The sequence below is a fragment of the Saccostrea cucullata genome, unplaced genomic scaffold, assembly GCF_032062105.1.
Source record: "Saccostrea cucullata isolate Sc308-1 unplaced genomic scaffold, CSIRO_AGI_Scuc_v1 ctg307, whole genome shotgun sequence".
Classification (NCBI taxonomy): domain Eukaryota; kingdom Metazoa; phylum Mollusca; class Bivalvia; order Ostreida; family Ostreidae; genus Saccostrea; species Saccostrea cuccullata.
In genome coordinates, this window is record NW_026931525.1 from 37123 (window position 1) to 325480 (window position 288358).

Below are 288358 nucleotides of genomic sequence, written 5' to 3' on the forward strand. Positions count from 1 at the left end.
ACTCAAGTCAACTGAATTTTTGCTACATAAGTGTGGACAGCGGAAAGAAATTCGCAGACGCTCAGGCCTATTGTGAGACGCTGGGATGTCGATTAGCCGTCCCTCGAACTATGGACCATATAATGTATTTAAATTCAGGTATATTTACCAAAACAAAGAGATTTCTCTCAGTGATTTAACGACCATGAATTCATAATTAGTTCAATGTTTTGTAAAGATTTAATCATTAGAAAGTTACACTGAAGTTTGTCATTTGTTTCATATTGCATCCGATATTACTTAAAAAAAGAAAATAAAATCAATCGTTTCGTGGATCAGACCCTTTGTATTTCCCAAGAAATGCATTGATTAATTATTAATTATTCATAGTTTACTTAGAAGATGCTTGGCAAATTATTATTAATTTAACCACGATTCTGGCAGGCTTTTGACTTACAGAATCTTTATTATTCTATTCTATGCACGTTTTCAAAAATATCTATATTTTAACAGAACATGTATGATGTCATATATTTTTTATGCGAGGGAAACAAAGAAGATGGTCATTATATTTCAGAATTCATAATTTAATATTGACAAAGGCGTTGAATATTTCTGTCTGTAAACTGAAGTACAGCAGTTTTGAATCAAACATAAGCGATGATCTATGTTTTCATATAATTTTGTTTATATATTGACGATGTCTAGGCGCCAATCCAGGCAAACAATGACGTTCATTTTAAATCCTATTTTTGCTCAACTTAAAAAGACCTTATATTTGTAAAAAGACAAAGAAATATAATTATCTCCATAAAGTAAAACTTAATTATCCTGTTGTTTTACATAAAGCACATATTATTGCATTTAAAAAACAAAATTATTTAAAGACAGACCAAAATTAGATTGAAATGAAATATATACTAGTACATGTAAATGAACGAGTATATATAAGAATATTAAAGAATTAGTATATTGACGTTTTTTTGTATAATTATTGTTATTAATTGAATATTTACGTACTTTTACTGCTTTTCAGAGTTTTCTAATGGTTACTTGAACAACAATAAATACAGAATAGGAGGACAGTGGAGCACTGAAGCCGGAGAATGGAGGTGGATTAATGGAAACACCGTATTTGATTCTGTAAATCTTAATTTAACAGACTTCGACATTTCTTCTAATAGTGGAGATTTGATGTGGGACAGTGACTCAAATCTACGCCAGATAAACACAGGAAATGGTGAAAAATACTTGTGTGAGAAAGTTCTATAATATTCTATAGTTTTTTTAAGAGAGAAAAGTAAATTCCTTAAAATTGCTATGTATTACAAATGACTTTCAAGGCGATAAGAAACAAGATTAAAAAAATAAAAATAAAGAAATGTCATACATTTGAACGTGTACTTTGTTTATTCAAGAAATAAATCAGTACGGCATTGTCAAACTGTAGGCAAAGAATCGTTACAAAATATAGAAAGAAAAGTTTTTTTTTCTTTGTGAAAGTAGACAACATTGAAAAATTGTGTTTGTTAAACTAACAACTTTTCTTAAATTCTTAATGTCGACACAAAACCATTTTTGCAATATTTTGTTGCATTTCCTTTCTTCCTTTTCTTTCTTCATTTTTAAAAATTTTAAGCGGAATCCCTGATTTGGATGATCTTGACAATAATTGATCGAATGACATGGCATGCTCTCACATTTAATACACCTGATCCCACCCGATGTGTCTTTTTGTTGGTGATTTTGGCCTGTTCACGGTTCGTTTTGTTTACAGGATTTACAACATTGTTCTATTTCTCTGACCTTCACCATTTATACATTTATTTATTTTTTCTATACATTTTTTCGTATTCAGAAATTGTTTTTGACAAAGAATATTGACATAAAAATAAGAATTTATTGTGCCAAATATTAAGATGGAGCTAATAATGGAAACAAATATGCAAATTTTACTGGTAAATCAATTAACACAACTTATTTGTTCAAACTCCATCCATATTCAATTATTAAAAATATTGATTTAATGCCATGTGAACAGAAAAAGTTTAAGCAAGACAATTAAAGGGGACAAAAGAATGCACATTTATATATTAATTATTAGTTATTCTGTTATTTAATTGAAATACTAGTACTTGTTTTCATTATGGTATTCTTAGATTATCTAGAGACAGGTCATAAACATAGTTAGAATGCTTCATATTCACCCACAATGAAGCAGAAAAATTTAGGATCGGCACGAAACGATTTAGGAGAAAATAAACCTACAATGAATAAATACATTACAAATAAACTAAACACATTCTTTTGTTAAAATGGGTCCTTAAGACACTATTTTAGTAATAGAACATTGTTTTTAAGCATAGGTAAATTCTGATACTAGAAACAACTTAAGATAATTTTTTACTTTAGTAATGAAAATAGTCAGTAACTTAGATCTGCCAAACTAACCCATTCAGAATGTAGAAATATCCCCTTTACCGTATAATTATCGCTGGGAATATAAGACATTGGGCCTTTTTAGTTCTGAAATTATCCTTTCCAACAACATAACAATCACACACATATGAAAGAGAGAGAGAGAGAGAGAGAGAGAGAGAGATTAACAAAAAAACAAAGGGCATTTTAGTTACTCGTTAATATCCACACAAAAGTACTGCTACAATACAAAAAGTAAAAGATGTTTATGTGTGATAATTTTCAAACATTAACACCAATTACAGTCAAATTACAGAAAAGTGCATCGTAAAAGTAATAAATTATCCAATTAAAATCTAGAGCTCATTTACTGTTAGGGTTTTGGTACAGACAGCAGTACATCCTCATTGATCTTAGAGATTCATTCAGGGTAAACTTTCAAGTTTCTCTGTAAGGCGTGTATCGAATATCGAGTCATAAAAATTACCAACAATAGTGGCCATAATGAGATGTTTTACAACCACATTTTCAAACGATGAGTTTTGTCCATTAAAAAACAAAGTTGCGGCAATGCGGAAAATGGCTTCCTTTTTTCCCGTGGCCATTCCTAAACTTAAACCAATATCGTTACTGTTTTTAATATTTGACGAAAGTTATTTCGTAAATCGGTGAAGAGTATCGTATATATATAACCATATGTTAAGTTTTTTATGCATGAATACTACAAATTAAAATCCGCCACTAGTACGGAAGAGTAATAAGCATTCTGATTTTTCCAAGAAGCGTAAGTCTTGATTGCTAATTTTATTGAAGAATATATTTATCCATTTTACTTTTCTATTTCAAATTCAAATTTTTTAGATATAAACGTACTTAAAGAACTGAAATCAAAAGCATTTCATCGTGCACATTGAAATATATATTGAAAAATAAAAGGATCAACTATAATAACTTAAAATTTTACAGTTTGAATTTCCAGTACATGTATTTCACAATTTGATTTGGTTTTTAGGCGCAAGACAGTTGTTTCAACTTCAATATCTATAAACAATGAATTTGATGATGATATATCTATATACTTTTAACTTCCTCATCATCTACAACCATTACTTGACTAGCGGAGAAGAATTTGTGAAAAAACTGAGTAGTGTTTTGGAAAAAAGTCTCCAATTTTACAAATTACAGGTACAATGATTTCTCTCTCTCTCTCTCTCTCTCTCTCTCTCTCTCTCTCTCTCTCTCTCGAGATCGAGCACGCACACATATCTAACATGTAAAACATACATATACATAAATATTGTATTAATTATAAATTAATTCAAAATTAAAATTATATTTTTTAATTGCAAGACATAAAGGAAATTACATTTTAAAAAAGTTAATAAGTGAAAAACAAAGCAGTAAGATCTGGCTTAGAAAGGCATTTGTTATTCTTTTTTTAATTTTATTTATTTATAGCTTTTTGGTACTTACATCCGAAAAATGTAAAATTCACGTTTTTTTTCAATCAAGTTCAACTAACATCCTTGATATCCCAAAAGGTTTTATTACATTTACTTTGATTTAGGAATACTTCAAAGATCTCCAATATTTGTATCGCCCACCTGACGGGGATAAAGTCACTAAAGAGGTAGGATGTAAACATTAATTCATAATTACATTAATTTCATTTATCATATCTTTTGTATCAAACCTTTCCGAGACAATGCTATATAGAAATCGGACAAAGAAGCATTCTAAAGTAGAAAAAAAAAGATTAAAGATAATACTGGGATACCACGATATATACAAAATGTGTTTTTACATTTCTCAATGTTTTATCTGTAATCACTCTTTGAAAGTTAGGTGAATTAATTTCTATATAATTTAACTGGAGTATAAATTTCGCCAAGTGGAAGGTCAGGAGCCTAGTATGCTCCCTTTGAGTCTGTCGTCATTGAGCGGGAGCCATTGAAATTGACATTGGAGGCCTTTTGCATTTATAATCTATTTAACAACATTTAAAAATTATATTATAATTTAATTTCCGGATTAAATGTAAATATAAAGTATATCACTATCTAGCTTGTAGATATGACAGGAACATATATGATATTGCGAAACATGGGATAATTTATGCAAAACGGGTTTACCTTTTAAGAAATTTATTCCACGCTTCCAACTATATGTCGTTAATGTTTTTGGCATTCCCAACAAAATGGACAATGATTCTTGAAATTTACACCAAGAAATATAAAAAGTTAAGGTATGAAAAGCTAAAACAAACCATTCAAAAAAGGCAAGAGTACAGATTTATTGCTTGAGTTCTAGAGTCTTTTTAATCTCCAGAACCTAAACCTCAAGAAAAGAGTGTGATTCCAGGGTGTAGATAAAACACACATTGTACGAGAGCAATAGTCGATAAATATAATTATTTGTGTAGAGTTCCATGTTTGTTCAAACTGATAAGATTAACTGATATTCCCTACGATGTGACGTAAATTACGTCATAAAGGGCCGATATCTCATCACAAGATCAAGTGGTGCATTATTGTTATTTTTTAAAAGTGCTTACAAGAAATAAAATATTGATTAAATAAAAAAATAACAATTTTTAAAGATAAAGAAACTTCAGAATTTTTTCATCATATTTTAGATTCTGTCATATTGTAAAATGTGAACTGACAACATGGCAATTCCTTGTACAAAATTAGGTTCATTTTATTATATTTCTGATTTTGGTGTCTTCTTTCTTTATTTAGATAACTTTATCTATAAATCAAAGGATTTTAAAAAGCATATCTGCACTACAACTCATCAAAGAAGCTGCTGAAAGTGTAAAAACTGAATCTGTTTCTTGCAAAGACCTGGAGAAATGTGAAACAACTAATATCCAGGAAACTGTCGTACGCTACTGGGTAGGATAACATATCAAAAAAGTGACGTCACAGTGGTTGATATTTCTAGAACTTTCTTAGATGTACTACTAGTATCTGCATGTGCTCTAATTTGAAAAACGCAACAATTTGTCTTTCCATGGTATAACAAAACATAGTAGAAACTAGCCAAATACTAGTAAACAACAGTCAATCAAAATGAACTTTAAAAATGTGTTTATTGTTTTTATTTTATTAAATTGTGTTTTAATGAATTATGAATTGTTTTATGCTTTTCATAGAATGTGACATATCCTCCCACTGGTTTACTTGATATCATGGAAAGTACTGCTCAGATCCAACACGTAAACAGACAGATTTTAGCAATGGAGGATAGAACTATGATGATTTACCCCTCCCCTCCGAGTGGAATTTCCTCAGAAGTTGTTAAACATTACAGGTAATTTGACATCATAAGCGTTTAGCTGAAAAAGGTAACATGCTTTTTAATAGTTAATTTATATTGTTAAATCCTGCTCAAACTTCATCAAAAGATTCAATCAAAAAACTGGAAAAAAAGATAAACAATGCAGAAAGGTTTGTTTTGTTGTGAAAGTTAAATTCATTTATGTTAATATTGTTAATATAACGCGTCTGTTACATACATTCAGACATATTTCGGACGAACCGTCACCAGAATCAAAATATTAATGCTTGAAAAGAGAAGTGGATTTGGTGAAAGCCCCTGTCCACTTCTCTGAAGCGAAAAAAGGTAAAGCTCAAACTTCACCAACAGAACAACTTTGCTTAGAGGGTTTGTAGCGTTTGAAACAATTTACAGTTAAAAGTCTCGTAGGGAGGTACATAAAAAGGGTGTATTGAGTGATATCTATCATTTTACAGTAAAACATTGAACTTTTCCCTCTTATTTCATTTCAGCCAACTCTTCGCATCGACACTCAGTCCAGTAGAGAAAGACCTGGTTATTGTGATAGACAGATCGGGATCCATGGCCGCGGTTCACGGAACCAAAACTCTGTTACAGATAACCATTGAAGCTGTTACCTTTGTACTGGAAACTCTCACTGCTAACGACAGGGTATTGTCCTAAAAAATCTTAAGTTGATTGATTTTTGGATAATAACATTTTTTTTAAAAAAATCCTTTTTAAAAAAATCAGTAAGAATTTAAAAAGCATTTATTTTTTACAATGAATTCAAGGATTAGTGGAAAATTGAAGGAATTCCAAAAAACAAAAAAAAAATTCCTCCAATTTTGTATCTTTTATGAACTTTTGATCTTGATATTGAAAGTCAGTCCAATATATATCAAGTCCTTCATCAAACTTCTTATTTAAGCAATGAATCCTAAAAAGAACCGTTATTTTCCAAAGGATAAGGAAGACAATTTAGTCACTGAAATGATTTCCAATAGTTTTAAATTCTTGAAATAAATTTGGATCAAAATTTTAATGTGCACTTTTCTCCCCAAGATCGAAATGCTTTAATCCGTAATTTAATTAGGCGTATACCATTATGTATGTTGTATTTTTAAAAATTTATTTCTGTTACATTAGATAGGGATCGTAGTGTTTGATACAGGAACCGTTGTTCCGGGCGCTGCTTCTAGGAAATGCGTGGGATCCAAACTAGCTAAAGCGACGCCAGAAAATGTTAAGTTTTACCAGAGCATACTTCAAAACATCCAAATAGGAGCGAGAACAAACTATGAACTGGCTCTGCGAGAAGCATTTAAGTTCTTCAAACATTCTAATTACACAACAGAAAGCGAACAAAGAGGTGACAGAGATCTTAATCACTGACATTTTAATTTTTCTTTTTTTAAGGCTAAAATGTATTTAACAAAATAGATACTCATCACCGCGAAGGTTTTGTAAAAATGATATAAGAAAAAGAATGAATTAAAAATATACATCAAAATTATGGTATATACGTCTTTAATTATTGTACTTTTGAATTCTTTAGAAAAAATCATCCTTTTTTTGACGGATGGATTGCCGACTGTTGGGAAAGATCCTGTCAAAACCATTGCAGAGGAGAACAAAATTTTGAACAATAGTGTTGCTATTTTCACCTATGGCATCGGACAACGTAAGTTCAGTCCCTCTCGACATTTACCCGGTTATTTATCCTTGCAGTGTCAGATTCACATTGAGAACAGCTAATTTACGATGAACTTCTAAGAACTGTATTACTCTAGCCTCTCTTCGGCATATAACATTATTATGACACTTGTGTTAACCCTTTGGGTACTGTAACTTATTTTTTTTCTTTTCTGTCAATAGTATTGAACGATACAATTGTTGATGTTCTACAAAAAATGTCTGGCCAGGTAGAAAGTGACCCCAAATACGGAATAGTTCGTGTAAGTGCTATATGTTGCTTTCTTAAATATTGAATTTTTTCATAGATACTAAATATTTATTGATGTTTATTATATTTACTCTTTTAAAGAAAGGCGAATTTAAAAAGATCGCCAATCCTTCGAAATTGCAAGACATTCTTGCCTCATACTGGAAACCATTTAGAAAATCAGAAAATCGTATAAGAGTGTCCCTTCCTTACGATGACAAGTCTAATTTAGGTATTAGTATATCAAATTGTAAAATAACTATATTATGATTTCAAGAATATCGATAATAATAGAAAAAAACATAAATATATATTTAGAGAATTGTAAATATTTTCGTTTTGGTTTAGGTTTTATTACATCTCTTTGCAAACAACTTCATAAAAAAGACAAGAAAATATTCGGAATGGTGTGCATTGACGTGAGACTATCCAGTCTTTTCCGAGAAGTTTTCCTTTTGGAAAACGTTAAAAATTCCTATGCTTTTGTAATTGATGGCATGGGACGAACATATATACACTCTTCTTTAAAACCGATCGCTTTGAATTCTGATGCTGTGATTGTGGATATTGAATCACTTGAAAGAGACGAAGCTGTTGCTTCTATTCTTGAGTCTATGAAAAGGTAAGATACTTACCTTTTTTCCTGGTCTAAAATTTATCAAAAAGAAATCTACAAACAAATCAAATCTGTTAAAAGAATACAACACGAACGTCCCTAAACTCCACATTATTTTTCAATTCGACTATCAATTCATAGGCTTCAAGGTACGTACATATGTGACAAATTGGACGCCTTATTCCACGCAATGGATATTTGAGTTTTAATATTTACATGTTATATACTCTGTATATAAATTTGTATAGGCTGTGCGTTTTTTTTTTTTTTTTTAGATCGACCAATGTTGGTTTTGTTCACTTTTTTATTATAGTAGGAAAAAAATTATATTCATTTTTTTCATACTATAATAAATAATTAATGTAAGGGCGGTTGACGATAGAAAAATAAAACCAGCTTTCGTTTCCTAAACTAAAGTTTTGAATTAAGTATCAGTGTATAATATTTTCCTAGATAGTCAAATTTGAAATATTTGTGAGACTTTGTGGTGTTTTTTTTTTAATCAAAATCAGTTGGGGTATATCGAATCAACATATCATTGAACATGAATATTTGTGAATGCATGAATATCTATGCAATAATGTAGGTCACAACCAAAAACGTATTCAACTGTTGTAGAAGCTTTTATATTACATCGATCCATATACGAATACAAAAAATGCAGTTTGGCTATGTAAGGAAACAATTATTACCCATCGCAATTCCAATAAGGTTTTTAGAAGCCGTGAGTACGAATACCCGCCGCAACTGTCCAAAGCCGATAAAAAATAGGTAGCAACTTTTTCTTTGCCAAACGCCTGACTTTGAAGTGAAAGCTCCGGGTATCAGTTGAGATCTAAAAACCTGAGGCTCCATGTCACCAGAGGCGTTGTTTAAAAAGAGACCTGTCAATGGCCTAAAAGGCCAAGTTAATTTCTTAATTTGAGACATTTCTCCATGGCTCATGGTAACGTCTCTATACAAGTGGAAAAAAAACCCGAATAGGACTTAAAACAACATACATTCAATCAAGCAAAGTACCGCAACATCTGGTCTCTGATGATATTGCTAATTTCGTAAATTGTATTTGATAATTCACAAAACAATTTAGAAGAATTTATAGCAAACCTTTAAAACCGGGAGAAAAAACTCTCTTACTTGTAGAGGAGAGACAGGAAGCCAAAGAATTCTCTCAACCAGGGTTTCCTCTCGTGGAAACACTTTTATAGACGGGGTGCAGGAAAGAAAAATGTGGTCAACCTATTATTGGAATCCCGTGAGTACCTTAAAAGTTTATATTAGTCGTAAATAAGATATTTTGGCATGTATTTTAAATTCGACAGTATAAATTATGAAATATACTATACATAAGGAATTAGATTATTTATGAATGGAAATTGTTCTATTCATATATTCCAGATAAGCATGGTTTGTGTTCACAGAAACTTGCTTAGATATAACAATATAATTAAACTGATGTTTATTTAAAAGTTTCAAGATAAATTCTCTGATTTTAGCTAAAGGGAACAAACCTCTCTTTGTGTGTCGTAATAACTGAAGGCGGTGGGGAGGTTTTGTACAATGCCTCTTCTCCTTCACCAGAGAAGTTCAACTATCATCGCCTTGACCTCCTGACTTCGACTGGCGGAGCTTGTAATCACTTCAACCGGTATGCATCTAAAGGTAGTCTAAATACACTTACATTGAAAATGTGAACGTGGTCCTCATTTCTTGTTTATCAACAGTTGTAATTTTAAAATTTGGATTATACATTCAAAATAATTGTTTGCAAAAAATAAATTTAGGAATCATGATATGAAAATTCTTATACATATATATTTTGCCTTCACTCAGAAAAAAAAAAATATTTTTACAATAAAATAACTACCAGAGAACAAAATATTTTGCTAAAGAGAAATAATTTTAACATGTAGTTTTAATGTTTCAGAATATTCGACAGTTCTATTGACTCCCAAAGCTTTCGTGGATCCTGATTTTAATCTAGAAAACGAAGATATTAATGATGTCTTGTCCTATACAAATTTTCTGTCCGGGAAATCGTCAACCGATCCCGGTTTCAAAGTATGTATTTTTAAAGTTCCTCTTTTATTTGTATTTGATACGTCAAGGAAAATTTACACTGACATTGATTTGTGACGATGAAAGATCAAGTGTAAAAACATTACCATTGGGGCAAATTTATTGTTTTCATTTTTTTTTTTCTAGAATTGAGTAAAATGCATGGTTTGTTTTAATTTTTAATAATAAAATCAAATAATATTGATGCTAATAAACAAAAAGACTACTTAGAACCACGAAGTACGTTTCTTCTTTAGTGAAGGTTTTTTTGTCGAGGGGGGGGGGCTTAATTGCAAAACATCTTATTCATAACACTCTGGTCAGAAACACATATCTAAAGGACTATGGAGTAAGGTGTGAGACATAATCTTCATTTGTTGATAAAAATTGATAAAATCAACAGCATTTAAACTTGTTTTTTAACTTTAAATACAACCATTCAACCTGAAAAAATTAAAGTCCAGACTTTTTGATAATATTGACAGCTGCTTTTCCAATACTAATGGAACTCCTTATTTTACTCACCTTGTCATTGGTAGTTTGCAAAATTATTTTGTTATAAATTATTCTGATTGTACTCACAAGTACTCTTAAGTTGGTATCAAAAATATTGAGTTTCTGTAAGACAATATCTATGTGGTTTTTAGAAACCAGATTTTCTAAGAGTCTGTTAGAATTTCATGGGTACAATTACTCCTCGTTATTATCCGACCTATTTTTGTATTCATATGATGTAGAATTTTTCCAAAAATCGTATACGTGAAAAAAAATACTTGCTGTGGCCTTTACTTATATCAACGACTTATTGTCAATTAATATTGTTTTTTTTTTAAATTCTTTTGTCAATACGATATATCCCGGTGAGCTTTAAATAAAAGGTGCCACAGAGACCGATACATCTATTTCATATTAAGATATTTCACTTGAAAAAGGCGTTAATGGTAATCTAACAACCAAGCTCTATGATAAACGTGATGACTTTAACTTTTCTATCGTCAACTTCCCTTACTTATGCAGCAATATGCATGTACTTACATCACTTGCATATTTTTTTATATCTCAGTATTCGAATAGCAATTCGAAACAAGTTTTATGACAAACGAGATGATACTTTTCAATGGTCAACTTGTTGTGAAGGAAAAACTGCAAGAGTACTGTGCAACAATATATTCGAGTAGTGGTGTGAATCAGATATTAAAAATTCCAAGGAATTTCAATTTGAAAAATTTGAAATCAAAAGATTTTACCAAAATCAACAGCTTAAAAACTTACGACTTTTCAACTTTTCAATCGTCAACTTCCCTTGTATTAGTTATGCAACAATATACCTTCATTACCTGCTCTACGTATAGTGCAATTTCTAAAACGGGGTTAATAATGGAGAAGCAAGTTAATGAAACAAGAATACCAGCCTTCTCGATTAAAATCAACGTTTCGTAGTTTCTATGGTCGATACAAAGACGTTGTCAGCAAATGCAATTTATCATTCAGTCAAATGATGACTGACGTTTTTCATTGGTAGTCCATTATTTACACACTGAATTGACGAAGGATTTTTCTGGTAAATCCCGATCATGACAAGGAGCACACGACGGGTGTGACCGGTCGGGCCCTCTCCTCCAAGGCACATAATCCCATATCCGATGTTTTGGAGGTCAGTGTTTGCCCGCTACTATTTTGTAATTTTTAATTTAATTTTTTTTCTTAATTTTTCGTTTTTTAATAGACTTTTAAGCTTGAATATTGTTCGTTATCTCCTTTTAAGTCATAATGATATAACGAAAACAATATGAAAGCTCAAACGTCCATTCAACAAAACTAAATTCGAGCAGAGCAAATACGGACCTCTACAAAATCATGGGTGGGGTCAGGTACCATGGAGGAGTGAAGAGATGTAGAGAAATATTACTATACAAATAAAGAAAGATTGCGTTGGGAAAAGTGTCATTTCGTTAAATTCGTCGTGCAGGTTGGTTTTTGGTTCGCCCCATAGTCCCTAGTCAGTAAAATATCTGAATATTAATGGAAGACGGCCATGTGGTGACTTTTATTCCAGATTTACTTGTATGTATTGAGACGGTATTCGAATGGACGTAGAAATTGTTAATTGGTAAAACGAAAGCGATTTTATATCTGAATTTCGAGTTCAAAATTTGATTTACACCACAATTAGAATATGCCATGGTACATTATCAAGTCTCTCTTTTACAGTAGTTAATATTTATGTGAGGAGCAGTTAATGGGGCTTGGTTAAAAATTCATTGTTCTTTATTCAACTGCTAGTATATTAAAACACCAGTAAGTACGTTTTCAGCACCAATATAGTAAAAAGAAGAGGAAGGGCGATAACCCTTTCGGGGATTTTCATTTAGATGTTCAGTACATCAACGAAGTCTATTATTTTTATTCTTTATATTTCAGACATCCATACTTCAAAGTGTAATTGCAACCTATTATGCAGAGCAGCTTTGGTTACAGTTTCATCACAATCCCTCAATTTGGAAATACATTGGAACAGAAGACGGGGTCTTTAGAATATATCCGGGAACTCAGCTTCCACAAAATTACGACCACACTCAGAGACCCTGGTAAAGTGTCTTTGTTTCCGAATAGCTGTAAGCTCGCCTGAGACTTTGTTGACCTTTCTGTCTGTTGCTTTTAAACTTTGCAAAGTGTCGAATTTCAGCATAAAAAATGACAAACTTGCAACGAGGGATCCTCAGATAAAGGGGTTCAATTTGTTACCATGAATAGGAATCCCTCTTCTTGGAACACAGTTAAGGAATTTATTTAATGACATCTTTAAAATTTCCTTTTTTTTAAGAAACCTTTCGAAAAAAAATTCATTTGACAGTGCAGCAAATTTCTCAAATTATGATAAGGAGAGCCACACTTGAAGAATAAACTTTAAGAGAGGAATATAATGTAAGTGTACTTAAAAAGCGTGCTTCATATTTTAGGGTTTTGTTGCGTACAACGGTGCTCTTGTTCATGAATATATTATTATAACAGTTACTTAATTGATCCGAAGGGTCGTATCACGTCGAGTTGGCAGGCGCGGATCATCAGATCTAACGAGACGCGAAGCGTCGAGTTTGATCTGATGATCTGGAGTCTACAATACCCGAGAATGCTTCTGTTTCCACTGACTTGTAAACTATCAATATGAGTTGTATTTTACTTCGTTTCATACCAGTTGATCTGCCTTTTCTTGGAAGGACTTTACCGGTCCCCAGAAAAACGCGCTAAAATGTAGTGTCGCCGAAGTATATATGAGATTGCGTGAGCGATCGAAAAAAAAATTAATACTTTTTTTTTTTTTTTTTTTTTTTTTGCTTTTTGACCCCAAAATCTAATTCTACTGTTAAAGTTTACTTTAAAACTTCGTTTTTAAACTAAGTGTTTAACTTCGTTCTATGAAAAAAATAATAAATATTGTTTATCCTTGGAAAAAATCGACAAAGGATAAATCTGAAGGAAGCGAGTTCGGAGCATGCTTAGTGTCATTTCTTTCGGACTTAGCCATCCTTCCTTGTAAACAAACAAACAAAATGCCGTTGAAGCTGATTTATGACCTTAGAAAAATTACAAAAACAACTGAATTTCTTAACTAATTTAAAAGAACAAGTCACTAACCCTAATCTATCGGAGAGTATGCAAGGACGAAGACGTTAAGACGAAATCTCCCAGGCAGATGCTAGACTAACCCTAATTATATAGTCGAATAATGTGCGAGGACTAACCCTAATCTCTCGGATGAATGCGAGACTAACCCTAATCAGTCGAATACTAGTGCAAGGACTAACCCTAATCAGTCGAATAGTATGCAAATTTAACCCTTATTAGTTGAGTGACGTAAATCATAGTCCAATGAGCTCGAGGATTTTGCGGATCTGGGGACCGGTAAAGTAAAGTCTACCCGATTAATATTATATATTGTTGAGACATATATTTCTAATAGCTCGAGTTATTTGTTATTTTACAATTTTATCTAGCATCAAGCTCTGGCCAAATTACACGAGGTCAGTATTTCTGAACTGCTCAATTCTAAGCATGAAGGATATGAAGATAACGAACAGTATTCAATATCAAAGTCCATAAAACAAGACAATATAGGAACAGAGCAAACACGGACCACAGAGGTGGGATCAGTTGCACTGGAGGAATGAGCATCCCCTGCCGGCCGGTCACATCTGTCGTGTGCTTTTTGTCGTGATCGGGAAATAACGGAAAAATCCGTCGTCAATTCAGTGTATAAATAATGGCCTCACAACATTTGACTCAATGATCAATCATATTTGCTGACAAGGTCATTGAATCGACCATAGAACTTACGAAATGTTAAATAAACAGATGCTATGTTAATTAATCAGTAGTTTCTTTATCTTGTTATATGTATTTTACTTATGAGATCTACATTGAAAGCTTTCATCGGTTCTCGGATGCATTTTTACACAAGTATGTTTCATACTGTACATAAATTTTCAATACATCATTTTTAAGAACCGAACCCAATTTAATTCATTTCAAAGTATTTTAAGAATAAGGATCATGCTAAAATAACGATTCATTTCTTTTTAGGTATAAAAGATCGATTGCAAGGCGAGGTCAAATTGTGATAACTGGGCCATATCCTGATTTATTGGGAAGTGGACATGTTATTACTGTCTCAAAAACTATAGAAACCAGGTAAATGAAGGTAGTGATAACGAGCGATATATCATGTAAACAATAATACCAGCAAATATATTTTTTGTGCGAAAAGCAAATATTTTATCCAAAAATGTGGAAAAAATCAAATGACAACCATTTACATGTACATTCTTCAAGTCACTTAAAACCTTGGATGAAGCCCATTTTAGAAATCTAATAACACATCTACAAAATATGATCATTGGAATTCAAAACAGGAAAAAAAGATTGAATAAAAAATTACTTTACCTCAACTTTGAAGGGATCTCTGACCCATAGACTTAGAGTTGAAATCCCAACTCCTTCAGAATTACACAATAAAAAAATGTCCATGGATTGATTTGCATTTTTGGATTGTTTTTGAGTAGAAAAAACATAATAAATTCCTAGAGTATGAAAAATTCCAATATACATATTTTTTGTGATCAAGTGAGGGACTTTGTTCTAACTATATACAAATTTAGATTTTTGATTTTTTGATTTGTAAAATAATTTAAAGACAATTTCGAAATCTTACAAATTTCCGCAAAATTATTACTCTTGGAAACAATTTATTTATATAAAGATATAAATGTATCCTTAAAAATAAAAGTACTCGTGCATTAAATGATTCATTATTTTAGCTACCATCGCAACCAGCAAGTGTTTTTAAGATAAAGTCAAAATCGATATCAAAGTGAATGAAATGAAAGGAGAATATGACCGGTAGTAGAAAAAACAACAACATTCTTTATATTTATCTTACCCCTTGTATAGAAGTATTTACATAGAAAAAAAAATACTTAATTAGATATGTAAAACCTCATGTATGCATACAAAATAAGATCTATAATAATTATAAAAAATAGGATGATATCATATTGTGATTACCTGTTGTCTACTCACACACAACTTTCGTTATATATCTTTTTTTTTTTAGGATGTTGATGAATAATACGTTTCTAATCGGTGTTGCTGCCACGGACATTTCAATAACGTATTTCTACCAGTTCATGAGTGAATCTTCACTTTGTCAAGAATCTCCAACAAGGCGAGACATATTATTTAATGCATAAGGATTTTATTTTCCCAATAGTTCAATAGTTTGTATCGTAAAAATAAATATTCAGGGCAGACATACATATTTGATATTTCAGATAATGAAAAATTTAATTTATACCCAATATTTAAGCAATTGATATATTCCATACTTTTGAACTTGAATGTTGTTCGCTGTCTCCATATATACTTCATCATGTTTATTGAATTTCTCTTTTAAAAAAGTGTAGGTTATAACATCTGACCACCGACTTGCTGCATATGACTTTAATTGAGCTCTTTGAATTCGAACTTGCGTACAGATATTGTATAAGAATTTGCTTTGCATTCAAACGGAGTTATAAATGTGATGTCATGCACGAATTAAAAAAAAACGTGCATGAGATCTACGTATTAAAGAGGTTTAGATCAAATGTTTAGGTTTTTTTGTAATTTCTTTACTGACTAAATTTTGCTTCTCTTTGAAGATGTTCCGTGATAGACGACAGCGGAATTCTTGTCTTGCATGATGATTTTGTAGACATTTCAACAAAATCTCTTGATATTGAAGATATCCATATCACGCAAAAGGTGAGTCAATCAGTGTAACTTAAAAGGAGAATTTCAAATTATCATCTCATTTGGATATACTTCATCCGTGAACAAATGCAATAAGTTTTCACTGTGCTTTACAGATTAAGAATAGAAAATGATATACAGTTTAATTACCAAAACAGAAGTTTTTGGCTGATTACATGTACATGTATATGAAGAAAAAAAAAGTTTCATATGTGTTAAAATAATCTAGTTTACCTTAAACGATCTAAACAATTTTATATAACTTTTCGTAGGAGCCTATAATTGCAAAAAACATGCTGGAAAACGGTGTTCTGAGCCGAAAGTCGTATTTAGATGTGTACAAACGGAGATTACAGTATACGTTTAGGGTAAGTTTTGGATAAAAGAATTTAGACTCAAAGATACGCCAGTGTTTTTATCTACGACTTGTTTAATATGAGGAACTCTTTTGGTTTTAGGAGATCGTTTTGTGTATGTCTGTTCGTTTTATGTTTTGGAGCCAAAAACTTGTGTTTTATAAAAACTCTCATCCTGTTAGTTTTTCCTTTATTATTGGCGTGGTGGCAGCGGTGGGATTATACTCGAACCCAACATCCAAGGTAAAGGAATTCCCGGCAAACGACGCATAACAGGGACAGTTTTCACGTTAGCTGTTTACAGTTTATGAGTTTACTCTTACGGTCAAACACATCATGGCCGGCAATCGCGCTCCAAAACAATGATCCTTGATCAAAAATGAAACAATTACAACATTTGAGGCGTGGAAGCAAAACCTACAGTATACACTTTCTCTCGATCTGAACTTCGCAATTATCTTAGTGGACGGAGCAACATGGGCTAAGAAAACCCCAGCAAATCCTAGACGTGGCCTTGCCAATGACGGACAAAACGTGACCGAAGAAGCACGGTGGACAGCTGCACAAAAGGTAGCCTACTTGGAACTCATGCTCGGACAAATCGCTAATTATTGCCCAATCATCTCAAGGAAGACAATTGTTAAGAATTCCACATCTGTGAAGTCGATATGGCAAGCTATTCGAACACATTTTGGATTCCAATCTACAGGGGCTCATTTTTTAGACTTTGATAACATTCGCCTGGAACCAGGGGAACGACCTGAAGAGCTGTTTCAGAAATTAACCAGCTTCATTGAAGACAATCTACTCCAACATGGAGGAGGCATAATTTACCTTGGTGAGCCCCCTGAGGCTGATGAGGAGTTATCACCATCCCTCGAGAACCTCATCACATTGACCTGGATCCGTCTACTGCACAAGGATCTACCACACCCCTACTAATGTGTTCGGAACCTTTTATTTTTCGGTGTTCTGCAAATCATAAAACCCGATGAGTTCAGAGTAGCTCTGACAATTGCTCTGGCGAGAATTAGCGAGATTTCAGCGAGATAGGGTAAATTATTCACGGAAATGTGGCTAGGAAGTGACTACCATGTTGAGACATGTTAAACAAAAAAGTTATGTTGCGTTTTTTGGTTTTCACCACCCTATAATATCATTCTGTAGAAATGTACTTCAATCGATCTTTCTTGAATTCTTTCAAGTTTAAATTATTCTTAAGTATTCTCTATGATACAATTTTCTGCTGTCATGAATTAAAATTTCTTTTTGGACAAATATTTTGCATGGGAACCGGGACTATATTTTTTGGCGTCAGATTAGCAAATGAGGCACCAATGTGACTTTAACTGACAAATCAGCTGAATGGGAATTGCATTACGGGTTACTACGAATACTACAGGAATTTTACGCTTGATAAATTCCTTTATCGTTCTATCGGTGAATGCAATTGTCAGGTAGATTCCCTGGCCAACACACATGATCACGAGTATAGTTATGTAAAAAATGTTTTGTCCATTTAAATGCATACGAGAATCTGTTCGTTTTCCTTACCCTTGAAGTGCTGGTGCTCTGAATTTGACACTAACTACGTATACATTTTATCAAATATATTTTTCTCTGGTTAACAACAAATTAAAAACGCCCGTGATATTCTTCATAGTTTCTAATGTTTGCATTTTGTTCATAAGAACATTTTTTTTTAAATTTTGCACTCCATTGACATGATCATAGATTGACCTGAACCACGTGTTCAAAGTAACATTTAAACATGTATTTGGCGTAAACGTATTCAATCAACAATTGGTCATTTGCTCGTGGTAAGATCCTCTGTGCGCATTAACAGCAACAGCCATATAAGGCAAACAAAGGTTTGTCAGTGTAGATGATATTACACTTTTTTTAACAGCGTATCGGTCGCTAGTGAGCTGTAATTTCTGCAGTTAACTATAAGATGTATTAATTGGTATTTAACCCCCCCCCTTAAGCCACCCATTTCTGTTGAAATTCATGAAAGTCTTTCAGAATGGCGTGGAAACACATTTTTCACAGGACATATTTTCAGAACAAACAGGCTATAGCAATTTCCGGTTTACTGCCAATTTTATTTATAAAACCGGATCTACCCTATAACCTTTGAATAGGTAAACCTAACCCACGTGTCTTGAATTTAAGTCACAATAACATTAGTAAGGGTGTACCAGCCTTGGTTAAACAACGTTATGACCCAGAGTTAAGATCAAAGACACTAGCTAGCCTTAAACCAGAAATATCTCAAGCCTTGGACAGCCTTCTCGATGAAATGCGTTTGAACAATGATGCCAAAGTCATTCGCGCAGCCTTTAAAAGCTACAATCCACCTCCGTCCACAATGCAACGGACTCAACATATTCGCACGAAGACCAACAAGGTATGCCCATTATGCAAACAAGCAGGAAAACCTCGCTCTGATCATTTTCTAAGCACCTGCAAATTCTTACCTCAAGATGACGAGCCAGACACCTATGCGCTAGCAATAATTTCCCCGACGATGCTGATGAGGAAAATAGTGCCAGTAACCCACTCCATGACGATCAACTCTATGACCTGGAAGAAGTCCCTACTTCTAGACGAGTCAGCACAAAACAATCTCCACAAATGAAAGCTTACTACAATCAACATGTCATCCACATAACATTAGACAGTGGAGCAGAAATCAGTATGAATAGAGCGTGCGTTGCTGAGCTCCTAGGACTTGAAGTCAAAAAGTCCACACAACATGCGTTACAGGCTGAAGGCACCACTCCGCTAGAAATAGTAGGTGATACACACTTTGATGGACCCGAGAAAACATAACGCTACATGTTGAGGCCCTAGTAGTGAAAGATCTTGATGTGGACTTCCTAGCAGGAATCCCATTTATGTGTGCTAATGATATAAGTATCCGTCCAGCACTTCATGAAATTATGATTGGTGACCTCCGTGTTATCCATTACCATACTCGGGAAGGAAACCAAAAGCACCACTTTATGCGAACTCATGCATATGTTATGAAGTCCTCATCTACCACAGTATGGCCTGGATCACACCTTGAGCTTGACGTACCAGAACACATCCCAGCTGCGGGTACAGTGGCTGTTGAACCCCGCGGTGAATCTCGATGTGCACAACACATGTGGCCTAGATCAGAAATTGTTGAGGTAGTAGCAGGAAAAATTCGCATAGTCAATAATACAGATGAACCCAAGCAACTGAAGAGAAATGAACATTTCTGTCAAGTCCTTCCTACTATACCGGCATCAAACAACACTAATGAGACAGTGTGCAGTTCCTTGCCAACCCCTGAGACTTCACTACATGGCACTGTCCCCCACTCAGGTACTGTCAAGGTCAATCCTGACCATATACTCAAGTGACGTGGCTCTCATGCGAAATCGAGGCTTTGTGGATATCTGCAGCCATAAAACATTTCAACCCTTACATCATCCAGTCAGCCCACAAAACATGCGTCCTTACAGACAGCAAACCGTGCGTACAGGCTATACAAAAGCTTTGCCGTGGTGAGTTCTCTTCAAGCTCTCGAGTGACATCCTTCCTCTCTACAGCTAGCCGTTACCAGGTTGACCTACAACATCTTGCAGGTTCCGCAAATATTCCGTCTAACTTCGCCAGCAGAAATGCAGCAGAATGCGAAAATCCTTCATGCCAAATATGCAACTTCATTATACAAATGGAGGACTCAGTCGTGCGTGTTGCAAAAGTCAAAGACCAAAATACCATTAAAATGGAAACCTTGCCTTTACCCTTTACAACTAGGTCAGTGTGGATCAGTATCCAAGCCGAGTGCCCGGACCTAAGACGAACTCATACACACTTAAAACAGGGTACCGGATCCTCCCAAAAACTCACAAATATCCGAGATGTCAAGCGATATTTAAACATAGCTACAATTGCAAGAGATGGCTTACTTGTGGCACGCAGGTCTAATCCACTACAGCCACCAACTGAGCTCATCATAGTCCCACGCAGTGTCCTTGATGGCCTTGTAAATGCCCTTCACATTCGTTTGGATCACCCTACAAAACACCAAATGTTGTTGGTCATAAAGCGCAACTTCTATGCATTGGGTTTGCCTCAAGCAGTCGACCGTGTATGTGACTCTTGCCATACCTGCGCTTCACTCAAAAAAATTCCAAATAGCTACATTGAACAGTCATCAGAACCTCCCCTTGATGTCATTGGGATTAACTTTGCTGCTGTTGCATAAAGCAGAACCACCAACTAATCCTGGTCTTAAGAGAAACGGTAACCACCGACATAGCTGCCTGTCTAGTTGCCGATGAAAAAGCTCATACCTTAAGAGAAGCACTGCTCCTGCTGTGCATGGATCTCCACCCACTTGATGGGCCAAGAGCTATTATCCGTGTTGACCCTGCTCCAGGTTTTGTGGCCTTGCGCGAGGATGACCTCTTGGATCACTATAGCATCAATCTTGAAATCGGTCGAGTTAAAAACCCTGATAAGAACCCAGTAGCCGAAAAAGCCGTTGCAGAACTTGAGGAGGAAATACTTCGGCAAGAGCCTGGAGGAGGCCCAGTCTCGCAGCATAGCCTTTCCACTGCCGTAGCAAGACTCAATTCCCGTATCCGTAGTGAGGGCCTGTCGGCACGAGAAATGTATACCCAACACAATCAGTTCACACACGAACAACTTCCCATGGTCGACCGGGAGATTATCGCCCAAAAACAAGCTCAAAGGGACTCTAACCACATCAGCAGTGCATGGTCCAAGTCGAACTCAAAAGGGCCACGTCCTCGTTCCATCCCATCTGTCGGTATTCTAGTGTATTTGTATTCGGACAGACATAAGACCAAAGCCCATCCCAGATATATTGTAGTCTCGGTGAATGATGAGTGGTGCTATGTGAAAAAAATTTCCGGTCAACCATTACGATCTAACTCGTACAAGATCAAAGCAAGTGAGTGTTACCGTGTTCCCACAGAAGTAACCTCTAAGCCCCAACGACAATGCATCCCTGAAGACGAAGACCTGGAAGATATTCCTATCTCCTTACTCGACACTTCTGAGAAGCTTCTCCCCCCAAAGCCTGCAGGAACCATCCCACAAAATGAGGTCTCTACCTATGAACCACCTCCGATTCCAGAAGTGCTATGTACACCCCCACACACAACCGCAAAGGCACAGGAAGAAGAGAAGAGCGGGATCCGGATACAGAGGACGAGGTCCGAGATGCCTCAAATCGCCCTCAGAGAGCAAGAAACCCTCCGTCTTACTTAAAGGACTATGTTGTATCCCTGTGAACAGTTATTCCCTTAATTAATAAGAACAATCTGTTTTGTGAGCATTTCTTAAAGTTTGACTTTAATTTGTACACTTCATTTTCTCAACTAGTTTGCATCTGCCCCAGAGATGTGTGTTTATAATTGATTTGTATAACCAAAACAAAAAAGAGGGAAATAAAATGAGAAAAGAGGTTGCGCCAGTGTTTTTATGTACGACTTGTTTAATATGAGGAACTCTTTTGGTTTTAGGAGATCGTTTTGTGTATGTCTGTTCGTTTTATGTTCTGGAGCCAAAAACTTGTGTTTTATAAAAACTCTCATCCTGTTTGTTTTTTCTTTATTATTGGCGATAAGATTTTTTCCCTGCAAGCATGGCCTATGTTTAAATCTATTTCTTTTGTTGGCAGGTGTCTCCAGTTAATTTTACGAACTCTCATTACCAACTGCTTCCTTTACCGAACAGCAATCTATTTATTTTGGTGGAACGTCAACAATTCTTCAACACACAGATTCAATGTTGTGGTGTAAGTAAATCTCAAAGATCTAACCATTTATTTCATTTTTTACATTGCTGAATATAATTTTACGGTATTTATTTTAATTTCTACTATATTGAATATATCTTTTTTAAAAAATGCATATTTGTCAGATAGATTTGGAGATTTTATTGCCTTACAGATAATTGATGAATTAATTTATTGGCACAATATATTGTGAATGATTATATCTTTCAGGGCGGGGGGATGTAATATGGATGTTGTCTTAAAGAGCTTGTGCGTAAAGAAAGCATTTCACCCAAATTTGACTTTCTGAACTCTTTTGCAAATTTTATCTCTGGACATGATTTTTGAATGGTTAGACCTGGAGCGTTTGAATTGTTCACATATTATGAAATGTGACAAGACCTTACCTTAGGTGCCACCAAGTTTTACTGTTTATTCTTTGAGATTGACCTTCGTTAAACATTGGCCACGCTTTTTGAACGGATGATAAAATGACTGTCTATTATCATTAGTACATTCCTTGTGACAAATCCTTTCCATTGATACCAACAATTCGACCCAGACTCTGGAGTTTGACTTACTTTTGAAAAACTCACACTTTTGTCATATGTTTTGAATAGTTGTTTTTTCATATTTCACATTTTGTATTCCCTGTGATGGGAACTTCACTTCGAAAGCAACCAACGATGTTGAGTATTTGACCTTCTGTGGAAAAATTCTAACCTTGGACTTGATATATGAATTATTCGTGCAAGAGCTTTTATATTTCATGGATCTTTTCCTTGTGACAAAATTTTATTTTAGACTCCATTACTTTTTACTTTTTGACTTTGGAGTTTGGCCTACTTTTGAAAACTTGGCCAAATGTATATTTTATGACAAGGCCTTTCATAAGTAACCAATATTTTAAACTCTTGACTTTGACCTTGGAGTTTGCATTTAAGAAACACCAAGGTCCTCTATGGAATGTCACCAAGGCATAAAATGTATCAGCGTTTGCAGAACACATCTTCTTAAAAAATACTTTTTAAACTAATTTTATGCATATGAATATTCCAATTCCAGAATTTTAATGAATTTCCTGCTGGCCAACAATGTGTGAATAAAGCTGAATGCGAATGCTTATGTTACAAGACAGCAGCATATGATTACTGCAACAATAATTTTAAGTGGGAGAGGTCTGTAGGTTCTGTTTTATTGATTTTGTTCATAAGATGATTTATTTTTGTCATCCGCTTTCGCGAAAGCGAGGGGGCATTAAATCTCATTCGTCTGTCCGCCTGTCCGTCCGTCACAAAAAATTTAACCTTGATAATATCATTTGATTGAGAAAAGATAAGGCATTCATATTAAACATGTATATTACCTGTGACAAGACCTTTCTAGATACACTATGATTTTTGTCCCCATGACCTTGATCTTCAAGTTTGACCTACTTTAAATAATTAAAAATTACATTGAATTGGCCATTACTTTCGAATGAGAAAAGATAGGGCTTAATATTAAAAATGCGTATTACCTGTGACAAGACATTTCTTAATACACTATGATTTTTGACCTCGTGACCTTGAAGTTGAAATTTGACTTACTTTTCAAAAACTTAAACTTGGTCATAACTTTTGAATGAGAAGAGAATTGGCTTTCATATGACACATGTATACATGTATTTCCTGTGACATGACCTTTCTAAGTATGCTATAACTGTTGATGCCGCGACGTTGACCCTAAAAATGGCCCTTCTTTTTAAAAATTTAAACATTACTTTGAATTGGCCATAACTATTGAATGAGAAGAGACAGGGCATTCATATTATACATGTACGCTATATACTAGTATTACCTATGACAATATCGTTCTAAATATACTTTTCACCTCGTGACCTTGACGTTGAAGTTTTGGCCTACTTTTCAAAAATGTTATTTTTCCATAACTTTTGATTCACAAGAGATAGGGCTTTCTTATTTAACATGTGCATTACCTGTGACAAGATATGTCTGAGATGATATGATTTCTGACCCCTTGACCTTCAAGACTGACCTAATTAAAAAAATCAACTTCGGTGATAACTTTTAAATTACATATGGTAGGACATTTTATTTGACACAATATGTCATAAAAAGACATCTCACTCACAAAGACACCGAAAGCGGGGGACCACAATTCTTTGAATTTGCTTGTATTATTAATATCACACTCCAAAATGGGCCAAATCATATTTTGTTCTATTAATAGAAGAAAATTTTAGTTTACTTTCCAGTGATTTTGTAGGGAAACCCTTCATTCTCCCATCTGCACTGGTGGACCATCAATAGCCAATGCAGAACCACTTCGAGGAATTCACAGACCCCACAATGTACAAAGGTGTTTTGACACGAAATGTTCAGACAAAATATCAAAAAGGTAAAGCTACTGAATCTTTAATGATACTTTGAGTATGAAAGAAATTAATAGCCATTCTCTGTAAGGATTTAAACTCTTATATAGGGAGTGTGGGACGCAAGGTCTTGCATTTTTATTAATCTTGACACACCTTCCTATATTGATATACGAAACTTTAACTCATAATTAAATAATTGCTATGGTCTATGGTTACCATGACAACTAATATAAATTTTTCATGGCCTAAAAATCGCTAAATGATAAAAAAAAATGACCCTTTTTGTCTTGTTAAAAGTCTTTAATATTGTATATTTATTGACTGAGTTCGAGAGCAACATGCGTTTTATCGGTGCCAAAGAACCAAACTGTGTGCCTGAGGCCGTTAGGCAGACAGTTTGGTTCGAAGGTCGCCAAAACGCATGTTACTCGAGAACATAGTCATTAAATAATTTGTTATACCTTTAATTTTTTTGTTTTTTTTTTTGGACATACATGTATTTTATATTATTACCTAACCTACTATATAAAATGTTATTAGGCATTTTGAACTGTTTCACGATTCATTTATGTTTTTGTGTGATCATGAAACAGTCGAACTGCTGACCGGGTCACAGAATGAACTGTTGCCTGTTTAAAGCATCATCGTGATATTCAAGCGTTTTGATGATCACGACATCACTATTTACCTGCTATATTATAAACTAAATTGGAATAAAACACACAAACAATCAATTTATTAGGTATTAATTAAAATTATTCAAAATTAATTTAATCTTTACATTCTGTGTTCAGCTAATTAATAGACTTGTATGTGGATAAACAGTTGATAAAACTCTTTATTGATTGTATGTGTGTTTTTATTCCAATTTAGTTAATTATTCAAAATTAATTTAATCTTTACATTCTGTGTTCAGCTAATTAATAGACTTGTATGTGGATAAACAGTTGATAAAACTCTTTATTGATTGTATGTGTGTTTTTATTCCAATTTAGTTAATTATATAGTAGGTTAGTTAATAAAACACTTATTTAATGATTACTCGGTAAAACAGTCAAACTATTGTCCCTCGGTAGTGGAAAGACCTGGGAAACTGTTGCCCTCGGCCTTTTGAAAAGCCTGGTATAATTTTTTTGCGGGCAGTTGGGAAAAAATAATTACTCGTAGTTCTAAAATAAAGTACAAAGAAACACTTGGCAGGTTACAAACTGTAAGCCAATGATAAGAAAATAGTCTTTTTCATAGAGTTTATTTTAAGTACTGAGAGTGAGAGATAGTACAGATGCTGATAATATAGTGAACCCCGATAGTGGACGTGATCGTTAAGTGGCTCCTGGTCCTATAATGTCTCTATATGGAACGCCATAGCTGCCTTATGTGGCTATTTCATGCGAAGATGTTGCTTTTTTATGTTATACTGTGGTTATTTAATGTGAAGGTGGTGATTTTTATGTTATCTTGTGTTATTTCATGTGTAGATGTTGCTTTCTTATGTTATGCTGTTGTTATTTCATGTGAAAATGGTGCTTTATTTCATTATGCTGTGGTTATTTTACATGAATATGGTACTTTATTATATTATGTTGTGGTAATTTCATATGAAGGTGGTGCTTTATTATATTATGCTGTTGTTATTTCATATGAAGGTGGTGCTTTTTTATACTATGCCATGCTTTTTTATGTGAAGGTGTTTTTTTTATATGATGGTGCTTTTTTATGTGAAGGCGGTTTTTCATGTGATGGGGTTTTTAATGTGAGGTGTTTTTTATATTTAAAGGTGTACAGGTACAGATTTGAAGTTAATATTTCTCAAATTTTCTGTATAATACTACGTCTTATACATTGCAATAGTATTTCACAGGAAAATATAATAGAAAAATCTTATTTCATTTCTAGGTTATTGAAACTTCGGATTTCTGTTCGGGTCTGATCGACACGTCTTTGCACTTTCACAAATTATAATTTTATTCTTAATACTTAAGAAAAGTGGCAGCTTTGTTGTGCATTAATGAAAAATATTAAAACTATAATATAGAAAATTCAGAGTTAAAATGTTCGAATGGAAAACGCTCTCACACTATATTGTCAGTCCGTGCTCTACAGTGTGTGCAGACTTAAACAAATGAACACACCCGGTGAATCGTAAAAATAAAAAAAAAATAATAGAGCTCGTGCGCTGTTTACAAAACCAGTTTATGTTTCACGAGTGTATTCAATTCGTTAAATTCCGTACAGAACACTGCGCACGGACTGACGATACTAATAAGGAGGTTTTACATTAACATGTAAATCTTTCATTAATTTTAATTAACATTTTTTCATTGTTTTCATTGTTGACTGGTACGGGGCTCACTAATTACAGTTTTTCCATTGTTGCAGTGTTTGTTTTATTTATTGCACTTCGTTTTCGACCATTCAGTGACTGCTTCTACAAACCTGGTAGCTGAGTAAGTTAATTATTTTTAGGGATTGTTATAACACGGCTGGATGTAGCTGGTGCTCTAAGTCCAGTGAGTTAGCACGACTAGAGTTAGAATTCTGTACTGAGTGGGACTCCTGCTATTTTGGAATACGAGGAAACTCTCCAACGAAGTATTATAGACAAGGTAGAATATCGCAATAATTCCATTATGTGTTCAGGAAGAGATTATTTGAAAATTTGATTGTGTAATTATGGTATTCAAATATGATTATTATATATACGTAGCTCTGGCATCAACTCTTGATTTTTTTTTCTTATTCAATGTGGAGACTTTTATATTCGTACATAATATTGCATCAGGTTTATTCTTTTAACAAAACCGAAATATAAGCTGATTATTTCTGCATGTCTTCATTATATCCATGCGTATATCATGTTTAATGATAGTATTCTATCCTTTGCGATAAGTGCATAAACATACAACAGATAGAATTTCGAAATACTCCGAAGAAGCTAAAAAGGATAACATTGCTGGTGACCTAATGTATTTCATCGTTAATTAACTTTATCAAAATACTTAAATCCAATAAAATTTACTTTCTCTGATAGATAATGGAAAATCAAAGGGACACCATCCAGAATCTAAGTTTGGGATTTCTATATTTCTCATCATCGGCCCAGTGGTGATTTTTCTCAGCTTGATTTCCAGCGTGAGTGTCCTAATTTTATGGCTGAAAAGAAGAAAAATATACTTGAAGTCGAAAAGGATTCCCTCCACCCTTCCAGCGAGAGCGGACGGTGTTCCACCGACGGAGAATGGGTACACACATGTCGTCACCAGGGTGTTCCCAGATACCCCTTACGTCTCACGTACACCGTTTGGAGAAGTCGCTTACCATCATAACTTTGTGTTTGACCACTCAACTTGACAAACAATTTCCAAATTCAGTATGGCCTTCATACATGTTAAACATATTTAAATTACATTTCATCGATTTTTTTCTATTTATTTTGTTGTATTTGCTTCATTTCTACTTCAATCGCCAACTTCCCTTACTGATGAAGCAATCACTTCATCACTTGCATTCGGATGTTTTATCTCTCAGTTGGTTTAATACGCAAGAGCATGCTCTATATGAACAATTTCTAAAACAAGTAAATTATTGACAAAATTTGATGAAACAAAAACATAAGCAGTCTAGTTTAAAGTCCTTATCACCTGTATACGGAGTTTGTAGCTCCCATTTAATTAGATACGCAAGACCAGCATGATCTAAATACGCACAATTTCTAAAACGAGGCAAGATGCTGACAAACAATTGGATGAAAGCAGAACATCACCAATCTCGATTAAAGTCATCATTTTGCAAGTTTTATGGTCGATGTAATGCCTCTGTCAGGAATCACAAACAAGGAAGCTATATATCCAACACTACAAAAATTGCATATACTTGTATAACGGTTAGATTATAAAATCTCCTGTCATGTCAAAATATAATCCAAAGTTCTTGATATAATAAATAACATGGAACATATGATTTAATATGTTAAAACAATAATTTGAAGAAATAAAGTCGTTAGATTCATTTACCACTCAGGCAGCATTACAACTGTCCCTTTATGACATATAGTGTCACCTTCTATAGGAGTACAGATTATGTTTATCATGTTTATGTTAAATAAATCAATTCACTGTATTATGCCGTGTCCTTTAATTGTTGTGTAATGTATAAATTACATATATCAAGCCGATACGATATATGTCCAATAAACGACACATAGTCAATCATAACATCTAGAGCTATACTACAATTTCTGTAATTGTGGTACTTTTCCAATCACCGGTAAAGGTCAGCAACAATAGGACAATGTAAGACAAAGCCGCTTGTGCAAAGTTAAAAGTCAAGTCTATACAACTCATACAAACACAAAACACAGTTAAACTGTCCTGCTCTTTTGTCCTTTTTGAAAGACGGTAAAGAATAGCTGCACTCAGTGTTGAAGTCGCTTTAAAATACGCCAACAGTACCAGGAAATGGGAATCCGAACTTAATTCACTGGGAATAATTATCGTAAAGAATGTCAGTGACAATGAAACATACATATAAAATCCAATGATATATTTCTCTAAAGTCACATGATTTCTGAACTTTAAAATAAATACAGTAGCAGAGTCGACCGAATATCCAATCCACATTCTCAGAACAAACATATGGCCCGTGTTGTATTCAAAACTAGATCCAAAAATCAACGTCATGAAGTACATAAGTATATCCAAATAAACAAAATCTTTTAAAATCATGTCGATAAAAATAACTGCTGTTTATAGATATATGAGGATTAAAGAAGGAAACTTTGTCAAGTTTAGTAACTTCCTTTTCTTTGTGATAATGTTTACATTCCAGTGTCGTCACACAAGGAAAATTTTACAAGTGAATGAATGTTCAATTTTTTAAATACGAATAGTTGATCAACTGCTCATTCAAATCTTTACAACGATCAGACTGCTTATTAAAGTTCTTTCTGAAATACTACCATTGCATTATTGATCTAGGTTATTTAAACGGATATACCCATTCATCGTCACCGGACCACATTCAACCGTGTCAGACGTACACGATTATACATGTAAAACATTTAACTTATGAATTACAATTTAGTGAGCTTTTTATTATAATACAAGCAAGAATTTTACAAAAGTAACTTTATAAGACACAACTGATCAAATCTTTCCATTATCGCCCTTGAAAATTTTTTTAGTGAAAGAAAATATTAAATGATTATAAGCAATTCTGTATCTGAAATTTCTGTAACAATTAAAAGACTTATACGTTCAGAGATAGAATTATCTCAATTTACATAGTTTAAAGGAACTGAATATTAATGTTTTAGGTGAACTCTTATAAATAATTAAAAAAAAATGTTTGCAATAGAAACTACTAATCTATATCTGTAAAATTTAACAGACTTGTTTGAGTTGACTATGAAGGATATATAGATAATGACCAGTGTTCAATCCTCATATCCTCATTTATAAATTCTGTAAATTCTGACAAAGACAACCCATTGCATTTCATGGTAAAATGTCATCCTAAAGTTATCTCTCTTATCAGTGGGATATTACACCTTAAGAGCCATCTCTGTAATGACGTAAAATTTTATATAGGAAGTATGGCACGCTTAGTTTCAAACTCCAAACTATCTATGATAAAAGTCTTTGAAACCCTTAATTAAAATCAAACAACCTTTAGTTGATATGTGTTACAGTTAATGTGGAAACATGTCTTAAAGTTTGAAAATTGACATTTTTTACGTAGAACCTACGTCGTATGACATCATAACTAGTGAATGTGTTTAGCCTGTGTTAGATCCTTATTGACGTCATAATTAATTCAATGTCACCTTTCCCCGTACTTTACAGTTTCAACAGAAATGGTAGAAAATAATGCATTTTTAAATTCACAGAATTCAATTTAAAATCATGCCGAAATAATTTTTATTCAATCCATACATTTTTTGGTTATAATGCTTAAAGACAGCATATTTCTGGAATTAGAGAAACCTGTAGGCACCTTTCATTTACTAGATCTTGACCTTAATTAAGTTGACAAATCCAAAACTATCTTGTGTAATGAAATTACAATGTATACAACTTACTGGAATAATGTGAATGGCATGTAACTATTTTGAAAGTATGCAAAAATCCTAAGAGGTGTTGGTGTTTGATTACAATTTTTTTCTATTAAATATGACTTTTTAAAATAAAAAGTACAATTTTGGTAAACATTTTTAATCTGAAAGTAACCCCAAACAGTCATTTAATAATTAAATCCCGTGTAAGTGCAAAAAGGTCAAGAATATTAACATCGGTAAATGACAATCTCATTAGATAGAGGCGAAAGGTATATATTTTAACGACTTTTTGTAATCATTTGGGTATGTTCTTCATCATATTAAAGATTGAAAATATTGTGGCAAAGACATCTGAAAAATATTTACAAATGTAGGGTGAAAATTGAATAAAAAAATAGAGTTCATTTGCCCTTTTCTCAAATGTGGACTTATTTTTTATGCCAATTGAATAAAAAAGTCATTATTCTTGAGAAATATTGCTTAATATTGTTCAGTTCATAAAATCTATGAACATCAATGTATGAAGAGGTATTTTTGTGATTTTTCATATTCTCTTCTTGACAAGAACCCCTAAAAATAACTAAAAATGTGTAGTCGCAGTGTGTTATTACCATACCAAGTTTCATCGGCTGTACTGTTAAAGCCAAGGAAACATATCATGAGCTTTTAACTGATTGATAAGCAAGTACTAATTTATCACTTTGAAAAGTTGGAAAATTTTGTGACAAAGACTTTTTCGACATAGGTTCTACCTTAAACACGTTTAGAGCCCTATAGTTAACATTTGCGGCAAAACAAACAATTGGCAGTGACTGTTTCTTAAGAAATTAGATACCATTTTTAGAGTTTCATTGGGGTATGACGTGATCAAATTCTATAACGCCCTTCGGGCGTAATAGTGTATTTGATCACGTACTGACTTCATGTCATTCCAAATGAAACTCTAAAAAATGATATTTTATTTCTTATATTTATAATTTCATTTTTTATTCGACAAGGGAAAATTGGCACTATCTAAAATTGTTATGGAAATGCAACTTAACGTATCTACGACGTCATGTGACGTCACAATCTGAACTTTTTCAAATGGCTCGTGCAATTTGCTTCCCATTTGCAAGAAAATCGGATCATATGACCAACTGCATGTCATCGAAAATTGAATTTCAATTCCATATCATTGTTATATAAGGAAAGACATCAGCAAATGTAAATATTAAGTTTTGCATGATTTGTTTTGTCATTTATTAGATCAAAATAAATGACAGTTTTCAATTCAAACTCTCTTCATTTTTTTTTTACAATATCAAACGAAGCAAAACTATTGTAAGTGTATTTGCATAAATGTAGATATTAAAAGTTGAAGGCGGAATGTATTAAATGCATGATAAAACCTGTTTGGTAAATCATCTATTTCATACTTTACTATTGTAATAAAGTATTAAAAAAATCATTGAATTTTAAAGTCATACACGTTAAGATTTATGTAAAAAAAATCAATCACAGAATGAAAAGTGACCAAATAATATAGAAAAGAGCCTGAAACATATATCAAGAATATATTACGATATTTCATTTTAGTTGGCAATGGTTGCCATGGATTTTATACCACAGAGAGCCTTCAAATTAACACTTTGTATGTTTTAATCTCTTATTTTCTTTAAAAAAAACCTAAAAAATTTTAATAACTGGTGATCAATTTTTAAAGGTGTTGGTGTGGTCCTAATTTTTCCATTTAAAAAATCAGATTCTTTAAGTAGAGCCTTGCTGTTAAAATAAGCAGAAAATATATGCTTAAAAATCTGAAAAAAATATTTTGTACTTCGGATGCGTACCTTTTAATGTAGATTCCTAAACAACTAACGTGACTTTAAATTTGACTATCATCCAATCTCAAATTGGATGCAAGAAGCTGGCATATAGGGTTTAATATTTATATAAATTTTACAAAATGGAAATTGTTTCCTTCTTGGTAGCATAGCAACAGTATTGTTTTCTTCATTATATATCGGCAATATAAATGATGATAAAATTGAGCTCTACCAGATAAGTATATGCCCTAATATTACGTAACGAAGCTTTATCATGATCAGGTTGACCTACATATAATTTCTATCTGTGTAAGGCGTATCGTCAGATGTTTGTATATCAAAACAGCATTGTTGTATGAAGGATATGGTGACAACAGACAGTACCCGACATCAAAGTCCACAAAACAATACAAAATAGGAGCAGAGCAAACACGGACCTCCAAAACATTGGAGGTGGGATCAGTTGCCATAGAGTAGTGAGCATTCCCTACCGACCGGTCACACCCGCCGTGTGTTCCTTGTCTTTATCGGGAAATAACGGAAAAATCCGTCGTCAATTCAGTGTATAAACAATGAAATAATAATTAGACTGAAAAACGTCAGTCAGCATTTGACTCAAAGATAAATTGTATTTGCTGACAAGGTCATTGTATCGATCAAAAACCTTACGAAATGATGACTTTAAAGTAAACTACAGATATTCTTGTTTCATAAACTTGTTTCTTAACAATGCACCTCTTTTCAGAAATTGTTCATGCATAGAGCATGCTCTTGCGTATCTAATCAACTGAGATATATAAACGCCGTATACATGTGTTGAAGGTATATTGCTGCATAAGTAAGGGAAGTTGACGATAGAAAAGTTAAAGTCAACACGTTTATCATAGAGCTTGGTTGTTAGATTACCATTACCATTGCACAAATTCTGCTTGATATGAATACAAAAATAAGTTTGCTAATAACGGAGCGTAATTGGTACCCATGGGGATTCCAATAGATTGTTGGAAGACCTGGTCTCCAAAACCGCATAGATATAGAAACTCAAGCATCCTTTTGATGTCAACTTGAGAGTACTTGTGTGTGCAATCAGAATGTTTTTTAATACAAAATAATTTTGCAAATGACCAATGAAAAGGTGAGTAACTTTTCGAGTTCCATTTTTATTGAAAATGCAGCTGTCAATGATATAAAAAATCCTGAACTTTAATTTATCGCGAGGAGTAAAGAATGAGGCTTGGTTAAACATTTACCGGAATCCGCAATGTATCATAGTTTGTAGGGATTCTTATGAAGTTTCGCAATCCAATATATATATATATATATATATATATATATATATATATATATATATATATATATATATATATAAATAATCCAGAGTTTGGAAAAGATGATCACATTTTATTCCAAAGCGCTTTCGCCATTCGGCTCTTCAGTGGATTTTGAATAACAATAGCAACATGACATGATAACGTCGTTATTATGACGTCATAGTTAAATCAGAAAGAGGGGAATTCATCCCAGGAAATATCGACGCACAAGTATATAGAACAATTGCAGATGTTATTTCTGAGCGCCGAAATGAAATAAATTCCCAAAATGGTGTGTATCAAATAAAGAAAGAAATGCTTTCCACGTGGAATATGCTTCTTAATCAAAGGAAACAAGCATACTGGAATGCAATCCGAAGTGAACAACTTGCCAATACTTATGAGAATTGGATACAAAGGGAAACTATCATTCTCCCACTTAAGTACAGGGTAAAAAGCATTAATAATGAACGCGCTGAAGAGACAAAAATTAGGATCAATCTAGCAAAGCATAAAATGGAGGCCGAAATTACATTGCTACGGATCCGAGTTCCCAAATACAAAAACAAATATGAGGAATGTGACCAAAAAATGGTAGAGATAATAACTCAACAGAACGATATCGAAATAGAAGGAAAACTTCTTGATTTGTGGAAAACAGACATATCCCGTGAAGTGGCTAAATCAGAACAAATCTTAGAGGCTAAGCAAAAATGGCTGGAGGATTATGAGAAAAATTACGGAAATGAACCAGTAAAACACACGCAAAAACCTAAGCAAAATAATCGAAAGAACTTCAACCATAAAAAATCAACTGAGCAGAAAAATGAAAATGAAAATCAGAGAACATATGCTGAGGCAGTGCGAACTCAAATAAGTAATGACCAGAATCAACAGCGGATCAAACGGAATCATTACGTGAACGCTCGGGAACACCCTATGTTCACAAGTGGAAATGCTCAATTCTCATTCAATGAACAGAGGAATCCATTACAAACAAAGAAAATACACGAGGCGGGTAATTCTCATAGAGAAATTACAAACTCAGGCACCTATTTTAAACCTCAGTTTAAAAGTTCGAATCATTTTTTGTGGAAAGGACCGTTCCACAAAGATCGTCACAAAGTTCAAATTCAAAGGAAAAACAAGCACTAAATACGAGTTTTAGTGAGATAGACCCGAAAGTTATTAACATTTCATCACGGGATCTAAATGAATTTGAAATTAAACTTTCACAAAAGGATTGAAGTTTACACCAACTCCTAGAAGAAATACTGCCGATCTCCTTAAAGACACTGAAGAATTTTGCCGTAAACTAAGACTGAGGGAATTCTTTGGAGACTCCAGTGATAGTGATGACATATCTCTTGTAAGAAATAGAAGCAATTTTAAGCCAAACTCAAACAGAGATAAACATTTGGTCGAATATATACAATGTCTTAAGAGTGCAGCTCAAGCAAATAACAACAACGTTCAGATAAAAGATAATATATCCAAGAAAGAATGAGACGCAATAAAAAGTCTGACAGAGGATGATTCCATTATCATTAAACAGGCAGATAAGGGAGGAGCCGTTGTCATAATGGATAAATCGCATTATCAAAAAATGGCCCTTGATCAACTGAATGACCAAGAGTTCTATAGAGAACTCCCAAATTCTGAAGAAAGGAAAACAATGAGAAAATTAAGCAAATTTACATCTAAATTCTCAAGTATTCTTACTAAAAAGGAACAAGAATACCTTCTGGAATTTGAAGTTAAAAACAGTACCTTCTATGGACTTCCTAAGATTCATAAATCAAAGGAAATAAAAGACGGTATACAGGGAAGGAAATCTAACTAGATGTTTTAAAATTACCACAACCGGAAGACTTAAAACTTAGACCCATTGTAGCTGGTCCATCGTGTCCTACTCAGAGACTAAGTAACTTGTTAGATATAATTCTGAAACCTCTTTGTCAGCTAGTACCAAGTTTCATCCGTGACGATATGGACTTTCTTCACCACATCCCTAAGAAAGTTGAGGAAAAAACCATTTTGGTAAGCTTTGATGTGACTAGCCTGTATACAAATATACCACACACCTTGGGACTAGAGGCAATATCATTCTGGATAGATAAACATGAAAACCAGATAGACCCTAGATTTACCAAGGATTTTATATTAGAAGGATTGCAACTGGTTCTGGAAAATAACGATAATTTCTTTTTTGACAACAGGTACTTTTTACAAGTAAAAGGTACCACAATGGGCACAAAGGTAGCCCCAACTTACGCTACGCTAGTATTAGGATTCCTTGAAGAAAAGATGTACACTGAAACCGAAAAAGTTTTTGGATCGGAATTCTCTAATTATATAAGACATCAATGGAAACGTTATCTAGACGATTGTTTTATTTTTTTGGGACAAATCTGAAAGAGAATTAAAGGAATTTCACACTTTACTTAATGGATTACACGGAAATATCAGATTTACAATCGAAACCAAGCAAAGAGAACTTCCCTTTTTAGATATACTTATAATAAAGGAAAACACCAACATTTCCACAGATTTATTCTACAAGGAAACTGACAGTCACCAGTATCTTCTTTTTAATTCCTGCCATCCTTCACATACGAAGCGGAATATACCATTTAATTTGGCAAGAAGAATATGTACAATAGTTACGGACGAAAAACGTCGGACAAAAAGATTAGAAGAATTAAGTGTTTTTCTACGCCGCCAAAAATATCCACAAAATCTTATAGCCGAAGCGATAAGAAAAGCCAAAGCAATCCCAATTACAGAACTTCGGAAAGTGAACAGAAAGAATGAATCCGATAATATGCGCACAGAAATTCCATTCGTTGTCACTTATAATCCAAAAAATCACAACATCTTCAACACAACGAAACAGTGCCTGCCCATACTTCAACAATCAAAAAATCTGAACGACCTTATTATGGAGAAGGATTTGATTTATAGTAGAAGACAACCGCCAAATTTGAAAAAAATCCTCACCAAAGCCAAATTCACTTCTACAAAGGAAATATTTACAGTTTCCAAATGTGACGATCCACGCTGTGGAACTTCCGATTTTATACAAATCGGAGAATCATTCAAATTCAAAACAGGAATAGATTTTAAAGTTCAACATAATATGAACTGCAAAACCAAGAACGTCATATATTGCATGACTTGCGGTGGTTGCGGAGAAAATTACATTGGTCAAACAGGGAATAAAATATCCGACCGTGTTAGAGTACACAAACAGCAGATAAGGGACCCTTCCGTAAGAAGTACTCCGTGCAGCGAACATTTTGAACAATGCAGTAAAAGACGTTTTAGTATCTTTCCGTTTTATAAAGTTACTGAGGAAAATGAACAGTTACGGCGGGCCAAAGAACAATATTTCATTTATAAATTTAAGCCTAAACTAAACAGATAAATGTTCTTATTTAATCAATGACCGTTAATATCGTTTTTAAAATGTATCAATTAATAATCATTGATTATTATTGTGTAAATTTGTATCATTTACAGTGTCAAGTCTATTTATTTTGGCGCTTTCTACGGACATTTTTTGCGCCAAATTTTAACGTTGTCCTTTAACTATGACGTCATAATAACGACGTTATCATGTCATGTTGCTTTTGTTATTCAAAATCCACTGAAGAGCCGAATGGCAAAAGCGCTTTGGAATAAAATGTGATCATCTTTTCCAAACTCTGGATTATTTTTCTATATGTATATACCTATACCAAGGACATCTTGAATTTTAATATATATATATATATATATATATATATATATATATATATATATATATATATATATATATATATATATATATATATAGTAAAAAATAACAGAACGCCGATTAAAACTCTACCGGTTTCAATTGTATCATCAGGAGTTTGACATATTGCTATAGATACAAACATTTCAAAGTATATATATATATATATATATATATATATATATATATATGGTAGTTCAATTCATTTTGGTTCTTCGGGATATCAAAAAAGTATTCAAAACTGACATATGATTTTGAAGAATTTCTTCTTTAGAAAGGGATCTTTGAGTATAAGTTGGATTGTTTAAATTGACTTTGAGCTTGTCACCATATCATTCTCCCTCTGTAAAAAACACTTTCCTGCCAAAACAAGTGAATGTGCAACCTCGTGTTTGTATGTACCATTTAACATTTCGTTTTTTCCAATCGCTTGAGGCTTGATGCAGAATATTTTTCAACAATATTGTTTAAGGGAACAAAACAGTTGCTTGTTATAAAGCTTGGCACTGAGTTTTAGACCTCCTCTTTAGACAGATGAAGAGCAAAAGTTGCACATTTTTATCCCCTGGGGCTACTTGTACTTGGAAAATCGGGTATGAGCTAAAGAGTTATTTCGCTTAGTCTTTTCATCTTTAATAACTGACACAGCTCACATGCGGTAAATGCAATTATTTTTCCCATGTCGTACCTTATTTGAATTTTTCGTTTCAAACTCCTGTCTCCTTCCGCTTTGCTTTGACTTGGTTCACGCTCGGAACCTCTGTATCAAGATATGTACGCAAACTGACGCACAGAATCCTCTTCCAAATACATCTCTTTTCTACCTTTATTTTCCTGGCGGAACATATCGTACTGTAACGTTAAAAGCTTATCATATCTGCATTGACTGAACTTTATTTTTACAGAATTGAAAACTTCAAAATTAAAGTGTTACGTTATTTGTCCATTCAGAATCTTTTTTTGATTGTTTTCAACAAAGTATTTGATCTAAAACTTTGGAAAAACTCAGAATTACGGATACATTTATGAATATTGATCCGAATCAAGATAGTGAGGGCTATATAAAAATATGTTGTTGATGATTTTGTATAAAATGAGTAGTGGGACGTTTATCTTATAACAAAGGGATTCTTCTTCAACTAATAAATCAAGACTCACGACAGGGTTACCTAGTCTACAGGGGATGCTTACTCCAAAACGGGGCCTGATCCCACCCATAATGTTTTCAAGGGTCGACTGTTTGCGTTTCCTTCTCCATTTGCATTGTTTAGTGAATTTCATAAAATTTGATCAGTCGCTCGCGTGGCGTATAGCAGTTTGTGCGTCTGATCTAGAACCGCGAAGCAAGGAGCTAATCTTACGTTGCGGGTTCGAATCCCACTTAATAATGAGACGTAGATACTGATCCTTTAGATGAGAGAGTAAAAGCCGAGGTCCCCTGACGCCGTGGGTCTTGAAACGAAAAATATCCCTCACTGCTCAATGGCTTATATTTACATTTGCAGATGTTTTCCTTTATATAACACTATTGAAACCAATGCGTATCTATAACTTTTTAAACACCGGTACGGGGTCAAGATGTCATAGATATGCGTATGGATAAACGTTCGACGAAATTTCTCAGTGACGTCATATAGTGTCGATGCGTGTTCAGTGGATTACATACATGCCGTTGGGTTTGAAAAATAATGCATTTCACACGTTAAAATTCACAATCAGGCAAACATAAAGTATGAATAAGTCACAAATGTAAATATAAGTATTAAGGTATCATTTTATCGGGCTATAAATACGGGTTTACGAGATTAAATTCATCATAAAGCCCTTTGGGCTTTATGGAATTGAATCTCGTGACCAACCCGTATTTATATCCTGATAGATGTTAAAAATGATACCTTATTTCTTAATTAGTGCCAAGTTTAGGACAAAATTTACAGTCCTCCATCGGAAAGTGGTGGCATCTCCATATGAGTGAAAAATTCTCGAGAGGGAGTTAAACAACATGCAAACAAAATTAAACTTTATTACTTTGATAATCTTAATATTTCTTTAAAGAACAAGGTTCGGTTTCAATACAAATATTTGACCCTGTAATATAGAAGTGATGTAAGAAATTAAAATCCATCATTTCTGAATCATTGAAATTCTATGCAGTAAAAACTTACAAATCGTTTTTTCTTTGATTGCCTCCTAAATCTTGACTGTGACGTCATAAACTTATGCATTTCCCCGTATTGTCTAAAATAGTTGCAGATGACATCAATTTTCAGGGGAATTTTCTTTCAGAGAACATACAGCACTTATATCTCCGACAAAGATTTTTATGTATTTGATTTTTTCTCTTTTATTTTAAACAATATATCCAAAAATTGATGTCGGCGACAGCTGTGGACTCTATTTTCTAAAGGAAAACCACAATCATGCCATATTCTTTAATGATTAATCATATTCATCTATTCAACTCATATTAAAACTATTTTTTTTAACCTTTTTAGAACCTTAAATTTTTTATATGATTGACAGCTTATTTTCAATAAAAATGGAACTTTAAATTTAACCTCGTAATTGATCATTTGCAAAATTATATTGTTATAATAAAACATTCTGATTGTACACACAGGTACTCTGAAGATGACATCAAAAAGATGCTAGAGTTTCTGATTGACAATAGGAATTTTCATGGGTTTCAATTGCACCCTGTTTTAAGCAGACCTATTTTTGTGTTCAATGAAACAAAATTTGTACAAATTCGTATACGTGAAAAGAAGAAAACACTTGCTGCGGCCTTCTACTCAACATTAAGATATAATGACGATGTATAATCAATTAACAATGGTTATTTCCACTCTTATGTCGATATGATATATCCCGGTGAGCTTGAGATAAAAGATATCACAGAGTCTGACACTTCTGTTCCATATTTGGATATTTTTCTTGAAAAGGACGTTAATAGGTATCCAACATCCAAGCTTTATGATAGATATGATGACTTTAACTTTTAAATAGTCAACTTCCCTTACTTATGAAGCAATATACCTTCATCGCCTGCATTAGGGGTTTATATATCTCAGTTGATTCAATATACAAAAGCATGTTCTACGTATGTAAACATTCTAAAACGTGACAAATTTTTGACAAACAAGTTTATGAAACAAGAATATCAACAATCTCCTTTAAAGTCAACATTTCGTAAGTTCTCTGGAGGATACAGTGATATTATCAGCAAATACACTATATCATTTAGTCAAATGCTGTGTGACGTTTTAAATACCTATTGTAAGGCCGTTATTTATACACCAAATTATCGATGGATTTTTTTCCTTTATTCCCCGATCATGACAAGGAGCCCACGACAGATGTGACCGGTCGGCAGGGGATGCTCACTCCTCCATCGCACCTAATCCCACCTCTGATGTTTTGGAGGTCCATGGTAGCTCTCCTCCAATTTTGCATTGTTTAATTGACTTTTAGCTTGAAAGTTTTTTGTTATCTATATGTACGAGGGGTGATCAAAAAGTTCGCGAACTAACTGAATAACTTCAATAAAAGAAACAATATTCGGTTTCAGTGTTGATTATATTTTAAATTAGTCCTCTCCAATTTTAATGCATATCTGTCACAGTTCTGCTCATGCGCAAATCACGTGATATAGGCGCTCACGTGACCCCATCCGTAGCGTTCTGTCACAAAAGCTGAAAGATTTTTCTGAGTTTTATATTTCTTTTCATGTAAGTTAACTTTTATAACAAGAGCAGATTTATTTGTCAGAAATGGTCAAATCTCGGCAATAGAATGGGTGGTTAAGAATATCCTTTCCAAAAATAAACATGGCGACCATCAAAACCCAAATCTTCTGTCTCGGGAGAGACGTTTGTTCAAGGTGGATAGAGAATGGGTGCCTCCTTTTTATCATAGCTCATATGTTAAAAATCTAAAGTAAACGATATCTTAGGTATTTTATAATTATATTATTGTTGAAATATTCAACTATTTTTCAAAGTGTAAATCGGAGGTCTTTGATAGCAAAATGCTTAATTAAAAACACATCTCTTTTCAAACTTGTTCTCATTGAGCAACATAACAAGTATCATTTTTAACCATCTGCCTTCCTTCACCAAAACGATCAATCCAATGATTGATTGAATTTATAGGAAGTCATTTGTCTTAATAAACTGTGTACAAATTATAATATGCTACTTCAAAGAGATTTCTAAGATAAACCATAAATTTTACAGTCGTTTGCTGAACGAGTTCGACTGAAACAACCATTTTTCGTCACAAGTGACCTGCATGGTGACGTCACAAACAAGGAGCAAAACTTTATTCAATATATGCTATTTATAGAATTTGTGTATGGCAAAGTGTGTACCATTATTTTTTCTAATTCGATTTGTAGTTTTGTAGATATTGAGATAGTTCGCGAACTTTTTGATCACCCCTCGTATTTCATTCAAGCATGATTTTGCGTAGCATTTTAATAAAAAAATGGAGTTGTTCAAACTGATTCACATCAATGTTGCCCGTGCATATGAATGCATTGCATAAATTTTAACACCATAAATAAGGTTGGCAAAAATGTTCATTTACACCTGCCTATGTGATATTTTTTCAGTAGGCTTTGGATTTCATAAAAAATTTCGAAGATGAATATATCTTTAACCTGTCTCCCAAAACACGTAGTCTGACACATTTGTGTAAAAACTTGGATATTTTACTAGAAAGTGTGTTAATTGTAACAAAACAGTTACATGAGCTGGTGATGAATTTAACTTTTTTATCGTCAGCTTCGCTTACTTGTGTATCAATACATATATACCTGACGAAGGGGTTTATGTCTCTTGTTGATAAAATACGCAAGAGTATGCTCTACGTAAGAACGATTTCTAAAACAAGACAAGTTATTGACATCAAGTTGATAAAACAATCATATCAACAGTCTCGTTTAAAATGATAATTTCTCAAATTTAATGACCAATAATTTGTACAATGACTTTTTTAGCAAACGCAGTTTGTCATAGTTTCAAATACTGACTGCTATTTTCATGCTTATTTATACAGTGAATTGTGTACGGATTGACCTGTTTTTCCCCAACATGTCGAGTAGAATACAACGGGTGTGACCGTCGATAGGGGATTTTTGCTTCTCCTTAGCACCAGATCTCTCCTCCGATGTAGACTTTTATAGCACCGTAATCTAACCTTCACGGGCATATAGTTTTTGGCCTGTCCGTCTGTCTTTCCGTTAGTTAGTTCAAAAAGACTTCAACATTGCCCATATCTCTTGGGTTTTGGTATTTTAAATGTTTATTCCTTGAGTTGAAATATATGGAGATAACAAACAGTATTCAAGCTCAAAAGTCAATAAAACAATACAAAATAAGAGCAGAGCATTAACACATTTCCAAAACATCAGTGGTGGGATCAGGTGCCATGGAGGAGTGAGCATCCAATGCCGACTGGTCACACCCAGCGTTTGGTCCTTGTCATGATCGGGAAATAACGGAAAAAATCCGTCCTAAATTCAGTGTGTAAATAAAGCACTAACATTTAGTATGAAAATCATCAGTAAGCTTTTGACTCAAGGATAAATTGTATTTGCTGACAAGGTCATTGTATCGACCATAGAACTTACGAAATGATGACTTTCAAAGAGACTGCTGATATTTTTACTTCATCAAGTTGTTAATCAATAATTTCCCTCGTTTTAGAAATTGCGTTTTAGAAAATGAGACATCTTAATTTTGATAACAGAATATTTGACCTCCTGAACTTAATAAAATTTTATCCTACTTTAATTTTGATCATAAATGTTTAACGATTGGTGCTAAAAGTATTTTTGTCTAATATTATCATGTGACCAGATCTTCTTCTGGTTCTAACATATTTATCCTTTTGAACTTGACCTTTGAGTTTGATTTACATTTGTAAACCTTTTATCGTTGCTTTTAAATTTGGAATGTTTGGTACTACATGTATTGAGGCGTTCATATTTCAAATTTGTATTCTTTGTAATGAGACCTTTCTTTGATACCAATATTTTTCACCTTTGACATGACCTTGAAGTTTGGTCTACTTTTATGATACTTTAATCTTCGCCATATCTTCTGAAGGGTTTGTACTAGAATTTTCATATTCCACACGTGTAGTCCTTGTGAAAAGACGTTTCTTATCTACTGGTAACAACTTTTTTGATCTTTTAATCTTGGCTGTGGAATTCGACCTACAATTGAACACTTTCAAAATTGGCCTTTATCTGTTGTACTATCATGGCAAAGAGTTTTATAAACATATCCTCCCATACTTTTGACAGCTTTTAACATTACATAGTTACATTTTAGAAACTTTGAGATAAAAAATTATAATTTGGTAAAGCAAAAAATTGTATCGAATCCAGATGTTAAACCTTTCTGTTCCTTTGACTTAAATGGTTATTTATACTGTTTACTTGAGCAAAGAATATCAGATCCTTAATAACGAATCATTATCATAAAACTAGTGAAAATGGACGATTTAGTTCTCAAAAAGGGACAAAAGTATTAAACCTACATGTATCTGTGGGTAAAGATAAGCACTACAAAAGGGAGAAAGAAAAAAAAATTCCCATAAAAGTAATCCTTGTCAAGATTTTCATTAGATTTGTTACTTGTAAAGCATAAAAAAGCATTATTGGTGGACCTCCTAAAAGGCTTTCTTGATCTGAAATATAAAAATCAAACTCAATCGCCACAGGAAAGACAAAAACTTAATTCAGCCGTGCAACAATGACCTCGGTTTTATATTAAGAATCTAGTCAGCTAATTGACTTTTCGGGTGATATGCATTCTTAAATGGTTTATAGAATATCTTAATGGTATCACGTAGTTCTAAGCTGGATCACGTCACAATAAGAGCATTTTATTTCCGGTTTTATCCGAAAGATGGCGATCCGTTCCATTTGGTCTGCGTTTAAGGACAGATGATACAAACAATTTTTTTCTTTGAATAACATTCAATATCATGTCTCAATTTTAGAAAAGTGGATGGTTCTTAGAATTTTTTTTCTCCGAAGAACTGGAAAATGAAATAGATTTGGAATATATTAGTAATATTTCAATTTAAAACGAATATAGACAAATCACATTCAGTAAAGGTTTACAGGTGAAAATAAATTTCAGAATATGTTATCCTGGTGCTAAAAGTGTAATATAAACCTTAGAAAAATATACCAAGCCAGGTGAATTTTAAGAGGAAGATCGAAATGACAAAAAATTGGCAATATCACATAGGCTGATTTTTACCATTTAGCTTTTCCTAATAAAATTCATCTGGCTCGGTATGTTTTTCTTAAGTTTATATTGCACTTTTCGTGCCAAGATAACATATTCTGAAATTTATTTTCACCTGTAAACCTTTACTGAATGTAATTTGTCCATATTTGTTTTTTCATAGAAATATTACTAATATTTTCCAGGTCTTTTTCAGTTCTTCGGAGAAAAAATTCTCAGAACCAACCTTTTTTCTAAACTTGTGACATGATATTTAATCTTTTTCAAAGAAAAAATTTGTTTGTATCACCTGTCCTTAACTTTCATTTCTTTGAAGTAAAAATAACGCAATGGAAAGAGAGTTCATTTTCTAGTCAACTTAATCGTTTTTATCTCAAACGTAAGTTCTTCCATCGAAAATGGTAAGAAATTGAGACTTGCTTTTTAGCTTAGTTACTAGGGGGCAAACTTAACTGATACATATACATTTCATTCACAGTTTATTGCAAAATAATGGTTTAAATTTCCTCATTAATCCCGAAAAAAATCAATGTCCATCTCAGATTTAGAGGGCGATGCTAATTGATAGCCGATTCTAAATAATAAAACTCATCATCTCTTTTCTTTTTTTGCTTAAATGAAGCGAAATGTATATGCATTAAAATACCTGAATTCAATTAAGGAGTTAAATTACAGAATTATGAGTTCTATTTCAATATCTCTCTCACAAAATATGCGACAAGTCTTTCAATGAAGATTGATTATAAGCAAATAAAATTATAGAATTCCAATTCCAATGCTACGTTTCTTTTCAATGTCCAACACAATTTTATAAGATTGAATCGATTGGATTGTCACTTAATTTCAGATTTGAATTTATAGCGTAAATTTCCTATTCTCTTTAAAACAGTTTCATCCATTTCTATTCAATAAATATAATTCTTTCAATTTTTTATTTTAAGTTTTAATTTTTCAATTGAATAGTTTAAATGTCAATATGTACTTCGTTACTGGTTTGTTAAGTTATTTAACTTCATTTTATTTATAAGTCTATGGCTTTTTCTGGCATAGAATATTTGGCACAACTTTTCATCATCAACCTCCTTCTCTAAAGTTAATTGTTTTTTTTTTAAAGTACAGTTGATCTTCACCGCAAGCCAGGAGGATTTTTTAATTCTGTTTAAATTTTTTTTTGGTTGTTTCAAAATTACATGTAAATACATGTACTTATTCTTTCCCCTTAACGTTTTCCCCATACCCAAGAGGCACTATCTTACTCATTCCAAGGTACATGATCCTTGAGCAGTCTCTTTCAAAGATTAGGGGTTATAGCTTATTGAGTGAAATAAACGAAAACTGTTATTGGTATATATTCATATCAAAAATGTTATAGTGAAACACAAAATAGATTCAAAATCCGCATAAATTCAAAGCTCAACTGGCAGTCTATCATCTCCCTTAATATATTCGCCATACAGGGATTCTAACATGGATTTTTCATCGCCTAACAGGGATTTAATCATCGCCTTACAGGAATTCTATCATCGCCTTACAGGAATTCTATCATCGCCTTACAGGGATTTTATCATCGGCACACAGAGATTTTTTTCATCGCCAGACATGGATTTTATCATCGCCTTACAGGATTCTATTATATCAATTCAGGGGTTTTCAATTACCAATAGAGACTTTATCATTACCATAAATATTATTTCCATGCGGAATTCTATAACTGCAATTCAGAGATTCCAGCATTGCCTTAAAAATTACATCAATGACATACATTGATTCCATCATCACCAGATATGAGGATTCTATCTTCGCCATAAAATAAACCCTTATTCATAAACAGCAATAACGGCATTCAACATGTACGTGTAAATGAGGCTTAATAACAGCCGGGTATGACCGGTCGGCAGGGAATGCGCACTCCTCCATGACACCTGATCCCAACTCGGTTTAGAGGTCCGTGTTTGCTCTGTTCCTGATCTGTATTGCTTGAATTGCCTTTTGATCTTGAAAATTGTTTGGTAATCTAACAACCAAGCACTATGATAAACGTGATGACTTTAACTTTTATATCGTCAACTTCCCTTTATTATGCAGCAATATACTGCCCTCATCACCAGCATACGAAGCTTATATATCTCAGTTGATTTGATACACAAGAGCATGCTCTACGAATGTATAATTTCCAAAACGAGGTAAGCTATAGATGAGACAAGATCATCTGTAGTATGATGAAATTAGAATTTCAGCAGTCTCGTTTTAAGTCATCATTTCGTGAGTTCGATGGTCGATACAATGACTTTGTCAGCAAATACAATTCATCATTGAGTCAAATGCTGACTGACGTTTTTTATATTTATTGTTAGTCCATTATTTATACATACATTGAATTGACGACGGATGTTCCCGTTATTTCCCGATCATGACAAGGAGCACACGGCGGGTGTGACCAAACTGCAGGGGATGCTCACTCCTCTATGGCATCTGATCCAACCTCTGATGTTTTGGAGGTCCGTACTTGCTCCGCTCCTGTTTTGTATTGTTTTATGGGTTTTTGATCTTGAATACTGTTCGTTATCTCCATATGTTTCATTTAGATATATTTCGATAACGCATTGTCAATTAACCGTAGTTATTTCCATTCTTATGTCTGCAATATATATCATGATTATCTTGAAATAAAAGATACCACAGAGCCTGACACATGTTTCATTTTTTGTTTAATTTTACTATAAAAAGAGGTAAATGGTTATCTAACAACAAAGTTTTGTGAAAAACGTGATGACTTTAACTTTCCAACCGTCAAATGTCCTTTCTTATCCAAAAATAAACCTTTGTCACCTGCGTACGGAGTTTATATCTTTCAGTTGATTCGATACACAAACACATGTTCTATGTATGAACAATATCTAAAACGAGGTAAGTTATTGACAAACAAGTTGATGAAGCAAGAATATGAGCAGGCTCGTTTGAATTCATCAATTCTTAAGTTTTATGGTCGATGCATGTCCTTTTCTGCAAATACATTTTATCATTAAGTCAGATACTGGCTTTTTTTTTTCGATATATCTAAATGGTCGAGTTGATGACCAGAGAAAGTGTTTTCTTCTTTTCACGTATAAAATTTTAGATTACATGTAAGTCTGCTTCATATGAATAAAATAAAATAGATATTGTCAATAACAAACTCGAGCATCTTATTCAATAGGTATCAACTTAAGAGTACTTGTGTGAACAATCAGAGTGTTTTTTTTTCACAAAATGATTTTGCAAATGACAAATGAAAACGTCAGTTAATTTACGAGTTCCATTTTTATTAAAAATAAAACGGCTGTAAATGATATTAAAAAAGCCTGGACACAGGAAGAACGTCTTTTCTTTTAATGCATTTTTCCTTGTTCAGTCGGATTTAATATTTAGTGCAAAGATGATGCTTGTGCTTCTGAAAGAAGATTGCCTCCTGTTGTAAGGTTAAATTTAAGTTTTTTGCGAATAAAAAAGTGATAAGTTGTTATTCAAGGTGTTATAGAAACAAAAATGTCAGAATGTCACATTTAGGAATCTTATCTATATACTGATTCAAATGTTAATATATACCGTTAAATTCGGCAGAATTGAAATATTACCCCGTAAATGTTTGACGTATAAGCGATAAGCTTATTACAGTCATTATTCAAATCTTCTTTCTATCAAGTCGGCGTCAGGCATACTTTATTATTACTGTATCAGAATAGCTAGTGCAAGCAATGTCGTGTTATCACGATTTTTAAAGTTGATAAGATGGCCTTGGTGCATTTAAATGAAAATTTTTGATCGAGTGCAAGAAAGGTGATTGTATGTTTATACGGAATTCTATAACAGAGCACACATATTCTGCAAATATATAGACCTATTAGCATTGCTATATTGACAAAGATTTTTAATTACTAATTTTACATAGAAGACATCAGATTTAAGTTAAAGTAGAGTTTTACAAAGGTGAAGATAACTAAAAGTAATGGAACTTATAAAAGTCTACTAACAACACATGGCTGTAAACATGGACTTCCCGGTAAAGTTCATTCAATGTTTTATAGAACAACACCTTTTTTGCAACGACTTCATAATTAAAAAATAAAAAAAAAGATATTTTCAACGAGACTTTGATTATTCCTGTAATATCAACTCGTTTGTCAGTAATCTGTTTATTATGAGAGTTGTCTTCCGCTTTCAAATATCTAGGAAACGTAAACAAATGTAGGAAATAATGTCAAATTACCGTATAAATAAGAGACGTTGGTGAATTCAAAATATCCAAACGTTGAATAAATATTATTCAGATCATTATTGACACACTGAAATGTCGACGAATTTTCCCGTTCTCTCCTGATCATGACAAGGAGCACATAGCGGATGTTACCGATCTGCAAAGGATGCTCACTTCTCCATGGCGCCTGATCCCACCTCTGATATCTTGTAGGTCCGTGTTTGCTTTGCTCCAAATTGGAATTGATTTTTGGACCTTTAAGCCTGAATACTGTTCGTTATCATCATATATTTCATATATCATATTTCATATTGCCTTTTTACAAGTTTTGTTTACAATGACTTAAGATAAGACTGAAAACGAGGTTTGTTAATGGATAAAACGTTGTAGTATATATGAATGCCTTATTATTAAATCTACAACATGCGACTTCGTCTTTTCGAGTAAAAGTTTTGTATGGATTCTGGTTAGGATTAATTACAATAACCAAAATGAATATGTAAATAAAGAAAAAATCTGCTAAAAACATCATCTACAACCTTCTTATACTTAGTATTATTTTAGTTCGTCTTTACTATTGTTTACTATTGAGACTGTGGTTTCCATTTCGCAAAACTTCGCGCATCATATTCAAGTGAAGCGTATTTATTGTTTTAAAGTATTTTTTCACATATTAAGTAATAAAATTTGAAACAATTATGAAATAACAGGTTGAAAAATTTTATAAGAGTTTGCTTTTGACGTTATGATAAACTGAAACTCTTAAAGAAAGTGTCATAAAAATTTTATAAAGAAGAAGTATGAAATATAAGCTCTTTCAAATAAAGGAATTTGAGATTCTTTTTACATATTTATAAATTTTTTTTCTGTATGAATCCTTTGTTTCTGTCATATTTTGTAGTACTCCATAAAAACAGGGAAATTTCATTAATTTTGACATTTTGAGATTCCCCCTCCGGAAACAAGACAAGAGACTTTTGTGTTTCTTACATATACATGTAATATACAATATAGCATTACTCATCATATATTATAAATCGAGCGAATAGTTTATGGTAGTATTTGTATAAATTGCTTAAAATGCGAGACATTGGCACTTGCCTACATAATCCTATATTAAATGTACCTGTATTTTGGGACGGTCCCTTAAAAATATCTGAAAAAAGGTTGTTTTTCCCTAAATTGGCATGTACACTGAACTGGAGTAAATGTAAGTTACATACTGTATAATATTTAAAAGTTTCTCTATTGTAGTTTTCAAACAATAAAAAAAAACCGTCGACTCCCTTAAATATTCTCTTGAAGGCTATAGTTTTCGAAGTCCATTACCGTGTTGCGGGCGTGTTTTTATGAATGCAATAAAAGGCAAAGCTGCATAGCAAACACGTATTGAAAGGCTATTTTGATTGTCTATTGACACCGTGGGGGAAGCTCAGAATATTTTTTTTCTTTAAAAGCACATGACAAAGACATCTTTCCTACTCACATACTAATGTGATCAATAGTGTTCAAATCGCATGAAAAATTCATGATAATAATATTTTTACATCTTCATTTAAGCATTTTTTTTTACACTGTGAGCTTCTAGCACTAATAATAAAACATATCACAATTTGTTAAGTTATAATATCAAATATTAACAGAAACATATGGAAAATGCCTGTAATATGCTTTAATTTATTTTTTCTGTCATTGCCTTTACTTTGTATAGATGGAATTTGTTGTAGAAGAATGACTCTGCTAGGCGTTTTCCTTTAAAGCAACTTGTTTATTTGTGAGGAATAAGGATTATGGTTTTGGTAGAAAAGCAAACATATTTTCGTTATAACTTATACAAAGTTCTGGAATCCACTTTAAAGAAAATGAAAAATATTTAAACTGCGAACATTGATCGATCAAAAAAAAATCTATAAAGAATCCAAAGAGGATGTAAAACACGGACTAGTGGAAAACCCCGATCTAGAGGTGGGATCAGGTGCCTAGTGGGAGTAAGCATCCCCTGCTGACCGGTCACTCCCGCCGTGAGCCCTATGTATTAATCAGGAAGGCGACCCATTCACTTGTCAACGGCTATTCTCAGAACGGCAATATAAAACAAGGTCTAGCAATACGTATTAAACAAGTCACCCAAAACAAGACCAAATGGTAGGTGATTGTTGCAAACAAAGTGAATTTAATGACTATAATTTACATTATCCCGACTGTAAAAGAAGTCGAAATGCCTGTCAACTACCAGTATAAATCAACATATTAGTGAGATGTTTTACTCAATTTTTAGAAATTGATAGTACTCAAAGCAAGTTCTTGAGAAGCGAATACGTTTTGAGACATAATAATTAAACACCATACATAGGTTATAGCTGAATATGGCTATATAAATAAGGAAAGTTGACGATTGAAAAGAGTAGTCATCTCGTTTGTCAATTTAGTTGTTAGATTGCCTTCATCGTCTAAAGTCAGTAATTATATGGCATCTGTAAAAATGCAAGTGAACCTTGTGAAGAGATGTTGCATAGTTCAACCACAAAAATATGTTTCAGTTGTTCAACACCAGAAAAGAAAATAACACACTGCAATTCTCGCCATTTCTTTTCCTTTTATTATCCTTCTCCATCACCGAATTACTAATTAACATGTACAATACTAATTATCCAAAAGATTGAAATAAATTAAATTTAACATGACTGTATGGTTTCGATAAGTAATATGTATCCCTCTTAGAATGGAAGGTTTCTATAAATGAGATGTCATTAAATCTAATGGCGTATCCTTCCCTACGTGAAATGATTAACCCTTTCATTCTATACAATGATTACAAATCATGTGAAAAACAATGTTGCATTTCTGTTACATGTTACACATACTTAAGAGAATATGATAATATGTTCACATATTCCAATTAAATTTCATCCTCCTCCTCACGTCCGAAACGAAATGGCATATGTGGTTTCTCATTATCGACACTTCTACCAAATCGGAACAAAGATGACCGTTTGCCAAACCGGAAAAGACTTCCCCTTTTATCATCCCGATCTGGAATTCCTTCACTGCTTCCGTACGGAGACACGTAATAACCGTCTGTACGTTTTCCAAATCTAAACAACGAGCCCCTCTTTTCTTCCTCGCCCCTCTTCCCGAATCTAAACAACCCACCTCGTTTTCCAAATCGGAAAAGCGAACCCTTTTTAACAAGTTCATTTAGATCTTCGTTTGAAAACTCGTACGAGTCTGTAATGTCATCCATAGGATCGGATCGTCTCTTTATTGACTTAACTTCGGAATCCTCATGACCTGAAATATAAATTCGATTTTAGTGAACAGTTTCCTTTCATCAGATATATCATTCTTTTATCATCCACTCCAGAAAAGACAAAACACATTCGTTAATATTTTAATTAAAAAACATCAATTTTTTTTTGTTTCAAAAAAGTGTTTTATATAATCTGCACGTTAATGGGATACCATGGATTAGCAAACACCATACAAGACGTGGCGTACAATATTAAAACATTAGCATATGCTTTTAAAGAAATATGATAGCGCTGGTAACCATGAGATATCTAGACACGATTGAGAGCCGAACTGATTCCACTGAAAAGTCTCAATTTACCTCAATGTAAATATCAAAAAATAAATTATTTTCTTCCGTCTGCACATAAATTCAGGACATATTTCTGCCACCAAAAAATATTTGAAAGAAAAGATGAAGGATGTTTTACTTTTTTCTCCGATGAACATTAAGGTTTTACCAGAGTTCAACTTGTCCAAAGATTTTTTTACAATAGCTCCGAAACTATGTGGTTTATAAAGTTAAAACTTTTACAGTTTATAAATCTATTATTGATTAAAAGATAGAAAGTATCACTTGAAATAAATACTTTTAAAATAATATTTATGGAGAAAAATTCTTTTAAAAAATTCATATATTTGTTCTTAAATACACATAATTAAATCCGTACTTTTAGTGAATAGCACCATTGCAGAAACAATATATGTTTATCAATGAAGGACAAGTTGGACTTCGATACCTCTGGAAAGTTGTTTTCCCTGTTAATTTTGTCCAAATATTAAGATATGAAAACGAAAGGACATTAATTGCAAATGGCGGATTTTATAGCGATCTTGTCTTTAAACATTTAATTCATGCTTTCAATAACAGCCTTTCAGAGACCATTTATTTCCAACTTGCCCTTCATTGATAAACATATATTATTTCTGCAATGATGGTTTTCACTAAAAGTACAGAATTAAGGGGTGCATTTTTATAATGTGTAAAATTTTTAAAATATTTTTTACTCAAAAAGTATTTATTTAAATATTTGATCTTAAGTAATAGTTTCTACCTTTAAATCAATGATAGTTTATAAACTGTAAAAGTTTTAACATTAAAACCACATAGTTTAGGAGCTATTGTAAAAATAAATTTTTGGACAAGTTGACCTTTGGTGAAACCATAAGTGAATACATGTAAAGTTAACTCATTTTAAATTGTAAAAAGTCAACACAAGAATAAAGTGAATGTTTATTGCCTTCAGATTGAGCTTAATTCGCAATCTTGTGCATAAAATGGATATTGTGGCTGCGTATTGTGGTATCAGCAAAGACTGAGATTAGTTGATTGACAGTATGTTGTTAAACGCCCCATTCGAGAATTTTTCACTCATATAGAGACATCACCGTAAGCCGGAGGTTTCCTTTTTAATTTAGACCTTTACTTGGCACCCATGCAGGAAAGTGGGTTCTTTATCGTGCCGACAACTACCTTTAAAAGTACCTCGGTCTTTGAGAAATCATCCGAAAGACCCACGACTATCACATCTCATACCGGGCCCGTGAGAAAGCAACAGTCACTATCCATGAATTGATGTCTTAGGTTTGACGCGGCCCGGGGGGTAGAGAATTGAAATCATGTTTCCCAATCAGGAATTACAAAAGACCATTTTTACCTCTAGGCTACCGTGAGTGGTGGCAAATAGAAAGAGAGAGAGAAGGGGGGGGGGAGGGAAAAATATGCTTTTCAAATAAACATGATCGTGAAAAAATAAACAACAAAAGAATTCAAGTTAAAAAAGTATTCTTAAATCTAGAGGTTATAAATCAATGAAGTCAAAAGAGTATCCTAAACACAAAAGGCAACGAAAATGTGTATGCAAAGATTTTGAGAGAGAGAGAGAGAGAGATGGAAGGAGAGAAAGACAGGTTGAGTATAACTAATGCTGACTATTGATATAGATGGAATATCGTTTCTATACTCACTTAGTTTTGATTCTTTTGATCCATTTGATACATCAATCAAAGCCAAAAATGCCGCTAAAACCCAAATTAAAAGTGTTTTCGTCTCCATGGTTTCTGAAATATTGAAAAAAGAAAAGTAATTGTTGGTTACTGCGTCAAATCAAACAAAATGAAACTAATCATAGATCATTTTGTTATGATATTTGTTTGCATTTTCTTCCTCAAAATATACGTTTTTAATTTCATGTACCATGGTAATGCACGTTTGAATTCCCTAACAGGGCATTAAGATTGCTATATGATATCTGAAGACCTTTGAGGGTTTTCCGTAATTGAAATACAAAAGAATATTTATCTCAGTATGGAACAAATAACTTTTGGATAATTTTTTATGAAATGTGCTTTTTTCTTCCGGATAACAATGATAGTACTTAACATTGGTTCAATAATATCAGTAATTATGCTGGTCGACAATGTATATGTACATTAATATAGTCTTTGAGAGTAACGGGTTAATTAGTCCTTTCATTCGGAGATTTCAATTTTTATCAGATTCAATTCATGTAATTGGTGAAGAAAATAAACAAAAAAAAGCCATGCGTCTTAATTAGTTATATTAGGTAATATAATTTTTTCATGTTTTATATGCGCTCTTCTGGTATGGTAAACATTGAGGAAATATTTTGTCCGTAATTTTCCGTCCAGCTCTTTGTGGAAGATTTGTTTGTTTGTATGTTGTTTAATGTCCCTCTCGAGAATTTTTTCACTCATATGGAGAGGCTACCACTTGCTGATGGAGAGCTGCAAATTTTTGTCCTATACTCGGCACTCAGTCCATTGAGGAGGAAGAGATCGTGCCAGCACCTACTGCGACACGGAACCTAGGTTTATATGGTCTCATTCGAAGGACCGGTCTCCACGTCCCACAGTGGAATTCGAACCGGCGACGTAAGGACCAACTCCTTACTTCGCGACTATAGAGCAGACACTCTAACCACTGTGCCATGTGGGCGATTTTTGGAAGAATATATACTTTAATTTTCAGGAAAAAAAGTTTAGAACTTCTTTGTGCCTTTCATCGTAGTAAAACTGAAAATATTTATCTCAGGCAAGATACCAGCAAAAAATGGAGAAAAGAATCTGTTATGCCAATCTCATCAAAGCAAAATGTACTTTGATAAAAGGATCCTAATCGGATGCAAATAGAAGAATTTAATGTATTTTATGTAATTGTGATTATGCAATTCAAAGTGTATATATCAAGCTAAAGAAGTGAATGTTAATTACTTCTGATTGCATTCTACAAAAATCCGTATGCTTTGTAAGCAAAAGTTAGTACACTAAACGCCCCTACGAGTAGTATTCACTTGTTCTGAGAAATCGCAAGAAGCCGTCAGGGCAAAGTATACCATGGAAGCCGTAGGGCCATGTGTGCTCAAATGATTAATTAAAACAAAAAGTAAAATTTACAGTAAATACCAAAACTATGAAAAGATCCAATAATACATATCTCTTTACTAGACCATAATAAATCTATTTAGAAAGATTGAAATTTGTTTTGCTTGTTTTTTTTTTTTTACAGATTTAAGGGGAAAAAATCAAACACTAGCACTTGTTTCAATTTTATACAGGGTTTGGGGAGATAATTTTGGCAGAAACAAGTATATATCGTCTTAATTCTTAGAATTTGAATTTCGAGAGGAAAAGTACACCTTCCCATTTCCGCGTTTAAAATTATTTAGTTTCATTGAAATTTGTTTGATAAATGAGTCTTTCAATCTTATTTTTACTGGAATAATAAAAAATAACACTAAATCTTCAGCATGTCGTGTGTAGAAGGTTCAATATCTGAAAACGAGGTATAAACCATGATTTTATTTTTGACCATGTTTTAAAAGTGTACCGATCGCTAAATGTAAAATATTGAGTTTCCCTGCATTTCCTTAACTGTCTCTTCAAATAACAATGAAATAATTTTATGAAAAATATGGAGGTAACGAACAAGATCAATTGTCCTAAATCAATTCAAAACAAGAGCAGTGCAAACACAGACCTCCAAAAACAAAAGCGGTGGGATCAGGTGCCATGGAGGAGTGAGCACCACCTACCGACCGATCACATCTGCCGTGTGCTTCTTGCCATGATCGGGATATAACGAAAATAATCCGTTGTCAATTCATGTGTAAAAATGGCCTAATACTCAGCATCAAAAACGTCAGTTGCATGATAATTTGTATTTGCTGACAAAGTCATTGTATCGACCTTAGAACTTTCGAAATGTCGACTTTAAACACGCCTTCTGATTTCCTGGTTTAATCAATGTCTTTGTGAAAAATTTACCTCGTTTTAGAAATTGTACATACGTAGAGTATGATTTTGCGTATCGAATCAACTGAGAGATAAAAAAAAAACCGTATGCAGGTGATGAAGTATAACTGCTGCATTAGTAAGGGAAGTTGACGATTGAAAAGTCACCATGTTCATCATAGAGCTTGGTTGTTAGACTACCATTGACGTATTTTTCAAGTAAAATATCCAAATATAAAACAGATGTGTCCGACTCTGTGGAATCGTATATCTCAAGCTCACCGGGATATATCGTATCGACATAAGAATGGAAATAACCATTGTTAATTGACAATACGTCGTCGATATATCTAAATGTCGAATTGAAGGTCTCCTCTTTTCATGTGTCAGATTTTGAGTAAATTCTGCTTTATGAATACAATTTATAAGAATAGTGCTACGGTCTGCTGAAAAATGGCCTCGATATCAATTCTTTGGCATATCAATTATAGAACACATTTTTTCATCATATGTATCCTCCCTTATTAAAATCGTAATGAAAGGAAAATAAAAGCGTTACAACTTTGAAAAATCGTGGAGCAAAATAATCATACGTATAGTTTATAAACAAGAGAATGAAAAGCATAAAATATGGCAACAAGGAAAAATAAAAAGCATCATGTCGACAGAATCCATAAATCTTTGAGTGCTAAAAAGAGGAGCGTGAGATAGTCGTGCTATTAAATCAGGGGATTAAAGATCACTTCCTGCTAAGTCTCTTCATTATATAGCAAGGAATCCACACGACCAAGGCAGACATACTCTCAGATTTATGACAGCTTAAATTTATTAACGATAATAAACGATCATATTATGTCTAGAAACTCACAAAGACATATCCTGTCTCGCACTTTGTAATTTTTTTATTTAGAGACCTGGACTCCAAAGTGATCAAAATTCAGGTTATATTACATTTTTAACTTAAATCATATGTTTTTCAGTTCAACATGATAAAATGTTTAATTTTTAAAACTACACTATATCGTCTGCTTGTCAGATTTTCAAATAAGTTCTGAACAGAATTAATAATATATTTGCAGGCAGGCATTGCAAAAACTCTAGTTAATCTAGTCCACGATTCTTTCGAAACCCTGCTTCAGCTGCAAAAGAAGTGTGACGGGACCTAAAACCATAAAGATATTATCAATCAAAAATATTCATTCTAAAGGATTAAAGAAATCTCAATAAAAGACACAGCAGAATCGGACACATCTGCTTCACATTTGAAAGTTTAACTGAAGAAAGGCAATGAGGAAAACTAACAATTAGCATTTATAATAGACATTATGACTTCAACTATTCTTCACTGCATATGTTTTTTTTTTTACTACCAGTAGATCTGTTAAGCAAGAGCTAGCATTTTACGTAAGAACAATGAAGAGATGCAATTAAGAAAAAATAATGCTACAAGGACATCAAAGGAAACATATGGAGATAACGAACAGTATTCAAGATCGAAAGTCCATAAAACAATACAAAACAGGAGCAGAGCAAACACAGACATCCAAAACATCAGAGGTGGGATCAGGTGTCATCGCGTTAAAAGTCAAAATTTCGAAAATTTGCGGTCGATACACTTGTTTATAACGTAGATATGATGTCAAATGTTGGAATAATACGCTTTTTCATACAACATTATTTTCATACTGAATAGGTTGTTTTCACTTACTAGATTGATTATGACAAGGGGCACATAACACGGTGGTCGATTAAAAGGGGAAATCCACTCCTTCATGGAACCTGTACCTCTATTTTTAGTCTGTATTTGCGCTTCCAACAATGTGTATTGGGCATTTCAAGCTTGATTACCATTCATTGTCTTTATGCAGAAGAATAATATAAAGGCTTGACCCAAAAGCTGTTCTTGAATTAAGTAAAAAAAAAACTCTGAATACTTATAGTTTCAAGTACCGGAGTATTTAATGTTTGAAAAACTCTATGTCGCCATTTGACAGGTTCAACGTGAAAAATAAGTACCCTATATCTTATTTCTGAATATATGTCTTTATCATACCTTGAAATTGTCTTACTTTAAGCTTTAAGCCATTTAACAGTAAGTGCTATTTTTCTGCTTGTCGTTAATAATAAGCTACTATTGAAACCACAAAATAATCCCTAAATGTGAGAATAAATAAGGTTTGATGTTGTGCGACCACAGATATCGGATTCCAAAATTCTCTACTCAATTAAAATCGCATCAACGCCTAACATCTAAGAGCTATACTCCGAATGACAATCTCAGCTCATCATATTTATTTTATCCGTGTAAATCTATATTATTAATCAACGCTGTAGAACCTCATCTAAGCCTTGTACAGGGCTACACACAAAAACGGTCTCATTTCAAAGGCAGCTAATGTTCTTAGTAGGACCACTAGCACAAACGCAATCTCAATTTCACATCAGGATATTGGCTACCTTTAGAACAACATGCGGAAATAAAGCCAAGAAAATTTGAATTAATCAAAGAATATTTAATCCCTTTCTAGTATAAATCGCTGTAAATAAGATTTGATTTCTTTTAAGTCTTTATGTAGGAAGAAATTATCTCGATTGTTAATAATTAAGATTTTGATCGACGAAATCTTAAGAACAATAAAACTGTTTGATATCGATGCATCGTACACTGTAGGTAGTGTGTATGGGTACATCAAGCATTGTAACAAGTATGTTTAGCATGTCTAGCGCCGTGAAACCCTAAAGTCTGAAGCTCCAAACATTGATGAACATACAAAATTTACTCGTTGGAGTTGGTCTTTTAAAACACTAAAAAGAAAATACAAATTCTGCTTTCTGTTTCTTCAGATAAGTATAAAATTAGCAGAAACGATGGTTATTGCATTATATTTTAATCTGTCTTCATAACAATTCGTGGATTCAAAGGGGCATAAGTAGATCAAGAGACTTTAATGATTTAGCCTTCAACCTTCAACCCTTCTTATCAGTTTTTGATCCCGTCCTGTCAGTGTTTTGTGTGGCATTGAAAGGACAAAATAATATTGCTCACAAATATATGCAATTTAAGCAGAATACTTATCTTTTAATATAACCTCATAATGAAGAAAAAACATTGTCAGGCTTCATTGAGCTAAGAAAACTCCAGATAAGAACAAGAATATGATGCAGGAAAACAAAGGAGTCATTGGTTGCCCGGAGAACTTTGTTAAAGTTTTGACTTAAAATAATCCCTTGATTTGTCAGTTTGATAATACACATCAGCTTTAGAGCAAATAATGTAGTGGAAATAATCAATGACCAGAAATATACCATATTTATTTTGAAACACGAGCATGGATTGCAATCCGATGGACGAAATACTTAGAAGTGTTTAGCCGTGACAAATCGCGAATTAGCAGAGCATCAAAATTAATTATTGGTGATAAATTCCGGTTCATTCCGTAGGCACGCTCTCTTGTGACCCGCGAAAGATTGACGTCCTAGTCTTGCGTACACGAATAAATTGCTTGCAGAATAAATATTGATACACCTAATGGTATTCTTAATGTTTGAAAATTATTTACACGCCTTTCTCCATAATGAGTGATTAAACAAGCATTAAGACAATGGTAACCGAGGTTGGTTATAAATATCAGTTGGTTGTACATAAAGGTGTCCTTTTTAGTCACTGTTTGCAATTACCCTGCAAAGCAAAGCGACTGTTTCTCGGTTACGGTCTGTCCGTCCATCTGTCACAATTTATCTGGAGAACCTGAGGCCATTTGTTTATTGATCTGCATTGCTTCACATGAATGTTTTTATAAAATAATTGGGTCACTAATCCCATGACATTGAACTTGACCTTTAACCTGCTTTTAATGTAGTTTATTTCATTGTGAAATGAAATTCTAAATTAAGATTTTAAGATAGCCGCACAAGATTTACATGCATATTAGGCCTCAGCGGCAGACATTGAGACAGAAGCACGATATTTACATGCATATTAGATTCTGACCTATTTTTTGGCGAAATTTACAAACAGGTAGTATGATCAAGAAATCAACTCTGATAACTTTCAAAGAGTGATCACAGAGAAAAGAAATATTATAGTTCTAATTTTCATCAATTTTTTTGAAAAAATACTTGCGCCGCAGTCGCTCTGATTCTAACGTACTTATCAGTGATTCGCAAAACAATTAAGTATCTTCTGAATTTGGAGAGATTGTTCTCTGTATATGTATGTATACATATAAATAGTTATCTTTATCTTGTGTAACTTTTTAATACTAGAAATAGATAATTTTTTGAAAGATTCTGATAGATATTATACGTTTGAAATATTACTAGAATGAGAAACATTTCATTTGATTTTGTTCACCGCTGAACGGCAAGAATGTTACGATAGTCTTTATAGCGTTATTTTAAAACTCTCATTTAAATCGTTCTATTAAGCCGCTCACAAGCTTTTAGTTAATAATCTAACTGATGCAATTTTACTTCTTTAATCATTTTGTCTCTCTATTGATTAGGTATTTTAAAGCATACTACTGTAAAATCACACATTTTGTGGTGTCTTATTTTCGAGGTTTCAGGAAAACATATTGGTCTGCAGGGATATGAATTCGTAGTTGAAAAATGTTTAGTAGTAATGCATATGAAATATTACATTTCATGGTGGTGATAAATTAGTGGGTCTCTCCATACCCCAAAAACTATGAATCGTATACGTACGAACAATTTCTACAACAAGACAGGCTATTAACAAACAAGTTAACAACATAAGGATAGAACAGTCTCGTTTAAAGTCAACAAAATCGATAAAATGACCTTGTCACTGAGTACGTTTACAGCTAGCTGTCAACATAGTCGATAAAATGTAATTGTCACTGAATACAATGAATCATCAAGTCGATCTTTCAAAATTTTTAATAATGATTTTATATAAATTGTTAGACCATTATTTTCTACCTGTTTTTGTTCTGATTTTTCCGATCATGACAGGAGCACGTTTTACAGATGATGCTTTATCTCCATGGCACCTGTTCCCACTTCTGATGTTATTATTTAGAGATTCTTTTTAGTCCATTTCCAAATTTATTGTTTTAATGGACTAATAACTTGATTGTTGTTCGTTATACGGGGTTTATATCTCTTAATTGATTCGATACGCAAGAAGGAACAATTTTCAAAAAGAGGTAAGTAATTGACAAACATGCTGCTGAAACTAAAATATCAGTAGTTTCATTATGCATCATTCCGTTAGTTCAATGGTCGATACAATGACCTTTTTCAGCAAATACAATTTATTATTAAATCAAATGCTGACTGACGTTTTTCATACTTATTGTTGGGCCATTGTCGACGAATTTTTCCGTTAATTCCAAATCATGATGAAGAGCACACGGCGGGTGTGAATGGTCGGCTTGGTATGCTCACTCCTCCATGGTACCTGATCCCATCTCTGATGTTTTGGAGGTCCGCTTTTGATCTGCTCCTATTTTGTATTGTTTAATGGAATTTTTAGGTTGAATAAAACATATGGAGATAACGAACGGTATGCAAGCTCAAATGTCAATAAACAATATAAAATGAGAGCAGAGCATAAACGCACCTTCAAAACATCAGAGGTGGGATCAGGTGACATGGAGGAGTGAGCATCCCCTGCCGACCGCTCACACCCGCTGTGTGCTCCTTGTCATGATCGAGAAATAATGGAAAAATCCTTCGTCAAATAAGTGTGCAAATAATGGACTTAAAATCAGAATGGAAAACGTCAGTCAGCATTTGACTCTTTGCTGACAAGCTCATTATATCGACCACAGAACTTACAAAATGAAAATTTTAAACGATACTGCTGATCTTTTTGTATCATCAACTTGTATGTCAATTATTTACCTCCTTTTAGAAATTGTACATACTTAGAGCATGCTCTTACGTATCAAATCCACTGAGAGATATAAACTCCTTATGAAGGTGATGGAGGTATATTGCTGCATAAGTAAGGTAAGTTGAAGATTGAAAAGTTAAGATTGAAAGTTAAAGCCATCACGTTTATCATAGAGTTTGGTTGTTAGATTACCATTAACGTCTATTTCTAGTAAAATATCCAAATATGAAACAGATTTGTCAGACTTTGTTGTGTCATTTATCTCAAGCTCATCAGGTTATATCGTATGGAATGGAAATAAGCATTGTTAACTGAAATACGTCGTCGATATATCTAAATGTCGAGTTTAAGGTTACAGCAAGTGTTTTATTCTTTTCACATATAAAATTTTGGATAAATTTAGCTTCATGTGAATACAAAAATAGGTCTGCTAATAACGGGGCGCAAATGGAAGACATGGAAATGCCAGAAGATTGTTGTAAGACCTTGTCTACAAAAACATCATAGATATTGTCAATTAGAAGCTCAAGCATCCTTATGATGTCAACTTCAGAGTTCTTGTGTGAACATTCAAAATGTTTTTCAACAAAATAATTTTGCTAACCATCAATGAAAAGGTAAGTAAATTTACGAGTTCCATTTTTACTGAAAAGCAGCTGTCAATGATATCAAAGGTCTTAACTTTTTTGTTAATATAAATTTTAATATTAAAGCATGTAAGTAAAAAGATTATTCATACAGGTGATTGATGGAGGAAATTTGTTTGTTTGTATATTTTACAACGTCCCACAGTGGGAATCAAAACCAGTAGGTGGGGATCAACTCCTTTTTTCACGACGCTCGGTCATATATTTCTACAACTGTACATACCCTCGAGGAAATTCGATTGAAAGTTCGATGGAATTACAACCTCACAATGCAGTATCTTATATCATGCCATTGAAGTTCATTTTGTCTCTTTAAAAAGGAACTCGCATGTAATGTACTTTTGACTGTTTTTTACCTTATGATTTCATCATTTACAAATGCCAGCAACCAAAATAAAATGTTCCGAAGATAATCGATCATAAATTAATTGAAGGATTTTCGGCCTAAATTAAATTCACTTATTATGTCTTTGTTTTCATCTGATAGTACATCACAAAATACACATCGCCCACGTATTTCTGAAAGAATGAAAGCGCCTCTTCCTCCAAACGCTCTTGAGAGAATTGCTAACCAAATGAATGTTACAACGAATATATCTAGATAAAATAGCCATAGATACTTTTTTCATCGATATAAAAACAAAATTGGAGTTACCGGTGAGTTACCATGTCCTTTTTGGTGTGAATTTAGCTCATACAAAGAAGTTTTGGAGTGTCTCTTTGCTTCATATCATTTTCTAAAAATTATTCTAATATAATTATTTGAAGGCTTTCTATTCTCAAACATATCAAACTGAAGAATTATTCAAAAAGAGTAATAGGATATTAGTTTTTTTTTTCTTGATAGATGTGTGCATTAGCTTGAAGTTAGGTTTTCCGATAATAATTAATCTTTTTTTCTGAGATTTTTTTTAAATCCTTGATTAACTTTTTGATGAAGTCACTGATACTTACTGACTTAGAATTTCACTCTCGTAAATTAACTGTCAAAAACAGATATTTTTCTTTAGTTTTGGTTTGTAAAAGCATATTTATATTTGATTTTCAGAAATCAAGAATGAGATGGACAAATCATGCAAATTGCTTTTTTTCAAAAGAAAACAAAATCAAAACATTTTTAGGTTTTTGAATCTAGTGTTTATAGTAATTTGTGATCGGTCGGCAGAGAATGATCACTCCTCCATGGCACCTGATCCCACCTATGGTGTTTAAGAGGTCCTTGTTTACTCTGATTTCTAAAATACTGTTCGTTATCTCCATATGTTTCATTTTATTAGAGGAATTAGAACTCAGGTTATAAAAGTAGTGGCCGAAATTCCATCTGCTCATTGAATCGTAAATGCTTATTACTTCCTAAACAATTTACGACAAACAACAATATTTAAATAATGATTTTGTCAAGATAAACATTTACGCATATGTTCAGAAAAAAACCTTCAGTGGAAATTAGGCAAAGACACACCTAAATGAAATCACAAATGATTTTTGAAAATATTGAAAAATTGAGATAATTTTTTCACTTTCCCATTGGGTCATTTGTAACACTGTAGGCATTTTGCTGTACTTCTTTATCTGCCGTTGACAAAACCATTCCCATCAAATCAAGTCTCATTTGTGATGAGACAAACTGGATTTCTGACTGCTAACTAACAAATTTGTATGACAAACGAGATGGCTTTAGTTTTTTCATCGCTCACTTTTCCTATTTATAAAGTAATATTCAAGTATCAACTGCTTCTGGTGTTTTTGTCCTCTAATTTATTCTGTTCCGAAGAACTTGCTCTTAGCTTGATCTTGATAAATTTTAAAAGCGAGGCAGGCTTCTCACTGATAAGTTGATGTTACAGGAATTTCAATAACCTTGTTTAAAGATGGCATTTCGTAAATTCTATTGTCACTATAAGGAAGGACATTTTAACTGTTCCATATTAATTGTGACACCTTCGTTCTATACTGAATTGACTTGAAGGTTCCGTCTACCTGATCAATACATAGGGCTAACGGGGGATCAATCTTTAAAGCGAGGCAGGCTTCTCACTGATAAGTTGATGTTACAGGGATTTCAACAACCTCGTTAAAAGACAGTATTTCGTAAATACCTTTTTAGGAAATATAACCTTCCAATGGGTGATATTTTGGCTGACTTGTATTTACCATTTGTTAAGTCTTTGTTTTAATCCGAAATTTGACTATGTCAACTTCCATCTACATGATCAAAATTGGGGCTAACGGTGGATTTGACCGTTTTACAGGGAATGCTTATTCCTCCCAGACCCTAATCCCAACTCACGTACGTCCAGGGATCCTCGTTTTATGCCCGCATATGTTTGTATTATTAAATTTTTTTGAGATTGACTATTGATCGTTATCTTGACCTTTTAGGTGTATATGTTCAGTAAATGATCCATATCTCAAGAATCTTTGGATTAACTGCTTCTTTTAATTTATCACTTCTTTTCTCTTAAGTTAAGGACTGGGTGCGGCGATGTGATTACATCCTAGAAATGTTTACTTCAAAAGGATTATATGTTTATATTGAATCAATTGTATATCCAACAAATACATGTATTGTCTTGTCAAGATGTTTTGTAACGAATAGTTTGCTAATGCTCTATGATTGATTGATTGATTGTATGTTGTTTAACGTCCCTTTCGAGACTTTTTCACTCATATGGAGACGCCAATGCTCTACGATAATATGAACGTTTCTAGAACTTATGATTTGTAAAGTACTTTCTAACGGGTGTTATCTTCATCGATAAATAGCATCATACCTAACTGATGTTCCTAATTACTGTTTTGCGTGACATCTTAATAACACAGGTGGATAAGAAACATGATGTTTTTCCAGAGTTATTTATACTGTGTATCTGAATGCAATTAAGTTTATAGACATTTAAGGACAGGCGATATCTTCCTAAATAATATAAATAATGTTTTACAAGATTTTGTAGTTGAAGTAATGCTACCCTTAAAAAGTAACTAATGTAAAATTTGGGAACCTTGCGTGGCATTTGGGCAAGATACCAGAGGATGATGTTGCCTATATAATCTTTTTGAAATATTTTGAATTGCCAAAATTAAAAATTTTAGCGTTGTAAATTTTCAAAGACAATTAGAAACCAGTTTGGAAATCTCAAGGTTTTTATAATTTTAAATATTTTTTTTAAAATACATATTACGAAGGTATACAAAACAGATATATGAGGAACGTATCGTCTGACCTTAACAGACAGATAAACGGAAAAGTAAACGGCATGTGATCAAGAGTCTGTAACAAAACTCAGTTTTATGTTACAAAGATTCCTGAAATTAGGACACATTTTGATTAGTAAATTATATATTCGTTAACTTGGACTCAATAATGATTTTGAAAATAATGCATTTGTTAGCCAGGACTTGTAGCTAATTAAGTGAATTGGGAGTTATTAGATTCGTTAACTAGTTGGTTATATTAATTATTTGTTATCAGTTTCGTTAACTAGGGCTTAAAGCTGATTAAGTAAATTATGTGTCATCAAATTCGTTAACTTGGGCTTGTATCTGTTAAGTTAATTGTTTTATCAAATTCGTTTCCTAGGACTTATAGCTGATTAAGTAAATTATGTGTCATTTGATTCGTTAACTTGGACTCGTAGCTGTAAAGTTGAGTGTGTTATCAGATTCGTTAATTTGGACTTGTATCTGTTAAGTTAATTGTATTATCAGATTCGTTAACTTGGACTTGTATCTGTTAAGTTAATTGTGTTATCAAATTCGGTTCCTAGGACTTGTAAGCGATTTAATATATAATGAAATCGTCAAATATTACTAACATTCGTAGCATAGTATCAATACTGATTAAGAAATTGATGGATTCGTTAACTACGTCTATAGTAGCTTATTTTGTAATTTATGTGAAACAAAAAGATCCAAACCATGAAAGGTTTAAATATTTATGCAAGGAAATATAGTAGAATCAAAAGGATCCAATAGGTAAAAATAAAGATGTCATTTCGGTCTTTTTTTTAGATTTTAAATATTTTTTGTCAGCGAGGCTTTGGTTCGTCTGAATAATACAACAATTAGAACATCTTCTTATTAAATAATGCAACAGAAACGTTTTACCTCGTCAGACTATATAATCTAAGAGAAACAAAACGTAAGTTTACATGTACAGAGTTTGCTAATGTATGCCAAAAATATTGATTTACCCATACACTAAGTTCTAAGAATTAAGGGATTTGTGTTTAAAAACATTCATTCAGAAATTATAAGCTACACTTTCTAAGAAGTTTTATTTCATCATTTAAAATTGTTTTCCAAAATCAATAAATCCTTTTAATTAATTGAATTCTTATAAATGATATCAGTTTTAGATTATTGTAGAAAACTGTTAAAGAATACTAACTGTCGTTACATATTTTATGTGTCAATAAATAGTACATATTTTAATGTAAATTACACATAATTGCAATCTTCAATCTATGAAACATCTAATAAGTAGATCTTAAAAATAATTGTTATAAAGTTGAAAGGGTAGTCATCTAACTATTTCATTCAAAGAACATGTATTGGCGGTCAAGACTGAACATTATAATGACGAATGTTTGAAGCTGACAATAAGAAAAAATATCACTTTATCTGTTAAAAACTATTTGAACATATTTCAATAGATGATTAAGTTACTATATTCTGCAAACCATCAAGCATTATTATATAAGATTCTGATTTTATTTATGACGATGATAAGTTTACAATTCCACATCCCAAACTTCAAATTGATAAAAACGGTCAAGAAATTGAATTACATGACGCCAAAACTACCAGTGAAGTTCCCTTGGACAAACAAGGCTTGACTCCGAGAGATTGGGGGAAAAGGTCTGCACAATCATAAGCCTCAACTGTCATAACATAACTATATATAACATTCAAACCAACGCATCAGTGAAGTGAATTTACTTTCTTTAATCAGTCACATTTTTTAGTATAAAGTAGCATTGTTTTTGTTAAACCAAATATTAAAGTAATATGTAGGTGTTTTTCTGGTATTAGAATCATTCTGCAATTAAAAAAATATGAAAAAGATACTATTTTATCTTAATATAATGACAGAAACCGGCATTCTAATTGTATAATTCGATTTTTAAAACGTATATCTCAGAAGCTCTGTCTGATGTAAAAAGGTTCAATAAACCGTCGTTTTATTTTATTTTTCCAAATGAAAAATGCTTATTCTTTACATTACTTTATCATTTTGTAGTGTGTATATTTGCAAAGACCTTGGGTAATTTTTTTTGTTAAAGAAAATTCAAAGAAAAGAGACAAGGAAATGCTAATTTAAAGATTAAAAAATTCTACTCACTTTGAGTGATGGTGTCCGAAACAGTCCAAAGGCCAAACAACTGTCTTAGTCTACAATTTGGTTTTCAATAAATAGCGCGAGACTGAAAATGATTGGATGCCAGACATTTACCGTGACGTCGATCAAGGTTCTCCGCACACTGTGTCAATCAGGATCTTGTTTCAACACTACAGAAAGCGCGTACGATGAAAACGTTTTGATGACGTCGTTAGCGTCTACATGTATCCTTAATTGTAAAGTCCGGTCGGCCGATTGGAAGGCATACAGATTTTGACAAGACTCCCGATCTTTATAAAGTAGATTAATTTTTGATTTGGTAAACCATTATCTGATAACCGTGCTACAGTCAGGCTTTGGAGGGTAAATTTGAGTCATTGATTCTCCCCCTTCTTTCAGAAAAAAAGTGTACCTCATATATTAATGACTTATTGTTCAGATGAGCATTGATTTTTCATTAATTGTATCGGAGCATATGAAAGTGTTTCACACTGAATTCACATAACGCGTAATGACAGTTTAAGAAGTCAAAAAAGCATAATATCGATTCCTGTAAATTGTCACGGATAAATTGCATAGCTTTACACAAAACAAGTTAGCGAGCGAAATTCCTGCATTATGTGCGAGTCAAACAATTATGGTATGATGATTAACTGGAAATTTTCAAATGAATAATTTCATTCACTTCAAGTCTGAATAGCATGTAATTGTGTCAGTTGTACCTCGTCGAGAGTAGAAAGGTTCTATCAAGTCCTTTTTTAAGCCATACATTAGAAGAGTTAATAGCATCCTTTGAGTTTCATAAAAAGCAATCCCATCATGCTGTATGATATATCAATATTTTATAATACCAAAAAGTTAAATTGTAGCAATTTTTTCATCTGATTTTATAACCCATATATAATAAATATAAATATTAGATCATGTAAGTAATAAGTTTAATTCAGATATAACTATCAACTTATTATACATATTTTACTACTGATTTTTCGGAGGTCCGTGTTTGCTATGCTCCTATTTTTTAAAATTGTTTTATAGACTTTTGATCTTCAATATTGTTCGTTAACTCCATATTCTTCATTTTTAATAGAATCCCTGTATCATTTTCCAAATTCTTACCATTTTTAATCAAATTGAAATATAAAAATATAACCCAAACTAGGAGAAAAAAAGAAAGAACGAAATAGTAGGAACTCTTAAGCATTTCTGGTCCAAGACTGCTTAAATTGTTATTATCTGCTAGCATTCAAATTATAAAGTTGTTGCAGTTCCTACATTATTTTCCGTAAAAAGGCTCCTGATTAAAAAACAGTGTAAAATGATATAAGATAAAATGTTTAATACTCAATGTAAAATGTTTGATTGGCGACTTGATAGGCTGTGTATGGTGACAAGGCCAATATATTGATCGACCACAAAATTTATGAGATGACTTTAAACAAAATTGTTGAAATATCAGTTTAAAAAAAGAGATATTCACTGTTTTTAACGAACATGACATAAATTATATTTAAATTTTGGCCCTCTAAATTTCAATCTCAAAGTAATGAGACATAAGAATTTTATTAAGTTACCTGACATTTATTGTAAGAGGAAAACTTTGCTATGACATGCTTTTGCTCATTAGTGGCAAAGATCCGATGTATCTAAGTCACTATCTTTAAGTTCCAGTTGGAAACAACTAATATGACGCATGTGAAAGTCTTTTAAAATTTTAGTGGAATTCAAATTCAATACCGTTTAGAAATCCTCTTCTATACACTTTTAAATGTTCGATGAAATAATATATAAATTAAAGAAAAGTTTATTTTAATATTAACAATGATATAAAGAAAATACCTTCATTATAAACAAAACACGCTAAAACAAATTTTCTGTAGTTAACTATTATAGCTTATTGTAGTTTACTTTAGTTAACTATAGTAAATGCTTTGATTCTTTGATTTACCTAGGGGCTTAACCCTAAAATATATTTCTTTTTTTTTTTTTTTTTTGGAATTTGGGCTTTATAAACTTTTTTAATTACATCTACATGATAAAAAAAATTGATGTGATGTATGAATGAATGTACAACTAGTATTTCTTTTTAAATATAAATAAGTTACTTATACGACGCAGGTAAATAAAATGTACTTATACGACGCAGGGAAATGAAATTCGATGTATACAATAATTTGAATACGTTATTTACTGTAGCAAAAATTGAATATTCTGTTTTGGATTTAATTAAGATGTACCTCTAGATAAAGATTCTTAAGCTATTAGTTGTTCTTTAGTTTAGTTGTTGTTCTTTAGTTGCCCAGTAGTCGTGCACCGTTTATTTTTGTTGTCAAATATTGTAGTCAAGTGTTGAAATATTACGTCAAAAAGACTACTTAGTCTCAAAGATTAGAAAAGGAAGCATCTTGACAATAACAAGGAGATAATATGCAGAGGAATGCCCTTTAACGACCCGTTTGTTCCTGAGACTTCAATAGGCCAACAAATGAATCAACTCGGTTACTATCTGTAATATTCTTAATCACAAAAGAAGCTAATCTTGAATTTCTTACAAATATACATCGACTATTGCTTCTAAATGTTTTAATTTCCATTAAGGGTCTTAACGGTCACCTGAGTATAATAAAACACTGTAAAGGATCCATAGAAGTATAAAATAAAACAAAATAAACTGATCGATAAAGCTAGGTTAACAAAGTGCAATAGAAAGAGGTAATCAGAAGCAAAATAATTTGTATAGTTCTCCATGATTAATCTTAAAGGATGGAGATATGTTTGCTTTCTGTTTTCACTATGTACAGTAAGGAAACAAAAGACTTAAGTACATGTAGTAACCAATCTCAATACATCTTGTCTTTGTCTTGAGCGTCTATTACTTGATAAAGATAACGTATTTTGGCTGTTTGTTTTACTTATTTATAATTCGTAGGTCTTAGTGATCCTTAAAAACTATGAACATTTTTTATATCATAAAAATGCTAGCATGAATATCAGGAATTATTTATTAACAGCAGTTGAATAGCAAAGGGAAGTCATTTCTCCAAGTATAATTTTTTTCACTCTAGATTGGAATAAAATATATGGAGATAACGAACAGTGTTCAAGCTCAAAAGCCCATGTAACAATACAAAATAGGAGCTTAATAAATATGGACCTCCAAAAACAACAGAAATTGGATCAGGTGCCATGGAGGATTGAGCATTTCCTGCCGACCGGTCAAACACCTTTTGTGCTTCTTGTCATGATCGGGAATGACAGAAAAATCCGTTGACAATCCAGTGTGTAAATAATAGCCTGACAATTAATATGAAAAACGTCAGTCAGCATTTGTTGCAATGATAAATTGCAGTTGCTGAAAAGTTCATTGTATCGACCAAAAACTTTTGAAATGATGACTTAAACGAGACTGCTGATATTAGACATAGAGCATGCTCTTGCGTATCGAATACACTGAGAGAGGTAAAACCCGTATGCAGATGTTGGAGGTATATTGCTGCACAAGTAAGGAATGTTGACGATTGAAAACTTTAATCACGTTTATCATACAGTTTTGTTGCTAGATTACCATTCAGGTCTTTTTTGAGTAAATTATCCAAATATGAAAAAGATGTGTCAGACTTGTTGTATTTTTTATCACAAGCTCAACGGGATATATCGTATGTAAATTCGATTCAGCTTCATCGTAACACTATCCTTCCCAACCCAATGGACCATGAATTTTTACAATTCTTTGAAAAAGACTCATGTGCATTACTAGGTATTTCATGGGCACTAATTAAGACCGCGGAACATTAACTGGCAAGATTTGAAATATGCAGCTTAAGTCATTTCTATCTGTTACAATAAAAAAACATTTAATGATAGACAATGAAATGGGCGGGTACAATTCGACCCGGACGGCCGAGAAAACTAGTGATTGTCTTTAGCTTGTGCTAGATCCATTATGACGTCATAATTAATTCAGTGTCACTTTTCCCGTACTTTACAGCTTCAATAAAATAAGGCATTTTGAAATTCACAGAATTCAATTTAAAATCATGCCTAAATAATGTTAACTCAATTTTTTTATTTTTGGTTATAAAGCTTAATGACAATATATTTCTTGAATTAGAGAAACATGTAGGCACCTTTCATTTACTTGATCAGTAGATTTTTACATTAATAAAGTTGACAAATCCAATACTATCTCCTGCAATGAAATTACAATGTGTATGTAACGTATTGTGATAATGTGAATAATTAATTATTTTGAAGGATTGCAAAAATCATTAAAAAAAATCTTCAGTTGCCAACTAAATAGTATAAAATCCTGATGATATGTGTCTAAGTCAAGGATGTACGTGTTGTAGATTGTGTGTACATTTTGTGATATATATCATGAAATGGTGTGCATTCCTTCTCTTAATCATTTGTTACTTATTCATGTATATTTTGAATGGTTCGTGTTTGATTACAATTTTTCTATCAAATATGATATTTTTAAATAAAAAAGTACAGTTTTTGATAAATGTTAAGATTTTTTAATCTGAAAGTACATGTAACCCCAAACAGTCATTTAATAATTGATTCCCGTGTAAGTGCAAAAAGGTCAAGAATATTAGTATCGGTAAATAACCTATTTCTCATTAGTTGACGGCGAAAGGTATATTTTTTAATCACTTTTTGTAATCATTTGGGTATGTTCTTAATTATATTAAAGATTGAAAACATTGTGACAAAGACTTCTGAAAAATATTTACAAATGTTGGGTGGAAAATTGACTAAAAACAGAGTTCATTTGCGTATTATTTTTTTAAATGTGGACTTATCTTTTATGTGAATTGAATAAAAAAAATATTCTTGAACAAGAGGGGCATGGGCCACATCGCTCACCTGAGAAGCTTTGACCATTCTGTTCTTTACCAGATTTCCCCCTTGTTATACATAATGCATCCCCACCTTACCCCACTGATCATAATTTAGACATTTTGAAATCTACACTACCCCATGATCCTTCCATGGGCACATATGTTTCAGCTTTTTTGGCCCAGTGGTTCCTGAGAAGAAGATTTTCAAAGATTTTTTCTATATATTTCTATGTAAAACTTTGATTCCCCTATAATGGCTTTTCCCCCGGGGGTCATGATTCCTACAATTTAGAATTTACACTACCCCAGAATGCTTCCACATAAGCTTCACTTTTTCTGGCCCAGTGGTTCTTGAGAAGAAGATTTTCAAAGATTTTTCCAATATATTTCTATATAAAACTTTGATTCCCCATTGTGGCCCCGCCCTTCCCCCGGGGGTCATTATTTGAACGATTTAGAATCTACATTATACCAGGATGCTTCCACATAAGTTTCAGCTTTTCTGGCCCAGTGGTTCTTGAGAAGAAGATTTTCAAAGATTTTTTCTATATATTTCTATGTAAAACTTTGATACCCCATTGTGGCCCCGCCCTTCCCCCGGGGGTCATGATTCCTACAATTTAGAATTTACACTACCCCAGAATGCTTCCACATAAGCTTCACTTTTTCTGGCCCAGTGGTTCTTGAGAAGAAGATTTTCAAAGATTTTTCCAATATATTTCTATATAAAACTTTGATTCTCCATTGTGGCCCCGCCCTTCCCCCGGGGGTCATTATTTGAACGATTTAGAATCTACATTATACCAGGATGCTTCCACATAAGTTTCAGCTTTTCTGGCCCAGTGGTTCTTGAGAAGAAGATTTTCAAAGATTTTTCCTATATATTTCTATGTAAAACTTTGATACCCCATTGTGGCCCCGCCCTTCCCCCGGGGGTCATGATTCCTAAAATTTAGAATCTACACTACACCAGGATGCTTCCACATAAGTTTCAGCTTTTCTGACCCAGTGGTTCTTGAGAAGAAGATTTTCAAAGATTTTTCCTATATATTTCTATATAAAACTTTGATTCCCCATTGTGGCCCCACCCTTCCCCCGGGGGTCATGATTTGAACAATTTAAAATCTACGCTATACCAGGATGCTTCCACATAAGTTTCAGCTTTTCTGGCCCAGTGGTTCCTGAGAAGAAGATTTTCAAAGATTTTTCCTATATATTTCTATGTAAAACTTGGATTCCCCATTGTGGCCCTGCCCTTCTCCCGGGGGTCATGATGTGAACAATTTAGAATCTACGCTATACCAGGATGCTTCCACATAAGTTTCAGCTTTTCTGGCCCAGTGGTTCTTGAGAAGAAGATTTTCAAAGATTTTTCCTATATATTTCTATATAAAACTTTGATTCCCCATTGTGGCCCCGCCCTTCCCCTGGGGGTCATGATTTGAACAATTTAGAATCTACACTACCCCAGGATGCTTCCACATAAGTTTCAGCTTTACTGGCCCAGTGGTTCTTGAGAAGAAGATTTTTTAATGACCCAACCCTATTTTTCTCTTTTCTTGATTATCTCCCCTTGCGAGGGGATATGTCCCTTCATTTTAACAATTTAAATTTCCCTTCACCCAAGGATGCTTTGTACCAAGTTTGGTCAAAATTGGCCCAGTGGTTCTTGAGAAGACGTCGAAAATGTGAAAAGTTTACAGACGGACAGACGGACGGACGGACGACGGACAAAATGTGATCAGAAAAGCTCACTTGAGCCTTCGGCTCAGGTGAGCTAAAAATATTGCTTAATATTGTTCAGTTAATAAACTCTATAAACGACTATGTTTGAAGAAGTATTTTTGTGATTTTTCATAGTCTCTTCTTGACAAGTACCCCTAAAAAAATGAAAATATGTAGTCGCAGTAATTAATTACCATTCCAAGTTTCACAGGCTGTGCTACATTTAAAAATAAGGATACATATCATGAGCTTTTATTTTAATTGTTAAGCAAGTACTAATTTATCATTTTGAAAAGTTTGAAAATCTTGTGACAAAGACTTTTCTGACATAGGTTCTACCTTAAATAAAGTATCCACCTGTGGTTGTTAAGGGTCCGTGTTTGCTCTGCTACACATTGGTATTGTTTAATGGACTTTGGAGCTTGAATAATGTTTGTTATCTCCATATTTTCCACCAATTACCTAGGTTGTTTATTATTTAATCAGATTTGATCTTATGCCTTTACCAATTACCTTTTACTACTTTTAGATTGCTCAAATGCAAGAAGCAAACCACCGATGTGAAAATGTTCAGACACGTCGATAATGTTATAAAACCAGTTCGCTTACATTTTTAACTGTTATAGCCGGAACATTCAATAATCAATTGCATTATAGCATATTTAACTGTTTAACAATTTTACAGACACCTGAAGTGTGGATAGTGTGAGATTACACCCCTCTAAACTTTATTGTAAAAAAAAAAAAACAATCGCTGGAAATTTTTCATGCTTGCTATATAAAAAACGTACAGATTTTGATTGAAGGGAAATCAAACATTCTTGAGAATTAGAATTCTACAATTATTACTGTCACACGTTATGTTGCGTTATTTTTCATTGTTTCTTTTTAATGTGAATAAGCAAAATGGGTTTGGAGTTATATACCGGTATATACGTCATATACCAGTGAAGTTAGAAATAAAATGTTATTTTCTGAAACGAATATTTGAATTCGACTATCGTTCGTATAATTTAAACAAGAAATCGGGAGGACAATAAATATTTTGACATCCCTTCAATAGGACTTTTGCGAGGAGCGCTGACTTTACATTGTTGGCTCACTTTTACACAAGGACAATGTACGGAAGCTCTTTTACAATATAAATACGATATATAGCCCAAAATTTAATTCAACGAAAAATAAACTGCTTTTTTCAATGCACATATAAGTCGTCCTTGACGAAAACGACAACCACTCTACACTCAACTCCCTGTCTTCACATCTTAGTGCTACTAACACCATACCTATGACTAGAAAGGTTTTCTTATTTATTATTATCTATTATCAATTCTGTACCTCCGTACATGATGCAGGTTTAAATGTCAAAGAAACCTCAACTGTAAAAGTCAGTTGTACTCGCAAAGTCCATAAATAAGAGAAGTTGACGATAGAAAAGTTATTATGTTTACCATCAAGTGTTCTTGTCAGTTTGCCATCAGAGTCCTTTTCTAGTAAATATCTTATATGAAACAGATTCGTCAGACTATCTTGTGTCTTTTCTTTCGAGATAATTGGGAGTATCGAACCAACATCGGAATGAAACTGAATGTTGCCATTATCATTAATACAACGTCGTCAACATATCTTAATTTCAAACTGAAGGCCACAGCAAGAGACTTTTTCTTTTCATGTGGAATTTTTTGAATTAATTCTGCTTCGTATAGATACAAAAACTCTAATGGGAAGAAACAATTGGGACCCTTGAGAATTTCAACAGATTAATGGAAAAAACTCGTCTCCCAAAACTTCATAGTTACTGTCAGTAAGAAAATCAACCATCGTTTTAATATCAGTATGTAGTACTATTGTGTTTAATCTTGTTTTTTTTTTCAATTATATGCTTCTTGTCACATAAGATTGCTTTCAGGAGCTCTGATCTGGCAAACAAGAGATTTAATTTTGTTTTTATCAGCAAGATTTCTGTGATAATCTAACAATTTAAAGGATTAAATGTAAGACAATAAAATGTAAAAGGGCATTTCAATACATAGAGGCTAAAGAAACCTTAGACCTCAATATGAATTTCAGAGGCGAAAAAGAAAGTGTATTTCAAAATCTAAAACAACTCATATATTGCACGTTTTCTATATCATTTTACTAAGTCAGCATATTTAACAAGCAAATTCAAAGAATTATGGTTCCCCGCTTCCGGTGTCTTTATGGGTCATTTTTATGACATATTGTGTCAAATATGAAAGCCCTATTATATGTCATTCAGAAGTTATCACCGAGATTGAGTTCTTATTTTTAAATTTAGGTCAATCATGAAGGTCAAAAGGTCAGAAATCATAGCATGCTCAGATATATCTTGTCAAATATTAAAGCCCTATCACTTTTCAATCAAAAGTTTTGAAAGGAAAACTAATATTTTTGAAAATTAGGTCAAATGAACAAAATTCAAACTCACGTTAATGATGAAGACCATGTATCCCTTTGTGGCCTTCAATAATTCAGAAATGAAAAAAAAATATGAACTGAAAAAAAAATGTTTTAAAACAATCTGATTTTACACATCAGTACTTCAAAGTTGATATTAAAATGGATAAAATTTTTCCGATAGGGGGGCATGTTTCTTTCGGGGGGGGGGGGGGGGTTATTAAGATTTTTGAGAGTAATCATTGTTTGCTATGATTCAAAATCGCCATTTTCCTAAAGTTCGTCCTTATTTCACCTTAAAAATGTTTCAAGCAGCATTTAATTCATTTTTCCTTGTTTGGTGGTGATTTTTGCAAAGCCTTAATTTGTAATGACACTCTGAACTAATAAGGTGCAGTAACATTCTACATCAAAATGCACGAGAGGGAATTCGAAACAGGATAAAATATTAATGACACACATTTTATAAATCTTGGGCATTGAAGTAATTTGAATTGTCAATAAATTCAATGCCTAAGTCCAGTGTAATTTGCTTGTCTAAATAAGTGAGCAACGTAATAAATAGTTGCCCGCGTAGATGTTACATGTACAGCGGTCTCGGAGTAAGGACTTAATCCTAACGTCGCGGGTTCGAATCCCACTGTTGTACGTGAACCGGTCCTTCCCATGAAGCCGTATAAACCGATGTCCCGTGTCGCACTACGAGATGGCATGAAAAGGATCCCTTGCTATTCAAAGACTGTTAGTGTCAAGAATATGACTATTCAAAATACAAACGAAAAACAACGTCTGATAAGTTTTCATACCTATTTCATATTTCCGGGGGATCTTTAACATTTTGATACATTCATTTAAATGCAGGAATTTCCAAGAAAAACCGAATCTCATTGATAATTTATAATAAAACTACGGCATATACTATATACAGAAAATAGGGAGGATGTAAATCCCTCCCTTCTTTTCAACCAAATATTCTTATTTTAATCGTATAAACATTTTACTTTCCTTGTTAAACTCTTTGTCTATTAGAAAAAAAATGATTAATTTTTAGTAAGTATTTACTTGAAAAATATTCAAAATATTGTCAAACATTTTAGGATGAGATGCATGTACAGCTTGAATTTTGAAAACTTAGATCTCTTCAGATAAATAATACGAAAAACCCTCTATTTAAAAGATTATGGTTTTTTTTAATTGTTTAGTGATTATGTGTGCTTGAATCATGAATGTTTGACATTCTTCCAATAAATATCAAACTTTTTCGCGATATTTCCAACGAAAATGTGCTGTTTAAATCACTTCTAACAAGAAAAAGAGTAAGCAAATTGTTATTTCGTTTCAATTTGTAAGGAGATTATTTCTTGGCTGTACTGGCAGTCCAACGACCAATTTACAATACAATCAACCTTTGATTACTTGCACAGATCATAAAAGTAATAGCAGGCCATTCCTTATTTATGTAACTAAATTTACAGCATTAATGCATGCAAATAAAGTCTTCATAAAGTCCATTTCCTCCCCTGACTTTTCTTCACGCCAATATCCGGTCTTCCGTAATTTCCCGTCATTCCGTTCGTCTTTGGAGATTTAATGGCGGGGCGACATGTCACAGTGTGATATATTAACATACACTTTATCAAATGGGCCTTGACGGGCGTGACTAGGCATTCCTATCTGTATTCAAATGTTATCTTCTGCAAAACAATTAACTATTCAAATTGTTATGTTCTTATGAAAGGCTAAATTGACACCGATTTCAATTCAAACCTGACTTTTACTCAAAAAGGAAAAAAAGTTTCAACCAACATTCCTTAAACCTCTTTAAAAGTTGAAAAACAAAATAAACCAATTCACAGAAGATCACTGCATCATTATTAATGAAATGTTTTCCAAAGTAGAGTTTTTACGATTTTGTGGGGTTTTGGGGGAGGATTTAATAAATTCTTTGCTAAAATTCAAACCAAAAGGAAGTTTGAACCTTCCTTTCAATTGAAAATCTTTTTTATAAAAAGATGTTTGTATAATCTGTGAAGTATTTAGTCTTTTCGTTTATCTAAGATACATTATTCTTTATCTTTGTCTAGCACCAGTTAAAGCAAACGCAGTCAATGATCGGTCGATGTTTAGAGAAAACATTTCTGAAAAAAACGTCGTATGCATACATGAAAATATGCAATTCAGTTACAGTCAGTTAAGGATCTTTTTCGTGTCAATACCTTCTGCGACTAGGGTATCCAATTATCCGGTCACATACGAAGGACCGGTCTCAGCGTCCAGCAATGTGATTTCAACCCGCGAGGTAAGGATCGTCTCCTTACTCCTTGACTTGAAAGCATGCTCTAACACTGCCGTGTTTTACTCCTTTGTAAAACGGCTGTAACAGTTAATATTTGTTATATGGCTTCTTCATTTAATTATTTCTATAAAATGGAAATTAATGTGCATACAGCAGTCAATTATCAGATAAAATGGACCAAAATATTGTTGATTTATTGTACAGGAAAAGATGCAGTGCATTTCTCCGTTTAAGGCATGAAATGGTATTAATCAACGTCGAAAATTAGACAAAGCGGAATTGAAAAGTAGAAACAAACCAATGCAATGCGGAGTCATTGTTTTCGGTATTTAAGAAAATATTCCTTGATATACTCTATGTGTTGAAGTTATTAAAAAGTTAGTTTCGTATGATATAGTTGATTTATATTCATTGTTATATACTAAGATCATATCTAATTGATAAAAGTACATAAAATATAAGAATTTAGTCAATTAAAAAATTCAAGTGTTAAAGTCAAATATTCAGCTCAAACCCTTTAACTAAAAAAAGTGGATTAAACTTAATCAATAGAATCAGTAAATTATATACACACATGCACAGCACGTTCAATGACCAAATTAACTTCTCTAAGTAATAGTATCTTTAATCGTTTAAATAAAATGTATATAATTAAAACAAACGAGGTATGCATAACATAAGCACATTGTACAACTTGCTTGTCTATTCAGGTCATCTTTAAACAATGTTTACTTGCCCTCTCTCGACTCAACAGAAAAAAAAGGTAGGTGGGTAGGCAAAAAGAAAAAAATTGTCAGGAATATTCGACATAAATGAGCAATTTACAAAATTATAGAAGATGGTATTTTTAATGTAAGTTTTAATGGGGTAAGAAATTTCGGAACAACTTGAAAAAAATCTTCCTGAATTTTAATTTTTCCATTTTGAGTTGGAAAACTTGAAAGTTGTTCGAGGTAAGCAAACAAATTTAAAAAAAAAAAAAAGACCTTTTAATGGTCTTTGGACCAAGTTACAAATTAATGGAATAAAAGGCAAATGTTTTCAATATATTCAAAATATGTATAAAGGTATTAAGTCTATGGTGAAAATGAATGACATGTCCACAGAATTTTTTAGCTGCAATGTAGGAGTAAGACAGGGAGAAAACCTCTCGCCATTTCTATTTTCCATGTATATTAATGATCTTGAAGATTTTCTACTTAACAAGAATGTTGTAGGCTTGCAAAGTATTTCAAGCACTATTGAGAATGAATTACTAATGTATTTTAAACTGTTAGTACTTTTATATGCAGATGACACTGTTATTATGGCTGAATCAGCCGATGAATTACAACATGCAATTAACGAATTTCAAAAATATTGTTTGCAATGGAAGTTGAAAGTTAATGTCGAAAAAACGAAGATCATGGTATTTTCAAAGGGTCCAATGGTAAAAAGAAAATTTTATTACGACAACTTAGTTATTGAAAACGTTAAAGAATTTAAATAAATCACGCTCTGGTTCCTTTTGTAAAACAAAAGGACACTTATATGAACAAGCTCAAAAAGCGATGTATGGAATTATAAGAAAAATTAGACAATTCAAATTACCAGTTGACTGTCAATTTGATCTTTTTGATAGAGTTGTAGTACCAGTCTTACTATATGGCTCTGAAGTATGGGGCTACGAAAACCTTGATATTGTAGAACGTTTACACTTGAAGTTTTTAAAGCATGTATTTAATTTGAAAAGTTCTACGCCATCGTACATGGTCTATGGTGAAACAGGTCGCTTTCCTCTGTACATCTCGGTATACTGTAGAATGATTTCATTTTGGGCAAAGCTTTTTTCAGGCCCACAAACTAAAATTGTAAATGTTTTATACAAACATATGTTTAAATTGTACTGTGATGGAAATTTAACAAACCGATGGTTAATATATCACAGTCGGTTATCGAGTCTTGTTGGTCGCACCTCTAGGACGACTTGGCTTTAATTGTGACCGACGTTTGCCTCACACAGACAAACAACCATATAAACAAGGACATTAAGTAAATCAGAAGAAGGGAAAGTCCAGGTGAGGATGACAGAAAAGAAGGCGCAGCAACACCCTTTACAACCAATAGAAAGACAACGCAGCGAAGAAGCTCCTGAAGGGAAGCTCGGGGTCTGGAATATAAAAGTATAATTGGACAACTTATGACAACGCAATCTTTTATAGATAATTTGTGGCCTAATGATTTTAACAAGGAAGTAAATAAGCCTCCCTACAACTCATAAACACAAAATGAAAACATCTTCTGTTATTATCCTTCAGAATTAGACAGTCAATCTGATTGGTTTAGAGCAGGTCACGTGCAGGGAGACAACTCGTGATGTCTCCCTCACGCGCAGGGTGACAACTGTTATTTCCCTTCAGATGGCAATGAAATAGCATAAACAGGCATGCAGGGTTACAAGTGTTTGTCGCCCTTTGAATGAAACTATAGTGATTTAAGCGAGATAACTCCTATTTATAAGTACAATTGCTAAATATGCGGGATCGGTAACAATAAATTCCAACGATGACGTCAAAGTTGTCTGTTGACATATTTTGAAAGTATGGAATCGGAGCAGAGTAGAAGAAAACAAGAGGTTTGATTACTATTTTCTACTCTATCTAATTGATAATTGTATATTCTTCAGGATAATAAAACTATTATGGACTGTTTAGAAGGGAGACATCACCAATTATCAAGTCTGAGTAGGGTTGTCACCCGAGGGCCCTTGCGCCCGAGGGTGACAACCCTACTCAGACCTGAAAATTGGTGATGTCTCCCTTCTAAACAGTCCATAATTGTATAAAGACAAAGCTAGTGTACTATATGAACTTTCATCTACGGGTAACATGCTATGATTTTATTCAGTGGTTGTTTTAAACTGATTTTTGTTTTAAATAAAAAAAAACTTACGTTATATTAAATCATATCACAATATTTGAGCCTTTTCAAATTTTTATTATAAATTAATTATAATTTTAAGTGTTAAAAATTGCTCTTAAGTACTGAAAAGATTAATTGCATTTTTTTCTTTTCGATTTCAATTAAAATCAAACAAATATAATATACATGTGAATATACCTACATGTATAAACGTTGATATTATTAAATATTATCATGACTATACATGGGTCTATGCTATCTATCAATGCATGTATTTCAAATGTAAAAATTATAGAAGAAGAAAAAAACCCTACAACATAGGACATGTATTTCAGATTAGCAAATAATTAGTGATTATAGTGTATTGATTTTCATTTTTCCTATAACTTTATAATGAAGTTTACAATGGCTGAATGAATACAATTTTAATCTTGGTAATTACTGTGTATGAATTAAATTCAAGTGGATGTAATGTACAAGTCTGAGTGTGCATACCCTTAATATTGAATTTTATTATGCGGGCTTGCAAATTTTCAGCAGGGCTGACAGACTTTTTGAGTAGTCAGCCCTGCTGGTCCACCTGATTTTTTTCCGAGTTTCGTACACTGGTTAGAATGTACTAAAAAAAATTAAATTCACCTTGATAAAAAATGTAAAGTCAATGAATTTAATGGTACTGGTGACTTGCATTCCTAAAAATAAACTTGCCAATTTTAATTGTATCTTTAAGATCTTGAAAGCAAAAATAATAACAATCTTCTAAGCTACTTTTTCTCAGCCCCTCTTTGTGCAAGTATCGATAAGATAATTGAATAAAAATATCATGATATATTACTTGTATCGCACAAGAAGAAATCATGGGAAAATAACAACATTTATATAAACCTACCTGTTGTCATAAAGGGCACCAAACGTGGACAAGGTGAAAATAATAAATACAACACCTGTCAAGGTGAGATACGGAGAAAATTCCTAGAGAATAAAACATAACATATACCGGTACAATGTCGTCACTTTAAAAAGAATCTATCAAAATAAAAAGAAACTATAAAATTATCAAAATCATTACATGTATATGCAATTTTGTTAATTATACATGTATATAGAATCATAAAAAAGTTATCCATTAAAACGATATTTTATTCCATTTTCAAGTATCATAAAATGTAATTTGAACAAACAAACAACTTTTACCGTTTTATATGTGGCGAGGACACCATAGAAAACGATCAAAAGTGGCATATGTATCCAGATGTACAGATTTGTCCATAATGGCAATTGTCTGTCAAATTTCTCCTGGGGAGCATGGATCTATTAAAAAATTATTCATTTCAAAAAAGTCAAACCTAGCATTTTAGCATAATGAAGGACATTACTGAATAACATCAACTGGAAGCTTCTCAAGAACCCCAACATTAGCTAGTTTGGGGAATTTATTTTGGCTTTGGACTTTCACTATTTTTATCGTGAATGAAACAGTTTCAAACTAGAACTGTCCAATCGGGACAAAATACCCCCCGCTGGGTTTTTCAGAAGTAAGTTTTTGTATAATAAAGATATGTATCAAACACGAATTATAAAATTTTTCTTCCAGTGACCTTGAACTTCCCCAAATGACCTTGGGTCAAGGTCATGACACACCCTTGGGTCATGGGCAATCTTTGAGTGAAATAAGAACCTACCAAGTTTATCAATAAGAAAGATATGGACCGGACACGAATTATTAAATTTTTCTTCCAGTGACCTTGAACTTCCCCACATGACCTTGGGTCAAGGTCATGACACACCCTTGGGTCATGGGTAATCTTTTTATGAAATGAAAACCTACCAAGTTTATCCTTAAGAAAGATATGGACCGGACACGAATTATTAAATTTTTCTACCAGTGACCTTGAACTTCCCCAAATGACCTTGGGTCAAGGTCATGACACACCCTTGGGTCATGGGCAATCTTTATGTGAAATGAAAGCCTACCAAATTTATCCATAAGAAAGATATAGACCGGACACGAATAATGAAATTTTTCTTCCAGTGACCTTGAACTTCCCCAAATGACCTTGGGTCAAGGTCATGACACACCCTTGGGTCATGGGCAATCTTTGTGTGAAATGAGAACCTACCAAGCTTATCCATAAAAGATATGTGTCAAACATGAATTTTGAAATTTTTCTCCCAGTGACCTTGAACTTCCCCAAATGACCTTGGGTCAAGGTCATGACACACCCTTGGGTCATGGGCAATCTTTGTGTGAAATGAGAACCTACCAAGTTTATCCATAAGAAAGATATGGACCGGACACGAATTATGAAATTTTTCTTCCAGTGAACTTCCCCAAATGACCTTGGGTCAAGGTCATGACACACCCTTAGGTTATGAGCAATCTTAATGTGGAGTAGTAGATTCTAATGTCCCTCTGTAAGAAAGATATGGACCGGAACGATTGCACAGACAGACGGACAGACGAACAGACGGACAGACAGACAGCTAGACAGACAGACAGACGGACAAGGTGATTCCTATATACCCCCCCCCAAACTTCGTTTCCGGGGGGTATAATAATGAAGTGCTAGTGGCGAGCATTATTTTTCAATTCGTTATACATTTAACATTGAAGATTTGATAACGGAATTTTACATCCATCATAAACAAGGAAAGTTAACGATGGATAAGCTGAAGTCATCTAGTTTGTCATATTTAGTTCAACAGTTACGATAAAAACACCTGCAAAGAAAATAAAAATCCGAAGAAAAAAAATCATTACGAAGTATATTTTGCTGCATGTTTTTCCTGATTATTTTAAATTGGAATCATTCCATATTTGTTTAATGAGAATTTCAAAGACGTTTCCTTTTCTAGTAACAATGACAATATCATAAGTGAAATAATGAATAACTTTCTTGTTGTAAAATTTGGGGAAAAAAACTTAATGCTAAAATGGTCTCTGACATCATTTTCATTTTGAGTATTGGTAAATAGAAAAATCCTTATAGATGAAGATTTTTTTTGTCTAGACTAGAGAATTTTTATCAATACTAGTAGTCAATAAAACTAAACTGCATGTGTCTTGATCACATATACAAATGAAATGGCAATGATATATATAATATAAATATTTAAACATATTTGTTTGCATTTCATAGTACATGTATACATTTTCTTTACATCAAAGTGGAAATGAATGAAGAAAGAATTCCAGACGAAATGAAACGGTCTCGGGTTTATTTCCGATGATTTTATTCTTGTTAATCATATTTGTTGCATTGATTTGAATTTGCCAGGACGTAATATAAAATATCAAAAGCAAAAATATTAAATTGGCCATTACTCCTCACGAAAACTGCCCGAGGGATTCGAAAAAGGTTTATTGATAAACCCGAAAGATCATGGTTCGCTTACAGTGTATAGCATGTGAACACTCCCAAATTCTCTTGATAGAATGTGGTTTATATCAAGTCAACTATTCCTATCTAAATCAATTTCGTCATAAAGTTACCATGTAAAAATTGAGAAATTGCAATGAATAGAAAATACATCGTGGATATTACAAATTGAAATACCTAATCGAAGAAACTACCTTTTATTCATCTATAAAGAAGCCTATATTGAGTGTAAAAATAAGTACAACTTGCATCTGGTATATCTTCGATTAGGCCTGTTCGAGGTTTGCCCGGGGCCCAACCAGGTCCTTTCCAAATTACTGCCAGCTTGTTTGCAAAACCCTCTGTTTCTTTGAATACACTCCACATATATTTAAGATGACAGATCTGAATTAAGAAAAAATACTATTTTGACTTCATTCTTCAAAAATTCCCAAATAAGAATGAGATGTAAACATGTGTTACAAAATACAATCATCTCGACTGAATGTTTTAATATCAAAACTTAAAATCAGAAGTATAGACACAGTGATTTCAGACTTGTAATATATCCTTAGATTGATAACTGTGAATAGTTTGTTAATATAAAGTCTAAGATCGTGTATTTTGCAAATGAAACAAATGGAGATAAACAGTATTCAAGATCAAAAATCCATAAAACAATACAAAAATAGGAGTCGAGCAAACACGGACCTCCAAAACGTCAGAGTTGGGATCATGTGCCATGGAGGAGGGAGCATCCCCTGCCGACCGGTCACACCCGCTGTGTGCTCCTTGTCATGATCGGAAAATAGCGGGGAAATCCGTCAATTCAGTGTATAAATAATATATTTTAATATAAATGCTTATTTTACCTTCCATCTACACTGTATACAAAGAGAGATCTACTAATCCACAAAAGACACGGTATTGAAATATACTGAAACAAAAAAGAAACGCAACACCCTAATTTTAGAGGAAAATTATATACAGTTTATAACTTTGAAATAAAAAAGTTAGGACATCTTCAGCTTTGTGTTTCTTTTGCGTTTCCGTATATATAAAGATACAGGTAAACAAAGATTACAGAGCTCATCTAACGAATGTTTAATTTTTAAAGATGACAAACGTCCACACTTATTTGATAATGAGGCAGTTTGCACATCAATGCCCTGTTCACACGACGAGTTTAATTCGCAGTAAATTAATGCGAACTAAACTAATGCGAATCAAATTAATGCGAATTAAATTGCGTTCACACGACAGCTAATGCGAAGTAAACTAATGCGAATTAAATTTTTTCTTCAACAGTCAGGCGTCAGTAAGTCTATTATGACGTCATTTGTAAATCACGTCATGTACGCAGAGCCATCCTTTGATACATCATGTAGTGGCTACAGGTATTCATTGATTTTAGTGATTAACATACTTTCCCTCAATTTTTAAACCAAATATAGCACAAATACCTATATATAACCACCAACACGTGTCCTGTGACTTAATTCTGGCCTTACGCATGCGTCAAAATTTAATTCGAATTAGCTTCGCTTAGCGTTCACACGGAGCTAATGCGAAGTAATTTAATGCGCAGTAAATTAATTCGAATTAAACTAATTCGCATTAAATTCTCCGTGTGAACGCTAAGCGAAGCTAATTCGCAGTAAACTTACGTTTAATTCGAATTAAACACTCCGTGTGAACAGGGCACAAGATGTGACACCCCAATTTAAACTTACAGTTTCTTGGGAAATCCCCCCTTTTTTTTTAAAAAAAAGGGGGGCCCTTTTTTTTTAAAAAAAGGGGGGTGTCTAAATTCATCACTCATCCGGAAAAAGCAGGTCTGAACAAGCAAACAAGGCAAATCTGTTCATTAGTGTGCATCCATTGTTGCATCATACATACAATTTTTGGCTGTTAGTTACATGTACTAAAAATGGTCACTCATCTAGGCAGCGTGAGATCCAACGCACGAAGTAAATGTGGAAGCTTGCGTGGCCAGATTTGTCATCAATACAAATTTGATCTGTGATGGACTTTACATATTAAACTAAAATCGAAAATCTTGAACTTGGTCACTCGTGCAGAAAATGCAAGACTAAATCCTGCATCTAAAGCAAGCCTGAAAAAGTTTTTGTGTGTGTACAGGTCAGTGTATTCTTTTTTAATCAATGATACGTGTCATCCATTGGGTTTTTTCGTTTATCATCGTTGAAAATAACCCTTAAATCACATAATCAAACTGATAACAAACAATTTTACAAAAACAAACAAACAAACAAACAAAAACAAAAACAAAAACAAACAAACAACAACAACAACTATACATTTCTCGTCAGTTGATTTACCCCCAATATCTGCAATGAAAGATAAGCCATTTTTCGCAGATTAATTTTTTCAATTATTTTGCCGAAGTAGATTTAATTGTAGGCAGTGGAAGCTTATCCATCTTCATCAAGAGATATGTCTGTCTGATGTATATTGGGTTCCCTACCTGCGCATTAATGGGGTCCCATGACGTAAGAGGGTGGACTAGTCCATATACGACTTCTTCCTGCTCTTTTGCAAATGTTCCTGAATAGAAAGATAATTGTTTTGATTCAAATTATTGAATATTACAGACTCCAGTCAAGACCCCTGCGAGATGCAAATGATATTGGTTGAAGTGTACCTAATAGTAGATTTTTTCTGCACACGCAAATTAACTTACGTTTGGTTTAATGATATAATCCATATTTCAGCAAATATATATTCTATTTAAGAGAGTAAAACAGACTGATAAAACGTTTTTGGTCGAGCTATCTCGTGATCAACTTAGTTGTAAACACTAGAATTATACGATAGGAATCACAATGCCCGGGTTATCCTATTGAAATCTTAACGACTGAGCGTTATGTTTGCGTCAAGAATTTTAAGCTGTTTTCCCTCAATTCTAGGCAATAACACTTTGTTTCTATTCACCCTGAAAATGATAATACCATCGATTTCAGCTTTGTGATCTAGAAATAAAATTGAGCATATAATGGCATTGCTGTTTCAAATTTATTCAGCAATTTTTGTTCTGTTGAAATTCAATGGTACTCAAGAGCACTAAAGTACATACCTGGAGGTTTCACTTGCCTATTCCATAAATTCAAATTTAACCTTATTCAAATATCTTAATGAAAGTATTTGCAATCAATTACAGATCAAATGCACCTCATTTTTATTGACACTAGAATAAATAAATTCTATGTGAATTTTGCATCAATATTTGAAATATTATTTAGTCCTACAACCAGTCCATTAAAACTATTGTTACAGCCTGTTGTACATTTTTAAATACCATTTTGGAGTATATAATTATGTAGATGTTTGTTTGTTTGTTGTTTAATGTATATGTACTGATAATATACGTTTTTCTATTCTACAAATACACTTTCTAGTTTTAATACTGATCGGAATCTTACCAAATATTCGATCAAATATGATGAGAGTGCCGCCGTAGTTTTTATCGATACAGTATCGATTTCTCCCATGGTGAACCCTATGATGGCTCGGCGTGTTGAGAATCCACTCCAGCGGCCCAAGACTGTCCACTGTCTGAAAGTGATTACCATTATATAAGAATTCATTAACTGTCGGTATCAAGAGAGATTCCACCTTCTCTGTAGCTTTAAACACTGTATACTCTATAAATAATAGATTTTAACATGTAAGTAACACAAAAATAAATTGTTATTAATAGTACATGTTCAAAATGATTATTATAGTTAAAGATATATTTAATGATAAGGTTTTGATTATTTGATTTCTGATCGAAGCTTTAATTGATGTGGAAAATCGATTAATGAATTAGTTAATTTTGTGATCGATTTAACATTGGATGATACAGTACATTTTTGATATTTTTAATGAAAGTATCATTATAATTGATATTTTTCATATTAATGTGTATTGTTAGCAATGATTATATTTATTAGTGATTATTATTAAATCAATGATTATTGTTTCCGATTTATAACCTTTTCAATAATTATATTCATCAATTATTATTAATGATTTTTGTTGTTATCAATGGTTTCTTTGAATGAATATTGTATTCTTATTGTCAGTAATTATATTTATCAATGATTAATGTTATCAATAATTAAATTGCTCAAGGTTTACTGTTATGAATGTTTATGGTTATAAATTATAGTATTTATTCATTGTTTTTTCTATCAATAATTATTTGTACCAAAGGCCATTATTATCAATAGAAAATGTTCTCAATTATATAAATGTAAAATATAATTGTTATCAATGGTTATTATTATCAATATTGATAATTATAAATGACTATTGTGTAATCCCTGTTATTTGTTATTAATGACAAATGTTTTTAATGGTTATTTTTATCACTGATAAAAGTTTTCGATTGTAATTATCATCAATGAATATTCATATTAATATTTAGTATTTTATTTGATTATATATATCAATGGTCATTGTTATTAACGATAATTGTAATCAATGATCAATGAGAACAATGATTTTTGTTTCAATTATGCTATTTATCCATGATTATTGTTATGAGTGATCATTGTAATCAGTTATTACAGTTATCAATAGTCATTTTTTTAATGATTATTGATCTCAGTTTTAACTTTTTATGATAATTTTTGTTACCAGTGATAATTGAAATTTACGTTTGGTGATTGTTTTAATGTCAGATGATGTCAGGTTTACAGTCGTTTCGTTTTCGTTGTTTGTTTGTTGTTTCGCTTCCCCTCTTCACTCATATGGAGACGCCGCGCCACCACTTGTCTGTGGAGAGCTTAAAATTTTTACATATATTCGGTACTCAGGGCAAATGAGCAGTGAGGGATCTTTTTAGTGCCAGCACCTTCTGCGACACGGGACCACAGTTTATAAAATCTCATCCGAAGGACCGGACTCCACGTCCCAAAGTGGGATTCGAACCCGCAATGTAAGGATCAACCCTTTAATCTGCGACTCTAGAGCAGACGCTGCATCACAGAGCGACCAATCGTTTAGTAAAAGTAGTTGTTGGAAAGACATTTAAGAAAAAAAATTAATAATTATTTGATATTTCATTGTATAAAGAATAGGAAACTAAACCTTATCGATTTTTCATCAGTCAATGGTGATTAAAGAATTAATGATGATTGATTCTATCACTTATAAAGGGAGATTTTGGGAAATTAATCAAAGCTTTAAATCAGCTTAGTCCTCGTAGTCTTACGCATACAAACATTCCAGATGATAATGTATATATAGTTTGTTTCCATAATATTTAAAATAGAAAGAATGGTTAAATTTAGTTCTGAAAGAGACACATTTTAAAATTTAATTATCGTCGACCAACTGTTCCTGAAAGGAAAAAATATAAGTAAAGTACAAAAAATTTCCTTACCTCTGTGTGTATCCAGAACTGGTACAGCAAATTAAACTGGGAGTGAACCAAGAATACAGAGGGTGGCATGACTAGGGCCAAGGGAAGGTAGAACACCTGTAATCATAATTATATGTCAATCTATAGCACAGGCACGTAGCAACCGGGGGGGGGGGGGGGGCAGGCCCTGCCCCCCCCCCCCCCCACTTTTTTTGCCAACAATACTTTTACTATTGAAAATGTTCACTGAAAGGCTGGTTGGCCCCCCCACTTTATACAAAAGTAAAGTAATATGAAGGAAATATAGTATTGTAAAGTTAAAAAATGGCTATTGAAAGGAATTGGTAGTAAGAAAAGTTTGCCTGTACCCCCCACCCCCCCCCCTCCCCCCACGAAATAGGATTTTCGACTTTGGGCAATTTCCCCCCCTTTTTTTTTTGCGTGTCAACTTCTTTTTCAGGTAAGTAAAAAAAAATTTTTCTCTGGCTGGCCCCCCCCCCCCCCCCCACTTTCAAAATCGATGCTACGTGCCTGTAGCAAGATAATAGAGGGTGGCATGACCAAGGCTAAGGGAAGCTAGAACATCTATAATCATAACTATACTTCAATCTATAGCAAGATATCAGAGGGTGACATGACCAAGGCTAAAGGAAGCTTGGACATCTGTAATCATAACTATACTTCAATCTTAAGGGTGACATGACCAAGGCTATGGGAAGGTAGAACATATGTAATCATAACTATACGTCAGTCTTAAGGGTGACATGCCCAAGGCTAAGGGAAGGTATAACATCTGTAATCATAACTATACTTCAATCTTAAGGGTGACATGACCAAGGCTAAGGGAAGGTAGAACATCTGTAATCATAACTATACGTAATTCTTAAGGGTGACATGACCAAGGCTAAGGGAAGGTAGAACATTTGTAATCATAACTATACGTCAATCTTACGGGTGACATGACCATGGCTAAGGGAAGCTAGAACATCTGTAATCATAACTATACGTCAATCTTAAGGGCGACATGACCAAGGCTAAGGGAAGGTAGAACATCTGTAATCATAACTACACTTCAATCTTAAGGGTGACATGACCAAGGCTATGGGAAGGTAGAACATATGTAATCATAACTATACGTCAATCTTAAGGGTGACATGACCAAGGCTATGGGAAGGTAGAACATATGTAATCATAACTACACTTCAATCTTAAGGGTGACATGACCAAGGCTATGGGAAGGTAGAACATATGTAATCATAACTATACGTCAATCTATAGCAAGATATCAGATGGTGACATGACCAGGGCTAAGGGAAGGTAGAACATCTTAATTATAACTACACTTCAATCTTAAGGGTGACATGACTAAGGCTAAGGGAAGGTAGAACATTTGTAATTATAACTATATGTCAATCTACAGAAAAGATATCAGAAGGTGATATGGCCAGGTCTAAGAGAAGGTAGAAAATTATATAAATATTGCATATAGTTGAGTGCAACATGAAAATTTTCACCCCAAGAAAACCATTGTCAACCGAGGCGCGCAGCCGAGGTTGACAATGGTTTTCGAGGGGTGAAAATTTTCAATGTTACACTCAACTACATGTACATGCAATATTTATTATATTATACTGAATGTTTTATACAAATATATATAACAGTGAACCGTGCGCGCATAAATTCTGCGCAGTCTTTATTTTTTGGAATATCATCCGTCGTCAAGCAATGTTGACTGTTGCTACGCTGGAGGGCGTGGCTTCATTATTCAGCGGGTAATAGTGTTTTTTAACAAATGTTTCTCGACCAATCAGATTGAACTTATTTACATGAAAATATAATATTTGTAATTATAATTATACGTCAATCCAAAACAAGGTATCAGATTCAAATCATTTTTTATCTTAATTGACCCATGCTTCAGCTTGTAGCAGCGGCAGAGTCCCAAACATCTTTAATCAGTTTTAGTACCGACCCATACGTCTGTCCATAGCAATTATATAACAATCACAAACATTTGTTCTAACAATCAACTTATTTCCCATAATGATTTCACAACAAGCTCAACAATTTATAAAAGAGAAATATGACTGATATTTTTAATAGCTTCAATTTTATTTAATTCTAAATCAAACATCTTTATTTTTATTCAGGATATTACAAACAAGGGTATTACTTCAATTATGTAATATGCATACAGTATGAGCAAAATCTAAAAGCTTAATAATATGTTTCTACAGGTGCATGCTCCGCATACTTACACTAAACCTTTAGAGAATTTTGATTCTCATACATTAAGTCTACCTGAGCCTTACAAGAAAGCCTTACCCACGATATATAGCGTAGTATACAGGACTGGCGGAGAGCGGTGGTGAAGTTATAGTCCTCGGAGCTGTGGTGGGTTTGGTGGGCGGCCCATATTATATTCACTTCTGTAAATAATGGGCAGTGTAGTATAAGCTAGGCGAATTGATGCGTGCAGAGATATGTGAATGAATTCTAGCTAAAGATAACGATTTGAAATTTTATGAAATTTCATCTTTTATAAAATAATTTTTATGTTACTTGGCATTTAATGCAATCTTTCCCAATGCAATCTAATTATTCCTATGTACACCCCTACAGACTTTTACGGAAGACATTCCTCCCATTTAAATTCATAAAAAATTAAGAACTTAAAGCTTGTTAAAATATAATTGCTATATTAAATTCTTAAAATTGATTATTTCAATATATTCATGGGCTAAATAAGGCATTGATTGTTTCAACGTTCACATACCTCTAGTTATTTTTACCCTTATTGAGTATTCAGTACTTATAATTAACTAACGGTGAATTGGCAATACTCATGTCACGGGCTAAAGCTAATGCAGAAGGGCATTTTTTGTGCTTTGATGAATGACTTGTCCTATTTTTCTCTGAATTTAACACCCTAACTGGATTGTTTTCATTTGAAACAATGAGACTTTTTATTTCACTCAAGCCCCCAACATGGGGTACAGTTCAATAAACAATTAAACAAATGAATATGGAACGCCATCACTGCCTTATAGCATACAACTATGCATTTATTATGTCAATTTTTCATAACGTGATGTGAACATATCTTTACGTTATGTCAATTTTTTATGAGATGATGTAAAAATATCTTAAACATCATGCCAATGCTGCATTACATGAAGTAAATACATCCTTTCATTATGTCAGCACTTCATAACTTGAAGTAAAAAATTAATTATGTGAAGTGATAATGTGTTTACATTGAGTTAAAAACTTTATTACGTGAAATGAATGTTTCTTTACATCATTTCATTTCTTTAATGTGTGAGGTCAAAATTGCATTACGTCAAGTAAATTGTGTTTTATAATTAAACTTATCATTACACGAAGTCAAAAATCCATTCCTTTTTGAGAGTGTTTATTTCTATTATATCAAAGCATTATTACGTGATATGGATTTATCTTGATTTTACGGCGAGAGCATTATGATGTGAGGTGAACACATCTTACCTTTATGTCAGTGCTTTATTACGTGGTGTAAAATGTGTATAACATAATGTGAACATATCTTTATATTATATCAACACTTTATTACATTATGTCAAAACTCCATACCGTGATGTGGATATATTATAAAGTTAAGTCAACTCTTTCTTATGTGATCTAAAAATAGCTTTATATTGTGTTAACTCTTTATACCCGCACTTTCGAAAGAAAGTTCGGGTATATTGTTGTTACTCATGTCCGTCCGTCCGTCCGTCCGTCCGTCCGTCCGTCCGTCTGTCACACTTTTCTTCCCTGAACTCCTCCTACATTTTTCACAGTAGCTTAATCATCCTTTGGGAGATGGTTGGGGGTGTCATGTAGATGTGCAGTAAGGTTTCTGAATTTTGATTTTGCCCCGGGGGATCAAATGGGGGTCGAAAAATGACGTTTTTTATACAAAAAGCCCCTTCTTCCCTGAACTCCTCCTACATTTTTCACAGTAGCTTAATCATCCTTTGGGATATGGTTGGGGGTGTCATGTAGATGTGCAGTAAGGTTTCGGAATTTTGATTTTGCCCCGGGGGATCAAATGGGGGTCGAAAAATGACGTTTTTTATACAAAAAGCCCCTTCTTCCCTGAACTCCTTCTACATTTTACTCAGCAGCCTAATCATCTTTTGAGAGATGGTTGGTGGTGTCATGTAGATGTGCAGTAAGATTTCGGAATTTTGATTTTGCCCCGGGGGATCAAATGGGGGTCGAAAAATGACGTTTTTTATACAAAAAGCCCCTTCTTCCCTGAACTCCTTCTACATTTTACTCAGCAGCCTAATCATCTTTTGAGAGATGGTTGGTGGTGTCATGTAGATGTGCAGTAAGGTTTCGGAATTTTGATTTTGCCCCGGGGGATCAAATGGGGGTCGAAAAATGATGTTATTTATACAAAAAGCCCCTTCTTCCCTGAACTCCTTCTACATTTTACTCAGCAGCCTAATCATCTTTTGAGAGATGGTTGGTGGTGTCATGTAGATGTGCAGTAAGGTTTCGGAATTTTGATTTTGCCCCGGGGGATCAAATGGGGGTCGAAAAATGATGTTTTTTATACAAAAAGCCCCTTCTTCCCTGAACTCCTTCTACATTTTACTCAGCAGCCTAATCATCTTTTGAGAGATGGTTGGTGGTGTCATGTAGATGTGCAGTAAGGTTTCGGAATTTTGATTTTGCCCCAGGGGATCAAATGGGGGTCGAAAAATGACGTTTTTTATACAAAAAGCCCCTTCTTCTCTGAACTCCTTCTATATTTTACTCAGCAGCCTAATCATCTTTTGAGAGATGGTTGGTGGTGTCATGTAGATGTGCAGTAAGGTTTCGGAATTTTGATTTTGCCCCGGGGGATCAAATGGGGGTCGAAAAATGACGTTTTTTTATACAAAAAGCCCCTTCTTCCCTGAACTCCTTCTACATTTTACTCAGCAGCCTTATCATATTTTAAGAGATGGTTGGTGGTGTCATGTAGATGTGCAGTAAGGTTTCGGAATTTTCATTTTGCCCGGGGGGTGGGGGGATGGGGATCAAATCGAGGTAGAATTTTTATATATATTTTTTTTTACATATATTTGACATGTTTAATCACCCTGCTTTCAAGAACTTCCCTAATATCTTATGCTGCAATAGCTTTAAACCATGATCATTTAGAAAATGATTGGTTTGTTTTGTGTATGTGTAAAATGGTTTCAAAATTTGAATTTTCATATGGATGGCAAAAAGAGGCTGGAATAATATGGCACCTCCCTAACCCTGGTGGTCATGATTTGTACAAACTTGAATCTACACCTCTTGAGAATATTTCCATATTAATCATGCTCTTGGTGTTCCTGAAAAGAAGAACTTTAAAGATGTGTTTCCTTTTATTCCTAAAAAAAACTTTGATCCCTAATTGTGGCCTGACCCTAGCCTGAGGTGATGATTTGAAAAACTAGAAATATGTCTATAGGACATGAATGTCCCGCCAGATGTGTATTACTAATGGTACATTAAACAAGAGGCCCATGGGCCACATCGCTCACCTGAGTACTGAAGCTAAGAAAAAGTAGAAATTGGTTTATAATTGAAAAGTTAAAATCCAAAAGTAATCCCATGATCAATCATGGATTTGCTTTTCTTCAAAGAATTTTCCATATATTTCTATGTAAAACTTTCGTCGGCCATTTTGGCCCCACCCTACCCCCTGGGGTCATGATTTGTACAAATTTTTGAATCTACACTACCTGAAGATGCTTCCATATAAATATGATGAATTATGGATTTGTCATTCTTGAGAAGAAGATTTTTAAAGAATTTTCCCATAAATTTCTATGTAAAACTTTGGTCGGCCTTTTTGGCCCCGCCCTACCCCCAGGGTCATGATTTGAACAAACTTGAATCTTCACTACCTGAGGATGCTTCCATATAAATTTGATGAATTATGGCTTTGTCATTCTTGAGAAGAAGATTTTTAAAGAATTTTCCTATATATTTCTATGTAAAACTTTGATCAGCCATTTTGGCCCTGCCCTACCCCCGGGGGTCATGATTTGAACAAACTTGAATCTACACTATCTGAGGATGTTACTCCATAAGTTTCATCTTTCCTGGCACAGTGGTTCTTGAGAAGAAGATTTTTAAAGAATTTTTCAATATATTTCTATATAAAACTTTAGTCGGCCATTTTGGCCCTGCCCTTAACCCGGGGGTCATGATTTGAACACATTTGAATATTCACTACCTGAGGATGTTAACCCATAAGTTTCATCTTTCCTGGCATAGTGGTTCTTGAGAAGAAGATTTTTAAAACATGCCACCAAATTTTCATTAATTCCCAATTATCTCCCCTTGAATGAGGGCATGGCCCTTCATTTGAAAAAACTTGAATCCCCTTCACCCAAGGATGCTTTGTGGCAAGTTTGGTTGAAATGGCCCAGTGGTTCTTGAGAAGAAGTCGAAAATGTGAAAAGTTTACAGACAGCTAGACAGACAGACGGACGCCGGACAAAATATGATCAGAAAAGCTCACTTGAGCCTTCAGCTCAGGTGAGCTAAAAACTAAAAACTAAAATTTGTATTTGTGTATAAAGTTTGATGAAAATATCTTAAACAGTTTTTTTTTTCAGAATTGAAACTAAAATATAAATAAATTGGATATAGATAATAAATTCTCATCAAATTAGGTATAAGTGCATGTTAAACATAAAGATGTCTTAAATTATTTCTTAAAAACTAAGCAAAATACATATTAAAGAGGAGGGAGGTCAAGGTCACAGGAATGTGCAAGATGAAGTTTTTGATGCACTGAATAGCTCTCACTAATACATATTAGCTTATTATGTTTGATAAAAATATCTTTAATGATTTAATAAAAGTGAGCTTAACACTTTGTTTTAAGAAAAGAGAAGTCAAAGGAAAGGTTGTGGTCAAAATGTTGTTCTAGCTGAAAAGCTTACATCAGTGTGAATTTACTATTATCAAATGAATTTTGATAAAAATATAATTAATGGTTTATTTGAAACTTAGATAAACACATATTTCAAAAACTGAGGTCAAGGTCAAAAGAAAATTCAAGGTCAAAATAAGTTAATGCAATAATAGCTCTCATCAGTATGTATTAGCATATGAAGTTTGATTAATATATCTTGAACTGTTTATTCAAAACTGATCTAGTCTAAGACAGTGATGTCAAGATCACAAAAAATATATTTTTAGCATATTGGTCACAGTCAAGGTCACAAGGTCACTGGCCGTGGTGTTAAAAGAAAAGTTAAGTAAAGGTCAAAGGAAAGTAAAGGTAAACAAGATGTGTTTGTGAAACACTATGCGCCCGGCGGAAACAAAGTTCAAAAAATATATTTTTAGCATATTGGTCACAGTCAAGGTCACAAGGTCACTGGCCGTGGTGTCATTTGAAAGAACTTAATCAGTGGAGTATGCATCCCAAATATGAAGTCCCTATCTACTATGGTTCAAAAGTTATGGCAAAAAGTGTAAAAAGCTATTTTTAGCATATAAGTCACAGTCAAGGTCACAAGATCATTGACCTTGTTGTCAACTGAAAGGGCTTTATTAGAGGAGTACGCATACCAAATATCAAGTCCCTATCTCCTATGGTTAAAAAGTTATGACAAACAGTGGAAAAAACTATTTTTAGCATATAGGTCACAGTCAAGGTCACAAGGTTATTGACCTTGATGTCATTTGAAAGGACTTTAATAGTGGAGTATGCATACCAAATATGAAGTCTCTATCTCTTATTGTTCAAAAGTTATGGCCAAAGTTAAAGTTGACAACAGACAAACAGACAAACAGATAAACAGACAAACAGACAGGACAAAAACAATATATGCCCGGGATCTATCGATCCGGGCGCATAAAAAATATTGCCACAGTTGGATAGTTTACATCAGTATATGCATCAGCATATGAACTTTGATAAAATATCTAGAAAGTAATTTCTTTGAGCTCGATGGAAAGACAGATGGAAGGGTGGAGGACGGACATGACAAAAACTAATACATGTATTCCTAATCATGGCGTAGCATAAAAAACTTGAATATACATTATATGAGGAATTGTTTCCATATCAAGATTATACATGCAAATTCAAAGAATTGTGGTCCTTTGCTTTCTGTGTTTAAGTGAATGGGATGCCATAATTTATGGCAGATTGTGTATCAAATATGCATCCCTATTAGGGCTGTGTATTGAGCCAAAAATTTCGATACGATACGATACAATATTTTTTAAAGCGATATGCGATATATTGGATTCTGAAACAAGTCCATCAGAAAAGGCTTCTAAATCAATTCAATGCATACATTTCATAACAATTAAGTGTTTTATTACCCATTTTTAAGTTCTTGTCTCATTGTCTTAAAAGATAACACTTCAATTAAAATTTTTGATGACAGTAAAATCAACATGTTCAAAAAAATTCCTCTTTGTATTTGGTAATAATAATAAAAACTGGGTTATTTCCTTAGAAATTATATAATTATTGAAGGTTTTAATTCAAAAAAGTAAAATATAATCTTTGGTGATTGAAATTCCAATCTTTTAAACAGAATTTGAAGAAAAACTGTCAGTCCGATACGTATTGGAAGTTACTTTTCGATACGATATATTTCTTGAATATCGATACGTATCGATATATCGATATATTGATACAGCCCTAATCCCTATCATATGTCACTTTATGAAAATTAGGTCAAAGGGGGGAAATCATCGCATGCTCGAAATATTTTGTTGCAGGTAAAGTACATGTCAAATATGAAAGACCCATCTCTTTTCAATCAAAAGTTATATATATATATATATATAAATATATAATATAATATTTTTGAAAAGTAGGTTAAACTTCTACGTCAAGATCAGAAAGTCAAAAGTCATGATATATTTAGAAAAGTCTTTTCACATGTAATATACATGTATAATTTAAATGCCATATCTTTTCTCTTTCAAAATGATTAATTTAAAATGTTATTTTTTGGAAAGTAGGTAAAAGTTTGAGGTCAAGGTCTCACTTGGGTTAAAAAATCATAGTACATTTAGAAAGTTTTGTGGTAATGTACATGTGAAATATAAAAGCCCTATCTCATATTATTCAAAAGTTATGATCAAGGTTAAATTTGTTGTGACAGATGCACATACTGTCAAAGATGGCCAAACTGACAGACAAATAAGATTTATTATTACCTAACTTACTATCTAAATTATAATTAGGCATTTTGAACTGTTTCACGGTTTACTTTATGTTTTTGCGTGATCATGAAACAGTGAACTGTTGACCGGTCCACAGAATGAACTGTTGACTGGTTAAAGCGTCATTGTGATATTCAAGCGTTTTGATGATCACGACATCACTATTTACCTGCTCTATAATGAATTAAATTTAAACAAAACACACAAACAATAAATTTATTAAGTATTACTTTAAAATAAAAATATTAATTTAGTCGCTTAAGATCTTTATATTATGTATTCAGCTAATTAATAGACAAGTATGTGAATAAACAATTGTGAAAACTTTTTATTGATTGTTTGTGTGTTTTTATTACAATTTAATTAATTATATAGTAGGTTAGGTAATAAAACACTTATTCAATGACTACTCGATGAAACAGTCAAACTGTTGTCCCTCAGTAGTACGTGGGGGAGACCTGGGAAACTGTTGCCCTTGGCCTTCGGCCTTGGGCAACAGTTTCCCAGGTCTCCCCCACTACCTCGGGACAACAGTTTGACTCACAGTTTACCTCGTAGTCATTAAATAAGTGTATAATTTCCCTCCCTTTCCCCCAAAACGGGGGACAATAATGCCCTTGCTGTTCTTGAGAAGAAGATTTATGATGGAAAAAATCCCCTGCATATTTCTTAACGCAAATCAATATTGTGTTTTTATGTCATTTAATTGTTTGTTTGTTGTTAAACATCCCTCTCAGGAATTTTTCACTCAAGACACCCCCACTTGAAAAATAATGAGGACAAGTCGGATTTGAGGTCAACATTCATTTTAGGAGTTTTCAACCATTAAGACGTAAAGAGACAGGAACTCGATACTTCCCTTCACCCCATCCCAGACCCCTGTTTATATTCATGACATGTATGCAAACTACTGCTTGTTTTACATTTTTAAAAAAATATGTTAATAGCCTATATACAAATACTTTAATGTGGTCCATCTCTTTGAATGATTTTCATTCCTAATTCTAGGAGGATAGGTTGATGAATGAAATGTCAAGCAATCTTATCATTGATGCACTTTTATTTCATTTAATGCAGTCATATTGTGAACATTTCCAGTTAGAATCATTAGGAGAGTGGGGATGACCTCCAGGGGGTTCAAAACCTTTATACCATTAAATTTACATAACATAATAACACAAAAAGCGCAAAATTATGTATTGTCAAATGGAAAAAGTTTCCTACTATTTTGGAGTCACATGATCATTTGCCATTACTGTTTACAGGGACTGGAAGTGTATCTTGAGAACCCCCCCCCCCGAATTTGCAGGACTATAATATAAAAAAGACTTTGGATGCCCTCCAACCTAGAAAACAGACACCACCATAACTTCTCCATTTATTTGCTTCTCAGAAAATTCTGGTCTGGAAGTCCCCCCCTCCCTCTCAGAAAAAAATTCTGTATTTTGTAACTGAATGTAACGTCGATAACGGGCGATAACTCTTTAGAATGTGAAATTCGTCTTATTGCAGCATCGGATGACCTTTGATCCTTTAAACTTTAACCTAACCAGTTGCATTTCAGACTATTTTACCCAAATCTATTCCAAAACGTGTACTTACCGACTGCCATAGCTCCAACTTCATGAAATATAATCCAATTAAACACAAAATAATTCCAACTGACATACATGCAATGATGTGTACACAACACTAGGCCTAGTACTGCACGTGCAGTTCTATCTAAAAATGATAATGGTAAAACTAGTACTTAAGTTAGGTACGTGACGCAAGCCCAATGTGATGCAGGTCTTCAGATACATTTACAGTATAAGAACAAATTTAAAATTATTATTTACAAAAGATGTTTTATCTTAACTTTGCCATCTAGGCCTACTTCCAAAAACAGGAAAATAGGGTGTGTTTGCGCGTATGTGTGTTGATGGGAGAAGGGTGGGGGTTGACTAAATTGATTGGGTATAAATGGTATATGGCAGCTTTCAAGGTGTTTCTGCCTAATCAAGTATAAAAAAAGTTTGTACATTTTGGAAAAAATCATCAAAAACGCTTTAAACTAATTTGAATAATATTTGTTGTTGATCTATATGAGAAAATAGATTTAAAAAGTTTTAATTATGGGCCAAAAATTTACCCCCCCCCCCCTTGTTTCAAACCTTATTTACATCATTAATAGAATTCTGTTGTTTAATTTCAGACTGGTAATGAATTATGAATATGAAATACATGTACCTATAAGATCGAGGCCCATGGTGACGGGTCACATGTTCACTTGAGAATATTATGCTCAATTTGATGAATACATGGAGGCCCTATTATGTAAATTATTAAATTATATTGACTTTTTCTTTGGTAAAGCCTAATTTTAGAGGAGTGTGCATTTAGAGGCAAACACCTTAGTGCGGGTATTACTGTCTCATGACAGCATCTAGTTATCATGTTGATTCCAAAAGTGCATTTGCATTACCTGATGTAAAAATACATTTACATTATCTCAAAGCTGTATATCTAGTATACAATGAATGTTGACGACTGTTTTAAAGACTGTTAAGAGGGGGTTGGGGTGGGGGGTCCTGATTGCTTAGGAAGTATAACAGCCCCCACCTTTTCCCAGACATAAATTTACTAAAGAAAAAGTAATGTTCATTGAAAGTACAGCCCTACCCCCACTTTTTGTTGAAGTATAGTCCACTGAGGGCAATGCAGTATATCTGAAAAAAAAATAGGACTGATCGAAGTTTGAATCCCCCCTCCCCGAAATAGGATTTTCGGGCTTGGACAATTTTTTGGGCTTGTCAAGTTTTTTCGGGCAAATTAATATTATTTTTTTTCTGGCTGACCTCCCCTTTCAAAAAAGATGCTACGTCACTGGAATTAGAAATTTTTTCAACCATTCTAGGGTCAGAATTCTATTACAAAAATCTACCAGTCCCTCATCTAAATCAATTGAATATGCCTTAGTTAGTAAGCATGAATGGGCACATAGCAGTGGCGGATATGGGAATCTTGAACAAGGAAGGGGGACGGTATATGGTTGGCATATGCGTCGGAACCGGGGGGCTGAGGGGGGCTAAGCCCCCCCCGCCCCACTTTTTTTCCTCAGATAGACTCATTATAGACAATGAACATCGCTGCGTAGCTTAAGCCCCCCCCCAATCACTTTCCACAGACACGTTGTAGTTAAGGGTTAAAATAATGTCGAAAGTGGTGTTGTTTGAGAAAAAAAATGATAGTGAAGTTCGAACCTCCCCCCCCCCCCCTCCCCCCTCTTCTTTTTGCTTGTCAGGTTTTTTATGAAGGTATAAAAAAATTTATTACACTTAGGCCCCTCCAACACTTTCAATTTGCTTCCGACTCCAATGTTTGGAGACCAAGGAGGAAAGAAGAGAAGCTCTCAGGCTTTATAGTTTTATAGAAAAAAAGTTTTCAACTTACTAGTAATTCAGCTAAACTTAATGTGAAACTAATGCAATGTCCTACAAAGTAAAACCAATAAATTTATGAATTTTATGTATATTTTGGTCACTTAAGATGGTAGGGCGGGATTTCTGCCCCCAACCCAACCCACCAGTACACGTGTGTTATTCGATGTGTTTACACTTTTAAAAAAAGGGAAAGTTAAAGACTGAACAAAAATCTGATGACAATGTTCTTAGTAAGATCAGAAGTTTAACGCCATTGAATTTCGACGTGACTTTAATGCACAGTCGCAGTGTTAAGGCTTTGCACGTTTCAAGGTTGTCAATCTTTTGTCGCTTAAAGTTTTTATTAAAGATGCCATTCCAAAATCGCAGAGAATTTCTTTTTTCTCTCCCTCCAATATTAGTGCTTTCGGAACGCGGAAAATACGTTATGCTCATATAAAGGCCGAGGATACACGTGTTCGCATAACGTAATAGTGAATCGACATAATGTAGAAGAGTGCGCACAGTACATGTATGACATGAGCTTTTCACATAATATCATAAAGAATTGAGATAATGTAATGAAAGGTTGACACAGTGTAATTATTGTTTAATTAAATGTCATGAACAGTAAACATAACGAAATGCAAGTTGACAAAATATAATTGTAGTATGTGTAAATGTCATCAAGTGTTGACATAATGTAAAGGAAAGTTGACACGATACAAGGGTAGTGTGGCTTAATGTCATAAATAGTTGACATAATGTAATGGAAGACTGACATTAATGTCATAAAGAGTTGACATAATGTAATGGAAGTCGGACACAATGCAATAGTAGTGTGGGTTAATGTCATAAAGAGTTGACATAATATAATGGAAGGTTGACATAATACAATAGTATTGTGGGTTAATGTCATAAAGAGTTGACATAGTATAATGGAAGGTTGACATAATGCAATAGTAGTGTGGGTTAATGTCATAAAGAGTTGACATAATGTAATGGAAGATTGACAAAATGCAATAGTAGTGTGAGTAGATGTCATAAAGTGTTGACATAATGTAGTGGAAGGTTGACGCAATGCAATGTTGTGTGCTGCTATAAGGCAGTGACGGCGTTCCATAAATGAACATGTGAACATTTAACGTAATGAACTACAAAAAAATCTATTTTTATGCGCCCGAATCGAAAGATCCGAGGCGTATATTGTTTTTGTCCTGTCTTTCTGTCTGTCTGTCCGTCTGTTTATCTGTTTGTCTGCAAACTTTAACCTTCGCCATAACTTTTGAACCATGAATGGTTGAGACTTCATATTTAGTACGCAAACACCACTAACTAAGCTCTTTCAAATGACACCAAGATCAATGACCTTGTGACCTTGACTGTCTATGCTAAAATATTTTTTCTGCAATCTTTAACTATCGCCATAACTTTTGAACCATAAAAGATAGAGACTTCTTATTTGGTATGCAATCACCACTGATTAAGCTCTTTTAAATGACACCATGGTCGATGATCTTGTGACCTTGACTGTGACCTATACGCTAAATATAGCTTTTTTGACAACAAATTTTAACCTTCGCCATAACTTTTGAACGAAGAAAGATAGAGACTTTATATTTGACATGTATACTCCACTAATTAAGCCCTTTCACAAGACACCAAGGTCAATGACCTTGTGACCTTGACTGTGTCCTATATGCTAAAAATAGCTTTTCTGAACCTTCAAGATAACTTTTGAACCATGAGAGATAGAGACTTCGTATTTGGTATGTATACTTCACTAATCAAGTTCTTACAAATGACACAGATCAATGACCTTGTGACCTTGACTGTGATCTATATGCTAAAAATATGTTTTTTTTTAAAATTTGTTGCCGCCGGGCGCATAGTGTTTCACAAACACATCTTGTTGTTGTTAAAAATTATGTAATGTTAACGTTGTTGGAAGTTTGGGTATTCTGTAACAGAAACTGTCAAACACAGTAGCAGTTCATACATTGTACACTGCACCTCTGGTCTCCGCGGATTTTTTTTTTGTCCCCCGCTTTCGCGAAAGCGAGGGGACATTAAATCTCATTCGTCTGTCCCTCTGTCAGTCTGGCTGTATGTCTCGACGTCACAAAAACTTTAACCTTAGATATATCTTTTGAATGAGAAGAGAAAGAACTTTCATATTAAACATGTATATTACCTGTGATAAGATCTTTCTAAATACACTTTGATTTTTGACGTGGCTACCTTGACCTTCAAGTTTGACCTACTTATAAAAACTTTAAACATTACTTTGAATTGGCCATAACTTTTGAATGAGAAGAGATAGGGATTTTATACCAAAATGTGTATTACCTGCGACAAGACCCCCCTAACATGCTTAAAAACACTATGATTTTTGACTATGTGACCTTAACCTTGACCTACTTTTCAAAAAACTTTAACCTTGGTCATGAATTCTGAATGAGAAGAGATAGGGCGTTCATATTAAATCTGTGTATTGCCTGTGACATAACCTTTCTAAATACACTATGATTTTTGTTCTTGTGACCTTGACCTAAAAGTTTCGAAGTTTGACCTACTTTTCAAAATTGTTAATTTTTACTTATACAGTTACTTTTGATTGATAAGATATAGAGCTTTCGTATTTCATATATGCACTGCCTGTGACAAGATATTTCCGAGCATGATGATTTCTGACCCCTTGACCTTCACGATTAATCTTATTTTTTTTTTTCTAAAAATCAATTTCGGTGATAATTTCCAAATGACATACGATAGGGCATTCATATTTGACATAAAATGTCATCAAAAAATTATATCTCACCCACAAAGACACCGAAAGCGGGGGAACATAATTCTTTGAATTTGCTTGTTAACTCTGCAAACTATTTCCTTTAAAACTCTGAAATATTTTTTTTTTATTTTAAGTCAAGGTTATGGGTTCGAGTTTGGCATGGTGTGTGACACAGATAATGCGCATAACATTAGTAATATTTCTTAGTCTTTTAGTTTATATAATATCTTTTAATTATACTATTTTTTACGCACAAATATATGTATTTGTATAAGTGGTTTGTTCTCCATTTTGTATACTTACAGTATGTATATTTTAATATTAAGTGCACTAGAGTACTAGTATCTTCATTATAACGCGCTATAGAAATATTATATTGTATTTTGGATATGAAAATTGAATTCTTTTCTCATTCAGCATTTTGATAATATTCTATCGTCGTTGGTATGACCTTGTTAATGTTACAAATAAAATGTATCACTGGGTCGTATCACTGGGTAGTATTTAAGCTTACAGACTTGTTTCATATCAATTGTTATAAGTTTTTATACTAAATTTTACTTAGAAATGTTCCGTTGACTTAAAAAGTTTTTATACTAAATTTGAGTTAGAAATGTTCCGTTAACATAAAACACGGGGTTTGTGGCGGTGTGACCGGTCAACAGGGGATGCTTACTCCTCCTAGGCACCTGATCCCACCTCTAGAATTTCCAGGGCATCGTGTTTAAACCATGTTCATGTATTAGTATTTCCGTAGTTTTCAAGAGATCGCGCGAAAGTGGATACAAAAACAAATTGGCGACTGAATCAATTATTTTTTTTTAAGGAAAAGCAACTAATAAACAATTACAAGATTTTTATGCATATCATTGCTATTTATTAAAAATATAAAATACCTGTTTCTTTTAATTGACGTTTACTCATTATAGGGATCTACATTTCTGCATTGGATAGAGAGTTTGGGGAAGCTTTATAAGGCTTATTCTTTTTATTTAAATGTTATTTCATTAACAATAAATTTGTAATTAACATTTTAAAGACCTTTCTTAAGACCTATAAAGCAGAAACAAGTTTCCTAACAAGAAGACATTACGCTGACATAAACCAGCATTCTGGATGCTTCTGCGTAACAAAATTGTACAATTATTAACCGAGGTCCCAATAACGATATTTGTTGGATTGAGAAAAAAATGTTCTTCAATTTCTTAGACTTTAATTGCGTTGTCTGACTTAACAGAAAATTGGTTTTATAAAAGCAAAGATAAACCGTAAAACAGATTATTTCAAAGTTTTCACAGTAACATTATACCTCTAGTTAAAAGGTTGAGATTTTAAAGAATCATCCATCTGTCACTGTGGGTTTATTTCGTCTGTAATTTTGTTTATGCCTATTTTGAAGACCATCACACTTCATATATATCTGCAGGACTATGAATCAATTGCCACATCTTAAAGTTCAGAGTCAATGTAGCCATTGTGGTCAAACTTAATTTCATTGGAATGCCTTACAAGTTTACACTATGAGAAGTTTGACATTTAACTAGCAGAGAACCAAAATGATTGCCTGGCCTGTGTGGTTATATTACAATAAAGTGTTAGAATGGTAAACAATGGATTTCTCATGATAATATACACAAGGTGGTCAGTAATACAAAGGTATTCTAATCTAAATTCTAATCTAATTACATAAGCAATCCTTGCTAAAAAATTCTATGAAACAGATTCTTATTTTAATGAATTCTGTTTTAATTTATTTCTTACACATATTTTTTTCAATTTTTCATTTTGTTTCATAAAAAAAGATATCTCCTCTGTTGTATTTTTTGTGCATACTTAAATTGTAAATAGCTAATATAATAATAGTAATAAACACACGCTATTTCAAATCTATCACAATTCATTAAATACTTCTTTTTCAATGGAAAAAGAAGGGAAAGTTACTTGAGGAGGAAAGTCTCTGTATGATATATTGATGGAATCTAATGCAGTGATGTGACATTTCAGGTTAAGACAGCAACATTCATAATAGCTCAGGAGCGCTAACTCTTTCTAGCAAGGACGATAACTCTTACCCATCCAACATATCTGTGAAGTGCCGACTGTCTGAGGGCAGTCACAAGGTTATAGTCCTCTGAACTATGGTGGACCTGATGCCCCGCCCACATTATATTGACCTCTACATAAAATATGTACATGAAAAGGCTTTTATTTATCTTACAAGAACTATAATACCTTAAAAATCATATATTACTTGTTGTAATTGCACATTAAACAACTTGCCTAGAATTCATTCACATTTCACATTCTCAAGACACATAATATATTGTTGTTTTTTTTATTCAACATTAATGGAACATATTTTACATACGTTGTCGTGTGTTATTAGCAGACCTGTTTTTTTTTTCACAAGTAACAGAATATATTCAAAAATATTTAAATGAAAAAAAAGACAAATCTTATTGTGGTCTACAATTCGACCATTAAATATACGTCTATCTACGACGTTTTATAAGCAAACAGTATCCAATTTCCTACCTACATTGACCGATATATCTACACAAATTATAAGACAATGCAGAATCTTACTCATTTGTTTCATATACTAGTACCCATAATCTTAATGGCAAGCTAGCAACTAGGTGGGATCAGATGCCCTGGAGATATATAATTACATATATCATGATAAGCATTATTATGATAGGTAGATTTATACTTCTCTGAAAATGTTGAACGCAAAACATTGAATAAATGATGCAACAAACTACTTTACTCTTAAGGACAGATGATACAAGCAAAAAAATGGATGCCTGGATTGGTATATATTTTCTGGTCTTATTTCATTGAAAATGATGTAAAAAATAAATTTCTTCAATATAAAGAAATTGTAAACCTTCTATGATGTTCAAAATTCTACCTCTCAGAAACCATCTTTATTAATCTATACAAATATTTTTTCTCTTCAAATCCCATTTTTTGAGAATTTGAATAAAAATTCAAAAACTACCGGTTAAACTTATTCATTTTACTAATTAAAACATGACTCAAGTTGTTATTTTCAAATTTTTTGACAAAAATTTGTTTATTTCATCTGTCCTTAATCAGAACTAAGTTGACTAATGCAAAATCATGGATAGAAAGGAAACTTGCTTATTTCTGCGTCATTATGAAATTAGCGGTGGAGAGTAGTGAAATTAAATGTACATTTTATTTGTATTTGTTTACCAGCTACACCAAAAAGAGTTAAAAGTACCGGTAGAATATCTTAAGAAATTAAGAAATTAAAAAAATAGCATTTTGGTTAAAATTCATAAAGTTATTCTCATAACTATATACTATAGTGGAGTGATGTAGAATGATTATTTACCGTGACCGCATCGATGTACCCAGTAGTATCCGAAGTCCACCCCCAGGAAGCCTAATAACCAGGTCCACGGACTGTCCCACGGGAGGTCAACAAGGTTAAAGTGTTCATAGACCCAGATATAGGTCACCAGCTCCACAGAACGAAACAGCAGCCTGAAAATGTGAGGAGAAAAATGTCCTTAAAAATAGTATCGAAAGAATATGAATTACTTCCGTGGACTATAAAATACGAGGGTTGATCCAAAAGTAATGTCACTGTGTCCATATCTTTAATATTTGGCGTTATATTATCAAATGTAATGTATTAAAAGATGCACCAAAATAAATCTAATCAAAATTGAAATTTTCATTTAATAATGTTTCATTGAATTAATTTTATATACGTTTGAAATATAAGGGGTGTCGCCGCGTCACAACTAAACGTCACGTTTTCAAGCGTATATTGTTATAATGAAAAAAGACAAACACATTGAAAAGCATCTAAAAACGCGTCTAATCACCCAATATTTTAAAGGACAAAAATTTAAGACATTTTTAGTCTTTAAGTTGAAAATAAAATGACGTCATTGCTTTTTGATCATAAACATTGTTGTTTTAATCTGAGGTATTGAACAAAGGAAATGTCGAAATGGTAGAAAACTGCTGAAACGAGTTGTAATGCATTTTTACGTCAAAATGTAGAAATCGGCAGTAGAGACAGTTACGATGATTAATCAGACACGCAGAGGAAAAAATGTAAATAAAGACTTGTTTATAGATAGGTTCAGCGATTTTTGGTAGGTCATGGTCATTGAATGATCAGCAGAGGACAGAAAGACCGAAATGGGATGTCGGGCGGAAACGTTCAATTTTGTCTGATGTTGTCAAAAAAGAGAGCGTGTCAAGGTTAGAGCGATAACAGAAACTTTAAATTTGTCTTATGATATTGTTCCAAGAATTGATATGTAAATTCCAAATTAAAAAGCTTGTACCTAATTCAAGGGACATGGACACAGTTTCAACTGAAATTTTTCAAACTTATTTTTCCGTCTTTTCTGCAAATAATTATTCTTAATGATTATCAAAAGTTTGAATTTCAGTTGTCGAGATACAAGACAGATTTAGAGCTCCAAATCTTTGTTATGTAAACAAGGCCCGTGTCATGTTTTTGTTTACGTAGGTTAAATATACTAATATATATTCGTTCAGAGCAAATTTTTCAATAAAGAACTTAATTCTAAATAGCATTGGACAATTTTTTGGTGATTTACTGAATATTATTTTGTTATAAATATGATATTTTCTATATGAAAACAAAAACAAGGCTCGAGCCTTGTTTAGATTATGAAGAATTTTAAGTTCTGTATAATCTTTGTAAATCAACAATTAGATGTTTTAAAAATTTCTGCTGATCATTTGATTTGCCTTAATTAGGAATTGTAAACATTAAAATTTGTTTAAAAAAAAAACAAATCAGTTGAAACTGTGTCCATGTCCCTTTAATACTTACCCATGCAACAGAGACAACAGCCCATTCGCCAAAGAACCAAAGCTGTCATTAAATCGCGGCAGGCGTTTCCCTCTCAAGTACAAAATAGGAACTTCCAGAATTATCAAACAAATGAAAAATGGTATGGCCTGGAAAATATTAATTTCAAATTTATTCGCAATAACATGAAGTATACGTACATGTATCTAAATGATATGTTTAACGACATTAGGGTTAATGAGAAGAGTCAAGTAAATATCGAAGTACAATAAAAGTATACAGTAGGGGTTTGTTGATAAAGACGTTCCATCTTGGAAACTCTGCTGTAGGACTTCCACTGGGGAAGGAATCCTGTTTTCCATTGAGTTCTAAACATTAAAAAAGCTAGAGGGGATATCTTATTCTAATCATTATATCCCTTTTTTATCAGCAAATATCCTAATGAATGCACCACTTAGATCCCTTAGCTTATTGCTTAAATGTTCTTCTTCTTGAACACAACATGTTATTTCAGGCACCGTGTATGCCACTTTTAAAACTTCTCACTTTTGATTGATATTAATATTAATTTCTAAAGATGAAATTTGAAATGCCAAAACAGATTCGAAGAATTCATTTTCGTAACTAATTTGTTCCAATCATTGAATTTATTGTAGACATAATCTATTCATAAAATATATTCTAAAATACTCCTATTTCTGTCGTTAAGCATCGTTCTGATCATGGTGATATAGACAATTTTTAAAAGCCAGTTTAAAGGCTGCAGCCACTGAATATATATATTGGAGCATTTAGTCCCGTTAAACAGACAACATTACTGTATGATATTTCATCAGCTGTAAGGTTTTTAGAAACAGTATATGTTGGTGAAACATGATTTCTTCGCAGGATTATGTCAGCCATCAGACCAAGTAAACCAATGAACCAGTTGGGTAACATTGAAAAGTTGAAAGCCATAAATGGGAGGATATGAAAGTATTGCTTACTGGCCATAACCCAATATAAATATTAATACACACAGACAAAAAGCAATGAAAAGTTCAGGATGGTATTCAGTATCAATACATACCTCATCGACATACTTTGGAACTTTTTCCACTGTTGGAAAAGAAGTTTCTTTTGGAGACACAATGTAGAAAAGTCTTCTAAACCTTGTAAATATTTTTGTCACGACGTCGACATTATATTCCATTTTTTCCAACAAGTAACAGCTGACTTTGTTTTGGACTTTGATCGTGAAGAAAGTGAAAGTACTACAGGCAAAACAAAATTTAGGTATTACGAACCCGATTTAAATTCAAATATATCTGACAGTGTTATATTAGGGTATGATATTCAAACACTTTATAATGCTTTTATATCAGTGGCGGATCCAGAAATTTTGAAAAGGAGGGGGGGGGCGACCAGTTTGAGGTCAGGGTAGGGGCCCACAGCCACACGAAAAAACATTGATTTATCAAATATTATGTATTTTTTTTGGACTCTAAAGGGGGGGCCCGGGCCCCCTGGGCCCCCCCTCTAAATCCGCCAGTGTATATAGCTTCCAATTCCTCCCCATGAAAGAAACTTCAAAGAAGGCAAACTCTTGTGAAAAAAGGAAGTATGTTTAGTTTAAATTTAAAAAAAAAAAAATAAAAAATAAAAAAAAAAGGATCGGAAATGGAATGACATTGAAGAGTTTAAAAATTGTCTTTGATTCTTTTCTATTTCTTTACGAATTTGACATACTGGAACAAAAATTGATAGGAATAAATTATGAAATTTGGAAATTAATTTCGTATTTCCACCCTCGCTATATATTCACGTAACGATTAATAAAAAATTAATACATCTGTTGAAAGATAAGGGTTTTTTAAACAGGTTATTAATATATGCTGTTTTTAAGAAAAATCAAAAAATTATATTATGTATAATTATTTATAATAAGCAATATTATTTCTTTCTTAAGAATGTGCAAAGGTAAACGATTCTTAATCATGCTTGCATCTTCTTTCATGCTCCTAATAACAGACTTTTGTTGTGAATTAGTAACCTAATATCCAGAATTTGTCCGTAGTTTTAAAGTTAAGATAAAGCAGTTTTTGTGTAGTTTTGATAACGCTTAAGGGTTTTATGATTACGGTCTCTGACGTCTTTAATATGTTGACGGTGCGACCGTTAGAGCGAGCGCAAACTCTTCTATCGTTTTAATTTAGATCGGGCTCGTCAAACCGCACGTGACATTTGGTGCGTCTAGACTCTGACGTCACATGACGTCGTATGTAAGTTACAAATACCAAAAAAAAACTGAACAGTGCTGAAAGTGAATGAAAAAAGTTACGTTTACAATTTATCTTCAATATGTATCCATTTAATCAAGGCGAGTAAACTTTTTGTTGAACATTTGCCGTCATTCTCGCGAGAACGCAACTTTGCTAAGTGATGCATTGTGGGTCAAAATTACTGCGGCAAAAAATTCTAAAGAATGAATGTGCAGTAGTCCAAATTTTCTCTTCGCCCAGGCGTTGTCGTTAGAGCTCGCAGTTACGAGCGTCGCTTCGCGACGCTCGCTGCGCTCGCTATAAGGGTCGCAATCTTCGCATATTTAATTCTTTGACCTTTCTACACTAATAAAATGTGATTTTTCTGGCATTGAAAATTTAATAAGCAAGAAAAGTATTTTAAAGTGTTAAACTTTTTCTGACTTTAAGCAAATGGGTCAAAGTTGTCTTAAATATTTAGAAAAGAACATCAAAAGTGGGGGTATATGATGTAAATTTTCAGATATTACTAAAAAAAGTGTAAATTTTCACTAAAATTTGCTCAATTTTTTCCTGGATTTACAGAATATACATGTATTTACTATATTTGTCACATTTCCTTGAAAGAATTCATTAAAAATAATTTAATGGATAGTTCAGAACCAGCGTAACACATTTCACAGCAAAAAACAGCTTTGTGTACAACCAGCATGGAAAAATAGAAATCTAAATTTAACAGTACTGTTATAGTTCAAAAGGGAAAAAACTGATCATTTTCTTCTAAAAACCTTCCGCCACGAAAATAGTTCCTAGCTTAAGTCTACTTGAATGGAATTTAATCGCGTTTTTTCACTGAATATAGTTCAATTTGCATTAAAGAATTCAGATTTAATGTTAGAACCTAAAAATGATGCAGAATTTTATAAATAAAGGACAGGACCAAAATCCGCTCAAAAGCTCAGGATCGAACGTCTTTAATAATTGCAAATACAAAGAAACTTAACTCTTTCTTTCATGTGTGGGTTTTTAACATATATATTTTCACATGCATCAATTGGTACAAAATATCATGATTTATTAAAGATCATGCTGCGTAACACTTGACAATACATTTTTCATAAGACAGGAAATCTCGACATTAATCTTAATAATTAATTATCATCACCTTACGAGAGGATTTCTAATATACTGTAAGTTTGTTGATTTTTCTTTATTGTCTGAGTCATGTACATATACCTCCAAAGTATATTCAAGGTCAAAGCAGGCAGATGTGTAAGTTAACGTGTCCTCCATCACTGAATGAATATTTAGTGCATATTGAAATGCTAAGGTTCATATGGGTTTTTTCCTACTACAGGTACATCATTTCAGAGGATGTCTTTGCTCTTGTGCTTTCTACGTCATCGTATGTATCGTTCGCATATCCTTTCTGGCTTGTAGAAAATTTAAGGACGGGGCTTTTAGCACGTGGGTCGACTTTGGCGTAGTTATCCAAATCAAAAGTGTCCTCTTTAAATGTCTCTGTCATCTGAGCGTAGTTGTCAGCAGTTTGTTTGTAACTCGCCACACTGGACGGAGAGGTAGCTTTGAATTCCGTGGATTCTTGAATCTTTTCCTGCAAAGGCTTTCTTAGCGGCTGTGCGTACACGTCACGAGTCACGTGACTTCCTGTACTTTTGCGTCTCTGTTGTTCTCTTAGCTGTTGTTGTAGTGTAAGGTTAATTTCTGCTTTCACGTCATCTTTGTTTTGATGGCTAGGCGAATCAACTTTGTTGTAAATGTCTAATAGTTGAGTGTTATCACGGTAATTTAACACGCCATCATTGCGTGAAGAGTTCGAAACTTCAACCTTTTGCTCTTGTACAATCAAAGGTGGTCTGAAAACGTATGTAAACATCGAATGTATCTATTTCAGAGAAAACACGCAAACGAACAATTTTACTGGTATTTATTTCTTTCAAATGAACAAAAACTAATTTTCAAATTTTAACATACATGTATGCGTCTAAATATTATTATGTTAGTCTCGAACATTCAAAAAAAAACTTTTTTGGCCTTTTAATAATCTATAAAGCTTAACTGTAATTCTCTACAAATTAGCTTTTTCAATTATTGCTCCTCAACATCTTTGCTTACTTGTTCTTTCTTTTCAGTAGTAAGAGGACGAGGATAACAACAATGAGAATAACGATGATAATGGATAAGGTACAGATGAGCGCTATATCCAGATCTACAACAGACAAAAGGGCCGTCTGGAATTAACGTGTACCGAAAAAGACAACAAAACTTGGTAAACGACAATAATATGATGTCCTCTCCTGAGCTAGTTTTAATGTAAAAATCAGAGCTGTGTAAGAAAATTCCATACTCATTTAAACATCCCTTATCACCTCAAGTCATTATAATAAATGGTATGTCCACATGAACAAAATGCATCATAAAGCTACACAGTTTACATCTATTTACCCAGTAAATTTTGTTGATCCGCAGTTAGTCCTTTGTAGATAACTGTGAAGTTTGGTGATGCCGCTGTAGAAGTTAACATCGTCTCTATATGAGAAGAAAAAAAACTCAATATAGCAGCTACATGGTTATACAAGAAATATCTTTTCATTACTGAAAACAATATGATTTGATTTTAAATAATAAATAATTAACATATAAACTTAATTCAATAACCACCGATGTTAATGATTTCCTTTTATTGCGAGGAATACCATCCCCCCTGGAATACCATCCCCCCTCCTCATTCCTAAACTGCACAATTCATAAATTTGGCTGACTAAACTGTTAAAATGTTTATTTCTAGGTATACTACCTTTGACATTGGATTTGTATGTGGCCTTGAACCCTCCGTACCGGATGTTTTGGTTGCTACTGGATACCAATATAAGGTTAAGGGTGTTACTTGTGGAATTGATGGTGAATCTTTGTAATTTACCGCAATACTTTCCTAACAAAGTAGACTGTCGAAAAAATCCATCTCTGATCTGTAAAAGTGGTAATAGAATTTTAAAAAAAAATTGGAGATAACGAAGAGAAATCATGCTCAAAAAATTCAATAAACAATGCAAATTTTAGAACTAGTGATTGATCCCACCATCATAAATCTGTACGCTTTTCAGTTGCTGGCTTCATGAACATGATAATTAAATTAAATATTTACAATACAGAATACACAAATGCAATAAAAAGCAAACTCACATTAGTAGATGATTACATTATTAAACTACTTTTATGTATTTCAGAATGTTCTTTTTAAAACGAGCTCATATTGTGTTTAATAAATTTACTTACATGTGCTATATATTACACCTACATTCCATCAAATGCTATAAATCACTTACATGTATTCCGTTGTGTTTAGTTTCAGTGTTTATCAAAAAGTAAGTGACAAATAAGTTTTCACCTCCAATGTAAACAAGAAGATTCAGAATTAAGCAAATATTTCACTTAACAAATATCTTAATTTCTTAGGTAGACTTGGTTCGCAAAGCTGCACCGTGACAGATAACCACCAACCCACTTTATGACTCATTATTTATACCTCAAAAGAAATGCTGGCTTAAAAATAAGAAAAACAGAAAAAAACACTACAAAATGAATTTAAAACAAAAAGGATTTTTTTTCTCTAAACATACTATGTACTAACCAAGTAACGTTAGATATGTGTAACAGAGAACAAAGCCTATAAAAATTTCAAACGAAATATACCATTACATGTCCACTTTACCTCTACATAATCATCGATACACGACCCGTCCACTTTGGATCCGACATCGAAATCTATGAAAGTAAGAGAGGTTATCCTTCCTGGGTATTGAGTGATGGTGTAACTGCAGACAATGTCCCGGATGTAATTCTTAGGATAACTAGGGGACATAATTTCTCCCGATTCTTCACTCAATGTCACTCCACACACTAGGTAAAACATTTCATATTTAGATAAATCAGCAATGCTGATTACATTTAAGAATGAATAAAGGCAGGTTTTTGGGTTACGACAGTACTCACCACTCCATTTGGCCTGAAATCCCTCCGAGCTGACGTCACACTGGGCTACAAACTTAACGAACATACGACTGGTTGTCGATATCGTTGTTTCTGGGATCGTACTTCCGGTCACCACTCTTAACAATGGAGAATTTTCGTCAACACCATTGTGGATCTTTTAAAAATTTAAGAATAAAGCTATAAGTATAAAGTATATATGCATTACATAGATTAAATACTCTTTAGTAAATTATTTGTATATTTTTTAACAAAGACAACAGTCAATGTTCCTAAATAGATTGCAATGAACTCTTGACTATGTAAAATTTATTTACACGATAAAGTTTGCATCCTTCTGATTCCTTTACAAGTCTCAACATGAAAATCAATGAAAGTCAATATTTGGTATAATGATAAAAGATGTTTTCAAAAAGTCTTATAGTATTGGTTTAATTAATTGGTTCTCTTTTCCGAACTTGATAATCTTAACTTTATTTGTATATTCTTCGTCATTTAAACATGCTGAAATAAAAAAAAAGCATCATCATTCACCTGTATATAGTCTTCACAGGTGCCAGTTTTTACAAGATTTAAGTTCAAGAAATCCAACACAACATTGCTTCCAGACACGCTGTCTATGACGTAAGAGCACGATCGTTTAATTGGATAAAATCCAGGCCAAAATGGTGATCGAATTTTGCCTGTAGGCGTGGTAACCCGGCTGCCACAAGCTATTAAATGATAAAAAGATAAATTATTTTAAAGATAGGCACTTATCATACAGAAAAAAAATCTTTTAACTGCTTTAGAATATGTTACAATATGAAAAACGGACCTGTCCATATAAGACTATACTTAAAACCACGAGGTCTTCCGAGTGCCTGATTAAAGGTTAGCTTTAATTTCTTGGCTCCAGTTTGTAACAGTCCATTTCCCTCATTTGAACATGGAAGATTTAGCAGTGTACTGTTCTGGGGACCAATTTCTTCAACCTATAGATTTGAAAACATATTCAATATTTTTCAAAATCTTTTATTTTTTTTTATATGAAACAAACTGATTTTCATAAATAAATTTCCAAGAAACATTTGTTGGTATACCTTTAAAGCATTATCACAGGCGCTTGACTGAGTGTACTCTGATTTATACTGCACAAAAAAGGATTCCACATCTAGTGGTTCTATAGTGTACTCGCATGTTATATCAAACGCATGCGCGAGGTAGAGTTCCGGTGACTTGATTTCACCGTAATGGTCGGTTATTTTACCACCACACGCTGCCCACTCTAAGACGAACCCCTCAGTCTCCACCGTCCCGTCCGATCGGAACTTGATGAATAGCTCATTGCCATGGTAAAGCGTGTTTGGCGGGAAAGTGGCGCCGCAGTAATGTTTGTGGCTGTTCTCCAGGACGTGATCATGTGGATCCCCGTTTGATAGAGTTTGGTGTTCGAAAGCAAACGGGTCAACGATCTGAGAAAAAAAATCAACACTGACATCTATTAATCTCTACTGTGCATTTATCTATATACAAGTGGGTCCTCTAGAATAAACTTGATTTAACCACAATATCTTATTATTCTGGATAATTTTTGTAGACATTCTTAAAAGACTTGAACTGTGCATTAGATACAGTGTTAATTAAATCTTTCAGTAAATTTTGAGGTTACGTGCAAATCTTTTACCTCTAAATAGTCCACACAACTAGCTGCCCAGTTATTCTCTAGTCTAAATTTGCTAAAGGCAACCATAATTTTACTTCCGGTATAAGTCTGTATATGAAAGTCACAGTTCTCGTTGGCGGAGTATAGGTTGCTGTAAACCGGGGGGAAGAAGCGACCTTCCAGCAATTCATATTTCCCGCCACAGGCTTAAGAAGAAAGAAAACCCGTTAATACAGATAATTCATACATGAATATAAATCTTCATTGTTTTGAATAAGACTAGGGTCATGAATAATGTTTTTTTTTAATTTTCATGAACATGAATTATAATGATCAATAGACCAGCTCAAGTTTGACTTGAACATGGGAAATACCAAGAAGAATAGCTGTCATTCGACTTGTACATAGGAAATACCATTAGAATAGCTTACGTTCGACTTGAACTGGGGAATACCCAATAGCATAGCTTACGTTCAACTTGAATATAGGAAATACTGATTCCTGTTCCTTGTGTGTAAGCATCAGAATAAAACCGAACAGAGAGTTCATTAAAGGTCGAGGTCACTGTGAAAGGGGAGGATATGATTCCACAATGTTCAGCTATCGGTAGTGTGGACCCAGAATCAGAAATCTATAATAATGAAAGATTTTTACGTTAGTCTCTTACATCTGTAAAAATACAGTGTTCACGCAGCCTCAAACACTTAAACATCAGAGTTGCTCAAACAGCACGGATCGAGAGTTACCTGAACATAATCCATACACTTCCCGTCGGCATTCCTCTGCTGAAGGTTGAACTGGGTGAAGGTGATGGCGACTCGTTTTCCTTCCGGTTGTCGGAAAACATACGTACAGTCCATGTTGTTTCTATAGTAACCATTAAAGGTGGGGAGGACCATGGTTCCCGCCGCCTGATCTATAACGCCACCACAAACTGAAGAACAAATATATCCTAAAAATTAATATATTTTTAAAAATTATGATAACGTAATCATAAACAGAAACATCATCAAAAACATACTGGGTACTGTGAAGACGGTCACATGTACAAGTGCATCTGGCATTCAAATGTTTCAAAAACACTGACACACAATCAAATTTTCAACGGGAGGGACTGCAGAATTTTTTTCATGTCAATCGTGAAACCGAAAGGAATATTGTTTGATCTGGATGGATAGAGGCTTAAGCTTTTCCGAAGAAACGAGGACATGAAATTAAAGTTTCTACAATGAAATTGTAAAGAAACCCAAATTGAACTGGTTTAAGTTTTGCAAGGGTAAAATACACCATATTAACGTGTGCTTCTGTATATCTAATCTCGGTGGAGAGACGGCTCGGTTAGATATCTGGTACATGTATGACGCCTTCGCCGACCAAAACCAGTATCTAGCCGAGCCGAATCTCCACCAACATTACTTTACTTGTTCATCACCACTTATTGGTCATAAACTTCAACGCCATCTTTTTCAAGATGAATGAGGTCTTTCTTTACTAAAGGGGATGAGAATGATCTCCAAGCTCGGTCAACTGTTTTCGAGACTTGTCCATTTCAAGATTCAGGGGATAGGAATGACCTCCTGCGGTTATGAACCATATAACATTTAATGCATCATGCATGCAAAAATATATTTTTGCCTTATTTCTAGTTCCACAAAGTGAAGGGTAATCAAGCTGTCGGGTTCAATGTATTACATATGACGACTTGCATATGGCATCCGATATTAATATGTTTTCAAGGAATTAGAAACCACCCGTTGCATCTTTAAGTCCTTGGCACCTTTCATTGCCAACCCTTATATACTGGTATCTATGTATAGAGTATTTACTTATTGATGGCTTAATCCGTTTTAAAACATTCCTCCACAGATATATTGTTTCTAAAATTATCTATTAAGTGTAAATCAAGAGTATGGTACCCGTAACTTCCGAAAGCTTCTCTAATACCAGGCGCGGATCTAGAAATTTTCAAAGGAGGGGGATAGTTGAGGCAAAAGATGCTCAATTTTAAATATGAATACACATTTCATTTATACTTTTGAATAATACCAAAGAAGTCTTGAAGATAGCTTATACTTAGAGGCAATAACTTACCTGTAGGTATAACTAATTGAACCTAAGGAAATACATGTAGATTCCTACCTTCCCAAGTGAATGAAAAGCCAGGGTAAACGACGTTTGTGTTCGTAACAAAATGGAGGTACATTGTGTTGAACTTAGATACGATGTCCACTACAATGGAGTTCCCACAGAATTCTCCTAGAGACCTGCCGTCTGCTTGTTGTATCTACAGTATAAAGAAACAGGACGGCTAGTTTTTATACTCAGTAAATAATTGTTTGGAAGCTTTACAGCAATCAGTCGTCTATGACAGATATCTGTTAAACTCAATTAGAGTGTTACTTCGAAAAAAAAGTTGATTTTGCCAAAACCGATGTACATACACACCTCTAAATAATCCAGACACTTTCCGTTGTATGCTGGCTCCAAATCAAACTCCGAGAAGGTAAATATGATCCCGAAGTCCCCGGGGACGGAAATGGAGATCGTGGCCCGGAGGTTGTTGGGGTATTGTAAAGATGCTGGGCCCTGATAGCGGGGGGAAGCAAACGACCCGGAGGAGGCGTTCAGTTTGGCGTCTACGGGATCTGCATGTGATAAAACAAAAACATACAAAGCCTCGATTGGAAACAAAAAGGAGAATGCTTCAAAATTCTACAAAGAAAAATGGCGTTTACTGTAAACCAATAGAAATGATTTTAAGGTTCATTGATACTCTGATGAGAAAGATAACTCTTACTGGAGTGATTTTACATTAAATTGTTTCTAATATTGTTAAATATTGCCCAAAAATATTTACTGAAACTAAATGTGTTTAATTTATATAATTAGTCTTCTTTAAGAAAAGCAATATCAATAAAGCAACATTTTATTTCAGTCTTTTAATCACCTTTAACCTAGTAATATTTTTTGGCTTACCAAAAACAAAGTATTCAGCTGAGACCACGAGATCTCGCAGATTTCCACCATTTATAAACCTAATGAACATAAAGTTCTGTGTTGCTGCTACAGAAAAAGCAGAGTTTTCGCAATATCGCCGAATTAGTTCCGAGTTTTCATTAGGTCCATCACGAATCTGTATATTAAAAAAAGTAAAAAAAAAAAATCAACAAGAGAGAGAGAGAGAGAGAGAGCAGGCGTTTTTATCCCCTATAAGAATTCCAGGCACATATAGCAGAATTCAGCTATCAGAATTAAAATACTGGGTTCTCAAGAATTCAAAAAAAATCGTTAAAGCGTTTCTAACTGTTCACAATCTGTGTACATACAACTTGGTCAATTTAAAAGCGTGTACCTAAATGATATAGGTTAGGAATGTAAATGGTGAACTTTTGTAAAATCAAGGTTTTATTTTATTAATAGTAATATTCCATTTCCTACCTCTATAAAGTCTGAAGAACAGTTTATGATCAGAGTTTTAAATCTGATGATGGCAAGTTTGCCTTCTGTAACATTGATTCTGACGATACAAGTGTCCGGGGAGTTCCGATTCTGAGACGTAGTGATCGCAAAAGCCCCGACGTCTCCCGAAAAGTTACGTCCACAACTTCCATAAACTGTAAATTATTTTATATAAAATTTCATTAAGCTGATTCTAGAAAATCCTTCTTCAGGGGCGTAGCAACGGCCAAGGAGTTTAATACATGTTAATAGTACATTGAAAAATCAGTTACATGGGGGGGGGGGGGGAGCCAGGGGGGCCTGCCCCCCCCCCCACTTTTTTCCCAACCTTACTTATACTATAGGAAATGTTAATTGAAAGCCTGGTTGGCCCTCCCACTTTTAGTGATGTACCGAAAAATGTAGTATTAGAATTGGTTACTAAAAGTAGTTGACACTGAAAAAAAGGTTTACCTACCCCCCCCCCCCCCCCCCCCCCTTCATCCAGATTCCACGAACTTTTGGATCCCCCCCCCCCCCCCCCCCCCCCCCCCCCCACACACACACACACACGAAATAGGATTTTCGACTTCGGGCAACTTTGAGTTTGGGCAACTTTTCCCTTTTTTTTTTTTTTTTTTTTTTTTGTTGCTGGTAAGTAAAAAAATTTTTTTTCTCTGGCTGGCCCCCCCACTTTCAAAAACGATGCTACGCCACTGTTCTTTTATTTTCTTTGTGGATTTTCAGTATTAATACGGCAACACACTAGCGAAGAATTTTCGCAATTATCATTAATATTAACTTAGAAATTATATTTTTTTCAATCTTTATAGAATAAATTTCTTTTAATTCAGAACGAAAAAAAAAAGCAAATTACCTGATATAATAAATGATCCAAGACTTATCCAAAATATATGCGTTTGATAGTTAAATCGTGTGAAATATGATCCATGCATTTTACCATTAACTGTATTTTTCAAACTATGAACTGTATTGTCTACCCGAAGCATTCGTCAGCAAAAACAGCCCAGGGGCTGAGATGAGTATCAGTAACAAATGACCTGAATATATAACGAGAGTTGACCAGAAAACAGATTAATAAACTGATTAAAATATAGACCAGATGGCCTGTTATGTCCAAGATATGCCAGTAGTTGGTCAATCAAAAACAAAGTTTATCCCAATTATTTTATTTTCCCCTTATCTATTGTTCTTTGTATACATTTGTGTCATCTACTGCCGTGATATCAAATGGAAATGATTATAAGAATTATTCGGGAGTTGAAACAAGGTGCAGCCTATTAGTTCATCAGTAGTTGAGTCCTAAGTTGATATCTTACTCCAGGCTGAATTAATGAAAACCTTGAAAACTATAACTTTGATCAAACGCCGAAACAATTTTAAATATTAAAGTTTAATTTACATAATAAAAACAAATATAAACATTATATATTTAAAGGAGATGGGTGAACTAAGCGTGCAGAAAGCCCACTAGTTTCAGATATATAAAAATCATATTCAAATTGTGAATTTAGTATTTAGAGTAAAGTTCTTATCATTGTTTTTTATGAAATCATGATAAACAAAAAGTTTTGAGGAAAATTTTCGTTAAAATTCATCCTTATACTTTAAAAAATAATGTGGTATCCATTGGGTTCGAACTCTGGCAATAAAAATCCCGAGTTGTATTATCTATTGAGACTAGCACTCTAACCACTACGCTACACAAGTCCTGATGAAATATGGCATTTAAATCATGTTTGTGATATGACCATTGACTTAAGGGACTATTTCTTGAAAAGATACGAAAGTTATGTCATAAAATTATATTTTTAAGGTATAGTGGGTCATTGCTCCATGATTTTGGAAACCAAAATATGTATGTTTGTATGCAAACTTTGAGGATTAATTCTCAAAAGAATGGAGAGAAGACCCACTCATACCGAAAAATAGTGTTATAGTGTGAAAAAAATGACTCGTTTCGTCCTCTTTTGTGTGTGTATAGTATTTTATAGGCAAATAACTTCAACATTCATGAGATTTGTGCAATTTGTAGAGATTTTACATAAAGTATACTTTAATGTTAAATAAAATATTAAGGAAAATTTAGATATAATTGAGATTTAATTTTCCACCTTCATGTTTGTTTCGCTATGTGCTTATCTCACGTCATGTTCACCCATGTCCTTTCAAATTATTTAAGCCCTTAATTTTACAAGCAACAAACCACTATATGTATATATTAATTAGACGTCTATGATATTTTGAAAAAAAATATATTTTAAAAGTATTTAGCTTGTTGACAAATACAACAGCGTTTTTATTTATTTATTTTTCTATTTATTTATTCATTATTGATTTATTTTTGTCTTTTAAATAAAAGAATGTCCAAGTCCTGTCAATTAATTTTTTTTAATAAAATCTCTATTAAAAGTTATTTTAAAAAAAAAATAACTTCAATGCAAGAATCCTCAGCACGTATATTAAATTGTTCATAACTGTGTATATGTATTTACTCATTATAAAGATTCATATTTATAATCTTAATTTGTTTTAATGTTTAATATAAATATTTTTTATATATAAAAAGAGTGTTCGAATTACAAGTGTAGAAACATTGGTATTACTGTTACAAGTTCTACTGCATTTTTAGATGTTTCTGTACTAGTACTACCGCTCTCCCTAAGGGAATGATGTTATCAACCGACGAATTCCACGGCAATGTTTAACAAGATTCTATTAAATTCATTATGAAGAAAATGTTCAAGCCTCGTTATAAATATTGTGCCATTTTGTACAACTATTAAGAAATATTTTATAAACTTCATTGAGAAAAAGAGAGAATGCATTAGGGGGTGTAGAATTTCCTTCCCCTGTTTTATTTTCCTCTACCTATCTGTAAAATTCAGAGAGAGAGAGAGAGAGTTTATCCTCGCTGTATTTGTTTTATTGTCGGTAAATTCTCTGATCTTGAGGTCGACACACTTTACCGCCATTTTAGTCGTGGCACCAGACTTGTGTTCTGATTTTTTTCGCCCATTAACATCACTTGTGAAAGGAGGTGTCAGGATTTAGTGGTCTGAACAGGAAAAAATATTGTTTTATGTTATTTATATACACCCAAAGTTGTATACTACTTCTTTTAAAGCGAAGGCCCTTATGGGTTTTATAGAGAAAAAAATATACAAGGACATTTAAAAATTCGTTGATTATTCAAAAAATTTCGATGGGTGTCATCACTTAAAAGTAAAAAAAAAAGCAGCGCAATTGATATTGAATAATTTTTATAAACTTCTTAAAATTCTGTTCATTTCTCTTGATAATGTCAAATACAAGCACTTAAATTTAACAAAGTATTTTTGATACATATATATATTTTTTTACTATATCTTTGATATTTCATGAGAAAATAACCTTTTATTTCAATGTTTTCATTGATTAAAAAATTTATATTACAACGACATTCATACGTTGTAAATAAATTCGAAAATGAAATTGAAAGGAGCCTCCTTCACTTTTTTCAGAGGACAGAACCGGTGCCTGTTTAAGATATTCCTTGAAGGCCTGATTCCACCTCTTCAAATATTTGTTACAGTACAGTGAAATCAAGCCATACAAAATGTATTAAAAGTTTTGAATCTAACCCACCACCCCACCTCACCCACCGATTTACATGAAGAAAAGGTTTCTTTTTAATCGGGGCCCAAACCCCAATCTTTTTGTCAAAGTTTTCAAGCACGTTTCCTGGCTGTCCCGGCATTTCACTTTTAAGCGATTAAAAACACTATTACTCTTTTTAACATTATCTTGTCACACGGGTTTGCGGAAATGTCGAAATATGGTCTAACGTTTCTTTTGCCTAATGACATTACCGATAGTACATCAATTAACGCTGATAAAACTGAACACCACCTTTAAATTCACACCTATTTAAATCTTTGTCTAATTCTCCAGCCATGTTTTCTAATAACAGTTTTTTGAGTATTTACAAACAGTCATTGTGTTACACGTGGAGTTCGTTTTTGGGCCGTTAATCTAGTATAGGAATGTTTGTGACCAAAATAAAGTGTCTTTTCAGAGACCATTGGTGACATCCCGCGATATTTGATTGATTTACAACTATCATTAGTAGGACACTGTAGAGATCTTGGTCAAAGTCAAAAATATCTTTGACCTGTAGAGCGTCCGTTACTATTGACTCGTCAGTTATAACGAGAAAATCTAAATATGCAGTGGATACGGGGACTCTATTCTTGTCTGCATCAACACAGACTATGTCTTCCTTATAAACTTTATCTAAATACGCTGTGGCTTTTTTTGAGGAAGTAAATATTTACAGTGCTACCATATTGAATAATTTTGCATCCACAAGAAGGAAATGTTTCTGTCAATAACATTTTTGTGAAGTTCAGGGTCTGAATCACTTAGTCCAAAAGTCAGTGATGGCCCGACTTTGGAGAACACAATATTTGTTGACCATTCTGATTGCTTCTCTGTTTAATATCTGTTACGGTAAGAAATATTTTCCCTTTAGCTTAATTAAGCATTTTAGTACTAGCATATTCATCGAGTATTGTATTCGATATTGATACAGTGCACTAGTTTTGTAGTCGGTTAAGTTCTTTATTTTTAAGCTCATTTTTTGTTAATTATATATAGTTCAACTATAAATAAAATTTACTTACTGTCGATATTGGTAAATAAAAATTGTTACTATTTCCCTTACATTTCCTCAATTGCAGAATGTTTTATAGTGTATGTCGCTACCTTGCTATGTACCATTTTAGAATTGTTTGTAATAACTGCGAATTCCGATATGAAATTCAATTTAAGTTACAAAAATAGATTACGCAAGTAGCCCTTGATACTGATAAATAAAGGTAATTTAAGAAAATAAAGTATACAGAAAATACAGTTGATATTGGAGAGTTTGATAAATGAACTTTGAGGAACAAACACTGCAGATTCTAACCAAGCATACTTAGTATTTGTATTCCTGGATACTATTTCAATAGGAAAAATTCAAATGTACTTTTCATGAGACCAGTAACTGTTCTGATTAAACAAAGAATATATGGGTGTAAAGTAAGTGAGAGATTTGATATTTATAAGCATAACATAAGTATAAGCTAAATCAAGTCAATGGAACATGATTTAATATAGAGACTCAAATCAGGATTGTCTCGAGTAAAATTGAAATCCTATTCTGCCCGTTTATATCTAATGCTATCACAGAAAACTGGAAATGGCTTTTAAGCTGTGTTGTCACGCTCAAAACAAATAAAAAGTTTTCTCTGTATTAGATGAATAAAGAGTTCAGGTGTGTACCACTCGTGTTCATTACACATGTCTCCTGTGATTCTTTTATAAAGCAGAATTAGTTTTTATGACCCTTTACTAGCCGCGTCTGGCTATTTTTGTGACTGAAATGAAACCATTGAGTCAATAACCTTAAAATATCATACATCGTTCTTTGTATCCTCTGTGAGGTTAAGAAAACATATAAATATATTTTTTTTATGAAAAAGAGAACACTTTGTGTATTTCTGTTGTTGGGGAAGTACTTAAAACTTTATTTTTATTTTTTAAATTATTTCAATTGAATTGTCAAAAAAAAAAAAATAAAACAAGAAAAGTTCTTTCCTAAAGTTACACGTTTATTAGTTTATATAGTACTTCTAAAGTAACCATTTACAACAAATTATTGAACGAAAAGATCCGAAGAGCATAAACTGAGATAATGTTGAAGTCAATAATCATTTTTTCAGCATCTCATATTTTGTTGTAAAATGAAACATATAGAGATAACGAACAGTATTCAAGATCAAAAGTCCACAAAACAATACAAAATAGGAGCAGAGCAAACACGGACCTCCAAAACATCAGGTGGGATCAGGTGCCATGGAGGAGTGAGCACCGACCGGTAAGACTCGCCGTGTGCTACTTGTCATGATCGGGAAATAACGGAAAAATCAGTCGTCAATTCAGTGTATAAATAATGGGCTAACAGTTAGTATGGAAAACGTCAGTAAGCATTTAACTTAATAAAAAATTGTATTTGCTGACAAGGTCATTGTATCGATCATAGAACTTACGAATTAATGACTTTACACGAGACTGTTGATATTCTTGTTTCATCAACTTGTTTGTCAATAATTTACCTCGTTTTACAAATCAATTGTTCATACGTAGAGCATGCTCTTGCGTATCGAATAAACTGAGATATATAAACTCCGTATGCAGGTGATAAAGGTATATTGCTGAAAAAGAAAGGGAAGTTGACGATAGTAAAGTTGAATTCATCAAGTTTATCATAAAAGGTCTTTTATTCAAACAATTAAACGCGTGACTTTAGTAAGAATTTCATTAGTTTTATCTTATTTTAGCCTGCCCGTTCAAGGGATCCTCTGTTCGCAGACTTACAAAGAGGCAGACCTTGTAAAACTCTTTTGAAGCAGAGAGAGCATAGTATTAACTGTAGTTTTTGAAATTGGCAGTATTCTCAAAAATCTATTGACAACTTTAATATACAAACTTTATCTATATTTTGTATGAATATACCCTTTTACCTAAATGTAGTGATTTTCAATTGTCTCAGCTGATTCGACGGGTAAGAATACCGGTAATGTTCTGTGACAAGCGATCTCCATAACAAACAGGCTAATAACAAGTGAGTAGCTGGTGTTACAACATACAAGAGTATCAAACATTTGGCGCAAAATTCATTACATTTTGAGATATTCAATGTTCTATTTATGTGTGTCATATTATCAGTTGACTTTATCAGTATATGATGTCAGAGACATAAATTATTTATGTCTCTGATGATGTGTATTAACCAGTCAAAATCTTTAAACTGTTGAGAGCGATCAGGTACTACTACTGCAGTGTGTATTCCGAACACAGGAACTTAATCATAAACGGACTCTTCCTCTTCCTTGTTCAGAATAGCGTTCACAAGAAAGTTACCTTTGCATTAATGGATAATCATGCTCAATGTCAATGAACTCATGATTTAAAAATATTCAGAATCTGAATGAGGTGTAACTTATTCGAGTCTTAAAACTGTAAGTGCTGAACCCATATGCGACAAGATTGAGATTGAACCTGGGACCCGTTTTACAAAAGGACTTACGACATAAGACCAAATTTAATTCTTCATATAACTTTTTAATTAATATTATATATTATTTAAGGTAAGTCACTCGTCAGCTTTTTAGAAAAGTTCACGCAGAAGCTTTTACTTCAAAACTACTTATTAAAATTCAATTTTTATAACATATTTAAACTCAACAATGTAAATTTTTTAACATTCAATGAAAAAACTGCTCAAAAATCTACAAAGAAGCAAGATCTATGAGGGACTATTTCTTTTGGTGGAAGGATATTTAGCAGAAAATTCTGCAAATCTGCACATTTATAAAATTTTTTGTAATGGAAATTTAGCTTCACATACTTTTATTTCGAGAATATTTTTACCGTTTTGATATTGCTAAAAATATTTAATATAGGTCTTAATTTATATTTTTAGACTAAGTTTTATACCTTCCCTCAACAAACTTTTCCAAAAAATGAAAATATATTAAAGAAGTCAAGGTCAAATTTACACCATTTTTTGCCTGAAAATCACATATTTTGACAAATATTTCAAAATTAGCATCACTGACCCTACCTTTTTCTTTCATTATTTTAAACTACTCGATACTTGTGACTGATCAGCACTCAAGTCGTAAAAAGTTTGATATAAGAAAATTTTTTATTGCCTATTAAATTTTTCAATACCCCAGATATGTTATTTTTTAGTGCAAAAAGGTCACTCAATAATTTACGCGCATTAATTTGCAAGATTTGTTTAATGATAAATATTATTCAAACTATTTTACGTAAAATAAGATTATATTTATTACCATGCTTACATCTAATCAAATATAATAAGGGTTAAAGTAATTAACCAAAGAGATGAAATTTAAGTGCAAAAAGGTCAACTTAAGTGTACCGTAGATCAGTAGGATGCACACTGACCCCCTATTTTCATTGCGATTTTGAGTTACACTTTATGAGTACTTATCCAAAATATACTTCTCAAAAAATCCTTGATATAAGAAATTTCAGGAGTGACTTACCTTAACTAAAATATATATTAAACCCTAACCCTAACCCTAACCCATAACTTTTTAAAACCAACGTGATAAGATATTTTTACACAAAGAATGTCAAAGAGAATAATTAATTTTGCAAAGTTTTACAATAACCTGAAGTTTTTGGTCTTAGTCGTACATAATGTAAGTTCTTTTGTAAAACGGGCCCCTGGTCCCTATCACCATGTAAAGTGCTTGTCTGTTACTTCTCAAATATAAACGGATTGGCTTGCCTGATATCGTTATATTAAACATTTAGCCATACTTTGGGTTTCTACATCAGGTATCAAGAGACATTAAATTTGCAGGTTGATCAGAAGGCTTGGATCTTCATTATATTGCATCCGTCATGATTTTATTGAGCTAGATGTACATGTAGCGGAGGAAATGTAAAAGATAACGAACATCGATCGATTAAATACAAATCTTAATCTATAAACAATTCAAAAATGTGCATCGGGCATAAAACACAGACCCCTGGAACATTTAGGGCTGGGATCAGGTGTCTTATATCAGTAAGCATCCCCTTGTGGTCGGTCAAACCTGCCATGAGACCTGTGTATTCATCAGGTAGAAGCAACATTTCGTTTTCAAATTTATGTAAAAAATGAAATAAAAGGCCCTACAATTGGTATGGAATATGTTGGCCAAAAATGCGACATAATAAGACTATATATGCTAACAAAATTATTATAACGACTAGAGAATTTATGAAATGCTGATTTTTAAATTTTTAAATGAAAGTAAAACTAACAGTATGCATGTAGAATGTTTTGAATAAATTCGCTGCATAGAAACATAAAACGTTTTGGCTTATTATTGTATTATCGTGTTCAAATAATGACCATCAAAATTACTCCAATAGAATGTTCAATAATGAGAATACTTGCATGTCATATATCAAGATCGACTCTTTAAAACAAACCTGAAATTAAAATCTTTGTATACTTGAACAGTATGACTTGACTTGATCCGAGAATTAACAAGGATTTAAACTAAATAGAAAATGAAGACTAGCTCGATGCTTTAAAGTATAAATTAAGGAAATTCTTTGAACTCATATATATGTATAAAAACTCTAACCTAAATGGATATACACTCAAAAGATGGGAAGTTTAGAGTTTGTTTTTTTTAATTATTCCTATGTTTTTTGTTTGATTATTTTTTATATGTTTTGCATTGTTCGTTTTAATGCCGAATTACCAAATTTCATTCCAGGATATTTGAAATGTTCACGGGTTGACTTTGGAAATAGTTCCACAACTGCCGTTATTGAACAAAACACTACTTATTGTGTCTGGGAAATTAAACCTACAAAAGAAACACTTTTGATCAGGATTCTGGAAGGGGCCTGCTCACATGATGGTATTGTAAGTTATGGTACTGGTTTATTATGACTATGAAATGTACGCGACAGACTTTATCCGATCAGAAACAGTGATCTGATTTATTTTTAATAGAGATTTTAATACCCTATCCTCGCAATGTGACCAAAAGATCCCTTAAAAGCGTTTATTAAGTACAATGGAAACAGAAATAGTGTATGAAGCGTATGTGTATTTCTCATTTCGTACAGTTGATTTATTTGGTTGAGGTTGAAGCTAGAAAATGTGAATTATATTTATATATATATCCATGGGTATCCATGTAAAAGTGAATTTCTTCGTGCTTTCTAAACATATATATATATTTGCCTACTCCTTGCATCGGGACATCATTCAGTCTTTGATTATTATTTAGACACCATCTATTTTTTATTCAATTGAATTTTTTAATTTCTAGGATTTTTTTCTACTTCTTTCATTTCAGATGTCAAAGTATGAAAACTTTGAAGATTCTTTCTGGAATTCAACAAGGTGTTCCACTAACAACGTAACCATTTTAACAGAAACAACTGTCTATATCAGATTTAACATATCATCGCCATTAGATTTGCTGCATGTTTCAAGATACGGTAAAAACTGAATTTTTATGATAATTAATATATACCGTAATATTTATTACTGAATTTAATGTGGCTTATTTCTTGGAAACGAATTTTAATTCCATCACCTTAATATTTTTCAATGCTCGCTTGTAAAAGTCATATATGGACAGGAAATGAACATCAAATGTACATCTGCATATTATTTTTAAATTTAAATTCACGAATTGGACATTCCAAAGATTTTAGTTGTGAATTCGACAATATCCGCGACAGATGTGTAATTGATAATGATAAAATTAGCCAAATTTGTCCATACAGCATTTAACCATAGAAAGAATCTTCTGCATGTGTAAATGTATATAAATGTAATTAATGGAAAAAGTGACTTATAGGTCCAATGGGCCGGGTGCAGATTCAGTCTGACGTATTTTGTTTACAATGTTTATTGAAATATGTATATGCACAATGTCACTATAATAAATGATTACTTACTTACTTACTTACTTTTTTTTTAAATTTCTTTTGGTTTCTTTGTAGACTGTAATAAAACCCACACAGATCTTGCTGGCAATATAATCCTCCACTTTCCAAAAGGACAGTTCCATGTTACACCCATAATCTGCAAACACACCATTGATTTACCTCAGTATTATACCATTGATCTCAAAATAAAAGATGTCCCTCTGAGGAAAAATGATACGTTTATCGTGAGTAAATTCTAAAAATACACCTTGTTAAAAAGCAAAGCCAAGTTAATAAACTCCTTTAATGTCACAACTGTACAATTGCACTCAATTTTGAAAGAAATTTCTCATCTCACAAAAAGAAAAAAGCAATTTTTTTCCTGAAAATTTTAGATAAGAAACTGTTTTATCAATTCACAGTATTTTGATTAGAAAAAGGATCACTTTTTAATATGATAAAGAATATATGTTCAATTTTAAGTATGGGTTTTGCAAAACCATACGAAAAATTAAAGTATAAATTGAACAATAACCTATATTAACAGTGTACATGTAATTATTACTTATGCTTGTTTAAAGGTGAGAGACAGACGATCAGAGATTAAAAACATAGCTGGTACAGATACATCTGCAAAAAGATTCAGAATTATGAACTCATCCTACATTGAACTAGAATACCAATCTACTTCTGGGGGATTTTTCAACTCTTGCATGGATCTTAATTTTTCTTGGTCACGTAGGTATAGTGTTCTGGATGATAATTAATGATTTAATTATTGAGAAAAAATATTAATATTTGTCAAAATGAAATATATGGAGATAACGAAGTTTTCAAGCTCAAAAATCCATCAAACAATATAAAATATGAGCAAACACGGACCTCTAAATCATCAGAGATAGGATCAGGTGCCATGGAGGAGTTAGCATCCCCTGCCGACCGGTCACACGGTCACTCCTTGTCATGATCGCAAAATAACGGAAAAATCAGTCGTCAATTCAGTGTATAAAAAATGGACACAAAAATGGCATGTCATCTTGCGTTAAAAAATTTTACAATGTTACCTGTGCAACTACGAAGCTGACCGCTAGAAGAAAACATATATGATTTTTACATGAACTTTTTATTGATCCTCAGATGCGTACATTGATTTAAGCATAATTATTATATTGACCTCAAATTAGCGATGAAAATTCTTGTAAAAGCTATTTTGAAAAAAAAAAAATAAATTGATAAAAAAAATTCATGATCTTTTGGTAGTAATACGATAGTTGTTCATTCGTTCATTTTTTAAATTTATTTATTTTTCAGACTGTGGTGGGATGTTCAATGATACTGTGAACTTTTCAACCTCCATTGAGAAGGGCACACCTGTGAATGTGGATTGTTTATTTGTGATGGAAAGAAAATTGTCTGACAAATTTGATTTTCTTCTAACAAACTATTTTCTAACCACAACAAGTTGTGAAAAAGACTTTTTACAGGTTAGATTAGAAAGTGATTAAATAAATGTTGTCCTTTTACTTTCTCAATGTTTTATATACTTTTTTTGCTTGTTAGTTAATGTATTGTAAAAATAGGTCGACAATCTTATGGGGCCAAGAGATTTAATCTGTTATACGAAAAGGTTTGAAATTCTTAAGTTAGAAATACATGAATATTCTTATAATTTACATTTCAGTTATATCAAGATAATAATGGAGAAGGTCAACTTTTAAAGCAGTACTGCAATAATTCCAGGGATGACGTCACACACCTGTCAACCAATAGAATAATGCTCAGACTTGTCTCCACTGAACCAGATTCAAATATTAGTTTCTCTGGAAAAGTTTTTCAAAGAGAAGGTAATTATACATCATTTGTTTATCAGTTGACAAAAATAAAATATTAACAATATTTATAAAAGCATTTCATGATTGTTTATTTTTTTTTCAAATTAACATGCTCAATTCTTACCTCAATTTTTTTTAAATATAGAATTATCTTAATTTATTAACATTGATTGTTTGAATCCGATAAAATACATTATTGGTTTTTACTTAAAATGGAACAAAAATTGAAAACTCAAATGTCTAACCACGATTTTATCTTAGGCATCTTTAGTTATATTTATTCTATGTAACTACAGGGTGCGGTAAGAGTATGTTTTACCACCAAGGACGAATACAAAATCCTACCAATACACTGGCTTCTTCCTGTCGGTATTCCATTAATACACAAAGAGGAAGTCGTATATGGATCGTCTTGAATAATATGTCATTGCCTGAAAGAAATAATGGATTTTGTACAGATTACTTGCAGGTTAGGAATTTAAAATGTTCTCATATTAATCTGGACAATATTTGGGGCAACAGAAAATCACATTAGTACTGTACAATATCAAATTATTATACATTCAAGGTAACGGATCTCAGTAGTACATTTAGCGCTACACAACGTTATTGTGGGGATGTATACGACCATCATCAATTGCTGTCTGGCAACAGGGCTCTCATCATGTTTCAAACCAATGGAAACCAGGATGATTTAAATGCTAGATTTCATATTGAATTTACAGGTATGTAACCATAATCATTACTACATGTTCCTTTCACATATTCTTGTGATTCTTTTTCACAAACTTTAGCCACTGCAAAAAAAAGTCATTTGTCTTTTCTTGCTCATTTTTTTTCATAAAAGTCAATTATATGTACAAATGTTTATATGGATTTTTCAAACTATATTGACATACATGTAAATTAATATACAGCAATTTTTGTACCAAATCAATGATTTTACACCTTTTAATAATTTACGTCTCTACATAACCTGTAACTTTACTAACGTGATATTTTAATCATAACAAACCTTATTGAAGAGTGTGGAGGGTATTTCGCTGGATTTTCTGGAGAAATCACGGGATTTAACATCAGCAGGGACAGAAGTTCCTCAGAAAAGTGTTTATGGAGGATTGGCCACCCTACTCCACGGAACATTACAATCCGTTCTAAAGAGAAGTTTTCTGATTATTGTAACAAATCTGTAAAGGTAAGTTAAAGCCTTCATTTGTCGAATGATAAAGCGTACAACTGTACATTTTGTTATTTAAAATTAGGTCTGTATTATAATATCCACAACTAGATTTACTGAATTTGGATAATCATAGTGTTAGTATCATAAATCACATGAATTGTGTTAATAATAATATTATTGAATATATGTTTGTTTCAGCTTAATTTTGCTGAAAATAAAACCATGGAACTCTGCAACTACAATTCCAGTTTCATAAGGACGTTTGATCATGTTGAAATAGAAATCCCATTACCAGTATTAATGTCTGATTCTTCTTTTCTGACGTGGATTGGTAAGTTAGATATTTGGTAAGACTGCCTTCGAAATAGATACAAAATTTCGAAGAAGTAGTAATATATAATATAGCATTGTTGTGAACTCAAATGATATAATTTAGCATTTAAGTTACCTATAATAATCATTAGAATTATACAGTAAATCAACTTTTATTTGCGTCACCTTTTATTTACGATTCGTTTGAAATCAATCCGTGGCGATTAATTTTCTCGAATAAGGAAACGTTTTCTTCAAAGTAAAATAATGGTTCGCAACGATTAATATTCGCGACAAAGGAGATCGCGAAACTCGCGGATATATTTCTCGCACTTGAATAAAATTTGGTTTACAGTATTTCATTAGAAGATGCAAATTAGTAGTTAAAAATGAAATTACTATACATTACTGATATATTTATGAATTGATTTCATCTACTTTAAATGGAAGCAAAATTATAAGCATGTGGCATGTGCATGCATATCATAGACTGCATGTATGCACATTGCACAAAATACTCGTAACATACATGTACGAACTCAATAACATCTCTAATATATAAGTGAAAAATTCTCGAATAGAACGTAAATTTAACAACATACAATCAATCATAGATCTAGAAAAAATATCGGATGTTGCAAATATTTTTCCATGATAAGTTATTCATTAATTTATTATATAGATTTAAAAAAAGAACAATTGCGGTGTTCTTTTTATTTTGCAGCCTGTGATACAGTCCAAAATGCCAGTCATGGCATGACATCTGTTGATCTAGTATTGTACGAATACCTGAACACCAGTTGCCCGCTAATATTGAATGCCTCCCACCCGGATAGCTATATCCTGTACCTAGAGACCACAAGCAATGACTGTCTAGGAGGGTTTCAAGTAATGAATAAGAAAATTATTAAATTTTATCCTCTGTTTTCCAGTATAAAAATCAATTTCTTGAATATTCCTTCATTTTTTTTTGTCAAAAATATTTATGATATAATACTAATCATACATGTATATTTTTATTGGAGATGGTCTACATATAAGAATGCACAAAACTATGTACATAAGTACATAATTATACGATTTAATTCTTGTATACACAACCCATCAATTTTTCTATACCCTAATATATATTCTATGATTTCTTACTTCTAACTAGTTTTGCTTTTATTTTTATTCAATATAAATAAAATAAAATACGTTTTATCATACAACTTGTATTTGTAAATTTCAGATTGACGACCACAAACATAGTCTTACGGCTCTGAATACAAATATGTTGCACTTCCCTAGTCCTGTAAATATTTCTCTCCTCGCCACAAACAAGACAAGACGGAAACAAGAGTGTCAGCTTCACATCAGCTGGGAAGGTGAGATTGGAGGAATTTGGAGGATAACAAAATTGAAATCTATTAATATTTATTTCAAGTTAGTACGAGGGTTGATCCAAAAGTTCGTGGAATTTTTTCATATTTTATATATTTTTAAGTGGAACTGGTTGAAAATTACAAATGAAAATATAGACACTTGATGAAAATTTTAAATTGAAAAACAGTTTAAATATCTTTGATAGGAACTCTATGGCAGTTGCCATAGAAACGGTTGTTTTGGAAATGCGGGGGAGACATTAACGTGATTATTTTCATTTTAATTCTTAATACGTGAAATGAGATTTAAACCGGCCTATGTGGTATATGAAACGAAAATTATGTCATTATTACGATTGCTTGATCTTTTATAAACCTTTGTGTGAAAGTTTCACTGATTTTACAGGATATTTAGTTTATTAATTGATTATTTATTGTTCATCTTTATTAGTTGTTAGACAACGTCAAATCTCGGTCAAGTCATACGTTTTGTGAAAAATCCGGGATCACTCTATCTTAAACGCGTATATTATTGACAAAGGCTTGGGAAACATACATTAAATTACTGGTTTTTCGGTGGCATAAGAAATTTAAGAAAATAGAACTGCCATGGACGTTGATTAAAGGTGTGGTCGCTTTTTGGAGGCTCTGTTTTAAGTGCAGATCCCCCTGAACAAATTAAAAGCGTTAATGGACGTTGTCGGCTGCCGTACAGTTTTTGACATTGCTGCTGAAATTGGAACATCATTGGAACATCATATAGAAAGATGGGTAGTAATTTGAAATATGAGTGAAAAATGATAGTAAGTTGGTGCAAGAGGATACCCAGGCTTTTTTGAGGAAAAAAAATAGAGAAAAAGACAACATTTTGTAGAATTACGAATTCAAATTGGACATTAGGGCGAGTTGCATCTATAAGGTGACGTGACATATCTAACTTGACATTACGTCGAAGTCTCCCCCGGGTTTCACAACTATTCATTTTCAAAAAGCTCGTGTGACCTCATTGGTAATTGGAAAATAGTGAAATTTTCCAATATTAATGCATTATGACTCTTTATTATGAATATGCCTGTTGTTTGCTTTCATCGAATCACGATAAAATTTTAGAAAGAAATTCCACGAACTTTTGGATCAACCCTCGTAAGTATAATGTTCACTTTTCAAGTGATAACTCGGGGCTGCAAAGCAATATTCAATTTTATTAAATCTTTCTTAAGGATTAAAGAAGAATTTCAGATATGTTTTAATCATCAGATATTTTTTACATAATCTAAATAAACATAATTATAAAATGATATTTTTAAAGCAAAAAGCAATTTTCTAATTTTTCTATTCAAAAATAACCATAACCTGAAAACTTTTAATCGTAATAACATTAATTTGGCAGCATTTTTTTTCAATAGAGATAGTGATAATTATTTGTCACATTTTATGCTTAATAGCAAAAACAAAAATACTTCATATATTCAATCTTTTAATATATAATATTTTGCAGCATGCAACCAGACATTTATCGGAGAAAACGGAACATTTAGATCCCCTGGATATCCAGATAGATATTTCACAAATCTTACGTGTTTCTACAATATAACTGCTCCCATTGGACAGCATATCAACCTTACCTTTAAAGACTTTGATGTCGGTAAACCGACAAATGACAAGAAATGTGGCGGAGACCGAGTAGAGGTACTTAAAATTTACAAACACTTCATTGCTTTTGAAGATTCTTTTATTATTTTCTAATTTGAGTTGAATGTTTTGTAGATCCACGATTCTGGCTATGTCGGTCCTCATGACGACATCCACTGCGGAGAGCAAGACAAAGACGAACTGATTCAGTACCTGAGTACCGGACACTCGCTCATCTTGCGTTTTGTCTCGGAGGGAAATCAGGGGAGTCGATTTAGAGGATTCAGTGTTACATATGAATTCTTTGAACAAGGTATTAGAAAAGTGACAATCAGAGTTTTATGATACATGTAGGTGTATAAAAATAGCAAGATGCTTCCTTAAATGAAAGAAAATTCTATTCTTAATTTCTTAATTCAAATTTTGTTTTTCAAAATTCAAAATAATTTTGATAATTAAAAAAAGATCAGAATGCTTTTATTATTTCATTTGTTGTTGTTTTACTGTGTTAGGAAAGACAACTCTTGGACAGGCTGATTCAGATCATTCAGAATATCATGAGATCAAAAAAGGCCTTTTGTCATACAGTAAGTGTTTTCTAACAAAGATTAATGGAGAGTGTAAGAAAACATTAAATCTTAAAAGAATTGTTTTGTATGTATTTTATTAAAGTTTGCTCAGAAATACACATCTTTTTGAAAATGTACCAAACAAATAGATGGCAGTCATGTTATATTTATCTTTGAAAATAATATGAAAGGCATCTACAAAAACAAAACAAAAACAAGAGGCCCAGGGGCCACAACCTGAGCACAAATTATCCCCCCCCCTCCAGGCATTCATCATTTGAACAAATATCTACACTACCTGAGGATGATTCCATATAAATATCACTATCATAGCTTTGAAGTACTTTTTTAAAAGATTTCCCTATATATCCCTATGTAAAACTTGGGTCGGCCATTTTGGCCCCACCCTTGCCCCGGGGGTCATGATTGGAACAAACTTGAATCTACACTACCTGAGGATGATTTCACATGAGTTTCATCTTTCCTGGCCCAGTGGTTCTTGAGAAGGATTTTTAAAGATATTTCCTATATATTCCTACGTAAAACTTGGGTCGGCCATTTTTGGCCCCACCCTTGCCCCGGGGGTCATTTTGAACAAACTTGAATCTACACTACCTGAGGATGATTCCACATGAGTTTCATCTTTCTTGGCCCAGTGGTTCTTGAGAAGAAGATTTTTAAAGATTTTTCCTATATATTCCTATGTAAAACTTTCGGCCATTTTGGCCCCACCCTAGCCCCGGGGGTCAAGATTTGAATAAAATTGAATCTACACTACCTGAGGATGATTCCACATGAGTTTCATCTTTCCTGGCCCAGTGGTTCTGGAGAAGAAGATTTTTAAAGATTTTTCCTATATATTCCTATGTAAAACTTCGGCCATTTTGGCCCCACCCTTGCCCCGGGGGTCATGATTTGAACAAACTTGAATCTGCACTACCTGAGGATGATTCCACATGAGTTTCACCTTTCCTGGCCCAGCGGTTCTGGAGAAGAAGATTTTTAAAGATTTTTCCTATATATTCCTATGTAAAACTTGGGTCGGCCATTTTGGCCCCACCCTTGCCCCGGGGGTCATGATTTGAACAAACTTGAATCTACACTACCTAAGGATGCTTCCACATGAGTTTCATCTTTCTTGGCCGAGTGGTTCTTGAGAAGAAGATTTTTAAAAATGCCATTAATTTTTTCACTAATTCATAATTATCTCCCCTTCGAGGAGAGCGTGGCCCTTCATTTGAACAAACTTGAATCCCCTTCACCCAAGGATACTTTGTACCAAGTTTGGTTGAAATTGGCCCAGTGGTTCTTGAGAAGAAGATGAAAATGTGAAAAGTTTACTACAACTACAACGCCGACAAACGACGACGACGACAACGCCGACAGACAACGGACAAATTTTGATCAGAAAAGCTCACTTGAGCCTTCGGCTCAGGTGAGCTAATTATTCGATAAAAAAATAAAATAAGACAACTAATGCTATTTTTTTACAATAACGACACATGCCAAAAGTGTTGCAAACCTCTCACGTAAATTTTCAATTTCGTAAAGTACATAATTGATTTCATTTGAAAATTAAATTACATTGGGATACTAAGATCAGATCTTTGTTACCAATATTCTCACCTACTTTCAGGAACCACCCTCGCTACCACCGTGGCCATGGGTGTCTGTATCGGTGTTCTTGTCTTCGTTGTCATAGCCCTTGCTGGCTTTCTCGTACGACAGAGGTATTGGTTACATTGGATTTTTTTAAACTTTACAATATCTTTAACATGAAATAAATGAAGTTGATATAAGAAAAAGAAAATAACTGAATGCTTTTTGTGAGTAAAATACATTCAAAACTTCTGAATCATGTCATGAACTGCTGCTTGGAAAAACCTACAATTTTTGCCATGTTTTTTTTTTGCACTTTTAGAGGATGTCAAAGTGCGCATGTCCCTGTCGTTCCACAGGGATCAAATGCTTCAACTTCTGACATGAATGGAACTCTAAGTCCACAATTAAGAAAACAAGGTTATATAAAGAAGAAGGATTCTAATGGTCTATCTACCCCCATTCCTGGAAATCGACATTCACCCCGAAATAGTAACAAAGAAAACAGTGATAAACTGCAAGAGGATATTGAGAAAAATCAAATAAAGGAAAACGGAATTTACAATCATCTACATGAGGGCCCGAATAGCCCCACTACTCAAGACAAAGGGGAATATTCGTTTGCCAGTGAAGAAAATAAAGAATACAGCAAATGTGGATCGATTCCCAAAAAGTTTGAAATTTTAGGTGATACTGTATATGACACTTCAAAAACTACTCCGCCAAATTCTGACGTCAAGCGAACGAAGGCAAATAAGGGTACTGTGAGCAAAACTGTGGAAAACTATGGCAATTCAAAAGTCCTAAATTCTGAGATTGTGCATGGAGATCCTAAGAATGAGAACAGTTTAAAGGAAGAAAAGCTTGATGTTAATAATGAAATTGAGCAAAAACTTGAAAGCAAGCCTATTTCAGATACTGATAAATCTAAAAGAAAATCAGGTGTCAAGAAAAAGAAAAGAACCGAGAAAGACCTTCAAGGAATACCGGAGGTTAATAAGAGTGTTTATGGTAATATAGGCTCAAAAAATGAGGAATATGGAAATTGGGAAGAAATATCTGCAAACAGGAAGGGAAGAAACACTTTGATCCCCGAGAATGACGAGTTTTATTCGAACACTGCCTCAATTTACAGCAATAACATACAAGAAGACGTTTACAGTAATTGTAGTAGTGCTTTATAAAAACAAACAAACAGTTCTGAATTTCATTTTATTGAGGTAAAGCATATGGGCCCGTGTCAAGAGTACTTTTAAAAAATGAACAATAAAATACATAATTTTTAACAAAATGATAAAAGAACATGATATGTGTTCTTGTTCTGTGCCTTCCATGATTTTCAGGTTAGTAGTGATAATGGTCGACCAGACATATGACAGTTATTTCTCTCCAATATCCTCCAATTTCTTGATTTATTGGTTAGATTTAAAGTATTTCCTACCTTAAAAGGCGAATTTTCATTCAGTTCGATACCTTTAGAGTAGAGGTAGGTACCATTTTAAAAACACATTTATATCGATTCTAAAAGGTATCGAGTGCAAGATAACAACTTAGATTGTAATTTTCCACGAGTGTAGAAAAACGGTGACGTCAATGTGATGGGATATATCTGTTTCAAAAAGGATTACACCGGTACTTATTTTTTTAAAATTAAAATCGAAGAGAAAATAGAAATAATTTTTTGCTGCATACATTTGCTATGTGAAATATATATCTATATTGAACGGTATTCAAGTTCAAAAGTCCAATAAACTTTACGAATGTTGGAGCAGAGCAAACACGGACCTCTAACTTAGATCATTAAAAAATAGGATAGTTTTAACTTAACAAGTATAAGCACAAAAATAAAGGTAAGGACTAACCAAAGCTGGTTGAAGATTTTTAAGTACTTCTGAGAACCCCTGAAAAATTGCCATTTTTCCAAAAAGTTTTTTTAAGTTCTCTGCCATTTTTCTTCGACTGTATAAAGAACATATCTGTATAAATTTAAATTAAATTTGAGCAATTCTTTTATATCAGAAGATCTTCAAATAGTTATACATGTATAAACATTTTTTTTTCTATAATTTTCTCTTGCAAAATTTTTTTTTACATTCTTCTGTTATTTATACACTATATCTTCAGTATACGATGAAGTCTCCGGGAATGGTTACTCCACACTCCAACCATGTGCCAAACCAGTTATAGGACGTGCCAAGATAACCAATGTCCCCGAAAGAAAAGGCTTGATTCATGTTGGATCGATAGAAACCTGAAAAATAATAGTGACTAATTTGTTCTCAATCAACGTGATCAATAGGTACCAAAACATTGCATTTTTATTTCAATGTATCCAGTAGTTAACTGTAAACAATTATAAACGAATAGGTCATTGATATATTATTTCTTTTAATGAAAATTACTAAAGAAAATCGATCTTGTGATTGAGTTTAAGTTTTGACAAGTATGTAGTTCGTTTAATTATAATCGATTTGGTGCACCTTGTATATCAGGGCTGTTTTCATAATCCGGGGACTCTATTGCCGTGGAACTAGATCCGCCGACCAATTCACAATGGTCGTCACCGGATCCAGATCCATCCGCGATGTTATAAAACATACCATCTATATCATCACTCAGGAACAGATGATATCTGAAATCAATAATATTTTATTAGATCATATTGCATAAAGGTGCATGTAAGTGTCTTTTGCAAAGTGTATATAATTCTCTCCCATCTCTCACACTGATATCCCTAAAAAAGATGTACCTTGTTGGACTACATAGGATAATGCCCACATACTTCCCCGGATTGTAAGTCGAATTTTTGATGTACATGTCTCCATAGCAAGCATTAAAGGAATCGTCAAAAGTAAAGTCCTGTTTAACAATGCAATTTGGATCCACGAAACACGTCTCGATGCCATCTAAAAGTGATACAAAATTACAATCTCATTAAAGATCTCGAAAAAAAGTTTGTTTTTTTATGATCTGTACGGCACTTCTCTCGTATATACTAGTATATTAGCTTTTCCAAAAGAGTTCTTATCTATATTTTATATTCGCTCTTATATAAACTTCACGCTCTTATATAACGTTCCTCAAAATCTGTTTTGTAGATCTTCGTAATGTATGAAAAATATTCAAAATTTAAATAACATTCTGATTTTTAAACATTATATAAGAAAAACTACCTACAATTTTTTGTGAGTAAACATGTTTAAGTTGCAATACTTTAATGACAAATTCCTAGAAAAAATTATCTATTATTAAGAAACGTCTCGTCTGTCCTTAAGAAGGCATTCTGGGCATGAATAGTGTTTATATAAAATTTACAAAACATATGACAAACAAATGACTCTAACGTACTGTCACACGTCAGATTGGCGGGAGACCAAGATCCGTCCAGACGACATGTGGTGTTCGGGTTGTCTCCCGTGGCGTTGTAGTCGGGTAGACATTCGTAGGTAAGGACTGCGCCTACTGCTCGGTCTGTGACATTAATGGCGGTCCCACGTATATATGGAGGCTCAGCGGTGCATTTGTCGTGAGCTAGATTGAAATCATAGTTACATATTAATAGTACTGAAAATCAGTAACACCATTGGGCAAACACTACAAAGGATATAACTAATGTATATACATTGTATATCGGTAAAAAGCGAACATCTAGCAAAGAAAATATTCATTAAGACAAGCAAGTTGATGAAACAAAAATATCAAGATTATCATTTAAAGTTATCATAAAGTTCTATGGTCGATACGATGATCAGCAAATACAATTTATCATTGAGTCAAATGTTGACTGATATTTCTCATACTAATTGTTAGTCCATTATTTAAACACTATAAGCACCAGTCGGGTGACAGGTCGACAAGGGATGCTTACTCCTTTGTAGTGCCTAATCCCACTTCTAAGGTCTCCTTTTGCAATGCTCCTGATTTATATTATTTGATTTTATACTGTTCTTATCTCCGTATTTCATTAAAGAATGCAAAGTTGATTCTTCTAATTTATAAACATTGAGCATTGATACATTGAACAGTTTAACAACAAATTCACCTTACAAAAATTATTTAAATGCATTTTTCATAGATAGATGTTGGATTTCCATTATCTCTAGTAAAATATATAGAACATGTAAGACACTGTTGCGTCTCAGTATTCTGAAACGAGGCAAGTTACTGTTAAATTAGTTGATAAAATAAGGATATGATTTCAACAGGCTTTTTCAAGTCAAGATTTTCCAACCTCAAAGGTCGATCTTGTTAGCAAATACAATCTATCATTAAGATGAATGCTGACTGACGTTTTCGTGCAAATTATTAGGTCATTATTTCCACACTGAATTGTCGACGGGTTTTCTTGATTACGATAGCAGGGATTGCTTAAACTGCCATAGCACCTCATTCGATCTCTGATGTTTTTAGAGGTTTGTGCTCTGATCCTGATTTGTATTGTTATGGTCAGCTTCTGAACATCATAAACTGTTCGTTTTCTTCGTATTTAATATACAGATGAAAATCAAATTTGTTAATATTTGTAATACGTAATCGATATATCTAAATGTCAATTCGAATGCCACAATTTTAACAAAAGAATTATTTATCTTCATGTAGAACAAACTGTTCATGTTAAAGTTCAAAAAGGTCAGTTAAAGAGAGGGTAAAATAAGGTCCCATATGAAATTCAGCAAATTGTCGGATGGGGAATTTTAGCATGCAATGCATCTTAATGTCAACTTCTGAGCATTACAGTGTGAATCTGATTGATTTTTAACAGGGTAAGTTTGCAGATGACCAAATACATGACAAAAATCCTCTTCATTTTCAACTACTTGAGCTCTTGGTAGTTCAGAAAAAATGCTTTTCTACGACATCAGTATATATTGTTTATCAAAAACACTCTTGTACGACAGAATAATTACATATTTGTCTTTTTAATTGAAGTGGAAATTTATGTACTAGCATATGTTTTTTAATTAATTGATTTATCATTTTTTTTGATAACGCTTATAATTCCTTCTTCACCCAAAATTTTAAAAATTTTTATCACAGACTTACCTATATCAGAAATACATGCGTGACTAGCGTCCTGTAACTTTATACAAAGCTTTCCCGGGTCACAATTGTTTCCCTTTAGACATAAGTCTCCGGTACTCTGTAAAAATAAAAGACAGTATCTCTCTTATTCAATTTGTTGTAACCATGCTTAAGCTCCGTTTGTAAGTATTTTAGATCCATTTTTGGGAGGACCTCTGTGAAGTAAATCTTTTACTTGACAGTACACTGTTTTTGTTGAAATATCAGTTGATAACGAACAGTATTCAACGTTTACAAGCCCATTAAACAATGCAAATCAGAGAAGAGCAAATACAGGTCTCTAAATCATCAGAGGTGGAATCAGGTGCCAAGGAAGAGTGAGCATCCCCTGCCGACCGGTCACACCCGCCGTGTGCTCCTTGTCATGATCGGAAATAACGGAAAAATCCGTCGTCAATTCAGTGTATAAATAATGGACTAACGATTAGTATGAAAAACGACGGTCAGAATTTTTGACTCAATGATAAATTGTATTTGCTGATAAGGTCATTGCATCGACCATAGATCTTACGAAATGATGATTAAACGAGCCTGTTGAAATTCTTGTTTCACCTATTTGTTTGTCAATGATTTACCTCGTTGTGGAAATTGTTCATTCGTAGAGCATGCTCTTGCGTTTCAAATCAATCGAGATATGTAAACTCCGTATGCAGGTGATGATGGTATATTGCTGTGTAAGTAAGGGAAGTTGACGATAGAAAAGCTAAAGTCATCACGTTTATCATAGAGCTTGGTTGTTAGACTACCATTAACGCCTTTTTCAAGGAAAATATCCAAAAATGAAACAGATGTGTCAGACTCTGTAATATCTTTTATCTTAATATCACCAAGATATATTGTAGCGACATAAGAATGGAAAGGTAGGGTTTCCATAGGGCTGTTTTTTTTTGGCCCATTATGAATTTCAAATTAATTCCTTTAGTTATGTCTAGTAATGTTTCCTCTGTCATATTTTATAATTTATTTGCAAAACCAACCTATACTAGTCACGTGACCAAGGGGTATCTAAAGGGTCCCTCTAAAAGCGTCTAAGAGGGCTATGAAGACTTATTGCTTGTAGAAGACTATTTATTGTGAAAAAAAACTAAGAAAGATTAACCATATATCATCAGGGAACGTAGAACAGGGCTGAAGTAACAAAAAAGGTTAACTGATTTAATATTTTTTGAAAAAGAATTTCTGTAATTGTAGCCATAGAAAGTTAATGGAAATTGTGTACGCTTTCTTATTAGACATCTTTGCTACTCATAATAATATAAAAAGTATGAAAAACAATCAGTAATAAAAAATCAAAAGCTTTTAATATTAAGATTTATCATATATCATGTATATTGAGACAAATCGTTTGAAATATAACTTTGCTTACGACCCATACATGTTCATACAAGTATAAAATAGAAAAAAGACCTCTACAATATACATAATAAGTAAGTACATCGATTTAATAGTATTTCGTTTAGATTGACACATAGGAAGTGTAAAAATCTCTCATCAATGAATTGTTTTGCAATACTAAAAATATTTTTGCGATAAAAAAGAAGTGATTCTGTAAGTGTATACTGTACACAGGCATTAAATATTGTTTACATGTACTTATTTTATTTATAGATACTGGATGCAATATCTGAGAAGTGTCTTTTTTCAAAATTCATTTTATATAATTTTTTTTTTTCTAAAGATATATCCTTTGATTCCATGTATTTTCGTGTGAAACGTATCTTAATTTTTTTTTCAAAATATTTTTTTTGTACCCGCTTTATGTAAATCAATAGTTGTTGATTTTACTTTGCTCTGACAATACTAAGCACTGCTTGGTGGTAATTGGCAAGTGCCATTGAAAGGTACTAGTATCTACAGAAATCTCATGAAGATACATCTACATATGGAGATAACGAACAGTATTCAAGATAAAAATATCAATCAAAGGATACATGGTAGGATTGAATCTTGTCCACAACATAAAAAAATTACCTTAAGTAGTTTATGTTTAGAGATTCTGCTTATGTTATTTGGAGGCAGCCTTTTCGACCAACACTTTGTGTTGCTAAATTATATACAGACTCTTAAAAAAGTTTAATACAATGTAGCTCCATCAACTAATCTTATACAAAATTAGATTTTGTCAAAACGTCTTCATTTTAGTACGTTATTATCGTGTTCCAGAGATGATCATTAAGAAAATCTCCCCTGGCATCAGAGGTGCCCCTTTGAACATGCCCAAATGACCTTGGATCAAGGTGTGAAGTATTAATTTTTATGTTCCTCCGTAAAAAAAGATATGAACAGGACACTTTTGCACAGATAGACAGTCAAACATACAGACAGACGGACAAAGCGATTCCTCTACATACCCCCAAACTTTGTTTGCGGCGGGTATAATGTGGTTATTTGAGCAATAGATTTAGGACAGATCAAGGCACAAACTGCATCATCAGCATCTTGTAAAATTCAAATTCACATCAAGTTGAAAGGAGCCAATTACTGTGGGCATTGGGTTTTTGTTAACAGAAAAATAACACACCTTAAATCTGTGAAAAGGCTACATATTTAAATCAAGAAACTTTTACCTAGATTTACATGAAATAATTGATATTTTTTACTATGGAAGAATAAGTCTGAGCTTGGTCTTTTACTCTTTATATCTTGCAAATACCGTCTCTAGTGTCAAAGTTTTTGGTTTTCCTCACAAACAGACATACAGGCATGTTATAATATAATCAATTTTTTTTTTCATGTTTGACATCATAGTATGCTTTTAATACATGTATATGCATAAAAGGACAAGCCAGCACTAAATCGTAAAACCCCACTCTGGTAAACTCTCATGAAACAATCTCACAATAATATGTCATGCCTAAAGAAAAAGTGTACTAGAATTTCAAGAATCTGCAATGAGTATTCGCTGAGGAAACCGTGATGGGAATTTGGTACAGACAGACACACAGATAAACAGAAAATTGACAGTGTATTCATACAAAAATAAATGTCACCATATGGCATGCAAAACGTATGTTTAAAGCATCAATCATACTATGAGTAGTTGCCGAAAAACTGCGAAGAAAATTACACCCCTCTCCTTCAGAGGTTGGAATTACTAGTAATCTGTTTGATTAACTGAACAATGTTATAAATATGTATATATGAATCACTTTAAATGTTTGAATAAAATTAACCACAACTTAACAGATTGCAAAATTTGCAAAGTCATTAGTAATTAAGTGTGTGTTGCATTGCAAACCATAACCATATTCCAGTATAATGTTTCTGTACATATAAGTAATTAATTGTCAAATTATGGTTTTGCTTCAGAATCCCTCCGACATTTTCCCATATACTCAATGTTAAAGCGGTTTAGGGTACCCTACTTTGATCGTTTATTCCCATATTATCCTAACTTTATTCTCGCAAAATAAATACACAGCACAAAATTAGACATGTTGAAAATAATGAAATTAAGTTTAAAATTGTGGGCAATCTAATTTCATTTTTCACAAAAAACATGGGCCAAAAAACAGCCTTATGGAAACCTCTTCTTTCCATTGTTAATTGACAGTACATCAACGATATATCTAAATGTCGAGTTGAGGGCCACATCAAATGTTTTCTTCTTTTCACGCATAAGATTTTGCACAAATTCTGCTTTATATGAATACAAAAAGTAGGCCTGCTAAGAACGGGGAGCAATAGGTACCCATGGGAATTCCAATCAGAATGCTTTTTAACAAAATAATCTTGCAAGTGACCAATGACAAGGTAAGTAAATTTTCGAGTTCCATTTTTATTGAAAAAGCAGCTGTCAATGATATCGAAAAGCCTGGACTTTAATTTATCGTTGGGAAAGGTAGTGTATCTGAAAAGTGATAAGTTTTTAAGCTGTTGATTTTGATAAAATCTTGTGATCTCAAATTGTTCAAAAGTTCCTTTGATTTTTTAAGTATCCACATCTGATTTACACCCTTTCTTGGATATATTGTTGCTGAGTACTCTTGAAGTTTCTCCTTCACTACTGTTATACCCAATTCATACGACATGATTTGCGTACCTCAGTATATTTCCCACCTCTGATGTTTCGGAGGTCCGTGTTTGCTCTGCTCTTGTTTTGTATTGTTTTATGGATTTTGAGATTGGATACTGTTAGTTATCTGCATATCCTTCCTACATATATGTAAATTTACTTACATATGCAATTTTTGTCGTATGAACTGATTTGCTCACATGCAAATTCTGCACAGTTGATTAAATTTACACCTGGTCAGGTCTAGGTGCAAATTAACTTTTGCATACACGTTGTTGCAAATCATTAGTTAAGAGAGAATGTCACGAACCGTCAAGCTTCTTCTATATATATCATGGAAACTTGAAAAATTTGCTTTTTTAAATGGCATTGATAGTGAAACATTTGGGATGCACTGATAACATTTTGCTATAAAATATGTGGCCTTTGTGAACCGTTACCATGGAAACCAAGACCAAACATCCCCAAGTGTGCAACCATATCGGTGAAAGTATATTTACTACATTTCTAATTGTAGATACATAGATGTCACATCTTATTAAATCAAAGTTAAAACACATAAGCATAGAAACTTATTTTAATATTTTTACCACTAAACATCACTGGTTAGGAAGTTAAAAAAATATTTTTATGCTTCTATATTCTAGTTTTGTCTTAAATAATTAAGCCAAAATAAGAATTAAATTCTTTAATCTACAACAAGATTATCTCAATCTGGTATTAAAAATTAAACAAACACTTCCTTTTCTACAAAGATTCGGCAAAAAAATGAGAAGCATATGTTGCAGATAATTTTTATGAGCAATTTTCGGAACGTTTACCTCACTTAAAGCGCTTGAAAAATTCAAAGAGTTACTTCCCTTAGCTGAATCTTTTGTGTAAACAATATGCAATATGGCGGCAAACTTGGCTGATGAGCTCTGTGTTGAGTCTGTGACAACTGACAACGGGGCTACAGTGGAACAGAGCTTGAGCTGACTGGGAAGCAGGATAGTCATGTAAGTAGAACTTAAGTATACAGATATAAAATCTGAATTCATATAATAAAAGCAGTAATTAAAAATTTAGGGAACGTAATATGTAGACCTGCAGACTACCAAAAACTTGGTAAAGTCTAACGTTAATACCATACTTAGGCTAATCATGGTAATGATAATATGAGTTTTAAATAAAATACATGGACTCCTGTTAGGTAAAAATGTATGGGATATAACACAACATAATATCCTGTGCATATCCATTCAGTGTAGCATATCAAGAAATGACCGAATTTCCTCAGAATTTTGTGTTACTAAGCTTGTCGCTTATTGATTTTTGATACTTCAAATACTCGTAGTTTCTCTTTGATATTTTTTAGGAAATCTCTTTTTAGTTGTTTTTTACATGCAGAAGTCCATTTCAATTTTTTCCCCAAAGAAACATGTATATAATATCCTCCAGTGCCTGGTCCCCCAGTGCCTTGGATCAGAGACATATAAAACCATATATTATTATATGTCTCTGCTTGGATTTTGACACAGGCTATACATGATTTTAAGTAGTTTTGGATTTCTTGTTTATATTCTAAAATTTTGTATTATTTGGGGTCTTTGTCTTATATAAAAACTTGATTTCAAGCAGAGCCGCTGATTTTTGTTTAAAGATGAAAATTAAACAAACAAAATGTTTCTGTTTCTTGTTTTTTTTTGTTTTTTTGTTTTATGAATATTTATTTTCTAAATAAGACAATAAAGGGTGCGTTGGGGGGGGGCGTTTTGGGGGGGGGAGGGGTAGAGGTCAACTTCTTTCAGTACCAAATTTTATTCACACAATTATTTCACTTTACCTTAACAAAAAGAGGGGGAGGGGACCCAACCGGCCTTTCAATGTACATTTTCAATGCTGAAATTTATGCTTAGAAAAAAAGGGGACAGGCCCCCCTGGTCCCCCTATTGCTACATGCCTGTTTATAAAACATATATAAATTACATGTTAAGGTCTCATTGTAGAGAATGCTCATCAAATTGATCATTTATCATGAATTCCGAGACGATTCTAACAGAGAAATACAGATAAGTGGGATAATAGGAACTACTTGAAATTTTTGAAACTTTTTGCATATCTTATGTAGGAAAGTTTCAAATGTAGTGTAACAATTTTAAAGAATTGAAAAGGTCAGTAAAGGATTATTTGATTCAATTTAGAAATTTAAAGTCCTACGCAAATAATGTACGGTACCTACTACCTAGGGTATTCCGTATAGGTATTACCATATAAGCAGAATTTTTATGCACCTGGATTGATAGATCTGGGGTGTATATTGTTTTTGTCCTGTCTGTTTGTCTTTTTATCTGTTTGTCCATTTGTCTGTCTGTTGTCAACTTTAACATTCACCATAACTTTTGAACCATGATAGAAAGAGACCTCATATTTGGTTTGCACACTGCACTAATTAAGATCTTTTGAATGACTTCAAGGTCAATGACCTTGTAACCTTGATTGTGAACTATATACTTAAAATAACTTTTTTTAACTTTCCCAATTACTTTTGAACCATAGGAGATAGAGACTTCATATTTGGTAAGCATACTACACTAATTAATTTCTTTCAAATGAAACCAAGATCAATGACCTTATGACGTAAAATTTAACCAATATGCTAAAAATAGCTTTTTCGAATTTTCACCATAACTTTTGAACCACGAGTAAAAAGATCAGAAATCAAGGGTCATAAAACATGGACACTAGATATTGGAAGCCCTTGTTAGCTCATTATATCGAGAACAACTTTAAAATTTAGTATACTGGTACTGCCTAAGAAGTAAATTAAGCTCAATAATATTGAGGTCTGACATTGATCAATTTTAATAAATTGTTTACCCTAGAATTTTAAGTGACCTATTGCTTTACTTTGATACTTTCTAATTTTAAATATTGAGGGGGGTTATATTTTTATGCCCCTTTATGAATATGGTCAGGCCATATAGTGTTTGTCATGTCCGTCTTCCATCCTTCCTCCCTTTCATCTTTCCGTCCTTCCACAGAGGATGACAAATCCCATTGCCCGACGCCCGGGGCTAGTGAATTTTAAGGGTGGGCAAGTGAAATTTTATCAACCACTTGCCCGTGGGCAAGTGACTTATCAAAAATAGAATTTATTTGTAGGCCATAAATTTAAAGCTGGGCATAGGGGCTTGTATGATTTACTCAGCATTTGTCTTCCTCTTTTTTTTGAAAAAATATCTATAAATACAGAATTAGTTTACGGTACGGCAAGCAAAAATTCAGGTAGGGCAAGTCAATTTTGACCATATACTTGCCCTTGGACAAGTGCCTTAAAAATCTATTTGTCAGCCCCTGTTCCATCTGTCTTGTCACACTTTGCGTTTAGCTCAGTGCAAAGCTTAGTTTCAAAAAAAACTATCCAAGATATTTTCATCAAACTTCATATGCTGATAGGTATTGATGAGAGCTTTGCAACTGCATCAACATTTTTTGACTTTGACCTTTCCTTTGACCTTGACCTTACCTTTCCTAAATTAGTGTTAAACTTCATATGCTAATACGTATTGATGTAAGCAATTCAACTGCTTTAACTTTTTTGACCTTGACCTTCATTTTGACCTTGACCTCACTTTTATCAAATGTGTTTAAGTCAGTTTTAAATAAACCATTCATAATATTTTTTCAACTTAATATGCTGATACATAATGATTAGAGCTTTTCAACTGCATCAACATTTTTGACCTTGGCATTTCCTTTGACCTTGACCTCACTTTAAAGAAATTAGTGTGCAACTTCATATGCTGATACATACTGATGTAAGCAATTCAACTGCATCACTATTCAAGATATTTTGATCAAATTTCATACACTAATACAAATTTTCATGTTCCATTACTAATATACCCTTGAGGGGGCATTCATGTCCTAAGGACATATTTCTAGTTTCATAAAATTCTTACTTATTTAATTTTTTATTTTAACTATTTTTTTTTCAAGAGATCAGGAAAAGAAAACACTATTGTACAAGACACAATTAAAGAAGATGGAGGCTCATCTGTAAATCAAGAACTCACAGTTCATAGGATACCTTCCAGCAGTTATTCAGAATCATCTGATGGTGTAAATCCAAGCACAAATACAGATGATTTTGATCAGATTGTAAGTAGCAATTTAAGATATAAGATTTAATTTTTTTTTTACAAGTCTCTTAAAGGATATTTTTACTTATAAAATTATCAACTTAAATATCCTTTTTTTAATGTTATGTATACATACATGTATATTCAAATTTTTCACAACATTTACAATAAAATGAATTTTATAATCATTCAAGGTGAGATAACATAACATCTGTCCAAGCTTATTACCAAAAGTACTGAAGTTATTCCACATTATTTTATCACTATACATAAATAATTTGATTTTGTTTGTATTCTCGCCTCTCATTGGTTGATTTCCAAAAAGGAACACAAATTATTCTGTATAATCTGGTTTAGTATGGGGACACACCCCCTTGACGACCAGCTGAATCATTCCTATCCATGCAATCCCCTTATTTTCAGTCCTCGGGATTCCTGGAAAATTCCAGATTTAATAAATGTACCTTTAACTTCAAAAAGTAACTCAATCTTAATTACCACTACATGTGGTAACATCATTGCTTCTAGTTCTGTGTATCAGTTATTACCTCCCCTTGTTTCCCATCACTTCCATTACTATGGTTGTATTATTGAGCGGCAAATTTGAACTCATAAAAAGCAGCACAATTTTACATCCACATTTGTTTATTCTAAAATTAAATTATATGGAATGACTCTAATTCTTGGCCAAATTATTCGGGTATAACCTGGTTTGGGTCAGTTTACACTTTTTTTTATAATCCCCAAGCGTAAACTGACCAAAACCAGGTTGTACCCGAATAATTTGTCCAAGAATTAAGTCATTCCTTAAGCAGAGTATCAATCCAAGCAAACTTTGTGTCATTTTGAGGACCATGTCCTATTGATAGGAGGGTTATACATTTTCAATTTTGGTTAAGTTGGTGTCTTACAAAGAAATTTTCTTTGTAGAAAAGTACGCAAGTGTCCATTAATTCACAAGGCAGCCTCTAGTTACCAAGCAGTCAAGATACATATGAAGAAGAGGAGGGAGGTGATCACCTAGAAAACAGGAATAACAAGAGGAAAGCTCTAGACACTTTACTGCAAAGTTGTGGCCTAAGTCCAGTAAAGAAGCAACTCAGAACAGATTGGAATGAAGCATCTGACCGTACAAAAAGTGATTATATATCATCAGCTAAATCAATTTTCAAGAGGTTGTGAATGTCCTTGCACCAGGTCAAGCCTCTCTTCTGCTGGATGCTTTATTGAAAACTGCTTCAGATTCTGCTGACACCACCATACTGCGATTTCTTTCAAAAGCCTATAACCTTTCTATTGACTGGGGAACACAGAGACAAATTTTGTCATTATTTGCTCATTCATACTCAGTGTTGCTATGGTCAGATATATATTGCTAAGGAAAAATATGAATTTTTTTAAAAATATTAAATTGGTGTAAAATGTAATCAACTTATCTATTTAAAATTTATATAAGCAATTTTTAAATGAGTATGAAGTTTATTAAATGAAAAAATAGATCAATTTCTGTCGTAACACTATACTGTTGCTATGGTCTGATTTTGGTTGCTAGACCATTTTCAATTTGTATATGCTGTATTGTTTTTGTTATCAATTTCTTTTTATTGGATATCTATCAATTTTAAAGATAACCACTCTCTTAATAATTAAATTTTAGCAAAATATTAGAGAGAGAGATTTCACTAATTTGTTATGACACTTTTCACCATCCATACTCCTTTCCATAAAGTTAGTAGAACAGTGTCCTTGAATTTGCTTCTTAGTTTTATTTATAACTATGGTAGATCAAAATCTCAGACCAAAATTACATAAATATTGCATTTGAGGATGCACACTATTAGATTATCCGTTTGAATTCCCATAACTATTTTTTTGGAGTATCATCAATAGTTTTTATTGATAATTCATGAATAACAAAATGTCTATTTAGCTCTGTTGCTATGGACCTCATTTGGTTGCTATGCACAGAATATGATCAATGTATAAATTTCAGTATATTTTATTTTTTTTAAAGAGAAAAAGGTTTTTCAATTAATTTATATGTATAATGCATGTTCTCCTCTATTTTTTTGACATGATCTTTCGAAAATGTCTTGGTTGCTATGCAGTAAATTTGGTTGCTATGGGCACATTACAGGATTTTTATCCCAAAATTTCACTATATTTATTAATGATACAAGAGTATGATAGCTTTTATCCATACAATTGTATCAATTTGGAAGAAATTTAAAATTTACCTAAAATATTGGAAGTGAATTTTAAGCATTCTTTAAAGAAATCAACCATGAAATTGAACAGTTTTCCCACAAAAATGGTAAAAATGCTTCTCAATTTTTTATGTCAGTCTTGAAGAACAACATGTATTGTGCAAGAATAAAATTCATTTAAATGCTGAACCTGTTGTAGATTTTATATATATTAGTTTTAACTTGACAGGTAAATATTTAAATTTTCACATTGTTCAACTATATAGTATTTGTGTTGCCATGGCAACAGATGCATGGGTATTTAGATTTGCTTTGAAACTTTTTTGTACACTATATATCTTTAATAGTTTGCATAAAGTTTGTTCTGGGTGATATCAGTATTCTTTCTGTAAAAATATTCTTCCAAAAAAGTTAAAATTTAAGCTTTTTTTCCTTCACTTATGGTGGTTTCCATGGCAACACATAAGAAGGTAGATAAATAATAGTTATGTTGGTCAAACATCATTTTCATATATGTGAAAGTTGTGTACAATGAACACTCTTTCCAACCAATATAAGAAAACAGGAGGTTAAAATTTTAAGTTTCCATATGAAGCTTGATGATTCGTGACATTCTCTCTTAATATGAGAAAATTCTGTCGTATGAACACGCAGCAAATTAATTATGCAGAAATCAAAGCTCAAGAAACGGGGATTTTTAATGGTTATCCTTGCTCTATCTCAACGATGTTTAAGTTTGTAGGGGTAGATCTGTTGGTGTATGGCCTCGAAAGTCAAGTTGGTAAAGGACATAATGGGTTGTACCAGCATAGTACTTTCCTCAAATGGCATTTTCAACTCTGTAAACAAGAAGCCATTTCTTCCTCCTGGATAAATTTTCGAATTTTCAAAAATGCAGGCATCTTACACTCTTTCTGGCAAATCTATATTTGTCTCTAAAGACAATAAATATGGTCGCAAACATGTGCCCTTCAGGATCAATGAGTAGTTCCCTAAGAATCCAGGTACTTTCTAGAAAATGCTCTGGAGCTTTGGGTGGAATTTTCCATCAATCGTCCAGGCCCGATTACTGTTTAGCTCTTTATGACTTTCTTCTACCTTTCTCTGTTTTCAACCAAGGCAAGATACTGACATATAAGTCAATGTTACAGTAATTTCAACGACCTGGTTTAAAGTAAGCATGTGTTAGTATCCTCAGTGGTGTTCGTTAGGAATCCCACCATTAATTTCTTCTTCACTACATTAATTGTATTGTTTTTCTAAAGATTTATGAGATCGATCACTGTTCGTTTTCTTCAGCCTTTTCATTCTTCTGGAAAATGAAAATAATATTCAGGCAGATTTTTCATTATGCTCTCTCAAACTTGATGTACTCTAGATTGCCCAACACCAAAACGATTCCAATCGCCCTATTTCTGCTGAAGACGCCAACCAGAGGACTGCAACAGCCACCTTTTTTTTTTTTTTTTACACCAAACGGCTCTTCACCAGTCTTAAAAATCATTAGGCTCAGTTCCTCGTTCCAACAAATCAGTTGATCTGATTTTCCCACTAAGTTTTTTGAGGAACATTCAAAAGTTAGTCTTATACCCAAATAGTGAGAACATATTCTTTTTTTTAAATTCACAATTCTGAATCTGCCCATCTCCTTATTTTATATGAAAATAGGGGACTTATTTACAGTACAAAGATCTTGTCTGAACTCATAGCAAATTAACTTTTACTTACGTGTGTAGATTCATCATATGTATATTTGCACACATTAGCAAATTTTCGTCGTATGAATGGGGTATAATTAGTGAGGAGTAATAAAAGAGGCTTAGTTGAACATTTACTGGAACCCACTATGTATCTTTGTTAGTAAGGATTCTTCTTAAAGTATTCCATTACTAAGATGACTAAAATTTCCACTGATAAAAACGAAAAACCACCTATTGCACATTGTACAACTATGATTCTTGTGTTAAATTCCAACTTCAAATAACTAGGTCAATTACCTACTCTGCTAGCGGCCCCTGAGTAATTCTCAGAAAATACCTCATGACCGTTTTTTTCTTCACTCACAAAATATAACAAGCAACAAAACTCTTTAAATAATGAAATATTATAGCAATGGAACAGTGTTGCTTCATATAAAGAAATGATTAGAGTTTGGGACATAAATGTGATAATTATAACTGTCCGAATTTCCTCTGTCATATTTATTTTTTCCAACTTTTTTATCGAATATTATAAAAAAAATCTGAATGATAAGAACCCTAAATTATTTATGATTTCATGTTAATTTTGTAACCCTATTTCTCCTGGTATTAATATAATATGGATTCAATAATCAATTTATTGAAATCTGTTGTCTTGAATGATTTTTGTACATATTTTTGAATTTTTTTTATTTCATTCAATTATTTGAAATAATTTCATGTAATATTTGCAAAAATTAAAAATTGTTACCTTTACTTTGTGATAAATATTGCAAGAAATAAAAATTTTGACAAAAATTAAAAATTAAAAATCGAATTTCCTGGTATTAATATAATATCTGCATTAATACATTGACTTTTGTTCTGTATATTTTGAATGATAAAATACTATTTTTTAAAATTTTTGTAAAACTTGGTTATTTTATAGAACAACTTTTGATTTAACATATATTTTTTAAAATTTCATTTCAATTAAAAAATCTTGAAATAAATTATTTATGATTTCATGTTAATTTTGTAACCCTATTTCTCCTGGTATTAATATAATATGGATTTAATCAATTTATTGAAACTTGAATGATTTTTGTAATATTTTTGCAAAATACAAGTAATATTTGCAAAATGATGCTTAAAAATGCATGTTACCTTTACTTTGTGATAAATATTGCAAGAAATAAAAATTTTGACAAAAATTAAAAATTTAGTCCGAATTTCCTCTGCATTACCATACATTGACTTTTGTTCCTGTATATTTTAGTCAAATGATAAAATACTATTTTTTAAAATTGATATTGAGATAAAACTTGGTTATTTTATTTAGAACAACTTTTGATTTAACATATATTTTACCTAATAAAATTTCCTTTCTGATTTCTGAACGTCATCCTTAATTTTCGGAATCCAATATATATATATATATATATATATATATATATATATATATATATATATATATATATATATATATATATATATATATATATATATGGTATTACAAATTCATTTTGGTTCTTTGGGATATTAAAGACATTCAAAACTGACATGAGTTTGAAAAATTTCTTCCTTAGAAAGGGAACAATGATTATAAGTAGGATTGCCGCTTGTAGATTTTAAATCAAGTTAAACCAAGTTCTTCTAAATACAATTTATATAATGAGCCTTACAAACAAAGACAATGTTGTAACCTGCTTTGTCAGCAAGGACCAGTACGTAATTAGTATGAAAAATGTCAGTCGGCATTTAACTCAATGTTAGATTGTATTTGCTGACAATGTCATTACTTACGAAATGATGACATTAAACAAGACTGCTGATGTTCTGGTTTCATCGACTTGTTTGTCGTTACCATAACATGTTTAAGAACTTACCATATAACCAAATTAATCATCAATATACTTAACTGTAGAACTTTATGTTATTTACTTGAATTTTCATGAGACGGTTTTATAGAAATGAAAAGTTGTTTTTAGCCAATCTTTATATATGTTACTCGATATCAGTGTTTTCTACATAATTTTTTATTTACATGATCAAGACAAAGAGCATATTGTGATTAGATTTGACTGGTAAACGGAGTATGTTTAATCTTTTTTTAACCCAATGAAGTCTGTGTCATTCAAGGATAGTCATCACCACCCCCACCCCCCTGTATAGATGGCTCGTCCACATTTAAGGGAAATAATAACTTCTACTTAAGTAACCAAATCAAAATACGTATGTATTGATAATCATTTAATTGACTTTTCTCATACACAATAAGGATCAGACCTGAACATTGTATATTAATTTCATTTTGTAAGATATTGTAGTACCGAACAAAAACTTTGCTTTTCTTAATTTTTTAAAGATTTTTTTTTTATTTGGTTACAAGGGAATCATATATGTAGTTTTTTTTTAATTTCATCTTGTATAAATGTATGAACTTTTTATAGACAACTCATATGTTTTATGAGTTTTAATTTTAAAACAAGATTCACCGCTTTACAAGCAAGCAATAAGTCTTATGCATTTGGAAAGTAGAAGAGGCTTACTCAGTAATTGCCGCAAAGTCAACTTTTAAAAACTGACTTCCATTATTGTTGTCTGTGAAGAAAACAAAATCATATAATTTTGAAATTATAGGAGAATGAACTTTCAGCTTTAATGCTAAGAAAAATATTTAATAATTTTCCATATCATATTTTAAAATGAATGAAAAATAAGTATTTTCTTCAACAATATTTTCTTGCAATAAAAATAGCAATAGCCACTACCTTATTAGTTATAAGGTGATGTATTTCTAATAAAATTTTAGGCAAAGATTTAAGTAAACGAAGGTAAAAGGAAAAGATGATATTTATCACCAAAAAATAATGGAATAGAGCAAAGACTTGTCCGATCCTCAGGTTCATCAGACAATATTTACATTTCCAATGTCTTTGTCCGAGATAAAATTACAAATTGTAAATGTACTTTATTTTCCCATCAATGTATTGGCGCGGTTCCAAAAAAAAAAAAAAAAAAAAAAAAAACACGTGCAGGGCGGAACAGAAGCAGGGTTCGGAGCACGTGGATTGGCGGAATCAAAGCATGTAAATATAAGGAATAACTGTCTTATTTTTCAATTTCATGAAGATGATCAATCGATTGGCTTGCGTGATAATTTTATGCATAAACGCCTTCAGCGTTTAATGCAAATTATCACGCAACCCAATCGATTGATCACATCATGAAATCGAAAAATAAGACAGTTATTCCTTAATTCAAGCATTGATTAATTGAAAATGCTCACAAAATTATCTTTGAATTCTCAAAGAAATGTCTATTTACCCACAATAATTCTTCAACCTTCATCTCCAAAGATGTTATATAAGGAAACTTAGTATATCTCCATTTAAAAAAAAAAACGAATAAATTAAAAAACGCCTTCTATGAATTTTCTAATTGAAAACTGATCACTATAACTACATTTTGAAATGAGAATTTGAAGGTATCCAGGCCTCTGAAGAAAATTGATTTTTAGCCGGGCTTATTGCTCAAAGAGCAATTGCCGGCTTATGTGATCCTGTTCAAGGCAGGATGTTAACCCCATAGTCGCCATTTTAAAGTTACGTGCAAAAATATAGTTCTTACTCTCAACCGCTTTTGAGATAATACAAACGCTAAATAAAGCAACAAAAATAAAACGAAGTTTTATCTATATAAAATAAACATGAGTAGTACACGCATTCTCAATTTATAGTGCCAAATCGACTTTAAGAAAAGTCAAAAAATTTTGTGAACTGAAACTAACACTTCTATATGCCATTTGAAACATGAAGGTGTATAGTTATTAAAAATCACAATTTGATTTACATACTTCATGCTGTGTTTTGTTGACCTCCTTCGAAATGAATGCGGTTGGAGAGCTAATTTTACACCAAGATATTTACGTGATGTTGAAAAGCAATATATGGAAACGAAAGAATTTTTTTGAAAAATACAAAATTAAGATAATACACATCAAATTTTGTTAACTATAAACATTTATGAAACCGTTTAAGCACATTTGTTAAAGGGTGTGAAATCTTTGATTCAATTAGTAAAAACAAAACACGCATACTTTTCATTAAAATGAAATTATTTTCTTTTTATTTTAAAAAAGTTTTTATCAAATCTGACGATAAGCTAAATAATGACAATATTCCCTAAAATGCTTCATTATTTGATTCTTTTCTAATCTGTTCAGAGAAACGCACATTATTTAGAATACCAGAAGGTAAAACATTTCGCCATTACCTGATTACGAAGTGTTTATTAAATATCACGTAAATATCGCACATAGATATCATACAAAAACAAGAAAACCTTTGATGTAACCATCAATTGTCGCCCGGGAAATATATAAAGTAAACAATGGAAATGACTCTTGATCATCAAACCGCTTCGATATGTGTGAAAAGGCATGCGTCTAATTGATGGAGACGATAGTCGCGAATATTTGGAAAACTTATAGTCGGATAAATGTAAAACAAAAACGAATACCATTTTAAACTTCAATTCCTCGAGTAAATGTTGGCTGCATAAAATATAGATTGAAGTTAGACACATGCATCACCTATATTCAAAAATGCACTTAATTTTCAATTTTAGAATATAAAACACGAACTATGCAGAGTACGTTTTTATGCGCGAAGTAAAATTCGATGTTCTAATAAAAGGGACCTGTCGTTTTTTTCGATAGTAAATGATATACAACTTTATATATCAAATATGAAAAACATAGATATTTTTACAGATTCACTTTATGGAAGTAAATATATTATGTATCTCGTAATTTATAAAGGGAAAGGACATTCTGATTAGCAATCTTTTCAATGTTTAGAAAACCTTTAATTTTGAATAACTACTCCCACCCAAATCCCCATATACCAACACTTAAACTTATATGTATAGAGCAGCCCGGTCCTCCGGGCTGCAATAAAAGTATATTCGGGGAAAAATGTATTATTTCAAATTATTGAATTTTATGAATTTTCTTATCTGTGTTCTTGACAAAGGGTTGCATTAAAAATTGAAAGTTATGACTTATCTATAGAGGATTCATTTAATTTATGACCCCCCCCCTTTCCACCATTTAATCTGTTGATTATTTCAAATGCTTAATCGCTTGTGAAAACATTATCGTCAAATCTCAAAAACAAAACAAAGTTACCCCCACCACCCTTAAAAAGGTTTGTTAATAATTACAGTTGCATATTATATGTGCTCTATAGAGCAATATATGTACATTCTATATTAATATAACGTAAATTGAATTTGCAGTACCATTAAAGCATAGACGCATTCGTTCTAAGTTCTGTGTCTAAGCAACAATTTAAATGGGAAAAATTAGGTCTACAATTTAATACATGTATTTCTTGCAAACAACAAAAATGGAAATGGATTCAATTTCGACTAGTTTCTTGACACCCAACACCCACAGCCGTCGTTTTTCTGTAACCCGATGTGGAAGAGCCCCCCCCCCCCCCCCCCCCCCCCTACATGCAGCGCAGCACCTATTTTCTGGAATTATATTTCCTACGAAAAATGATATTTTCTTCTTCAAAATGTTTAGCTTGGTATACAATTTAGGTGTATATAACTGTTATTTAAGTGGACGATACACTATCAGTTCAAACAAACAGCAAAATACAAACTTTAAGAAAGTTTTGTTTCAGATTTACGTTCCGAATGATAACGTGCATTACACTTAAAACTATGCAATATTAACCTATTGCTCAAAATGGAAACATTCGATCATTCAACCACAATTTTACTTGTGAATATTATGTCAATTCAATTTTCAAATCACACGGATGCTCAAGATATTGTGTAGAATATGTTCACTTTTGCATGTGCACTTCCATTTGCATTTCTGCACTCTTGTTACAGAACAAAAATTTCATTTTAAGAAACAGTGTATTTCTTCATGTTTTTAGTTTCTAAATCATTAAGATTCACTCGCAAATCTGTTCAAACAGCTTTAGAATTTAATCCTAATTTACTTTTAAACATGGTAACGTAAATATTGGTAACGTAAATATCGGTAACGTAAATATCTTTCTGAGATTTATCGTAACTTTTAATGATGTTGTTTGATTATTCCACTGTTAATTAAAGGCATGTTCTAGTGCTTGAGTGTAAGGCAATTTGACCCATAGGAAACAGTGTTGTTCTCTTACTTAATTTGTGAATAAATACTAACACGTAAATATCGATGAATTTTTTAACCATTGGACTCATAAGAAAAGGGGGGCTATTTTTTATAAATACAGATAAACAGTGTCTTTTTTACCATTCCATGCAATGGAACAGGTGTTCATGATGTTAAAAAGTTGCAACTTAATCTTATTGAGTCAGTTCAGCAATCCTTCAAGTCCTTTTGAATTTCCAAATAGAAAAGTAATAATTTTGCGGTGACATCAAAATTTGATAAATATATTAATTTTTTAAAAAATTTGTGACAAGCATATGTGTGAAGGGTGTGATATTCAGAAAATATAACTCAAATGTAGGACAATCTTACTAAGAAAAAGATATGTAAGTGATTTAAAACTTCTTTTTGGTTTAAAATAAAAACTACACTATGATCGGCGACAGTAACGTAAATATCGATTTCTGCTATAAAATGCGATTTTCCTCTAAGACAATCATTCAAGTTAAAACAAACAATTGTTGTAATTTAATCAACAACCAACAATGGTTCATATGACTGGCAGAAAATAAAATTTACTAGAAGTATTATATTACTTAAAACATGGTACATTATTTAAAGCGAATTGTGACTATAATTTGAGAATCAGTGAGTAATGACTTTGAAAACTTCATAAGTCAAAGAACATAGTTCATTAGCGTAAGGATTTTTGATAATCAGTGTTACCGTAGTTCTCTACACATACGAGGTGAAGCAGGAGAGGAAACCAGACTGGCCTGTTTGTTTACATTCAGCTGCGGTACCAGATTAATTCTGATTCTGACAAAATCGGACGGTGGTATTAGGATTGAAAAAATCACTGTCAGTGTCTTATCATTTATATCGATAGTTTTAAAATAATTTTTTCATCAGAATATAAACGTGATTCATGTAAGAAATCCATTCTACTCTGTAAATGAGCCCGGCTCTCTGTACTTCTGAGTACTTTGATTATACTTATAAAGTACTTTAGTTTTATTCTATCTTATAATGCTTAGTATACATGTAATAAAACATTTCTATTGCATAATACCATAAATTATAACTTCTTATTTCTTATCGTGCTAGTAAAGATAGGTATCTAAGACTATATGAAAGAAAATGTTATTTCTTTAAATATGTGTTTTTTTTAAAGATACTTTATTCGATACAAATATCATTTTTTCAGAAAACATTTTCTAAGAACTTTAAAGAATATTGAATCACAATGAGATGCATATTATGAAAATCGTTGCATAAAAAGATTCAATTTCAAGCTTCATTTTGAGACATTTTGAACTAAATTATAAATTCAAGAGTAATCTTGGCTGAGGATCGGATATCTTTAAATAAAATCTGAATCCATATTTTTCTCTAAACAAACATATTTCTCTGAACAAACATATTACTCACGTAGCTAACTAATCCGGAATCAAGATAGTCGAAGTTTGGATCGTCCACGAGCTCTCCCGGAAACTTGTTGGCGGTGGAGGTCCGCAACTCACAAATCATCAGCTTTTTATTGAAATTGACGGACATACAGAGTTTCCGGGACTTACATTCTTCTATACACATCTGGGGACCCCTGACTGTCATGTTAAAAAGGGTGTGACCAATCAGGCGCTTGCCGAGATTGAATTTCTCGTAAAAATTTGTAAGAGACCAAACGGATGAGAGAAAAGTAAAGAAGAAAAGTCCAGTGGCAAGACGACTGTACATTTTCACCATTGCCTTTAGAAAGGTATCATCTATCTGGAGTTAATAAACATTATGTTTGTATTCTTATGTTACAATGTCATGTGTAAAAAATCATTAAATTCACAAAGAAAGTTTCCTACTTATTTTATAGGGCCAACAGAACGCAAATTCTAAATAATTGATATTGTACTCGAACCAATGAGGCCTTCTTTGTGTAAATAAATTATCGCTTTTAAAGTCCCCTGCTGTCCATGTCTTCCTTACAGAGGGTGAAATTGAGAAAAATAGCTGCTTAAGTTTTTTACTTATGTTTAAAAGAAATCAATAATTTTCATGTATTTAATTTTGTGTTCTCAATTAGTACATAGTAGCAAAGAATGTTCAACTACATTGTGGGTACATTTCAAATTAGAAATAATTTGCTGAATAAAAGTTCACAATAATAATCTGAAGACTTTCTGGAATCGATTTATCTGGTATCTAAAGGCGTCTTTGTTTAGAGTTATAAATGAATACTTATACATCGAAAATTATTCTGACAATCAAAACAAAAATCCCTCTATCTCAAATTACTCTCTCTCTCTCTCTCTCTCTCTCTCTCTCTCTCTCTCTCGCAACAGTTATAGGTCTTGTGGTACATCTGCGTACAATACTTGAAACAAAATGTATTTCAAACATAAACATTGAGGTAAATTTTTCATTTTGATTCACTTGATACAAACATTCCATTGAATTATAATTCGACATTTCCTTGATTTAAAGTTCACTTATTACTAGCTCTGATACATATAACACCTTCACTCTGGAAAAGGTTTTAAACAACCATGTAGATCCTCAATATCCACATCATTAAAGTTCGGGAAAACTAACGGAAGTTCAGATGTCGTCTGGTCCACAGCGGGCTTCAGAAGTTTGAACAACAGGAGTGATCCGGCGGCCGACAGATGGAGTCCATCACAGAGTAGATCCTGCCAATCCTGGCCAGGAAAGACATGCAACATAAAAAACACTGCCATAGTTACCATCAGTGATATTTCAAACGAAAAAAACATTAATGCTTACATCACGTTTCATCATGTTTCCATAGAAATCCACTGATTTGGTTCCACACTCCCTAGCAGCGTCTAAGCAGACATCGGCGTACTTTCCCGCTGTTAGGTTACATTTCGTAAAATCTTTGTCTGCCAAAATTAAAAGTACACCTGTATTATTTCCCGAACCAAGGGCTTGTGAAAGTAAAAGTACATTTGAATCCAGAATTACATAAAAGAAAATTTTTGAAAAAATTATGCATTACAAGTCACCAGTAATAGTCAGTTTGCTATTTAATTTAATCAGCAAAAACACAACTACACGTATGGTAAAACACTGAACACCTACTACTTTCCAAGCAGAATTTCTTCCATGCCTTTTCATCACATGCCGGTGGAGATATCAAAACAATTTTTTCCTTTGGGATTCCCTTTTTCTTATTGGAAATAAGATTGTCAAAAAACTTAATTATTAAAAATAAATTTAATTCATGCATTTTCTAAGGTTTTAGATGTATTTTGAATACTGTATGCGCCCTTGTAACATCAATGTTAGATTTTTATTCATCTATGCAATGTTTGTTCTAAATTATTCACATGAACATGATCAAGTAGACAAAAGTAGATAGATGACTGTATTATCCATAACCTTTGGTTCACATGGTAACAACAGTCGTCTATCAGCCTTACCATCATCATATCCACCATGTCCTTTAGATCCTGTTTATAATCCGCCAGGGGAACATGTTGTCTTTTGTTCTCCGGAAGATTGGAGTCGTTGGCTCCAAGAAAAATGGTTGCCAAGGCGATATCTTCTGGATCAAATTCATTCAGAATGTCCGGCAAAATGATTTTACACCATTTAGAATTATATCCTGAAAATCCCCGATTTATGACGTCACATTTTCTAAAATCATACAGAACATAACTGTTAATTATGATATGAACAGATCAGGAAATGTAAATAAAAATATTTCAAAGATTAATAAGGAATACTAGTAGTTTTTCCCTTTTTTTTGTTTTCAAGTTTTACCTTTGAAGATAGTCAGCTAGCAGAGAGGCGTAACTGCCATCTTTTGAAAAGCCAAACTGCAAATGAAATTGAATTTGTTGGGTCGTTAACATGCATAAACTAGTCAAAAAACTTTTCTTCTTATCTTACTATAAAACGAACTTTATCAATGATAACATATAGAGACGAAGAACAGCATCCAAGCCCAAAAGTCCATAAATCAATACAAAACGGAAAGAGCAAACACGGACCTCCAAAAAAATCGGAGGTGGGATAAGTTGCCTTGGAGGAGTGAGCATGCACTGCCGACTGCTCACAGCCACTATGTGCTCCTATTTAAGATCGGGAAATAATGGGAAAATTCGTCGACAATTGTGTATATATTTTGTAAATAATGGCTTAATAATTAGTATGAAAACATCAGTCAGCAGTTGACTAAATGACAAATTGTATTTGCTGATAAAGTCGTTGTATATATCGAACATAGAACTTACGAAATTACGACTTTAAACGAGACTGCTGATATTCTTGTTTCAGCAATTTGTCTGTCAATAATGTGCCTCGTTTACAAATTGTTCAAATGTAGAGTATGCTCTTGCGTAATTTAATCAACTTCGAGATATAACCCCCGTATTCAGGTGATGAAAATCATTTGGATCACCTCGACCAATCACACCATTTATAAGTAATGCAAAGTCCCAACAATGAAATGATCTAGCACTGTACTTCCCTTCATGCAACATTTATGCAAGTTTGGACATGGTAAGGCGTCCAGGAATTTGGAAATGGACATTACCTTATCTTCGAACCTTGTCACTCATTTGAAAAATGCAGGTAATTAGGATCACGCAAAGGAAATAAGTCTGCTATAGTGGGCATCTCTTGATGCGTCACCGATACACTTTTTCAGTCTTCGAAATAACCTGGGTGCCCCATGCCCGGGACCTGGTAAATTTGCCAGCGGGCATGTGAAAATTCTTAAATTACATGCCCGAAGGGCATGTGTGAATTTTCTTTCGATTCACGATGTTTACTTGCTTTTTCTTCTGTCGTACCCCGGTTACTCTCGTAAACTTGCTATGTAATGTCATAAGATGAATTGCTAGTCTACATTCGTCATACGTTACATTATCGGTACGACCTGTAAAATGATTGTCAATCGTAACCATTAAAGTGTTTAATTTAACCGATTTGTTTTCTCGATGTTTCTTGCTAAATTACAATATGTTTATTGATACTACGTGCAGTGGACTGCTGTCATAATGATCATGATCCTGTATCTGAATTTCAGTTCAGCTATACTGGCCAACAAATTACCAGCATGCGACGCAAAAGTTGTGAACAAAAAACGTATACGAAAATGGCAGACAGACAGGCCGCGGTTGATTTAAAACTCTGGAAACAATTTAAACTTAAGATCAAGAGAATTTAAAAACAGAAACATTATCCTCATGGTTATATAAAAACCTTATTTTTTGTTGCACAATCATATCTCTGCTATATGAATGAATTTTGAGTAGGGCATGTACAAATTTCAATGGGCTGGGTTAAAATGACTGGTACACATGCCCAAAGGGCATGTGCTGAAAAAGAATTGTTGTGAAGACTGCTTTTTGTCCAAGTAGTCCACATAGTCACTCGTCAGTAGAATAGACCTGATGAAAAATCCAACTTTGTAACTCATCCAGAAAAAAGCAACTATGTACAGCAAGTAGTTTACATTCGTTGATATAGCACCCATGCAAGTGCGCTGTATGAGGGGTTTATAATTATATTACTATATAAGTAAGGGAACTTGGCGATAAAAAATTGAAAGTCATCTCGTTCAACTTGGTTCTATTCTTTTTCTATTAAAACATGAAACAGATGTACAATCCTTTATTTCTAATTTATTGGAATATATCGAGACGACATATGAATGGAAAAAACTATGGTTATTTGATAATATGTCTTCGATATAATTTATATCTTATCTATTGTGAATGTAGAACTGAAGACCACAGTTTTGTTTCTTCCTCGTTTCTCTTTATATTCTGTTTCGCTGTAAATGCTTAGACATTAATTATCGATGACCCGATCAGTTTTCCGTAGTCGGTGTTTTTACCGGCTGTAGGTAGACTCATGTAGCGACCAAAACATATCATTGCGGATATTTTCCTTTTTAATTATGACCATATATACGCGTAATTAACAAGTAATTTAGTTGTCTTATTCATACATGTATGTCCGACATTTCCGGGTGTAGGTATGTACAGGGTATATGAAATGTATGCAATATTTCAACGTCCCTCAAAACAGTCAATAAAACATTGCTATATCATGTTAATTTCTATTAATTCGAGGTCTTACCTGTGTAAGAGAATCACCAACAAGAAGAACCTTCTTCCACAATGACTTGGCGCGAGATTTGTTTGTGGACATTTTGTTAGGTCAGCATTGGGGTAATAGTCAACGTGTTGTATGGAGAGTCATTTCTGTAAACAATAACAAGAAAAGTAGCTACTTGGATAGATAATATCAAGTTCAACAACGTCCAAGAAGTGTTATCATCATTGTCACCTTTTACATGTTTATCTTCAAAACTGAACTCATTGTCACTAAAAGTTAAAAAAAATAGAATTATATTTTATCCTTACGCTGTCTGTGAATTGTAAGTTTTAACTTTTCTTTGGAATCATAATGGCTGTCAATGTGTTAAATGCGACGACGTCTGTCAATTTGTGCACCGATGTTATGTAGCAAAATACTATAATAAGCTTTAATTCGAACATTATAATGGCCAAGTGTGAAAAGTTTGCTGATTTACGGGAAACTTTCAATGACGTTTCTAGTAAAACTCGATATTTTTTAAAAAGTAATCTCCCTCACTGTGTTGTTCGTGTCAAACTTGAAACCATTACACATACTGTAATACACAAGTGGTGCTTGCACGAAAGTTAAAAAGGGTTCTATATATATATCATTATACATTTTCATGGAGAGTGTAAGACACGTTTTCTCTATGCAGGTTAATAGTGGAATACTAAAACACTATCTTGAAAACTAAGTACATATAGGTAAATTCAACACGTATAGTATTTCTACATAGCTATATGTAACTGATTTTTTAAAAATAACTCTAATAAATAAATTTTAAATAAAACAGAGTAAATTATAGGACATGAAGCATCCAATTGTTTTTGGACACCTTGGGAACTTTTGGCGGTCACACATCTTCACACATTTAAATTGTTTTTGAAATTTTTGGAGATCAAACACAGATCATTATTTACGTCACTTTTTTTCACATGAAATGTAAAAACAGGGTTTTGCTGCCAACAAGTTCTGTATCATTCGGTATGTTTTAATTACAGAATACAATCATGAATCCTAGTCTTCAGATTCTTTTAGACACAATCGACAATTTTTGGATACAAGTTTTGTTTATTATGAAGATGAAATATGTAAAAAAAACGAACGGTATTCGAAATCAAAGTCCATTAAACCTTACAAAATAGGAGCAGAGCAAACACGGACCTCAAAAACATCCAAGGTGGGATCGGGTGCCATTGAGGAGTGAGCATACTCTGTCGACCGGTCACACCTGCATAGCATTCCTTTTAATATTTAGTGAAAAAAAGGTGAACAGTGAGCAATCTCATAAAATATTAACAATGCAAATCTGTTGACAGGACATAAACAGGGATCGACCCTTGAAATTCCAGAGGTGAGATCAGGTTCCAATGAGGAGTAAGCACCCCTTGTTGACATTTCACGTCCGTCGTGAGCCCTGTATAAAGATCAGGTAAACAGAACATTCCACATCTGAATTAAGCATAAAAACAAATGCTTATTGATTTGAATGAAACATATCAGCCCAAATTTGACCCAGTGATAGGTTATATTACCTTACAAGGTCATGATAAAGTCAAATAATTTAACAAAATGCTGGCTATAAGCGAGGATTTTGAAATTAAAAAAAAACTTCTTTTGTACATTCTCTAATTATTATCATTTATTTTGTACCTTGACCTTAATGTGGGGTGAGGGCTAAAATAGGCTGAGCCTGCAGCCTAATCCTATTCACAATAACATCAGTGACTAAAAATATTGTTTAAAATAAAATTCAAGAACACCAACTCAGCTGTCCATAGCCTCGGTTTAAAATTGGAGAAGATCTTATTTGGAGCACAAAGGATAACAAGTTTTAAATCATTCAATTCAAATGATGTAAGTTCACGCAATTTCAGATGAAGTCTTTCAACGATTCCTTTGTAGCAATAATACAAAATTGTTAATTTTTCGTCTTTGAACAAAAAATGGGGACACAGGTAAGAAATTGATGCAAAAAAATATAGAGAAGAAACAGCTGATTATTTTTATGAACATCGGAAGGGAAAAATACATGCAAGTTGCATTTTCAAATAGTGACCACGTACGTGATTAAACTTAATAAGTCAATTTCGTGTACCCGGCGCGGCTTTGCTTCGCCAAGTAAAAAAATATTACAAACCAACTAAAGTCTGTTACTCCATACCGTATCTACAAGACATTGTTTCTGATAAATCCTGCGTGGCTGTTTTAAATTTAGTTTCAAGTAAGCAGGGGGACAAAATAAGTTTTTAAATCTTCATGCTACCGACAAAAGAAAAATAACTCGAATAGAACAACAAATAACTGCCTCGGTTGTAATGAAATATATATTGAGATGTCAAACAGTAATTCCATTAACATTTACAATTGAGCAGTAAACTATGGACCTCTAAAACATCGGAGGTGGGATCAGGTGCCATGGAGGAGTGAGTATCCCCTGTATCTCACCCACCGTATAGTCCTTTTCAATTAAAAATGAAATTATCGTAATGTTAAGTCTTTTAGATATAAACAAATGACTTGCAATATTCAACAAAGATAGTGGTTCCGCATGTCATGTAGTTCTTTGATAAATTGTACAGGGCATGATAAGAATGTTTGATTATGTTGATGCTACCAGAGATGTATACCGGTGAAGGCCTGCAAATTTAAACCTGTACCTAACACGAAGCCCTTTGAGAAGAGAGGAATCTTCTTTGTGGCAGCATCTTACTGGCGACACTGGAATCCTTTAAATAATAATGCTCTTATCCGAATTCGAAGGACCCGTCTCCATTACCTGCAGTGGAATTCGAGCCCACAACATAAGGATAAACTAAGCCTTACTCGGCTACTCAGTAATTGATGCTTGTTCTGAGTTAGATTGATTTTCTGAGTTTGATTATTTTTTCAGCAAAGGCAAAGAACTGAAAAAAAATTAATGCTAATGAGGTTTTTGAAGTTGATCGACTCAGAAAATTAATTCAAAGTCATCATTTCACAAATTCTATGGTCGTTTAGGAAACTGGTATAATCATACAATTTATTTTCTGTTGTTAGGACATAATTTGACAGACACTTAAAAATAAATTTCGTAAGGCTATTACACAGGCACTTGTTTCGGAAATAATTTTTTAACCCATAGTATATTAATAATACAAGGTATCTAACTCCGAATTACACACAGTACCGCCCTCCTCAGAAATGCACTCATTTACACATTCAGGGGAAATACACTGGCAAACTTTTTATTACCATTGTCTTCTACGATGATTTATCTACACAGCTATATACGGCATGCATGTCTTTGTTTTCATTTATCTCCGTAAACAGCGTCAAAACTCTGCCCGCCGAGTTAAAAGGGGAACTCAACCACGAAACGGTATGAGCTAATCTCGGGCAAAGCGCAAAAATAAATAAATCAGTGAGTTTAAAAATTCAATTCCAGATTTAAAATATTGCATTGAATAAATAAAATTTGATTGCGTCTCATTTTTCATAAAAAACACCACGACATTTTATTGATGTAATTTAAGATACAGATTTTTAGCCAGTCAAAATTGTGCGGGATCAGCACATACCGTATCGTGGTTGAGTTCCACTTTCTACTCGGCGGGCAGAGTTTTGACGCTGTTGACGGAGATAAATGAAAAAAAAGACATGAATCATCATTCAGTATTTTTTTTTTAGATAGACTTGTGTTCTTGTTTTGTTGCATAAAAATCAATCAACTGAATCAAAAAATAAAGAATTTAATAATCCATAACTTTACCCGTTTACATTATACGCGTAGACAGTGTATTACACGTTCTAAACTTGCAGCTACACGTCGGATTTGACATTATGATGTCGAAGAACACAACAATTGATTACGTCACTCGTAAAAGTTCGTCGCAAATCGTGTAACTAAACCTCTCTAATAACAAGGATCTTAAATGGAGGAGTGAGTACCCCTGCTAACCGGTCACACCCGCCGTGTGCTTCTTGTCATGATCGGGAAATAACGCAAAAATCCGTCGTCAATTCAATGTATAAATAGTGGACTAATAATTAGTATGAAAAACGTCAGCATTTGACTCAATGATAAATAGTATTTGCTGACAAGGTCTTTATATCGACCATAGAACTTACGAAATGATGACTTTAAACGAGACTGCTGATATTCTTGTTTCATCAACTTGCCTGTCAATAATTTACCTCGTTATAGATATTGTACATACGTAGAGCATGCTCTTGTACGGAAGCCCATTTAGGACCTATTGAAAAATATTATTGAATCCGATATAACGAATTTTCCAATTTGTTATAACGAATCTAATACGATAAAATAACAATTTCTTTGAATTTATTATAACGATTTTAATCTGTTATAACAAATTTTTTGAATTCATTATAACGAATTCTTTAATTTGTTATAACGAATTAAATTCGTTAAAACGAATTCAAAAATCTGTTATAACAAATTAAATTCGTTTAAACAAATTCTTAAGTTTGTTATAACAAATTAAATTCGTTAAAACAAAGTCCAAAGTTTGTTATAACGAATTAAATTCGTTTGATCAAATTCAATAATCAGGGTCTATAGAAAAATATATATGATTCGATATTACGATTTGTCGAATTCGTTTTAACAAATTTAATTAGTTATAACAAATTATGGAATTCGTTTAATTGAATTCAATTCGTTATAACAAGTTTTAGAATCTGTAAAAACGAGTTTAATTCGTATTAACAAATTTTTGAATTCGTTGTCACGAAATCAACAAATTTGTACAAAAGATTAAATTCATTATAACGAATTCAAAGAAATTGTTATAACGAATTAAATTCGTTATAACAAATTCGACAATTCGTTATATCGGATTCAAAATTATTTTTCGATAGGTCCTAAATGGGCTTCCGAACTCTTGCGTATCGAATCAACTGAGATAATTCACTCCGTATGCAGGTGATGAAGGTATATTGCTGCATAAGTAAGGGAAGTTGACGATAGAAAAGTTGAAGTCATCACGTCTATCATATAGCTTGGTTGTAAGATTACCATTAATGTCTTTTTCAAGTAAAATATCCAAGTATGAAACAAATGTGTCAGACTGTGTGGTATCTTATATCACAAGCTCTCCAGTATATATCATATCGATGTAGGAATGGAAATTACCATTGTTAATTGACAATACGTCGTCGATATATCTAAATGTCAAGTTAATAAAAAGGGAACCCCGATCCTTCAACTGACGTCGGAATTTCATAAATATGGATTCTGTTGAAAATCACGCCAAACGATGGTCCAGATCTGAAAAAGAAGACGCTGAATCATTGTCAGAATGGATTAAATGTATCAGATCCATGTTAAAATCGCGTATTAAAAGATTGAGGGGCAATATGAAAACCATCTATCCATTTGTATTCAATAATCCAGAAGTGAAAAAAGAATTCATTTAGATGAATTACATGATCAGTACGTACTGGTCCCTGCTGACAACATTGTTTTTGTTTGTAAGGCTCATTATATAAATTGTATTTTAGTGGAACTTTCACTCATAGATCCCTTTCTAAGGAAGAAATTCTTCAAAATCACATGTCAGTTTTGAATATTTTAAATATATTGAAGAACAAAAATGAATTTGGAGTACCATATATATATATTGGATTCCGAAATTTCAAGAGAATCCTTACAAAGAAACATTGCGGGTTCCTGTAAATGTGCAACCAAACCTCTTTCGTTACTCCTCACCAGATATTGACAGTAGTGAAGGAAAACTTCAAGAGTACTGTGCAACAACATATTCAAAGGTTTTGTGAATCAGATGCGGATACTCATAAACTCCAAGAAACTTTTGAACGATTTGAAATCACAAGATTTTACAAAAAATCAACAGCTTAAAAACTTACGACTTTTCAACTCTATATACAACCATTCCCCACGATAAATAAAGGTCCAGGCTTTTTTTATCATTTGTTTCTGCTTTTTCAATAAAAATGGCACTCGTAAATTTACTTATATTACCTTGTCATTGGTCATTCGCAAAATTATCTTTTTGAAACACATTCTGATTGCAAACACAAGTACTCTGAAGTTGACATCAAATAGATGCTTGAGTTTCTAACTGACAATATCTATGTGGTTTTGGAGACAAGGTCTTCCCACAATCTATTGGAATTCCCATGGGTTCCAGTTGCGCTCCGTTATAAGCGGACCTATTTTTGTATTCATGTGAAACAGAATTTGTACAAAAGAAGAAATCACTTGCGGTCTTCAGCTCGACATTTAGATATATCGACGTATTGACAATTTACAATGGTAATTTCAATTCCTATGTAGATACAATATATCTTGGTGAGCCTGAGATAAAAGATACCACAGAGTCTGACTTGACACATCTGTTCCATACTTGGATTATTTACTCTATGATAAATGTGATGACTTTAACTTTTCTATCGTCAACTTCCCTTACTTATGCAGCAATATATCTTCATCACCTGCATACGGAGTTTATATATCTCAGTTGATTTTATACGCTAGAGCATGTTCTACGTATGAACAATTTTTAAAACGAGGTAAATTATTGAAAAACAGATTGATGAAACAAAAATATCGACAGTCTCGTTTAAAGTCATCCTTTTGTAAGTTCCATGGTCGATTTAATGATCTTGTCAGCAAATACATTTTATCATTGAGTCAAATGCTGACTGATGTTTTAGATACTAATTGTTAGTCCATTTTTTATACGCTGAATTGACGACGGATTTTTCCGTTATTTCCCGATCATGGCAAGGGGCACACGGCGGGTGTGACCGGTCGGCAGGGACTGCCCACTCCTCCATGGCACCTGATCACACCTCTGATGTTTTGGTGCTCTGCTCCTATTTTGTTTTGCTTCATGGACTATGATACTGAATACTGTTCGTTATCTCAATATCTTACACTTCTTAATTCTAGATTAGTTGCATTTAAAATGCTTAGGTTTATGCACATTGGAATTTTTCTGTCTACTGTACACTTGAATTCCCCTTCTTTGATAGGGATTTAATTTTTTTTAGATCATAATTTTTTTTTTGCTTTAAGGCATTGCAGATGGACCATCCGCTTACACATCTCCATTTTTTGTATATATGCATTTGGTAAGATTGATGACCTCTGATGGTTCACTGTTAGGAGTTAGACTGATGAAATCTTATGGTGCAGTGTTAGGAAGTTAAAACTCTAGATCTATCCCTTCCTACTTTGTTATAAAGAAAATATAAATGTCTAGTGAAGTAAAAATTATCATTGGACGGAATAAGCTATTAAATGACAATTATTTCCGGACTTTTAAATCTCACTGAAATTCAATGCTGATAGTAAATAGGAACCGTTACAAATAATTTTGAATTTAAATTAAAGTTCACAAAGCCAGATGTTTGGCACATTATAAAAAAGTTATGATAATAAAAATAAACAAACATTTTTTATCTGTAAACTTTGACACTGACAGATATACTTATTCAGTAAAGGTCTTCATCCATGGGATTTCTCTATAAATAGTTATATAAATATCTAGATGATTCAGAGTGTGTTAAATCGGATCAGGCTTTTCGTTACATCATCTGATGGTCAAGGTCATTGGATTCCCCTTCCGTTTACTACTACTTGCCTTTTAAACTTGAGTTCTCTTCCTCGACTTATCATTCAGAACTTTCATCCAGGTTTGATGATATTGAGCTTAGGGAAGGGGACATGACGATTTCGGACGTTTCGTAATGGGAATTGAATGTTTTAGGCATCTGGAATTCAAAGTCTTTGTTCATATAATTTACAATATCTTTGGCAATTAACATATTTTGATTTAAACTGACCGTACATTTTTAAGTTAGAAGTATACACTTTTCCCTATTTCAGTTTCTATGGCAACAATTTTCTTAAATGCTATACTTTGAGTGTTTACCTAATTATTGTTCTATATGACATGGAGACGGTTGTACACAAATTTCTTACCACCGCTTTGTATGTTTCATTATATACCGGTACTTATTTGTTGGTTAATATCTTGCTTTTAGCTCCCCAAAGTGCATGTTTATTATTTTTAACTGTTAAAGAGTGTTCCATTTCAGTCCCACTAATATGTGTTGTTGTCCACTTCTTTCAATCAATTCAGCAAACTCCAACCGATGCTTAACGTGAATTGGTTCTAGATGCTGCATTGTTGAAACTGAATCTTGTATGCAGTCACACCCAGTTCAACTTACACATTTGTAATTCACTTGAAACACTTTTATTTATATTTTCCATCTTCTAAAGACCATTTTAACTGACTTTATTCATGTCTTCGGTGATTGAATTCACTTGTTTTCTTCTGTTTTCTTCTGCTCAAGATTTTTTTTGGCGGGGGAAGTAATTACTTGTATCTTTCATCTTACATTATATTTTTGTTCAAATTTCTTAATTATCATTAACAATTGAAAACTAGAAAGTTCTTTCTAATCTGAATATTTTTTCCATCACATTAGGGCATCGTGATTATAGTAAAGTTTAACAATTTCAAAAAAAAATTGTTGCAAGTTGTACAGTTTGAGAACAGCCGAAATCATGCTATCACTGATTACATCATCAGTGACTTCATGGTAGAATTTTCCCGATTGTTTTGCAATATCATAATTTTAGATCAATATCCGTGTTTATGGTGTTTTGGTATTTTTTGAAATCATGCTTAATATTCAAATTGTGTCCATTTAGACGCGTGACATGTATTATATATGAAACACCATGTACTATCTTATTACGAGTTCAATATTTTAAGAATAAAGAGTCACAAAAAATACCCCCTTAATCTATTTAGAACTTGAATGGCGAGGAACATTTCTACAAACCTTACGGTGTTTTCAAAAATGACAATTCCAAGGAGAAGAATAAATATATCCATGATATACCATAGAAAATTTGTAGCTTGTGATATAGAATGCTAAATTCGAATTTAATTAAGAGACATATTACATTGTCATATCCTTTTGAATGATCGGCGTACAAAACGATTTATACGGAAACGTGCTCTGTTTGTTGGCAGATATATCCGTGAAGGATTTTAATTCTTTGAATGTTGGAAGTTATTGAGTTGTTATGTTATTATAGAATGAAATGAACCTGTAAAATGTCGCTGTCTTTAAATTCCGATCACTTCTGGGTTCATATCGGTAATAATTCAGGTATTATGTACATTTCATCTGACTTGTTCCATTTAATAAATGTTTTACTACTGTGAATCAATCATGCAATCAATTTCTTATAGGGAGTTTGATTCAATGATACTGAATCTATTCCTCTTATTCTAAAATATTTTTCTGCTTGAAAGATTTTTTTCATGCCGTTATTCTTATGTCACTTTATTTTGTTGAAAAAGGAACAATTTGGTAAAAACAAAAAGTACAGATGAAAAATCGTTTTACTTCAAAGGCTGATATTCTTCCTGTAAATTTTTGATTAAAAAAATAGACACCATTTAGTTTTCATCTTTATTTCATCTGGTATGAAGTGAATTTCAGCAATTATACGAATTTTATGTTTGAATTCCCCTAAAATATTTGTTCCTTGTATCACGAAGGAAAACTAATGAATAATTGTCGGTAAAGCTATTTTTAAAAATTATTTTACAAATACATTAAGAGAATGCGCATTATTATATTCGTATATTTTTCATGTGTTTTGCTAAACCCCCTAAAAATCGAAATAATGAAAAATTAAAATGTGTACGTTAAGAAAGATACAATCTGAAAAAATGAATAAAATTCTTGATTAGTGTCCTTAAGATATTCTTTGTAAACTCAATGCATACATGTACACTGTAAGAAAAACCGTCAATTTTGCCATAAGACAAAAAAGAATTCCAATAGATTATACAGGAAAATGGTCAGGAAATCTTTCTTAATATTCTTCAATCACATCAGTCTTTCTTTACTGAGTTTCTAGTATTAAGCGTTTCTTTTTCTTAAAAATGCCCTTTGAAATCTGGCGCATGCATAATTAAAATGCAATTTTCTTATTCTACGGGTGTTTTATCTAAAATAAATGTCTATTGTCTTTCTTAAACTATTTCTTTTTATATTGATATTAAAAAACTCTCTTTAAAAAAGGATAAGTATGCAAACCTAGAGATACAATTACTCCTTGATTAATTTCATGTACAGCAAATGCTGGCAATGAATAAAGAGTTAAACAATTTGTTAATCCATTTATTGCATACTTAAATTAAAAAATGATTTTATTGCATCGAGATCATTACTTTAGACAAATAAATTTCTGCTTAACTAATATGGTGCCAAGGGACGATTTGACTACCCTGTAACAACATGTCATAGACCAAGTTGCCTTTCATATTCCATTTTCAACAGAAAAAGTTATTTTTTGAAAAATCGGGGATGGTTGCATTCTCCCTCATACCCTTCCCTCCCCGATACAACGTTCCTGGTTGCAGATCCCCAGTTTAACAAAGAAATTTAAATTCAGCAGAATGATTAAATTCAATCACTACCGCAAAAGAAGGAAGTGTAAACGTTTTATTTTTTAAGCCGATCCCACGCCATTCAATTACGAACAATTAAAGTATTTTAAAGATTTGTAGAAAAGTTATTTCATTCATCCCCACTCCGACCGTCTCTTTAATATGGTCATACATGTAAACACATTCAGCGGGGAATACCGCAAAAACTGGAGAAACGCTTACATTTTACTAAAACTGTAAAACAATACACGTGGCCAGTAGATTTACTTCGATACCTTCCGGTTAATAAATAAAAATGAACTTTTTATATATTTCTTTGCTAACTCCTTTAACTATTTTTAGCGGACGTGAAATTTTGAGAACTTCGGTATAAAATAGTACAGAGGGCTAGACTGAAGGCTAAACATTCTCGACTGAACAAAACTACATTTTTCATAGAATGTGTAACCATATCAAATCGTCTACAGATCCTGTTATGGCTAAAAGCACTATAATACTGGTATGATTTGTTACATAAGCCTTACATAAATGAAAAAAGCTATAATTTATCTAAAACTAATAAGATCAAATTTTTAGAGGAGATAATGAGTAATAAACAAGATCAAATTCATCTGCGATTTCTGTGATTAATTTTTATGTGTTTTTTTAAATAAGCATTTAACATCCGTCAGATTTTTTTTTTCCGATTTCGACGGCTTTAATCGCTTTGATTAACGACAATTCCTTTAAATATATCTTACACATCTGTAGATTTAGGTAATCTATCATAAGATTATAAGTATCCGTTTATGATTCAGTTATTTTGTAGATACTTTTTATGCTGTCATTATCTTCAGCGATGGTTATAAGATGCAATCAGCCATTATCTCTTTCGTACACAAAAAGCGAAAAAGACATTCAAAAAGAAAGTAGATATATAGTACCGAGGAACAATGGAATACGGTACGGGGTCGGAACTCTTTATACGATTGACGCAAACTTCATAAACATACAGTACAGTGCCTACTCCGACCGAACAACCTGCGAAGAAGTCAAATTTCCTCCAAGGGGACGCTTTCATTTAAGTGTAGCAGAGTCTGCTTCTTGTCCATGGTATTATCGCAAAAATGTCGATGAGAATCGGGTACCACGAGAATTCATCGAAGCCAAATGTGCGTGCAGGTGCAGTGTGCACGATAGCGTCTGTGCACGTAAGACGTGCCGGGAGGTGTATCGATATGTGACGGTTCTAAGGAGGACCAGCTGTACTGAGGTTGTAGAGGTCATCGAACCTATAGCTGTCGGTTGTACGGAAGTACACCTTCAACAAAGAATCAATCCTCATGCTCTGGACGAATAAGTTGATCACACAGTGCAATACTTTTATTAGGATTCAAATCTTCACCAGTGTGAAATGGATTCAAGGTGCAATATTGTAAGTTCAAATTTTATAATATTTTATGAACCTTAATTTGTTAAAATCATCCTCAACATGACATTTTGTACTATGTCAAAAAATGTTTGAATATTTTTTGTATTTATTTTGCTCTAGTCAATTAGTATTTGACCATAATTATGTTTTATTTGTATAGATATTAATGTCCTGTTTTATATTTGTGCCAAAGCTTTCATTGAATCATTTTTGTGTATCCATATTGTTACTTTTCGATATCTCAAAGTGTTTATTATTTTTTTTATTTACTCGTTTATCAATATCATTTTTATAGTCATTTACAATTTATATTTATGTCAATATCATTTTTTAAGCCATTTACAATTTGTATTTATGCCAATAATATTTTTTGTAGTCATTTTAAATTTATAAAAACACTGATACGACAATACAGCGTAGTACCTGTAAATGATTGTTTTATTTTTTTTTCTTTTCAATAAAAAGTGCATTTCTGTTTCCGTAAGGGTTATAAACATTTGTAATCCTTGCTAGCCATGTATACAACTAAATCTTGCAATGTGTCCGGAATCCTACTGGCCCATTGATACCACATTGTATTTGTCACAATTACTAAGACGCTTTATGTAAAAAAAAACACCTTCTTTCCGATCATTATATAGCCTTTTGCAGATGAAGAATTTTTTTTTCATGTTGGAAACTTAAATTGGAATTTATTTCGTTCATACGCTAAATTTTGTAAATGGCGGGGGATAATTTCCAACACATGTTTCAGGTTTAGAGAAAGATAGCTGTAACTAAAACTTAGAAATAAATAGCACTAGTCTTAAATTCAACCGGACTTCATAACATCAGATAGCAAGCCAGCAGGAACTCTAATACCAGATTCAAATCAAATCTTATATCATTATCAACTCCTTCAACAAGAGCGGATATCAGATATATTCATAATATTGCTATTGATGGTAATTTTATTGTTAAAAATTAGACCAGGCCTTCCAACAATCTATTGGAATTCCCATTTATACCAATTGCGCCCGTTATTAGCAGACCTATTTTTGTATTTAAATGAAGCAGAATTTGCGCACAATCTTATGCGTGAAAAGAAGAAAATACTTGTTGTGGCCTTCAACTCGACATTTAGATATATCGACGACGTATTGTCAATTATCAATGGTAATTTCCATTCCTATGTCGATACGATATATCCTGCTGAGCTTGAGATAAAAGATACCACATAGTCTGACATATCTGTTTCATACTTGAATATTTTACTTGAAGAAAACGTTAATGGTAATCTTACACCAAGCTCTTTGATAAAAGTGATGACTTTAACTTTTCTATCGTCACCTTCCCTTACTTATATGCAGCAATATACCTTCATCACCTCAATATGGAGTTTATATTTCTCAGTTGATTCGATACGCAAGAGCATGCTCTACGTATGAGCAATTTCTAAAACGAGGTAAATTATTGACATACATGTTGATGACACAAGAATATCCAGGTGAGATTGAGATAAAAGATACACAGAGTCCGACTCAGCTGTTTCATATTTGGATAAGACACCTGTATTTGGAAAAAAAAAGACGTGATGACTAACTTTTCAATTGTCAACTTCCCTTACTTATGCAGCAATATACTTACGAAGTTTATATATCTCAGTTGATTCGAAACGCAAGAGTATGCTCTACGTACAAGTATGAACAATTTCTAAAATGCGGAAATTTATTGACAAACAAGTTGATGAAATAAGAATATCATCTGTCTCGTTTAATGTTGTCATTTCGTAAGTTCTAAGGTCGATACCATGATCTTGTAAGGAAATACAATTTATCATTGAGTCAAACGACTGGCGGTTTTCATACTATTTGTTAGGCCATTATTTACACATTGAATTGATGACGGATTTTCCCCTTATTTTTCGATCATGACATGGAGCACACGGCGGGTGTGACCGGTCGGCAGGGAATGCTCACTCCTCCATTACACCTGATTCCACCTCTGATGTTTTGGAGGTCCATGTTTGCTCTGCTTCTTTTTTGTATTGTTTTATGGGCTTTGATACTGAATTGATACTGAATACTGTTCGTTATCTCCATATCCTACCTCTGATTTAACACAGAAGTATTCTTAAGTTATTATTAAAAAGGATACCGAGGTTTTTCATTGACAAAATTTATGTTGTACTTCCAACAAACAGTTGAAATACCGATTGGCGCTTATTGCATTCCTTTAGTAGCTGAACTGAGTAGCATAATTAAAAAAAACTTGAAAATTTTAAAGCTTTTGCTGTGGCCTCAACTCGATTTTCAGATATATTTGTAACTTTCTTCAACAAATATGTTTACTTCAAATACTAGTACATGTATAATGGTGATTCTACATCCACTCAAATAATATAAACCACGGAGTCTGCTGTATCTGTGGCATATTTAGATGTTATACTGAATAAATGAGATAAAGACCCACAAACATTCTGTTTTCCTTATTTATGCATGGTGTTTATGCCTCTCAGCTTTTTTGATACTCAAAACCATGCTCCCAGAACGAGTTCTGCTTCATGTGAATACAAAAATGTCAGCTAATAACGAGGCGCAATTAGTACCCATATTGGTTCCCAAATCGACACATTGTTGGAGGACCTAAAAAAACAACGATTCGGAAGGTATTGTAAATCAAAAACTCATTCAGCTTTTTAATGTTTTATGTAGGGATGTTTAATCGCAATAATCTTGTTTAATCGCAAAATATTGCGTTTAAACGCAATAATTTTGCGATGAAACGCAATACGCAGTAATTTTGGCGTTTAAACACAATAATACATTTACATCCACTGAATATCTTTTCCTTTATTTCTTATGGAGACCATTGCCATTAATCAGTGCATGAACAACGCTGAGCAAGCCACGTGTCTGGTTTTCTTGGACAATGGCTGTTCCACCAGTTTTTCATAAAATGACATATTCATCTTAAAAACAAAAGTTAACAACTTTAATTTTACTTTGAATGATTTTTAATACAGATGTAAATATAAACAATAAAATGCTTTCTAACGCGGTTGATATATTTTTTTCTACAACAGCTGCAACATTAATTCCAGTACTTACAAACAAAGAAAGCATTTTATTATTTAAATAAATTGCAATGAAAATGCGATTACAACCAAAAATTCTTGCATTTCAGCGCGATACCTTTACGTTTTGTTTAAAAACAATAATCTTTGCAATTAATTTCATTTTGCATTTAAACACAATGATACAGTTCTGTTGTTTGAAATCATACATCGATTAGCCAAAAACTTTGATAAATACTATTATCCGATTACGAGGGGTGATCAAAAAGTTCGCAAACTATCTCTATATCTACAAAACCACAATTCAGATTAGAATGAAATTCGGTACACACATAGCCATACACAAGGTCTATAAATAGCATATGCTGAATAAAGTTTCTCTCCTTGTTTGTGACGTCACAATGTGAAAATACGTCACTATTTAGGTCACTTGTGACGAAAAATGGTTGTCTCAGTCGAACTCGTTCAACAAACGACTGTACAATTTATTGTAATATCTTAGAAATCCCTCTACTGTATCATATAATAATTTGTACACAGTTTATTGAGATAAATGAATTCCTATAAATTCAATTAATGATTGGATTAATCGTTTTAGTGAAGGAAGGCTGATGGTTAAAAATGATACTTGTCATCTTGCCCAGTGAAAGCAAGTTTGAAAAGATATGTATTTTTAATTAAGCAATTTGCTATCAAAGACCTCCAATTAGCACTTTGAAAAATAGTTGAATATTTGAACAATGATATAAGTATTAAATACCTAAGATATCGTTTACTTTAGATTTTAAACATATTACATGTAGATACATGTATGATAAAAAGGATGCACCCATTCTCTATCCACCTTGAATAAAGGTCTCTCCTGAGACAGAAGATTTGTGTTTTAATGGTCGCCATGCTTATTTTTGGAAAGGATGTTATTATCCACCCATTCTGTTGCCGAGATATGACCATTTCTGACAAATTAACTGTTCTTGTCATAAAAATTAACTCACATGGAAAGAAATACGTATAAAACTCGGAGAAATCTTTTAACTTTTGTGACAGAACGCTACGGAGGGGGTCACGTGACCGCCAATATCACGTGATTCACGCATGCGCAGAACGATGGTTATGTGCATTAAAATCGGGGAGGATTAATTTAAAATATAATCAACATTAAAACCAAATATTGTTTCTTGTATGGAAGTTATTCAATTAGTTTGCGAACTTTTTGATCACCCCTCGTGTTTAAAGAACTGTTTTATTTTTTCTGTTTTGTGTCGTTTTGCAAAATGGTATAGTTTCTGAGAATTGTAGGTAAACAATAGGTGTCCCAACAACCAGAGTGTATTAAACCCATTAGAACCCAGTACTTATTATGAAGACTTTGATCAATTGCTTACGTACTACAACTAATTAAGAATGTTTCAGTGACATTAATAGCACATATCAATTTGGTACAACACAGTGGTCAATCTGTTTTCATTTGATTTTAATTTTGATCTCATTAAATTTGATTCCATCTCCTATGTTCTTGTGGTTACTGTATGTAACCAAAGGAAAGCTTGTGAATATACATATACATAAGTCAAAATACTTCATGTGTATAATTCAAACATTTCATCAGTCGTTTCCTAAACACGTAAATTTACGGTTTAACTCTTTACAACTTACTGATCTGTGACGCAACATACACTTAATGTTCAAGTCATAGAAATATGACGCTACCTTTTCCCCGCAAGCACTTTATAGCGCGGTATAAGTCTCTCTAAAGTTTAGCGTAAATAATATTATGACGCAATATTTTAATAATAAAATAACTTTTCTTATTTTATGAGATTTAAGCAAGTATAAAATAGATGGAATTTGGCAATAAATTGAAGATTAAATGAACTTTTTAAAATGCGTGAAAATGCGTGATTGCGGGGAAACGGTATATGCGTGATTTTGCGTTAGAAATAGGAAATGGTATTTGCGTTAAAATGGGTGAATGCGGGGAAGAGGGTTATCCTTTCTGATCGCGAAGTGGGTTGATAGTTTTTTAATCATTTTTTCTTCTTTAGTCTTTTATCTGAAAAATCCTTTCAATTTTTTTGTAAAGATTTAAAGTTGCAAAGTAAAAAAAAAAAACAACAATAGATAAAATGTAATGTGTGTTTGTAAGCATCGATCTGATCAAACTTTTAACAGGAATAAAGAAAATTATACATGTTAAAGCTATGTTTAGTTCTTAGGTTGTCTTTGTTTTTATAGATCGACACTTTTTTCATCTTTAAATCCACACCAATGATTTAATCATTCGAGCGCTTGTTCAGAAGAATCTGATGCTTTAAAGCTAAGCAATACACAATTTTCTTAATAAGTACTAGTCTAGGAAGAAAAAGAAAGAAAATAAGATCTCACTATTTGTGAGTCCATTGGACTCTGCATAGATCAAGAGAAACGATAGCCTTTCAAAACAAAGATTATTGCGTTTAAACGCAAAAATTATTGCATTTAATCTGATATTATTATTAATGCAATTAAACGCAAAAATATTTTTGCGTTTAAACGCAAAAAGTATTTCGTGTAATTGCAAAAGATTGCGTTTAATTGCAATATTTTGCGATTAAACACAAAGTGCTTTGCGTTTAATTGCAAGGATTAATGCGATTTAACGCAATGCATTGCGTTTAAACACAATAAAAATATTTATTTCTTTTAACTGGTCTTAACGGACTTCGACATCCAACCACGATTATAAATTTTACTCTTCTCTAAATGACAAGAAAGAGATAATTTAAAGAACTTTTATCAGTCTGAAATAAAAGATGTTTGATCTGTCCGTAACACATTTGATTTATTTTTTGTTGAACATGAATTTCTTCCTTAACCTTTTAATTTACGGCAATTGCTTTTTTGATCTGAAACTGTGCCCATTCAAAAATCATTGAAAATTATAACAAACTTATAAAGTATTCTTCCTTATTCTTTTGACATGACTCAGTATATAAATTCGGTTGCGTACGTAATGCAGGACTGTTAAAACATCAGGAAGTATGATAGTCATCAGTAGCACTCCAAGGATAAACGCTCCTGTTGACCCAATTATAACTACGGACTTCCTATTGTCTGTTTTACAGATATGTGCGTTCTTTGCTGATGATGTCTCTTTTTCATCCATATAAAGATCAATTTTACGTTGTATGATTTTTTCTTTGATCGTGATGCTGTTGTCAGTGCACGTACATGTACACTGAAATTGGCCAGTCCAATTAGTAGTGTACTGCTCAATTGTCAGATGCAACGATTGGTCAGTTGTCAGTTGAAATGGCTGGTCTGTTGTCGGTTGAGACGTTTGATCTGTTTGTTGTAACGTTATCATTTGACCTGTTATAGACTGCGATGTTTGATCCGTTGTCAGTTGTGACATTTGATCCGTTGTCGGTTGTGACGTTTGATCTGTTGTCGCTTGTGATGTTTGATCCGTTGTCGGTTGTGATGTTAGATCTGTTGTTGATTGTGACGTTTGATCCGTTGTCGGTTGTGACGTTGGATCCGTTGTCGGTTGTGACGTTTGATCCGTTGTCGGTTGTGATGTTGAATCCGTTGTCGGTTGCGACGTTGGAACCGTTGTCGGTTGTGACGTTTGATCCGTTGTCAGTTGTGACGTTTGATCTGTTGTCGGTTGCGACGTTGGATCCGTTGTCGGTTGTGACGTTTGATCTGTCATCGATTGTGAGGTCTGAACTGTTGTCTCCTCTATGGCTAAAAGTATTCAAGAAATTAATTCAGATTGCTGAATATGGCTTAATACATTATTAGAATTATAGTTTTACTCTAGCAAAATATAAAAGTTTCAAAGGATATTTGTTATGATTTGACTCTGCAGGCCACACAAATTGTGGTCATTTTCTCGGCGTCTGTCTTTCCGTCTAGCTGTCTTTCCGATTGTCTGTTTGTCCAATTGATACAATTTAAATCTTAAAAGAATTGTTGAAGATAGGAATTTGATATATCAATAAATACGTACTGCAGACATCCTTTGAGTAATAAGAACATGAAGAGCAGGTACTGCTATATACAGGGACAGAAAGAGTAGAAAAATGACAGGTTCCAGACTTCATTCCGAATCCATTACAATTGTTGTCCAAAGAGCACTCTGCCTTGCAGGAATCCAGGCTTCCGGACTTGCTGTAGAGCAAGGTGGACGATGTTCCCTTGTAATTATACCCGTAATCAATATATGTGCAAGCTAAAATCATAAATGAAATTTACTACGTAAATATAATTGTTGTTGTCAATATTTTGGGAATCTACGAGTCCTGTATAAAAACAATATCAAGTGGTTAAGGTCTGAAAACATAAACATGCAAAATAAAAGAACCTCACAGTAAAATTAACATCCTTTCAAATTCAACAAAAACAGGAAATTAGATATCTGTCATAGATATCGGCCACGAATGACCTAAGTCAGTGAAACATATGGAGATAATAAACAGTATTAAAGATCAAAAGTACATAAAACAATACAAAATAGGAGCAGAGCAAACACGGATCTCTTAAACATCAGAGATGGAATCAGGTGCTATCGAGGAATTAGCATCTCCTGCCGACCGGTCACACCCGCCGTGTGCTCCTTGTCATAATCAGGAAATAACGGAAACTCTGTCGCAATTCAGTGTATACATTGTAAATAATGGACTAGTTTTACAATTAGTATGGAAAACGTCAGTCAGCATTTGACTCAATAATAAATCGTATTTGCTGACAAGGTCATTGTATCGACCATAGAATTTACGAAATGATAACTTTAAACAAGCTTGCTGATATTCTTGTTTCATCAACTTGTTTGTCAATAATTTACCTCAATTTAGAAATTGTTCATACGGAGAGCATGCTCTTGCGAATCGAATCAAATAAGATATATAAACTCCATATGCAGGCGATGAAGGTATGATACTCACCCATTCTCAATATAAGGGCACAAATGCCTCTCTGATTTTTTTAAAAATGAAGTTCAAGATAACAATTTTTCTATCAATTACCTTTGAAAGAAAGTATCTGAAGATTTTGTTTCCAGATTTTTTTCATCAAATTATAATACATGAAATAATGACAAGACGATAAAGTAGAGGGTAATTTTATTCAGAAATGTAGCTTGAAATGTACGTTACTCTTTCTTCAATGTCTAAAAAAATATGTCAAAAAAAATGTAGTCATTAAAATCACAATTGGAATATCTCATCTTAACACCAGCACATCCTACCAACTCTGTCAGCAACATATTTTCTCGGCATACGAACGTGCGTTTGATTTTTCCTTTCAAAAAACAAAGGTTACTTTTTGATCCAGATGTGTAAAAACATTATTTAAATATATGCTTTAAATTCTTCTCTCTGTTTTGTTAAGAGCGATCAGTTTGGAATCTTGTCATTTTTAATAGATACTGGAACCTAACATGTACATGTAGTAAAATTCTATTTTGTAGTTACTGTCTTTTTTAACATATATCCATGCCGATTTAGAAAACTATGTAAATGTAACGTACATTTCAAGATATATTTCTGTTTAATAAAAAGCTTAAAATTCATCTAAAATTCATCTAAAAATTCATCGTTTTGTTTCAGTTTATTCCAAAAAAGATTCTCTATGTAATCACATTGTGTTATATGTCACAATCACCACTATAAAGACACGATTGCCTCAGAATATGAGTAGGTAACGTACATTTCAAGCTTGTAATAATATGTAAATTAGTAATAAGAAAATATTGAAAAAAAGGCAATTATTGACATAAAAATCATATCAATGAAACGTTTTAAGGCAGTAATATAAGAAATCATAATGTAACAAACGAGGTTATTGTCATCAACTACATGAATGTCACGTCACTTCGGTAACGTTCATTTCACATATTATTGGGGAGTCCCGTACACCTCAGTTCATAACCATTCTTTTGTGCTGTTTCGCTGAAATTGACACCGGTCGTAGCCTAGTTACTTCTAACTGTGTACAAGGTTACAGACCAAAAAATATAAGAGTCAGATGTATTTTGCTATGATCTAACAAATGTTCGTGTTTGGCCATTGAAACTTAACATAAATCTATTCCGAATATATCCATCGACAGTCTTGTGAACAATTTCATTTAGTATGTTGCAACATCGTTTTTCAAAACACAAACATACGTGCTTTTCAGCAGATCTGGAAAAAGATAACCCAAAATGCAATGATTCAAACAAAACTGAGTATTGTGTGCCTTTCAGTATTTGAAATGTACGTGACAGTCTTGTGTTCTAGGTTTATTTGTTTTGTTTCTTTTTCTTTTCTTTTTTGTTTTGTTTTGTTTTGTTTTACCAATTATAAGCCTATGCATACCTTGTTTTAAATTATCAACAACAATTCAATTAATATTAACGAAAACGCACATGAAAAGTAAACAAACTGCAAAAAGGTTGCCAAAGATGAATTTAAGACACTTAGAAATAAATTTTCTAGCATGTGGTAACAGTTTAAAACATTTACGAGGATTGGGGTGCATTTAGATGTGGCCAGTTGTCAAATGGATTGTAACGATAATTTTGTTTCGCTCGTGTAAACGCAATTCATTGACTAAATTAAAAAAAATGTCAGTTAGAAATACATAAAATGTACGTTACCATACGTAACGTACATTTCAAATATAAAAATCAATTCTCTTCCACAAGCATACGTTAGACGCGCAATATATTGATACTATTTGAACCTGCATATCATAAGAAATGCATCATACAGGTTTCGTATTCAGAAATATATACCAGGTATCAAAATTATATTACATAATAATTGACCTTAATATATTTTTTTCCTCAGCAGAGACGTTTCTTTTCATTAATTTTGGGATTTAGCCGACCTCCAACCTTTGAAACTTTCCTTTGTGTACACATTCGAGTGTGTGAAGGTATTAGAATACATGAAAATTCGTGCGAGATTCATTTAATTCGAATTTCATGGTAACGTACATTTCAGTCACGTACATTTCAAATGATCACTTTTCATGTAAAAAATAATTTTTAATTGTGTTAAACAAAACGTCTTTGCCAGTTTACAGGATACAAGGGGTTGCTTATTCAGAGTCGTCTCATATTTTCTACTTAATATGTATTCTTAATGGAAGAATATAGGTAACGTACATTTCTTTCTTATCTCTACGATTGAAAATGTCTTTCATTCCGTAAACATATTTATAAAAGTTGCTCAAGTTGTTCAATTTCATGTTACATTATCTAAGTAGGAGTAATTAATCCTTTGAAATTTCAAATTAAGCCCATCAATAAATAAAGGAGAACAAAACTATCAGGTGTATAATCTTTGTGTTTGCTTGTAATGTGGTTGAAATAGAATTAAGCGACAGGGACATTGCACAATAAAAATTATTTATTATCACAAAGAAAATGTATTTATTGTTATGAAAAGAAATATATATGATACAAGGTTTAACTTATCAGAAAATTTTTACTTGAGAATCAAAACTATATATTACACAGAGGGGATTCAGAATAATATTTGCCTCGGCGACAGTAACGTACATTTCAAATAGGCTACTATATTTGAATTTGGAACTCCTTAAATACCCTTTCAGATCGATAATTATATGAATTCTTATTCATTGTTATATGACTATTTATAATGTTGATTTAAAAATTACATCAGTGGTATTTCTTTTAAATGAAAATGAGGCGACATCATTTGAGCCCTTATATTGAGAATGGGTGACTGCATAAGTAAGGGAAGTTGACGATAGAAAAGTTAAAGTCACCACGTTTATCATAGAGCTTGGTTGTTAGATTACCATTAACGTCTTCTGAAAGTAAAATATCCAAATATGAAACAAATGTGTCGCACTCTGTGTTATCTCTTATCTCAAGCTCACCAGGATATATCGTATCGACATATTAATGGAAATTACCATTGCAAAATTGGAGTCATTCAGCGGTTTATGATGACGTAATTATGAATGAAAACTTCACGACTGGGACGTTAAACAACATGTAATCAATCAATTAATCATTAGGTCAAATCTTGACTGACGTTCTACATGCAGAATTTTGGCTTTTATTTTCAAATTTAATGGTCAATGAAAGTTGGCAGGGTAGGTGATATGGATCGAATGGCAATTTCCACATTCTCTTTACCTTGCAAAATAGTCGCCAGCGTGGCGCAGTGGTTACAGCATCTGCTCTAGAGTCGCGTAGTAAGGAGTTGAATCCCACTGTGGGACTTGGAGACCGGTCATTCGGATGAGACCGTATAAACAGAGGCCTTGTGTTGCAGAAGGATCCCTCGGTGGTCAATGGCTCTGAGGAGGAGATTTGTTCACTCATATGGAGACGCCACCACTTGCCGATGGCGAGCTGCAAATTTTGTCCTATACTTGGCACTCAGGGCCATTGAGCAGGGGGGATCTTTTTCCTGCCAGCACCTACTGCGACACGGGACCTCGGTTTATACGGTCTCATCCGAAGACCGGTCTCTACGTTTCACATTGGGATTCGATCCCGCGACGTAAGGATCAACTCCTAACTTCGCGACTCTAGGGAAGACACTCTAACCACTGCGCCAGGCGGGCGACCCCTTCAAGTAATGAATAATGGACAACACTATTTCCCGTGCACATCATTGGGGTATACACCGTGTTTTCAGAGGTCATAATATTGTACAACAAGTCAATTTCTAGCGTTACCATCTATTTCCCTTCATTTTTCACGTATTATTGGTTGAAAAATCATAATTAGTCGACGGAGATATCGGGCGCCAAAGAGCAGTCACAATATTTTTTCCCGTTATTTCCCAATCATGACAAGGAGAACACGGCAGGTGTAACCATTCGGAAGGGGATGCTCACTCTTGGCACCTGATCACATAAGGATTTCACCCACCTATTCGTAAGGATAGAAATAGACATGGCGGTGGTGTTGCTATGTACATCTCGGACCAATTAGCTTACCATTTTCGAAATGATTTGTCAATTGATGGACTAGAAATTCTTTGGTCAGAAATACATAATGGCAACAAAAAAAATGTTATTAGCTGTACTTTATAGGCCCCCATCTTCACTGGCTAGCTATTGGGACTTATTTTGCTCAAATTTGGACAAGGCACTTGAATGTAATCTCCCAATATTCCTATTAGGAGATTTTAATGTTAATGTTCTGTCAAATCAAAGTAACAGTTTCAAATTCATGCTACAAAAATTAAATTCAACAAATTTAATCAATTGTCCAACCAATTTTTCAACAACAGAGGGTACTTGTATAGATTTAATTATTACTAGCAATCCAGCTTTGGTTGATAGTACATTTGTTTCTGCCCCATTTTGTAGTTCACATTCCCTTGTTGGACTGGACCTAAAATTCAATATACACAAACAATATGCATACAAGAGAGAAATTCTTGATTACAGTAATGCTGATTACAATAACCTCAATAATGATTTAGAAAATATAAATTGGGATTCAGAAGTTTTTGATACTATTGATGTAGATGAAATGTACTCTAATTTTACAGAAGTAATAACCAAAGGCATAGATAAACACATCCCTAAAAAAGTAATTACAATACGACCAAAGGACAAAGTATTTATGAATAGTACAATCGAATTCATCGTAAAGCTGTCAAATCAAAAAATCCACTTCACTGGGAAAAGTATAGATACCTACGAAATCAGGTCATTGATGAAATTAGAATTTCGCGGCAAAATTATAACAAAAAACTTACAGAGCAGATAAATAAAACAATACCACCTGGTAAATGGTGGAGAATAGTGAAATCATTATCCAAACTAAACAATAAACATAAGCCAACACCTCCTCTTAAGGTTGATGGTCAAACACTGTTTCATCCCATAGACAAGGCCAATGCCATAAACAAATTCTTTACAGATATCTCTTGCATTAATGATGAACCTGATTTACCACCCCAAGGACAAGGTCCCCCCTTACACCATATGGAAAAATTTAGAATTACGGATAATGAAGTCTTGGACCAGTTACAAATCATCAATATATGTAAGCCATCAGGTCCTGATGGTGTCTCACCTCAAATTTGAAAATACACTGCACAGTCAATCTACAAACCACTGACAAAATTATTTAATATATCACTAAACAATGGAACACTTCCTAGTATTTGGAAAATTGCTCAAGTTACTCCTGTTTATAAAGATACTCTTGTTTATAAAAATAAAGGAAATGCAGATGATAACTAATAACTATAGAACAATATCAGAAACATCTGTTGTTTGCAAATTATTAGAAAAAATTATTGTCAAGTACCTGCACAACTATATACTTGAGAATGATATACTATATAAGTTCCAGTCTGCTATTCAAACTGGTGACTCAACCAGTAATCAGTTGGTGGAAATCTATAATACTATTATATCCAATCTTGATAAAGGCCGGAATGTACCGTTTGTGTTTTGTGATATTTCTAAAGCTTTTGATAGGGTCTGGCATGAAGGAATTATATTTAAATTGAAGGAAATTGGAATACCAGATCAAATCTTAAATTGGGTCAAAAACTACTTAGTAAACAGAAGACAAAGGGTGGTCCTTGATGGTTATACATCAACTCTTAGACCAACTAGTGCAGGTGTCCTCCAAGGATCTGTCCTAGGTCCTTTCTTATTCTTATTATATATTAATGATATTTCTTCAAATTTAACAAATAATGTCCGCTTATATGCTGATGATACTTCACTCTACATTTTTGTTGACAATGACATTGTCAGTGCTGCAAACTCATTAACAAATGATTTAGAAAAGTTCGATCAGTGGTCAAAGCAATGGAAAGTTGATTTTAACCCCAAGAAAACAGTGAATGTAAATTTTTCCAGAAAACATTTTTCTCATCCCAATGTTAAATTTGGTTTAAATGGTCCAGTGATTGAACCATGGAACAATCACACACATTTGGGACTAAATTTTCAGTGTGATGCCAACTGGAAATCTCACATACAAAATACTTATGAGAAAGCATGTAAACGTTTAAATGTTCTACGAATGTTGAAACATTCCCTTTGTCGAGATGCGCTTATAAAAATATATATATCATTTATTAGACCAGTTTTAGAATATGGTGATGTTGTTTGGGATAATTCATCATAATTGTAATGAAAAGGAATCCTCTTTATTGGAAGAAGTTCAAATTACTGCTGCAAGAATTATTACAGGAATGAGAGTAAACTCATCAAGAACACTTTTATATGATGAACTGGGTTGGAATACATTATCTGAAAGAAGGAAAGTACATAAATTAATATCATTTTATAAAATCGTGTATGGGTTAGCGCCACAGTACCTTCAAGATCCTTTAAGACCCGGTATTCCACCCCAAACCTCATATTCATTAAGAAACAATGATGGTCTTACTTTTCTTATTCCTCAAACGAGGACTACATCATACATGAATAGTTATTTTCCATCTACTATTAAATTATGGAATAGTTTACCATACCATATTAGGAGTTTACCAAACACTATCTTCTTTCACCAATGTCATTAAAAAGACTCATTATAGAACACCTAATAAGCTTTTTAATCATGGAAATCGTAGTCAAAATATTATTCATTGTCAGTTAAGAAATAATGCTAGTAGCTGAAATGGTGATTTACGGAAAGATTATATTAGTGATAGTTCAAAATGTGAAAACTGTGATTTTCATACGGAAAATGCATATCATTTTTTCTTTGAATGCCCATGTTATGTTGAGCAAAGAAACATTCTTTTAAATTGTATATCTAGTATAGATCTGCAACATCCTATTCCTATATCCCTAAATCTTTTATTATTTGGTGATAGTAATATTTCTTATGCAAAAAATTTGAAATTATTTGATAGTGTTCACAAATATATAACACAAACCAAAAGGTTTCATAAATGAAGTGTAAACGAAATATTTATTCCCCTTCTTGCCTAACTCAAATACACATTCATTGTATGTTTATAAATGCTGTAGTTCTCATTTTTCCTTTCATTTTCACATTTATAAACCGGTATTCATTTGTTGTTTTCTTTGGGTTTTTTTCTTTCTTTCTTTTCTCTCATCACTCATGTATTTTTCTTTCCCCTATAATCCATTCAAATTTGTGTTAGTTATATATATCTTATTGGTCATATATAAACCTGTTACTATGTGTATTAATTAACCTTGTACCTATGGAGAGGGCTTATATAGGCTATGCCTGCTGCCAAATTCAATTATGTATTTGTTACATAATAAAATATGTTCAAATCAAATCAAATCCCATAGTTGATGTTTAAGAGGTCCGTGTTAGTTCTGCTCCTATTTTGAATTATTCAATGGACTTCTAGCTTGATTACTATTCGTTATCTCCATATATTTCATTCCTAGAAAACACCCATGACTGAATAAAGTTAATAAGATATCAATACTTCTGAAACCCGTAACCCATTCATAGAGTGATGAATCACAGTTTGATTTTCACCGTCAGTCAACATTTTCGAAAAACCAGCAAAGTCGGACAAGACAACGGCTGGTGAAATGCTGGCTGCCACATAATCCTATTTTTGCTTCACAAACCGTCAGCTAACGGCCGATTTTGGAAATGTTACTTGGGTTTTTAAAGTAACCTTCCTGGTGACTCTTTCATGGCACTGATACCCCTTATATATGCCGTTCTTACTGGTCCGTTTACTTTATGTTCGGTTTGTTTTGTTTAGATGACTTTCAAGCTTGATTAGTATTTGTTAATATCCATATTTCATATAACTACGTACAAATTATATCAAATATGAATATCATAAATAATCGTTTGCAAGAAGTGTATACATCATCAATAGGAATAAAACTTACCTTTACAGACTCCAATCAACGTAAGAATCCACAGAGCACATAAATGATCCATCTACAAAATCCCTTTAAGATTGGAAGATACTGAAACACAAGAAAGTGCCGAAAGTGCTTGTAATTCATTTTATATAGTATTTCTCAACACATATAATAAAAAAAATTAATCAAATCAACCGTTATGAAGAAAACAGACTTTCAATAACAATTCAATTGTTCCTTAAAAATTTCCGGCAAAATTTCACATCTGTTTAAAGATGCAATTTATTTTAGTTATTGTAATCAGCATAATCAAAAAAAGTAAGATACCTTTAACTTCAAATAGTAAACCCACTTTGTAGAAAATAACCTTTCAGCTAATTGTGTCGTCAAACAGTTTGTGTAAAAAAAAATATGAAATTGACTTTTGGTTATTTATACTTTCTCGATTTGTAGCAAATCAATTTATCGAGTCCTTCTCTAACTATAATTCTTTTCTTGGCAAACAATGAGTTAAGCAACATGCTATTTATTTTTATTATTTCCCAACAATTACTGAAAGTCCAAGCTGATTGTAGCAAAAATATTGCATAAAACCCACTAAAGTCAAACCAAAGAAATTGATTTCTTCTCTGCTTCTTAACGAGCTTTCGTTGACCAATCTTGCTGAAATACTTCGTCCCCCAATTCTTATTTTAATTATTGTGGACTAAATTGGTGGGGAAAAATGTTAATCAAACAAAAATAGACAAAGTCAGATATCTTTATAAAATTTTTAATACTTCATTGTTTTAGAAATTTTTATCATATATACTTCGAACAGATGAAATTCTAGTACACTTTTACTTTATGCATTAACAAATAAGTATCATTATATACCCCGGCATAAAGTGTTGGTGACATGCTTATCGGGACCGTTGAACGATAAATTCAAGAAAGAAATGATTTAAAATATCCATATTTCCACAAAACGATGATTTTATTTTCAATCTTTCATAACAGACAGTCCTTTAAAAGTCATTTATGCAGAGATAAAGCTGTAGAACTGTAATTCTCGTTTGAGAAAATTCCGACAGACAAACAGAAAACTACAGATCCAAGCATGGTAAAAGCCTTCGACTAACGGCATATTTCGGCTATTATTTCTTGTATTATATAATTCCTACGCCAAAAGCATATAATATTTGTTTAAACTTTATATCTGAATTGTAATATAAACTATTAACCCAATTTCCAATCCATTTTCTCAAACATTTGTGAGCTGAAAGAGGCAGATTTATAATCAATCCACATCAATTTAATATACAATTAACTTTGACCGCAAAAATGTTCTGTACACAATACAGTGCACATAGTTAGGTTTAACGTATTTAAAAATAAACGAAAAAAAAATCAATTTTAATTAGCGATAATTCCCATTCTTAAGAAGTGTATGCATGCAAACAAATATATTTCAAAATACAATGTACAGCTGTTGTTCAGTATATTATAATTTGTTTATAAGTAAGAATTATATTAATTGGGTTAAAAGTTTAAATTAAAAAGATCTCAATATAGACATTTATGTTATATAGCAATGTTATTTCATCACAACTTCTCTGTAAAATACGATCGATACTTTACGATTGAGTTGGTATTATGTAATAATCCCAATTTATCTTGATACAGAACGTGCTTTGTATCGCCTCAAAAACAGACAAATAAAGATGGCTACTTTATCTGAGATTTTTCTTCTATCTTTTTAGCAGAAAGATGTATAAACACATAATATACATGATAAAAATACACTTTTTGCATAAAAAGATAAGAAACAGTGATTAATCATATAAGTCATTTAAACATTAAAAAATAAACTTTTTCTAGAGGTGGATCAGGTGCCCTTGAGAATTAAGCATTCCATGCCGATCAGTCACAACTTAATCTGGTTCGATTTACAGAAAAAAAACTTTAATTGATGCATAATTATTATTTGGTCAGGCATGAATTTTCTAAACTAACTTGCGTTATGTTTTGTCCTAACAAATATGCTGGCCTTCAATAAAATAAAGTGAAAATGGTGATTCAAACTGATGGACATTCAATATTCAATATTTTTTTTATTACCTGTTAAAGTAGTTCAAGAGATTTGAAGTGATTACCGGTATCTCATTGAACGCTAACTAACAATAAAAAATGAAAACTTTGGGTATTGACGTAATGATAGATTGTATTTGTTTGCTCTTTGTCATGATTGGAAAATGACGGGAAAATCCGTCATCAATTCAGTGTCCAAATAATGTCCTAACAATTAGTATGAAATTCTAAGTATCATTTTTATAAAAATCTTTTGTTTACACTTCTTCTTTATTCAAGATATTACATTTGCTTAATCCACAAAATATTGTTATGTTTTCAGCCAAAGAGAAAATGATCGTTGTATAATCTTTACATAAGTTTGCATCATGCAACCATGAACATCCATCCACCTCATTGAACTTGGAAAAGTGGATTTACCAACATCTAACAAGATAGGTAGGCATTATGTTCGCCTTGTATCTTTTATGAAAAGATTCTAGGATTCAGTAATTCCCTATTTGAAAATTTTTGGGAGAGGCGCAATTGGATACTAAAGAGATGTTCACTGCTTGTAGAACTAAAGGCTACTTTACTCGTTGCACTTAGCGCAGAATAATTTTATTCATTACATTTTTACCAGTGAAATACTGTAGTCTATTCATTGAATAAAAATGATGTTCTGTCACAGTGTGACAGGATATCAAAATGATATCCTTTCGCAGTGCGACAAATATCAGAGGTTTGGTAAAACTCTTGATTTTCCTTCCCATAACGGAGAGTGTTGTAAAAAAAATCTTCCTTGACCTGATTTAAGAAAGATAGAAGTAAATAAATCATTCTGACAGAGAATAAAACTGCCGAAGTTATCCAAAATGTTGCTAAAATCTATGTTTACAATGTTTTCACCTCACATACCTATGAAGTCTCAACCTCTCAATTATGACGTCATGTAGCCTATAACTGAATCACAAAAAGACGGAGGCAAAGGAAAAATCAGAGAAAGTGTAATGAACAAAAATTGAAAAGAAAATATAATAAATAGAACACTCGTGAGACAGGATTTTTTATATATTTTCACTCGTGCTTCGACATCGTGAAAATATTCTTAAAAATCCTGTCCCACTCGTGAAATAAATTCCATATTCAACTACAAAGCATTGAATATCCTCTATCAATTACACCATTGCATTCAATCCGTATAGTAGCGCGTGAAGTAGGCACTTGTAGGAGCTCGATATAAGCCCCTATCTCCCAACAAAAAAAAAATGATTCATTCAATCTCTATATGCTATACGATTCAGCCAGGCTAAATTGAAATATATTGAAATAACGGTCGAACAGCAATCAAGCTAAAAAGTCACATAAAACAAAACAAAGCGAGAGAAGAGGAATACTGACTGGCGTTGTTCATACTAATTGTTAGCCAATATTTATACACTGAATAGACGACGGATTTTCCCGTTATTTCCCGATCATGACAAGGAGCACACAGCGGGTGTGACCGGTCGGCAGGGGATGCTCACTCCTCCATGGCACCTGATCCTACCTCGTATGTGTTGGAGGTCCTTGTTTGCTCTGCTTCCATTTTGTAATGTTTTATGGCCTTTGATCGTGAATACTGCTCGTTATCTCCATATTCTTCATGGACCTTTAAAACATCAGGGGTGGGATCAGGTGCCATCTCCAGATTGTAACTGCTGACAATTTCATTGTATCGACCAAGAACTTATGAAATAATAAATCTAAACAAGACTTGTGGCTTAATTTATAAAAATTGTTTGTATGAAGACTTTTTTCCAAAAACTTCATTTCAAAGAGGCTTTGAGATCAACCACGTTAAAACACCTTTCACAATTATTTTTCTCGCAAACTTTGAACCTGACATTAGATCTATTTTTAACTAATTTTGAACCTGAACTTTTAAATGAAGCATTTGACTTATTGACATTGTTATTTTCATAAAGTTGACTCTCTAACACTTTTTTTTTTAATTTGTCCAAAAACATACATGAAAAGAAGAAAACCCTTGTTGTGGCCTTTAACTCGACATTTAAAATATATCGTGGACGTATTGTCAACTAACAATGGTTAATTACATTCCTATACCGATACGACATATCTCGTGAACCTGAGATAAAAGATACAACAGAGTCTGATACATATATTCATATTTGGATGTTGTACTTGAAAAAAAAGACGTTAATGGTAATCCAACAATCAAGCTTTACGATATTTTATGATAAACGTGATGACTTTGACTTTTCAATCGTCAAAATCCCTTACTTATGCAGCAATATATCTTCATCGCCTGCATTAGGGGTTTGTCTCTCAGTTGATTCGATTCGCAAGCTCATCGTATGAACAATTCTAAAACGACGTAGGTTATTGAAAAACAAGTGACTGAAACAAAAAATAACAGCAGTCTCGCTTAAAGTGAACATCATTTCGTACGTTCTATGGTCGATACAAGACTTTGTCGGGAAATACAATTTATCTTTAAATAAAATGCTAAACGACGTTTTTTCATACTAAATGTTAACAGCTCATTCACATACTGAATTGTATGTATACTGAATAATAAAAAAAAATTGTACGGATTTTTTTTCCGGATTTCGCGATCATGGAGCACACGGCGGGTGTAACAGGTCGGAAGGGAATCCTCACTCCTCCATCCTACCTCTGATGGTCTGGAGGTCCGTGTTTGCTCTGCCTAATTTGTATTATTAGATGGACTTTTGAGCTTGAATACTGTTAGTTATGGTCATATATCATATATATGTATTTCATTTCATTATTGGATAACTCAAGAATCTGTAAACGTTTATTAATAAATACCGGGTACATGTACTTCAAATTCTATATTTGTAATTTTTAAAAATAAATTTATAGTACATATACGACCGTAAAAAGAATTTTAAAATTGCTGAAAACCGACATTTGAATTTAATTTATGATTCCAATTTCTAATGATTGTGTCGTTGGTTAATTTAATCGTAACTAAAGAACGCCAAACGCATGAACTACAATTCCTATACAATTGTAAAATTTCTGTTTATTTATACATGTGATATGAAATTGGATTTTTTTAAATCTCTAATCCACTTTATATAACAGACTAATTTTATGCAAACTTAATTTAATCACAAAGAAATATTTTAGCGTCGTAAATAGATTCTGTAATTGAAATTTGACATATGCATCTACAGTTTTGTATTAAGAAAACTCAAATGAAAGTCGATCTTAAAAAGTAAATAGAAAATTTTAGTACTCTTTTAAAACAAATTAATTAAGATTATTTTAAAGTTATTCACAAGTTCAGGTAAAACAAAGCAGTAATAAAGATAAAACGTTCAAGTTTTCAGATAAAAGTAAATATATATATGGCAAAATCATCAAGTATCTGTAAGAGTTATTTTTCTTTGCGGACCTACTGTTTTCAGTGTAAATGTATATATGGCATATCGGTTTATTTCTTTTTTAAAGGTTGTGATTTTTTTTGTTTAAAATTTGCAATGTGTAATTCAAATCTGCTTAAAATAGCAATTTTATAATTTGTTCTGAAGTACGGTAGCGGTTTTGACCAAGCATTTCTAAAAATCTAACAAATCGCATATACCTTAAACATCTTAATGAAAAAAATCGTACAGTCAGTAAGCTTATAACGAACATAATAATTTAATTTTATGTATTAATAAAGAGGTTAAAATAACTTTTTTCCCCTTCAAAATAATTTTTATAAAATAAAAAATACAAATGAACATTTATAGATTTAAGGTTGCCTCAATTATAATAAAGCAACAGGATGTAAGGCTAGGCAATGCTTAAAACTCAGTATTCAACCAATCTTATAAGATTATTTACAAATATTTATCAGGTGAATTAAATTTATTTTTTAACATTTCAATTTATCTTGGAAAATACATTGTGACAATAAAAGCGATAATGATAAGATAATTGTTTGAAATGTTATAAATTATCATCAATAGGGTTGATTTAATTTGTGCAAAATTGTACCGAAATGCAAAAGAAAAAAAACATTCTGATTTATGTGCTGTAAAGATATCGATTACATTTACTATTACAAGTTGTAGTAGTACTTGGAAAGTGCAAAATCTTTAAAGATGTGAAAAATAATGAATTTGTTTTCCTCTGCTTCGCTTCTTCCAAAACCCATCTACGAAATGAAATACAACCTCCTTCTAACTATATACCTGTTTTCTAAATAAATGGTAGATTACAAGACTAATGAGCTCATTTACTGACTATGTGCCACAAAAATAAAACATCAAAACATATATTTACATTTCAGTCGCTACACCCTCTGCTCTGCGGAACCAATTTCACGGTATGCTTCTGATGATGAATGTTCTCTTTCACAAAATACACCATTAACACTGGCAAACTTGTAAAATGGGGTCCCCATCCAGCGTTTCCTGTTAAATAAATTGTAAAATATGCTACATATTTATCAGGACTTTTTTTAAATCTATTTCTTTTATTTTGCATATTTTACATAAATTTTATATATTTTTTCATTTTATGTTTTCATTTGGATTTTTTTCGGTGTATATTAATGTTTGTAATTTGTAATAGTTCCATTTTAAACAAAAAACGAGAACGTAGAATAAAATCATTTTTTAAAAGTTATATTAATTTTATTCATAGAAAGTAACTATCCAATCTGCAAATGCTTTAACTTTGACTGTCACTTCTATAACAATGAATCTTAACACAAAATGCTCCTCAGAAATGCACTCGTTTACATTTTCAGAGGAAATGTGCTAGAAACTGCTCATAACCATTGTCTTTTACGATAATTTATCTACACAACCATATATGGCATGCGTGTATTTGTTTTCGTTTATCTCCGTAAACAACGTCAAAACACTGCTTCATAAACTAGAGGTACTGTGAGCAATGAGCTCACTAAAGGATACCCCCGCCTCCCATATGAATATAATGGCAGTGTATGGAAAATAGAAAAAATTTTAAAGTAGGAGGTGCACAATGGCAATATGTAATTAAGAATCTGTGAAAGTTTCATTAAATTTCCTTCAGTGGTATGAGAGGAGTTGCGGATAAGAGATGGGTACCCCAAAGCGTAACAGACGGACGAACGGACGGACAGACGGACGGAAATACCGATTACTATATACCCTCCCACTTTTCAAGCGTGGGGTATAAAAAAATGTTTCCGATGCACTATATAGTAATTTTAGGATCAGTATTTTTGCCAATCAAATTCTCTGTCCGGGATCAGCAAAAACCGTTTCATACATGATTTCGACTTTTCCACTCGAGGAGCAGAGTTTTGAAGTTGTTTACGGAGATAAAAAAAAGACATGCATGCCATAAATGGTTGCATAGATAAATTATCGTAGAAGACAACGGTAATAAACAGTTGATTCCCTCTGTATATGAGTGCGTTTCTGAGATGAGGGTACTGTATGTAATGCGGAGTTAGATACTTTGTGTAATTATTATATTATGAGTTAAAAATTTATTACCGAAATAATTATCTATGGTATCGACAATAGAACTTGCGAAATGATAAATTTAAACGAGACTGGAAATATCATTGTTTCATCAACTTCTTTGGCAATTACTTGTCTCTTTTTTTTGAAAATGTTCTTAAGTTTGCTTTCTTGTTTGTTTATTATTAACAAGCCTCTCGAGAATATTTTCTCAACTGGAGACGCCACCACATGCCAGGGTCTCCATGCCCTCTATGGGCTTTGAGAATATGAAGATAATCCTTACAACACAGCTCTAGAGCACACACTCTTACCACTGCGCCATGTTCTTAAGGAGAGCATGTTCTTGCTTATCGAATCAACCTTGAAAAAAAACTCCATTTGCATGAGATAAGGGTACATGTATATTGTTCACAAATGGGGGATATTAACAATAGAAAAGTTAAAATTATCACGGTTTTCAAATATTTGTCGTTCGATTACCATAAAAGTCATTTTCTAGTAAAATATGGAAAAAAAATTGGTACTTTAATTTCATTTTCACTGTAATACCGGTATATCTCTACATGTCGAGTTAAAGGCCAAGGCCAGTATTTTCTTGTCAAAAATAAGATTTTAAAAAGATTTCTGCTTCATATAAACATGTTCAATACATGAATGGTTTGCCAACTTTGTCTTGTATCTTATTCTTCTAGCCTTTAATCATATAGTTGACTTTTTTCTGAATAAATATGCTGATAAAACACATATGTCCTTCTGTTTCAGAATAAGGCTATAAGTAAAAGAAAAAATCGTAAATTTATTTACCTTTATAATGCACTGCCTAACTAAATTACCATAAAGAATTGAATATCTATGTTTTTTTTAAAAAAAAGAATAATTTGTTTATATGTGCTTATTCTACTTAAGAGATGATTTTGGAGAGCTCCAAAATGTTTCCAGCATTGTATTTATCGTTCGAGACAGATAATACGACTTCTCTCATTAAGAATGTCATCTCGTATCAGGTGCTGTACATTGTGATCAAAGATGTCTGCTATAGTGTGTGCGATTGGCGAAATCAGTGGAAATTAGGTAGGATTATCACCGAGATAATGATATGGCCAAATCGTGCTCAAGACATGATGAGAGCTTCTTAAAACACCATATGTGAAAACGTCAATACAATACAATAACTGTATGCTATCTCTGCTTATAATTATTTAAATCTAGTGCTTAGCTTTATTGTTTAAAATTATAACACTTTCAATTCGAAATGATTTTAAAAAAATCAGAAAATCAGATTGACAAATTACGTTTTAAAGTATGTCAATAAATTTATATTTCAAATGAAATATATATCTTTTGTTTCTAACTGAATAAAATGATAGAACATCATCTCTCAAGCTTGAGTCCGCTACTGTTTACGGGGTAGAAATAAGTATCAATGTCAGATAATAGCTGTAAGACATATTGACCCAGGAACAAAGGAAGTGATCATTTTGGCGACTGAAACAGGATACACTATTAGTATTCTTCATCCGTCCCATCCTCCCCCTCGTGTCACCGAAGGTCAGCACTGTTTGGCAGTATGATATACAACGCAGAAACCTGACGGTCACGCCTCCCGAATTCCCGAATCACTTTATTTTCAATTAACAAGACTCCTGTCTGCAGTAGCATCTTATTATTATAAATGATGACACTTAATTACTTGTTGTGCCAGAGTTTCATTAATAGGGGTTAAATAAGTGGGTATGACCGTGCTTAAGGCATTATTCTTCTATCTGTTGCCGTCATAATAGTTTATACTCAAAACTCGGTTATCATTACCTCAGTTAATGCTGTAATTAATAGTTTCGTATTCCCATTATTTGAATCTTGACTCTTCTGCGAAATATGTTTAGATTTCTTTTGTTATGTTATAGATGTGCAATTTTTAATTTTTTTTTCTTGCCTACGTTTTGAAATTACACATTCTGAATTGATAACATAATGAATAATTATTTAATTATATATGTTAAACCTTATGAATATGCTGAGCATAAAGATCTTTTTTAAAAAGTTATGGTTTTCTTTCTTTTTAAAGCTATGATTTGTGTAAATTCCCTAATTGTAAAAAACATCTAAGGTTAACTTTTGTAGATTGTATGTTTATCACTGACATTACAATTTTCATTACATTAAATAAGAATGAAGATTGTTTCGCCGTAACTTAAAGTTGTTTATCTGTATATAGTTTCAAGTATTTCGTTTTGGATATTATCAGATTATGTAACTATTTTTTACAAAGCTGATCAAATTAATAAGATGGCTGTTACAGTCAGTAGTTGTAGCCATATAAACTATAGAGACAGCGCGTTCAAATTAACTGCTTGACTCGTATTTCAGCGGGCATTCATAATCGGTTTTACAAGTGCCAAAATCGATGTAAAAATTTTAAATGTAATTTAAGAACAACGTAAGAGCAAATATCCGAGGGCAAAACGTTATCTAAAGAGATGGGAAATCGCACAAATTAACAAAACGTCATGTGTTAAATGTTTATCTGTATAAACATTAGACTACAAAAAATCTGGCGAATTGCTTTTAAGACATATCTATATTTACATAAAAAGATTTTCTTAAATAATTATTGTAAGATATTGAAAAGTTGTGATCTTGTAAATATATATAAGTAATACAATTAAGATTAAAAATTTCAATGTTTATTAACACATATTTTGATTTCTGGTATACATGTACATTTTTTATGCTTTCTAGTTAGTCAAACAAATTCGGCACTGAACAGTAGGACTTGAAGATTTGACTCATAGAAATTGAGTCATAAACAGAGTTAGTCAAACGGAAGAGCGGAAATCGAAAATCTACCTCAAAATCAGTGAATCAAAATATTTTACACCTAATAAAAATGTCATATATATATCGTCCTTACCATCTTCATTAAACTAGACAACGTGTAAATAATAAAAATTGATTCTTAAAAACTGGGTGAATTTATTTAATATAAATTGGATATATGAACAAGGACTGAAATCAAATGGTTTACAAAGCCACATGAAGTTCAGAATTGTCAAGATAAACAGATACAGGGAGAGAAATAATTGTTGTTCTTGCTCTGTCAAATCAGGTCCGGTCTTTTATCAGGTTTTCTCATTTCTACACGTGCTCTAACGATGTTTGTTTTTGTGTGAAATGAACCAAACGTTTTAATGACCAAGCAATCTGTTTGGTTTTAGGAAGTGACTGGTCCGTGTCGCGTGTCTCCAGAGTCTCCACAGACTACCAAAATTCCAAAGATAACATCCATCATTAGGTGGTGAAAATTGAAAATGATTTTGTCTTGTATTTACATCGACCGTAAAGGGAATATGTTAAAAAGAAACCCTATATTTTTAAGGAACTTTTTTTTAACATAAAACCTGTGTTTGATGCTAGCCTTTCCCTTTAGTTCTTTGAGGCCAAAATCAATTTTTAAAATAGGATTTGTCTTGATAAATCTATATCCGTGTATAATTAATGCAATTTAATTAATAATTAAGTCTTTGGATTCATATCTATAAGCTCTGCAAAAAACTGATAGAAATCTCTCTTTAAAATACAGTACAATAATTTGAAATAACTTTTTTGTGAGTCTGTATATTGATGTATTGTATTGCACTCCATGGCGATATGAACCCTAGGCCGGGAAAATGAGGAGGGCGAAAAAAAGAGTTCATACTTAATAGCAAAAAATATTGATGAATAAAATTCTTTTTTTCTAAAAAATACAGTTCTTTCAAATCTATTTTTATCATTGAAAAGCATTTGATATCGAAGAAAAAAAACCAACAGTTTTATTTCCTTCGCTGGCTGGACATGACAAAATTTTTTTCTAATCTTTTCTTTATCAAATTTTATATTGAAGGAACAAATTATTACGAGGATATTAATAAAGATTTTCTCCATTTATAGTTTATGACTGTTTAATACAATCATCCATCTTAATTCAAAAGCCTTTTGAATGGAAAGTCATTAAGGTTTAAATGGATATTTCTCTTATTTCAATGCACAATTTTGATGACACTAATCAGTTGATTGTCAGTAAAAAGAGCTATTTGAAAAAATTAGATTTTAAACTGCGATGTGTGTTCCACGAAATAAAATATCATCGATTAATTTAATACCTTGGGCGTTAAACTAATCCTGAACGTTTTCAAATGACCTAATGAAAGGAAATTGTCAATTCACAACAGAAAAAAAACTTTTTTCACCTTTTTGATAAAATAGAGATAGAAGAAATCCAGATCTGTGACTTAACACAGCGTGTACAGATTGAAAGCTAATTACACTTACCATTCCTAATGTACACTGCGTGCACAGATTAATAGCTATTACCCTTACCATAGAAAACTTAGCGTGTATATTATACTTTCCATAGATAACTTACACTACGTATATACGGATTGATAACTATTACTTTAAGTCGCATGCTGACTGACTTCTTAAATACCAATTGTTACCCCCCATTACCCAACTGAATTTTCAACGGATTTTTCAATGACTCGATCATGACAAGGAGTATATGACGGGTGTGAGGATGATCGGGGGATGATTACTCCTCCATGGCACCTGACCCCACCTCTGTGTTTAAGAGGTCCATGTTTGCTCTTCTTTACTCTTCAAATTGCTTGAACAGATTGATAACTCAACGAATTTCCTTAATTATAACTTTGCACAACTTTACACTGCATGTATAGGTTGATAACTTTTAACTATATAAGAATCTATAGCTAATTATAGATTATTAAATATTAATAACTCTTCTTTTTAATGATAGTATTGCTATTCTTCATACTTTACAATTTATATCTATATCAGTTTTTCATATTTTCGAAAGAGTACTCCATGAAAAATATGTTAACATTGTTTTTAAAGCTTTAGATCTTTTATTATTATTTTTTCTGTTATATAATATAATTGTACAATGTAATAAATATAAAACTTCTATCACAACATTTACAAAACGCTAGAAATAGATATCACGGTCCTTGTTACAGTCAAATTACAACAAAGAAATATATAGGAAACATTTACTATATCGTCTCACATTTGCAAAAAAACACGTACCAACATCGCTAGTACTATGTATAATATATATCATGAAAATTTGTAAATTTCTATACAATTTGGTATCTATATACACAACATTTTTTTCATTATGTTTTTTATCACAGCCTTGCTTCGAATTCCATAGGGTTTGATTTTGAATTTGCCATTGTAAAAATGACTATACAAATATTCAAGTTCTCTGAATTTTGTCAGAATTACGACACTATTCCATTCCGTCCACTGGAACTGTGCAGTGGTTGTATAGTCCCTGGGCCATCAAATGGAGCGCTAGAAAATTCTTTCCTCCTGAAGATTTTTTGACTTTAGCTCGCTTGTTCTGGAACCAGATCTTGATTTGTCCCTCTGAGAGATTTAAGGTTTTGGCGAGCTCTAATCGCCGCTGTTCCGTCAGGTACTGGCACTTGTCGAACTCTACCTTCAGCCTTTGAAGCTGGTCATTGGAGAACGCCGTTCTGGGTCTTTTATCGTCCTGTGGGGATTTCTCCTTTTGTTTCTTGATTTTTCTGGATCTTGGACCTATTTGATAAAATAAGATATAAGATCTGGCACCAAAGCATAATAACTTTCAATATCTTTTTAATCGTAATAATTAATTGCCGTTAATTTCAAAATAACATTCTTAAAGTTAAAAAAAAATAAGCGTAATTTTACTGAAATGTCAATAAATAAATTTTGGTAAACAGAATTAAATGACAATAAAAATGATCCGACTGCTGATGAATTAATGGCTTACAGGTGTGTTATATATACAGTATCTTTAATTAACTTACCAGAAGATGGCCTGTCTGAGTATCTGGTACAGTAGACCCAGGCAGGGAGGGGGAGCACTTTTGTAGAGACATTGACTGGTGACTTGTTTTCATCTTGTTCTTTTGGAGAAGACTTGGGACTAGGTCTGTTTAATTGACCAAAAACACTCTGTCTTTTCCGCAGGCCGAACTCTGGCTTCAATATTTCTTCGATTGAGAAATTTGTGAACGGTCCATTTCTTAACAAGTCAATGGGGTTTCTTTGAACATTGTCTGTATCCGATTCAATATCAATTTCATAATCTTCTCCATCACTTTGTAATTCAACTTTCACTTTTACATCCGTCATTTTTAAAGATAAAACTTTATGCCACAAAAATGTAAAATTATTTAAATAGTTGTTTCACAATTTCGAGTTCTGACCTTGAATTAGCATTCAAAAAGTATAAAGATGTACTCAAAATCCGTAAGTTCTTATGGAAACGAGGCGAGAAAAGGGTGGAGTTACAGAAGAAAGTGGGCGGGGCTAAAGCGTTGAGAAGACCCGGCTGATGAAGCATGCCCGGAGGAAGCTAAGAGATGGCACTGGGCCCGTTGCGAGTTGTAATGACAATAGTGTTAACACTTAGTAAACAATAATTGATTCGTGTTTGGCACATGCGTGATTGATCACTTCACATCATTACGACAGATATTAGTCCGGACAATATCCCGGGTAATCACTATTATACGGAAGTAGGAAGAAGAATAAGGTTTTTGGTTTTATGAGTTCCGTTATTCAACATCTTTAATCTCTTACAATTGTTATCCCCTTTGATTCTCTGATTTATTTAGAACACTGACAAGGGGAGAAACACGTGTGAGAAATGACATAAGTTTGTTTAATGAATATGTAAAGTAGAGGGCAAAAAGAGATATTGTCGTTTAGAAAATTATCAAGGAATTAAACTTACCCTGTTAAATTGTCTTTCAAAAATTCTTTTCTTACATTTTATAAGAATGTTTTTGTAAAAGTTATTATTTTCTTACATGAAAATGTATCTTATTACATTAATGAAAATAAATGTATACATCCAAAAACGAATATCATTGTCGTAGCACCATATTTATTCTATAGGATGTAGCTTGTATTTTCCTTTATGAGTGAAGTATGTTTGAGTTCCTGAAAACTGGAATTAATTTCAATCATTGAAAAGAAAAATTCTTGAAATTTTTCAAGGACGGAAATTTGCAGGTATCAATGTCTATTTCATACCCCCAAAACATCAATAAAGTGACTTTGAAGACTTTGATTGTGCGTCCTTTCAGACTACAGATGCAATTAAGTTAATTAACAAAATGCAAAGCAAAGTTCATGAATGGTTGATAAATTGTCCATGATTTTAATCCATCAGTAGTTCATTGCATATAATATTTCGTTCATGTCACTTCCAAACTTATAAACAAATTAGATCTTAAACTTTTCAAATGCAATCTTTTTATACATCAATAAATTATCTTCAGAATTTTCTTTTTTTGAAAAGTGAGTTTTTGCATAATATTGTGGTTACTTAACTGATCATGATTTTAATAAATTTAATGAAAGTTAAATATCTGTAAAATTTGATACAAATTATTGTGAAGTAGTTTAATGTTAATCTTGATTTAAAATCTTAAAGATGGAAGACTGGGCTGTCAAAATTAGCACGCATGTTTACTGTAAAATTTTAACCACAGGCATTAAACTAGTTAAAATCAACATTGTTGATAAAATCTATATTCCATCTTTGCCACGTGTTGACATGAGACTTGTTTACGGAACATTACGCATTATGTACAAACAAACATTATCTTAACACCATTCTTGATGTAAGAAATAAAGTGATAAGGTAGAAAGTATAGTTTTACGTGTACGAAATTTGGGAGATTTTTCTTAAATATTGAATACCGGTATTTAACCATTATTTGTTCATTGTTTCTTGGTAAAAGTCTTGATCTATATTAAATTTCTCAAATTGCAGTTTGTAATATAACCCTAATTTTTCATAAATTTGAGAATATTTACTTAACACACTAATTTTAAATTCTAAGTAAATTTGTTACAGGTAACACATGCGATGTGCATTAGTTTTCACATAATATATTTACACAGTTCAATTTCATGTGTTTAATTACACAGATATTTTCTGGGCAATTTGTTTTCAATAGAAATTAATGTTAGCGAAAATTACTTGCAATACAATTGATTTCTTGCTTTTTTTATTTTTAACAAAATAATTTATAACTAAAATGATCAATTTAAAAATAAATAATTTGGAATTAGAATTACCTATTTCCATCAACATTTTACAAGTCTAAGTTTTAAAATATTGAGCACAATCCCTTAACTTCAATTCTAGAAGGAGTTTGATGCGTTTAAATATAAACTGGAAAATAATAGTTAACAAACCCTGAATTTATGATTTTAATTAACATGATGTACAAATTATTTTTGTAGATGTGTATTAAGTATATTCAGAGAACCTGTGAAATGATTGTACTTTAAAAAATTACCCTTTTCTGCGGCCGAAAAAAAATTCACTTTATCTAACCATATCATATAATGTAAATATGGATTACGACTGTGATCTTTTTTTTCTATGTACCTTGTATAAGTGGATTTGAAATCGAAATTTAAAATGGGATTCTCATTTATTTTTATTCATTCATTCATTTATTTTTATATTTTTTTTTTCAGAATTTCAGAATTTATTAATTTTTAAAAATTTATTTCCATTTATTTTTATTTTCTCTCCAAAAAAGCTTATTTATAAATGTGATTTTTTTAAACATACTTGTGAATTGTTCTGTTATAACACATTACATTGATAAATAATGTTATAATATGGTTTACAATGATACAATGTTTATTTTTTCATAGCGTGAATGATAATTGTTTTCAATAAAAAAATTAAATTTAACTAAATTAATTAAGAGAAGCCCGTACCTAGATATTTGTGCTCTACGTATGAACAATTTCTAAAACGAGGTAAATTATTGACAAATAAGTTGATGAAACAAGAACAGTTTCGTTTCGTAGGTTTTATGGTGGAATATAATGACATGTCAGCAAATGCAATTTATCACTGAGTCAAATGCTGACTGACGTTTTTCATACTTATTGTTAGGCCGTCATTTATACATTGAGTTGATGACGGATTTTTCCGTTATGTTCCGATCATGAAAAGGAGCACACAGCGGGTGTGACCGGTCGGCATGGTATTTTCACTCCTAAATGGCACCTGATCCCATGTACATCTGGGAGGTTTTAGACGTCCGTGTTTGCCCTGCTCTTATTTTGAATTGTTTTATGGACTTTTGATCTTGAACACTTTTCGTTATCTCCATGTTTCATATCAAGTTTTAAATTCCCTGAATACTTTTTAAATTTTGATTTTTCATTTTTACAACCAAGATCTGGCTGTGGAAGAGAACAACTCACAAAGAGCATTTTAGTCAGAAAACGAAAACACTTTAACGAGAAAAGTTTCCTCTTTAATTAGTTTACACCCAATTAAATGATGATTATGACAAAGTAATCTTAACTAATTTATCATGATTTGCACCCCTTTTTTTGGTTTTTAGTCATATGGTGTTGTTTTGCTAATCTTTGTTCCGACACGATACAAAAGTTCCGCTTTTTGGTGAGTAGCAGATGCGACGACAAAGTAATCGACGCTCCGATCGCTTAGTAGAATCAAGTAATGCGAAAAATCTCGTATCATTGCCGTGTTATGAAAATTTAACTCCGCTGATTATTATTCATTAGCCATATTTCAAAACTTCATTCGTGGAATAGTAATAAAAATCCTAAGTTTATCAAGATTAATTTGGCGCATCATTACGAAAAAGGTTATAAAGATTTACTTTTCATCTGAAATTAATATTTGTTTGCACACAGTTAAACGACTCCTTGACAATTTAACTTTTTACGGTAATTATGATGTGTTGAATATCCGACGATCAAATTGATTTAGTTAGCCCTAAAAATATTCGATTTCTTTGAAATACAAAACTAATTGTTTAATAATAAGCCATGGAACAGCTTGAATATATTAAAAATTAAACAATTTACATGCAAATTCTGCTAAAGATTATTAAATGATATAATGTTTCATCTCTGTTCATCAATATTTTTCTAACATTTTGTTCTTAAAAATCTTCTATAATCAAAATGTACATCAACACTATTGATCAGACTATAAAAAATAGTCAGTTGGAAAATGGTGCTGTATTCAGGCGAGAGATGTCTAAAAGTCACGGGTATAATTGTAAAAGACTGGAATATAATACACAAAATTTATATAATTAACACGATTTTAAATTTGAGTTTGAAATCAAGCATAATACAAGCACAACATGTTAGAATGTTTCTTTTTCTCTGTTAAGATAGTTAACCCGAAACCTACATGTATCTATGGCGTAAGTATATTTCCTACTAAATGTAGGTTTGAAAACGGATGCGCCATCTTTTCAGATAAACCTGGAAATTGTGAGCTATATTACACGTTATACAAGGTAATAACTCAATGTTTCAAGGTGTTTTGAAAAACCTTTCTTGTAAATCTAAAATAATGAATACATTCAAACACCGCCAAAGATAGAGTAGAGCAGCCAGAACAATTCTCGGTAAACAGCTGTATACGGCCATCATTGTTGACTACTTTTGACATCAAAAACAAATTCTTAAATGAAAGTTTTGCTGTTAATCTAAGGATTAAAGGAAACTAACTGGAGAATCGATGATAGAACTAGATACGTGTAAATTAACAAAGATAATACTACATCAGGGCGATAAGACATGGTTAACCCTTTAAGCTTCGTTTCAATGTTAGTTATACTTTTCTGCTTAAAAGAAATAAATATTGAAAAACTCGAAAATCCGCATACAATGTTGAATTATTTACAGAAGCGATCCGCCCTTTTTTTATTATTTCCCCCTTTTTTATATTTTTTATTTTTTGATTTTTTACAATACATGAGCAAAAGATTGAGATGTATCGAATACACGTAATTTCCCAGACTTCCTCGTAGGAGCTCCGTATTCAAGATCGCCGCAGAAGCAAGTGAAAGACAGCTAGTTTTACTTCAAACTCTTAAGAAACCTGACAAAAATTATTATTTGTTTATCTGTATCATCCTCACAAACTTCAGAGGTCCTTATCTACTCATAGAAGCCTTGAATAAACTCATTTTTTTTAAGTTGACCTGTTAAAAAAGACAAAAGATTAGCAGTAGACTCTCAATGTATTTGTTACCTGATATATGTGAACGAAAGGGGCTTATTAAAGCATCCTTAAGCTTAAAAGCTTTAAAGCCCATTCAGTCAGTTCAAATTGAGAGTTGAGTAGATACGGATTTCTAAAAGCATCAGAGGGGGATCAGGTACCATTAAAGACTAAGATCCAAGAGATTATAAAAACTCTAAGGAGTTGTAATATCATATCCCCTTTAAAAAGTCACAATAGTCAACCCGTATAATTCAAATGAAGATTGTCAGAGGTCCAAGGGCCACATGTAGGATCCATGACGTTGTGACAGTGAAAATATTTATAACAGCTTTTCAAAGAAAACAATTTAAACAGATACATTTACATCAACTGATTATTTTCTAATTCTTGTGAAATCCAATTTGCTTAATCAATCCACTAACATTAAAACAGTAAGAACAAGTTTTTAATTGCCATCTACTTATATGAAAGCTTTCTTAAGCAGTTTGTTCTTCGATCAATGAAAATATAATATTGTACCAAACGTTATTATATTTTACTTTTTGAAACTAATTGTACGATTATTTATTCAGACATAATTATTATCAATGGAATGTCTTTCTTTCTTTGTCAATGTGGGATAAACGATAACAACCTTTTCGGAAAAATACACAGTCCGGTTATGCCAGTTTTATTTTTCTGCAATGGTTTCAGCCGTTAATTTCTTATTAAGAATCAATCTATTGTATATATTTATTCAGGGTGGTTTTATTCGAATTTCACAGAATTAATCCATCAGTATATAGGTAAGTAACGACTGACAGGAAGTAGATTAAAGAATGACTAATCCTTAGTAACTGTAATTGTCTCATTGTCCTGATCAAAAGATACCGAGGCTACCCGATTGTATGTAGAGATATTGCGGGATGAGAGGTGACGTCGTTAATAACACCGTTAGTACAGTCTAATATCCCGGGAGCCTCGGGTGTAAGGCCGAGATTACAGAAGTATAATTACTGTTCTACATTAGGAAGAATCGCCTAACTACTTATTCCTCTGGAGGTGACAAATTCTTACATAAAGGCTTCACATTTAACAAAAGTCCGAAAGACACTGACATTCCGAAAACTGAAGTCATATAACTTACCTCTTGTTCAATCAAATTTTGACCCACTGAATTTTTGTAATTTTTTTTTTCATAAATAGTCGTTGAACGGGGTGTCAAGCACATTTGCTAGAGTATTGCAACTTCTAGTGAATCAAAAACTACAATATTTGATAAATACTCTAAACTTTGATTGCTTTCCTACTCCTTTTGTGATATTTGAGAGGTGTCTCAATCAGAGTTTATTGCATGAAAACTAGTTGGCATATTTTGTCCCTTTTTTAAATAGAATTGTTGTTCTCGATTGTGAAGGCAAATAAGTTCACATCTTGTTATATAAATGATTCACAACAAATATAAGAACACGAATTAATTTCAGAAGCTGTATAACTTAAAAATTATCTTATCTTGGATCAGGAACAAAGCTCTATGTATTCATATATATGAAGCAGAATTTGTCAAAATCTTATTATAAGAAAGCTTGTCACGCTGTCAAATTGGATTAAATATATCAGGTGTATGTTAAAATCCCGCATTAAGCGATTGAAGGGCAGAATGAAAACCAACTTTCCTTCTGTTTTCAATAATTCAGAAGTGAAAAAAAAAAGAATTAGATAATTTCGATCAGTATGTCCTGGTCCCTGTGGAAAAAAAATCAGGAAACAACTTCTTTTTGTTTGTAAGGCTCATTATTTAAATTGTATTTAGAGGAAATGGGATTTAACTCTCTAAGTGGAAATCTAACTTATACCATAGCTCCCTTTCTGAGGAGAAATTTCTCAAAATCATATGTCAGTTTTGAATATTTTTAATATTCCTAACAATCGGAATGAATTTGAATAATCATATCTATAGTGGATTCCAAAACCTCATAAAAATCCTTACAAATACATAGTGGGTTCCTGTAAATGTTCTACCAAGCCTCTTTCTTTACTCCTCACTAAAATGCATTCTGTAATAAATGGGGAAACTTCGGAAGTACTGTGCAACAATATATTTGAGAAGTTGATACTAAAAATTCCAGGGAACTTTTGGAAAATTTAAAATCATAAGCTTTGACCAACATAAACAACATAAAAAACTTACTACTTTCAACTTTATATACAACCATTTTTTCCCGCGATGATTAAAAGTGCAAGCTATTTGACATCATTGACATCAGCTTTTTCAATAAAAATGGAATACGTAAATCTTTTACTAACCTTGTTATTGGTCATTTGCAAAATTATTTTGTTAAAAAAACATTCATATTTTCCACATAAGTACTCTGAAGTTGATATTGAGAAGATGCTCGAGTTTCTGATTGAAAATATCTATGTTGTTTTTGAAGACCAGGTCTTCCAACAATTCATTAGAATTTGCATGGATAATAATTTGCGCCCAGATACTATGAGAACTATTTTTTATTCATGTGAAGCAGAACTTGTTCAAAATCTTATACATGAAAGGATCAAGAAGAAAAGAAAAGCTGTGGTTTTCAACTCGACATTTAGAATCGACGATTTATCTCACTTATTGACGATTAACATTGGTTATTTTCATTCTAATGTCGATTGGATGTATCCCAATGGGCTTGGAATAAACGAAAATACAGAGTCTGACACATCTGCTTGATATTTTGCATATTTTACTAGTAAAAACCGTTAATGTGCTGTCTTTTAACAATGAGCCAAGTTAATCTTTGAAGATACAAATATTATATATATAATATACTGAATAATTAAATAAAGAAGAAAGTTTAAACGTTGGCTTTTGAATAAAACATAATATACTCTTATAACAATAACAAGCTTAATGTTTTTCATTTTGAGAATTTCTTTGAAATTTGAAAATACAAAAACTTAACAAGGTTGTATACTAAATTTCGGTTTGTAAAGTAATATAGATATAAACAAATCCACAAAGTAAATGAATTGTAAAAAAAAAACAATTGGAAGTAAAAAAATGCTTTAAAATTCCTTGTTAAACAAGTGATTTGTTGTTATCAATGAAGTACAAATGGAGTTATGAAGTACGGCTGGTCTGACCGTTCGACGGGGCACGCTTACTCCTCCATTGTACCTTATCCATCTCTGGTATTTAAAGACGTCCGGGATCACTGCTACTATTTTGTATTTTTTTCAATAAACATTAATTAAATTTTGATACTGTTCGTTATCTCCATATTTCAGTTTGAATATTCCTTGTATCATTAACTACTATTAGGAGCGTGTTGTAATGGATATTTTTTCGTAGAAAAGCGATGGAAAATTGTCTTCTACATAGTTATTGTAATCATTTAAAAATTGATTGTTTGTACAGGATTAATAGAACATACTTCCTGTTAAAATTGAAGGTTTTGTTTGTGGAAGATTGTCATTTGAAGTACTTTTGATACAAAACCGGAGTATGATAGAAGCAAATGAATTAGAGAATTAGGGAAGACCTACAGAAACTCTATAACAAACTCTTTTCAAGTCAGCTTACTAGAGACTTTAGCGACTTGCAATCATTAGGTGATAATTAGGAGTCTAATTAAGTAAGAGATGTCTGCATTAATGAAATCATGCAATACCCCAGTCACGATACACTTAACGTTCCCATGTATAGTTACCGGGTATTACTATCGCCAATTCATCTGTGACAAATTAATAAGCATATACACCTAACACCTGTCAAATCTACCTGAGGTGCCCTTCATTCTCTGTCAATTAAGAATGTACCCAAATCACGTCTTCTTCGTCGAGTATGCAAAATCAGTTCAAACAGAATTCTTCATACCACAGATCAAATTAAGAAGAAAGGGGAATCTGACTAAATATGATGCATGTATTTTAAAAGAGAAATAATTTTGGAGATCACTTTAATACGCGTTTTGAAAAAAAGAAATAAAAATACCTTTGCGCCTTGAAAGTACACATAGATGTTAAGCTGTAAATTTTATTTATATGTATTCAAATACTTGTTTTTCTTAATTGTTTGGGATTTTGTAAAGGATAAATTATTATGTTTTAAATAAGGGTATTTGGTTGTTTTAAGAATTACTTATTAATTATCTGGGATTATGTGTTACATCGTACAAGTTTTAATAAAACTGATTTCATTGAAGAATATTTTCAATGAAACTTAATTTAGATAAGAAATTCACGCTTAAGCAAAATATGATTGGAATGTCTTAGCACATTACGATATAGGCAAATCATCCAAGCTTGATTTAGCAAAGATCGCATAAAATTGCCCCGATAGAAGCCTTCTACCTCCTTTTCCATGTGTCTTCAATTGTTCTACACTTTCCCACGATTAACGTGAGCAAAATGTATAAATTTTCCAATTAATTAAATAGATTTGGTGATTGTGGTAGATAAACAGGCCCGAGATGGCAGAAAGGGAGAGAAAAAAGCCATGTGGCCAATTTTATACTTATATACATTGTAGATAAACCCGTCTTATCAAATGAACGGTTGTCTCCGAGTTATTTTTAATAACATTTAAAGATATTAATATCAAAATAAGACAAATAATAAATATTTTCTTGTAAAGCCTTTCTATGAAAAAAACTTTAAGAACCCTTCATCAAGTGATAATGATTAAAGTAGCAATTGATGAACTGAAAAATATTTTCTCTCTTTCATTAGGCCCTATCTGTAGGAAATCATCGCTGTGAAAGATGAAGGGTTAAACTTAAGTACATAGCATACATTATGACTGTATATGTATACACGTGATCAAAAATTGAAATAAATAAATTATCATGTCAAATTTGAAAATAAATAATGCTCATCTGTTGATCACAAATTTGAGTTGTTTCTAAAATTTCATTTTGTCCTATTTTCTAGCAATAGTTAAACTATAACCGATAAACAAATTTGTGTTTTATGCGTATTTAACATTGATATTCAGGAAAAAGACAAACTAAAATTTTAACTTAGTCCCATTTATGCAATCTATAAACATTGAATTAAACTAAACATATCTATGCGACAATAGATTAAGAGGAAAGAAAGTTAAACATAATACTAGTAATGGATTTCTTTTTCATTTTTGAGTCCTTGATTTTTTTTTTTCGAGAACAACAAATCTATTTTTTTTTTATTCTGCGTTTCAAAGAAACTATTTATTTACTTTGCACATTTTCACTTAATTGTTAATTTTTGTCTCAAGTTTTTGGCATTAGTTATTCTATTCAAACATTGCAATTAAAGGTAGTTTGTAATTGATGCCGGGGTAATAAAAGAGCAACTTTTAATCATCTTTTTTTTTTGGAAAAAATATATGCACATGCAGTTTAATTTGCTTTATAAAAATTCTAATTTATAAACAAATGATCTGTTTTATACGTTAACCTAAAAATATATAATTTCTTGTTTCATTGTATTTATTCTTCTTCTTCTAGAATACAATATTTTGCAAATGAAATACAGGGGAGGCCCGAGTAGATATAATTATTATTTCAAATAGGAAGCCGCCAACTTGCTTTTTTTCTCACAAAGCAAATGTATTTTTTGATTCAGAATACTATTTAGATATTAAAATTATTATTAAGGAACCTTTAAAATAATCTACCTCTCGATTTAATTGATGACTCGTTTCTCTCCGGCTCAGAGTCCTTAGAGAGGTCTTAGAGTCAGATAAGGCGATGACATATTGATGGCGCACGAACTGTCAGATAACTAATAATGGTCTGTGTCTGTTTTAATTTCTAAGCTTCCGTAATAGTTCCTGTGGACATTTTTCTCGAGCCTTCGTTAAGTGTCCTCTGATCTGTGTCTAACAATTAAACTTATCTGTCTATACTCCGATAACAAGCATAGCTGATCAAATGTCGCTGATTGATGGATAATAAACCTTCTTTATTTTGGATTTAATTTTAAAAAGTGTTGAAAATAGCAATATGCAGTTTTAACATAAACTTTTAAAAGATCATTTATCATGATATTTCGAATTTATTAGTCACAAGTCAGTAAGATTTATTGCGACTTTCAGGGCATCATAAATAGAGAGTTTTTTTTAATTTGATAAAATAATTTGAAAATAATTAAGAAATGTTTCTGTAAAATTTATTTACTGGAAATCTAGGATTGTTCCTTTGGGGAGTTGCCTTGTAGGAATTTCACAATTAAATGTCAATGTATTGGGTTTACATTTCTTACGTGTTACTCAAATACACATTTACTAATAAAAAGATAACATATTTATCTTTATATCTAAGCAAGCATCTAATATGTAAAGACATTATACTTATGTCGAAAAAACTTATTTTTAAAATGAGGTTGATGGTGCAGATTGGTTTCCAAATTTACAGAAAGCTGGTAATGACATTTTATCACCGAACGCTCCAGTTTGGTAGAAGTTGATCTTGTAACGTGTTAATATTGACACAAACCACTACACAATGCCTCGGGTAAAGGCTGCCCTGGCCGTCTTGATCCAATGATTTTACAGGTAATTAGTTTTCTTTTCCCATCATTAGTGAATTTAATCATGTATATTAATGACCAATAAAATGATATCTCTCTGTCTTCTGCGGGTCCTCAGACCCCGTAATCTGGTCGGGGTTATTAATCTCCTGTCTCCTCCAATTTTATTGAAGAATTTCACTGGAAAATCCTTCTGTTTGAAGTATTGACAAACTCAGTCGAAGAAAAAGGAAAATCAACAATTTTCCTATTTCATTTGAAATGTACCACTTAATTTGATTCATTCTTTTTTATTTTTTAAAATAATTTTTTAATTTATTATCAATTTTTTTGTAAGCCTAAGGCTTGGTTTCAGTTTTCCATTGTTTTCGTTAGATTTTAAATTTCTTTTTTTTTTTCTACACTTTTTTCGTTTTAATTTGTAGTTTTTTCTTTCTTCTAAACGGTGATTTATTTGCTTTGTTTTGAAAAAAGTATTAGTTACAAATATTCTTGTATTAAATACAATATTAAATTTTAAAAGATAAGTATTTTTCGGTGGAAAAAAGACTAAAAGTAAAAGCTCCCGTATTTTCCAAAAAATTGAAAAAGAAATATTTAATCAGAATAATGTTCTAAACATCAGAAAAAATTAAAACCAGAAAAATTAAGTTGAAAATGACTTTATCGCTCATTATGGAGCGGAAGCTCGTGTTTCCTCGCAAGTCCCCAGCAAGTGACAGGGCGACATCTCTTTTGTGACTAATTTATGGACGGAGCGCATTTTTGTGTATCGTTTTTCCCGTCTACCCAGACCAGACCTTCATAACCCGTCAATCACCAAATGATATAACCCGATCACTACCCTTCCAGGGAGAATACAACATTTCATCCTTCCACTCCCATTGGTGTATTTTTAATTAGATGTCGCTGCTCCGTTCATACAATCCCGCCCCCTTGTGGTCTTGTTTGTTAATTTTTTTTTCTAAACCAAACAGGCCAAAAAGTTATTCTGGCATTGAAAAATATGTATGTTATGGAGTTTTATGATTAGTTCTAATATCTGGATGTGCGAATGACATGTAAAACGTTATCAATATTTCTACGGGATAGCGAGAAATTTCAGTAAAGTGTTACGCGATGGATTCCAAAGAAGAACGTGTTCCAGTGGGAAACGAACAAGTTGTTGCAAGATGTTCAAATTTCTCAATCGATGAGATCTTAAAGCCCACATTTGGACCATCAAAGAGACACTGGTTATCAGCGTTTTCCACTGTTGGAAAAGGTTCAAGAACAATCAACACATCAGGTCTCAGTTTAGATCTACAGAGAGACAGACACGAGTCTGCTTTTGTCAGACTTTCGCCCTCGGACTCTCAAGTCTCGGTCTGTTCCAGTCCGGATTCTAATCCAGCAGCTAACAGTCCGGTAGCCACTTCCCCAGGGTCGGACGGAAACGAAAAGCCCATGTGGCCAGCATGGGTGTTCTGTACGAGATATTCCGACAGACCCTCATCGGGTACTTTTAATTACATATGTTAACTAACCAGATAAATTACATATTTTAACTAACAAGGAACTCTGTTATGGTATCTTTCTGACGTATTTTCTATTTATCTAAGAAAATATGCGTTATGACTTCTGATCAATAGAAAATACGTCAGAAGGACAATATCGCAGTTATATTAACATTTAAGTTTTGATTATTAATGTAATGAAAGTTTATAAAACATATCATTTGTTTACAATGTTTTACATCTGATGATTAATTATTTATATAACCAAAACAGTATAGTTAAATGAATTAAAATATGAAGTAATGGTATTTATTAACTACAAGACACCTAAACTATAATTTTATAACTTTGCTATATTGTTTTTATTGATAAAAAAAGCATTCTTTCCATAACAAAAAAACTTAGATGGAAGTTGTATGAACCAAAGAATTAAACAGGAACAATATAACATAAACGTTGTTATTATATAGATAATATTCCTTTACAAAATTGAATGTTTATTGTCAAGACATTTTTGTATACATGGAAATTTTCGGCACATACCCCGCTAAGTTGGTACAAAGCTTGATGTGACATCCCACAATGTTTATTACTCTTCACTCAGCGGTGTGTTACAACGCACTTTGAAAAATTACGCACTTTGAAAAAATTTTTCAAAGTGCGTTAATTTTTGGGACCAGGTTAACGCACTTTTATGGGACCAAATCAACGCACTTTGAAAAATTTTTTAGTGCGTTAAGACTGTACATCATAATTTTACACCATGTAAACATTTAACGCACTTTGAAAAAAATTTCATGAAACAAAAGAAATTAGACTTATATTTTAGAAATAGACAACAGTATTATCCCCTCGCAACGTATGATGGGATATAGTGATGAACTTTCAAGAATCGCCATATTTTGAAATAATCAAAAATATGATAACATGTATTAATAATGTTTTACGCAAATAAATAAAGCATATATAAATTAATAAAATACAATAATTTAGTTTTAAATAGCTTTAAAATTGGTGAAAAATAAGCATTTTTTTATTCGTGTTTTGTCTATAAACATATGCCCCCCCCCCCCCCCCGTGAAACACAAAAAGCTTTGGCATAAATTTGTAAAATGACAGTCCATATTACCTGTAAATAAGGAATTTTTGTTTCACGGGGGGGGGGGGGGGGGGAGATGTTTTAAAAATATTTTCAGTTTTCCGTTGATTTCTATAGTGAAAAACACATGTTTTGCCAAAATTATAGAGTTATCTCTCTTTGGTATCCCAAATAAGTAAAGTTTTATGAAAATTCATATGAATATCTATAAAAATTTTAAGAATCATTCCAATATGTTAACTTTTGAGAATTATATATAGAAGAATAATATATCCTTCGTAGTTCTTTAAAACCTTTTGACCCCAAATTCAAAAGGGGTCTTCCTAAGGCCACAAGGATTCTGTTAAATTTCATTGCAAAAGCTCAAAGGGTTGTCGAGATATCGTGTGGAAACGAAAGCGTTACAGAAAGACGGATGGACGGACAGCTAGACGGACGGACGTACAGATAAACCCAAATTAATATCCCCCACTTTTCAAGCGGGGGACAAAAAGTATCAAATCAGGTTCAAATGATAATTTATCATACCTAAGATTTGTAGGAATATTGACTAAGCCATGCAGATTTTTTTTTTCAAAGTGCGTTAATATGGTGATATAACGCACTTTGAAAAAAAAAAAAAATTTTTTCAAAGTGCGTTAACCTGGTCCCAAAAATTAACGCACTTTGAAAAATTTTTTCAAAGTGCGTAATTTTTTCAAAGTGCGTTGCCACAGCTGTGGCTTAATTGGAGCTCATTATTCCCCAGTCCATATAGTTTTCAACTTACAAAGCTGCAACTGGGTTTGGTAATTTACCTCCATGATCATTTATCTAAATACAGGGCTAGATTGGACAATTCAAATTGTCGCTGTATTAAAGACTTCAATTTGTTGTATTTATGTAATGCTGTTTATCATAAAAATTGTCTATCTTATGAAAAATAAATAGCTATATATGTATATATGTAGATAAATTTGTAGCTAATCTTTATTGAAAGCCGATAATGTAAACGGAACAGAACTATCCGTCTACAATCCTTGTTAATATTTTATATGTAGAACATTTATTTAAATATTTTTATATGGAAAATATTTTTACTATATAATATTTAATAAATAGAAAATTCCTGAACATACATCAAAAATATTAAATCACATATTGAATATTCATCAAAAATATTTGAATTTTAAATAAAAAAACTTGGGAGAAAATTAATGTATTACATGTATTAACATTCATATTTCTAAATTAAATAGAAAAATCTACTGGTGTATTTAATTTTTAAAAAATAATTCACATAATTATACTTTTCTTTTAGAATATTTAAGCATTCATTCACTAGCAAGTGGACATGTAATTTTTTTTGGAAATTAAAATGTTTATTTTGATCTAGGTCCACGTTCTCGGAAAATCAAGAAAAAGAAAACCCCGGATGAAAAACGACCAAGAACAGCCTTTTCCACCGAACAGCTACACAGATTGAAATCTGAGTTTGAGGAAAGTCGTTATCTTACAGAAAAAAGACGATTAGAACTCTCCGAGGAACTCAAACTGTCCGAATCTCAAATCAAAATCTGGTTCCAGAACAAACGTGCTAAAATTAAAAAGTCTACAGGAGCTAAAAATGCCCTGGCCCTGAATTTGATGTCACAAGGACTATATAACCATTCCACCGTTACACTGTCAGACGAAGGTGATTCCTAGTGCTTATTCTGAGAATACTTTATATATTTTCATTCTCTATTGATATATTTATAAAAGTATTTTGATTTATCATTTGTACAAAGTACATGTATTTTAATCGTCATTGCAATAAAACTATGTTAACTTATGCTTTTTCTTTCGGTACATCTATTTTTCAAAAAGTACAAAAATTTGCAACGATCGTAATTTAAAAAAATTTTAAACAACTTAAATAAAATGGCTAGGGTTTTTGTGAAGTAAAGAATTTGTGAGTTATAGATGCTTGATTATGTTTTGTAGGAGTGTGCAAAATAACAACGATATGTTTGGGTTTTTTTCTAGTAAAGGCGATTTAATTGTATTTTCTGTATAAAACTCAATTTTTTTCAGAGGATTCTCTCACTTTTAAGAGTAGAATTTATATAACAATATATTTCCTACCATGATTACATATGAATTCACGTAACAAAGATAATTAAAAACTGGACCAACTTTTGTTTGTAAAACAATAGAGCATGATGTCTCAGTTACAGACATTTTATACTGTTTTGTTGCATACAAGTCAGTACGACTATGGTAAATTTGTTACAAGTAAAGAAATTAGCATTGAGATAACGTCGTACATAAAACCTGTTTTTTCTTTAATTATACTTTATTACAATTTAAATTTATCAAGGTGCTCAAAAGAAATCTGCAAAACAATAATTAATTGTGATCAATTTTGCTTGATGTTTTTCTTTGTATATTTTTTTCCTTAAAAAATTTTGATTATTTTTTAAATGATCCTGTAATTCAATATCTTAAATAGTTCCCCTGTTAAGATTTAACTTCTTTTTTCTTCTTTTTCCTTTTTCCATTAATTATGTACATATTCAGGAGAAACTCCAAAGTTCAAGAGTATCAGAGGACGAAGTTAATACAAAATCTTGTTCAGCATGAAAACCAAATTTGAATCTTGATTATTAAGACTTAAACCTGAAATTCTTAATTAAAAGACCACATATATTTTTATTTTCTTTTAATAATGGGATTCTACCGCACTAATGTTCACCTGATGACGCTGCCATAAAGATTGAATTACAAATGTATTCATTGACATTATCGTTACTGATCAGCGGAATTGATAATTTTTTCTTATAGAATTAATCAACTTAATTTACATATCTTAACCACTGAATTTTCTCTAAAGAACTTTAGAAGTAAAACTTAATTTTTTCCTTATTTTATTCGTTTCATATTGACATTGTTATCAGTATTCTGTTATACATATCAGATTTTATAAACACCCTGCTTTTATTCCACCCCATTCAAATCTTCCTTTTCCTGATGCTATCAATTGGTCATTAATATTGCTGTGGTCTATGACACTACTTTCAATTCGAGTCTTCTTTCTCTATTCTAAGCTTAGAACTATCAACTTTCAATGATATTCTCTCACGAAAGCAAAAGCTTTTCATGCTGGAAAAAAAGCCTATGTACATTTTAAGGTTTATTACAAGATACTATCAGTAGATTGTTGTTTATCAAAACATGAATATGCCCTCGGGATGTGGACAATCAAGGAGATAGAGGATCACCTTGATTACCAGTCTTTTTTCCCTAATACCATAACGATCACATATACAGCCGTTCATGACAAGTCTTTAATTAATGAAACTTGTTACAGTTCTGTCTCAGATTTGGAAAATGAATTCAATGTGGACATTTTATATTCAGAGTACGAGGTTTTAAATAGATTAACAGCAAGCTGTAGTATCCACTTTGTTTATTTGAATAAATTTACATTTTCTTTAACCTATATCACTTAATCTTAATTATATATCTTTTTTTCATTTGATTGATTTTCCACTGTAACAGTAGCCACAATAGAATTAAAGTTCCAAACTATTTAGCTTTTTCACAGTTAACTTGCATAGACGTTTCCAATTTGCCAGTGCACCCGTTTATCGTAAAATAGGGTTCCAATATCTAATCATCCTACTCGAGAATAATGTGAACAATCCTCGTGTGATTGAAAAATAATAGTAGGCTGTTGTCATTTCTTTTTTTCCTAAAATTATATGTCTGTCTATTAACTTGTTAAATTGTGTACTGTGCCCCCTTGTGGATTAAGGAATAGCTATCTCCACCTTGGTACAATTTCATTTCTTTCGGAATCTTGACTGAATAAGATGTCAACTCTATACTGTCATCAATCTATTAATGGAACCCGGGTATCCGACAGGCGACTTATTATCTCAATTATTCTTACTACAAGATTAACTGCTTTTTGAAATCCATAGTCAATTTTGCAGCCACTCAGACTGGGGCTCCTGGGGTTTCCTATTCACCCAGTGTATTGACATTCTTAGCATTTGACTTCTCTCTATTGCAAGTGGATATATGTTTTCTTTATGTGTAACATTAACAGGCTAAGCAGTGAGATGACACATGATTAACACATTCAGTCGCTGGAGTAGTGTTTCAGCATATATCATTGATTGTAGAAAATGTGTCTCGGGGCCGGTAAACACATCCTTAAAAAAAGAATAAGTTAGTATCACCCTCTCCATAATGAGAACATACGTCTAATATTGAATATTATTACACGTCTTTAAAAATTATATCCTGTATTTCTGCATTATACATAAAATGTAATATAGTATACAGTTTTCTCATTACAGAACCAGAACACACCGAAAACAGTTTTCTTTTCAACGCGAAAAGCTAAGTTTCACGGAAATAAATCCTGGTATTGCATATGGTTTCCTTTGATTATTTTGTCATCAAAAATATAATATAAATATTGATGTAAACTGCAGAAGCTGTTGTTGTGCATAATTTTGCAGGCATATATTATCGCAAGCGACAATGTACAAATATGCATAACACAGATCATCGTCCATATTTTAATGTCTCTATATACTTGAACTGTTCGGATTATGGTCCTTGCACTCATAAATTTAGATATCGGTACAAAAGATATGATGTGTTTTTTATTCAAATCATTTTCATTTGACATGAGCCTACCACTATTTCAACAATACCTAACATCAATATTGCAAAATTATTTCATTTTCAAAAATTTGAATTATAAAGGAATCTGAGGAGACTTTAGGGCATGATTCAGCTGGATTTTAATCTTTGTTGATAGTCTTCATCCTGACGACTCCGACAGATATAAGATTTAATTAATTCTAAATTATTCCTCAACACTTAATTCTGTAACAATTATACATTGTCATATCAGTTCAGAAGAATGGTAGAGGTCGGTTACACAGCGCATGAGGAGGTAGTTAAATTAATTCATTATCAAGGGGAGATATTATAAAATAGGAAATACATGTCTATGTTTGTAGATCCTGCAAATATATTGTTATGCATAGCAATACATAGCGATGAAATCTTAAGCCTTTGAAATAAAAGTCATTTTTATTTCTGTCAGGAGAAGATTTTATTACCGGTATTATATCGTGAAATCTGTATTCTTTATTTTATTTTAAGATAACCTTCACACATCTTATTTACCTACATTATACATTTTCAATTATATACTGTTATGCGCTTTATCATTGATTTTAAATGTACCAATAGACCTTCATAATTTAATTTCCATATGCTGCGATCAAAAACCCCCAAAAGTTTACATATGCCATTAACAATGTTTTGAGTTATTCACATTTAACACACGATTTTCGCGATGAACATTTTTTATATATTTCTTAAATTAATTTACATTAAGCATTAAATATTTTCAAATGCATACACGTAACCATGCGCGGATATGATCCCATAATATTCACATTCTTAACTTTTTCTGTAATATCTCTTTCTAGTTTGGTGTGTTCATTTTTCGAGATTTAGAAATGAATATTAATTTTACTGAGTGAAAGGTCATGTGCCTACTCACATGCCAATCGTTTCTAACGTCACTGGGAGGGGAATATAAAAATGATCATAGAATGATTCTTGTATTTCATATCTATAAGATGCAAAATTTTATTTATATCTACACTGTACTTTTATATTTCACATGTACATGAAATTATAAGGAGCCACTGTCTTTTTTTCGCGGGGGTGGGGGGGTATAATGAAAGGGATATTAACGGCGATTGAAAATGTGTGATCATTTCTGCATAATAGGCTTTGCAATTTATGCACATTATCCAACTGTTGTCAAACTCTGGCACACGCAACAAAATAGACAGTGTATATTTATAATAAGAAACTGGTATTTCGATAAAGACATTGTTGTTAGTAAAGTTTACTCATGGGGCCCAAATATCATAAACTGAAAACATTCCTTTTAAAAGTCAAAATTTTAAATCACTATAACTTTCGAATTAGCCTAATTTTGATAATAAAATAAAAGTTTTACTTTAATTGTGATATAAGTGTGAATTGAAGTTTTTTTCACAATTGAAAATGTTTAAGCTAATACATAAAATGGAACATAAGATGCATCAAAAATCAAAATTTTGACTTAAAGCAGTTTTTGGTCTCGTTACCTTAACCGTTTCCAGTTGGAATTTTACATGCAGGCTATGTTACAACGCACTTTGAAAAAAATGTTAAAAGTGCGTTGAATTTGGGACCAAGCTAACGCACTTTGAAAAAATTAAATTTCTTTTCAAAGAGCGTTAATATCGACCATATTAACGCACTTTGAAAAAAAGATAAAGCTTGATCAATTTATATACAAATAATGGTTATAATAAATAATTGACCCTTGTTGAATAACTTTTTTGTGATAAGGTCACTTCAGGACCTACGGAAGCCGGATAGGCTCATTTTTGAAAAGAAAAAAAATATTTAATTCGTTATAACAAGTTAGTTATCTCGTTATAACGAGTTAGTATCTCGTTATAACGAGTTAGTATCTCGTTATAACGAGTTAATTATCTCGTTATAACGACTTAGTTATCTCGTTATAACGACTTAGTTAACTAACTCGTTATAACGAGATAACTAATTCGTTATAACGAGATAAAGATAACTAAGTCGTTATAACGAGATAACTAACTCGTTATAACGAATTAAATTTTTTTTTTCTTTTCAAAAATGAGCCTATCCTGCTTTCGTAAGGACCTGAGATATTGACGTTTTAAATATTTTTAGGTTTTGATAAATATTGTTAAAGGGAAATAGAGAGAGATGATTGTTTAGTATCATTATTTCGTTTCTTTTTAGAATTTCTAGTCTGTAATTAGTAGATGTAGGGGGGGGGGGGCTAAAAGTGAACGACTTAGGGAATAGCATTTATCTCAAGAAAAAGGGGCAACTTGATTTTCCAAGACTATAAAAATTCTTTCTCTCTCATACGTTTTACTGCACTTATAAAATTCTAGTTTTCAACTGTTTTAAGTTAATTCAATTATTGATAGTTTTCAACGTCATACCGGTAATGTTAATACATATCCATTGTTTGAGTATAGCATAGGCATCATAACCAGGCGAAGGGCAAGGGGAGGGGGGCTTAGCCCTCCCCCTCCCCACTTATTTTGGAAAGATATGCATCATATAGGCGTGGAAAATGCGGCTTATCCTTGTGTGGGTTTATTACTCCCCTCCCCCGTTTTATCTGTTACCGACGCCTTTGCATTGAAAGAGAAAAAGTTAATCTGTGAGATCTTCTACCCGTCTTCTTCTCTTCTCGACGGGAGTAAATCAATTCATAAGTTTACTGAAAGATAAATAACACTGATATAGAATCTTTCCATTACTAAAATCTAAAATCAGAATTTTTGTTTTTACATATTTTTTCAAAGTGCGTTAAGTATATCCTAGCTGCAGATCTGTAGCGTTATGGTTTTATATATTTGTCTTTGACCATAACGCTACAGATCCCGTAATGCAAAAAAGGTGCAATTTACGGCGCAATATTTTTTGCGCACTTTTGGGTAGAATTTCTCCACTTTCTAGCATTGGTCAATCAACTACCTTTCTCTCCCTAATTCTAGACACATTCTGTAGCCAATATGTATATTTTTATCCACCTCCCAACCATTTATTTTTGTCTCTACAAGCAATAAACTCGCTTGAAGTGGATTTTCAGCAATCTGACAAATAATTTTAATCAAGAGAGTTTATCACTTGTAAAGACGACTATAAAGGATTGGGAGATGGACAAAATATACAGATTAGTTAAATAATGTGCCTAGAATTAGGGAGTGAAAGATAATGAATTGAATGATGCTGGAAAGCGGAGAAATTCTCCCCAAAAGGGCGAAAAAAATATTGCGCCGTAAATTGCACCTTTTTTGCATTACGGGATCTGTAGCGTTATGGTCAAAGACAAATAAAATATATAAAACCATAACGCTACAGATCTGCAGCTAAGTATATCCATGGTAAAATATATTGATGTAAACTCTTAACGCACTTTTTTGTTATCCTTATTTTTCCATAAAATATGTGGAGATAACGAACAGTGTTCAAGGTCAAAAGTCCACTAAACAATATAATATAGGAGCAGAGCAAACACGGACCTCCGAAACATCAGATGTGGGAACAGGTGCCATGTAGTAGTGAGCATCCCCTGAAAACCGGCCACACCCGCCGTGTGCTCCTTGACATGATGTAACAGAAAAAAATCAGTCGACAATTCATTGCGTAAATAATGGCCGAACAATTAGTATGAAAAACGTCAGTCAGCATTTGACTCAATGGTAAGCTGTATTTCCTGTCAAGGTCATTGTATCGAGAATAGAACTTACGAAATGATTTCCAACTTAAGTGCTTTCTACTGCTTTTGAGTTAAGAATAGTCAGATCTATGTTCCTTTAGTAGTACATGCTGCAATGCAGAATAAAATGTTTCTTCCTTGAAAGATATATGAGACAAAGCACAACCAAAATTTAAGTTGTCCGGCCTCATTTTCAGCTTTATGGAAAACTGATAAGTAATTGTGAAATGTGTGTATAAAATGATTTAGTTTTGACATAAATAGAGAAGTATAAATGTAGAAATATCTAGAATAAGTTTGACCTTTTTCAACCATGATGCCAACAAATATAAGTGCTGAATTTGTGCACATCAAATTTTGATGATATCATCTATTTGTAATAGCACTTTAAAAGATCATAAAACCAAGCGAATTATACAGTGAACAGTTCAACAACGAGAATACAGTATCGGGTAGCCCCAAATAGACTTAAAATTATCCTGCAAATGAAGTTATAAAATAAAACATTAAATTGTCGATTTAGAGGTCCCAGGGACGAGAATTTTCCGCCATTGCCAATTCAATGATTTAAAACTCCAAATTTCATGAGATATTTATCAAGTAGTCTTTCTTAGCAATTTAATTTTTTTTATTTTTAATTTATTCACGAAAAGTCAAAAGTTCACAAAAGCGCATAAATCTGAAGTTTGTTAAAATCGAGTTAAGATATATCCCTCCTTTTTAATTGAAACCAAAACAATTTTCTCATAGAAGAAACCCGATTAATTAGAATGGGATTATTATATTTCATACAAAGATCACCACTGGCTTTGTGAGCACTATCATATAGAGTTGTCTAAGCCATATATCATCGTCTAAAAGTCCCATTAACATTCAATTTAAAGTAAGACTGAGATGATAAATTACTCCTGTAATAGAACTGCATTTTAGTCCTCTGTTCGCCCAAGTTTGGTCTTTCAAGGTACGTTAAAATTTCTATGGCTCTTTTTTTTGAAATTTGGTAATGAAGTCATTTAAGAGAGGGGAGAATTGGGTAGAAGATGCATATCTAATTAGGCGGTCTTTCAATTTTTCGAGTCATTATTTGGGAATATAACACAGAAGAAATGATCTTATCGTGTACTTCTTGTCAATTTATGATGATATTTATAATCAATTTAAAGATCCTATCATATCACACCTGTTCCAATTTCCAGGCGTATTTTTTTATTTCCTTTTTTCTCCCATTTTTCAATTTTCCACATATTTATATTTTTCACGGTACGTAAGATTGTGTATTTCACTGGCCCCTCGAGATAATCATCGACGTCACGCTTGAGGAAAAAAGACATCAGAACACAAAGTCAAGATCTTAGAACCAAAGGCAGACATGAAATCGGAGAGTTCTGGATTTGAGGACATTATTTACGGAGCTTGTCAAGACGACATTCAGGGTAGGAATTTTAATCAAATTTTGGACCAGGGTGTAAAATGTCGGAACTTGATGGATGAAGGCGAGCGCCCAATTACTATGAATTATCGCCCATATTTACCATATTACACCTCTTAATTCTCTCTAATGTCTTCCTTCCAATTTTCTTGCCCTTCTTAGCTTAAAAAACGATATTTTCATGACTGTAAGCATCTTTCTGTGAGTTAGCGGCAGATGTAAATAATTTTTTACAAAAATCTGTTTACCAAAACATGTGAATTTTAGGGATTTTTTTAGTTTTAGTTTCTCCGAAGACCATCACAAATGTTTTATATCCTCACTTTAGATTATCATATGTTGAATGTGTATTTCACAACGTGTTAGAGAAAGTATATAAATAGATTTTTATCATTTTATCATGTTATTATATATTTAAAAACAGTAATTTGTCTGCAGCATCTCTTGAAAGAGAATAGTATCTATGTACGTAAATGAATCCATTTTCATTTTTGCAGTTTTGATATCTTTAAGCATCAAAAAAAGTGAAAAATCTGAGGTATCTTTTATATGCTTTAATTCACTCGTGATTTTATATACAAATGTTCATAATATCATCAGGATTTTACTTTTCAGAAGGCTAGGAAAGACAACAACACAATATATAGTCAACGAAATAACAGATGTCAATATTTATAGGTGAAGATTACGAATAGGGATCAGTAAAAGAAATCCACAAACAATTTAAATATGTGAAGAGGGCATAAACCTGGACATTCTAGAGGTGGGGTCAGGTGCCTAGGAGGAGTAAGCATCCCCTGTTGACCGGTCACATCCTCTTTGAACTCTGTGTATTAATCAGGTAAAGTAAACTCTATATAAAAACAAAGGCATAAAAATAAGTATGAAACAATTCAGCCGAAATACGACCTAATGAAAGGTAACATTTGCTAACATGGTCATTAAAACGACTATAAATTTTGGCATACTCTAAAACCTGGCCTGGCCCCTTTGGCCTGGCCTGGCCTCTAAGTTGGCCTGGCCTCTATTTTGGCTCTAATTTGGCTTCAAACCAATTTTGGCCTGGCCTCAAAAATTGGCCTGGCCTCAAATTTGGCCTCTGTAAAAAATTTTGGCCTCACTGAAAAATAATTTCTTTTTCAGAATTTGATTGATTTGATTGATATTTTATTGGTTTCATTTTTTTCAAAGATTAAGCAGTTAAATTATATATTTCTGTTGATATGTAAATGTGAACATTAAAATAATAATACACTACTACCAATCTGATTTATTTTTATTGATTTTCTATTGATCAGTTGCAATTCTGAAGACTATAACACAGAGCATATAGTTTTACTTTCAATAAGATACTACCGTATCTTAATGATTTAAATAGTAAATGTGATTTTAATTTTTTTTTCCATGGTAGGATTAAACAGAGTAAAACATTTAGAAATATCAATTTAAATTATCAAGACAGCAAAGAAATGCAGATGGCTAGTAATTACCCAAGAACTTAAAAGAATTTTAAATTTGCTATTTTAAGTATTACAGGTACTTGTTACAAGTTTTTAAAAACTGTCTTTATTCAGAATAACAAAAAAACTTTTTGATGACATGGACTACCTTTACAAACTGATAGAAAAAGTGTCAATACTATGATATGCAAGTAATTGGCCACATTTTATATGATAGGGTTCTAATGGTCTGGTTGATAGGATTCAATTGTTTTACAGCACAAATGTTAATAAACTATCATCAAACTCATTTTTTGTTTTGATAATTGTAGGTAGTGAAAGTTGTATCAGGAATTTTTTTTTTACAAATCATGGGTGGCTTAACAGCCTATACACATACACATTTCATTACTGATTAACATCAACCTTAACTCCCTGTCAAGAACCATGCTGCAGGATTTTTTGTCATTTAGATATCCAATTGTTTTGAACGTAGTTTATTGATATCAATCAAAAGGATTGGAAACAAGTTCTAAATAACTTAGTGAATTCCTCTCCTTATATAATACAATATGTCATGCAAAAAGAAAAAAAGTAATACAATCGATACATGAATAAATAGATACAATATAATGTAATACATCATTTGGAGAATCTACATGTTTCGTCAATAAATTTATGAACAGCAGCAAAAATACTGTTATTTATCTGTAAAGGCAAATTAACATCACCACATAATGATACATTAATATCAATAGAAACCAAATCAAGCATGAACAAATGATTAAAAAGAGTACTTCTAGCATTGGAATAATTTGTGCATGCGAAAAAGAAATGATACACATCTTCATTTTTTCCACATAAACATAATGGACTACTTACAATATTTCGTTTATATAGATCATGGTTTAGTATACAGTAATGTCTTAACTTGGTATGAATAATATTTGTGTATCGTTTGCCAAAAGAAAAGTATGGTGGTGGAATATCAATTTTTGTTGTCAATTTTGTTATCCAATTACAGTGTTACCGCACAGGAACAGAAAGTTACAAATTATCTGATAAATGTTATTTATATCAATTCTTTAAATACCAACTGTACTGAGATTAAAGTACATATGAATTTTGAACAATCAAATCAGTATATTAATATAAATATTTTGGTATCTGCATTGGTATGTGGTAGTATATTTATTTAAAAATTCTGTAGTGCCTGTATTCATATATCACATTTAAGATAATGCAAGACTCTACAGTGTGTGAAAAGTGATGATTCATCACTTAACAAGTGGAATTTTTCAAACATCTGACATAAATTATTACTAGAGAATTTTTCAATATACACAATTTGGAAAACAAAAAATAAACGCTGATACTTTTTTCCCAAAATAATTAAGCAAGAGTGTCGGTAGTGTGTCTGAATGAAATACTGGTCATCAAATCATAAAATGAAATAAGTGTACACTGACCGATTGATAATCAATAAAATAAATCATATTGGTGGTAGTACATGATTACTTTTAATGTTCACATTTACATATCAACAGAAATATATCATCTAACTGCTTAATCTTTGAAAAAATGAAACCAATAAAAAAAAATCAATAAAATCAATCAAATTCTGAAAAAGAAATTATTTTTGAGTGAGGCCAAAATTGAGGCCAAAATTTTTTACAGAGGCCAAATTTGAGGCCAGGCCAACTTTTGAGGCCAGGCCAAAATTTGGTTTGAAGCCAAATTAGAGGCCAAAATAGAGGCCAGGCCAACTTAGAGGCCAGGCCAGGCCAAAGGGGCCAGGCCAGGTTTTAGAGTATGCCATAAATTTTACATAACGCTGACTTTAAACTAGGCTGTGGAAATTCCTGTAACGTCAACTTGTTAATGAGTGACCTGTCTATATCCTATCAAGGGTGACAGCTGTATGTCTTACAATAGGCATGTGTTGAAGACGGCATGTATAACTGCAGTTGCAAACACAATGAAAAAAATCATGTCAACTCTCATACGGGATACAACATATTCTAAATAAAGAAATAGTTTTTGTTTACTTTTTTCACACGTGTACACATGTACATAATTTTAAGTAATATGATTATTTTCTTAAATGTAAGAAGTTAATTTTATAATTAATATTATAATGTACTTAATATGTAAATATACCTTGATGTTCTTAATTTTTTCATTCATGGCATTTAAAAAAAATAAAGAACAGAAAATAATCTAACCCTAACCCTAACCCTGATTCTTTTATTATTAGAAATCTCCTATAGTTCTGTAAACAGATAGAATATTGTTTCATTTCTATAATGATAAGATTTGAGCAATTCAATGAATGAAAATATATGGCTTTACTAAGTATTTATTAGTTCTAATTTTTAAAGAAAAATTATATAGAGAATAGAATAGAATAGAATAGAATTTATTACCAAATCAGGGCCCATTGGGCATAAACATATAACATATATAATTACATATAAACATAATAAAGTATTAGACAGAATACAACATATGGTGAAGAGCAATTCTTCTATTAAGTATATATATACTGATATATATATATATTGGTGGCATTTTTAAGTTTCATATATAGACATACATGATGGGTTATTGGACAAAGAATGTGCATAAACATTATTTATGGTATATATATATATATATATATATATATATATATATATATATATATATATATATATATATATATATATATATATATATATATATATATATATATATATATATATCAAAGCACATAAAACTATGTTTGAAACATAAACAAGAGACAGCAAGAGTCGGTGCTAGAGGATATACAGAATTCCACTTCTGCCATCTACTTTTATTGATAAGGGGTTTACCGGGTCATTTAAAAAGATACCAGAGGGAAAGATCACGATTAAATTATCTTTAAGTACCTTCAAAAAATAAATTAATGAAAACTCATTCACTTCCTTGTCTTCGGGTGTATTTCAATACAAATTAAACATGTGTATTTTACTAACATAAACAATATGTACATTTCATGAAGTTACTCAAATCTATCATTATTGAAGAAAAGATTAAAGGCATTTTTAAACAATTTAATAACCAATTCAAATTATACTTGTACATTTCATTCTATTACTACGATGTAAATTTTTATTTTGGCAATTTTACAAAATGTTGTATTAGGAGAAGACTATCTAAGTTTATGAACATGTGTCTTATCCTTTTGACTCTTTGTCAATAAAATATTTTCAATTCAGACAATTTAAGTAATGTGTTTGCATAATTTTCCCCGAATTTCTGTAACGATGGTTGAAATGTGTTATCCATATGTTTAAAATAATCAATTTCAATATTATTATTTATTCTGTCATCAATTGAGTTATTTATCAATGTTTTCAGATTTTAAGTAAAATTTGCAGAGTCTTCGTAATTCTATTTATACCACACAGAATTTTAACAAGAAAAAATAACGTAAAACAATTTTGAAATGTACTGTATTAAACTTTTACTATAAACTTTGTTGACCATGAATTTTCATTGGATGTTCGCGCATTTGTTCATTAAAACTAGACAATATTTGAATAAATATAGAGATTCTATCTTTATAATTAGCAAAGCATCTGCATATGCAAGCAGCAGTCTATAAAGAGCACAGAATTAATGATCCAAAGCATGTCACCCAAACAATGGCACCGTGAAAAGAGCGGCCTGTCCGCCTCGCCGGCCTAGTTATTTATTCATTTCCCTGATAACAGTAAGCTTATCAAGGGAATATCTTATCGGGCCTGCAAATAAAGAAAAATTGAAGTATCAAAGTGAAAAAAGTTCCAAATACATGTAGTTTGATTACTTTTCCTAAATTCAGGGTAAATTACATGTACATGAAAATAAAAGCATGATATCTTTAATATTATAGTTCTTTTTCAATATGATTTCTTTCCTGTTCATATCACGATCCTTTCTTTTATTTTTTTTTCTCTCTAAATAAGACAACATTGTTAAAAATTGATACTTTGGAAAAATACTTTTTCAATCTTTATACCGATGCTCCTGTTTGGGCCGTTGTGTAACAATTTACTGGAATTGTAAGCCGGGTATGAATCAGTATGAAGTCCATTCCTGGTGTCTGTAGTTGTCCTATCTCATTAAGATACAAATAATTCTCCTAAACACTCCGACAGGTTATAAATCTTGCTCAATAACCAGTTTTCAGAATCATATATCAAATTTAAATGCCACTTTCTCAATGAAATATTTTGAAATGCGGGCCTAGGGTATGTCAAGCTCCGCCGTTGTATTCTTCTAACTTTGACACGAGGTCAATTTGATTTCGTAACGATGGTCAGTTTCAGTCCTTCGGTATTCTCCGGGTTGGTGGAAATGTATTGATGAATGAGTTGACCAGCGCCACTGTGATAATTAGAAATCTGCCTGTCAGACGCCCTGCTTCCTCTTCCTCTGAACCTATAATTATCCTAGTCTGTTAATGTGTCTACAATCGCTGGTTATCGGGTAGCCGATCATTAAAGGTGTCAAATGTTAACAAACTTAATTACTGATTGCTGGAAAGCGAGCTGGTGAGCAGGTAAATTAACAGACTTGTACAAATTGACTTTCTGTGGAACATTTCTAAGTGGGACACGTTTCCTTTTCGAACTCGATCTCAGATGCACTAAATATAATGATGTCGATAATTAGTTTGCATATCATGCTCCTCACTCTCTTCGACGAATATGGTGCACAATTAGTACTATTCTTCTCTTTCTTTCATTGAAACCATTCCAGATGAAAGATGTAATTTACTATTTGAAATTCAATTTTCTCCTCAAACATTTCTCACAATTGAGATCATAAGCGGAATTCTTGCCACATATTCCTCACTGTTGCTGATGTTATGCCAAATACAGTTTACCCTTGTTGATTACTTACGGAAGGGAATTTTAATTACCTTATTATTATCATTATATTTTCAGAAGGACTTTTCTTACAATATAACATATCAATATAAAAAAAAATATTTGGCTAATAGTTTTTGTGAATTTCAATTAAGAGTCGAAATAAGGCTGAACTTTCAAAATTATAAAATACAGGTAAATTCTAATTATTAATGACATCACGGCGTCTTTTAGAATTTGTACCATTTTACTGATGACCATTAACGGTAATCATGATGTAAAAAAAAAATACATTTTGCGATTATCGGTAATAAAATGTTATTTTTGGAATACTTCACAAAGCAACATACCAATTAAAGGGATCTAAAAGCTGCAAAGAAAAACAACTGCAACCATTCTAAAGTTGCTTTTAAAAAGCTCAAAGTCGCCTATTCGGGGTTATCCTTGAAAATAAAGTATAAATTGATTCAATATAATTTTCAATGAATGAGTAAAACATAAAGAGAACCATTCTGAGTTTTCTTTGAATGAATAAAGTGAAAAAATAAAGTTTTACTTGATTGGATAAAACAGGCTATACATTGTACATCAAGTGCAGCTGCACAGAACGCCAAACAGAAATTATATCTCCTTTTGTATTTTTTTCTGTTTGTGCAACATATCATATCTAAGTGTCAAACAGAATTGTTTGTCAGAATAATTTTCCTATCGAAATTACCCAGAATTTGAATATTTTGGAATACTCTCATCCTTTATTTCATTACGGGTGGCAGAGAAGTAATTTTAATGACTCTAAACTTTGATGCAACTAGGATAAGAGATAATAATTAGCCAATAAAACCTGACGCTGAAACAGATAGGGTTGGTTCGGCGGGAGGGTCTCAGCACTGTGATGTCTCTATGAAATAAAACCACAGGGAAGGACTAATCTTGGAGGCTTTCTTTATTGGTGCTAGGGGGATCAACTTCAATATCCAACTGGGGCTATAAAGTCGGAATAAAATCTTCATCGTGTCCTTTATTTGTTATAGAAGAGGAATGGATCGTTTTCTGTTCTGTTAAAAGCCACACTGCTGCAAAAAATATAAAGCAAAACACAAAAGAATAGGAAACATCGTACGTTTTAATAGGGGGTAGCAATGTCAGAAATTTAGTGCTTCAAATTTACATATAACATATTTTATAGCTTTCGTGTCGTCTCTTCGGCTCCAAAATCAAGTTATGTCCCGTCCATTTTATCTCCAGATTGTCCATAATTAAACATAGCGACTATATATGAAGTGAAAATTTAATCTGCTTTGTTGTCATTTAAAGGCAATTAAAATCGGACGATTAAGTTACTTCCCATGCCATGATGATGCAAATAATAATATCTAAATGCAGATAGGATACTGTATGTCAAGATACCAGTAAAATATACGATCGACGTGAAGAATGGCGTAGCTGGTACAATGACATTTCATTACCACTTAAAACTTAAAGTGCAATCTATATAAATTTGAAGTTTTAAAATGATTGCATTAAAACATAAACTAACATATAGTTCTTTTCATGGACCTCACAAATTCACAGTCTAGTATCTAACACTCATTTTAGTTGAACTACATTAAACAAATTTACAATAACGGGAAAAAATTCACACAGTCAGTTAAATGTGTATATAATGGCTCAACATTTAGTATGAAAAACTTCAGTCAGCATTTAACTGAACATAATTTGTTTGCAAAGTCATTGTATCGACCATAGAACTTACGAAATGATGTCTTTAAACGAAACTGCTGATATTTTTGTTTCATAAACTTGTTTGTCAATAATTTACCTCGTATTAGAAATTGTTCATACGAAGAGCATGTTCTTGCGTATCGAATCAACTGAGATATATATATAAACTCCGTATGCAGGTGATGAAGGCTATATTGATGCATAAGTAAGGGAAGTTGACGATAGAAAATTTAAAGTAATCACGTTTATTATAGAGCTTGTTTGTTAGATTACCATTAACTTCTTTTTCAAGTATATGAAACAGATGTGTCAGACTCTGTAGTATCTTTTATCTCAAGCTCATCAGGATATATCGTGTCGGTAGAATGGAAATAACCATTGTTAATTGAAAACATTTAAATATCGAGTTGAATACCACGACAAGTTTTTTTTTTTCCTTTCACGTATGAGTTGGATAAAATTTTGCTTCATATGAATACAAAAATATGTGTGCTTATAACAGGGCGCAATTGGTACCCTTGCGAATTCCAATAGATTGTGGAAGACCTGGTCTCAAAAAACCACACAAATATTGTCAATTAGAAACTACATCATCTTTTTGATATCAACTTCAGAGTATTTGTGTGTACAATAAGATTTTTTAAAACAAAGTAATTTTACGAATGTCTAATGACAAGGTAAGTAAATTTACTAGTTCTATTTTTATCAAAATAGGAGATGTCAATGATATGAAAAGGCTGGACTTTAAATTATCGTGAGGAATGGTTGTATATATATAAAGTTGAAATTCGTTCACGTTACTTTTTATGTTGTTGGTTTTTGCAAAATTAAATTCCATATTTTCCTAACGTTCCTTTGGAATTTTTAAGTATCCACATTTGATTTACACCACTTCTCGAAGATATATTAATGCACAGTACTTTTGAATTTTTCGATGTTTCTCCTTCACTTCTGTAAACATTTTAGCGAGGAGTAAGTAAAGAGGCTTGGTAGAACATTTACCGGAACCCACTATGTATATTTGGCTATTAGGATTTTTATGAAGTTTTGGAATCTAATATTGATAAGATAATTCAAATTCATTTTGGTTTGGGGGAATATCAAAAATAATCAAAGCTGACCTATGTGTTTGAAGAACGTCCACCTTAGAAAGTGAGCTATGGATATAATTTAGATTACCACTTGTAGAACTAAATCCCAGTTCGACTAAAATATAATTTAAATAACGAGCCTTACAAACAAAGACAATGTTGTTACCTGCTTTGTCAGCAGGGACCAGTAGATATCGATCATGTAATCTATCAATTTCTTTTCACTTCTGAATTATTGAAAAATAGAAGGATAGAAGGTTTTTATATTGCCCCTCGATCGCTTAATGCGAGCTTTTAACAAACATATGATGCATTTAATCCATTCTGACAATGTATCAAGTTCTTCTTTTTCATGTCTTGCCCATCGCCTGGCATAGTCTTCTACAGAATCCATAATATTTAACAAATTATGACGCCCATTAAACATGTTAAAGATGAAGCCTTTTTACATGTAGTGGCACAACTGGTATCCATGTGAATTTCGACGGAATGTTGGAATGTCTGTAAAAACTACATGGATATTGTTAATCAGAAACTTTTGCTTCTTTTGAATATTAACTTCATTCTACTTAATTGTGTATACAGTAAGAATGATTTTAAACAAAATGTTTTTGCAAATGACCAATAAAAAGGTAGATTTTACAAGTACCATTTTAATGAAAGAAGTAACAGTCTTTATGATGTTAAAAAAAGCCTGAACTTTAATTTATCGCAGGGAAAATTATTTGCTCAATTTAAGTGTATTTTGAGACACTTGAAAACATATGATTAATCAAGATGCGCACATTTTGTCAAAAACACCCTTTAAATGCGTGAATCACTACATCTGATATTTACAGAAGAAATCCCATTATATCTATATAATAACAGTCTTACCTGATAAGCTTCCTGACTTTTGACCTTGTCAACCTCCATATCTCGGGATGGACGAATCTCTATCTCCCGGAGAATCACGATATCCAATCTTCAAAGGATCTACGTCATCAAGTGTTGACTTAGAGCACAAAATGGTCTAAATCAAAAGTAAGTGTTTGCTTACTTCATATTGTCCCTTTTTGTCTAATCTTTTTATCGATTGGACAATGATATGCACTTCAGATGTAGAGGTTTAATAGACAAGTACCATGGTTCTTCTGGTGATATCCCCAGGTAGATTGTCACTACTTGAAGACTGTATCTCATTTAGAATTGAATCAAGAATACCACACAGCGTTCGGAATTAGGTCTTTAAAAAACTTTTTTTTCATTCTCTAAATATTTAAAAAAAAATTGTAAAGGGGTGAGTAAATTTTGCATATATAATCTAACTTTCAACAATGTTTCTTGCATGACGACATGTTTACAGCAAGACATCAATAACTGGATTAAGCATTATTTTATAGAAAATATCTTTTCTTTGTATTAAAACAAATTAATGTATTTTTATTTTTCTGATATTTGTGATGATGCTTCAGAGGATGCTTATCATCGTTTCTGTTTGAAATCAGTGCCACAGTGTTCTCTATCTTTAATCAATTTTTTTTAATCGTCACGTTTTCTTTCTAAATTGTAATTTGTACTTATGCACATGTAATAGTGTGACCTTAGCGTATCACGATCCTCACCTGAGAACTATTATATTCCTAGCCTCTCCTTGACCATGTCAACAGCTCTCACAGTGGTGGCGTTATTGCTTTGTGGATCCACATTACAAGTTTCAGGGGTGGATCCTGTTTCTACCGCCTGTATTCTGCAATGTGATTTGTCTTTTGGTGCTGATAATGAAGTGGCAGGCTGTGACTGTAATGCTTTAAGAGGTGAGAGGCTTTCAAATTTAATTAATATCATACATTTCTCCTGTCACGATATCAGAATTACGGCCCTTTTCAAAATTTTAAAATAAAACAACAATTAAATATAGAAATACCATAAAATTAGAGTTTCTTTATAAAAAAAAAAATTAAAAAAAAAAATTAAAAAAAAAACTAGCACATGGAAACTAGCAAACAATAATTTCTTTAAATGTACATGCATTAAATTAAGCATGAACCTCCTTTGTTTGAATTTCATATACTAGTAAGAAATCAAAAAGTTCAGACAATCTCATTAAAACTAAAGCAATAAAGATTTGTTAACAGGGTGTAATTTTGAACCCCTGGTATTCAAGAGTTGGGATCAGGTACCTTGGAGGGGTAAGGATCCCCTGTTGACTAGTCACACTCGCCGTAAGCCTCGCGCATTGATCGAGTAATCAGAACATTACGTAGTCAAATTTTATTCAATAACAAAGTCCATACAATAAGGCCATTCCAAGTTTTTTCTATGTTTAGCGTCCACCCATCTTTCAAAAACCTACGTACCTATTCGCAAAAAACACACAGACCAAAAAAGAAAACACAGACATTATAGTCATAAAAGTAAAGTCATTCAAAGGATTTGATTTCAAAAAAATATGTTTTCTCCTTTCTAGATCTATACTTTAGAAAAATCCATGTACTAAATGCTCAAAATATACCAAATATGAAAAATTGAAGACAGATTATAACAGGACATGATAGAATTCAAAGATTTCGACCAGAATAATCAATATCGGGTCTTCTGATTTTGTTTGTTTTTTCTGATATTGGGTGTCAAAATCCAAGGCGCACGTGGACGCTAAACATAGAAGAAACTTGGAATGGCCTAAGTATGAAACAAATTAGCCTAAGTTCGATCCTGTGATAGGTTATTTTCTTGTCTGAAAATACATGTAAAAAAGTTAACATATTATACATTACTAAAATTAGTAGCAAATAATAAAAATTAAACTTTGTTTAATGTTTTTACCTGCAAGAATATAATTATGACATTTAATGTAGAATTAAGTATAATTGATTTCTAATTGATTTCTAGTTTAGATTTAATAAAAGTTTGTAATTTTTGCACACATGATCCCGCCTCTGATGTTTGAGAGGTCCGTGTTTTCTCTGCTCCTGACTTGTATTGTTTAGTGGATTTTTGAGTTCGAACTCTGTTAATTGTATCCTTATATTTCATACAGCAAAATGTGACAAATTGTGTGTTTTAGAATTCCCAATTATTCTGTAAAAGTGGCTTCTTTTAACAAAGTTAATTGATTTAAACGTTAAGAGACAACACTTCCTTTCATGAGTTTAACACATCTAATTCATATTTGGATATCATAGTAGTTAATTATAACATTACAAACCCTATGATAAACGTGATGACTCTAACTTTTCTATCGTCAACTTCACTTACTTATGTAGCAATATATACCCTTATCACCTGCAAAAGGGGTTTATGTCTCTGAGTTTATTCGATACGCACGGGCATGACAAACAATTTGACGAAACAGAATAGCATCATTCTTGTTTGATGTTTAAAATCCACATTTCGCAGGTTCTTTGTTCGAACATTGACCTTGTTAGCAAATGCAATTTATAATAAAGTGGAATGCCGACTGACGTTTTTCATACTAGTCAATGATTTGTCTACGGATTTTCTAAGAGGCTCGCTGAGAATGTGATCTGTCAATAGGGAATGTTTACTCCTTCATGGCATCTGATCCCACTTCTGTATTTTTAAATGTCAGTGTTTCTCCATATTGATTTGTATTGTTTCAATAGACTTCTGAAATTGTCTAGTATCTCCATATTTCATTCAAATTATCATTTCCGATTTTATTTTTTCTAATTTTCTGGTTTTGCTATTTATATGTTTATATATATATATTTTTCATTTTCTTATTTATTTTGTTTGCTTCATAGAGGCGTTATTTTAGGGGGGTAATTGAATTACAATAAGAAAAAAACAGCCCTCTTCAATGGAATTAGTAATCTGAATTCCACTTTGCTATAGCGTATCGTGGTTGATCTAGTTGTTTCGCTGGGTAGCTGTAAACTGTATGTGTCCTTTTTCTAACCTGATTCGAATAATTGAAAAAAGGGGTACTTGCATATTTTTTTTTACAAAAATAATGAAGATATAGTGAATTATATAAAAAAATAATTTTAAAAAGGGGAAAAAAAGAGGTAATTGAGTTCTTATAAGCAAAATTAATATCATCAATTAACAATAGTTACTCATATTATAAGACACTAAAATATCCCGATGAACTTGAAATATTTTTAACGAAAACCTACGTACAATACATATGTGTGAACGAGACATGATCACGTTCCCTCGAATAAACTAGAGGATGGATTAGATGACTAGGTGGAGTAAGCATCCCCTGTTAACCGGTCACATCCGCCCAAACCCTATTATTGATCAAGTAGAAGGAAGATTCCGTAATCAAAAGTATAAAACAAAGGCCTTACAAGGAAATTGAACCAAATCGACCAGATAGGGTATATCTGCGAACAAGGTCATTGTATAGACAAAAAAAGGAAGTAATAACTTAAAAAGAGTTGTTGAAATCTGGCACCAACTTATCTGCAGTAAACTGACTCTGTTTAATAAGTTATCGCACTCAGAGCATGCTCCTGAGTATCGAATAAGCTGAAAGTTGTACGAACCATATGCAGATGAATGATGATAGCATTGATAAGGAAACTAACGATAAAAAATCTGAAACTATGCATTTCGTTTATATTTATTTTTATGAAAAAGGTATGTTTCACATAATGTCAATTAAATCCGTTAAAATCTTGGCGAATGGGGAGTAAATCGGGCAACGATAGATCAAAAACTTTTCAGTGGTAATTTATAGGAAATAGATTAATTTTACATTTTTATTGGTTTAAGGAGCATTTACACTAAATATAAATACTCAAGATGTTCCAAGTTGTGTGGATTAAAGATGTTAATTTAGAAATTATGAACCCTTGGGTAGTGGGAAGGGGCAAAATATGGACTGATTTTACATATTACATCCATGAAGAAAACGAATCTCTCAGATATTTTATTTTCTCAATAACATTAAGCCATATATGTCATATTGGTTTTGAAGAATCCAATGGTGTTTAATTATATTAAATAAATTTGCTTGCATATGAACCATGGAAATGATGAGGGGAACAAAAACAATCAAAATCCCATGAAGAACAACAGAGATATGATAATATGATTAATATGAGAATTTAGGCCCATGGGCCTCTTTTTATTGTTTTTTGAAGTAGTGAAGTAACTGACACCCTTCTTTCTATTTACAGCACAGATGCTGGTGCGGTCCCACACACACACACAACATCCCCATCATCTGAATCACCACTTCACCACCACCCCCGCCGCCACCACTCTCACTCCAGCCCTCAGGACCACCACCGACCTGTGCGACTTCCTCTGTGCCAATCAACAGGGAGGGGACGCTTGTCATTGCTTGAAGCCTGGTCTGCCGGGACGAAAATGATATTCAATAAACGCTGTTATAAGTTCATCGTTTGTTAATTTTTTTGTAGGAATTTGCTGTGCAATTTTTTTTCATTTTTCATCGTCTCTTTTATCACATATGATTGTTTGGTCTACATGTATGTCTATCTTTCCTGAATTTATAATAAACTTAAATTGTATTTAAAATGAAATGTCACGTTCAAACGGTCAAATGTTAAAGCTAAATTTGAAGGGCAGTATACCACAGATATTAAAACCATCAATGGATAGGATTTTTAATACTATACTTTAATTGTATTCACGAGATGATCGACAAGTCATTTAAAAGACGTTATCTTTAAATTTAAGCATGCATGTGACTTTGTCCATAGAACCCAGTGCTTTTTATATGGATCAAAATTCAAATTGAAAGTAGATCTAAAATATCAGATATTGTTCAACGGTCCAATTTTTCTGAAAATTCGCACATATATTAAGTAATTAACTTTTTTAACATCAAAATATCCCATTGCTAATCATTGCAATAAAACTTTTTTAAAATACCCTCCAATTGCGTACTGTTTTCTCTTTTGAAATTGTTGTAATTGTTATGATCTGTTCTGTAAAGAAAATTGGGAGAAGATGACTGGTCTACAGTAACACTGTTATCTGTATCAACTCAGTATAATTTAATGAACTGTTCGACTGCTGACAATCTAGTTTCTTTTTCCTCTTTTTAATCTATAGATCGACTCATTTTCACTCCTTTCGTGCATTTACTATAGGAGAATTTATATTAAACATATGCAATTACCAAAACATAACTAAAATTGCTGCCAGAATTGCTGCCAAAGCAAATGTTAACATGTGTTGTTGAAAAATAAGCTGTCTTTGAATGCAATTAACGTAAAAGAGAAAAATGAAAATCGGTAACGCACAGACGAAAATGAGCAAATTAGAGAGCAGCTTCAATTAAGATAACTTTCATGGAACTTGAAAATTACCCGAAACAGTGAGCAAAAGTCCTGGTTATTGACAGAGATATTCACATATAACTAATTAGAAGTTCTGTCTTAGGGTACATTGCTTCACCAAGACCGTAAATCTTTCAATTATAGTGTAATATACTTTTCAATCTTGTCGTAAATGTCACCGGAAACATGTGTTGCTATGAAGCTAGCATGCCAACGTGGCAACGGTATAACGCTTGCTTTTTCACGGTATGTACTAATAGTTTACAAGATGTTTATCGATATTGGGAGGAAGCTGATAGAAATCTCGGAAAAATCTGTAGCATCATTAACTCCCTGCTGAAAGAGTTGTTAAAAATACATCCAATTCTAGAATTTGAAACGAAACCCAAGATTTCTTTCATGGCTGCCAAATGTGTATAAATTTCGGCAAAATCTATCAATCTTAATGTTTAGCATTAAAATACAAGATACCACGTGATTATGTATATTCACAAAACTTTATGGTCAATTCTTTACATCTGGTTGGTGATAGCACGAAATTTTCATCAATCATTAAATTTGTAATTTGAATTTCAATGGACTTCTATCTGGGAAATATGTTATAAAAATCAATTATTCACAAAGCAATTTGTTAAAAGAGGTTGTTATACGAATATTAAAAAGACACTCAAAAAACTGCTTTTGCAAGTGGTAATTATATTAAAATGTACCCGTATGTGAGACTCGTCATGCAATGGCGATCTAAGTCAATATAAAAAAAAAACAACTACCAAAACAGGAGTAAAAAAAGCAGTAGCTAAATTGACTGGATATCGTCTAGTAATTGAATTGTCAATAACCCATTATAGTTATTTTATTGCGCGAAGAAAATTGACACATCAAAATTATATAACCATTAATTGATTACTTTAAGTAGCACAGATTTTATCTCGAGTTTTATCGACAACACCTGCAATACACATGATAAAAAGGTAGCTAGATAAATTAATTGGAAAATTTTAAACACCATATAAATGAATATTGTGTGATTTTTATTGTAGAAAGGACGTGGAGATAAAAGTTCTTTTCAGATCTTTTTATGAAAAGCTAATTGCGCAGAAAAATGAGTTTATAACTTCGATATATGGGTCAACTTCATGGGTCAAAAGGGGTAATAAAGGGTTCATTTCAAGAGTGCAAAAATAGACTCTGGAATTGACAGAAATGTTTTCTCGATGCTTTGTCTATTTATTTTCACTGACTAAGATGAATGGGTGGTATTATGTGAAATGTATGGTAGTTGTCTAAAAAGCAAGATTAATTTGCTAAAATTTGAAGAGATTGGTAGGCTCTCGTCAATTTTTCAGTGTTCAAAAATTGTTTGGGCATTTGTCATTCGAAGCAATTATTAGAAAGTACTCACATCTGAATAATATCGTTGTGTTTGTACATAATATTCTTATATATTTTATAACATTCACATAATACCCAAGTGGATGTAGGCCAAAATCTGTCCACTTTTCTAAAGTTAAACATATGGAGATAAAGAACAGTATTCAAGCTCAAAAGTCCATAAAACATACAAAACATATAGGAGGAGAGCAAACACGGACCTCCAAAACATCAGAGGTGGGATAGGTGCCATGGAATAATGAGCATCTCCTGCAGACCGGTCGCATCCGCCGTGTGCTCCTTGTCATGATCGGGAAATAACGGGAAAAATCTATCGTCAATTCAGTGTGCAATAAATGGAATAACAATTTAGTATGAAAAAGTCAGTCAGCATTTGACTCAATGATAATCTGTATTTACTGACAAGGTCATTGAATCGACCATAGAATTTACGAAGTGATGACTCTAAAATGAGACTGTTGATATTCTTGTTTAGTCAACTTGTTTCATCAACTTTTTTGTCAATAATTTACCCCGTTTTAGAAATTGTACATACATAAAGCATGCTCTTGCGTACTGAATCAACGGAGAGAGATATAAACTCCGTATGCAGGTAATGAAGGTATATCTGTATATTGCTGTATAAGTAAGGGAAGCAGACGATTGAAAAGTTAAAGTCATCACGTTTATCATAGAACTTGGTTGTTAGATTACCATTAACGTCTTTTTCAATTAAAATATTCAAATATCAAACAGATGTGTCAGACTCTGTGGTATCCTCTATCTCAACCTCACCGGGATATATCGTATTGACATAAGAATGGAAATAACCATTGCTAATTGACAATGTGTTATCGATATATCTAAATGTCGAGAGAATAGTGTCGATAATGGTACTAAACCTAACAAGAAAGCTTAATGATAATCGTGATGACTTCAATTTTTCAATCGACAACTTCCGTTACTTTCTAAAACGAGGTAAAACAAGTTAATGAAACAAGAATATTAACAGTCTCGTTTAAAGTCATCATTTTGTAAGTTATGTATCATTTATGGTAGATACAATGGCTTTGTCAGCAAATATAATATACCATTAAGTCAAATACTGATTGATGTTTTTCATACTAATATGTTAAAACATTAATTACACACTGAGTTGACGATGGATTTTTCCGTTATTTCCCGATCATAACAAGGAGCAAACGCTGGGTGTGACCGGTCGGCAGGAGATGCTCACTCCTTCATGGGACCTGATCCTACCTTTGATGTTTTAAAGGTCCGTGTTTGCTCTGCCTCTGAATTGTATAGTTTAATGGGCTTTTGAGCTTGAATACTATTTGTGATCTTCATATTTTTCATTAAGAGTTTTAAACTGAAAAACAAGAGGAAAACTACAAAAAGGATATCTGTTGTCTTCTCCACCAAATATGTTTTATAGTTACATTTGTTGATTATCATATTACTGCTGATGAGGTAAAATCCTGCAATTCTATCAATGATTTAACTATTCCATCGTTATAGTACTTTCAGATGTTTGAATATTTGAAATGCAAAGAAATACATCCTTCAGGCACGTTTGTCTAATGAAAAAAAGTTTCTCTCCAGAGTATTAATGGAATCGCCCCGATATATACGTTAAGGGAAACACACTTTCAACTGTTTCATTATTTCATAAATATTACATGAATCCTGTAGAAGATTACGAAGAAAGATGGGCAAAATATGAAAAAGGAGGACCTTGACACTGTCAGAAATGATTATATGTATCAGAGGAATGTTTAAATTTGTCATTAGGCGATTGAGGCCAACTATCTATGCTTCTGTCTTAGATAATACAAAAGTGAAACAAGAATAAAAATAGATTACATAATCAATATATACTGGTCCATGTTGACAAAGCAGGTAACAGCATTATGTTTGTAAGTTTCATTATATTAATTCTACTTAAGAGGAACTAGAATTTAATTTTGGAAGTGGTGTACTCAAACTTGTTCCCATAGTACCAACTCACTTTCTAAGGAGGAAATACTTCAGTACCATGGGTTAGTTTTAAAATAGTTTGAATATTCCAATTTCCCAACAATCAAAATAAATTTTAACGGTACCCGTACTGGATTCAAAAATACCATAATAATCCTTAAAAACGAAGATGCATAGCGGGTTCCAGTAAAAGTTCTACAAAGCCTCTTTATTTGCTCATCACCAAAATATATATATTGCAAACCAACTTTTATTCGCGACGACTTTATTTCGCGATTTACCTGGGGTAAACTGTAATAGTTTATTCGAGAAATGGTGTTAACTAGATGTGGATACTTAAAAACTCCAGAAAATTGAAATCACAAAATTTTACTAAAATAAAATCAAAACGTACGAAAATAAATTTCATAGTGTGAATTTTAAGAGTTTACATCAACATTTTTTAACCACGGAGACACTTTATGCTGTCAGTGACTTTGATTGATTGATTGATTGATTTATTGATTGATTGATTGATTGTATGTTGTTAAACGTCCATCTCGAGAATTTTTCACTCATATGGAGACGCCACCTATTGCCGGTGGAGAGCTGCAAATTTTGCCCTATGCTCGGCACTCAGGGCCATTGAGCAGTGAAAGACAGTGACTTTGAAAAAATATAAAACGAAGAATTTGGACTGAGATTCTAGTAACAGATTGCATAATTCTGTTATATTTCTTACGAAAACTGGTAAATTGATCTATCTTCATAGAGAACGAGGATAAGACAGCTAATAGGCTCCTCAACCAAACTATTTTCCATACCCAAAAATATGTATTTACATAATTCGTGTAACATTGATATACTTTATTTTGTCTCAACGAACTTGATTGAACGTAAAATACTAGTAAGTAGATGAGATAAACGTCCCTGAAAAAAACGCACCCTATTATGTTAATGGAGAAATGCTCTGGGACAATATTGCTGATCTCAGCAGCAATAGCCAACTAACTACTGGTATATTTTATCCAAAGTAGCTTTACAAAATAATATACAACATAAAAATGTATAAAATGCATAAAAATATTAATTTCTCAAACCTCCTAATACTAATCAAATAACTCTTTAAAAAGCAATCATATTTACGGTAATAAACATACATGTATTTATTAAATAATTTATCAAATATATATAAAATAATATAAAAATATCTATAAGAAGACCCTAAAATATATAGATGTATGGACCGATCCATGTTCTTTTTTTCAAAGTGCGTTAATATGGTCGATATTGACGCTCTTTGGAAGATTTTTTTTCAAAGAACATTAACTTTGTCTCAAAGAATCGGGAAAAAAAAGGGGGGGGGTTGGCGTTAAATCAAGCCAAGTGTCCATGCCCGTTTGGCAGCTTTGCAAGAACGTTTAAATATTGCAGATATCTGAATTGTTCGAATTTACCTAGAGGCATTTAAAGGGACATGGACAAAGTTTCAGCTGAAAATTTTTCAAATTATATATTTTTTTCAATTTTTTCTGTTTACAAATATTTAAGTACAGTATATTTAATGATTATGAAAGATTTGAACTTCAGTTGTCGAGATACAAGACAGATTTAGAGCTGCAAACCTTTGTTTGATATGTAAACAAGGCCCGTGCCATGTTTTTGTTTACATAGGTTAAATATTAAATATACTACTTTATCTTCGTTCAAAGCAGATTTTTTCAATAAAAAAGTTAAATCTAAATACGATTAGACAGTTTCAAGTGATTTGCTGAATTTCGTTTTGTGATGATATGATATTTTCTATATGTAAACAAAAACAAACGAGGCACGAGCCTTGTTTACATGTATATGAAGAATTTTAAGTTCTCTATCTCGATTCTTTGTAAATCAACAAATGATGTTCAAATTTTTGCTGTTCATTTAAATTGCCTTTATTAGGAATTGTAAACATTAATATTTGTATTTAAAAAATCAGTTGAAACTGTGTCTATGTTCCTTTAATTGGTTACAGTTAGTGTAAAAATGATATTTATTTTCTAATCAAGCTAAACAGATGACTTTCATTTTCTGTCATAGAATATCTAACATTGGTAGGGGACTTCTATTCTGTAATCTGCATATTGAGTGTTAACACAAGTTATGGAGATATTACTTTAAAAAATGTTTACATTGTATATAAGTGTCACAGTTGTAATTAAATTATAATTATTATTAGATATTTGCTTTGATGCTTTGCGCAGAATTAAGTACGTATTCTGACTGGCGCGCATAGCCAATCGAATACAACCGGTTTTGCAGGTATGTGAGAGCCATGTGCGAGTGTTTTGTTTTGTACAGGTGAATTTCTATTTTTAGCATTTCCTTTACGTATGACTGACCAGTGACCTACCATGGACCAATGGATTTCGTTATACTAATTTATATGCATGTTTTACTAACCCGTGCACTATATAAAGTAAGAAACCCGCCGAAATCCCCACCCCAAGCTCTTCAGCCTTTACGGTAGCAGATTGCTTATGTATATCATCACAGATCGATTCAATCGATGTATACCATAATATATTTCTGATTTAATACTGGATGCCTGGTAAGATATTCATTAATCTTGTAATTCATTTACTTGTTTAATTTATGTAACGATCTACTGGCAGTCGTTTGAATATCTTATTTAATTATTACTTTTCGTAAATGTTGAAATGTCTTTTTGTTTCGTGTTGTCTATGTGTATTGTTTTGTATGAGTGTTGTGAGAGTGTTTTCTATTTTCTAGGTTTTTCTTTATATCCATTAATAAATTGATAAACGACCGAACCAGTTTTGTTCTGAATTCTTCTAACAAGACCGTGACCCTGTGACATAAGTAAAATTAAAATAAAGTGTGCACGACTTAGCCAATATCCTATTTTAGATATGATAAATGATAACTTGAATCTGCTGGTTGGACAACTTTTCGATGTTGACGTCACTTCACATCAGTATCTGAGATTAATATAGACGCTAGGATTCGAACCCTAGCAATAAAAATCCAACGTATCATATACTATAACAACTTTAATTTGGGACCAACGCGCTAACCACTGTGCTACATGGCTCATGAAGACTTCGGGCATTTAAATCATGTTTGTGATATGACCCTTGACTTAATGGACTTCAAATATTTCTCGGAAAGATGCGAATGTTTTGTCATAAAAGTGTACTTTTAAGGTATAGTGGGTCTTCGCTCCATGTTTTTGTAAACCAAAAAATGTATATTTTATTCAAAACTTTTAGGATTATCTTTCAAAACAATGGAGCGAAGACTCACTCATATTGAAACATTTTGTCAAAGTACGAGAAAATGATTGTTTTTGTTCTTTTTAGTGTGTGTATGCTTTTTTCATTGACAAATATTTTCAGTCTTTGTGAATTTTTTGTAAATTGTAGAGATTTTACATTAAGTATACTTTAATATTAGATGAAATATCAAATAAAATTTTGATATAATTGAGATTAATTTTTTCCCTTTTTATCTGTCGCACTATAGGCACTTTGTCCGCCTTATCCCCCATCTTCTTGCAACAGGAGCAATGTAAAGAATTATGTTTCTTAGTGCAGTCTACTTGTGTGTCAAGTTATATTGAAATCACACCAAAATTGTAGGAGGAATAGCGTTTTAAAGGAACTTCACAGAAATTTCTTTTTTTAGTAACCATGGCAACACCATTCATCCAAATCAAAAAACCTATGCACTAAATAATGTATCTTAGTGTAGTCAACATGTGTGCCAAGTTATATTGAAATCAGACCAAAACTGTAGGAGTAGCGTTTAAAGGAATTTCACAGAAATTTCTATTTTTAGTAACCATGACAACTCCGTTCATCAAAATCAAAAACCGATGGACTATCAGACCATAACTGTAGAAGGAGTAGCGTTTTAAAGGAATTTCACAGAAATTTCTATTTTTAGTAACCATGGCAACACCATTCATTGAAATCAAAAATTAATACACAGAATTATGAATCTTATTGTAGTCTACCTTTGTGCCTAGTTACTAGTATATTGAAATCAGACCAAAACTGTAGGAGGAGTAGAGTATTAAATTAAAGGAATTTCACGGACATTTCTATTTTTAATAACCATGGCAACACCGTTCATCAAAATCAAAAACCGATGCACTATATGCATCTTAGTGTAGTCTACTTTTGTGCCAAGTTATATTGAAATAAGACCAAAACTGTAGGAGGAGTAGCATTTTGAATACTTATAGTAATTTGTTAACAGACAGACAGGCAGCTAGACAGACGGACACCTTACCATCACATAAGCTCTTTTGGTCTTTGACCAGTAGAGCTAAAAATGTAATTAAAGCATCCAATTTAAGCCAGGTTTTTTTGTGTAAAAATTGATGTAAACCCAACAGTGTGATGCCATTTTGTTGTTTTTTTTTCCAAGTTTGGGAAATGAAACAGGTCAAACGTTGAAAGTGCTGGCCAATATTGTTGCTGTGACAAAACATTAACTTCCTTTTTATCCCCAGAACTCCTTTATTCTTCATGGTCTGTGGGTTTGGGCGCTGTCATGAAGAAATTTAATGTAGTGAATTCCTCATTCTGGCTCCTTCCTCTCATAAACCTTTCACTTTTTTGCAAACATTTTGCTTTCTAGACTCTTCCAGAAATTGAAATTACTTCCCCAATAAGAATTTGAACAACAAGACCACTAATATTTAAGAAAATAGCATAATTATAAAACTGTTTTTGTGCTCTTCCAATTCTTTGCTCTTTTCAGCCCTTTGCTGTTTTGTCAAGTGTATCTAATTTTTGAGGGTTTAACTACATTTTTTTTTGAAAATAATTGTCTAGATATTCCTACACGCTGTCGTTTTCACTCATTTTTCAAAAAATTGAGTGACCTTTGAGTAGTAAACTTTTTCAATATCAAATATTTCTTTAAAACAGTGTGATCTACCCCCAAAATGATGTCTATCAAATTTGCTATGTGTCTTAAAGTCAATTAAACATACTCAGTGATAATTTGTTGAATTTTCGCAAATATACGTTGGTTGTTGTATGTCCTTGTTGCCAATGACGGTACCATTTTTGATGCCCGTTATATCATTTTTGTTCAGTGAAATTCACCTGCTCATATGTGTATAAAACAGGCATTGATTGCTGTAAATTTAACATATTCCAGTTAATATATCTTTGGGATTCTTAACAAGTTTTACAGCAGTTTTAATGAAGCGTTTAATTTCACTCTAGTTTACGGATTCTAAATGCAGTGTCCCGAGTAGCCCTTGTTTTCCAGCTTCTCACAATGGAATTATGTGATGAAAAGCGGTCACATAAACTGTTATCAACTCATTAAAGATTCAATAATTAGAGAAAGTCAAACTTAATGGCATATGATTTCTATGTTGTGTGTCATCGAGCTGATGACATTATTTATTGAACGTCCCTCGTAACCCTGGCACAGATCACATGCATGCATCTCAGTTATGAAAGTCGATAATAATATGACAACAATGCAATTTCTATATAGATAACCAGAAGTCTCTGTCGAGACTGAAGCTCTACTGGTTTGTACTTAAAGTAAAGGAAGAGAAAAGTACTTAAGCAGTTGGGAATTGAAACTTTTCTACAGCAATAAATAGAATAATGATCCTTGATTAAGTCTCTTTATGTTCTTAGTGTAGTCTACTTGCATGCCACATTATATTATAATCACACTAAAACTGTATTTGGAGTAGCATTTTGAGAGTATTTAACAGAAATTTCTATTTTTAGTAACCACGGCAACACCGTTCATTGAAGTGAAAAACTGATACATAGAATCTGATACATGTATCTTAGTGTAGTCTACTTGTGTGCCATGTTATATTGAAATCAGACCAAAACTGTAGGAGGAGTAGCATTTTGAAGGAATTTCACAGAAATTTCTATTTTTAGTAACCACGGCAACACCGTTCATCGAAATCAAAAACCGATATACAGAATTATGTATCTTAGTGTAGTCTACTTGTGTGCCAAGTTATATTGAAATCAGACCAAAACTGTAGGAGGAGTAGCATTTTGAAAGAATTTCACAGAAATTTCTATTTTTAGTAACCACGGCAACATCGTTCATGGAAATCAAGAACCGATATACAGAATTATGTATCTTAGTGTAGTCTACTTGTGTGCCAAGTTATATTGAAATCTGACCAAAACTGTAGGAGGAGTAGCATTTTGAAAGAATTTCACAGAAATTTCTATTTTTAGTAACCACGGCAACGCCGTTCATCGAAATAAAAAACCAATACACAGAATTATGTATCTTGTGTCTACTTGTGTGCCATGTTATATTGAAATCAGACCAAAACTGTAGGAGGAGTAGCATTTTGAAAGAATTTCACAGAAATTTCTATTTTTAGTAACCACAGCAACACCGTTCATCAAAATTAAAAACCGATACACAGAATTGTGTATCTTAGTGTAGTCTACTTGTGTGCCAAGTTATATTGAAATCAGACCAAAACTGTAGGAGGAGTAGCATTTTGAAAGAATTTCACAGAAAATTCTATTTTTAATAACCATGGCAACACCGTTCATCGAAATCAAAAACCGATACACAGAATTATGTATCTTAGTGTACTCTACCTGTGTGCCAAGTTATATTGAAATCAGACCAAAACTGTACGAGGAGTAGCATTTTGAAAAATTGTTTATCTATGACCATAGAGCTAAAAACAATTAACACAACCATAAAATATTTCAAGAGATTTAATGAATCATTTTAAATAAATTCTTTCATATGGCTTAATTTGCACATTAATAAGACTCGTTAAAACAGAGATGGCATCTACTGAACAGACAAAACAACAAAACTCTAACACAACATTTTGATTCTTATTACACACTCCATACCAGGAACCGACTGCGTACGGCATACACCCCTTTATATTAGAACCAGGAAAATAATACAAAGTAAAAACAACAAAAGTCCCTTCATTGCTGAAGGTCAGAAATATTTACAGCTCTCTGGAGGCAAGTTTTTCAGTAAAATGTATTCCTATATGTGTATATTTACCGAAGTTCAACGTGAGTACGACGTCCATTGATCTCACTACAATGAAATGACTAGATATGGCCAATTGTTGTGAGAGAAAACTTGTGATCTTGATTTAGAAAACCATGAATGACATTTTAACTTAGCAATGAACACATTTTATTTTTCTATTTGAATGTCCTATCAGCTTCTGATGAAAGAATCAAATTTAAACCAAAGGTACCAGTATGATAACCCTGAAAATTTGAAACAATGCTACATATAAATTTTATTAAAAAAATTGATAAATGTTATACATTCCTTGTTTATTTTCAACCTAAGCAAGAAAATATATATATCTTTTCTTTTGTTTTCAAAATGAAATATGCTACTAAATGGACAGTATGACCTAAAAGTGGTCAAAACAATTAAAAACTGTGATGTATATTTTATGTTTTCGTGAACATGCTGACATGACTCATTTATCCTCCATATTCTTGATTTCATTTATATGTCAGTCTGTCTTGTACATTAACACTCTACGAACTAGTCCATCACTGATCCATACTGCTGAGCAAATGAAGTGAGACTAAATGAGCACTTTTCTACCAAGCTCACTGTCACACATGTAGCATCTATTCATGTAAAGTATGGACAATGCATGATATAAATGCATTAAGTACAGGTAGGTTAATAGAAAAAAAAAAGAGTATACAAAATTGCGCAGGGTGGTGAGGTGTAACAAACGAAGTACTACATACCGGAAAGATTAAGCAAAATGTTGGACAGATAATGGTGTACTTATAGATAAGCCTGATTAAAAATAAATAGCACTTTCAGTCTATAACTGAAACATTAATATACAACACAGAGTCTAACACTCTACTCTCCCTCAACAGAAAACAACAACACAGGGGACTAACTGGAAATAAACACAATACTCACACTGTCATACCTCATTATAAAACTGTAAGAACTTATTTACAATCAGGTAAGGAACTGCTTGATTCATTTGTGTTATCTTTTTTTTTTACAATAATTAATCTATTCATTCATGAACAATTCATACATTTAATGAAACATTTTCTCACAACTTAAAAAAAAACTTCAGACATTTCCATGCACACTGGTCCCTACACAAAAAGCTAACATGGATCAGGAAAGACAACTCTTGCTAAGCCTGGGTCTTTGCTTTACTTCTTCCCCGATCTTCTCTTTCCTTTCACTATTTTTGGCTGATTTTTAATGCTGCCAGTTTTTCTCCTTGATGTCTGTCAAAATATAAAAAAATTAAAATTTTTCCACAGCTGCCTAACAAAAAATTATTAAGAACTCTTGACAAATTAAATACAATTTTCATTCATTAAAATAAATACTTCAAATGATTTTGTACAAACTGAAATAACAAATACACCTACATGTAGAATAACATTTGTTCAAAATTACAGTTGAACTCTGATATTCTAAACTCTCTCTTACTCTATATATCAAATTTTGCTTCGCTGCCCCATTGCATTTGAGATGAAAAAATTTAAATGTAATCGTGATTCTTTCATTTTTATTTTACAAAAAAAATCTTAATATGGAAAACAAATTTTTACAGATAAGTTAACAGTGAAACTGTTTGATTATATAAAGTCTCTGTCATGCACCCTAACGTGTAGTGAGTACCTTTTTTGATGTCTTCTTCTTCCACTTTTGAGCTGGTATGGATGGTTTTGTCACTTTCTCTCTGTTTTCTAGGTCTTTGACTTTGTAGATTCGCACCAACCAGTGTTCTGATGTGTACGCCTCCTCCAGGTGAGTCAGTTTAAAATTCTTGTTACCTATCTCTACTCCTCTTGTCCTGTCATAGCCGGCCGGACTGCGGAAATCCAGCTGTAATAGACAACATAATGATAATTGTTATTACAAATACAACTATGTTCAAAGGAAAAAAAACACAGAAATACAACAGAAAAAAACTTATCATTTCTCGAGTAAAAATATGAAAATTAATATACACTGTGAGAAGATGTGTATCTATGTAAGACAAACCTGTAATTCCCCGAATCTGTAATATGACAGTTTGTACATCAGACAGTTGAGTAATGTCTGGGAACCAGCCGAGTCCACCCGGAACTCACCCTGGGGGGTGAAGTAGTCCGATTCCTGCAAATGACAGTTAATACAATATGTATTATATTGTAAACATTATATAGTGTGCCTTTTCTTAACCATGTTAACATCAATTACAGTTTTTGCTGGAGCTGAAATATGTTTTGTTATAGAAAATTTAATTCAAAACACAAGTTCTATTTCATCACCTAAAACTAACATTTAATTGTGGTATACTCTATATCTATATGTTCTAGCACTACAGCATAAGTAAGAGAACCCTTGGTATTTAAGGAGGGACCCTATTTACCTTGATGTCTTTTGGATGCTCCCCCTCTGCAATTCTGACCATCCACAAGAATTTATTGATGTCGTCACCTGAGTATCCAATTACGCCCCCAAATATGACAAGTACGTAATTCACATCCAGCTGACGCATGATTTCATAGGCCGCTGTCTCATTAGAAGACATAGCTTTACCTACCTGAAAATAAATAATAGAAAATTTCATTAATGTAAAATAGATAATTATCGACAGAATTTGGGGGTTAAGATATTATATTAAAGGATGAATTTCTTTTTTGCTAAAATCCGATATTACTTTGTACATTTAAAGCTTCAGTACATACTGGCAGGAAACACATATTCCTCTATGCCTCTTTCACCTTTTTCCTATGAACAATATTTCAATAACTCCTGCTTTAAATGAATTAGTATGTGAACATTACCAAAGCTATGTGACTGTTATTCCACGTATTGTTGTCTACAAGCGTTGTTCTGTTCCCCATTCCCGCTATCTGGTACCCATAATCCCACCACGACATGATCCGTGCCTTCTCATCCGTATTCTGTCTCAACCAATAATACGCTTCACGGAAGTCATCCAAGATTGTCCTACTCCTGAAAACAATGGATAACACACAAGATAAGTTTTGATGCACACATCATTGTGTAATTAAATGAGATTTTAGAAAGCACCTATGAATAAAAGCAGAATACATGTTGTACATAATTGTTGAGGGAACTTGCATGATCCACATTTTTCCTATTTAACAATTAAGTGTTCTGTGTGGAGAGCTTGCTGACTTACCCGTCGTGATTGTAAGAAGCCAGCACGATACTGGGACTGGAGTATGCACTGCTGGTCACCCAGGTACAGTGAACAGCGAACAGCATCAGAATCATCAGCAGGGCAATGATCACGATTGTCTTTATGTTCATCCCCATGGCATCCTGGTCCTTTGGTTTCTCCTCTTTTGTCTTCTTGGTCTTACCAACCTTAATGTTAATAAATCAGATCATACAGTTTGGAAGATACGCCACATATAAGTATGTAAATAGTTCCAATAGACTGTTCCTACATTTCTATCAGACCTCCTTAACTAACCTTGTCATAAAGCCTGTCATTTTTGCTCTCGGCTGGTTCTTCTTTGCTTTCTTTACTACTGGATTTAGGCGTCTCATCTTTGAGATAGATTTCAAATGTCTTGGAGAAGGCTATGGCAGCCAGAACACATACAACTGGTGTTAGAGTTAACATGAGACGCACCATCACACCCGCAAAGTAACTGGCAAATATGGCATACAGAATCACTAAAATGAGAAAAGTCAGAATTATTTGTCAGAGAAGCACCTTCAGATTTTCTTATATAAAACAAGAGGCCCATGGGCCACATCCCTCACCTGAGCACTAAGGGTAGGAAAAAGTAGAAAATGGCTTTTTATTGTAAAGTTTAAATCCAAAAGTAGTCCCATGACCAATCATGGATTTGCTATTTTTTAGAGAATGATTTTTAAAGAATTTTCCTATATATATCTTTAAAAACTTTAGTCGGCCATTTTGGCCCCGCCCTACCCCTGGGGGTCATGATTTGAACAAATTTGAATCTACACTACTTGAGCATGCTTCCATATAAATATAATGAATTATGGCTTTGTCGTTCTTGAGAAGAAGATGTTTAAAGAATTTTCTTATATATTTCTATGTAAAACTTTGGTCGGCCATTTTGGCCCTCCGTACCCCCGGGGGTCATGATTTGAACAAATTTGAATCTACACTACCTGAGCATGCTTCCATATAAATATGATAAATTATGGCTTTGTCATTTTTGAGAAGAAGATGTTTAAAGAATTTTCCTGTATATTTCTATGTAAAACTTTGGTCAGCCATTTTGGCCCCGCCCTACCCCCGGGGTCATGATTTGAACAAATTTGAATCTACACTACCTGAACATGCTTCCATATAAATATGATGAATTATGGCTTTGTCATTCTTGAGAAGAAGATTTTTCAAGAATTTTCCTATATATTTCTATGTAAAACTTTGGTCGGCCATTTTGGCCCCGCCCTACCCCCGGGGGTCATGATTTGAACAAACTTGAATCTACACTACCTGAGGATGTTTCCCCATAAGTTTCATCTTTCCTGGCACAGTGGTTCTTGAGAAGAAGATTTTTAAAATATGCCACCAAATTTTCATTAATTCCCAATAATCTCCCCTTGAATGAGGGTGTGGCCCTTCATTTGAACAAACTTCAAAATCCCCTTCACCCAAGGATACTTTGTGGCAAGTTTGGTTGAAATTGGCCCAGCGGTTCTTGAGAAGAAGTCGAAAATGTGAAAAGTTTACAGACAGACTGACGGACAGACAGACGGACGCTGGACAAAATGTGATCAGAAAAGCTCACTTGAGCCTTCGGCTCAGGTGAGCTAAAAATAAGAAAATTTAATAAAAATTTTCAAAAAATACTTGAAAGACTAATTTTTTTCTTTAATCTGAAAAAGAAAATGTTTCCAGTTTATGTTCTTCAACATTCTAAAATACATGTTGTTCTGAACACTTTTTCCCAACTATAAATTTCATTCCTTGATAATTGTAGCATGCAGTGATATCTTACCAAACACTCTTTCATCATTGATGTGTTTCACACAGTACCACACACCGGCCGGGAATGCGCACACCAGGATGTGAAGGTCAAAGAAGAAGGAGACCCAGGTAGTGGGCTGATGCTCCGACACCGAGGCAATGATAGGAATGTGGATTTTAGCGTATCCTGTGTCCCACAGGGAATAGAAACGACCACTCCAGGGGTGGATAATTCCTGAAAATAAAAATGTGGAACAATAGTTCCAAGTCCTTCACATCAAGTTTATCAACAAGAGGACTAAGGGCCACCATTCTAAACTAAATTTCAGGTTAAGATTTAAGATAGTAGGCATTATCAATGTTTAAAATAAGGATACTTGTGAAGTCATTTAAAAGTGCTGGTCCCAAATTCTCAATGACTGTACCTTAATAAATCAATCAAGTTCAGTAATCAATAACAATGCCAATGAAATGTACGCCTTGATGTTTGTATACATGAAAAATAACCAGTGTATGGACCATAATTTTGGATCAATTTATCTCTTACAAAACTATACTTTTTTTGCATGCGAGAAATGAAAATAGAAATACCCCGTATCGTACAATCACTGGCATCATAGAAATGGAGTATATACAATGTGCCAGCTAAAACAACTTACCAGCCCATGTCAGGCCAACAACACTAAGGAAGATAACTCCTGCTGCTCCAGCCACAGCACAGAAGAAGAAAACCTTAAACTCAGCTTTGGTCATGAAGGAATGCACATACTTTATAACAGCATAGGCATTTATTAAACCAAATACACCTGTATGGGGAAAAAAATGTTATCTATTAACTTAAGAACAATGATTTCATTTCAAGTTAAACTTTAAAATTTAATCTGTTAGCCTTGTCAAAAAAGTCTGTAGAATCATTAAGTACAATTCAAAATAAACTCATAAACATACCAGCAGAGGCCATATGTTCACTGGTTTTGATTGGCTGAAACCCGACAAATGGAATTTGCATTGATAATATTAAACCCACAATGAAAAATGTTGAATATGCTGAAACAGAAAAGAAGACATCGCATTTTATAAAAAGAGAATTTAAATAACTTTTAATTAGTAAAATTTTCACTAGCTCGTTGAGATGGGAAACAAGCTAAAAAAAGAAATTCAAAAACTAGTATTGTGCTCTTACAATAACTTGAATTAGATAAAAATATTCATTACCAATTTTATAATATAGAAATATACGACTTTCCACTTACTTTATTCAAACCAAGTCATTCAGAAATGTATTTATTCAGTTAATACTGAAATACTTGCCTTGTCAATGTTGAAAAGAAAAAAATGCATGACACAGTTTAAAATCTCACCTACGTAAATACGCCTAGAATATCTTCCCATTAACAAAAGAACAAACACATGTAATGGAATTAAGTTAATGATGAAAACATAACCTCCCCACGCAGACACCTGAAAGAGAAAGCAAGTTTTTGTTACCAGAATATAATATCAAAAGTACCTATATTTTAACGCTCATAGAAAAATAATACTAGTTATATTTCTAAAGTTACATCCAATAACATTAAAAAACTACACAAGTAATAATTATAAGTAATTTTTAAAATACCATGAAATGATTGAAATATCTCCATTAATCATTATCACATAACATGTATCATTTTCACATTTATTTTAAAAAATGAATGATTTTTTTTTTAATTCGTTTCTGACAATAATTATAACATGTGTATAGAAATTGTGAATATCATAAACCATAAAAAATACCTGAAACTTGAGAATATTACTTACCATATAAAAATATGATAAAGCTGTAAAAATGGCCCAATTCATGGACCCTGTTTTAACTGCTTTTATCTACAAAAAAAGATACAATTTCTAATTACTTTATGTCAATAGTGCATATCTGATTTTAAATAGTTCGATGAGTTTTTCTTTCATCTATAAAAATTCATGAAAGCTTGCAAAGAATTAAAAATTAGTATCAACGCATGAGGAGTTCAACAATCAAATTTAAAAAATGAGAACATACCCATAAATAGTATGTGAACATAAGAGCAAAAATAGCTATTCCTTCATTGTCATAGCTGCCTGCCACCGATCTGCTAATGTAGCCGGGTACTGAAAACACAGAGAATCATAGGTAATCAAAGATTACATAGCTCAACGCAGCTAATTTTATTTTATTTTGGGCAAAGTTCCACAATTTACTAATAATTTAGAAGTGTGCATCTCTAGATGCAAATCATGCAACAAGGCAATTTTGGTGTGCTGGGCTTGCAGTTACATTTGTACTTGAATGAGAATGGACTTGTAATAACTTTAAGCTTGTCACTCTTCAAAAAAAAATATGAGTAAAATCTGAAGTTTGAGCTACTTCATCTCTTGATGCTTTATTCGTGCAAAGATGGTCTAAATAATGCTATAAGATACACTTGATTGAGTTTTCTCTTAAAACTGGTTACTCATCAGTCAACTAGAAAATGTAGCTCACATCTAATATCTCAAACAACTCTGGAAGTGTGTATCCATTGATGCATCATCCATGAAAGTTTGGTTCAGATAGGCCTTGGAGTTTCTTGGTGTTGGACCTGCTCCTAAAATGTTAACCTTGTCACTCTGGCCTAGATAAATAAATTGTGTGTTTCCAGTTCCCCGACCGACCCTATAATATAGGAGCCGACCCTGAACATTTTTTCTGACAGTATCTTTCCAGGTGTAAACTATTCCAGTCTTACAATTAGAAATCCTTATCTGGATCACTTCCCTGTTTGAGAAAATGCATATCATACTCACAAAAATCAGAAATATTTTGAAAGTGATTTCCCTGGGGGAAAATGGCAGTGTGCTTGCCAATAAAATGTTATAATAAAATAAAATGTTTTCCCTACCTACCTACCCTATTTTTTCTCAGGATGGAATAGGAAACAATTTATTTATTTATCTTGGCCTCATATGGAAAATGAAGGTCAAATCCCTCATCTAAATCAACTCTGGTAGTGTGCATCAAATAACTGTATCTTCAATGCAAAGCAGGTCAGCATAGAGTTACTTGTCACTTATAGTCAGACCCAGCATTGGAAGCAGGCCTGATAGTGTTCATCCTTAAATGTATCATCCTCAGGTGCAAGTTTGGTCAACTTAGGGCTTATGGTTACTTGAAAAAGTCTCCCCTCTAAAAACTTCAATCTGCTCCAAAAACCTTAACCCTAGACAGCTACAAAGATGAGTTTTACATAAGCTACCCCAACTTCAAGAGGTGAGCCAAAAAGTTTAACAACTTTTTCTTCATTTACAGAAAAACATACTATATTGGTTCTGTTTGGCTAGCAATTAATTGTTCATAATTATTATAACTGTTTCAAAGCTGTTACAACATCAATATCTAATGCAAATTTATCATTTGTTGTCCAAAATAGAAAATTAGAGACACATTTGAATCCAAAGAATTTAAGATTTATAATATTCATGTTGTCTACTCTTATGACTTACCAATGGCAATAAAACAGGCAGCGAACAAGCCTGCCCCGGCACTCCATATTTCTTTTGTGAAGAAATAGACAGCAATAGCTGTCATTCCACTGTTAAAAAAGAAGAAACATACTAAACAGATGGTGATCCATGTTAATACTTACGGTATACAGTGTGCATTAAATGACAGCTCAAAGAGTTACAGAAAGTTCTAATAAGAATACTCGACCAGTTGTTAATTTTTATGCAGAACATTTAAATTGTCAATTGTCAGATTTAACAAAAATCACTTAATATTCATGTTTTCATGCATATATTGTTCTGAATTTCTTGAGGGAAAAACCCTTTCAAACCTCTTCATACATAAACTTTAAGCTTTAGATCTTTGAACACTTTTTAACAAGGAATTTTTACAGTTGTTAAGTCAGACCCTTTCACAATAGCTGTGGTACAACACTTTTTCAGGGCAAAATGATATATTTTGGTGAAATATGACATAAAAACAGTTGTTTATTATGTGTCATTCAATTATCTATCAATGAAATTTCGTCAAACATTATTAATTTGCCCTGCAAAAGAGTAGTATTGCAGTTATCATGAAAGATGTGCTAATTAGCAATAATTGAGGATCTGTAAAATTGAAAAAATAGTCATTTATTTTCATATTTTTTCTCCATGTCTTTTTTTAAATTTCTTCTTTAAATGTAATATTGTTATTTGTTTTACCTAAATATTGGTGCTAAAAAAACACATATATCTCGTATATGCACTGGAATATGTAGCATATGGAGGACCCAATGGATTGTACCAGAGGTTACCATCAATCCAGGATACACCTGTAAACGATGATAAATGCAAATCTATTATTCATCTTTTAAAATCAATAATCAGCTTCCCCCTGCTCATAAATTTTACCTATCACAATGTATAAAATATACTGACTTGCTAGATCAAATATCAAGCTGATGAAATCACTGGAAATTCAATTACATTTGCTCAATTTTTATGGATAATATGTAGATATTCATGATAAACATGATAAATGTCCTTTATTTTTCTTTTGCTTTATCCTTGCTCTAGCTGATAACACATATAATTTTTTTTTTCATGAATTATACTTTTATTGTGGGCTCTCTTGAACAATTTTTTTATTCTTAAATCTACTTTACAACAATATACTTTTTAAATTTTCTACATTAAAAGTATCCTTTGAACATGTTGAAACATTTTAAAAAAAGATAATTCAATGATCTCTGCAAAGTCCAACCCTTCATTATAAATTTAGACAAAATTCGAACCTACAGTGTAAATGCATGAGTACTGTAGTACTATCACAAAACTGAATGATGCTATACATGAGACAGCGACAACTTCAACAATTCTTTCTAGAGGCTACCATACCTGTAGCCGAGAGAAACTCAACTCACCGTTCCCCCCACGATTCTTCCCAGAGGATACCATGCTGTATCATCGAACCAATTCAAAAAGTTGTAGAAACCATGCTGCACCATATAATGAGTGGCTCTGTAATTAAACCTGCAAAATACTCAATTACATTTATATTCAATAAATAGATCATGTAGATCAATACTCCATTTAAGCACTTTTTGTAAATGACATTTTATCATGCATTATAAAAGCTACTGACGGATAGAATTTACTGTTTTTAATTCTCTTCTTAAAATAAATAACCTATATCAAAACCATTTTTTTTTATCAAAAAGTGCAGGAATTACCAATTTGCAATATAGTTTTTTTTTACCATGTTTACCAGTCATGTAAAATTTATATTTATATTGCATTTTTTAGACTTTGTAATGAATTACTCATTAGAGATTAAGGACAAAACCAGCGCCAATTATATTGCCACATAGATTACACATGTTGCACAAAACAAAGTCAAGGAAGAAAATCCTCGTAGAACATGTGCACAACTGCATGATTGTTTACCATGGATCAAACTCGTGAATGATGCTTTCAAATCGAATGACAGCAAATAATCGAGAGCTAAATCCAACAAGCCAAGCTAGAGATAAAATAAAGAATGTAAGTAGACTTTGCAGAGCTCCCGGTCGCCACATATTCGAGCGTATGTCGCTTTTCACACCGGCGTCCGCCATGACAGTATACTAGCTTCCGCCACGTCATACTCTCAGCCAATCGGTGAATGGCAAGTGCTCGAACTCTGTTCGGCATGAAAAAAGCGCAAATCGATACCTTCTCAACGCTTTATTTTAATATTGCAGGCCCCAACAGCCTCGCCTTGGCCGCTAAAATTTCTGAAAATTAGGGACACATATGTATAAAAATATAATATATAAAGGAAAGAACCATCACAAAGTGGGGGGGGGGGGGGTAAATACATGTATGTGAGAAGAATTTGGCACTCTTGCAGGAACATTATTAGTGACATTACTAGGATTTTGCTTTTTTACTGGAAAAAAAACATAGAAAAAAGGAATTGAAAAGGATTTTTTTATTACATTCAGACTTTTTTTAATGGTTAAAATGAAAATAAAAATATTTTATATTTAACTTTTAAAAAGATAATTTCAAATAGTTTTAAGATATAATAACATTTTTATGTGGCTGTATATTTTTTTTTAACCTTTGTCTTTTTGGTTCAATGGAACTCATTAGGCCCTAAATCATTTTATTTTTCATTTTTTGAAAGTTTGTTGATAATGTACAGAAGAGAGAGACAGATGAGTTGAAAAGTATAATTACATACACTGAAAGGGGGAGCGGGGTAGATAATATAACCTCTATGAAAAGAGCAGAAAATCACTTCAGAAAGTTATTTTGATGAAAGAGTATTATAAACAAATGTGTGATGACCAAAGCCCACTTTTAACAAGAATATTAAATGTAATTTTTGATAATTAAAGGAATATTCATTTGACAAATTCTAACATTTTTGTTTTTTTAAGAAGGTTGATCTGGCAATTCTGTGTCTCATCTTAATCCATTGCATAGGAGGAGATGTGGATAAGAGATGGGTACCCTAAGGTACCTATTTATATTACCTGTGACAATTAAGGCCTTTCTAAATATTCTATGAATTTTTAACTTGTGCCCTTGACAACTTTTCTTTTCCTTATATATATTTAATTTTTTTGATTGAGAAGAGATAGGGCTTTCAAATGATATGTGCATAATCTGTAACAACATGTTTCCAAGTATGCTATATGATCTTTTTACGCCTTGACCTTCATGTTTGACCTAATTTTCAAAAAAATTAACCTTGGTGATTATTTTTGAATGGCATATGATAGGGCATTCATATTTGAATGACACAATACAAGTATACCACAGATAAAGGCATCCCATCCATTACGACACTTGAACATGGGGGACCACAGTTCTTTAAATGTGCTTGTTCATTTCTTTATATGACTACCTGTACATTGCTATTTAGTTGACATGTTTACAGCACAATAGTAAAAAAAACATGATACATTCCAGATGTTTATTCCAATGCTTGACTAAATATACAAGTTCAAAAATATTCAACAATTTCAGAATTACTAAAGAACATAATAAATCTTGTAAAATTGGGCAATAAAACACTGTTTGTTAAAATGAATATTTTTTCATTAAAATATAATCATACTGGTTCTCTCTGTTAGGCCATATAAATTTCATTTTACTTTCTCATCTTATTTTACCAAAAAAAAAGTAGGTTGAAACATTTTCATCCTTGAAATATATATATATATTTATCCCGCTTCAGATAAATTTGTCGATTACTGATTGGATAAAAGCTAATCACAAGACGCCCTGAAATTTTCCGTATTACGTCTCCGTTTTCATATTACGTCTCCGTTGAGGCGTAATATGAAAATCGGGCACGCGATTCCGTTCGAAGCGTTGTTATTGTAAATAAAAATGGCGGCCAAGAAACGGTTAACTACGAAAGACGAATAGTACCACATAAAAAAAAAATTTTATCTCGTAATTACGAGATATTTTCTCGTAATTACGAGATTATTTTCTCGTTATTACGAGAAAATATCTCGTAATTACGAGAAAAGATCTCGTTATTACGAGTTAATTATCTCGTTATTACGAGAAAAGATCTCGTAATAACGAGAAAAGATCTCGTTATTACGAGTTAATTATCTCGTTATTACGAGAAAAGATCTCGTAATAACGAGAAAAAATCTCGTTATAACGAGTTAATTATCTCGTAATTACAGGAAACGTTATTACGAGTTAATCATCTCGTTATTACGAGAAAAGATATCGTAATAACGAGAAAAGATCTCCTAATAACGAGAAAAGATCTCGTTCTTACGAGTTAATTTTCTCGTTATAACGAGAAAAGATCTCGTAATTACGAGTTAATTATCTCGTTATAACGAGAAAAGATCTCGTAATTACGAGATGATTACAAGAGGCCCATGGGCCACATCGCTCACCTGATCACTGTGGCTTGGAAAAGGTAGAAAATTGGTTTATTATTGAAAAGTTTTAATCCAAAAGAAGTCCCATGACCAATCATGGCTTTACTATTCTTGAGAAGATGATTTTTAAAGAATTTTTTCTATATATTTCTATGTAACACTTTGGTCGGCCATTGTGGCCCCGCCCTACCCCTGGGGGTCATGATTTGAACAAACTTGAATCTACACTACCTGAGGATGCTTCCATATAAATATGAGCAATCATGGCTTTGTATTTCTTGAGAAGAAGATTTTTTAAGAATTTTCCCATATATTTCTATGTAAAACTTTGGTCGGCCATTGTGGCCTCGCCCTACCCTCAGGGGTCATGATTTGAACAAACTTGAATCTACACTACCTGGGGATGCTTCCATATAAATATGATGAATTATGGCTTTGCTATTCTTGAGAAGATTTTTAAAGAATTTTTTCTATATATTTCTATGTAAAACTTTGGTTGGCCATTGTGGTCCTGCCCTACCCCCGGGGGTCATGATTTCAACAAATATATATCTGAGGATGCTTCCATATAAATATGACCAATCATGGCTTTGTTATTCTTGAGAAGAAGATTTTGAAAGAATTTTCCTATATATTTCTATGTAAAACTTTGGTCGGCCATTGTGGCCCCGCCCTACCCCCGGGGGTCAAGATTTGAACAAATTTGAATCAACACTACCTGAGGATAATTCCACATGAGTTTCATCTTTCCTAGCCCAGTGGTTCTTGAGAAGAAGATTTTTAAAGATATTTCCTATATATTCCTATTTAAAACTTTGATCGGCCATTTTGGCCCCACCCTACCCCCGGGGGTCATGATTTGAACAAACTTGAATCTACACTACCTGAATGATTCCACAAGTTTATCTATCCTGGCCCAGTGGTTCTTGAGAAGAAGATTTTTTAAAAATGCCAATAATTTTTCACTAATTCATAATTATCTCCCCTTGGAAAAGGGCGTGGCCCTTCATTTGAATAAATGAATCCCCTTCACCCAAGGATGCTTTGTGGCAAGTTTGGTTGAAATTGGACACAATGTGAAAATACGGACACAGACGGACAGACAGACAGACAGACAGACAGACAGACGCCGGACAAATTGTGATCAGAAAAGCTCACTTGAGCCTTCGGCTCAGGTGAGCTAATAAATATATATTTATGCCATAAACTTGGAATTTTTTCTTTTATAAAAATGTGTGAAGAGTACGAAGTTATTAAATTGTGCTTCGATCTGGGATTAAGTAACAATGAGATCCTGCAATGTTTATTAAGCTGTACAGGCATATCAAAAAGTGTCAGGACATTAAAGAGAAAAATGAAACGTTCTTCTGATATTTCTTTTTACTAATTTAATGAATTCCGTAGGTTCATCCATTTTACATTAAGAGAGAGTAGAACAATGAAACGCACCATTTTTTATAGATCTTTTCTCGTAATAACGAGATCTTTTCTCGAAATTACGAGATAATTAACTCGTAATAAAGAGATCTTTTCTCATTATAACCATATAATTAACTCATAATAACGAGATCTTTTCTCGTTATTACGAGATAATTAACTCGTAATAACGAGATCTATTCTCGTAATTACGAGATCTTTTCTCGTTATAACGAGATAATTAACTCGTAATTACGAGATAATTAACTCGTAATAACAACATTTTCGTTATTACGAATCGTAATTACAAAATACTCGTAATTACGAGATCTTATCTGTAATTATCTTTTCTCGTTAAGATAATTAACTCGTAATTTCGAGATAATTAACTCATAAAACGAGATCTTTGTCGTTATTAAAATAATTAACTCGTTATAACGAGATCTTTTCTTTATTACAAGATCTTTTCTCGTAATAACATTAACTCGTAATAATATCTTTTCTCGTTATAACGAGATCTTTTCTCGTAATTACGAGATAAAAATATTTTTTTATGTGGCCCTATTCGTCTTTCGTAGTTAACGTAGGTAGTTTAGTTAAATTTCTTGTAACCGTAACGATATTTTATGTTGATTGTTATTGGATTAAAACTAATATTTTCATAATATGCACAAATATTTTTTTTATATTGAAAAAGGTCTTCAGCGGGATTCGTTACACAGTCCTAGTGACCTAATAATATATATATATATATATATCACACCCTGTATGAATCTGTATTAGGTCACTAACTGACTGTGTAACTAATAATATTTAGGCTGGGGTGTATTTTTTAAACACAAAATTCACAATTTATTTGCTAATAAAAGTAAAAAAAGTTGGGGGTTTTTTCTTGCAAAAGGTCATCATAAAAATAAATCTTTGTTTGCCCTCTCTAAACTCAGGGTAAGAAAGTTGGGTCAATTCTCAGTAGGTAGGTTGGGCACTTTATTTCCTACAAATTTACTACAATATTTTCACATCTCAGTCAATATCAGAAAAAAATCACTTTGACAGCTGTCAATGACGTGTAGTTCACCAGGTGGACATACAGTCTTTTCATCATCTCGACTCAAATTCTATTTTATCAAATCTTATTCAATAAATATGTAAATTTCAGTAGAAGGACAGGTGTCACTATTACAGATTACCAGGGTCATACCAGTCAACGTACCAGATATAAACCCTACTGTAGCTATCTAACATGTTTCACCACACTTCTTTATTTCTTGGCTTTGCCTTTTGCACTGTTCTTTTCAGGTTTGGCATATTTAGCCTCTAACTGTGAGAAGAAATCCTCAGCCGCCTGTTCCCTTGTCTGCTGTTTCTTCAGTATCAGGGCTTTCAGTGATTTATCGTTATCAAGTCCCAGCTTTTTAGCCTCTATTTCGGCTTCTGCCGCTTCAGCTTCATGCTGTTGGAGGAAAATATATTTCTGAGTGAAAACTTATTCAAAGCATTTAAATTGCAATTATGCCTTTTTTTTCTCTGAAAACCTTTAGGCTTTAGCATTAAAAAAAATGAATCAATAAAAGTACTATTAAATTAAAACTCATGAAATGGGGGAAAATTAGTCATGATCATATATTGTAATCAACATTATTTGCTACAACTTTATTTGTGAAGATTCTGTTTTAAATCCATCTGTGAATATTAATTTTCAAGACTTAAGACGCCATTATGTAAAATACACAAGATATTAGAAGCAAAACAAAAAGTACAAAAAGTTTGAGAAACTCAGATAATTCTCACATGCAAATAAAACTTTGTGTAGTCTGTATGTTAAATTCATAAATTACAAACAAGAAAAGCATTTTCAGCATTTCATGCCTTGTCATTAATCAAACTGTGATGTTTTAGATTACATATTTAATTATTTACTTTTCTCTTCCTCTCAAGTTTCTTTTTCTTTCCTTCCTTTGAAAATGCTGGAAAATCTGGGATTTCCTTTTTTTTAATTAATTGTTTTAAAATCTTTGTAAATCTGGCTTCGTCTTCAATGGTAGCACACATCACACTGTCAATAATATCATCCATATCACCCTCACATTCTATGTACGCTGTCTTCAAATCCTCCAACTCTTCTGATGAATCTAAAAAATATAGGGTACTTCTGTAATGATAAAACTTAGTTAAATAAAATAAACACAAAAATGCAACCTTGTTAAGTTATTAACCCAAAAATATACATAACTGTTTACATTTTATATAACAAGTCCTAGAATTTATGATATACTCAATATAATTTAATAGTAGAAGATTAAGAGGGAGGGGCTTTTTAACCTTGAACATTGATTCATTTGCATGAAAATATTTACAGCTATGCTTTTCTGACACAACAAAAAATATCTTGAATGCGAAATTATCTTTTTGCACATCACCAAGTTAATGGAAAACGAATCCAGTCACAGTTAATATTTGCCATCAAGGTTTCCTTTTCTTATTAAAATCCTTTGATTTCCTCCTTTTAAAAGTTTTGCTTTTCCTGAAATTTTAATGATCATAATCCTGTAGGAGGAAGAGTTGAAACCTGAATCTTCTTTGTGGAATGACTTGATGTCCTCCTCAGTGACTTTTTTGAACAGTAACCTCCAGTAATCATTCCAGTCTCTGTCTTACCTTTATATTCTTTGTGGAATGACTTGATGTCCTCCTCAGTGACTTTTTTGAACAGTAACCTCCAGTAATCATTCCAGTCTCTGTCCTGTGGTACAGAATCCTCATCATCAACATCACCTTAACAAAAAAGTACGTAAGGGTTGCCCGCAACCCTGTGTCTCGCCTGCTGTCGCTGTGGTTAGTAAGAAATGATTGTCTGATAAACTGAAGCATTTATTGACATTTATAACTCAAAAATACAATAATAAAGAAATGGAACAGCTGACTTAATATCTAATCCCTTGGCGATTATATTGGCATTTATATATATATACATATACCCTGTAAATTCACAAATTATTGTGATGTTTTTATTATTGCGAATATTGCAACGTGTTATGAGTCGCAATAATTTGAACTTGCATTTTGAAATCAAATCCACTGTATATGTATCAAGTCATTCATGCAGAAAATGTAGGTGAAGATTACCTAATTATGGTACTGATATTGTTGGTTACCCATGATGTGTAGACTGACAAATTATCATGCCACTATAAGTTTTTGCTGAGATATGGACCTCCACCATAAATTTATGCAAAGTCACTCAGTCGGAAAAATGTAGGTCAAGATGACCTAATTCTGGTACAGGCGTTTGTGGTTACCCATGATGTATCCACTGACAAATTATCATGCCACTATAAGTTATAGTTGCTGAGATATGGACCTCCACCATAAATTTATGCAAAGTCACTCATGTCGGAAAAATGTAGGTCTTTATACCTAATTCTGGTACAGGCGTTTGTGGTTACCCATGATGTATCCACTGACTAACTATCATGCCACTATAAGTTATAGTTGCTGAAATATGAACCTCCATTATCAATTTAACCAAAGTCATTCATGCAGAAAAATGTAGGTCAAAATGACCTAATTCTGGTACTGATGTTGTTGGTTACTTATAATGTACAATGACAAATCATCATGCCATTATAAGTTATAGATGCTGAGATATGGACCTCCACCAAAAATTTAACCAAAGTCACTCATGCAGAAAAATTAGGTCAAGATGACCTAATTCTGGTACTGACGTTTGTGGTTACCCATGATGTATCCACTGACTAATTATCATTCCCTATAACTTATAGTTGCTGGAATATAGGTCTTCACCATAAATTATCATGAAAAAACTAAGTCCAACTTAAGGAAAAAATCGGAAAAATTTGAATTTTTTTTTTCAAAATCATACTTGGGATATAAATTTTTATCCATACTGAATATTGTGTCCAAATTTCAAGAAGACTGAATAAAATTTGAGAAAGTTATTGCAGTTTATAAAACTTTGACATTTGGGTTAACCAAAAGTTCGCTGACGACGACGACGACGACGACGGAATCTATGGTCGCTATGTCTCGCTTCGCGACATTCGTCGCAGGCGAGACAAAAATGCTGTTCTGATGATTAAAATTCCTCAACCACTTCCTAAAACTAGAACTGATTTAATAAAATGAATACAGTGTACACACCCTCCCTGTGGCACACGGGGAAGTTTAAAAAACTTATAGAAAAAGAATTCTAATTCAACCTCTGGCCACGAGCAATATCTGTACCAAGCATACCAGTATACTTAAATCTTTTCCCTGTCTCACTGTGGCTAACTCTCAAAATTATTCTATTTTAAACTATAGGTTACAGTGGGTAAAGGTTGATTTCAGGGCCATAGAACTTAGACAAGCTCACTTTTGATCTCAGTCTAACTTTTACAAAAGAAATTCATAGTGGAAAATTTAGACTTAGATTGTGGATAAAAAGTGAGCTCGTTTAAGACTAAAGTTTCATGACCCAGAGGCAAGGACATCTTCAAGTCATAAGCACCATTTGTTTCTTTTGTTTTTAATGAAGTAAGAATTTTATATTTGAGACCCATTTGGTTATATGTTTTATGTCAATCAATCCTAGTCATTTGATGTAACTTTTTGTTGCTCTCAGGTACAAACTGATTTTATTTGTCTCTTAACTATTGATGTTGATGTATATAATTTTATTTACTTTTGTACATGTTTTTTATATTGTGCTTTTTGATCCATTGTGATTTATTGCATATTTCAATAAATGACCTTTTTTTTTCTTTAAAGAGGAGTTATGTTCTTTTTGATGTGGGTGGTAAGGCAAGCAGACATAAATTTATTTTTGGAAAACCTTGATCTTGACCAAACTATAAAGTCAAGATACATTCAGTAAAAAAAAAAAAAAAAAACAGCTTTTAAAAACATTAAGACATAAACTGGCTGTAGCAAAGTGCATAGATCATCTATTAGATAAAATTTTAAAAAGTGTTCACCTCATATGTACATGTAAATAATACTAATATCTTCAAAACATTCAGGTTGTACTTATATTTGATTATGTTGGTGGTTGTGCATGTTATGAAAATATTTTTAATACCATAAATGTGAAGAATATTGTAACCTGGGTGTTTGGTAAATTTTTGCTTTAAACAATAATCTACAAGAATATGTCAAAGGATATTTACATAATAAATTACACTAGTATATCAAAGCGATTAAAGACATGTTTTTCAGCTATTTATGCATTCTCTACCCGTCCTATCAACTTGGTGCAATCAATACCTGTCTCATCATACACTCCTCTCTTATCTTTATCCGACAGTATACTGTAGATGCGACCCAGCGTCTGGAACTTTTTTGTGGCCTCCTCTTTCTTTTCTGTGTGAACACGGTCAGGGTGAACTTTCAGGGAGACTTTATGATATCCTTTTTTCACTATAACAAAACAAAGTAAAAATTTAATAGATTGAACAATCCTCTCCCTTAACAATTTTGCATAGGAACTAATGTAAAATTGTGGATTTAGGAAGTAATCACTTTTTGGCCAAAATTTTGTCATATTCAAGAAGTCCAATACAATCACTAGAATATTTAGCTATGTAGGTAGAATTACCTACGTAGTTTAATTTACATACCTCAGGTAGCTTTATTTAGCTATTTCAATGCAACTTTTCAATATTTTTCTTTTTATTAAAAAGAGACAAAAATCGCAAGTAAATGACTATTAATGTTTATACTAGGGAAGTTTTAAAAAACAATCCAAAGCAGAGATAGTTTATACATTGCTGCGTTTGGACAATTTAGAGCAAAACATGTAATTCCATTGTTTGGGTAACTGTCCTTTCTATTGTTTGTGGTGAGGCATGACTGAGTATAATTACTTCGCATTGTGCTGAATAATTACCTACCCATTATCATGTTAACCAGAACTGGACCTCTTTGTCATATCATTCAACGAGTAACTGTTTTAGCTGTCATACATAACACCAAAACTTAAAGAACTTTGATTGCAATTGCACAGAAAAAGACATTTCTGCAAGAGTGATTTGTTCATGACTTGTTTTCAGATGATTTCAAAGTTGAAAATGATCAGATGATCACCAGGTCCAGTCCAAAGACTATTTCTAACTACGTAGCTATTAATAGCTATGTAGGTATTTAAACCTACCCAAAGTAGCTATTTTACCTACTTTTGGTATTATCTACAATTTGTGGCCAAATGACTGAATGGCGCAACATGGTGAATACCATAATTTTTTATACAATCATACTAATGATGAATAAGACAAAATTTTGACCAAAATATGATTGCTTCCTGAATCGGAAATTTTACATGTTTCTATGCAAAATTGATAATATACGAAGTAATCATTTTTTGGCCAAATTATTTGTCATATCCATCATCAGTGTGACTATATCAAGAAATTCAGTGCTCACCATGTTGCGCCATTCCTGCGTTTGGCCACAAAATGCAAGTAAAGCAGAAAGTAGGTAAAATTAGCTACTTTGGGTAGGTTTACATGTTTAAATACCTACGTAGCTATTAATAGCGAGCGCAAAGAAGCGTCGCGAAGCGACGCTCGCGAAGCGAGCTCAATAGACTAACGTGTATGAACAGAGGAAATTCGGATTGAAATCTGTACATACGTCAGCCAAATTTCTCTGTGCAACATTCCCAGAATTCCTGCACTACCCAATGTCCTTTGCGCGAATAAATCAAAAATAGTAAAAAAATTAAAGGAACATTGTATCTTACCGAAATCTTAACGAAATGATTTAGCCTTACCTTATTCAAAAAAATACCCCCATGCCACAACACCGGCCTTCACCTTGCCCTTCGGAAATGATACAAATGACGTCACCGGAAACTTACGAATTTTGACGAAGTTATGTCGGTTTCTTCCGTGAAACTCGGAAAACATGTTGCGGTGCATAGCAACAACTTACTTGAAAAGAACGATTAAATGCAATCTCTTTTCCATAAAACTAGCGTTTGCGTCCTAAGTGACTAAGTCAACATAACTTTTTATCTGACGTCATGCTTTCGTCACTTCAACGGTTCGGGTATTTCCGATTTTGTCGGAAACTTCCGAGAAGTTTGGAATCTCGATCCCGATGCTTGGGAAATGATTTCTTTTTATTGTTTTGTTTTATTCTTTTTGCTTTCTTTTTCTTGAATGATAGACAGTACATGTGTAGATTTATGATAGTAAATAAACTGCGCTCGCCCCAACGGTCACACCGTAAAACATATTAGCTAGGTAGGTAGAAATAGTTTTTAGACTGGACCTGATCACTGCATCCAAATGAGATTTTCTGCACATCCAGAGAAAAATGCTTTTTTCTAGAAATACATTGATTTTGTAGCTAAATAAAGCTACCTCAGGTAGGTAAATAAAGCTAAGTAGGTAATCAAGCTACGTAGCTAAATCAGATGCCGAGACAGTGATTGTACCAGACCTGGCTACGTATCAAGTGATTGTACCAGACCTGGCTGACTCAAAAAACACAACATTACCATCTTTGTGTGAAGAATCCTTTTCGATGCCAAGTATTTCATATAAATTATCTGTCCCGAACAACTCTTTACATGTTTCCAATAAGCTTGGCATTATTTTCGACAACTCAGCAACTGGCACTAAACCAGCTATCTTCCCGCGTTTTCAATTTGAATTATTTTACCTTCTTCAATTAAAGAGCGATGTCGATTTTAGATAATGCGTACAATAGTTATTCCATTTCTAAACATGTAATGGGTAATCAAAATAAATAAATCTTTGCATAAACAGTTCAAGCAATGGAGGAATAAAATGTAAAAAGTAAAAAAGTAAACATTGAATGAGATTTTGTAGAAAATGGCAGGAAATACAAAAGGCGTACACCAGGTAAGAAATGCAAGTGTAATTGTTGCGGGTGATTTCAACTTACCAGGATGGAACAGGGCAAATAAGACACTAAAGCCAAATACCGTCTGGTGAGGAAATCACTACAAATTTGTAGATATCCTGGATGACAATGGCTTAGTTCAGCTAGTAGAATGCCCAACAAGAGGCGAAAACACCCTGGACTTGATATTGACCAACAATCCTTCAAAATTTAACAGAGTAGAAACCATACCAGGCATATCAGACCACGACATTGTTTTTGCAGAAATAGACACCAACATCCCAAAGAAACATTTAAGAATCCCCTTAAATCGCAAAGTCAGCTGGGATACAATGAAAGAAGATATATGACATAAAACCTAAATATAAAACACCAAAGAACTGACAACAATGGAATCTCACTAATCCGCAGTGAAGGAGTGCTACATGCCAATCCAACTGACCAGGCAGATACGTGCTGAACAAGCAGTTCCAGTCCGTATTCTCAAAGAAGACATATATCAGTACTGAAGAATTTACTCGTGACTGTCCTATGAGTGGAAAATATATACCCAGTTGCACCAGAACTGCACATCACCTATAATGGAATTCTAAGACTACTAAAAAATCTGAATCCATATAAAGCAGCGGGCCCAGATGGGATTAAACCAAGAGTACTGAAGGAGCTGGTTGACAGCTTGACCCCTATTCTCACCATCATCTTTGGGAAATCTCTACAAAGTGGAGAGATACCGTCGGAGTGCCGTAAAGCGCATGTAAGCCCAAAGGGGATAGATACAAGGCTGAGAAGTATCGGCCCATCTCCCCTATATGCATCTGATGCAAGCTTAAGGAATACATCATCACCAGCTATATTATGCAATACACTGATACCAACAACATACTATACCCGCTTCAGCATGGTTTCCGTAGCGAAAGACCCTACAATGAATTCCAATTCATTGAGTTTATAGATGACATAACCACCCACGTGGCTGCTGGAAAGCAGACAGATATATTGATCATGGACTTTTCCAAGGCTTTTGACAAGGTTAGCCATAGCCTCCTCATCCATAAGCTCCGACATTATGGGATCCAGGGAAAAGTGAACAACTGGATTACTAGCTTCCTGTCCAATAGAACACAAGCTGTAGTAGTCGATGGAGAAATGTCCAGCTATGTCAGTGTTGACTCTGGAGTGCCCCAAGGGTCAGTCCTTGGGCCATGCTTATTCCTGTTCTATATAAACGACATGCCAGAAGGCCTCAATGCCACCGTAAGACTTTTTGCTGATGACACTATCGTATATCTTAGGTTACGTCAGAACTGGACACCCAGACACTCCAGGCAGACCTAGATAAACTGGGCATTTGGGAAAGGAAATGGAAAATGGAATTCCATCCGGATAAATGTAATGTTTTATCAGTCAGCAGGAAGCCAATTAAACCCAATACATCACCAATACAAGCTACATGGCCATACTCTAGAGCATGTTAAAAGAGCGAAATACCTCGGCTGTCTCATAACATCAGACTTGAAACGGAGTGATCATATTAGTAACATCTGTAGCAAAGGAAACAAGACCTTAGGATTTCTCCGCCGAAACTTAAACATCAGCTCAACATGAATAAAGGAGAGTGCATACAAGTCTCTAGTTAGACCCCAGTTGGAGTATGCAGCACCTGTCTGGGACCCCTACACCCAAAAGACATCCATAACCTGGAAATGGTCCAACGACGTGCTGCACGCTACGTAAGCAACAGGCATGGTAACAGATCAAGTGTGGACAGCATGATACAACATCTACAATGGCAAACACTGGAAGAGCGTAGGCGAATCTCCAGACTCATCCTGTTTCATAAGATCGTTCATGATGAAGTTGCCGTTACCAAGCGTGATCGACTTATTCCACCACTACGTCGATCACGACATACTCACCAAGAAGCCTACCAATTACCATCTTGTAAAAGTGACTATAGAAAATTCTCATATTTCCCTCGTACCATCAAAGAGTGGAACCACCTACCACCAGAGATAGTCACGGCAAAAACACTTGAGACCTTTAGGTTTCAGGTGACCACCTATATGCCAAGAATCATAATTTATATTTTAACCTTTTAAATTTTTATTTTTTGGAAACGCCATGCGCACCACACACATGCCATAATAATCAACTAGTTGATTGTGGGCATTACATGGCAGAAGCAGAAGGCGTGTATTATTTTTTGGCAATCCTCGACTGATTCCACTTTTTTCAGTTTTAAATTTACTTCTCTACTTTTAAAATTGTTGCTACAGGTCTATTTTATAATTTTCTCAAAGTTCCAAAAATCATATTTATTATATTATATTATTATATAATTGTATTGTGGTCCTTAATGTACAGACAAAGTCTAAATATATTATAAATGTAATTTTAAGATTGAAATGTAAAAGGTGAAGATAATGGCATAAACAGTGCATTGAACAATCTTATAAACACAACCTACAAAACGAATCACAAAGTGAAACAAGACAAGCACTCGCATCCTGGCAACATCAAAAGTAGGATCTGGTGCCTAGAAGTGAACGGCATCCCCTGTCGACGGCCACGCACCTTGGGCGCTATATATTGATCACTGAGACGTCATTTTTTTCTCAGTAGCTTAAATGTTCATGTACCTTGGTTAAAATATAGATCCAGCAATTAGATCATGATCTTACATATCGAATCAAATGGAAAACATAAATACCCTATGCACTGGCTGATGTTGGATTATGCTTTATAAAATTATGAATTAATGAAGATCGATTGAACTCAAGGATCTTTTAATTGAACTTCAGACTACGTATACGTGTATGTACAAAAAGAGCGATCTTTTTATTTATTTATTTTCATTTCTTTATTTTTTTTTGAAAGCCAACATCAGATATGAAAACTTAAAAGCTCCTTTTTAATTGAGAAAGTTTTTTTTATTACCAGATGGTTTGCTCTGAATTAATTTTGTTAAGGGATGGTTATAAAGTGTTGTAAAGTTACACCTTCTGATGCTTTTCATATTTGAAAAGTTCTGAAATTGTTTTTCCAATTATTTTTTGAAGTTTTTTTTTGGTCCACACTTGATTGACATTATTGCTTGAATATGTTGTAGCACACGACGTCTTAAGTTTCTTCTTCGCCGAGAGGAATAAGCTAGATATAGGGATTTGGCTGAATATTTATTGTTCATTATACACATTTATATGTAACATTGGCTTCATGCATAGAGAGGGTATTTTTAGCCGTTGAAGGCTTGTCTCCCAGTCTATTCAGTATTTGGAATAAATATTGTTTAAAGTAAATTTATAGGACCCTTCGATATAGTATAAACACGGTTAATCCAACCAGCTTTATTAGTACTGATTTATCAAAACTGATTGGTGATTTTTTGAAGAACTTTTAGTTCAGACACAGGAGTTCGTGTACCTATTAATTCTACCGAAATTTTCAGTAAATTAAAAAATACCTACTACCATTATTATACATTTAGGT

The 288358-nt window shown here is 32.7% G+C and overlaps 14 protein-coding genes and 1 long non-coding RNA gene across 20 annotated transcripts in view; 6 read left to right on the forward strand and 9 right to left on the reverse strand.

Annotated features, from left to right (window-relative positions):
- LOC134232850 (uncharacterized) overlaps positions 1–1078 on the forward strand; it is a 1579-nt gene extending 501 nt beyond the window's left edge. Inside the window, exons 2-3 of the long non-coding RNA XR_009984866.1 lie at positions 1–138; positions 1016–1078. The exon at positions 1–138 is cut by the window's left edge and continues 27 nt beyond it. This is a non-coding gene — a long non-coding RNA (uncharacterized LOC134232850). The remainder of the gene's footprint in view (positions 139–1015) is intronic.
- Positions 1079–5065: 3987 nt separating this feature from the next.
- LOC134232836 (voltage-dependent calcium channel subunit alpha-2/delta-3-like) lies at positions 5066–12927 on the forward strand. The gene is made up of 13 exons (XM_062714809.1): positions 5066–5078; positions 5242–5294; positions 5555–5712; positions 6192–6351; positions 6829–7051; positions 7238–7363; positions 7558–7637; positions 7727–7856; positions 7973–8246; positions 9384–9495; positions 9737–9902; positions 10168–10301; positions 12760–12927. The coding sequence occupies exons 1-13, from the start codon at positions 5066–5068 to the stop codon at positions 12925–12927; spliced, it is 1797 nt and encodes a 598-aa protein (XP_062570793.1).
- A 39203-nt stretch (positions 12928–52130) lies between these two features.
- Positions 52131–69066, reverse strand: LOC134232851 (uncharacterized). The gene is made up of 3 exons (XM_062714826.1): positions 68951–69066; positions 54811–54903; positions 52131–52845 (listed from the first exon to the last, which is right to left on the reverse strand). Exons 2-3 carry the CDS (start codon positions 54896–54898, stop codon positions 52454–52456), a joined length of 480 nt encoding a protein of 159 aa, XP_062570810.1. The 5' UTR covers positions 54899–54903; positions 68951–69066; the 3' UTR covers positions 52131–52453.
- Positions 69067–81797: 12731 nt separating this feature from the next.
- LOC134232841 (alkylglycerol monooxygenase-like) lies at positions 81798–113343 on the reverse strand. Its single transcript, XM_062714814.1, has 11 exons — positions 113170–113343; positions 112122–112249; positions 110634–110785; positions 94190–94293; positions 91886–91981; positions 89937–90069; positions 88982–89061; positions 86764–86898; positions 84329–84445; positions 84024–84106; positions 81798–82382 (listed from the first exon to the last, which is right to left on the reverse strand). The coding sequence occupies exons 1-11, from the start codon at positions 113290–113292 to the stop codon at positions 82190–82192; spliced, it is 1344 nt and encodes a 447-aa protein (XP_062570798.1). The 5' UTR covers positions 113293–113343; the 3' UTR covers positions 81798–82189.
- Positions 113344–115392: 2049 nt separating this feature from the next.
- LOC134232837 (cubilin-like) lies at positions 115393–127392 on the reverse strand. Its single transcript, XM_062714810.1, has 17 exons — positions 127326–127392; positions 123435–123610; positions 122973–123129; positions 122442–122641; positions 122136–122280; positions 120743–120930; positions 120468–120627; positions 120018–120202; positions 119434–119805; positions 119169–119325; positions 118886–119064; positions 118355–118508; positions 118074–118261; positions 117159–117330; positions 116807–116890; positions 116477–116570; positions 115393–116217 (listed from the first exon to the last, which is right to left on the reverse strand). Exons 1-17 carry the CDS (start codon positions 127390–127392, stop codon positions 115692–115694), a joined length of 3204 nt encoding a protein of 1067 aa, XP_062570794.1. The 3' UTR covers positions 115393–115691.
- A 339-nt stretch (positions 127393–127731) lies between these two features.
- On the forward strand, positions 127732–143741 carry LOC134232842 (cubilin-like). 4 transcript variants are annotated; one of them, XM_062714817.1, is made up of 19 exons: positions 127826–127946; positions 130033–130104; positions 132791–132942; positions 133382–133428; positions 134037–134206; positions 134543–134699; positions 135273–135445; positions 135643–135805; positions 136090–136262; positions 136362–136518; positions 136819–136988; positions 137172–137304; positions 138010–138173; positions 138517–138652; positions 140148–140338; positions 140417–140594; positions 140794–140868; positions 142487–142580; positions 142772–143741. In XM_062714817.1, exons 3-19 carry the CDS (start codon positions 132932–132934, stop codon positions 143631–143633), a joined length of 3054 nt encoding a protein of 1017 aa, XP_062570801.1. In that variant the 5' UTR covers positions 127826–127946; positions 130033–130104; positions 132791–132931; the 3' UTR covers positions 143634–143741. The 4 variants fall into 4 exon arrangements, with proteins under 4 accessions (XP_062570799.1, XP_062570801.1, XP_062570800.1 ...); XM_062714816.1 differs by having other exon boundaries at positions 132791–132937; positions 133382–133526; XM_062714818.1 differs by having other exon boundaries at positions 132791–132937.
- Positions 143742–144497: 756 nt separating this feature from the next.
- On the reverse strand, positions 144498–168008 carry LOC134232853 (uncharacterized). Its single transcript, XM_062714827.1, has 6 exons — positions 167163–168008; positions 147493–147589; positions 145798–145980; positions 145199–145355; positions 144930–145081; positions 144498–144700 (listed from the first exon to the last, which is right to left on the reverse strand). Exons 1-6 carry the CDS (start codon positions 167475–167477, stop codon positions 144570–144572), a joined length of 1035 nt encoding a protein of 344 aa, XP_062570811.1. The 5' UTR covers positions 167478–168008; the 3' UTR covers positions 144498–144569.
- Positions 168009–168136: 128 nt separating this feature from the next.
- Positions 168137–171978, reverse strand: LOC134232854 (isoamyl acetate-hydrolyzing esterase 1 homolog). Of its 2 annotated transcripts, none has more exons than XM_062714829.1 (6): positions 171840–171978; positions 169512–169567; positions 169169–169385; positions 168828–168915; positions 168510–168628; positions 168137–168424 (listed from the first exon to the last, which is right to left on the reverse strand). In XM_062714829.1, exons 1-6 carry the CDS (start codon positions 171909–171911, stop codon positions 168245–168247), a joined length of 732 nt encoding a protein of 243 aa, XP_062570813.1. In that variant the 5' UTR covers positions 171912–171978; the 3' UTR covers positions 168137–168244. The 2 variants fall into 2 exon arrangements, with proteins under 2 accessions (XP_062570813.1, XP_062570812.1); XM_062714828.1 differs by having other exon boundaries at positions 168822–168915.
- A 10456-nt stretch (positions 171979–182434) lies between these two features.
- Positions 182435–183889, forward strand: LOC134232856 (uncharacterized). Its single transcript, XM_062714831.1, has 2 exons — positions 182435–182792; positions 183102–183889. The coding sequence occupies exons 1-2, from the start codon at positions 182733–182735 to the stop codon at positions 183630–183632; spliced, it is 591 nt and encodes a 196-aa protein (XP_062570815.1). The 5' UTR covers positions 182435–182732; the 3' UTR covers positions 183633–183889.
- Positions 183890–189688: 5799 nt separating this feature from the next.
- LOC134232838 (platelet glycoprotein Ib alpha chain-like) lies at positions 189689–198105 on the reverse strand. Its single transcript, XM_062714811.1, has 3 exons — positions 198063–198105; positions 190754–190975; positions 189689–190488 (listed from the first exon to the last, which is right to left on the reverse strand). Exons 1-3 carry the CDS (start codon positions 198103–198105, stop codon positions 189689–189691), a joined length of 1065 nt encoding a protein of 354 aa, XP_062570795.1.
- A 13903-nt stretch (positions 198106–212008) lies between these two features.
- Positions 212009–213344, reverse strand: LOC134232857 (homeobox protein engrailed-1-B-like). The gene is made up of 2 exons (XM_062714832.1): positions 212942–213344; positions 212009–212687 (listed from the first exon to the last, which is right to left on the reverse strand). The coding sequence occupies exons 1-2, from the start codon at positions 213267–213269 to the stop codon at positions 212374–212376; spliced, it is 642 nt and encodes a 213-aa protein (XP_062570816.1). The 5' UTR covers positions 213270–213344; the 3' UTR covers positions 212009–212373.
- Positions 213345–225607: 12263 nt separating this feature from the next.
- LOC134232858 (homeobox protein engrailed-1-B-like) lies at positions 225608–229057 on the forward strand. Its single transcript, XM_062714833.1, has 2 exons — positions 225608–226147; positions 228620–229057. Exons 1-2 carry the CDS (start codon positions 225769–225771, stop codon positions 228928–228930), a joined length of 690 nt encoding a protein of 229 aa, XP_062570817.1. The 5' UTR covers positions 225608–225768; the 3' UTR covers positions 228931–229057.
- Positions 229058–246885: 17828 nt separating this feature from the next.
- On the forward strand, positions 246886–252115 carry LOC134232859 (uncharacterized). Of its 2 annotated transcripts, none has more exons than XM_062714835.1 (3): positions 246886–247157; positions 247761–247930; positions 251267–252115. In XM_062714835.1, exons 2-3 carry the CDS (start codon positions 247774–247776, stop codon positions 251461–251463), a joined length of 354 nt encoding a protein of 117 aa, XP_062570819.1. In that variant the 5' UTR covers positions 246886–247157; positions 247761–247773; the 3' UTR covers positions 251464–252115. The 2 variants fall into 2 exon arrangements, with proteins under 2 accessions (XP_062570819.1, XP_062570818.1); XM_062714834.1 differs by lacking the exon at positions 246886–247157 and adding an exon at positions 247207–247283.
- Positions 252116–262452: 10337 nt separating this feature from the next.
- LOC134232844 (dolichyl-diphosphooligosaccharide--protein glycosyltransferase subunit STT3B-like) lies at positions 262453–273321 on the reverse strand. The gene is made up of 17 exons (XM_062714819.1): positions 273129–273321; positions 272606–272714; positions 271905–272014; positions 271200–271288; positions 269740–269828; positions 269499–269564; positions 269060–269159; positions 268647–268745; positions 268358–268504; positions 267730–267933; positions 266220–266425; positions 265923–266110; positions 265561–265732; positions 265143–265316; positions 264773–264886; positions 264407–264613; positions 262453–264006 (listed from the first exon to the last, which is right to left on the reverse strand). The coding sequence occupies exons 1-17, from the start codon at positions 273296–273298 to the stop codon at positions 263929–263931; spliced, it is 2322 nt and encodes a 773-aa protein (XP_062570803.1). The 5' UTR covers positions 273299–273321; the 3' UTR covers positions 262453–263928.
- Positions 273322–277899: 4578 nt separating this feature from the next.
- LOC134232845 (dnaJ homolog subfamily C member 9-like) lies at positions 277900–284673 on the reverse strand. Its single transcript, XM_062714821.1, has 5 exons — positions 284502–284673; positions 282266–282418; positions 279659–279775; positions 278921–279132; positions 277900–278453 (listed from the first exon to the last, which is right to left on the reverse strand). The coding sequence occupies exons 1-5, from the start codon at positions 284593–284595 to the stop codon at positions 278262–278264; spliced, it is 768 nt and encodes a 255-aa protein (XP_062570805.1). The 5' UTR covers positions 284596–284673; the 3' UTR covers positions 277900–278261.
- Positions 284674–288358: the final 3685 nt, after the last annotated feature.

Excerpts from the sequence above, each read along its gene's own strand:
- LOC134232844 (XM_062714819.1), bottom strand. The coding sequence starts at position 273,298 with ATGGCGGACGCCGGTGTGAAAAGCGACATACGCTCGAATATGTGGCGA. Across the intron at positions 265,317-265,560 it reads ATAACAGTCACATAGCTTTG|GTAGGTAAAGCTATGTCTTC; the intron begins GTAATGTTCACA and ends ATTTATTTTCAG. Across the intron at positions 264,887-265,142 it reads AGCATCCAAAAGACATCAAG|GAATCGGACTACTTCACCCC; the intron begins GTAAATAGGGTC and ends TGTCATTTGCAG.
- LOC134232838 (XM_062714811.1), bottom strand. The coding sequence starts at position 198,105 with ATGAGGTTTGGGGTGGAATACCGGGTCTTAAAGGATCTTGAAG. Across the intron at positions 190,976-198,062 it reads GGTCTTAAAGGATCTTGAAG|CTTGCACATATATTGATTAC; the intron begins GTACTGTGGCGC and ends TTATGATTTTAG. Across the intron at positions 190,489-190,753 it reads TTACTCAAAGGATGTCTGCA|CCATAGAGGAGACAACAGTT; the intron begins GTACGTATTTAT and ends GAATACTTTTAG.
- LOC134232856 (XM_062714831.1), top strand. The coding sequence starts at position 182,733 with ATGTGTAACCATATCAAATCGTCTACAGATCCTGTTATGGCTAAAAGC. Across the intron at positions 182,793-183,101 it reads CTAAAAGCACTATAATACTG|ATACTTTTTATGCTGTCATT; the intron begins GTATGATTTGTT and ends GTTATTTTGTAG.
- LOC134232858 (XM_062714833.1), top strand. The coding sequence starts at position 225,769 with ATGGATTCCAAAGAAGAACGTGTTCCAGTGGGAAACGAACAAGTTGTT. Across the intron at positions 226,148-228,619 it reads TTCCGACAGACCCTCATCGG|GTCCACGTTCTCGGAAAATC; the intron begins GTACTTTTAATT and ends ATTTTGATCTAG.
- LOC134232857 (XM_062714832.1), bottom strand. The coding sequence starts at position 213,269 with ATGACGGATGTAAAAGTGAAAGTTGAATTACAAAGTGATGGAGAAGAT. Across the intron at positions 212,688-212,941 it reads CTCAGACAGGCCATCTTCTG|GTCCAAGATCCAGAAAAATC; the intron begins GTAAGTTAATTA and ends TTTATCAAATAG.
- LOC134232854 (XM_062714828.1), bottom strand. The coding sequence starts at position 171,911 with ATGTCCACAAACAAATCTCGCGCCAAGTCATTGTGGAAGAAGGTTCTT. Across the intron at positions 169,386-169,511 it reads CTAGCTGACTATCTTCAAAG|AAAATGTGACGTCATAAATC; the intron begins GTAAAACTTGAA and ends GTATGATTTTAG. Across the intron at positions 168,629-168,821 it reads CTGCTTGGAAAGTAGTAGGT|ACAAAGATTTTACGAAATGT; the intron begins GTTCAGTGTTTT and ends TAATTTTGGCAG.
- LOC134232836 (XM_062714809.1), top strand. Across the intron at positions 5,713-6,191 it reads GAAGTTGTTAAACATTACAG|CCAACTCTTCGCATCGACAC; the intron begins GTAATTTGACAT and ends ATTTCATTTCAG. Across the intron at positions 9,903-10,167 it reads CAACCGGTATGCATCTAAAG|AATATTCGACAGTTCTATTG; the intron begins GTAGTCTAAATA and ends TTAATGTTTCAG.
- LOC134232851 (XM_062714826.1), bottom strand. The coding sequence starts at position 54,898 with ATGGAGACGAAAACACTTTTAATTTGGGTTTTAGCGGCATTTTTGGCT. Across the intron at positions 52,846-54,810 it reads ATCAAAAGAATCAAAACTAA|GTCATGAGGATTCCGAAGTT; the intron begins GTGAGTATAGAA and ends TTTATATTTCAG.
- LOC134232841 (XM_062714814.1), bottom strand. The coding sequence starts at position 113,292 with ATGGAATATAATGTCGACGTCGTGACAAAAATATTTACAAGGTTTAGA. Across the intron at positions 90,070-91,885 it reads AGTTCTGGATACACACAGAG|ACAGTGGACAGTCTTGGGCC; the intron begins GTAAGGAAATTT and ends AATCACTTTCAG. Across the intron at positions 82,383-84,023 it reads GGTGCCCTTTATGACAACAG|ACCCCGAGCTTCCCTTCAGG; the intron begins GTAGGTTTATAT and ends TTTATATTCCAG.
- LOC134232845 (XM_062714821.1), bottom strand. The coding sequence starts at position 284,595 with ATGCCAAGCTTATTGGAAACATGTAAAGAGTTGTTCGGGACAGATAAT. Across the intron at positions 282,419-284,501 it reads GGATTCTTCACACAAAGATG|TGAAAAAAGGATATCATAAA; the intron begins GTAATGTTGTGT and ends GTTTTGTTATAG. Across the intron at positions 279,776-282,265 it reads AGGAGTGTATGATGAGACAG|GTGATGTTGATGATGAGGAT; the intron begins GTATTGATTGCA and ends TTTTTTGTTAAG.
- LOC134232837 (XM_062714810.1), bottom strand. The coding sequence starts at position 127,392 with ATGGCTGGAGAATTAGACAAAGATTTAAATAGGTGTGAATTTAAAGGT. Across the intron at positions 120,628-120,742 it reads AGTGTATGGATTATGTTCAG|ATTTCTGATTCTGGGTCCAC; the intron begins GTAACTCTCGAT and ends TCATTATTATAG. Across the intron at positions 116,218-116,476 it reads CTACTGAAAAGAAAGAACAA|ACCACCTTTGATTGTACAAG; the intron begins GTAAGCAAAGAT and ends ATACGTTTTCAG.
- LOC134232853 (XM_062714827.1), bottom strand. The coding sequence starts at position 167,477 with ATGGTGAAAATGTACAGTCGTCTTGCCACTGGACTTTTCTTCTTTACT. Across the intron at positions 147,590-167,162 it reads ATTCCGGATTAGTTAGCTAC|AGTACCGGAGACTTATGTCT; the intron begins GTGAGTAATATG and ends TTATTTTTACAG. Across the intron at positions 145,356-145,797 it reads CGCCAATCTGACGTGTGACA|ATGGCATCGAGACGTGTTTC; the intron begins GTACGTTAGAGT and ends TATCACTTTTAG.
- LOC134232842 (XM_062714815.1), top strand. The coding sequence starts at position 127,877 with ATGGCCCGACTTTGGAGAACACAATATTTGTTGACCATTCTGATTGCT. Across the intron at positions 134,700-135,272 it reads TCTTAATTTTTCTTGGTCAC|ACTGTGGTGGGATGTTCAAT; the intron begins GTAGGTATAGTG and ends TTTATTTTTCAG. Across the intron at positions 135,446-135,642 it reads GTGAAAAAGACTTTTTACAG|TTATATCAAGATAATAATGG; the intron begins GTTAGATTAGAA and ends TTTACATTTCAG.
- LOC134232859 (XM_062714834.1), top strand. The coding sequence starts at position 247,222 with ATGCACTTCAGATGTAGAGGTTTAATAGACAAGTACCATGGTTCTTCT. Across the intron at positions 247,284-247,760 it reads TCTTCTGGTGATATCCCCAG|CCTCTCCTTGACCATGTCAA; the intron begins GTAGATTGTCAC and ends TTATATTCCTAG. Across the intron at positions 247,931-251,266 it reads TGACTGTAATGCTTTAAGAG|CACAGATGCTGGTGCGGTCC; the intron begins GTGAGAGGCTTT and ends TTCTATTTACAG.